This window comes from Schistocerca cancellata, chromosome 2, assembly GCF_023864275.1.
Source record: "Schistocerca cancellata isolate TAMUIC-IGC-003103 chromosome 2, iqSchCanc2.1, whole genome shotgun sequence".
Lineage (NCBI taxonomy): Eukaryota > Metazoa > Arthropoda > Insecta > Orthoptera > Acrididae > Schistocerca > Schistocerca cancellata.
Window position 1 is genome coordinate 1,139,661,570 of NC_064627.1, and position 247,217 is coordinate 1,139,908,786.

General features: G+C 43.4%; 1 protein-coding gene across 2 annotated transcripts; it reads right to left on the minus strand.

Moving 5' to 3' along the window:
• Positions 1 to 11,305: 11,305 nt before the first annotated feature.
• On the minus strand, positions 11,306 to 199,986 carry LOC126163173 (UDP-glucosyltransferase 2-like). Of its 2 annotated transcripts, none has more exons than XM_049920122.1 (7): positions 199,929 to 199,986; positions 79,585 to 79,763; positions 76,809 to 76,987; positions 68,373 to 68,832; positions 44,468 to 44,690; positions 24,424 to 24,643; positions 11,306 to 12,633 (listed from the first exon to the last, which is right to left on the minus strand). In XM_049920122.1, the coding sequence occupies exons 1-7, from the start codon at positions 199,933 to 199,935 to the stop codon at positions 12,348 to 12,350; spliced, it is 1,554 nt and encodes a 517-aa protein (XP_049776079.1). In that variant the 5' UTR covers positions 199,936 to 199,986; the 3' UTR covers positions 11,306 to 12,347. The 2 variants fall into 2 exon arrangements, with proteins under 2 accessions (XP_049776079.1, XP_049776080.1); XM_049920123.1 differs by lacking the exon at positions 199,929 to 199,986 and adding an exon at positions 96,702 to 96,817.
• Between the last annotated feature and the right edge of the window lie 47,231 nt (positions 199,987 to 247,217).

Consider the following 247,217-nt stretch of genomic DNA (forward strand, 5'->3'; position numbering starts at 1 on the left):
GCAGCAAGATCAGGGGACTTGTGGGAAATGTTAAGGAGGATCTGGGTTTACGGAAACCAGGGATTTATAATATATCTTGCCAATGTGGCATGTCCTACATCGGCCAGACGAAAAGAACAGTAGATATCAGGTGCAACGAACATCAGAGGCACAACCGATTAATACAGGCAAGAAAATCAGCCATTGCTGAACACTGTCTAGAGCCGAATTATGAAGAAAGCAAGTTTCTAGCACAGAGGCCCAGATTTTCGGACAGTGTTGTAAGGGAGTCAATAGAGATAAAAGTGACCGATAATCTCGTGACCTGTGACACGGGATACCAACTAAGTAGAGCCTGGGATCCTGCTCTGGAACTGTTGAAGAGGCACACCAGAATGGAATGTTGGAAAGCCCAGGGTCGGATCTGACGGGCGCGGACCGCAGAGGGAACATCTGGAACCGCAGTGGACCGAAAATGGAACGGCAACGTTCCAGCAGATCACACTGAGCGCGAGAGGACCACAGGGGGAATGCCTGGCACCACAGACGGGATTGCAGACGAACCAGACCGAAGATGGAACACCCAGGAGCGTGACTGGCTGGCGCGGACCGCAAAGAGAACACCCGGGACTGCAGCGGACGGAAAAGGGAACGGCAATGCTCCAGAAGACCGCAGCGAGCGGGTGCGGACCGCAGAGGGAGCGCCTGGTGAAGGGGGAGGCCACGGGCCTAAATATTGAACCAAGTCCACTCGAGGAGTAGTCTCAGGTCGCACCTGATGAAGGTAAAGAGCTACGTTACCGAAATATCGTGCAAGTACGACGCTAATATCAGGCAGTACACCCGACAACCCAAGATGTCATTAGATCGCCGTGAATGCCTGAAGAATTACAGCTTTTCTGCTGTATAAAAAGCTGTCATCGTATTGTGTGCGTTACATTTCAACGCGTCTCGCAAAAACGCAAAAGCGTCAGGATTCAGCGTTTTAATCGTTTGGGTTCATATGCTTAAAATACCTAGCTGTAAATATCACACATTACGAATGAGTTTCTAATCTCTCCCCACCGAGAGCATACTCGGAAACTCGGATTTGATACTAATGGCGAAATACACTAAACAACGGAATGAAAGGATCACACTGTAATTATGTCCCATTGCGAGCTACAAGTTTGAAATTTGGCATCTACAGCCTTGGTGCCTACAAACTTGCTCTGAAATGGTCTGGAAGCATGACCTCTTGCGGCGTCATCTCCTCAACGACCTTCCAGCGAATTTTGTTGTGTAGTGGGCCTCTACAATAGGCGCCTGATTCATTCACATGTGGTGACTGCTGTTCATCGGCGAAGGGGGCTGGAATATCCACGCCATCATCAGAACTGGATGTCCACCGAGTGGCGACGGGTGGCATTTCACGTGTAACGCCGGAAATGCATATCCTCCTATTTCCATCGATTGTACTATAATTTTTTTTCCTTCTTTTGTTACCTGAAGATATGAAGTTTATTGTCTTTATATATTGTAATTGTTTCACTATTTGTATATATATATATTTATGCATTTATGTCTATGTATAATTGGTTTGTTTTGTAAATACTATTTGTATTTTTCCGCTGGGTCTGGCCTAGGGAAAAGTATGCTATCGAACGATTACATCGATAGGTCGTGTCTAGAACCAAAGTGTTTAGGATCTTTGGTAGTGTTAACTCTGCCGCGTGGAGCACGGGCAGAGTGAGGGAGTCTGGCTAGAGTACAGTGTGTAAACTTTTAGATGGCAGACCTCTCCCTAGTCCTGAATCGGTAGAAGTCGGTAAACGTCGGGAGGCTTCGGTAGGCACGCAGTTTCGACTGCTGCCAACATTACGTAGCTGACTGTGTTGTACAAGGTAGCCATTGTCGTCTGCATCGTTATTGTTTTGCGCTGTACTGTTTTGCGTGTTTTTATTGTGCAGTTGTGCTAAGCATTATCAAAATGAGTGAAGAGGCAGTTGCTGGCCCATCTCGGGAGTCGCCAACAACCCCTACCGGTAGGCCTATGCTTAGAAGGAAACCAGTATTACGTAGCGATGCTCGCAAAATTATATTGCGTGTGATTGAATCCTGCGAAAGGGAAAGGGAGCAGACAAAATTGCTTCGCCCCATTTACAAATCTTCAGTGAGAGCTGCTACATACACAGGACAAAACATGCGTAGCATTGGAAATTCAAACAGTTTTCGAATAATCACCCTGGCATATCACCACAAACGCCTGGCAAGAAAAGATGAGTTCCCATTTCAGATATTTTGTTCGCGATCACTTTGAAGGAACCCTCTATTTCGTCCGAATTACCTTATGTTTCATTTTTCCTTGCTGCTGTATTGCTTTGTATGGAAACACCACTGGTTACTGTATTATTTCGATACACATTCATATTACAGTACATTTCCAAATTCAAAAAAATACATGCAGTGCAGAAGGCATTTTCTTATAAATCTCTCTCTCTCTCTCTTTTAACTTACGAGAAGAAGTGGAGAAATCGAAGTAATGATCGATGATTTCAACCAGCGTGTCATTCGCGACATGATAGCGGAAGTTTATTCAGTGTGGAAGATTGTGCCGAGCCTGCGAACACTGCTTCCAGTTTTGCACGACAAAATAGGCTGGAAGTGGAGTACTGTCTCGCCGAGAAAAGAACTTTTGTGTATGGAATTCATGTGGCGTAAGGTGGAAAACAAGAGGAATGTGTTGTTAGAATGTCCAGACATTGTGCACTGGCGATCTCGTTTCATTGTTGACATGAAGAACTTCAGGGAAGCAGGCAGAGAAATATTTTATCTCGATGAATCGTGGATCGATAATAACTTAACGTTTAATAAATGTTGGCAGAGGAAGGGTGACTTATGTGAAGGAAGTGTCGTTGGTGTCACTACATGGGGGAGCGCATAGTAGACAAAATGTACATCACGATTTCAGTTTCGTTTACGAACAACATTTAAAGCGAGTTTTACTTCCAAGCCTTTCGTCTGCTTTCGTGTAAGCATGACGCGCAATTTGTAGTGCCAGCACTGCAACTGGTAGGCGTGCCTTGTCCCCCCTCCCCTTCACCAACGGCTCCTCTCCCCCCGCCGGCCAATACTTGCTTCCTCCTCTCCCCGCACTCCCCTCGCAACTTTGCCGTCTTACAGTTAACACACTGTAGTGCGGTTGAGGCAGGTGTGTTGTGTGGCGCTCCCACGAGTTGCCGCGCTTTCGGGGTTTGGCAGCAAGTAATTGCGCTCGACTTGCTATGTTAGTTTCTGACAAGGTGTCGCGGAAAGGAGCGTTAGCTGGCGACAATATTTAGATTACACAAGCACAAATTAGGAATGCTAGTTTGTTGCCGTATTTTAGCTTACCTGTGACTGCAGCTCAGCTTGGTACGTACTAAATTTTACTATTGTTAGTTGTTCAGAATCATTTAATCCAAGTTCGAAATTAAATCTCTTATTTCTAAATTGCGTAGATTCAAGTAACTTTTGAAATGATTGTTGAGGTACCCCAAGACTAATCTTATTTTATTGAATTTCGTAGTGCTTCAGAAACAAAGTTCACTATTAATTTCAGTCACTAAATTAACTTTCAATTTTCCGGTTTTATTCATTCTTTTGCTAAATGAAGTCAGAGTGTAGCGAAATTTATTACTTCTGTCAAACATTCAGTTTTCACACTACGCGTTTCAACCTTCAGTTGCCACGCTTCTAGTGCTAATTATATGTGCAATAACCTTTCTTTTTCAGTTACTATAGTAATTGTCCATAGGACTGGCGACTGTAATTTTCCCCAAATCTCAAATATCTAATTAACGCTAGTTAATTGTTAACGTAACAGCCGAACATTTACTTTCTTTATTAACTTCACCCTTTTTCAAAATTAATTTCCACCAGTTTCATTTGCATTTTTCCTTTCATTTAGATGTAACCCTTTTCTCCCTCTTTGGTGACAGATTAACTTCGGTGACGATTGCTTTTTCCCAAATTTCTATTAGGTACATGCGGTTCAATTTTTCAATGTCATTAAGGTCGGTAAGTGGGGGGGAGGTTACACGTGGCGACCTGGTGACAGGACAATCTTCAGATTTGAGGTTGTTCTGGACACGACTTTTGCATTGTGCAAATCTCGTAACAAAGTACTGGTTACGAACAGGTCGTTACATCAGCGAGATTAAGTAGTGGGAGGAATCCTAATTAGATTTGTCATTTATACTGAAAATTATTGAAATTAGTGAAGGCAACAGTTACCAAAATTTGGTAGACTTGGATACGGAACAATCGGTCGAACAGTGTGAAACACGCACAGCGGAACCCATTGTTCAGGAGCAGGCGGCTAGCATGAAAGACGGGACCACCGAAACGCAACAAAGAGCAGGAATTGAATTCCAAACTTTATAAAATGCTTCGGAATCGGAAGAGAAAATCAATGACGAATACGGGGGGGGGGGGGGGGGGGGGACAATTAAAGAGGAAGCCGCTACGGAAGTAAAACCGGTAGTTTCCAGGAGTTTAACTGATTTATTGAATGTTGTGATTAACGAAATCAAGAGTCATCGGCAGAAATTAAAGCTCAGGCTGCCAAGCAAGACGCTCAGTCTGCCAAGCAAGAAGCTCAGTCTGAAAAAATTGAAAGGAAGCTAGACAATCAGAACAAAGCTATTAATGTTGTTAACAACAATGTTGGAATTGTTAACACAAAAGTTGATAAAATCAAAGAAGATATTGTTATGATTAATACCGAAATCGGTAATCTTAAACAGGAAATGATAGGCGTTCAGGCGGAAATTGCGAGCATAAATACTCGTTTTTATTCCGAAATTAGCAGAATCGAGAAAAGTGTAGGAGAAGCAGTTGCTCCGATCATCGAGAATAAGGTGACGGAACAAATTCAATTAGTGAAAAAAGAGGATCAAAAGAAGGTGGAAACTTTAAAGGCTTTAGTATCCGAAGTAGATATCAAAGTGACGAAGCAGGCTAATACCTGCGAAGAGAAAAAAAGGGAAGTAGAAACGCTTGCGACAACCACTTGCCAAGTAATTACGAGAGTGTCTGAATTAGAAAAGAAACTTGACGAAAAACAGAGCTATGTGCCAATCTATGCACATAGTTCGGAATTGTTGACGAAAGAGGAGCGGTTCGACCCCTTGAAAAAAGGCGGTATACACGCAACGGATTTCATTAAGAATTGTGACAGAGTTTTACCCAGATCATGGACTAATGAGAGAAAAATTAATGCGATTATTGATGTGTTGGCTGGTGATGCCAAGCGTTGGGGCTTAAACCTCAACATTACGAACCTGACTTTTGACGAATTTAAAAATTTGTTTCTGGCTGAATACTGGTCAGAGCAAAAACAGCAAAGTGTCTGGCGCGAATTTGTCGTATCGAGGCCTTTCGATGCGAATTCTCGCGGTTCGATGAAGGAGTTTTGTGAGGGCTGGATCCGCAAGTTGGAATATTTGCGTGATCGCCGCACGGAATCCGAAATAGTCTGGGAACTCTACAAAAAGCTTCCAGATGATACAAAACGCTACGTAGGAAGCAATTACAGGACAATAAATGATTTCCTGGAAAGAGTGGAGGACGAGGACAATTGGCGCAATAATCGCAACAGTGGTAGAGGCCGTGGTAACAACAACGGGTACCACGGCAACCACAACAACGATAACCATGGGAATAATGCATACCGCAACCATGGCAGCAATAACAATAATGGTTCGGACCGTAATAACAATCGGTACAATGCAAATAAAAACAGGAATGACGGAAACCAGTATCGTACTAACGTGATACGGGCTTCACAGAATAGTAATAAGGCCAGAGGGTGTGATCAGCCGCTTCAGCAGCATCCGGGGACCGTATCTGCTGGGACGAGATAGGGAAACCATTAGCCGCGCCGGTGAGGGGCCGACCGGGCGTGGAGAAATTTTGGCGGCCCAATAACAGGAGAAAACCCAGGTGTCGTCGTTATGAAAATTCCGTGTTGAATAATCAACGGCGGTAGAGTGTGCCAGTGGAGAAAGGAGTGCGCCCACAAGTAGTAGATCAGCTGTATACACGGCAGTAGGAAGTACATTCACTGTCAGTGAGAACAATTTAAGTAGTGTTCCGGAAATCGATTATAAAGTGGCAGCTGTAATACCCACAGCGGAACTGGAGATTGAGTTTAAGAATGATTCGCAAGTGTTGAGAGAAGATCAGATGTCGGACAAAACGTCCGTCATCGAGCGAGGGGATGCAAAGAGGGATGAGGTCTGGTTAAGGCAGTTAGGCCGCTTATACGACGAACTAAGAGATTATAGGGGTCTGTATGGGAGAAGTGTTTATGGGGAGCGCGGGCAGGATTTGCCGCGTCTCGTACCGCAGGAAGATAGTGTTTGTGAAGTAATAGAAAGTTCTGGCCCTAATCGGCAGACCTTACCGAAAGTTGCAGTGGTAGAAGTAGCCGACCCATCCGACGCAAACCTCCAGTTTAAACAATGCGAGAGTATTAAGGAGAAAGATTACGAAAATTTTAGTGATAGCCGGACACGATCGGTAGAAAAGCACATAGATTACAGCGTGTATGAGGTTAGAGCTGACGTTATACGGTCAGACGATAGCAGTGTGGGTTTCGCAGATCCAGAGGAAGTAATTGCAGATACTGCTGGGCACATTCCTCCAGGTAGATTGGCAGGTGAGATCAGTCTGACCAAAGTGGAATCAACGAAGGTGACAATTAATGAATTGATACAAAGCAACGAGTTACAGGAAAAGGTTTCGGTATTGGAGGCGAAGCTACAGACTAAGCCTCAGGACGAACGTGCTGAAATTAAAACTGCATGTGGACAGAGACTGAAAAAGCCGCCAGATAAGGCGGATTTAGGATCAAAGCCGGATGTTTTTTTCTGGAATGACCTGGATGTAGACGAAGATTTATTGTGGGAAAATAAAGAAACAGTCGAGGATAAGTGTAGACAGATAGTAGTGTCTGTTAATATGCACGGCCTACAACTGAATGTGTTGATTGACACCGGTGCAGAATTGAGTGCTGTATCTGGGAAAATATTTGAGTTACTGAAAGACAGACCTGGCATCGTAGTTATGCCAGTAACAGGAGTGAAAATTATCGGTGCTACTGGGAAGGCCAATAAACCGGTCACAAAACAGATTTTTGTCAACTTCGAGATATGTGGGGCACGATTTGAACAAGAGTTTGTCGTCGTGCCAGAGTTAACTACGGAAGTAATTATTGGGTTAGATTGGCTATTAAAGTACCGTGCAGTGATTAACTGCGAAAGAAAAACTTTGACATGTACGTCACAAGATAAAGCAATAGTAGCTAGTTTTGACGAGGCAGGAGACTGTGTGCATAGGCGATACCAGCCTATACACATTGTTAACTGGCCGGATGGTATTGATGTAGGTATGAATTTGAACTGCCATAACGTGAGGAATTTTGGCATTGACAAAAGTGTAGAAAGTGAATTGGAGGAGATAATCAAATTCCCTCCACGGATTGACATTAGTATTGGTGTGAAAAAAGATCGTTTGCGAGAAGTAATGAAGCTAAGAACCGATGGTCGCATACGTCGTCATGACGCTAAAGCGCATTTTGCTAAGTTTGCAATCGGAGACTTAGTACTTGTAAAAGCTCATGAGAAATCGAGCGAGATACACTCCTGGAAATTGAAATAAGAACACCGTGAATTCATTGTCCCAGGAAGGGGAAACTTTATTGACACATTCCTGGGGTCAGATACATCACATGATCACACTGACAGAACCACAGGCACATAGACACAGGCAACAGAGCATGCACAATGTCGGCACTAGTACAGTGTATATCCACCTTTCGCAGCAATGCAGGCTGCTATTCTCCCATGGAGACGATCGTAGAGATGCTGGATGTAGTCCTGTGGAACGGCTTGCCATGCCATTTCCACCTGGCGCCTCAGTTGGACCAGCGTTCGTGCTGGACGTGCAGACCGCGTGAGACGACGCTTCATCCAGTCCCAAACATGCTCAATGGGGGACAGATCCGGAGATCTTGCTGGCCAGGGTAGTTGACTTACATCTTCTAGAGCACGTTGGGTGGCACGGGATACATGCGGACGTGCATTGTCCTGTTGGAACAGCAGGTTCCCTTGCCGGTCTAGGAATGGTAGAACGATGGGTTCGATGACGGTTTGGATGTACCGTGCACTATTCAGTGTCCCCTCGACGATCACCAGTGGTGTACGGCCAGTGTAGGAGATCGCTCCCCACACCATGATGCCGGGTGTTGGCCCTGTGTGCCTCGGTCGTATGCAGTCCTGATTGTGGCGCTCACCTGCACGGCGCCAAACACGCATACGACCATCATTGGCACCAAGGCAGAAGCGACTCTCATCGCTGAAGACGACACGTCTCCATTCGTCCCTCCATTCACGCCTGTCGCGACACCACTGGAGGCGGGCTGCACGATGTTGGGGCGTGAGCGGAAGACGGCCTAGGGGTGTGCGGGACCGTAGCCCAGCTTCATGGAGACGGTTGCGAAAGGTCCTCGCCGATACCCCAGGAGCAACAGTGTCCCTAATTTGCTGGGAAGTGGCGGTGCGGTCCCCTACGGCACTGCGTAGGATCCTACGGTCTTGGCGTGCATCCGTGCGTCGCTGCGGTCCGGTCCCAGGTCGACGGGCACGTGCACCTTCCGCCGACCACTGGCGACAACATCGATGTACTGTGGAGACCTCACGCCCCACGTGTTGAGCAATACGGCGGTACGTCCACCCGGCCTCCCGCATGCCCACTATACGCCCTCGCTCAAAGTCCGTCAACTGCACATACGGTTCACGTCCACGCTGTCGCGGCATGCTACCAGTGTTAAAGACTGCGATGGAGCTCCGTATGCCACGGCAAACTGGCTGACACTGACGGCGGCGGTGCACAAATGCTGCGCAGCTAGCGCCATTCGACGGCCAACACCGCGGTTCCTGGTGTGTCCGCTGTGCCGTGCGTGTGATCATTGCTTGTACAGCCCTCTCGCAGTGTCCGGAGCAAGTATGGTGGGTCTGACACACCGGTGTCAATGTGTTCTTTTTTCCATTTCCAGGAGTGTAGATAATGAAATCTCTAAATTTAAGTTTGTTTATAATGGACCATATAAAGTCATTGGTATGCCTCACACAAATGCTTATTGCTTAGAGTATCCAAGCTCTGGAAAGCTATTAGGTATACGGAACATTGTAGACCTGAAATTGTGCCAACTAAGAATTGATTAACACCACAGAAAGGGTAATTTGTACAGTATGTAAATATAGAGTGTAAGATTTAAGGATGTGCCATGTTACGATGCTTTTGCCTGACCTAGAGGTCATTAAAGAAGTTGTAATTAATAAGTAATTAATTTTGACTAAATGATTTAAGAGTAACTGATTAGTAATCATCTGAAAAATCCAAGCTGCTAGTTTAAGTTTTCAGCTGAGTCACAGTAGATTAAGGAATGTAAATATGATATTGTAACTTGCTGTATTATTTCATGAATGTGTGTTTTTATTAGTCATTGCCGATGTACTTAGACGCTGTTTTAAGTTTCAGGCTAGTACATGTGTGTCATGATGGACAGTGTTGAGTTATCCACTGTGATAGTGTTAATGGATACCTTGAGATTACTCGGGAGTGAGTTTTTCCAAAAGAATTCAGTGAAACGGACGTTCTGGAAATGGCGTTACACACGCGAGTGAGATCAAGCGTGCCGCACTGGCTTGTGCAACAATACCGGCGAGGCGGAGCCGCTGTCGGCTCTTGTGCCGCTATCGGCGTTCTTTGTACTTGCGAGTACAGAAGGTTGTTTTTCTTCCCGGACAGCTGATGTGAAAGAATTCTGCTGTCAATATTTATGTTTTCTTCGATCTGCTGTATGTTATTTTCTTGTTTAGCGTTAACTGGACTTTCATGCCGAGAATTTACTTATGAAAAGGCTATATAATAAAATGTGTATTCTAGGTAATTATTATTAATTTGCATAGTTTGATCTACCTGTTTTTTATGACCATTTACTCTGATTAATTTTGTAAATAGTATTCAATTTCTTGATACTGTTAAGAGTTTTGCTGATTTTAGAATAGCTAAACCAATTTCTATGTTTTCTATGAATTTTAATATGTTGTCAACCTGTTTTCTTTTGTGTAAGATGACAGTGTGGAATAAGGTTAGGAGTGTCTCTACTCAATTATTATGGTCTAAAAATTGGTTTATGGCTAATTAGCCTAATGCTAAATTTTCTTGATGTTTTGAGCGTATGCATTTCCATAATTTTTTTTTTCCTTTTTGGACATTTTCTAAGTCTTTTTAGGTTACACGAACATCCTCAGACAATGTGGGGCACGTGTAATGCGGGAAATGGATATCCACTTATTTCCATCTATTGTGTTAAAATTTTTTTTCCTTATTTTGTTACCTGAAGATATGACATTTCTGTGTCTTTATACATTGTAATTGTTCTACCATTTGTATATATATATATATATATATATATATATATATATATATATATATATATATATATATATATATATATGCATTTATGTCGATGTTTAATTGGTTGGTTTTATAAATATTATTTGTATTTTTACGCTGAATCTGGCCTAGGGTAAACCATGCTATAGAACGATTACATTAATAGGTCGTATCGAGGTCGTGTCGTGTTTAGGGTCTTTGGTAGTGTTAACTCTGCCGCATGGAGCGCGAGCAGAGGGAGTCTGGCTGGAGTAGGGCGGTGGAGCAGGTGTGTTGTGTGACGCTCCCGCGAGTTGCCATGCTTTCGGGGTTTGGCAACATGTAATTGCGCTCGACTTGCTATGATAGTTAATGACACAGTGTCGCGGATGGGGAGCATTAGCTGGCACACATAAAGAGCCTGTTTCACCTGGTGACCGTGTCGAGAAGAAGGCGCGCCAACATCCAGCTTCTGCAAAAAGACGGCTGACAATGAGTGACTGTCGCCACCTCCTCAATCGACGACTGCAAACCTTCAATCAACAAACAAGGAAGACTGGAAGCACGTAAAGTTTTAGAACTGTATGACAGACCTCAGCTTTTAAAATTGTTCCATTTGCCTTTTTAAATTACAGCAACATAGCATGAACCTTTGTTGCTCATTGTCCCAATTGCATTAACAAGCACGGTCCCTTCCTTTTCTGGAATGAACCCGAGTGTCGTTGAAATTCATACGCCATCATTAAAGTAATATCATTGCATTTCACTGCTTTAATTTCAAAGTTCAGTTTAAGTATTCATAGCTGGCTACTATATTTAGATTACACAAGCAGAAATTGAGAGTGCGAGTTTTGTTACCATATTTTAGCTTACCTCTGACTGCAGCTCAGCTTGGTACGTACTAAATTTTACTATTGCTAATTGTTCCGAACCATTTAATTCAAGTTCAAAATTAAATCTCTTATTTCTAAATTGCGTAGATTCAAGTAGCTTTTGAAATGATTATTGAGGAAGCCCAAGACTAGCCTTATTTTATTGAATTTCGTAGTGCTTCAGAAACAAAGTTCACTATTAATTTCAGTCACTAAATTAACTTTCAATTTTCCGGTTTTATTTTGCTAAATTAAGTCAGAGTGTAGCGAAACTTATTACTTCTGACAAACATTCAGTTTTCACACAACAAGTGTCAAGCTTCAGTTGCCACGCCTTTAGTGCTAATTATATGTGCATTAATCTTTCATTTTCAGTTATTGTAGTAGTTGTCCATAGGACTGGCGACCGTAATTTCCCCCAAATCTCAAATATCTAATTAACGCCAATTAATTGTTAATGTAACGACCACACATTTAGTTTCTTTATTAATTTTACCCCTTTCTCAAAATTAATTTCCACCAATTTCATTTGCATTTTTCCTTTCATTTAGATGTAACCCTTTCCTCCCTCTTTACCGACAAATTAACTTCGGTGACGATTGCTTTTCCCAAATTTCCATTAGGTGCATGCGGTTTAATTTTTCACTGTCATTAAGGTCGATAAGTGAGGGGAAGGTTACATAATGTGTATCACGATTTACCCGTTTGTCTGGAAATGGGTGATCGTTAAAACTTTATTTCTGTCCATTGTAAATGCACATGATTGTAATCCACTTAAATTAATAACATGTTATTCTAATGAGGACTGGAATTGGAATTATGCTCCTACAGTCGACTGACTCCAATACAATCCAACACACTACATCTAAATATAAATAGAATACTGTTGCAATGACATGAAATAACTTCTTCATAACTTGATGGTATAGACTGTGATTCCTGAAGTATTATCCTCAGAGAAGCACACATTTTGAAATATTGGTGAGTCTGCGGTTCCTAATGAAAGATTTGACGGAATCCACTTTCAGTTGATCACTGCTTCTTCTGCTTCTGCTTCTGTTTGTTGCCTTTGAAGAAGGAGACTGCCCGCCGCGTGACGAAGTAGACGACGTAGAGTGTGAGGGCGGCGACAGCCAGCAGGAAGGCGACCACGTCGAGCAGCAGCAGCTGCCACCAGTGCAGGTCGAGGGCAGCGCTGCGCAGGTGTGGGGCCCCCCTGTGGCGGATCACGTACTCCACCCACCACACCGCCCGCTCCAGGGAGTCCGCCCTGTGCTCGCGGAACACGGCCGACAGCCTCTTCATGTTATCCTTGTACCTGCACAGAACAATATTATCACGGATGCAGAGAGTGTGACAGAAATTACGGCTCAGGACACAGCAAGCAAACAGAGCTAAAATTGCAGAATGCGGCTGAATGTCAAAGAGAGTGTTCCTACAAGACAACAGATCATAAGGTGTAGTGCATATTTCCAAAGATTATGAGCCATGTAAGTCCACTCAGATGCCTGATTTACTTTCTGACAGGCCATGGACGTACTATGAATATTTACACACTACTGGCCATTAAAATTGCTACACCAAGATGGTGACGTGCTACAGGCGCGAAATTTAAACGACAGGAAGAAGATGCTGTGATACACAATGATTAGCTTTTCAGAGCATTCACACACGGTTGGCGGCAGTGGTGACACCTACAACGTGCACACATCAGGAAAGTTTCCAACCGATTTCTCTTAAACAAACAGCAGTTGACCGGCGTTGCCTGATGAAACGTTGTTGTGATGCCTCGTGTAAGGAGGAGAAATACGTACCATCACGTTTCCGACTTTGATAAAGGTCGGATTGTAGGCTATCGCGATTGCGGTTTATCGTATCGCGACATTGCTGCTCGCGTTGGTCGAGATCCAATGGCTGTTTGCAGAATATGGGATCGGTGGATTCAGGAGGGTAATACGGAACGCCGTGCTGGATCCCAACGGGCTCGTTTCACCAGCAGTCGAGATGACAGACATCTTATCCTCATGGCTGTAGCCGGCGGAAGTGGCCGAGCGGTTCTAGGCGTAACAGTCTGGAACCGCGTGACCGCTACGGTCGCAGGTTCGAATCCTGCTTGGGCATGGATGTGTGTGATGTCCTTAGGTCGGTTATGTTTACGTAGTTCTAATTTATAGGGGACTGATTACCTCAGAAGTTAAGTCCCATAGTACTCAGAGCCATTTTGAACCGCATGGCTATAACGGATCGTGCAGCCACGTCTCGATCCCTCAGTCAACAGATGGGGACGTTTGCAAGACAACAACCATCTGCACGAACAGTTCGACGACGTTTGCAGCAGCATGGACTATCACCTCGGAGACCATGGCTGCAGTTACCCTTGACGCTGCATCACACACAGGAGCGCCTGCGATGGTGTACTCAACGACGAACCTGGGTGCACGAATGGCAAAAAGTCACTTTTCGGATGAATCCAGGTTCTGTTTGCAGCATTATGATGGTCGCATCCGTGTTTGGCGACATCGCGGCGAACGCACATTGGAAGCGTATATTCGTCATCGCGATACTGGCGTTATCACCCGGCGTGATGGTATGCGGTGCCATTGGTTACACGTCTCGGTCACCTCTTGTTTGCATTGACGGCACTTTGAACAGTGGACGTTCCATTTCAGATGTGTTACGACCCGTGGCTCTACCCTTCATTCGATCGCTGGGAAACCCTACATTTCGGCGGGAAAATGCACGACCGCATGTTGCAGGTCCTGTACGGACCTTTCTGGATACAGAAAATGTTCAACTGCTGCTCTGCTCAGCACATTTTCGAGATGTCTCACCAATTGAAAACGTCTGGTCAATGGTGGCCGAGCAACTGGTTCGTGACAATACGCCAGTCACTGCTCTTCATGAACTGTGGTATCGTGTTGAAGCTGCATGGCCATCTGAACATGTACACGCCATCCAAGCTCTGTTTGACTCAATGCCCAGGCGTATCAAGGCCGTTATTACGGCCAGAGGTGGTTGTTCTGGGTACCGAATTCTCAGGATCTATGCACCCAAATTGCATGAAAATGTAGTCACATGTGAGTGCTAGTGTAATATATTTGTCCAATGAATACCCGTTTATCATCTGCATTTCTTCTTGGTGTGGCAATTTTAATGGCCAGTAGTGTAGAAGATAAAGAAACGTTCGAAAAATACATGATCATGTGGCAACATCGGTACACGAGACCATAGTGTTCTAGAGTGCCCAGCCTACGAAGATTTGAGGAGTCAAGTAAACGGTGTTGGTACACTAAGTAAAAAATAGCACCTCGTGACCAAGGTAGCCAGAAAGTTAGACAATATGTAGAGTATAAGAGCAAGCGAATTGTAAGTGTTAACGCTGAATAGAATACTGAGAGACTGAATTAATATCCTCGAGAATTCACCGACGCCGGAATCAGTGTCTACGCTGAGGACGACTGGAAGCAGCGGATATGACATCAACAACATGACAACTGTAGGAGAACCAGCAGAACGATTGGCAACTTTAAAAGTGACTTAAGTGGGTCTCCCAGCTAGAGGAAGCTGCAAGGGTTGGTGCTGAGGACCCTTTAGGCTACACTGGTTGATTCCACAGGGACTGCGAACGACGGCACCACCTCACCTATGGGCCACCCGCTGAGCTGACGCGCTGCAGGTTCGGCATTGATTGAGGACGGTATGGGCTTTCTAGAACTTCGGTTCTAGAGGTTTACCATACTGTCCCCAGGAATTGGGGACCGCTCCCACGATAGAAAGCAATCATGGATATAGAAATGCGCAACAGGAGCTTCCTGAAGAAATCAACCTCCTCAACCCTGGTACCTCCCAGCCAGTAAGCTGCGAGGCGTGTTTTTTAAGTAAGTACCGTTTTGAAATTTATAAAAAAAGACGTGCTAAGATATCTGAATAATTTTATTTTTACATGAAAGCCTGCACCTTAATCTACGCACCGACGCAATTACAGTCTGATTCTTGCTTGTTTACGTTGTGTACTGAGTGTTTCAGATGCCTCCGATAATCGTGAGCCCCGCCGACTGTGACGTACGAACTGTTACAAGATTTTTTAGTGCTAAAGGCCTGAAAGTGATCGAGAAAACGTTATGAGTGATGGAATGGTAACAAAGTGGGTGAGAGCATTTAAAGATGGCGGCATAAATGTGCATGACGAACAACGGAGTGGGCGTCCTTTGGTCATTAATGAAAGTTTGGTGCAGGAAGAGGACAATAAGGTGTGAGAAAACAGACGCTTTACGATTTCCTCCTTGCGGGACGACTTTACTTATGTTTCTCGTAGTGTTTTGTATGGCATTGAGACCGAGCACTTGCATTACCGAAAATTGTGCGCACGTTGGGTACCGAAAATTTTGACGAATGTGCACAAAACCAAACGTTTAGACAGTGCATTGACTTTCCTTGAGCGGTACCACAACGACGGTGATGATTTCTTAAGCCAAATTGTTACGGGCGATGAGACAAGGGGGGCCTACGTCATGCCAGAATCAAAGCAACAGTCCATGGATGTTGAGCAAGGGCATCGTTTTGCTGCAAGACAATGCCCGTCCGCATGTGGCGAATCAGACCAAAGATCTCATCACATTATTTCGATGGGAAACTCTAGGTGATCCTCCGTAGAGCGCCGATCTGCTGTACCTGACTGCTAAGCATGGAGCTATTGCATCAGCATACTCTGAAAGGAACCTGACTGGCATACAGTTTGAACCGGAAGCCTTGCCTTTATTAAGTTATCTAAACTGCTTCCCACACCGATAATCTACTTTTAAGTTACGTTGTCAGTTGTTCTGGAATATTTACTTCGTCTTCCTCGGTGATGGCATTCCTGAAATCTGTGTTCAGTAACTCTAATTCAGTGTCACTGTAACGAGTAACATCACTGTTCTTGTCACACAATGACAAGCCCTGGAGCGGATTTATGCCATCGAGAAGCTGAACGTTTGGTAGAACGTCCTGACCGTTAGCTAAAGTGACCTCGTGACTGTGCTGCAAAATAGTGTCATGCGGAAGAGACGTTTCTGTAGTGTTGTTGCTGTGGTCCTGATAGCCATCCGGTGTAGCCGTGCAGTTCTAGGCGCTTCATTCTGGAACCGCGTGACCGCTACGGCCGCAGGTTCGAATCCTGCCTCGGGCATGGATGTCTGTGATGTCCTTAGGTTAGTTAGGTTTAAGTAGTTCTGAGTTCTAGGGGAATGATGACCACAGATGTTAAGTCCTATAGTGCTCAAAGCCATTTGAACCATTTTTTTTTTGTGGTCCTGATAACTGGTTTCATGCGGCTCTCCATGCTACCGTATCCAGACCAAGCTTCTTCATCTCGATGTACCTACAGTAACCTACGTCCTTCTGAATCTGTTGAGTGTATTCATCTCTTGGTCTCCCTCTATGCTTTTACCCTCAACGCTGCCCTCCAGTACCAAATTGGTGATCCCTTGATGCCTCAGAATATATCCTACCAACCGATCCCTTCTTCTAGTCAAGTTGTGCCACAAATTCCTCTTATCCCCAATTCTATTCAGTACCTCCTCATTAGTTACGTGATCTACCCATCTAAACTTCAGCATTCTTCTGTAGCAACACACTTCGGAAGCCTCTAGTCTCTTCGTGTTCAAACTACACTCCTGGAAATTGAAATAAGAACACCGTGAATTCATTGTCCCAGGAAGGGGAAACTTTATTGACACATTCCTGGGGTCAGATACATCACATGATCACACTGACAGAACCACAGGCACATAGACACAGGCAACAGAGCATGCACAATGTTGGCACTAGTACAGTGTATATCCACCTTTCGCAGCAATGCAGGCAGTTATTCTCCCATGGAGACGATCGTAGAGATGCTGGATGTAGTCCTGTGGAACGGCTTGCCATGTCATTTCCACCTGGCGCCTCAGTTGGACCAGCGTTCGTGCTGGACGTGCAGACCGCGTGAGACGACGCTTCATCCAGTCCCAAACATGCTCAATGGGGGACAGATCCGGAGATCTTGCTGGCCAGGGTAGTTGACTTACACCTTCTAGAGCACGTTGGGTGGCACGGGATACATGCGGACGTGCATTGTCCTGTTGGAACAGCAAGTTCCCTTGCCGGTCTAGGAATGGTAGAACGATGGGTTCGGTGACGGTTTGGATGTACCGTGCACTATTCAGTGTCCCCTCGACGATCACCAGTGGTGTACGGCCAGTGTAGGAGATCGCTCCCCACACCATGATGCCGGATGTTGGCCCTGTGTGCCTCGGTCGTATGCAGTCCTGATTGTGGCGCTCACCTGCACGGCGCCAAACACGCATACGACCATCATTGGCACCAAGGCAGAAGCGACTCTCATCGCTGAAGACGACACGTCTCCATTCGTCCCTCCATTCACGCCTGTCGCGACACCACTGGAGGCGGGCTGCACGATGTTGGGGCGTGAGCGGAAGACGGCCTAACGGTGTGCGGGACCGTAGCCCAGCTTCATGGAGACGGTTGCGAATGGTCCTCGCCGATACCCCAGGAGCAACAGTGTCCCTAATTTGCTGGAAAGTGACGGTGCGGTCCCGTACGGCAGTGCGTATGATCCTACGGTCTTGGCGTGCATCCGTGCGTCGCTGCGGTCCGGTCCCAGGTCGACGGGCACGTGCACCTTCCGCCGACCACTGGCGACAACATCGATGTACTGTGGAGACCTCACGCCCCACGTGTTGAGCAATTCGGCGGTATGTCCACCCAGCCTCCCGAATGCCCACTATACGCCCTCGCTCAAAGTCCGTCAACTGCACATACGGTTCACGTCCACGCTGTCGCGGCATGCTACCAGTGTTAAAGACTGCGATGGAGCTCCGTATGCCACGGCAAACTGGCTGACACTGACGGCGGCGGTGCACAAATGCTGCGCAGCTAGCGCCATTCGACGGCCAACACCGCGGTTCCTGGTGTGTCCGCTGTGCCGTGCGTGTGATCATTGCTTGTACAGCCCTCTCGCAGTGTCCGGAGCAAGTATGGTGGGTCTGACACACCGGTGTCAATGTGTTCTTTTTTCCATTTCCAGGAGTGTATTTATCGTCTATGTTTCATTTCCATACATGGCTACACTCCATACAAATACTTTCAGAAACGACTTCCTGACACTTAAATTTATACTCGATGTTAACAAACTTCTCTTCTTCAGAAACGCTTTCCTTGCCATTGCCAGTCCACATTTTATATCCTCTCTACTTCTACCATCATCAGTTGCTTTGCTCCCCAAATAGCAAAACTCATCTAGTACTTTAAGTATGTCATTTCCTAATCTAATTCTCTCAGCATCACCTGATTTAATTCGACTACATTCAACTATCCTCGTTTTGCTTTTGTTGATGTTCAACTTATATCCTCCTTCCAAGACAGTGTCCATTCCGCTGAACTGCTCTTCCTGGTACTTTGCTGTCTTTGACAGAATTACAGTGTCATCGGCAACCCTCCGAGTTTCAAATTCTTCTCCATGGTTTTAAATTCCTACTCCAAATTTTTCTTTTGTTTCCTTTACTGCTTGCTCAATAAAGAGATTAGTATAACATTGGGGATAGTGTAAAAGCCTGTCTCACTCCCTTTCCTACCACTGCCTCCCTTTCACCCACCTTGACTCCTATAACTGCCATCTGGTTTCTGTACTAATTGTAAATAGCCTTTCGCTCCCTGTATTTGACTCCTGTCATCTTCAGAATTTGAAAGACAGTAGTCCAGTCAACTTCGTCAAAAGCTTTCTCTAAGTCTACAAATGCTAGAACCGTAGGTTTGCCTTTCCTTATTCTATATTCTAAGATAAATCGTAGCGTCAGTATTGCCTCACGTCTTCCAACATTTCTACGGAATCCCAACTGATCCTCCCCAAGGTTGACTTCTACCAGTTTTTCCATTCGTCTGTAAATAATTCGTGTTGGTATTTTGCATCTGAGACTTATTAAACTGATAGTTCGGCGGTTTTCACACCTGTCAACACCTGCTTTCTTTGGGATTGGAATTATTACATTCTTCTTGAAATCTGAGGGTATTTCCTCTGTCTCATCCATCTTGCTCACCAGATGGTAGAGTTTTGTCATGGCTGGCAGTCCCATGGCCATCACTAGTTCTAATGGAATGTTGTCTACTCCTGGGGCCTTGTTTCGACTTAGGTCTTCCAGTGCTCTGTCAAACTCTTCACGCAGTATCATATCTCCTATTTCATCTTCATCTAAGTGCCCTTCCATTTCCAAAATATGGCCCTCAAGTACATCGCCCTTGTATAGACCCTCTATACGCGCCTTCCGTCTGTCCACTTTCCTTCTTCGCTTGGGACAGGTTTCCCATCTGAGCTCTTGAGATTCATACAAGTGGTTCTCTTTTCTACAAAGGTCTCTTTACTTTTCCAGTAGGCAGTATCTATCTTTTACCTAATATATGTCTCTACATCTTTAAATTTGTCCCCTAGCCTCCATTGCTTAGCCATTTTTCACTTCCTGTTGATCTCATTTTTGATACGTTTGCGTTCCTTTTCGCCTGCTTCTTTTACTGCATTTTTATATTTTCTCCTTTCATCAATTACATTCAATATCTCTTCAGTTACCCCTCGTCTTTCTACCTACTACTATCCCTCGTCCTTTTACCTACTTGATCCTCTGCTGCCTTCACTATTTCATCTCTCAAAGTTAGCAGTTCTTCTTCTACTGTATTTCTTTCACCTGTTTTTGTTATTTGTTCCTTAATACTCTGTCTGAAACTCTCTACAACCTCTGGTTCTTTTCGTTCATCCAGGTCCCATCTCTTTAAATTCCCACCTTTTTGCAGTTTTTTTCAGTTTTAATCTACAGTTCATTACCAATAGATTGTGGTCAGATTGCACATCTGCCCCTGCGAATGTCTTACAATTTTAAACCTGGTTCCTAAATCTCTGTCTTACGATCATGTAATATATCTGAAACCTTCCAGTGTCTCCAGGCCTCTTCCATGTATACAACCTTCTTTCATGAATCTTGAACCAAGTATTAGGTTTGATTAAGTTATGCTCTGTGCAAAATTCTACCAGACGGCTTCCTCTTTCATTACCTACCCCATTCCATATTCACCTACTACTTTGGTTCTCTTCCTTTTCCTACTATCGAATTCCAGTCCCGTATGACTATTAAATTTTCGTCTCCCCTTTTTATCTGAATGATTTCTTTTAGCTCATCATACATTCTTTCAACCTGTTCGTCATCTGAGGAGCTAGTTGGTATGGAAACTTGTCCTGCAGGGGTAGGCGTGCGGTTCGTGCCTATATTGGCTACAATAATGCGTTCACTATGCTGTTCGTAGTAGCTTACCTGCGCTCCTATTTCTTTCTTTTTTCTTTTTGTTCATCAGCACTATGGGACTTAACTACTGAGGTCATCAGTCCCCTAGAACTTTTTTTTTGGTCATCAGTCTACTGACTGGTTTGATGCGGCCCGCACGAATTCCTTTCCTGTGCTAACCTCTTCATCTCAGAGTAGCACTTGCAACCTATGTCCTCAATTATTTGCTTGACGTATTCCAATCTCTGTCTTCCTCTACAGTTTTTGCCCTCTACAGCTCCCTCTAGTACCATGGAAGTCATTCCTTCATGTCTTAGCAGATGTCCTATCATCCTGTCCCTTCTCCTTATCAGTGTTTTCCACATATTCCTTTCCTCTCCGATTCTGCGTAGAACCTCCTCATTCCTTACCTTATCAGTCCACCTAATTTTCAACATTCGTCTATAGCACCACATCTCAAATGCTTCGATTCTCTTCTGTTCCGGTTTTCCCACAGTCCATGTTTCACTACCATACAATGCTGTACTCCAGACGTACATCCTTAGAAATTTCTTCCTCAAATTAAGGCCGGTATTTGATATTAGTAGACTTCTCTTGGCCAGAAATGCCTTTTTTGCCATATCGAGTCTGCTTTTGATGTCCTCCTTGCTCCGTCCGTCATTGGTTATTTTACTGCCTAGGTAGCAGAATTCCTTAACTTCATTGACGTCGTGACCATCAATCCTGATGTTAAGTTTCTCGCTGTTCTCATTTCTACTACTTCTCATTACCTTCGTCTTTCTCCGATTTACTGTCAAATCATACTGTGTACTCATTATACTGTTCAGTCCGTTCAGCAGATCATTTAATTCTTCTTCACTTTCACTCAGAATAGCAATGTCATCAGCGAATCGTATCATTGATATCCTTTCACCTTGTATTTTTATTCCACTCCTGAACCTTTCTTTTATATCCATCATTGCTTCCTCGATGTACGGATTGACGAGTAGGGGCGAAAGGCTACAGCCTTGTCTTACACCCTTCTTAATACGAGCACTTCGTTCTTGATCGTCCACTCTTATTATTCCCTCTTGGTTGTTGAACATATTGTATATGACCTGTCTATCCCCATAGCTTACCCCTACTTTTGTCAGAATCTCGAACAGCTTGCACCAGGTCGACAAATCCTTTGAAAGTGTCTTGATTTTTCTTTAGTCTTGCTTCTATTATTAGCCGTAACGTCAGAATTGCCTTTCTCGTCCCTTTACTTTTCCTAAAGCCAAACTGATCGTCACCTAGCGCATTCTCAACTTTCTTTTCCATTCTTCTGTATATTATTCTTGTAAGCAGCTTCGATGCATGAGCTGTTAAGCTGATTGTGCGATAAATCTCGCACTTGTCAACTCTTGCCGTCTTCGGAATTGTGTGAATGATGCTTTTCCGAAAGTCAGATGGTATATCGCCAGACTCATATATTCTACACACCAACGTGAATAGTCGTTTTGTTGCCACTTCCCCCATTGATTTTAGAAATTCTGATGGAATGTTATCTATCCCTTCTGCCTTATTTGACCGCAAGTCCTCCAAAGCTCTTTTAAATTCCGATTCTAATACTGGATCCCCTACCTCTTCTAAATCGACTCCTGTTTCTTCTTCTATCACATCAGACAAATCTTCACCCTCATAGAGGCTTTCAATGTATTCTTTCCACCTATCTGCTCTCTCCTCTGCATTTAACAGTGGAATTCCCGTTGCACTCTTAATGTTGCCACCGTTGCTTTTAATGTCACTAAAGGTTGTTTTGACTTTCCTGTATGCTGAGTCTGTCCTTCCGACAATCGTACCTTTTTCGATGTCTTCACATTTTTCCTGCAGCTATTTCGTCTTAGCTTCCCTGCACTTCTTTGTTTCATTCCTCAGCGACTTGTATTTCTGTATTCCTGATTTTCCCGGAACATGTTTGTCCTTCCTCCTTTCATCAATCAACTGAAGTATTTCTTCTGTTAACCATGGTTTCTTCGCAGCTATCTTCTTTGTACCTATGTTTTCCTTCCCAACTTCTGTGATGACCCTTTTTATAGATGTTCATTCCTCTTGAACTGTACTGCCTACTGCGCTATTCCTTATTGCTGTATCTATAGCGTTAGGGAACTTCAAACGTATCTCGTCATTCCTTAGTACTTCCGTATCCCACTTCTTTGCGTATTGATTCTTCCTGACTAATGTCTTGAACTTCAGCCTACTCTTCATCACTACTATATTGTGATCTGTGTCTATATCTGCTCCTGGGTACGCCTTACAATCCAGTATCTGATTTCGGAATCTCTGTCTGACCATGATGTAATCTAATTGAAATCTTCCCGTATCTCCCGGCCTTTTCCAAGTATACCTCCTCCTCTTGTGATTCTTGAACAGGGTATTCGCTATTACTAGCTGAAACTTGTTACAGAACTCAATTAGTCTTTCTCCTCTTTCATTCCTTGTCCCAAGCCCATATTCTCCTGTAACCTTTTCTTCTACTCCTTCCCCTACAATTGCATTCCAGTCGCCCATGACTATTAGATTTTCATCCCCCTTTACATACTGCATTACCCTTTCAATATCCTCATACACTTTCTCTATCTGTTCATCTTCATATATATATATATATATATATATATATATATATATATATATATATATATGTCCCTGTACTCACGTGACCAAAAGTCTTTTTCCTCCTGCCACCGAACTTCACTAATTCCCACTATATCTAACTTTAACCTATCCATTTGCCTTTTTAAGTTTTCTAACCAACATCCCCGATTAGGGGATGTGACATTCCACGCTCCAATTCGTAGTACGCCAGTTTTCTTCTCGTGATAACGACGTGCTCCTGAGTAGTCGCTGCCCGGAGATCCCAATGGGGGACTATTTGACCTCTGTAGTGTAGCATTCAATAAAACTTACTTTTCCTCCTATGAGCGCAGAAGTCTAGAGATGGCATCACATTCTCTTCACCGATGAGTGTCTCATATGCCTTCAACCATACAATCGCCGTGGACGTGTTTGGAGGCAAACAGGTCAGGCTGAACGCCTTAGGCACACTGTCCAGCGAGTGCACCAAGGTAGAGGATCTCTGCTGTTTTGGGGTGGCATTACGAGGGGCCTACGTACGCCGCTTGTGGTTATGGAGGGCGCCGTAACGGCTGTACGATACGTGAATGCCATCCTCCGCCCGATAGTGCAACCATATCGGCAGCACATTGGCGATGCATCCGTCTTCATGGACGACAATTAGCGTCCCCGTCGTGCACATCTTGTACAAGACCTCCTTCAGGATAACGACATCGCTCGACTAGAGTGGCCAGCATGTTTTCCAGATATGCACGCTGTCGAACATGCCTGGAATAGATTGAAAAGAGTTATTAATGGACGACGTGACCCACCAACCACTCTGAGGGATCCATGCCGAATCGCCACTGAGGAATGGTACAATCTGGATCAACAGTGCCTCGATGAACTTGTGGATAGTATTCCACGACGAATACAGGCATGCATCAATGCAAGAGGACGTGCTGCTGGGTATCACAGGTACCGGTGTGTACTGCAGTCTGGACCATCACCTCTGTAGGTCTCGCTGTATGGCGGTACAACATGCAATGTGTGGTTTTCATGGGCAATAGGCTATAAAGGGCGAAAATGATGTTTATGTTGATCTCAATTCCAATTTTCTGTACAGGTTCCATAACTCTCGGAACCGAAGTGACGCAAAACTTCTTTGGTCTGTGTACAAGATAATTTTTAATTGGCAGTAGTGCTTATAAAACATTACTTTGACTTACGTCGTGTCTTCCAGAACCGTACGTATGGAACGCAGAAATGTGTCTTTCGTGACGTCTTGAATATTCAACCTGACGCCAATCCGTGACTGTGCAATCTTTGCAGCGTTGTGGTGCTGGTCAGAGAAGACCGGGATGACCACCAATGGAACCGCATGGTACGTGGCCTCGTTCAAGCTCTGGAGACCACCCTGCATTATGAAAAGGCGGACTTTCGGGTGAGCTGCAAGGAAAAGACAACACGTTAATTCAGCAACTGATACAGAGTACAAAAATAGTACAACATAATTATTTTCAGCCATAATGGCTATGTTTGTGAACCGTGACTGTGTGGGATGATTATTTATTTCAAGTTTCTGCTACCAGTCACTTTTTATTTTATGCTTAATCTAACGTAATGCAACGCGTTTCGATCATATTCTGTTCAGCTTCAAGCGTTTGTACATACATACATACATAGAGAAATGTTACTTAAAATAAACTGTCTTAAACTAGATTAATCTAGAACACTCTGTTTTTTACTGTAGTTGCTGGTGTGGCATTTGGGGGGGGGGGGGGGGGAAGGAGGGGGCCGTGTATGTCTAGAAACCAAAGTCAGTGATGTCTTCTGCTTGTTTTTCTCTTCCTTGTTGAGTATGTACATCACAGCCTGTATCGGATGCAGATAGATTTGCATCAGTTATGTGTAACGAAAATAGTGTGAAAGGCTTTTGTATGACAGTTGAGCACTTAATAATTACATCATCTTTTGCTGCTTCACTTGCATCACTGGTGTAATGGCGTAGCTGTTGATTGACATTACACTACTGCACATTACATTTTATCACTGACTGCCACTGCACAAATTGCTTCGATGTTATACACACAACAAGATGGCGGACTGTAGCATGTGAATCTGTATCGATTATGGAGGTTTTGTATCGATATTCTTGGTTCTAGTTAATTATTTACATTGACACTTCTTGAATCTATTGAGTTACAAACAGCAGTAGCAACTCACATTAAAGATACAGGCCACCCTTTGAAAATCGAAGACAACCTCAAAATTTTACACAAAATAGGAAAAATTAAAAGAATGGATATCATGGAAGAAATGGAAATTTTCATACGTAACACAAAGCATGGAGATAACATTCTTAACGAAATAACCGTATTCAAGAACTCAAAATTCTTCAGCAGTTTTAAGCCAGTTCTAACTCAATAGATTCAAGAAATGTCAATGTAAATAATTGACTAGAACCAAGAATATCGATACAAAACCTCGATAATCGATACAGACTTACATGCTACAGTCCGCCATTTTGTGTTATGTGTATAACATCGAAGCAATTTGTGCAGTGGCAATCAATGACAAAATGTAATGTGCAATAGTGTAATGTCAACCAACAGCTCCGCCATTACACCTGTGATGCAAGTGAAGCATCAAGATGATGTAATTGTAAGTGATCAACTGTCACACTATTTTCGTAACACATAACTGATGCAAATCTATCTGCATCCGACACAGGCTGTGATATACATAGTCAGCAACAAAGAAGAAAACCAGCAGAAGACATCACTGACTTCGTTTTCTACATACACACTGCCACCCCTCCTTCCCCCCAAATGCCACACCACCAGTTACAGTAAAAAACAAAGTGTTCTAGATTAATCTACTTTAAGACTGTTTATATTTAAGTAACATTTCTCCATGTATGTATATACAAACTCTTGAACATGAACAGAACATGTTCGAAACGCGTTGCATTATGTTGTATTAAGCACAAAATAAAAATTGACTGGAAGCAGAAGCTTGAAATAAATAATAGTACAACATAATCTGATTGCCGTACACAGACATACTTGTCACTCTGCAGTCGCATCCTAACCGCTATGAATGTACACTCTAAGACAAAAAACGGGGTCTCACGACGGAATGGCACTGAAATCGGTACATGTATGAACCAAAAATGATTTCCGTTGCAAAAATGGATGACTTATGGAGGAGAAGAAGCTTCACAAACTGAGCAGGTCAATATCGCGTTGGTCCTCCTCTGACCCTCACTGAAGCAGTTATTAGGCTTGGTGTTGAGTGGTAGAGGGATGTCCTCCTGAGGACTACAGTGCCAAATTCTGTTCAACTCGCGCATTACATCAACCAAATCTTGGGCTTCAAACACGCTCAATCGGGGAGAGGTCCGGCGACCTTTCTGGTGAAGGCAGGGTTTAGCATGCGGTAGATACTCTCGCCCTGTGTAGAAGGGCACATGTATGAAATGCAGTAGCACCTCTAAAATCTGGCTATATGGCGGGCGACAATGAGGTTGATATCCCGACGCTGTCCGATACGTCTTCAGATATCGGGGCTCAGTTCGAAGTGGGCCTCATCACTGAAGAGAACTCTACTGCAGTAAATAAGATTCCAGATGCCGACAATCAGCGAAGATGCGTATGGGGGGCGCTCAAGGCAGCGGTGGGCTACCAAAGTGACTGTCACCTGCCATGCTGTCTGACAGCTGGGTGTGATGGTTTGGAAAACGATTTCATTTTAGGGTAGGATCACTGTGGTTATCATTCGCGGCACTGTTAAACCACAGCAGTACATCGACAATATTCTATACCCAGTTTTGCTGCCCTTAATGGCAATCTATCCAGGACTTACATTCCAGCATGATAATGTCTGCCCGCACATGGGAGAGTTTCTCCTGCTTCACCTTGTGTTTGCCAAACCCTATCTTTGCCAGCAAGGTTGACTTGTATCTCCCCAGTTAACGTTTGGAGCATTATGGCAGGGCCCTGCAGCCACCTTGGGATATCACAATCTAACTTTGCCACTGGACAGAATTTGGCGCGATATCATTCGGAAGACATTCAACAACTCTATCAATCAGTGATTGTTACTGACTTGCTGAATTTGTGAAGCACATTCTCTTCAATAAATCAGCCACCTTTTGTGAAGTTGTAATAATTTGTTTGTCAACAGATATTCTTCGCTTCTTCCGATTTCCGTGCCATGCGGAAAGTTCCTTCGTGGTGCGTCGTCATTCTTTTTTTTTGTAATTTTTTTGTCTTAAGGCATATTTAATTGTGTTACAAAAAATTGTACTCAATCACATGTTTGGGTTAATTCGTTAATGTATTAAGCCAATATGGCATATGTTATTCTTGAATTACTTGTTTTTAGAGTCTTCTCAATATTTTAACTGACTTGTGCTCCTTCAGTATGCTACATACACAACCAACAAACTTGTACTCCACTATGGATCCACCCATAATTGCACAATTGCGTTGTTACTTACCTGAGCCCGTTATTAATGAATGTAAAGTTACTTACTTACCCGAGCCCTTTATTAAAGAATGTAAAGTATACTAGTACCGAAAATATGATTAATACTGCCTAAGAAGGTTAGTTGGGGAACAGTTACATATTTTTCTTGTTCAGAAGACGAACAAATGAAACAACTATTCTGGGGACAAAGCACAGTTTGCGAGGGGATGACAGTTCTTGAAGAGAAGAAAATAAAACAGAAGTGAGACAGAATTAAGTGAACTAAACAAAAATGTTCATAAAAGTAATGAGATTTTAAGGGAGGCAAACGATAACAAGCGTAATGTGAGGAAAATGAAACGGGCGCTCGTTTTTGAGATCACTCCAAGCTATCAGACGTCTCTGTCATGAGGAACTTGGGGATCATAAGGAAAAGTGTTTGAACATTTCTTCAAAAAGCCATGGAGTGCAACTAAGGAAAGGATCACTCAGATAACAGAGAGTGAAAATGAATGAAAAATTGAGAGAAATCTGGCATCTTGAAAGAAGAAAATATCTCTGGAAATGACGGAACAATAGTAGAAAAAGCAAAAGCACGGGAAGAAAACTTGGATACATGGAATTGTACTGTTTAAGGACGATATCAGACAGCTGGAACTACCGTGTAGTAGATGTGATTCACAATGAAAGGAGCAAGAGAGGTATGAAGAATTACAAGCCCGTTAATCTTTTGTTAGTGATATACAAGAGTTTTACAAGCATCCTTACAATTTATGTAGAACATATCTTATGGATATATATAGGTGGCTTTATAAGTGAGTATAGAGCAATAATAGCCTAAAGATTGTACACAATGTTTTACGAAGAGGTGACGAATATTAGTTACAATACTGTATGGGGTATTCAAACTGTGAGAAAGCGTTTGACTCTGTCTCAATAAATCTTTGCCGGCAGTAGTTGAGAACCAAGGAATAGAATTTATCTGTTTCAGTTTGCTCCAGAACATGTGGAACAAGGTTACAGCCTCCATTCGATTAGATAAAGAAAGTGAAAATCTCCGGACCGAGAAAGAAGGTACGCAAAAAGACTCCATTACGCAGACACGATTTTCCACAATCTTCGGAGGTGTACTGTAATTAAAAAACTTTGATAATGAAGAAAAGACATAATCAGTAATTATTTCTCCCATAAGTAGTATTCTGGATACTGTTTCTTTCTGGTTGCTCTTGATCCAGAAGAACTCAACAGAGGAAGTATGACAGTGGGTTTGAATATTAATTAGTAAAACAAAAATAATCAGTAACACAGCAATAATCAGTATTCTGATAGGACAATGGCAAGGTACAGAAAGAGTTGATAATTTGTGTATTTAGGAAGAGTGAACAAAACAAGGCGATGGAAACACTTTAACAATTCGAGGACTGATGCAAAGAAACTTTGTAGGCTTAATCGACAGGAAACCAAGTGCATAAGATAGAATCTAAAATTTGAGGTATGACGTGACTTTTGCGAAATTTAAATTACCATGGCAAATTAAGCTAAGTAGTGATGGGAGATGGACGAAGGGTAACTGATGTTCGATTGTCTGTGATACAAACTAGACCTAGAAAAAGATCTAATGGAGTATGAATTGACAGTGTGTCGAAATAAGCAAGACAAACTTAGATACGTGAATAAGCAGAACTGGCGATTTTGGGGTTCCGAAAAGCCATATTGGTGTGAAGCGAAACCCCTGTATTCTCCTAAAGTTACTGTGTGGGCTGCAGTATGCAGCAGAGGCATTATTGGCCCTTTTTTCATTCGAGAAACGGTCACTGGTGCACGTTACTTTGCAATTTTGGAACAATTTGTCGCCACACAGCAAACGTTAGAGGATCGACCAGGTACTGAATGGTTTATGCAAGATGAAGCCCGAGCACATCAGGCCGAATAAGTGTTTCGCTTTCTTGAGGAATACTTCGGGAATCGAGTCATTGCTTTGGAATATCCCAAATTTACTGGTGCAGGCATGGATTGGCCTCTATATTCGCCGGATTTGACTTCCAGTGACTTTTTTTGTGGGGCATAGTGAAAGACATGGTCTACCCGAAGCATCCCGCCACACTGGACGAGCTTGAATCGGCAATCTCTGTGGCATGTGAATCCATTTCGGTTGAGACACTACGAAATGTGATGGCGAATTTCATTCTTCGTTTGCGCCGCCTCTGTAGCGCCAATGGTGAACATTTTGAAAACATTGTGATGTGATTGTTTGCAAAGATTGTTTTCATACGATTATTTCACTTATGTATGCTGATATGAGCTGTACACCGTACAGCGCCATGTGTTAGCAGTTTTTGTAACTATTATTTCAAACTGCTGTATAAACTTCTTACAGCTTTTATAATGAACATACCGTTTATTGCATTCCTCTATCGATCTTTGTTTTCGAGATATTTAATTCTGAAATCAGGGAGCCCTTTTCTGGACACCCTGTATGTAGTAAAGTAAGAATAAAAATAGAACTTTCTGTAACAACTACGTTTATATCTATAAATACATTGAATTAGTTAATGAAATGGATTATTTCAGATAGTTATTACATTAATTAATTCATGGTATTTATTATAAAACTTTATAATACAAACCATTTAATTAAAATTACCTTCTGTTTCAACAAATAAGATAACATATTTTGATAAGTGTTTAATTAAACTAACAATTAATATTAATATGTTAAAACTTATAACAATATATTTAGTTAACAATGATGGATAAATAAATTTTGAGCTACCAGAAAACAGAAAATCTTACAAATATAAAGATGTCATATAAATTTAAGAAATGCAAACGAATAAAATATTTTATACATTACACAACAAAAATTAATAGAGGGCATGGCAGAAAGCAATTTGGACTTTGAATAGAATTACAGATATAATATCATTCATCATTCTATCCTCAAACAACAACAAAATAATAACTGAATTATGAATTAAATGTTTAATATTTCAAAGTATGTCATCAATAAATTTTTACTAACCTTTCTATTGACTCAAATAACATACCAAGTAAGTTGGGAAAAAAACCACCAATAATAGACTATTGTTTACAATTACAGATGTTTCAGTTCATTTCTGAATCCTTGATCTTATAATAACATCAAGATGAATCAACTGCCTAACGTTAACAACAATGTGAAGTATCACCCCAGTTATGGCTGTAACTTATTGTATTTCATTAAGAAGGTTTATCTTTACTGTTACTATTCTCAGAATTACTATGAAGGCCTTAGACGGTTTGAATGGAAGATAACTGTGATAACTTGTAGCATACTCTACAATTAGAAGCTTAGGATTATAAACTGCAAGAGAAGTATTTGAGAATTCTACTTTATTGTATCCTCAGTACTGAGTGTGATTATAGTCTTTGTAGTCAAAGAAAAAATATTTTTCATACATTAATTTTTCTCAAATGTAAGTGTGAAACAACGATTAAATGTATAATAATACTATCCTTACTATCATTTTGCTGATCACCAATATTTCCACGATTCTTACCAAAATTAATTTCCGTATAGTTAGGAGCGCAAAGCAAACAGTAACCCTAAACCTTAATAACAATTATAGTACTACTAATTTATTGTTACATTATGCTATTGTATACAGATTAGATTTTCACTTTTAGTTGTGTTTTGTACAGAAAATTTTTAATCAATAGGCATTAAATGATAAATAATAAATATCATTCTACCAAATCCAGCTAAAAGCTCAACACTAGTATCAAAGTTAACATCTACTTTAATCTCCTTTTTTAGGAACTCTAGTTAAAAAGACTAACAACCTGCAATATTTTCAGTTTAATAATTTCTTTTGGTCCCAATTGAAAATTTACATTGGAAATTTACACTTGCACAATTAAAGTCTACAGTTACAATTCGGTAGACAGCCTAATTTAGGAAAGCAAGGAATAGTGTTATAAAAATTATACTTATGAAGCATCAAGACATTTGTTAACTTTAGAGTTTTTTGGGAGCTTGGGCAGATTTATTAAAAACCCCAATTATAATACCTATTACAAATGAATTAGTACTACCTGGAAGACTAATTTGGTATGATCATATTTATAGTGTATTTACTAGAGATGACACATTTGTAATAATTTTCTTGTGTTAATGAATATTATAATTATTGGACTTGGTGAATGACTTGTTCCATTAACAACTGGAGCACCAGTTATAGTATTCTCTCATGTAAACAAAAAGTTTTTACTTTTACCTCCACTGTGTTTATTTCCTCTCCCTTCGCCTTGAAGGTTGTATTGTTTATGGAGGAGCTTTGACAGATTTTAAATTACCTTATCACACATATCTGGTGTTCCTTCAATAGTATGTGCAGTGAAATTTTTTCAAAAGCAATTAGTACATTATTATTTTTATAGTCAGTTGCTAATAAATACCTTCTTACCGTCGGTTTTACTACCTGTACAGCCACATGCTTCGCTATAATACTTATCGACCAAAGCTGAAATGCATAGTTATTTGGTCCTGCAGCTGGTCATGTCGCACTCCTACACAAATCTATGTTGTGCTTCTTTCGTCCACCAAGAGCTAACACTCAAATTTCTTTCTGGCATTTATCACTATTTCTCATATTGAAAGAGATGAAATTAAACTTTTTGGAACATTACAAACCATTTGTGCTGCGTTATCAACTAGATTAATATGAAGCAATGCAAAGTCCATGTTGAAGTAACAGCAGTATTGTGAAGAAGTACACAGCTACTCATTGTAAAGATGATATGATATGATGTGATGCAGACAGGGGCAACTAAAAGACTGTTAGGCATTTGAGTTTTTGAACAATGCAAGCAAGTGTACCTCATGCACACAAGACCACTGGACAGTTTGCAACTGCGTCATGTTGAATGGGAGGTGCATTATAGGGTGGGGTGGGGAAGGGTGAGGGAAAGCAGGTTACTGGAGGAGGGGGACGAAACTGGCACTGCTTGGCCGACCATACAAGGACTAGATGATCACAGGACCAGCTGTGACGTGGTGGTGGGGGTGGGGGGGCGAGTGGTGGGTAATGGGGAATGGATAAGTAGAAGGGCAGAAGGTGGAAATAACAATGCGTGTGCTGGCAGAGAGCAGTGCACAATGAGGGGGGATGGGTGAATTTGGAGGAAGTAATAGGACAGGGGAAGGCAGAGACTTTTGGGTGGAGAGTGTGGGGAGAGTTCATTACTGTAGGTTGAGCCTGGGGTGATTTCCGGATGGATAGTGTACTACAGGGATAACTCCTGTCTGAGCAGATCAGAAAAGTTGATAGTATAGTGGAGGATGCAAATGTTCAGGTTGTGAAGGTGTCATTGAAATAAGATATGTCATGTTGAGCTACATGCCATAGGGCAAAACTTTTTACACTTGGTCAGAATCTGGTGGTGGTCATTCATCCTGGCAAGTGTCAGATTGGTATTTAAATTAATGCAATAAGCTATGCAGTATGTGGGACAGATGCCTTCACAGATGTCTCAGCCACTGATGAGGTAGAGTAAGTTTATGAAATAATTGGAATATGAAGTGCCGAGTGGGCGGATTGGGCAGGTCTTGCAGCTGGATCTTCCACAAGGATGCAACCTATTTGGCAAACAACTGGAATTGTGTGTAGCTTCAGGAGGCTGGCAGGTCGACATAAGCGCACATTAGGAGGTGTGCAAAGGAGTCTGGATCTCTCATTTCAGGGAATGGTAATACATAATAAGGGCCCTGGTGCAATATGTGGTTCAGCTGTTTCAGTCTGTGGTGATACTGGATGATGAAGGGAGTGCGCCTTTACAGGTATCTCTTTGGATTGGTGAGTGTATTAAGGTACGTGGGTTATGGCACAGGAAATCTGTTTTTGGATAGGTCTGAGGATCTGCCTGTGAAAGTCTTTGTGAGACCTTCAGCATAGTGGGCGAGAAAGTTCTCGTCACTGCAGATATGCTGTCCCGTGGTTGCCATACTGCACAGGATGAATCTTTTGGTGTGTAAGTTTTGGCAGCTGTCGAAATGCAGACATTGTTTCTGGTTGGCTGGTTTAATGTGTACAGATGTGAGAATGGATTCATCAGAGAGGAGGAGGTCAACATCCAGGAATGTGGGACGCTGCATTGAGGAGGACGAGGTAAAGTAGATGGGGGACAAGATGTTCAGCTTCTCTAGTAGGATAGGTTGTCTTAGCCCTGTGACCACATTGTGAAAGTATCATCAATTAACCTGAAAGAGACCAGGTTTTGTGGTTTTTCGAGATAGAAAGGTTTCCTCTAGACAGACCAAAAACATGACTGGGTAGAAAGGTTTAATGTATATGTCCATCACTTAGCCATGGATTTGTTTGAATAACTATCCTGCACAAGAGAAGTAGTTGTATATTAGGATACAGTCAGCAAGGTGTATAAGGAATGAGGTTTGGTGTCTGAAGAATACTGGGAGAGGAAGTGTTCAATAGCAGCAAGAGGGACACTGGCGTGTAGTGAAGTGGCATCAACTGTGATGGCTACAGATCCACGATATAAAGAAGTGGTAATGATGGAGACTTAGTGAAGGAAGTGGTTGGAATCTGATGTGGGAGGCTAGATTTCAGGAAGTTGGTTGGAGGTGTTGGTCAGTGAGGGCCAAAATTCTTTGAATAGGACCACAAGAACCAGATTGTTTGAATAACTATCCTTCAAAAGAGAAGTAGTTGTATATTAGGATACAGTCAGCAAGGTGTATAAGGAATGAGGTTTGGTGTCTGAAGAATACTGGAAGAGGGAGTGTTCAATAGCAGCAAGAGGGACACTGGCGTGTAGTGAAGTGGCATCAACTGTGATGGCTACAGATCCACGATATAAAGAAGTGGTAATGATGGAGACTTAGTGAAGGAAGTGGTTGGAATCTTTGATGTGGGAGGCTAGATTTCAGGAAGTTGGTTGGAGGTGTTGGTCAGTGAGGGCCAAAATTCTTTGAATAGGCGCACAAGAACCAGATTCAATCGCGTGTTAAGGATTTCTGGGCTTGTGGACTTTTGGAGCATGTATAAGATTAGTGTGTGAGGTGTCACAGCATAAGAGTAGGGTTTCAGAATCGAGAAAGAGGTTCTGTGAGGGTTCTAAGACTTTAAGCACAGATTGGAGATTATGCTGGACTACTTGGATTGGATCGCTTTGACAGTGCTTCTAGAGAATTCTCAGAGTACTTCTGTGAGGCAGAAGTCTGTCTGCTTGTGGGGTGATTAGGTCGAAATCTGATTTGAGGCTGTGTATTTCTTCTGCTGAATGGTTGGTTTTCTTAGGAAAGGACCAGGGGAAGGATGGTGAGGCAAGGTTTTAGGTAAGGTGATTCTGGAAGGTGACCAGGGAGTCGTTAGGTGGCAGAAGGGGAGGAACACAATTCGATGTACGAACAGGAAGGTACAGGGTTCAATGTTGACATTAGATTGCCTCTGGTTGGAGGGACTGGAGACAAAGAAATGTTTATTCTGCAGGGATCAGGAGAAGGCCAGAGGTCTTTGACAAGTCCAGCGTGGTTAAATTTGGGTGTTGGGCTGTGACTGGAGACTTTGGGTAGGACAGAAACTTCTGTGGCTCAGGATTTTGGTAGAAGGTTAACAACCATGTTCTTGGATTGTTTGGTCTATGAAGTTTGGGAAGTGTTGGTAAGGAGTTTTGGATTATGTGGCAAAATCGAAATATCAATTATGCAATTACTGGGTGGTATGCTGGTTTGGCGAGGAGGAACACTGCAGGTTGAATAGGGACTGAATGCTGGTGCTCGAAGGTGGCAGTAGGATTTAAGCAGGTTGGATAACTTTTGGAGTGTTCTTCAGGTGCTGGAATTCAAGGGAGTCGATTTCAGGGATGTTTGTCGCACTGTGTTAGAACATAGATACTTTATTTCAATTTCTGCATCACTTTCCAGTTGATCTAGACTCCTCCCTGCACCATGACTCTTTCTGAGCTACATGGATTGGAAGTATCCTTATAAAATGTTCTCCTGAAATCATCCCAGCCTCAGCATATGGTAACCCACTGGGCCCATAGCCTCCACCCAACAGTTTCTGCCTTCTCTGTCGTACTACGTCCTCCCAGCTCATGTACCCTCACTCTTTTTGTACACTGCTCCCTGGCAATACACAAACATTTCTTTTCCCCTTCTTTGGTCTTTCTCTCCACTCTCCATTTCCATCTACTCTCTCCTCCTTCACAACCTCTCAGCACTGTACTTGGAAGCCTTGTCCTGACAGCATCTAGTACATGTACACTCCATCAGACAGTACCAACTTATTTCGAACCCCCTCCCCTCAGCCACCCCCCTCCCCCAATCAGCACCATGTATACCTCACCCTTCCCCACCCCTCCTCTTCCTGCTGCTTTTGTTCGACATGACGGAGTTTCATTTTTGTTGTAGCAACTATAGACAGCTGTCATGAGTCCATGGGATGTGCATGATTGTGTGTTTGAGTGAGTGTATATGTGTGTGTGTGTGTGTGTGTGTGTGTGTGTGTGTGCGCATGTGTGTCTTACTTTCTGAAGAAAGCTTTGGTCAACAGCTCAAGTGTTTAACAACCTTTTCATCATTCCTGCCTGCAACTCAACATGCCATCTATACAGTGGGTATCGGTCTATTCGTTTTATAATATTGTTCATATTCCAACGTGGCCATTTTATTGTTTGATTTTGCCTGACAGCTGTTTTTCATGCAAAAATAGAATGAGTTAATTGTTTGCAATTATTCTCTAAAGCATTATTCGTCTTAATGTCTGTTCACCAACTTCTTTCCTGTGGTTTTTCCTCGCCTTCCAAACAGCACATGCGCTGGCATCCAAACCACACTATGAATGATCTTAATGGTGCAAGGCCATGTGAGCACACGGATTATTGGGGCAGCATTTTATGTCCGAAGTTCTTACCTCTGATGATTATGATTACTCCTCTTGATCTCATTTCCTCTCATACTCACGTATTTTCGTGTATTATTTTCCATACCTCACTGTGTCAGACGAACATGTGAGCCATGTTCTCAGTCGTACCTTTTTCTTCCCTAATCCCAACACACTCATTGTCTCATACCTAATCCGTTCCGTCCTTTTCCCTGCGTTTCTGGACTCTATTTCGCGTTTTTGGGGGTGTTTCTAGTATTTTAACATGTCGTGTTTTAACGTGTTTGTTCTTATTTTTGCGCATTTCTACGTATATTTATCCGTCTTATTGTGTTTCCTTCTCAACCATCTCCTATATTTCCCGTTTCCCCAACTCCATCGCTTCCACGATGGGCCACCGCCCCATATTTTTGGACCAGTTCGAAAACGTATCCCTTTCGCTGGGTGAAACAGCCTCACGTTCTGTTCTCCAAATGCTGCCTAAATCGTGAAATAACACCCAACTTCTCCCTAATGCCCTTCCAAACTGAAAATCAGATGTTCTGATTCCTCCAGTCCCTGTCCCTCACAAACCTGGTGTAAAGACTTCTTTGCTGCCAACCCCTCCAAATAACGCCAATCTAATACCATTGAACCCAGTCTCTCTGGACTCATACCACCATCCAAAATTAACACTCCCCAGTTCCATCTGACCATCCCCTGGTAACCTACAAAAATTATTTATTTACATCTTGGCCTCACAATGCTTTCCCAGGTCCATTCCTTCGATTACAAATCTCTCAGCAGAAGAAAGGATTGACATAAATAGCCTCCAATCAGATACCGCCTAACCTTCAGGCAGAGATTCCACTGCTGTTCTTATGAACCATGTTAACTCCCTTGAAATGGCCCTCTGCCATTGCTCTGCCTTTTCCAGCAATCAGCTGTGCCAGAATGATCCCATCCCAAAAGTTTAACCTAACCTCCAGCTCATGTTAAAGCGTGACACCCTCCTATGCAAAAATGTTTATGGTCCATCTAGAGCCAACTTCCCTATCCTCCCAAAACCCTGGTCTATTTCAGGATCATTGATGATACCATCACAATTTGGTCTCAAGGCTAAGACATCCTATTCTCATTCCTTCACAAGATAAACACCTCCTCTTCTACCTGCTTCCGCTACTCCTCCTCAACCCAGCTCAACACCTTCACGGATGATGACCAGTTCCGCTCTGATGGCTCCATGTAAGCGTTTGTCCACATTAAACCCATCAACCATCAAAAGTACCTGCATTAGTGTCAGTGTCGTCGTAACTGCCGTCTGCTTCACGTCTGCTGTGCAGCGAGCTACCTTAATTTAAGTATTAACTGTATTTTTCTTACTTGTCACTTCTTCTTCCGTGTGTATTTGCTTTTAGGAAGCTTTAATTTTCGAGTGCTCTTAATAGTGTTCCATAGATTTCGTGTTTGTTTTGAATACAGTCAGAGAGAGTCCCTTTAGTCAGCCATAGTGCCAGTAGTGTCAGTGTCGTCGTAACTGCCGCCTGCTTCACGTCTGCTGTGCAGCGAGCTACCTTAATTTAAGTATTAACTGTATTTTTCTTGTCACTTCTTCTTCCGTGTGTATTTGCTTTTAGGAAGCTTTAATTTTCGAGTGCTCTTAATAGTGTTCCATAGATTTCGTGTTTGTTTTGAATACAGTAAGAGAGAGTCCCTGTAGTCAACCATAGTGCCAGTAGTGCTAGAGTTTGTTTTCAGTACAGTCCAGAGACAGGTAGTGCTATTTTCATTGTTTTCTACAAGAAGTGGCTAGCAACCACAGTTTAGTGAATAAGCAGCCGCCTTTAGTGAATTAGCAGTCTAGTTAAAGGTTGATTGACTCCCTTCAGTAAATTGTTTCCTTAGGATGGATAGGATGTGTGACTGCTGTGTACGGACGCAGGAGGAGCTGGCCACTGTTCGCGAACAGCTGAGCGTGTTGATGGCCGCGGTCAGCCGTCTTCAGGCTGCTGCCTCGGAGTGTAGCGGCAGTGGGGAGTCTGGTGCGTCGCAAGGTACACCCCAGGTGTTACATGCTTCACCCACTGTCCCTGCTGTCGAGACACCTTCGCGGGTACCGGGCGCGGTTGGGCCACCCTCTCCCCAAGGGGAGTGGCGGGTTCAGCGGCGTTCGCGGCGCACGAGGCGGAAGGTCAATGTGGAGGCTGGCCGTGTGGCATCGCCCGCTCTGCCTGTGAGTGGACATGTGGCTGCTCCTTCAGCAAGGTCCGAGCAGGCACACGGGGGGAGGGGTTTATTAGTTATTGGGAGCTCCAACGTTAGGCGGGTGATGGAGCCCCTTAGGGAAATAGCGAGAAGGTCGGGGAAGAAGGCCAGTGTTCACTCTGTCTGCTTGCCGGGGGGTCTCATCCGAGATGTGGAGGAGGCCCTACCGGCGGCGATAGAGAGCACTGGGTGCACCCGACTGCAAATTGTTGCTCATGTCGGCACCAATGACTCCTGCCGTCTGGGTTCAGAGGTCATCCTCAGTTCGTACAGGCGGTTGGCGGAATTGGTGAAGGCGGAAAGCCTCGCTCGCGGGGTGGACTCAGAGCTAACTATTTGTAGTATCGTTCCCAGAACCGATCGCGGTCCTCTGGTTTGGAGCCGAGTGGAAGGCTTAAACCAGAGGCTCAGACGATTCTGCGGAGATCTGGGGTGCAAATTTCTCGACCTCCGCTATCGGGTGGAGAAATGTAGGGTCCCCCTGAATAGGTCAGGCGTGCACTACACGCCGGAAGCGGCTACAAGGGTAGCGGAGTACGTGTGGAGTGCACATGGGGTTTTTTTAGGTTAGAGAATCCCCTCCCTAGGCCCGACAAGACGCCTCCTGAGACGCGACAAGATAGGAGTAAGCAAAATGCAACAGGGAATAACAATATTAATGTGCTAATAGTAAACTGCAGGAGCGTCTATAGAAAGGTCCCAGAACTGCTCTCATTAATAAACGATCACAACGCCCATATAGTACTAGGGACAGAAAGTTGGCTGAAACCAGACGTAAACAGTAACGAAATCCTAAACTCAGATTGGAATGTATACCGCAGAGACAGGCTGAACAGTGAAGGGGGAGGCGTGTTTATAGCGGTAAGAAGTGCAATAGTATCGAAGGAAATTGACGGAGATCCGAAATGTGAAATGATTTGGGTGAAGGTCGCGGTTAAAGCAGGCTCAGACATGGTAATTGGATGTCTCTATAGGCCCCCTGGCTCAGCAGCTGTTGTGGCTGAGCACCTGAAGGATAATTTGGAAAATATTTCGAGTAGATTTCCCCATCATGTTATAGTTCCGGGTGGAGATTTTAATTTGCCGGATATAGACTGGGAGACTCAGATGTTCATAACGGGTGGCAGGGACAAAGAATCCAGTGAAATTTTTTTAAGTGCTTTATCTGAAAACTACCTTGAGCAGTTAAACAGAGAACCGACTCGTGGCGATAACATATTAGACCTTCTGGTGACAAACAGACCCGAACTATTTGTAAAAGTTAACGCAGAACAGGGAATCAGTGATCATAAAGCGGTTACGGCATCGATGATTTCAGCCGTAAATAGGAATATTAAAAAGGGTAGGAAGATTTTTCTGTTTAGAAAAAGTGACAAAAAGCAGATTTCAGAGTACCTGTTGGCTCAACACAAAAGTTTTGTCTCAAGTACTGATAGTGTTGAGGATCAGTGGACAAAGTTCAAAACCATCGTACAATATGCGTTAGATGAGTATGTGCCAAGCAAAATCGTAAGAGATGGAAAAGAGCCACAGTGGTTCAACAACCGAGTTAGAAAACTGCTGCGGAAGCAAAGGGAACTTCACAGCAAACATAAACATAGCCAAAGCCTTGCAGACAAACAAAAATTACGCGAAGCGAAATGTAGTGTGAAGAGAGCTATGCGAGAGGCGTTCAATGAATTCGAAAGTAAAATTCTATGTACTGACTTGGCAGAGAATCCTAAGAAATTTTGGTCTTATGTCAAAGCGGTAGGTGGATCAAAACAAAATGTCCAGACACTCTGTGACCAAAATGGTACTGAAACAGAGGATGACAGACTAAAGGCCGAGATACTAAATGTCTTTTTCCAAAGTTGTTTCACAGAGGAAGATTGCACTGTAGTTCTTTCTCTAGATTGTCGCACAGATGACAAAATGGTAGATATCGAAATAGACGACAGAGGGATAGAGAAACAATTAAAATCGCTCAAAAGAGGAAAGGCCTCTGGACCTGATGGGATACCAGTTCAATTTTACACAGAGTACGCGAAGGAACTTGCCCCCCTTCTTGCAGCGGTGTACCGTAGGTCTCTAGAAGAGCGTAGCGTTCCAAAGGATTGGAAAAGGGCACAGGTCATCCCCGTTTTCAAGAAGGGACGTCGAACAGATGTGCAGAACTATAGACCTATATCTCTAACGTCAATCAGTTGTAGAATTTTGGAACACGTATTGTGTTCGAGTATAATGACTTTTCTGGAGACTAGAAATCTACTCTGTAGGAATCAGCATGGGTTTCGAAAAAGACGGTCATGTGAAACCCAGCTCGCGCTATTCGTCCACGAGACTCAGAGGGCCATAGACACGGGTTCACAGGTAGATGCCGTGTTTCTTGACTTCCGCAAGGCGTTCGATACAGTTCCCCACAGTCGTTTATTGAACAAAGTAAGAGCATATGGACTATCAGACCAATTGTGTGATTGGATTGAGGAGTTCCTAGATAACAGGACGCAGCATGTTATTCTCAATGGAGAGAAGTCTTCCGAAGTAAGAGTAATTTCAGGTGTGCCGCAGGGGAGTGTCATAGGACCGTTGCTATTCACAATATACATAAATGACCTGGTGGATGACATCGGAAGTTCATTGAGGCTTTTTGCAGATGATGCTGTGGTGTATCGAGAGGTTGTAACAATGGAAAATTGTACTGAAATGCAGGAGGATCTGCAGCGAATTGACGCATGGTGCAGGGAATGGCAACTGAATCTCAATGTAGACAAGTGTAATGTGCTGCGAATACACACAAAGATAGATCCTTTATCATTTAGCTACAAAATAGCAGGTCAGCAACTGGAAGCAGTTAATACCATAAATTATCTGGGAGTACGCATTATGAGTGATTTAAAATGGAATGATCATATAATGTTGATTGTCGGTAAAGCAGATGCCAGACTGAGATTCATTGGAAGAATCCTAAGGAAATGCAATCCGAAAACAAAGGAAGTAGGTTACTGTACGCTTGTTCGCCCACTGCTTGAATACTGCTCAGCAGTGTGGGATCCGTACCAGATAGGGTTGATAGAACAGATAGAGAAGATCCAACGGAGAGCAGCGCGCTTCGTTACAGGATCATTTAGTAATCGCGAAAGCGTTACGGAGATGATAGATAAACTCCAGTGGAAGACTCTGCAGGAGAGACGCTCAGTAGCTCGGTACGGGCTTTTGTCAAAGTTTCGAGAACATACCTTCACCGAAGAGTCAAGCAGTATATTGCTCCCTCCTACGTATATCTCGCGAAGAGACCATGAGGATAAAATCAGAGAGATTAGAGCCCACACAGAGGCATACCGACAATCCTTCTTTCCACGAACAATACGAGACTGGAATAGAAGGGAGAACCGATAGAGGTACTGAAGGTACCCTCCGCCACACACCGTCAGGTGGCTTGCGGAGTATGGATGTAGATGTAGATGTAGATTTCGAGAGTGGCCATCTCAGAGAACCAGACTCCCTGGGGACAGCATATCTGCAGTGACTATGACTCCTTTGCCTAGACGCTGAAGGTCTCACAAAAGCCTTACTGGGCAGGCACTATCCACATGACACAGTGCGCAAACAGATTTTCCATGCCATAATTCCTGGCACCTCTATCATCCCACCACATCAAAGAATTAGGTAGAAAGGAGCGCACCCTACATCACTCTGTACCACCCCAGACTGGAACAAGCCCTTCCTCAAGGCTTTATCTACTATCATGCCCCAAAATGTAGGTCATCCTACCTCTCGTGGTGCACTCTCATGATGAAATGTGTGATGAAATAAATAAGCACCCCTAATGTTGTGGCTCTAACGGCATCAAAGTAGTTTCATCATAAATAAATATTTATGATACAGCTGAAGTGGTCATTTTCATCGTGATACATTACTAAAGCCACAGGTGCCGACATTACAAAATTTTTTGCCTCCTAAAGGGGAGTCCCGTCCCACGTCGATCTCCACAACGGCTAGTCCATCCCTAAGCCACGCACAATCTGAACCCCTTGCAACATGGATCTTTTTGAAAGGTGCAAGACCTGCTCAATCCAGCTCTCCAGCATTTCCTACTACATTCTTGATGCAGGCTTATCCTACTGCGGGAGGAGCCAGGCCAACCATGAAAGCAGCTTCGTCATACACCAGCTCTGCCAGTATGTCTAGCAACCATAAGTCCACCAAGATGAATGACCATGGCCAAATTGAGTCTAAGTGCAAAGCGGGCTACCCTTTGGTATATCGTACAGCAGAACATATGCAGCACAACATAATATGCTTGAGTCAATGATGGCTTCACAATCTGGGCCATATAGATCCTCTCCTCCACCACCAGCTTTTCAGAAGTCTGCAGATGGGATTCAGCCCTACAACACGTTTTCCACCCAAATAATCTCCCTGATCTCAACCTCCAATAACCTACTGCCCCCACAGCCTCCACTCAACAGTTTCTCCCCCCTCTGCTTATTACCCCCTCCCAACTCACATCCCATTATCTTCATTCTGCACTGCTCTCTGGCTGTAACCCACCAGTTTTTCCTCTTCTATGCTTCTCTTCTCTTCTCCTCACCATTTCCCCCTCTCCCTCCTCCAACAGCCCACCACCACTGCCCCAGGCTGCCAGGTCCTGCTACTGTCTAGTCCCTGCACACTCCACCAGGGAGCCTCTCTGTACTCTGCTTTCCGACCTCCTTCGCACACCACTCCAGACCGCTGCTAAAGTTGAATGTGACGGAGTTCCATTGTGGCCAGAGTGGTCGAAGATAGTGGTGGTGTGTGCGTCATTTGCTTCCTGAAGAAGGCTATGGCCAGTCTGTCTTCTAGGATAAATCAGTGTCACTTCTGGCTCATGTGTTTCTCCAGAATCCAGATAAATGTTCTCCAAGTTGCTAGTGTTTCCATTCTTCTGTACACAATTCATGTTACGGTAATACAGCATGTCATATCATATTTGGAACTGAAATTATTACTTTGTTCTCTAAGTGTGAGATCATTTCGCCTGTCAGGATGTACCTTGCATGCCAAGTGGTACACATCCGCCGTGACATTTTTCCCTGATGAAATCAATATTTCTGAGGGAAGGCTGGCTATCCCTGGTGCTTTGCTTCGACGTACGTCTTTCAGAACTTTGCGGAATTCTTCTCGCAGTAACATGTCTCACCTCTCTCCATTTACTTCCACTTACCTTTCCACACAATTCTCTTGAAGTTTGTATCATTTGCACAGTCCTCTATGTATCTCCTACATGTTCGAGCCTTCCCATGTTTGCCTTCTACAGGTATTCCGTGTTAGCTCTTAATAGTCATACGTGCTTTTTCTTTTCCAACGGACTATTTCTCATATCAGCAGCATGTGCCTTGCACATATTCCTGCATATTTCTGCAACTTTCCATTTAGCCTGTAACTGTTCCTCCTTTGTCATGTTGCGCTTTCTGATAGGCTCTTAATATTCTGCTTCTCTCTATTTCCTTTTTTCGTCTGCTAAATTAAAATGTTTATATGTATTCTTAAGGCTCCAGATACTTTGCCGCTGCAGTATGAGTGAGAAAATTAATGATACTAACGTATTAATAATAGTATTATCGTGTAGATAGAATGCAATGCAGTATAAAGGAATAAAATGAAGTATGCTTTTTGGAACAGAGAAAGACGGGAATTGCTGACAGCTTACCCAGCACAGACGGCTGCTGCAGCCACTTTCGGGTCATGACGTTCTCCGGCTGAGAAGGCAGCGAGTCGTTCTCCCACTTCCAGAGGACACGCTGTGGCAGCTGTCTGAATACCTGCAGGATGTTCTGGATCATCTCAGGGGGGAGGTTAGTGCTTTTCACGTTCGAACCGAGGCTGAAGTAGATCACGCCATGCTCTGCTCCATCCAGGAACTTCTGGATATCCTGCGATAAACAAGACCATTAAAAAAGATGATATATTTCTTTAATTTCCTAAACGTTTCCGATAGGAAAAATTATCCAGTGAACTTATTTATATTCTACAATTTTATCTCCATTATATGAGTGCTTCGTGTCTATTCTTGCAGGCATGTCAGAAAGAAGAGGCACCATGTTGAATCCGTAGCTGTGACACATATTGTGTAAATATAAGGTGGAGAGGGGCGAAAGGAAAAGGAAAGGGAAGGAATTATTGATGTCAGCTGCATCAGAAGTCTATCTGGGAATCAGTGCATGTCAGAAAGAACAGACACCATACATTCATCCAACTGATTCCCCTAGATTGGCCATGAATCCACCACCTTCCAGTACAGACGCACAGTTACGTTCGACCTCCTGTGGCAACCACAAAGTAGTGAGCATGGAGGACATGGACAGCGACTGAGCATACACTAAATGATCAAATGTGTGTGGACGCCTGGCTGAAAATGACATACAAGTTTGTGGTGCCCTCCATCGGTAGTGCTGAAATTCGAAATGGTGTTGGCCCACCCTTAGCCTTGACGACAGCTTCCACTCTCGCAGGCGTAGGTTCAATCAGGTGCTGGAAGCTTTCTTGTGGAATGGCAGCCTATACTTCGCGGAGTGCTCCACTGAGGAGAGGTATCGATTGCGGTCGGCGAGGCCTGGCACGAAGTCGCCGTCCAAAACATCCCCAAGGTGTTCTATAGGATTCAGGTCAGGACTCTGTACAGACCAGTCCATTACAGGGATGTTATTGTCGTGTAACCGCTCCGCCACAGGCCGTGCATTATCAGCAGGTGATCGATCATGTTGACAGAGGCAGTTGCCATCCCCGAACTGCTCTTCAACTGTTGGATGCAAGAAGATACTTAAAACATCAATGTAGGCCTGTGCTGTGATAGTGACACTCAAAACAACAAGCCCCTCCATGAGAAACACGACCACGCTACACCACCACAGCCTCCGAATTTTACTGTTGGCACTACACACGCTGACAGACGACTTTCACTGGGCATTCGCCAATCCCACACTCTGCCATCCGATCGCTACGTTGTGTACCGTGATTCGTCACTCCATATAACGTTTTTCCACTGTTATGTCATCCAATGTTTACGTTCCTTACACCAAGCGTGGCGACGTTTGGCATTTGCCGGCGTGATGTGTGGCTAATGAGCAGGCGCTCGACTGTGAAATCGAAGTTTTTTCACCTCCCGCTTAACTGTTACAGTACTTGCAGTGGATCCTGATGCAGTTTGGAATTCCTGTGTGATGGTCTGGATAGATGTCTGCCTGTTACACATTACGACCCTTGTCAGCTGTCGGCGATCTCTGTCAGTCAACAGTCTCTGTCATTCTTTTGTGCTGTACGTGTCCCTTCACGCTTCCACTTCACTATCACATCGGAAAAAGTGGACCTAGGGATGTTTAGGAGTGTGCAAATCTCGCTTACAGACGTGTGATACAAGTGACACGCAATCACTTGACCATGTTCGAAGTCTGTGAGTTCCGCGGAGTGACCCATTCTGGTCTCTCACGACGTCTATTGTCTACCCAGGTCGTTGATATGTAGTACCTGGCAGTAGGTGGCAGCACCTCACATGAAAAACGTGTGTTTTTGGGGGTGTCCGGATACTTTTGATCACATAGTGTAGGTGGCGTTCGTTGTGAGCAAGTGTCAGCCGGGGAGGCGTACCTAGGTAGTGCACGCAATTCTGATAAACACTATGTCCGGAAGGCGCAGAGGTTAACCAAACTGCATAATCAGCAGGAGATCCCGGTGTACAGGATGGCAGGCAGCCAATCAAGGAATATTTTAGGCAATTAGTTTAAAAAATTTATTTCAAAGGCCCAGTGGAGTCTTTACAAGTTTTCTCCCAGAGTAATTCACGCCGTGTCTACGTGACACAAGTCGCTTGTCTTCCAGAACAGAGGCAGTTCTGTCCAGTTAAAGCTGCTGACAGGAGACGTCCTGAGCCCTCTGCTGAAACTGCTATCGAATTCGCACCATTGGTTTTAGCCAATAGCGGGCACGGGATACCAATGACGTTTGTGGACGCTGGAGTGTTCTGCGGAGCTGAACACAGTTGCTTCTCTATCTTCTAATCCAGACCTCGAGCAGAACAGACGTCTTATTGGAAGGCAGAGCCTCTGGCTCTGCTTTCTACGACCGGCCACGAACATAAGTTAACACGAAGCGCTTCCCATTCAGTTGCCCATTTCAATTAATTGTTCGACCTCCTAGACTGGCCTAAACCTGCTAACTTCCGACCCTGAGGCGCGCCCTTTGTACTCCGTATATTGAAATACCGGGTGATCAAAAAGGCAGTATCAATTTGAAAACTTAATAAATCACATAATAATGTACATAGAGAGGTAAAAATTGACACACATGCTTGGAATGACATGGGGTTTTATCAGAACAAAAAACAAAGCTCACAAAATATCCGACAGATGGCGCTGGACAGCAAAACGTCAGTGACTGTGCATGACAATAGTGTATAAAAGGAGCTGTAATGATAGAGAGAATCAGATGCGCCAGCAGTCGCAGCATGTTCACGTTCCTGAAAAGGCGCTTTTAGTGAAGCTGTATTATCAGAATGGGGAATGTGCTAGTTCAGCATTATGATCCTATCGCCTTAGGAAGGGGATTCGAACGGGTAAATGTCCGTTGAGAAATGCAGCTGTGCCGAGAATGATTTTTAAGTTCGAAGCCACGGGTTGTTTAGACGATAGACCCCATAGTGACCGACCGAGCACAAGGCGTAATGCTGCTGAGACAGTTCAGGAAGAAATGGAGACTATAGCAGGTTAGTCTATGCATGGGGAAGTCAGCGCTCGTGCAGTCGCACGTCGCACCGGAATTCCATACACTACTGTTTGAAGGCACTGAGGCATACCCTCCGATGCTATCCGTACAAAATCCATCAGCATCATGAACTGTTACCTGGCGATTTAGTGAAGCGGAGGGCATTTGCGGTGTGGGCATTTCAAAAGATGGTGGTAGATGATGATTGGTTGAGTAACGTGTTGTGGACCGAAGAAGCTCAATTCACGCTCCGAGTGTCTATCAACGCCCACAACTGCAGAATTTGGGCTACCGAAAATCCTAGAACTGTCGTGGAAACTCCATTGCACTATGAGAAAGTCACGGTATGGGTTGGATTTACCACATCTACAGTTATCGGGCCTTTTTTCTTCGAGGAAATGCGTGATTCTAGTTTTGTAACTGCTACAATTACGGGTGAGAGGTATGCCGAATGTTACAGAATCGCATCATCCCCAGCCTGGCTGATAAACACCTGCTGGAACGTACGATGTTTATGCAGGATGGCGCTCCACCCCATATTGCTAGACGCGTGAAAGATCTCTTTTGCGCGTCGTTTGGTGATGATCGTGTGCTCAGCCGCCACTTCCGTCATGCTTGGCCTCCCATGTCCCCAGACCTCAGTCGGTGTGACTATTGGCTTTGGGGTCACCTGAAGTTGCAAGTGTATCGTGATCGACCGACATCTCTAGGGATGCTGAAGGACATCATCCGACGCCAATGCCTCACCATTACTCCGGACATGCTTTACAGTGCTGTACACAACATTATTCCTCGACTACAGCTATTGTTAAGGAATGATGGTGGACATATTGAGCATTTCCTGTAAAGAACATCATCTTTGCTTTGTCTTACTTGCTTATGCTAATTATTGCTATTCTGATCAGATGAAGCGCCATCTGTCGGACATTTTTTGAACTTTTGTATGTGGTTTTTTTTTGTCCAGCACCATCTGTCAGACATTTTGTGAACTTTTTTTTCTGTTCTAATAAAACCTCAGTCATACCAAGCATGTGTGTCAATTTGTACCTCTCTATCTACATTATTGCGTGATTTTTTCAGTTTTCAAATTTATACTGACTGTTTGATCACCCGGTATATCCTCGTCATTGTACTTAATTTCCTGTTTTGTCATTTAGTGGCAACACTGGATGCCCACAATCAAATCCTGGCCGCTCGACTTACTGCACACTGCCGCCACGAGGCATATTTAACGACCTTCTCCCCCCTTCCCTGCCATTTTATACGTTAACATTGGTGTCACATGTTTCTCTCCCCATCCCCAAACCACTAACTCTTTTACAGTTGGTGTCAGAACTGGGATGTAACAATTATATCCAATTATATCCCCCTTTCCCGGCATGTACTCTCTTACACCGGGTTCTCTTTCTTTTCCTTTCTCCTTCCGCACTTTCCATTTACATAAATTAATCTCTCATTAGCTTTGCAACCACAAGTAAATAAAAACATTTTTTATGACTATCAAAGCAAGAAATAACTGCTCTTACTCTCTCTCTTTGAGCATTACTTTTTTTGTTTGAGTCATTACTCCTCTGACTGGTTTCATGTGGTAGCATTTGCATCCACAGCTTCAATAATGTTCGGGATTTAGTCCAATCTCTGTCTTCCCCTGCAGGTTTTACACTCTACAAATATCTTTGCTACCAAAGATGTTATTTCTGACACTTTAAACCAGGTTCTGTCAACCCTTGCTTTCCTCATGTCAGCGTTTGTCTTCTGTGGATAACTTCCTCATTTCTTATCTTACCAGTCCACCTGATTTTCAAGATACTTCAAATGATTCTATTCTCTTCTGCTCCCTTTCTCCCAGTGTCCATGATTCACTACTGTACAATGTTGTATTCCAAATGTACTTTCTCAGACACTTATTCCTCAAATAAAAGCCTGTTTTTGTTGCCAGTAGTCTTCTCTTGGCCAGGAATGCCCTCGTTGCCTGTGCGGAAATGTTTTATGTCCTAGCTTAGTCTGTGATGGTGTACAAGGATCCCTGAACCTCGTCTACTTCGTGACCACCAAGTTTCTGGCTATTCTTATTTCTGGTACATCTAATACTTTCACCTTTTTCGCTTTACTCTCAGTCCATATTCCATACTACTTAGATTATTCATTCTATTTTAAATTCTCTGTTATTCTTCTTCACTTTCACTAAGTATAATAATATCATTATCGAACCTTATCACTAATATCCTTTGAGCTTGAAATTTAATCACAATCTTGACACTTTTTTATATAGTCGTCAATTCTTTGTCGATGTACAGACTGGACAGTATAAGCAAAAGACTACATCCCTGCCTTACACGGTTTTTAGTAGAGCACTCCATTTCTGGTCTTCCAGTCTTAATGTTCCCTCTTGGTTCTTGTAAATATTGTATATCACGTCTTTGTCTGTGGCTCGCACTTATTTTTCTCAATATTTCACAGTTAAAAACATTGCACCATTCTACATCGTTGAAAGCGTTTTCTAGATTGGCAAATCATTTGAAAGTATCTTGATTTTTCTTCAGTCTTGCTTCTCGTATCAAGTGCGAAGTCAGAACTGCCTCTCTGGGGGCTTACCTTCTCTAAAGCCTTCCATTATTCTCAATTTTATTCTCGTCAGCAATTTGGATGGCTTAGATGTGAAGCTGACTAAGCGATAGTTTTCGTACGTATCTGCCCTTGCTACCTTCGGAATTATGTGCACGATATTCTTCCAAAAATCTGATCGTACGCCGCCAGTGTCATAGATTCTACTCACCAACTTGAATAGTCGTTTCGTCCGTTTCTTCCAAAGATTTTAGGCAATTCGATGGAATGATATCCATCCGTTCTGCTTTATTTGTTCTCAAGTCCTCGAGAGTTCATTAAAATTATGACCTTTATACTAGATGCCCTACGTCACCTTTAACGGATCCGCTTTCTTCTTCATTCAGGTCATCAGACAAGTTCTCTCCCTCTTTGAGGTGTCAGTGTACTCTTCGTCCCTCTGTTATTTCCCCTGCGTTTAACAAAAATGGTTCAAATGGCTCTGAGCACTATGGGACTTAACATCTATGGTCATCAGTCCCCTAGAACTTAGAACTACTTAAACCTAACTAACCTAAGGACATCACACAACACCCAGTCATCACGAGGCAGAGAAAATCCCTGACCCCGCCGGGAATCGAACCCACGAGCTGCGGACTGGGTTTAACAATGGAATTCCCACTGCACTGTTAATGTTACCACCCTTGCCTTAATTTCACCGAAGGCTGCTACTAATTTTTTTTTATGAGTCAGTTCTTTCGTCGATACCTGCTTTTGCAATTTCTTCACATTATTCCTGGAGCCCTCGTGCCTCGTGGAGCTGCACCAACTTCAATTTATGTTGCTGTATTCCTGGCTTTGTCTAATATTTTTGTCCTTCCTTTTTTCACCAGTAAATTGAAGTATGTCTTCTCTTACCCAAAGTTTCTTCAGAGGCCTCCCTTACACCTATATCTAACTGTTCAACATCTGTGATTGCCCTTTTGACAGATGTCCATTATTATTCAACCTAAAGGGCTACTGTGATATTCTTTATTGCAGCATCCACATTCTTAGCGAACTTCAAACGAGTCTCATCATTCTTCAGAACATCGGTATCCCACTATCTTTCGTACTGATTTTCCTACACGTTTCTCTTGAACTTCGATCTATCCTCCATCATTACCGTATGATCTGAGTCTATATCTGCTCCTAGGTACGTACGCCTTACAATCCAATACCTGATTTCGAGATCTCTCTCACCCCAACATAATCGAACTGGAGTCTTCCCATGTCTTCCCATGTCTCCATTTCTTTTAAAGGTACACCTCCTCTTTCTGTGATTCATGAATATAGTTTTCGCCTTTACCGTCTCAAATTAATTGCAGAAATTAACTGCATACCCAGTAGCAAATGCACTCTCTGATAACTATGCACTTTTATTTAGGGTACATAAGGTAAGGTCTATCAGTATAGATTCACCTTTCTGGAAACCAGTCAGGATGACTGATGACTGCAAGAACAATTTTCTGTGGATGATAAGAGTCGAAATTTATAGTTAATCAAGTAATGATATAAAACTGAATCTATTACATGATACATTATTTGAAAATAGATTTTCTCATGAAGTAATCAGATGGATATTACACATTCATGTAATAAACAATAGACCACTAGAGGGATTGAAGTATCTTGTGAACAGAAAAGTTAAGTTTGTCTGTTGGCAAGGAGACGTGAAGATTCTGCTGTAGCCACACTCAAAATTACGAAGAAAAGTCATTTAAAATAAAGGAACCGGCATATTATGTCTGAAATCAGTAGTTAAGACAACTGACGTAAGCCTTTATGGAACGTAGTTAAACAAGAGATGGGATAAAAGTTGATAAAATGTGTTTAAGAAATATTCTTAAATCTACTAGTAGATACTGGAAAAAGCAGTTCGAGAGAAAAACAAAGCTTTATGTTGAAAAAGTAATCGATATAAAATTCAGTCATATGGAACTGAGAAAAGTATAAGTTTATACGTTTCCTTAAAATAATAGTTCATCTGGATATGATGGTGTTACCAACAAAGTGCAAATAATTTGTTCCCTTAAAACATTCTGATGTATCTCAGGGTATTTTTCCAGAGATATTGAAATATGGCCTTGTTAAGGCGCCCTACAAGAAAGAAGTTAGGAGAGATGTCAATAACTACCGACCCTATAACTACCGACACAATTTTCCTATATCTCTGAGGGGGTGACGCAATCCAAAATACTACCACACATGCACAACAATAATTTACTTTCTAAATCACAGTTCGAATTTCAGAGAAGTTGTTCGAGTGAAAATGCCATTTACATGGAGGAAAAAATCGTACCACCAAAAAGTAATAAATGTAGAGTAATGAAATTTCTGGAATACATTTTTCTAGGTAAAATATTTAAGTGATTAACACTGCAAGGTCACAGGTTAATGTCGTCGTCGGCTGATACTCGCATCCGAGTTCTCATTTCTCTCCTGAGACTTCCTTTGTCACGGTTCAGGCGTGGAAATATCTTCGATGGCTTAGTAGTCCAGTCGTAGCATGGAACATGCGACCACATAAATTACAAATGATGGAAAGTGGGGGACGTGGCTGGGCCTGGAGGAGTTAACGTCACTGGTGTTTGTCATTCTCCAGTCTTCGGTGTTCCCGCTCAAAGTTCTGAAGAGCATTTGAGGTAGTTCAGCGCCAGCGACTGCGATCTCCTGCTATGGTGGTCAAATTACTCGGATCGATGTTCAAGGTTTTTAGATTTTCCTTATACTGATCCTTATAGCTTTTAAGAGGGGCACCTCGCTGCCTCTTACTTGTGCTCCCTTTACTGTACAGCGTTTGACAAAGAAGTCTGTCACCTCTCATACGCTGGACGTACCCAAGCCATCTTACTTGGTGCCCAATAATGAGAGCTTCTATACTATTCATTTTACCTTTGTCAGTAACGGTGGTATTCGATATAAAGTCGTCCCATTTCATGTTCGTGCTGTATCTTAGCTTCTGTTGATTGAAGCGTTCTGGTTTCTTCAGATCGCGGCGGTGTAATGTCCAGGTATCGCAATCACAGAGCAGCGTTGAGATGACAACAGCTTTATACGCTATCAGTTTGGTCTATATATTTTTAGGTCTTGGGTAGCACGTATTGTGTTCTCTGCGTCTTTTTAAAGACGTATAGAGTTGAGAAATTATGTGACAATAAGCTTCCTAGAGAAAGGAAATGGTCCACTGTCCACTGTCGACTGGCGTATCAGAAATGGATATCCTGAAATCTGGAAGGAAAGAGCCAGGAGCTGGCTGTGCAAGCACCTTTGTCTCTTGAATATTGATGGAAAGGCCAAATCGTTTGTATGGACTGCTGAAACAATTAACAGACTGCTGCATCTCTGCAGGTGAATGAGCTGGAGAGGCATCGTCGTCAGCATACTGCAGCTCCGTTACGCGACTGGTACTTGTGAACAGAAGTGGAGTCTGGATTGGTTAAATAATTGCAAATGGTAAATGCTGGTACATTACCGACAGGTGTAACCACCAGAATGCAAGAATGCAAATGTGCATACACTGTGTTGTACGCGTGCCGGATGTCAGTTTGTGGGATGAAGTTAAACAACTGGTGCACTTCCTCGGTCACTAGAGGGACGGTTAACGACGTTTCTTGATGACGCTGGTGTTTTCGTCCGATGATGTCCCATATGTGCTTGATCAGATGCTTACCTGGTGATCGAGTAGGCCAAGGCACAAGCCTACACTCTGCGGAGCATAACTGGTTACACAGCGGTACGTGAGCGAGCGTTATCATCTAAGAAAACACCCAGTGGATGTTGTTCATGAATGGCAGCACAGCAAGTCGAATCAATAGACTGACGTACAAATTTGTAGTCAGGGTGCGCGGGATAACCACGAGACAGCTTCTGCTGTCACACAGACACTAGTTTCAGGAGTTGGTTCTAAGTTACGCAGAAAGGTTATTTGCACGTCCTCAACTGGCCTCACTCTTACCAACACAAGGCTGTCACTAGGACAGAGGCAGAATCAGCTTACATCAGAAAACATAACAGGCCCCCTCCCTGCCCTCCAATGAACTATTGCTTGACGCTACTGAAAGCGCAGACAGTAGTGGTTTATGGTCAGTAGAATGCACGCTACTGGACATCTGACTTGGAGGTGTTCGTAATGTAACCAGTTTGTAACAGTTCGTTGCGTCGCAGTGATGCCAACTGCTCCTCGTGTTACTGCTGCAGATGTACTGCGATACGCCACAGTCATACGCCGAACACTATAGTTATCCCTCTAGGTAGTGCACCGAGGCTGTCCGGACCCGGTCTTCTTGCGGCCGTACACTTTCGTGATCACCGCTGCCAGTAATAATGTACAGTGGCTACATCCCTGCCAAGTCTTTCTGCAATGTAGGAGGGGAAACATCCACCTTCCCGTAGCCCTATTACACGAGCTCGTTCAAATGCAGTGACGTTTTGATGATGGCGTCTTCGTCATGTTAAAGGCATTCTTCACTGTCATTAACTCACCACGTCCAGTCACAAAGATAAGTAACGCCCACGACCATCACAGCGAGTACTTAAAGCAAACCTGATTACCAACTTCATAGCGGCGCTCCTAGCGTCACTCCGATGCGACTGGCATGAAATCCGAATAGTCGTCATCTTTCAGAGGTAGAAACACACCCGTCAAATTTCGTTTTCGTCGCACGGCTTGGTGTTGCGATTTTTCTCCCGTCAGTGTACTTGTACACTCACCAAATTTTACAAGCATTAAAGAACAAAAGAGCATCACTACCTATTTTCTGAGACCTGTGTAACATTTACGCATTTGTGAATAACGGTAGGCCTATCCTCCTTGATGAACCGGGGTTTCATTTAATTAACGCCATAAACGACCAATGGATTACGTCACTTCTAACCACAAACAGAAAAGGAAGAAGAACTGTAATTAACATTCAAACCCGACATAAAGGGAAATAGTTTCAGACTGGGGAGAGATCTCTAATGCCATTCCAGAAGCCCCAGTAACAGGTTCGGTATTATTTATGATATAAGTATGGAACGTTATATTTAATATATGACAAACAAAATTAGTTCATCTTGCATACGACAGTAGTATGTTAGTCAGTCCAAACACACGTAAACACTACAGAAGAAATGGTAAATAGTTTACTTAAAAGTATTGTTGGATATTTTTTGCAACTGGTTGCACCTTCAGTTTCAGAAAAGGACACCATACGCAGTTTCCCAATGTAGCAGTAATACACAAATGATATGTGATATATCATATGTAAATAAAAAGAAGGGTGGAAAATTCAAAATATTTATGTGTTTATGCTGATAAGAATTTTTAATGGAAACACTGCTTCTTTGAATATATAAAACAACTAAATCCACATTGGTGCTTTAGATCACTGCAGATCTTGAGAAGGGACAAAACTGTAAATTAAAATATTTTGCAAATTTTCATTTCATATGACTTATACGATACTGTACTGACGGAAGTCGTATTTAAGAAAGATAAATTTTGCTATTTTGTAGTATGATGCAAGAATAATACGTGTCTCTAACCAATGTTCATCTTGTAGACATCAGTTTCAGGAGTTAGCATTTAGACTGCTCCTTTATAGTATGCTTATTTCATTTAGAAGTTCTCCGTAAGTAATCCATAGCAGCCCAGATTTACAATATCAGAGGAGAAAATTACAAAAGCTTTAAAGCTAAATCGGGTGCGCATTGTAACCATCAAAATTTTTAATCACTAACCTGATGGTATGAAATGCCTGACAAACGGCGAAGCTATATTTCAGACCTGAAGAAGTTTCTTGTTCAACAGAAAATTGTCTATTTATGTTATAACACCACAACCCTGCAGATAATCACACATTTCCTACGTGTTTCACAAAGTTTGTTTTATTAGTTGAGCTGAATATTATTCTTGTTAAGTAAGTTATCAAGTTGCAAATGCTATTTGTTATTTAAGAAAGAGAATACGCATGGGATTTTAACATTTGTAAGTAGACACGCTGGCCTAGCTTTTGTCAAAGAGTATGATAAGCTCTAAATGCATTATCGCTGGCCGTGCGAGCAAGGAAAAAAAACTGAAATGGTTGTTTTGGCGGATGTTTAATATGGGTAAACTATGTGTATGGCATTTATTGACTACAGTACAAATGCACCAAGAGTAAGCCACATATCATCAAGAGTACTGTGGGCCCTTGTTATTGGCTATGGTATGGCAAGAAGATCAACCTGCGCCATATTTTACGGCTAAATGAAGCCGTTCGATAAACCAACGGCATCATAAAGTGAAGTAAGACCTAGAATTCTTATAACTAAAAGCGTAATAGACTGACCAGCGTAGTTGGAATTTTACTGCTTAAATAACATTGTTTTCGTGCATATTGTCACGTAAATAATTTTCCTAAGTCGTTATGGAAGAACTATCCATCCTATCCCTTTGTACGAACCGAGATAATCAGAAAATGAACTCAAAATGAAATGAACATTAATTTATTAGATTATCAAAACAGAATTTTTTCTAATTTTTGGACTATTAGGTAGTAATGAAATCTTTAATTGTAGTATGAATAATGTCAAAATAGAATGATGCAAAAACCAGCATTAAATCATTTGCTAAAAATAGAGTAACTTTCATAATAAAAAGGTGGTAGTAAAACTTTAGGTAACTTGGACACTGAATATCATTCTCAAAGCACGGCTTCTAATTTATAGCTTGTGGCATAATTTATAACTTTTATTATAAAGAAATACCAGAGTAACTGCTAGGTAAATGATAGTCCTCAACAATGAGTTAATTCAAACAATCTTTCTGCTTGCTACAGTTACGACAGTCAGTATTACGGTGAGTAAAATAACAAAAAGTTTCAGTCCATAGCCGGTAAACAATATTACTTCAATTGATCTTTTAAAATTAATATAATGTGTTGTATGTGTTTGTTATTTGAGTATTATCTGAATACTGTGACATGTGTGGTGTGAAGTACTTGAAAGTGTGTGGTAAGTAGTGTTCCTACGACATGACGCCAATAACTATTCTTCTGTAAGATTGCTTACGAGTGTAAAGTTCAGTTTCAATTTAATTATTCTTGTTCCGATGCGAAACTGGTGACCGTTGGTTATTTTCATTAATGAGATACTTTGAAAAGCTTTTTTCCAAATTTTCCAATAACTACTGTTAATTAAAAATTAGTTTACGTAAAAAAATACTTGAAGTCAACCGAACTTTTTTTCTAATCGTCATTGCTAAAGTAGTAAGCAGTGGCGATTCGGTTATAACTTCATCTACTTTTGTCGGCTTTGCATTATTCTTCCGAGTAGATGCCTTTTCCCCACAGATTAGGGACTTTAGGTACATGCTCATATAGGAAAGCCTAATTAGCTGGGGAGGTAGGAGAGCTATAATGTGTATAGTTAGTTCGAGCAGGATGCACATTTACACAATCTTCTCCTTGACAAGGTTGTTAGCAGAGGTCAATATGGTTGCGGCTCCAGCCGGCCACCCAAGTCACCTGATCTCTCAGTACGCGGTTACTTTGTTTGGAGAATCCTCAAGTCCAAGGTATATCGTAACAACCCTCATGATCTTCAAGAAACCCTCATAGTCTTCAACAACTGCAGCAGAACATTTTGGATGAGACTGCAGGAATTCCAGCAGTCCAGCTTCGATCCGCCTTAAGCAACTTGCTGTGCAGGGCCCAAAAGTATCAAGAGATAAATGGTGGTCGCTTTCAACATCATCTTCAATCAGGTTAGTCCTATGTGTCCTTTGCTCTGCTGTATTTCTTTGTCCTGAAACACTATTCTCCAGATCACTTTCTTTGTATCTGGAGTACCTGGACGAGTGACTTTCTCATGTGAGACTCTTTCGATGCAATGGCACACTGAAATAATTTGCTGCAAGAGTCTAGGCAATTAAACTTCGTTTCTACTTCACTCTTACTCCTGTTCTACTTCTTGTCAGTCGAGCTGACGTCGCCTACCAATCGGTGTGCTGTCGGCATTCACGTTCCCAGTGTTGCAGGCGAGTTTGCAAAATGACTTTGGCTCGAGGAATTCATTGCAATTAAACTTCTGCTATAAATTTTGACAACCTGATTATTGCTGCATTAGATTTGTGGTTACACACAGTAAATCGTTTCATTTAGATTTTGTATTCTGACTGTAAGCGAATCTTAAGGTTTGTGAAGTTACCTATTTTTGTACGTATTTGTATTTCAGTGTTGATAGACAAGCTTCAGTAAGCACTTGTCTGTCTGTGAAAGGTATTTCTTTACCAAATTTCTAACAAGTTTTATGTCCACACAATTATTCTTTTGAGACTTCTTTTGGTTTTCCGTCATAGCGTGTTTAACATCACGTCCTGCTGTAGGCGATGTCATGCTGCCTTTCAATATTTAACTTTACCACTCGACATATAATTTCTGCAGATTCAGGACACTGCTATTATCACCTTTACATTATGTGATTTTCACCAGTCACAGGTAATTTATGGAACTGAAAACTACGCAGATCTTCTCTTAACAAATGTTCACTTAATAGTTTTCTATTTTGTATGCAGCTGTTCTGCTATTTTTGTTCTTAAGGACTACGCCAAGGCGTTTATGAATCACACATTCTGCACGCAAATGAATGGCACGAAACGCTCCTATAAGGGAGTGACTCAGTCAAAGGCAGGCGATTTGGGCAGCCCATGGCAGCTCCGGCCTGTTGCAAGGTTAGCGACATCACGTGACTCAAGGAACCGGCCCCACATTTGACTGCAACTCCCGAGTCCCTGCGAGCATCAAGCATTCGTCTTTGCTTTCGCTTGATACCCAGCGCCTGCCCACATGCTCTACTCTGTTAAAGGTGCGGCAGTGCATTCCAGTCTCGGTCGTATGCTTTATAATAGAATTCCAATATGATGAAACATTATCCGAGACTTTCATCTTCTCTAATTGTATTTTACGTTTATTATTCAAGCCACAGCCGGCTTCACAATTACCGTTTGTTTGAAATATCGGGAAGACAGGTCAGTTGTTAAAGAAGTCTTTTATGCCAGATTAAGTGGTGACCAAATTAACTGCCATGAGCCGCCACCTCGCAGGCTTTATAGATTGCCGAAGACACACAAAGAAGACGTCGCTCTTAGGCCCATTGTTAATGCAACTGCATCACCCTCCTGCAGACTGTCGAAACATCTCGCTCAGTTATCAGCATCCAAACGTGGACGCTGTAAAAACTACGTGGTTAACTGGCAGTCATTCATTGAGACCCTCAGGAAAATTAAGACACACCAAAATGACATTAAGTTAACCTAGAAGTGGTGTTACTTTTTACATGGATACCACTATATGACACGTAGGAGCTTTTAGCCCAACAATTTCCACTTGGGATCGTTCACTGGTTCTGCGACGAATTAATGACATTTCCATACAGTGACGAATGTTAGATGATGCATGGGACAATGAGGGGATCCCCACTGCTTCAGTCATCGTCAACTTCTTCGTGGAGCCCTTTGAGGAGCAAGTTCTGAATTCTATGATGTTGCGTCCAACTTGATTCCTATGGTTCTCTGATATACCTTTCTGATACGGCCTCGTCGTGAAAATGTTCTGCATCATTTCGTCGATCTTAATAACGGTGTCCAACCGAAAATTAAATTAGATGTCGAGACGGAGGGCAAGAATTCGTTCTTGGACGCTTCAGGTGAATAAAAGCCAGGAGGCCAGCTTGATAATTGAGCGTACAGGAAACCAACCCAAGACCATTACTTGAATGCAAGTAGTTTTCGCCATCCTGTGCACAAGACAGCAGTATCAAAACGTTAGTACGCATGGCGAAAATTATTCTAACGACATCTCCAGTTTGAATTGCAGCGTTTGAGAGGCTTGTACAAGGAAAATGATTGCAGCAAGGGAGATACTGTAAAAGCTTTTAGGGCCATCGACGAACGATGCCTCATGAGTGCGAGAAAGAGGAGAGGCCGGCTGCTTTCCTCCCATACTGTGTAGTGACGACCAGCAACATGGGACACATGCTGCAGACACATGGACTGAGATCAGTCCCACTTCCAAAAGAAGAAATGTGTTCCGTTAAAGACAACGTACATCTTCGAGTTTCCGGTGTGTGTGTGGTGTCCCCAGTGGATATGGTCGCGTATTCATAGGACACGGTTTCCACACAGTTACTAAGTGAAGCGTTGAGACCTCACGAGTTGTTAAACAAAGGTAACTTCAGAAGTCGGGCGTAGCCATGCACGGAACACGGGCCTAAGAAAACTGAAATGACGACAATCTTGCTCGAAGGCGGCCAAGATTAGAAGAAACACAAAGTGATTTAACAGAGACCAAGGGTGTGTACTTAGAATGGCATGGTGGTGGCTGTTTGATATCGAAAGAAAGCAAAGACTGATACTACACGCTTGTAGGGAGGCGGCAGTGAGAGTTTGAAACTTGGCGCTGAGTCCTTGACTTGCCAAACTAGCCTTCCTTCAAATGCGCCACTTCAGCCCTCTCTGGGCGTATCCAGACACTGCTGTTCCATCTACGTAGGCGAAACATCGTGCCAGAACCGCCAGTCCGCGACATTTACTCCTGATGACGATGGAGAAGACAGCTATCAAAAACTCGACTGTTTTCTGTGAATTGAGGCGGCTTCTACATCGAGAAGATTATATTATATTCCTAACACAGTTCAACTTCAAAATTTTAAAATCACGTACCAAAAGCGAATAGCACTGCTTTCTCCTGCCACAAAACACTCAGATTATTATGTATTTTCAATTAGCTGCAATGATCGTGTAAATCCCATTCCTGTTCACAAACACAACAAAAAACACATTTTCTTACTTAGCCTATTATTCTGAATGCCTTAATGAAACAGTACTGCATAAAAACATTCTTTCCGTGAATGGTTGCCCAATTGAATAATTTAAAGTTGTTAATCATTGATTACCTCGGCATGCAAAATGGTTCAGATGGCTCTGAGCACTATGGGACTTAACTTCTAAGGTCATGAGTCCCATAGAACTTAGAACTACTTAAACCTAACTAACCTTAGGACATCATACACATCCATGCCCGAGGCAGGATTCGAACCTGCGACTCGGCATGCAAATACATATCACATACACATACACATCACATATCGCATATCACATATCACTTACACTAGTAATCACAGACCTTGCTAACCATCAGTTCTTAGTCATTGCAAGTTAGATTCAAGACAATATGTTCTGTGTACTATCTCTGTGTTCTTGAGTTTCTTTGTTGTGAATAATTTTCAACAGCTGTGTCATCTCCTACTTGTAACTTAGCAACTGCGTTATGTAGTACTGTATAAAAACACCCACTCTATTTTGCAATTTTATTTAAAGGCTTCAATAGTAATTTAAATAATGATAATAATAATGTCCCCCCCCCACCCCCATGAACCATTGACCTTGCCGTTGGTGGGGATCCTTGCGTGCCTTAGCGCCACAGACAGCCGTAACTAGGTGCAACCACAACGGAGGGGTATCTGTTGAGAGGCCAGACAAACGTGTGGTTCCTGAAGAGGGGCAGCAGCCTTTTCAGTAGTTGCAAGGGCAACATTCTGGATGATTGACTGATCTGGCCTTGTAACACTAACCAAAACGGCCTTGCTGTGCTGGTACTGCGAATGGTTGAAGGGCAAGGCGAAACTACAGCCGTAATTTTTCCCGAGGTCATGCTGCTTTACTGTATGGTTAAAAGATGATGGCGTCCCCTTGCGTAAAATATTCCGGGGGTAAAATAGTCCCCATTCCGATCTCCGGGCCGGGACTACTCAAGAGGACGTCATTAACAGGAGAAATAAATCTGGCGTTCTACGGATCGGGGCGTGGAACGTCAGATTCCTTAACCGAGCACGTAGGTTAGAAAATTTAAAAAGGGAAATGGATAGCTTAAAGTTAGATATAGTAGGAATTAGTGAAGTTCGCTGGCACGAGGAACAAGACTTTTGGTCAGGTGAATACTGGGTTATAAGTACAAAATCGAATGGGGGTAATGCAGGAGTTGGTTTAATAATGAATAACAAAATAGGACTGCGGGTAAGCTACTACAAACAGCATAGTGAACGCATTATTGTGGCCAAGATAGACACGAAGCCCAAGCCTACTACAGTAGTACAAGTTTATATGCCAACTAGCTATGTAGATGACGAAGAAATTGAAGAAATGTAGGATGAAATAAAAGAAAGGGAGACGAAAATTTAATAGTCATAGGTGACTGGAATTCAGTAGTAGGAAAAGGGAGAGAAGGAAACGTAGTAGGTGAATATGGATTGGGGCTAAGAAATGAAAGAGGAAGCCGCCTGGTAGAATTTTGCACAGTGCACAACTTAATCATAACTAACACTTGGTTCAAGAATCATAAAAGAAGGTTGTATACATGGAAGCAGCCTGGAAATACTGATAGGTTTAAGATAGATTATATAATGGTAACACAGAGATTTAGGAACCAGGTTTTAAATGGTAAGACATTTCCACAGGCAGATGTGGACTCTGACCATAATTTATTGGTTATGAACTGTAGATTAAAACTGAAGAAACTGCAAAAAGTTAGTTTCAGGGAGAGCATAAGGGAACAATTGACAAGAATGGGGGAAAGAAATACAGTAGCAGAAGAATGGGTAGCTCTGAGACATGAATTGGTGAAGGTAGAAGAGGATGAAGAATGTAAAAAGACGAGGGCTATTAGAAATCCTTGGGAAAGGGAAGTGATATTGAATTTAATTAATGAAAGGAGAAAATATAAAAATGCAATAAATGAAGAGGCAAAAAGGAATACTAACGTCTCAAAAATGAGATTGACAGGAAGTTGAAAATGGCTAAGCAGGAATGCCTAGAGAACAAATGTAAGGATATAGAGGCTTATCTCACTAGGGGTAAGACAGATACTGCCTACAGGAAAATTAAAGAGATATTTGGAGAAAAGAGAACCACTTGCATGAATATCAAGATCTCACATGGAAACCTCGTTTTAAGCAAAGAAGGGAAAGCAGAAAGGTGGAAGGAATATATAGAGGGTCTACACAAGGGCGATGTTCTTGAGGACAATATTATAAAAGTGGAAGAGGACATAGATGAATATGTAATAGAAGATATGATACTGCGTGAATAGTTCGACAGGGCACTGAAAGACCTGAGTCGAAACAAGGCCCCGGGAGTAGACAAAATTCCATTAGAACTACTGACAGCCTTGGGAGAGGCAGGCCTAACAAAACTCTACCATCTAGTGAGCAAGATATATGAGACTTACATAATATCCTCGGACTTCAAGAAGAATATAATAATTCCAATCCCAAAAAAAGCAGGTGCTGAAAGATGTGAAAATTATCGAACAATCAGTTTAACAAGTCACAGCTGCAAAGTACTAACGCGAATTCCTTACAGACGAATGGAAAAACTGGTAGAAGCCGACCTCGGATAAGATCACTTAGGTGTCTGTAGAAATATTGGAACACGTGAGGCAATACTGAGCGTACGACTTATCTTGGAGGCTAGATTAAGGAGAGACAAACCTACGTTTCTAGCATTTGTAGACTTAGAGAAAGCTTTTGACAATGTTGACAGGAATACTCTCTTTCAAATTCTGGAAGTGGCAGGGTAAAATACAGGGAGCGAAAGGCTATTTACAATTTGTACAGAAACCAGATGGCAGTTATAAGAGTCAAGGGGCATGAAAGGGAAGCAGTGGTTGGGAAGGGAGTGAGACAGGGTTGTAGTCTCTCCACGATGTTATTCAATCTGTATATTGAGCAAGCAGTGAAGGAAACAAAAGAAAAATTTCGGAGTAGGTATCAAAATCCATGGAGAAGAAATAAAAACTTCGTCAATGACATTGTTATTCTGTCAGAGACAGCAAAGGAGCAGTTGAACAGAATGGATTGTGTCTTGAAAGGAGGATACAAGATGAATGTCAACAAAAGCAAAACAAGCATAATGGAATGTAGTCCAATTAATTCGGCTGATGCTGAGGGAATTCGATTAGGAAATGAGACACTTAAAGTAGTAAAGGAGTTTTGGCTATTTGGTGAGCAAAATAACTGATGATGAAGTAGAGAGGGTATAAAATGTAGACTCGCAATGGTAAGGAAAGCGTTTCTGAAGAAGAGGAATTTGTTAACATCGAGTATAGATTTAAGTGTCAGGAAGTCGTTTCTGAAAGTATTTGTATGGATTGTAGCCACGCATGGAAGCGAAACATGGAGGATAACTAGTTTGGACAGGAAGAGAATAGAAGCTTTCGAAATGTGGTGCTACAGAAGAATACTGAAGATTAGATGGGTAGATCATATAACTAATGAAGAGGTATTGAATAGGATTGGGGAGAAGAGAAGTTTGTGGCACAACTTGACTAGAAGAAGGGATCGGTTGGTAGGACATGTTCTGAGGCATCAAGGGATCACAAATGTAGCATTGGTGGGCAGCGTGGAGGGTAAAAATCGTAGAGGGAGACCAAGAGATGAATACACTAAGCAGATTCAGAAGGATGTAGGTTGCACTAGGTACTGGGAGATTAGGAAACTTGCAAAGGATAGGGTAGCATGGAGAGCTGCATCAAATCAGTCTCAGGACTGAAGACCACAACAACAACAACAACAACAACAACAATAGTAATGTAAGGGCTTCATCCAAATCCAAACCGAAGTAATTAACGCCCATAAGGTGATGTGAATAAATGTATTTTCAATATTATTCAAAGCAATTGTAAATCAAAGTATGCAGAAGGCAGTGGGCAGGCATACGTTGAACGATCGGTATAGAAGGCTCTGAGCCATCTTGAGCCGGAAGGCACGCTGGTTTATGTGGCTGGATGTGCCAGTTGGGCAGGAAAATGGTGGGTTTCTAGTACCTTTTAGAAGAATTTCAGCGTAGTAATACTGTTCTGATATCAGGAAATGCGTGGGATTGTGAATTCTGAGGTGAACCTACCCTGTAGAACTCGACGGCGATATTGCGAGATATCGGAGTCGAGATAAAATAGTCCCTTCACGATATGAAAGATATATTTTAAATGTAATGTAAACCACGTAATTGAGAAAGGGTTTAGGAAAACGATCTCCTCTCTTACATGCTATTTTTTTTTCTTTCATTAGCTTATAAAATAAGTAACAACGTCATTACTCATCGGCGCAGAGGTACGAATAAAGTGGAGGGGATCGTTAGCTTTGGCGTTGGCATTTACGCTCTAGAGGGTCGCCCTGGGTCCCTCATGATAGACAGACCCGTACCTGACCGCTCTGTTGAAATGCTAACTTTATTCAGTCAGTAAGTACTTATACCGCACAAATGGCTTTCCAGGCACTGCTCTGAGTGTGTTTTTGACTGTGTGGTACGAAGTCTCATTGGGACTGTAATGAACATTACAACAACGGTAGAACCGCGTATCGCAACTAAGATGCGGCGTCACTGACATGGGTAACTGATTTCTTGCATGGTAACTCTTCAAGGTTTACCGTATGCAAGATGGCCATCGACTCGAGTGCAGTTGAACGAATCTAAACTTATTGTGTCAAGCGCTAAAGTTCAGGCGAGCGAGTGTTTGTTGTAGATGCATCAATAGAAGTCCTGCGTGGCATTGCAAAATTAATTGTTTAACTCTGAGTGAAACCGGTATCTGAATTCTACGCATGTAAAGAGAAGACTAATTGTTCTAGAAGGGGCCAACGTACATTGCATTGTTCTGAAGGGTAGAGCGTGATTAGTTGTGAAGATAATTTATGAACATACTGTAAATGAGAGATGTGCCGTAATAGCCGGCTGGAGTGGCCGAGCGGTTCTAGGTGCTACAGTTTGGAACCACGCGACCTCTACTGTCGCAGGTTCGAATCATGCCTCGGGCATGGATGTGTGTGTGATGTCCTTAGGTTAGTTAGGTTTAAGTAGTTCTAAGTTCTAGGGGACTGATGACCTCAGCAGTTAAGTCCCACAGTGCTCAGAGCCATTTGAACCATTTCTGTCATAATAATGCGCGTAAGGGAAGACGTTAGCCTGATACTCTGTCATTTGTGTGCTCTCGAACTAACCACAGGTGCCAAACATTACTGTAATAGCAATGGCTCCACTGGTGGACACTGTGCCTCTCATTTATATTTTACTTATGACGTTAGATCCGCGTTCTTATTTGCTGCAACGCCCATTTCCATTACAATATTACTTGGTTGATTGCTTGCTTCGCAAGACTGCTTACAGTGATTAGCATCGAGAGCAGGAGAGCAGGACTATCTTTAAGAGCCAAACAGCTTCGAGAAATATAAAGGTCGTGGTCTGTGGTGCTTACGACACGTAACAAACGTTAGTAGGACATTGGTCTCCTACACGCCTGATTTAATACAATCTATGTGTCAGCAAGGCTCCCAAAAGAGTGAACACTGACACCGATACATTAATAACAGTAAGCAGTTCATGTTATATCACATTCCATCATTCGGCTTTGTTGCAATGGTAGTCAGGTGGAAGAAATCTCAGAGTAGTAAAGTGCTCCTCTGACACAGCTAACGTCCACTCTAGCAAACGCAAATTTGAATCTAGGAAAGTTCCATCGAGCCAAAGAAAAGGCTAGCGTTGGACCGAATAGGGGAAAACCTTCGCATGAAAAAGTCTTCGTCAAAGAGATGTGGAAATTTCTGGAAACCTGCAATGTAATTCTGGGGAAATTTCTTTTGGGGTAGTGTTCGCTACATTCCTCCAACCTGTTACGAAGTGTGATGGTTGATTTTGTGCCGAGTGGGTGACGGTCTTCACTGCTTGTTCAGAGTATGATCATGACTATGTAGTTATGGACGAGCGTGTATTGAGAGGAAGGGGGATTCTAAAACTCATTGTCTCAAATAGCCTGCTCTTCTAAAATGATGGGTTTAACTACCTCAGCGACGAATGGATCACCGTCAACGATGTTGCACGGTATCACTGAATGAGGAACTATAGGGAAGTTTGAGGTTTAACACAGTACATCACTGTGAGGTAAGTACAGGGTGATCAAAAAGTCAGTATAAATTTGAAAACTTAATAAACCACGCAATAATGTAGATAGAGAGGTAAAAATTGACACACATGCTTGGAATGACATGGGAGTTTATTAGAACAAAACAAAAAACAAAGTTCACAAAATGTCTGACAGATGGTGCTGGACAGCAAAATCGGTGCCGTGATGGGTGAGAGGTACGCCGATATGTTACAGAATCGCATCATCCCCAGCCTGGCTGATAAACACCTGCTGGAACGAACGATGTTTGTGCAGGATGGCGCTCCACCCCATATTGCTAGACGCGTGAAAGATATCTTGCGCGCGTCGTTTGGTGATGATCGTGTGCTCAGCCGCAACTTTCGTCATGCTTGGCCTCCCAGGTCCCCAGACCTCTCAGTCCGTGCGATTATTGGCTTTGGGGTTACCTGAAGTCGCAAGTGTATCGTGATCGGCCGACATCTCTAGGGATGCTGAAAGACAACATCCGACGCCAATGCCTCACCATAACTCCGGACATTCTTTGCAGTGCTGTTCACAACATTATTCCTCGACTACAGCTATTGTTGAGGAATGATGGTGGACATATTGAGCATTTCCTGTAAAGAACATCATCTTTGCTTTGTCTTACTTTGTTATGCTAATTATTGCTATTCTGATCAGATGAAGCGCCATCTATTGGACGTTTTTTGAACGTTTGTGTTTTTTTGGTTCTAATAAAACTCCATCTCATTCCAAGCATGTGTGTCAATTTGTACCTCTCTATCTACATTATTCCGTGATTTATTCAGTTTTCAAATTTATACTGACTTTTTGATCACCCGGTATATCAAACACCTGAGGACCACCTGTCTTGCTATTTCCATCCAGATAATTTGGATGAAACAGTATGACATCAGCATTAGTCTTGTCGAATGCAGCTTTTCGTTTCAAGTGGGTGACAAATTTGTCTGATTATGTTATTTACTTCGCTTATCATTTCAGTGGAATTCTCGAGAGACTTGTTCGATGACTGAAAGACTAGACACATTTTACAACTAACACAATACCAGTGTATGAAACGTTCTGGTGTATTAAAAATGAGTGTCGGACCGGAACATGAACCGTGACTCACAGCTTTCGTGGTGTGGAGAAGTAGGGTGGAGGTTGTGGAAGAGCTGGTCAGATTGGGACATTGAAGATGGAAGGCAGGAGTCCAGCTTCTAAACTCCGTTCACAAGGCAGTTTTAAGATTCAAAACAAACATTGCACTTCAGTGTGTAATATTTGTAGCTCTGTGTGTTTTACTTATCCAGCTTACAAATAATCATCGTAACTCACCTCAGATAACGGTTCGACTTCCACCGGTACGTGGATGCCATTGATTTCAATGATGTTTGGCGTCAGCGGCCGTGCGTACTCCAAGGAGAAGTCGTTATTGGTGATGAGGAGGCTGAAGTTGAACTCCGTCTCGTAAACTGGTGGTGGTGCCGTTCCGAAGAATTCTCGCATTACGCTCTCCTGTTCTGGGATTACTCGACAGAACCACATGTAATAGAGCCTTAGATAGAAGTAAGTGTTGTACAGACGTTGCCAGAAGGTCATATGATCAGATAATCCCACCCAGAGATCGGGCAGATAGGCAGGGTTCATGGGACTGCCATACATATGGTATACGGGTGCGAAATTGGTCATCGTCACAAAACCAACCAGAGGAGGCGATCCGACCAAGTGGGCCATCCCGTAGTAGGCTTGGTACGACAGTCGCTCGATGATCATCAGGTCGAAAGTGGGTTTTCTCCTGCAAAGATATTACGCAAAACAATGCATTTTCAGGTACATAACAGTCAAAGCCAACTAAATTTTCATACTTTAAATGTTATATTTAAAAAGCTACATATTTTTTGTAATAATTTTCTAATTACACTTCCCAAGTGAGCAAAACTATCACAGTATTTCAGAAGAAAATAGTATGAGTGTCTTACGTTCAGTATGAGAATAGATGGATCCGAGATATGCAGTCAATTGATCAAATGAGCCTTAGCCTAGAAACATTTTGGTTACAAATATGCTATGTATGCTATTTCTCAGAGTTAAACTTCTGTGAGAAGAGAAGTTTGTTAACATCGAGTATAGATCTAAGTGTCAGGAAGTCGTTTCTGAAAGTATTTGTATGGACTGTAGACATGTATGGAAGTGAAATACGGACGATAAATACACTCCTGGACGACCATCATTGGCACCAAGGCAGAAGCGACTCTCATCGCTGAAGACGACACGTCTCCAGGTCCCTCCATTCACGCCTGTCGCGACACCACTGGAGGCGGGCTGCACGATGTTGGGGCGTGAGCGGAAGACGGCCTAACGGTGTGCGGGACCGTAGCCCAGCTTCATGGAGACGGTTGCGAATGGTCCTCGCCGATACCCCAGGAGCAACAGTGTCCCTAATTTGCTGGGAAGTGGCGGTGCGGTCCCCTACGGCACTGCGTAGGATCCTGCGGTCTTGGCGTGCATCCGTGCGTTGCTGCGGTCCGGTCCCAGGTCGACGGGCACGTGCACCTTCCGCCGACCACTGGCGACAACATCGATGTACTGTGGAGACCTCACGCCCCACGTGTTGAGCAATTCGGCGGTACGTCCACCCGGCCTGCCGCATGCCCACTATACGCCCTCGCTCAAAGTCCGTCAACTGCACATACGGTTCACGTCCACGCTGTCGCGGCATGCTACCAGTGTTAAAGACTGCGATGGAGCTCCGTATGCCACGGCAAACTGGCTGACACTGACGGCGGCGGTGCACAAATGCTGCGCAGCTAGCGCCATTCGACGGCCAACACCGCGGTTCCTGGTGTGTTCGCTGTGCCGTGCGTGTGATCATTGCTTGTACAGCCCTCTCGCAGTGTCCGGAGCAAGTATGGTGGGTCTGACACACCGGTGTCAATGTGTTCTTTTTTCCAGTTCCAGGAGTGTAGTTTGGTCAAGAAGAGAATAGAAGCTTTCGAAATGTGGTGCTACAGAAGAATGCTGAACATTAGATGGGTAGACCACATAACTAGTGAGGAGGTATTGAATAGAACTGGGGAGAAGAGGAATTTGTGGCACAACTTGACAAGAAGAAGGGACCGGTTGGTAGGACATGTTCTGAGGCATCAAGGGATCACAAATTTAGCATTGGAGGGCAGCGTGGAGGGTACAAATCGTAGAGGGAGACCAAGAGATGAATACACTAAGCATATTCAGAAGGATGTAGGTTGCAGTAAGTACTGGGAGATGAAGAAGCTTGCACAGAATTGAGTAGCATGGAGGGTTGCGTCGAACCAGTCAGGACTGAAGACCTCAACAACAACAAGCTTTTGTGTCAGGTATTTTGACAAATGCCACCACAAGGGATTCGGAATACCTCTGTGGGCCATGGTCTTTTCATTAAAGTACTTTAGACGTGTAGTAAATTAAAATATTACTAAACCTAAATATATCTCTTTCTGAGGAAAGTGCTCACGTCACTGAGGTCTGAAACAAACATATGTATCAAATTTTAGTGGCTCTTCACCTAACGTATACACTATAATGTACCGCATACATCACCAACTGCCGTCAGCCCTGAATTTGAATGTCTTCACTAAAGGCATCTAGACACCACCCTGAAGAAGTACGTTGCATTTCACTTTGCTTCGCAAGCCACTGTCAGTACGCTAACCTGTCAGAATATCTGATCTGATTTTTTTTTCCTTTCTTTGAGTCATCAGTCTTCTGACTGGTTTGATGTAGCCCGCCACGAATTTCTCTGCTGTTCCAACCTCTTCATCTCAAAGTAGCACTTGCAACCTACGTTCTCAATTATTTTCTGGACGCATTCCAGTCCTTGACTTCCTCAATAGGTTTTTCCCCCCCTGCTGCTCCCTGTAGTACCATTCTCCCTCTAATACTATGAAAGTTATTCGCTGTTGACTTAAAAGATGTCCTACCATCCTCTCCATGCTTCTTGTCAGTGTTTTCCACATATTCCTTTCCTTTCCGATTCTGCTCAGTATCTCATAATTCCTTACCTTTCCAGTCCACCTAATTTTAAAAATTCGCCTGTAGCACCACATCTCAAATGCTTCGATTCACCCCAGTTCCGGTTTTCCCATAGTCCATGTTTCACTACCATACAACGTTGAGCTCCACACACACATTCTCAGAAATTTCTTCCTCAAATTAAGGTCTATGTTTGATACCAGTAGACTTCTCTTGGCCAGGAATGCCCTTTTTGCCAGTGCTAGTTTTCTTTTGATGTCCGTCACTGGTTAACTTGCTCCCTAGGTAGTAGAATTCCTTAACTTCATCTACTTCGTGACCATAAATCCTGATGTTAAGATTCTGGCTGTTTACATGTCTGCTACTTTTCGGTATTGTCGCCTCTCTCCGATTAACTCTCAATCCATATTCTGTTCTCATTAGGCTACCCATTCCATTCAGCAGATTCTGCAATTCTTCTTCACTTTCACTGAGCATACCAATGACATTTGCGGATCATGGCAATGATATCCTTTTACTCTGAATTTTAATTCCACTCTCTAATCTTTTTTTTTATGTCCATAATTTCTCCTTAGATCTATAGTTTGAGTAGTGTTGATGAAGGACTATATCCCTGTCTTATATCCTTTTCAATCCGATCACTTCCTCCTTGGTTTTCCACTCTTATTATTCCCTCTTGGTTTTTGTACACGTATACCTCTCGTATCTTCCTATAACTTAGCTATAGTTTCCTCATCATTTTAATCACCTTGCACCATTTTAAACTGTCGAACGCGTTTCCAAAGTCGACAGATCCTATGAACGGGTCTGCTTCTTCTTTAGTCTTGCTTCCATTATCTACCCCAACGTCAGAACTGCCTTTAGCTTTCCTAAGGCCATGCTGATCATCATCTAACACATTCCCAATTTTCTTTTCCATTCTTCTGGATATTATTCCTGTCAGTCACTTGAAGGCATGAGTTGTTAAGCTGATTGTGCAATAATTTTCGCACTTATCAAATATAGTCTTCGAAATTGTGTGGGTGATATTTTTCCGAAAGTCAGATGCATTCTACACCCCAATGTGAATAGTTGTTTTTTTTAATCACTTCCCTCAATGATTTTAGCAATTTAGACGGAATATAATCCGTCTCTTCTGTCTTATTTGATCTTAAGTCTAGCCAAGCTCGTATGAATTCCGATTCTAATACTGCATCTCCTATCTCTTGTAAATAAATTCCTATGTCTCCTATCACATCAGACAAATCTCATCCTATCCGCTCTCTCCTCGGCAGTTAACAGTGGAATTCCCGTTGCACTCTTAATGTTTCCACACTTGCTTTTAATTTCACCGAAGTTTGTATCCACTTTCCTATATGCTGAGTCAGTATTTCCGACAGTCGTTTCTTTCTCGATTTCTTCACGTTTTTCATGCTGCCTTTATGTCTTAGCTTCCCTACACTCTCTGTTTATTTCATTTTTAAGTGACTTGTATTTCTGTAGTCCAAAATTTTCCTGAGCATTTTTTATTTCCTTCTTTCATCGTTCAATTGAAGTATTCCATCTGTTATCTATGGCTTCTTCGCAGTTACCTTCTTTGTACCAATGTTTTTTCCCCAACATCTGTGATTTCCATTTTTTTCATCTTCAACTGGACTGCCTAGTGAGATAGTCCTTATTGCTGAAGCCATTTCCTTAGAGAACTTCAAGCGTACTGCTGTATTCGACTTTTTTGCGTATTGATTCTTCTTGACTGATCTCTTAAACTTTTGCCTACTACATTGTAATCTGAGCCTATAACCACTCTTCAGTACGCCTTGGAATCCAGAATCTGATTTAGGAACCTCTGTCTGACCACGATGTAATATCACTGAAAGCTTCCCATATAACCCGACCTTTTCCAAGTATACCTCCTCCCCTAGTGATTCTTGAACAGAGAATTCGCTATTAGCAGTTGAAATTTGTTATAGACCTCAGTTAGTCGTCTCCTCCCTTATTTCTTGTGCCTTGTGTCCCGTAAGACTTCCCGTCACGCCTTCCCCTACAACTCAATTCCAGTGCCCCGTGATTATTAGATTTTCAGCTCCCATTACGCAGTGCATTACCCGTTCAATATCCTCGTATGTGTTTTCTACCTCTTCATCTTCAGCCTAAGAAGTATACCAGAACCATCGTTGTCGGTGTGGGTGTGCTGTCGATTCTAATGACAATCACCCTGTCATTGAACTGTTTGCAGTAACACAATCTTTGCCCTATCTTCCTATTCATATTGAACCCTACTTCCGCTGTATCATTTTCTGCTGCGGTTGATAGTATGTTATACTTATCTGACCAGAAATCCTTGTCTTCCTTCCATTTCACTTCATTGACTGAGCCTTTGCATTTCCCTTTTCAGTTTTTCTATCTTCCCCACCACGTTCTAGTTTCTTACATTCCGTGCACCGACACAGAGAACGTTATACTTTCGTTGGTTATTCAGCCTTCTTCTGATGGTCACCTGTTTCTTTGCAGTCCCCTCCCAGAGAGCCGAATGGGGGACTATTCCGGATGCTTTTGACAATGGAGAGATTATCATGACACTCTTTCAATTACAGGTCTCATGTCTTGTGGATACACATTACGAATTTTTAATGCAGTGATTCTGACAGCCTTCTACCTCCTAATGCTGTTGATCATTGCTGGTTCTTCCACCTTTAGGGTCAGTTTCTCACCCAAAGGTACGAAATGCCCTGAACCTCTGTCCACTCCTCCGGCCTGTTTGGCAGAATGAGGGTGACTTCTTATGCCGGTAGTCTTCCGCCGCCAGTTGACGAAAATTTATACGGTAGTGGGGCTCGAACCCAGTGTCGAGGCCGTTTCGATTATTAACCAAAGGTGCTATGTCTAGACCACTCAGAATATTGTTTTGATAGTAGTGCTCAATTTTGGAACACAACCCACGACCAGCTTAGAGACAGAAGTGATGGCACTCTCTGCAGGACCTGACCATCATCTTGCAGGACAATGCTGAAGCGCGTACAGTGCAAGCTGATACTGATTTGTTTGACTGATGGGGCTGCTATGTGCTGTACCACCTACTGCACTCACCTGACTTAAGCCCTCGTGAGTATCCATCCAGCAGGACGGTATGTACTGGCGGAGATCGATACACACTACATTTTACCTGTAGTTATTAAGATTTGTAATTTTTATTAGGTGCTTTATTAACTGCCTGTAAAATTGCGTTGTTTTGCCCAAAATTCGTGACCTGTTACAGGTATCTTAATTTTGAATAGTGCACTGCAGAGAAAAGTGTAGATCTGGTGATGAAGTCGTGCCATATCTGTAATTGCAATTTTTGACGGCTTGGAGAGTATTGAATGGTTACGAGCTCTACAAGGGAGCTTTGCAGTTATTTAATCTTAAATAGTGGACGAACTATTACATGTAGATTTAAATTTAAAATATCGATATAAACCATAATTTTGGCGCTCATGTAATGCTGCACTAAGGGTGTTACTTACGTATCAAAGATGTAAGTTAAGCAGGTGAAACTACGAAACTCGTAAGTGACGTAGGTGTAGCATTTTCCGGGAAAGGGTGAATCCAGACTATAAAAGGGCGGTGGTCGTATTGCTCGAGGAAAAGGTCCAGAATCATTTGGTGGAAGTCACATCCATGTGATTCTGCCACGTGTAGGATCACAGAAGTTCTTTGGGTCGTCGGTGGTTGGACAGCAGTATTTCGTGCTAATTCCCTGTGGACTAAGAATAATTCGGCACTAGTTAGAGCAATGATTATTTTCTGCTAGCGGATCGGCCGAGCTTGTGAATTTTTCTGCTGAAGTAGGATTGGGAGTCTGATTTAGCAGACTGTGGTTGGACTTTGACTCAGGTTGGCCTCTGAGAGACGTGGACTTTTTCTGCTTCTAATCGACGCCTAGGTTGTAGCATTGTGTATCAATGTGAAAGATGGTACGCGATTTATATTCATTTTGGCTAACGTTTACCTGTGAGCACAGCATGCATTTCACGAGCTGCTTTCAGTTACTTAATTTTATATAGCGAGTGTTCCCTAAGCGCTTTACTGCGGTCTCGACCCACTACCTAACCACTGGTTGACTTGACCAGTCTTCGAATTACTGTGAATATTTTGAATACATTAAACATTATTAGGAAAAAACTATTATACAGCGACTCGTTATTTAACGTAATTTGTACATACGTACAGCATAGTTAACATTTGCATTGTTGATTAATATCATCAGGGGAAACTTTATTCATTTTCTTTTTTCATTTTAGAGCGTATTTAAGGGAAAAGCGGTGAAATATTAACCCCAGTGAAGACAACAAGGTCCACCGTCTATATTTTCAGTCCTTTTCGTCTCAAGAAGGAGCAGGACAGTGCCTCACTATGTGATGACCAGCGCGGCCGTATGGTCGTATGGACCGAAGGTGGTCATCTTGTGAATTCTGAAAATATGACTGCAAATTAACTATGTCTTCACATAATTTTCATCCATAACTTGCTTTCAGTTTTATTTATTTATTTATCGGTTTCTGAGGGACCACTTGATGGTAAACTACTTGGTCATGGAAGGAGTTTGTATATAGTCTATGTGGTGTCACCGCCAGACACCACACTTGCCTCTAAAGCGGCCGCGGTCCGTTAGTATATGTCGGACCCGCGTGTCGCCACTATCAGTGATTGCAGACCGAGCGCCGCCACACGGCAGGTCTAGGCTAGAGAGACTCCCTAGCACTCGTCCCAGTTGCACAGCCGACTTTGCTAGCGTTGGTTCACTGTCTACATACGCTCTCATTTGCAGAGACGACAGTTTAGCGTAGCCTTCAGCTACGTCATTTGCTACGATCTAGCAAGGCGCCATATTAAGTTACTGTAATTACTTCAAGAATGTATTCTGAACAGATAATATTGTGAATAATGTACCGTCAAGAGCGACGTTCATCATTAATGGATTAAAGTTAAGTATCAAACTAATTACGTCCGCTTTCTGAATCCTCATTCCTTGTCATGTTCGAGACCTCACGTCAGTATAGTTCTTCCCTCCTCACGCCAGCCTGCGTGAGCTAAAACGCGTGCATTTCGGCCTCCACTCGTAACACGGTGTTGGCTCTTCAGCTAACACGGAAGTCTATAGACTGCTTCTTAGAAAATTTTCGTATAAAGGCATTAAATAACTGATAAAACGCGAAAAACTGAGAAGGAATATAAGAATAAAATACATGTTACGGAAAAAGCTCTATGTTACTTTGTCCGAGTAATGTACAGAATACAAGGAATGTATAGAGATTTTTATCTTCAAACTGCTGGAAGCCTATTGAAAATGAAACCTGCTATATAGAACATATCGTTCTGTACAGTGCATAAGCAGGGACTATACTAGTGCATGTCGTTTTCCAGCCTAGTGTTTCGGAGTTGTTCCTGAGTGAGTGAGCGACAACCCGAATTATGGAATATGCGTACAGGGTTAGCAGAGTTGGAAACTGGAGACCCTTCAACAACCTGCACGAAGTCTGACAACTGCCACCACAAATCAACTCGACTGCCCTTTCCTGGGCTAGAAATATTCTTGGTGCGCTCCATCAGTTGCTACAAAATATAACGTTATTACATACAACAGAGTGAAAGTAAACAAACAGGTCTTCCCGTTTCAGTATCACAGACAGCGGAGATCTTTCTTATAGAGAAGACAATAGCACTCAGTTTTTGCACGAGATTTTGAAAGTGATTCTACCAAGAAAAAGATGTTTTAGCTCAAAATGTTTGGAAAAGACTTACCTGATAAAATCCTGTACCGCTGGCTGACTCAGTTGCACTCGAACCACGTCATAACATAGGTCACAAATCAGGTTCAGAGTTTCCACAGGTGACATGTAAGCCCAGTCTACAAAATTAACCTCATTTTGAAGTTTATAAGCTGGAGCCAGGTCAATTTCCGTTAGATTCTCGTGACCAAGCTGCAAAGAACATAAGCTTATGATTTCAGTTTCTATTTTTGTACAGCGTTTAATCTAGAACGCAGAACGTTAATATTTTTTTTATTGAACTACTCTGGTATGGTCCTACCCCTTACCCATTGATAATTGCCATTGTCTTTTAGGTACTGTAATTTAGAATGTTATGATGTTAACTCAACATTGTACACTGTGAGATCAAAAGTATCCGCACACCTGGCTGAAAATGACTTACAAGTTCGTGGCGCCCTATATCGGTAATGCAGGAATTCAATTTGGTGTTGGCCCCCTCTTAGTGTTGATGACAGCTTCCACTCTCGCAGGCATACGTCCAATCAGGTGCTGGGAGGTTTCTTGGGGAATGGCAGCCCATTCTTCACGGAATGCTGCACTGAGGAGAGGTATCGATGAGGGTCAGTAAGGCCTGGCACGAAGGCGACGTTCCAAAACATCCCAAAGCATTCAGGTCAGGACTCTGTGCAGGCCAGTCCATTACAGGGATAACCACTCCGCCACAGGCCTTGCATTATGAACAGGTGCTCTATCATGTTGATAGATGCAATCGCCATCCCAAAATTGCTCATCAAAAGTGGGAAGCAGGAAGATGCTTAAAACACCAACGTTGGTCTGTGCTGTGATAGTAACACGTAAAACAACAATGGGTGCAAGCCCCCTTGATGGAAAACACGGCGACAGCATAACACCACCGCCTCCGAATTTTACTGTTGCCACTACACACACTGGCAGATGACGTTCAAATCCTGTGTGATTGTCTGGATAGATGCCTGTCTGTTAGACATTACGACCCTGTTGAACAGTCGGCTGTCTCTGTCAGTCAAATGACGAGGTCGGCCTGTACGCTTTTGTGCCCTACGTGTCCCTTCACGTTTCCACTTCACTACCACATCGGAAACAGTGGACCTATGGACGTTTAGGAGTGTGGAAATCTCGCGTACAGACGTATGACAAGAGTGACATTCAACCATCTGATGACATTCGAAGTCCGTGAGTACCGCGGAGTGCCCCAGTCTGCTCTCTCACGATGTCTAATATCTACTGAGTTCGCTGATGTACCTAATATGAAAAACGTATGTTTTTGGGGCTGTCCGGATAATTTTGATCACATTGTGTATCTTAATACACTACAGTTTTAAAGTATCCACAACGGTAGTTGAGTGCTCAGTGTAGCTTCTTCCTAGAGGGGCGACTGGCACTCGTGACGTCAACTGAGGCGCCACTCGACTGAGAGACAGCAGCTCCAGATCACGAAAACTGACAAAGGGGCAGGAGAGCCGTGAGCTGAACCCCAGGCCGTCCATCTCTTCCTTCTCCTCCTCTCTGTCCACCGCCACCGCCCCCTCTCTCTGTTCTCCGACCCTGCCACCCCTTCACTACCATCTCACCCTGCTTCTCTCTCTCATCCCCTCCCCTTTCTCTGTGCATTTTCTCCTCCCTCCTCGCCCCCCCCCCCTCGTTTGTTCAACTCCCCCTACGACTTTATAACGGGTACTGCAGCGTGATGCGATCATTTTTTGGATGTCGTAGGAGAGAAATAGTTTCGTAAACGTTCTAAATTACGCGTAATGTTTGTTGATGGTCTCTGTCAAACGATGGATAACTGAAGCAAAGATATTCACTCATCGTGGGCTACTCTGGGTTTTCATCCCCACGCAACCCCTTTGATGGGTGGGTGGTTCGTACCCCCGCAGCGATTTTTTTCCAGAATATAATGTTATATGTACCTAGTCTGGTTAAATCGGTCCAGTGGTTAATGAGAAAATGTTGAGCTTATATCTGTAGACACTTTACTTCATACGAAATACATTTTTATAATTTTATCGGTTTCAATGTGAAGCGAGAAAGTGACTTGGCTGACCGTATAGTTCATCCACTACCCGTCGCTAACTTTCCTTGCCTGCCGAACATAACAATGTCTGAAAGTCGTCCAGCTGCTGGTTTTTCATTCTGAACACTAACTAGTACTACTTTTTCGGTTTCACTGATGAAAGTTTGAAGAAAAGGAATGCTGGCAGTGTGTTGAACTGAATATGAAGTTAACGAAAGAAAAAAAAAATGTGGACTACATTTTATATTGCAGAGATAAAACTGTCCCAAATTTTATTTTTTCGAGTTAACTGATGTTAAAAATAGTCCGATAACCTACAATGAAGACAAAATTGTGAGAGAGATCACTACGCCCTGAAGAAAATCTTCATTTGCAACTATATTAATTACTGTTTGCGAAGCCTGCGAGCCGGCCGCTGTGGCCGAGAGGTTGTAGGCTCTTCAGTCTGGAACCGCGTGACCACTACGGTCCCAGGTTCGTATCCTGCCTCGGGCATGGATGTGTGTGATGTCCTTAGGTTAGTTAGGTTTAAGTAGTTGGAAGTTCTAGGTCAGTGATGACCTCAGATGTTAAGTCCCATAGTGCTCAGAGCCATTTGAACCATTTTTTTTTTTTTATCTTGCTTGCATCCCCGTTTCATCGTACGTAACATGTTACTTAAAAGAATTCGCAGGGCGAACGAGATGCCCCTCAGGATATCATTACAGTAGCCTACACTGCAACTTTCTTAAAAGGAATTTCTGTGCAAACTTACATTTAGAGGATTCGTAGTAAGAAAAGTGATCTCGTGGCCTCGTTGAAGTAAAGCCTGAGTTAGCGTATGAAACGGTTTCTGGTGACTTATGGCAGGCGATGGTGCGATGACCAGTATCTTGGAGGCAAAGGAGCTGTGCACCAATACCAGCAGCAGGAGATACGAGAGAACCGAGGAATCTGAAAGAAATCGCAACAACATCTAAGGTGTGCGCACCTTAATAGCTACATATATAGTGCCGCTGAAATTTGCATAGCAAACAAGGTATGAAATTTCTTAATACTACTCAAGTAAAACAGCATTATCTTTCAATAGCTTGGTGGTAAGCGACTAAAATAATGAAAGGGACAAAAATCTCGTTTATTTTGCTAACGAAACAGGTAAGATACTACAAATCGTCTACAACAATATCTGGTCAGTATGGGACAACGTATACCGTGATTATTTGCAGTGTATAATGTTTCTGAGATTCCTAGTCACGTGTTATCGCTCCACACAGCTCGGGAGATAACGACTCATATGTGTCACAACGATAAGATACTCCAGAACAAGGGTTGCCGAGATTTCCGCTGGCGGCCCGTGCTGTGGCCGGAGTGACAAAAGACGCTCGTACTCACTTCACGTTTCCATCACTACGACGCCTCTCTGTCTCAGCGCTTCGAGGGGGAAGAGGGGAAAATAACAAATGCGCCATATTTAACTGGCAGTGCAGTTGCACTATATACGACATGGTTTTATATTCCATATTTCTCAATACCACAGATTACCAACAAAACATGTTTTCAGTATTAATTAGTCATTTTTGGCACGCTGAAGACGGAAAATACTTTTAGATCGTACATATGGTTTGCATATGGTTGCCACGTGATGTTGACTTCTTTAGTTTCATGGTTGAAAATATTTCTGTTACACTTATGTATCGATGGAAATATTGTGACACTTTTGTAACATCATTATGGAGAAAAATATAGCTGAGGAAATCGATGTGCAGGTCCTGGACAGTTGTAACGCAAAAATATTCCTCATTAAAGCTGGAGTTAGCACGCAGGTCAATAAGCTACATCGGCACATGCACAGAGGCGCTTTCAATTGAAGCGGGAAACGGTATTGAAAACAGATGTGAGACTGGCACTGTCCTCAAAGCCTTTACAAAACTATCCTTGCAATTCTTGCAAGGCCTCATTGAATTCTTCAGACCTCACGCTTTCTTTAACGTCAGTGAGCTTAGGGAACTGGACTGTCTTTCTCAGAATGTGTCCCTTCTACAACGCGATTCTCTTTTTTAAAGCATCCCCATTAAATCAGAAAGAAGTTAGCTTGCAATGTCTCACTGTGGGCAGTGTACGGTCAAGTCCACTTAAAATGCGAAATCTCGAGTGCGTTCCAATTTTCGTTCCTGCACCCTTTTTTCCTTCATAAATTTGACAATAGCGAGTTTTAAATCTAAAAATGGTTTGAGCTGTGTTCCTTGATTTAACCAAAGTAATTTGCAGTAATGTATGAGGGTGTGTTACTGTGAACAGTTCAGTGACCGGGTTGTTCTAATCAGAATCGACAGCAGACCAACACCGACAACGATAGTTCAGGTATACATGCCGACGTCGCAGGCTGAAGATTAACAGATAGAGAAAGTGTATGAGGATATTGAAATGGTAATGCAGTATGTAAAGGGGGACGAAAATCTAATAGTCATGGAAGACTGGAATGCAGTTGTAGGGGAAGGAGTAGAAGAAAAGGTTACAGGAGAATATGGGCTTGGGACAAGGAATGAAAGAGGAGAAAGACTAATTGAGTTCTGTAACAAGTTTCAGCTAGTAATAGCGAATACCCTGTTCAAGAATCACAAGAGGAGGAGGTATACTTGGAAAAGGCCGGGAGATACGGGAAGATTTCAATTACATTACATCATGGTCAGACAGAGAATCCGAAATCAGATACTGGATTGTAAGGCGTACCCAGGAGCAGATATAGACTCAGATCACAATATAGTAGTGATGAAGAGTAGGCTGAAGTTCAAGACATTAGTCAGGAAGAATCAATACGCAAAGAAGTGGGATACGTAAGTACTAAGGAATGACGAGATACGTTTGAAGTTCTCTAACGCTATAGATAGAGCAATAAGGAATAGCGCAGTAGGCAGTACAGTTGAAGAGGAATGGACATCTCTTAAAAGGACCACCACGGAAGTTGGGAAGGAAAACATAGGTACAAAGAAGGTAGCTGCGAAGAAACCATGGGTAACAGAAGAAATACTTCAGTTGATTGATGAAAGGAAGAAGTACAAACATGTTCCGGGAAAATCAGGAATACAGAAATACAAGTCGCTGAGGAATGAAATAAATAGGAAGTGCAGGGAAGCTAAGACGAAATGGCTGCAGGAAAAATGTGAAGACATCGAAAAAGATATGATTGTCGGAAGGACAGACTCAGCATACAGGAAAGTCAAAAGAACCTTTGGTGACATTAAAAGCAACGGTGGTAACATTAAGAGTGCAACGGGAATTCCACTGTTAAATGCAGAGGAGAGAGCAGACAGGTGGAAAGAATACATCGAAAGCCTCTATGAGGGTGAAGATTTGTCTGATGTGATAGAAGAAGAAACGGGAGTCGATTTAGAAGAGATAGGGGATCCAGTATTAGAATAGGAATTTAAAAGAGATTTGGCGGACTTACGGTCAAATAAGGCAGAAGGGATAGATAACATTCCATCAGAATTTCTGAAATCATTGAGGGAAGTGGCAACAAAACGACTATTCACGTTGGTGTGTAGAATATATGAGTCTGGCGATATACCATCTGACTTTCGGAAAAGCATCATCCACACAATTCCGAAGACGGCAAGAGCTGACAAGAGCGAGAATTATCGCACAATCAGCTTAACAGCTCATGCATCGAAGCTGCTTACAAGAATAATATTCAGAAGAATGGAAAAGAAAATTGAGAATGCGCTAGATGACGATCAGTTTGGCTTTAGGAAAAGTAAAGGGACGTTACGGCTAATAATGGATGCAAGGCTAAAGATAAATCAAGACACTTTCATAGGATTTGTTGACATGGAAAAAGCGTTCGACAATATAAAATGGTGCAAGCTGTTCGAGATTCTGAGAAAAGTAGGGGTAAGCTATAGGGAGAGACGGGTCATATACAATATGTACAACAACCAAGAGGGAATAATAAGAGTGGACGATCAAGAACGAAGTGCTCGTATTAAGAAGGGTGTAAGACAAGTCTGTAGCCTTTCGCCCCTACTCTTCAATCTGTACATCGAGGAAGCAATGATGGAAATAAAAGAAAGGTTCAGGAGTGGAATTAAAATACAAGGGGAAAGGATATCAATGATACGATTCGCTGATGACATTGCTATCCTAAATGAAAGTGAAGAAAAATTAAATGATCTGCTGAACGGAATGAACAGTCTAATGAGTACACAGTATGGTTTGAGAGTAAATCGGAGAAAGATGAAGGTAATGAGAAGTAGTAGAAATGAGAACAGCGATAAACTTAACATCAGGATTGATGGTGACGAAGTCAATGAAGTTAAGGAATTCTGCTATCTAGGCAGTAAAATAACCAATGACGGACGGAGCAAGGAAGACATCAAAAGCAGACTCGCTATGGCAAAAAAGGCATTTCTGGTCAAGAGAAGTCTACTAATATCAAATACCGGCCTTAATTTGAGGAAGAAATTTCTAAGGATGTACGTCTGGAGTACAGCATTGTATGGTAGTGAAACATGGACTGTGGGAAAACCGGAACAGAAGAGAACCGAAGCATTTGAGATGTGGTGCTATAGACGAATGTTGAAAAGTAGGTGGACTGATAAGGTAAGGAATGAGGAGGTTCTACGGAGAATCGGAGAGGAAAGGAATATGTGGAAAACACTGATAAGGAGAAGGGACAGGATGATAGGACATCTGCTAAGACATGAGGGAATGACTTCCATGGTACTAGAGGGAGCTATAGAGGGCAAAAACTGTAGAGGAAGACAGAGATTGGAATACGTCAAGCAAATAATTGAGGACGTAGGTTGCAAGTGCTACTCTGAGATGAAGAGGTTAGCACAGGAAAGGATTTCGTGGCCTGCCGGATCAAACCAGTCAGTAGACTGATGACCAAAAAAAGAAAATACTACCCTGGCTGTCTTTAGATGACAATTTTGAAGATGTAGTGCTGTTGGTATCTTCGTCCTCCACTAATATTTTCCGTTGTCGTGTCGTTGGTCGGCGAAGAGAATTGAATAAGTTGTTGGTCGGTCTTTGAGCCGTCCCTGGGTCGGGTTGCCATCTGATTGCTTGATCTTATTCTTGGCTGCCTGTCTTATCTAATCTTACGTTAGAGTTATTTCCTCAGTCCGACCCTTGGAACACTTCTGAACACCATTGGTCTGCTGTTTTTTTGGCTGCGATTTTTAGTCTCAAGTACTGTGCGATGTCTTGAGCCGTCTACACTCCTGGAAATGGAAAAAAGAACACATTGACACCGGTGTGTCAGATCCACCATACTTGCTCCGGACACTGCGAGAGGGCTGTACAAGCAATGATCACACGCACGGCACAGCGGACACACCAGGAACCGCGGTGTTGGTCGTCGAATGGCGCTAGCTGCGCAGCATTTGTGCACCGCCGCCGTCAGTGTCAGCCAGTTTGCCGTGGCATACGGAGCTCCATCGCAGTCTTTAACACTGGTAGCATGCCGCGACAGCGTGGACGTGAACCGTGTGTGCAGTTGACGGACTTTGAGGGAGGGCGTATAGTGGGCATGCGGGAGGCCGGGTGGACGTACCGCCGAATTGCTCAACACGTGGGGCGTGAGGTCTCCACAGTACATCGATGTTGTCGCCAGTGGTCGTCGGAAGGTGCACGTGCCCGTCGACCTGGGACCGGACCGCAGCGACGCACGGATGCACGTCAAGACCTAGGATCCTACGCAGTGCCGTAGGGGACCGCACCGCCACTTCCCAGCAAATTAGGGACACTGTTGCTCCTGGGGTATCGGCGAGGACCATTCGCAACCGTCTCCATGAAGCTGGGCTACGGTCCCGCACACCGTTAGGCCGTCTTCCGCTCACGCCCCAACATCGTGCAGCCCGCCTCCAGTGGTGTCGCGACAGGCGTGAATGGAGGGACGAATGGAGACGTGACGTCTTCAGCGATGAGAGTCGCTTCTGCCTCGGTGCCAATGATGGTCGTATGCGTGTTTGGCGCCGTGCAGGTGAGCGCCACAATCAGGACTGCATACGACCGAGGCACACAGGGCCAACACCCGGCATCATGGTGTGGGGAGCGATCTCCTACACTGGCCGTACACCACTGGTGATCGTCGAGGGGACACTGAATAGTGCACGGTACATCCAAACCGTCATCGAACCCATCGTTCTACCATTCCTAGACCGGCAAGGGAACTTGCTGTTCCAACAGGACAATGCACGTCCGCATGTATCCCGTGCCACCCAACGTGCTCTAGAAGGTGTAAGTCAACTACCCTGGCCAGCAAGATCTCCGGATCTGTCCCCCATTGAGCATGTTTGGGACTGGATGAAGCGTCGTCTCACGCGGTCTGCACGTCCAGCACGAACGCTGGTCCCACTGAGGCGCCAGGTGGAAATGGCATGGCAAGCCGTTCCACAGGACTACATCCAGCATCTCTACGATCGTCTCCATGGGAGAATAGCAGCCTGCATTGCTGCGAAAGGTGGATATACACTGTACTAGTGCCGACATTGTGCATGCTCTGTTGCCTGTGTCTATGTGCCTGTGGCTCTGTCAGTGTGATCATGTGATGTATCTGACCCCAGGAATGTGTCAATAAAGTTTCCCCTTCCTCGGACAATGAATTCACGGTGTTCTTATTTCAATTTCCAGGAGTGTATTAATATAGCTTGTTTTGATTTTAAGATAAGGCCATCTTCAATTAAAACCTTGAAGATTCTTGCTTAAACCTATTTTTTTAAAAAAAACGGTATTTTCCCATTGTAAATTATTATTATTATTCTGGCCTTAAGCCTTGTGTTGTTCTATGTTCAGTCTGTGGCCTTCAGGCGAACTTTACGTGAAATACTTTAAGATAAGATCTTCAGCCGCCTTAAATTAAAATTTGTAAAGTCACTTGTGTAAAACCTCTTAAAATTTTCTTCTCTATATGAAATCCTTGTTATCCAGGCCTTAAGTCGTCAGTTTTTCTATGCCCAGTGTGTGTGGCCTTCAGCCGAGTATTTATGTAAAATTGTGGTAACCAATATTTTCAGCCATGTACATTACTTGAGCAATTTTAATAACATGTGTTCGGGCCTTCAGCCATATTGTTTTAAAATGCCTTTAAGGCTTGTGTGACAATAAGTGATCTTGGCCCCCTTCCACAGCCATATCCTGATCCACTCTGTCCTGCAACACCAGATTTCACTAGTACTAGACAAGTTAGCATTCACATAACGGTATTCGATGAAAAAGGTGCTGACGTGTGAGAGGAGGAAATGTGGGCTACTGCAAAGGGTGCCACTCGAGAGAGAGGGCCAGTTCGTCAAACAGGCTTCCCGATAATCTGGTTCGGCGGCGGGTCCACGATTTAACCGTCATACTGACATGAAGGGCAGCTGCTCTCGCTTGGACGTTGACTATGCCGAGGCCGCTATCCCAAAGAGGAAGTATCAGTGTGTTGTAGCGGACTCTGAAGATAAGACCCGCGCTTACAAAGTAGCCGAACGCCGCTTGGAGTGCCACTGCCTTTGGCATCGGTAAGAGAGGTAGTTGCGAGAGTAGATGAGTGGTAACAAAGACCAACCTTTGTAAAATGTCCAATACTCTCGGAAGGTTGCCACGAACGTTCGTTCCGCTAGCTTGAAGCAGGCGTTTATAGTTAAGTGAGATCGTGTGCTGTGTCAAGGTGATCCCCAAACATTTGATCTGGTCCACTAATGCCAATGGTGCCACACCTCTTCTAGAAGAATCCAGAAAAATCTTGAAGTCACAGTTTAACACGGTCAGTGGCCGATAATCTCCAAATTTCTACAAGATTTCGTCAGGATTACACGGCCGCCCGCGGCAGTCCCGTAGTGGTTTATCCACGCCAGTGCCTTTCGCACTCCGTCCTCCGATAGAACCCCCTTCTTGTTATCCCTGCCAACTGGCTTCTCAAACCGTGTAACACTGGCTCAAGGGCAATGGCGAAAACGAGCATCGACAGCGGACGGACCAACCGCATGATATTAATAGGGCCCGCCACACGACCGTGGACCAGAACTCGCCACGTAGCACCTCGGACGAGCCGCAAGATGATGTGTATAAACCGGTGGGGAAAGGTCATCCGTCGGAGTACGTTTTCTAGGCAGTCATGAAACACTATCAAAGGCGAAGCCGAACCCCTCTGTCACTAAGGCACGGCGACTGCGGCAGGTCGTGGCCAGAGCTATGACGTCACGGTAATCGCTGAGTGCCGTCTGAATGTTACTGTCACCACCAAAGCACGTGTGACCCAGAGAAATGACTTGAGGGATGATGCGCCGAAGGCGAGTGACAAGAATCCAGAAAAATCTTGAAGTCACAGTTTAACACGGTCAGTGGCCGATAATCTCCAAATTGCCCGGCCTCCCGATGGTTTGGGGAACCGGGATAAGCAAGCCTACTACGAATTCGCGTGGGACGGGAAGGTCAGGATTCATCAGTACTTCATACATCGCGGTCCAGGCGTGGGCACATGATGTCGTGGAACGTGAGGTAAAACCCCAGCGGAAACCCGTCGGGACCTGGGGCTTTGTTCGCTGCACCCTTACGAAGACATCAGCGACGTCATCAGCCGTAATTGTCGCTGTTAGAATCTCCGCAGGAGCCCCGTCAAAGGTACCTGTCAAGGAGCGGAGGACATCAGTCGTAAACCCAATGTTCTGGTCGTCTGCTGTACAGAACTGTTTGTAGTGATCCACAAAGGCGTTTACGATATCATTCTGGGACGTCAAACGGCGACGACTGGCATATCGAGGCCGTTGACCAGCTGTCTCCGACACCCTGCTTCTTTAGGATAATATGATACATGGAACATGGCCGAGGGTTCTCCTAGTACACAATCGCGACATCTTGCGCGTACTATTGTGCTTTCAATGCGGCGACGTACAAGAGAAATTATATTCACCTTAATCCATTGAATTTCAACCTGTCGTTGAACAGAGGGGCCATGGTTTGAGAGTTCGCGGACAGTTGTTAATAGTATTCCATGGTATGTCGTTGCCACAGCGTTTTGTCGCGACCATATTTCATCATCGAATGACGTAAGTCGAGCAACCACCGGAGTGTTGAAGGATACGCTGGAAGGCGTCTCACGCAGGTGTTCCACGCCGTCATAATATCGGTGAGGTTCAGTTCATGCACGAGCAACGTGGGTACCTGGCATGTGGTGAAATGAGGATGTCGGTCCTTCTGGGATAACACACAATTGAAGTCGCCGCCGAGAATAATATGGTCGTAGCGACCCACAAACAAAGGAGCGACCTGTTCTGAATAGAATCACGACCGTTCCCGTCGCTTGGCCGTGCACGACGGAGCGTAAACATTGATGACTCGGACACAGCAAGACCCGTAGCCGATGGTGGGTAAATCACGTCTACCTCAATTCCTTCCTCTAAAAGAATAGCCGTCCCACAGCCACCGTCAGCACACGGTGTGAGATAAGAAACATAGCCATAGATATTGGGAAACGTCGCTAGGCGAACTTCCTGCAGAAGTGCAACATCGAGGTCCGTCTCCCTCAACATTTCACGGAGCGCTTGTAGTTTGACAGGGGTGCCAATAGTGTTGAGATTGATGGAGCCAATCCCGTAAACTTATCGCGTAATTGGGACTACTGGGACGCACATGGAGGCACGGAGAGTAAGCAGCGAACAGTCACGTTGCCCCAGCAGGCTGCACACCCCCATCCAGTAACCCTCTCGATTAGCAGTCGTGGGTTGGAGCAGCAGCATTCGCTGCTGTCACAACGGTGTATTAAAATTGAAACAAATGAGCCCTCGGTCACAATTTTTTAATCTTATTAACCATGTTTCAACACTTCTAAGAGTGCCTTCACCACAATTTAGACATTTAAAATGGTCTATAACAAAATTACAAATTTGCGGGTAGAAAAAATATATTTATATAAAAGAGTGCAAGTACTGGCTAACAATACAAGACAGAGACAGTACTTACATGTCACGTATAAAATAAATAATGGGCAAGAAGGGCGTTAGTCACAAAATATTTAAAGGGGATGTGCGAAGCGAGCCTCTAATGGCTCACACCTGTACAGCCACAGGTATGAGCAGCCCTTAGAGGCTCCCCTTCACACATTCCCTTTAAATACTTTGTGACCCCGCACCCGGTACCAAGACAAACAGCAGAAGTCCCGATAAAACGAAATCAAAATGCAAGTAACTAGAGTGCGCAAAAGACAAAGCGACTTACAGAAAATAGCCACACTTAAATTTGTGATTAAATCAGAATTAATTACAATATCCACATACTATCATTGAAGAAATTCTTGTACTTTCATTAACAGAATCAGTTTCAAACTATTTAAACACACAATAACAACTGACCTCTCAGTAGCTCGTAAGAATATATGAAACTAGTCATTTACAATTAGACACGTGTCTCTCAGACACACTGTTACTTCAGATAGGAACGTAACAGTAATGTTAGTGCAATTCATGGCAAAACATATCCAGGGAAAATTTTATCCATATATATCTATAGCAACTGGCGAAATTAACTTCGTCGTGTGATATAAATACAATAACCAGGAGCACTTAGACAAGGACCAGCCAAACTGTTTTCAATGACGGATAAAAACTGACAGGAGCAATCGACAAACAGAATGCATCAGCACTCCAGGCCCTAATAAACGTTAATCATCACATCACATACAGCTCTCACTAAAACATTGCGTACTAAGCAAGTTGAAATTAAATACATTCGAAGACACACTCAGTAGGAGTAGCAACGGCCGCCCAAAAAATTGAAGTCAACAGCACAGAACCCAGTAGTCGATTCCGGCCACAATTTATAGGACAAGCAAGGCCTTTACCCTCTTGCTTGTCCGACGAAGCCAGTTGCCAGCCGGCCACCGTGGCCGAGCGGTTGTAGGCGCTTCAGTCCGGAACCGCGCTGCTGCTACGGTCGCAGGTTTGAATGCTGCCTCGGGCGTGGCTGTGTGTGATGTCCTTAGGTTAGTTAGGTTTAAGTAGTTCTAAGTCTAGGGGAGTATAGCCATGTATGGAAGTGAAACATGGACGATAAATAGCTTAGACAAGAAGGGAAAAGAAGCTTTAGAAATGTGGTGCTACAGAAGAATGCTGAAGATTAGATGGGTAGATCACATAACTAACGAGGAGGTATTGAACAGAAATGGAGAGACGAGGAGTTTGTGGCACAACTTGACCAGAAGAAGCGACCGGTTGGTAGGACATGTTCTGAGGCATCAAGGGATCACAAACCTAGCATTGGAGGGCAGCGTGGAGGGTAAAAATCGTAGAGGGATACCAAGAGATGAATACACTAAGCAGATTCAGAAGGATGTAGGTTGCAGTAAGTAGTGGGAGATGAAGAAGCTTGCACAGGATAGAGTAGCATGGAGAGCTGCATCAAACCAGTCTCAGGACTGAAGACCACAACAACAACAATTCTAGGGGACTGATGACCTCAGATGTTAAATCCCATAGTTCTTAGAGCGATTTGATCCATTTGAGTCAGTTGCCGCAGATCCCGGTGCCAGGAGACATGCAGGAAGCGAAATACACCAACGACTTCCCAGTAACGTGACTGCTTCCACGCCGGCGATATTTGCTACAGTGCCGTCACCCGCGTAAACAGCCCTTTTTAGGTGTGCTCTTCCTGCTGCTTCGCACGGCACCTGTTCTGTTCGCCAGACTTGGCAAATGACGTTACTGACAGGCGTCCCAAAGCAAAATCCCCGCTACCTGCTAGAGCTCTGCGCACACCACCGGAAAGATGACCCATACCGGCCGCGGGAATATTGGTGATCGAGCCACACGGGTCAAATATAATACTAAAACTACGCAACCTCGGGGCTAAGTACGTTTTTATGTATGGTAGAGAAAACGCGATTCTATGGAAAGGATGGGAATAAAGAATTGAACCAGTTTAGATAAGGTTTCCATTTGGCTTAACATTAAGAGTCACAGTGAGAACTGAAGACTTATGTTCGCAATCAGAGATGAAAATAACAATAACAGAAGATAGTAGATATAGCTTCCCCAGCGAAATAATAAGAAAATCCTTAAAAAACAGTATTTATAAAGAAGAATTTGAATAATAAGTGGACACTAGCCGCTCAGGCGAACATAAATTTTTCGCCGTGTTATAATAATTTCTCTGTGTAAGTTTCGAGTGCAATGAAATATAACAAAATGATCTAAAGAGACGACAAGATACGCTCTTTTGTTAATTTTTTAGTCGTCTTCACTTCTTCTCTTGTCTTGGTTGCGTGTAGACGGAGATATTGCGAGTGCTGGCAAATGTAAGCATATTTGTACTAATTAAGCAGATAATATATTGATTTAATATCATTGTTCACCTTTAATTTGCAAGAGGTGATCCCGATTTCATGTCCGCCTTCCTTTGAATTAACCTGCATTCGAGTAATTTACAGTTCAACAATCGCAGCGGCCGATGCAGCCAACGACGCCATTACGTGGCGATATTAACTTAGCGGAAACGAAAAACTCGCCCGCTATTAACATAATATACATTTTTCTCCACAGCCGCCCGACTTTGCAGAAAATACGTAGCTTTAAGATTCTTATTTTCAGTACAACAGCCGAGAGCCAGAGCCAGGACTCCGATTACGAAGGAATGGTTAACGGAGGTAAGAAGAAGTACTCTCGCGCGTGTGTGGGCCGCAATTGTAATTAATAACTAAAGATTTCTTGCTTTAAAGTGAGCTGACTAGCCGAGGAAATTCATATGAAAAGTTAATTCCGTTGTTCAACTTATATGCTCAAATCTTAAGATTCAGCGAGTCTAACATTCATTAACGTAACAACTAATTTAAGATTAATATTGTTAAAAAGGAGAACTTCACAAAAGCATTTAATCGTAAATCAAAATTGAATGAAATATCATTTTTATTAAGGCCCACCACGTAAGTCAGCAACAATCAAATAATAATAATAACAATAATATACTGAATTACGACGGCCGACGTACGCGAGATAGACCATACCAAAAGAAATTGTATGACAACATCAAACGCATACCACATGAGCACATGCGACAGGCAAGCAATAAAGTTTAGCAGTGGAAGATAAGCAGTAGGACGTTCATTTGCCTTGCTATGTGCCTCATCCAACTCCATTTCATTTCATTGCGGTCTTCCACACCACATTTGTCCCTTTTCATTTTGTTACCCTGTCTCTTCAAGTAATCGCCAGTATGTGACACTGCTTGCTTATCGAAACACTTTGTCTTTTTCCACAGATCAAACCCAGTCGTTTGACTAGGGCCTCCCGTCGGGTAGACCGTTCGCCGGGTGCAATACAAACTTCCTGTTACTAAACCGTGGGACGAAAGAATTTACAGGCATCCGACACTGCCGGCCATAGCTTGGCCGTAATGGAAAAATGAAGTAATCTCCAGTAACTAATAAAATGAATTAAAATTTGCCTACCGACTGGCTCATCCTTTAAAGCAATTTCAGTTTTGCTGGCATGGGCCAGTATGGTGATGGGGTTCACAATAAACCCAGTACCTAAACAGGTAGCGTGGGGATATCTGACTTCAGGTGAACGATTAGCTCCTTTGGATGAAATCCTGAAAATAAATATCAATGACGTGTGCGCTGAATTCCTGGATCTGTTGACTGGTGGACTGGGAGTTATTAAACTGAGTTGCTGGAGTATCATATTTAACTAACTGAACAGGCTTTGTTTAAGAAGCCACCCTATAGACTGTCACTACCGTAGATAAAGATAGTAAGTAAACGTTTGGAAAAGTTGTTAGAACGCGCAGTGATTCGAAAATGTAAGTCTTCTGCTGCTGCTCCGACTTCCTGTTTCCTAAGTCTAATGTAATCCGGTACTGGACTACCAACAATTAAATAAAAATGTAGCATTGAGATCAGTGCCGCTGCTCGATTTGCATTCGTGTTTCAGATGGTTTGGCCCAGTGCGGTTCTTTCCGTCAAGCATATAATCACATACGCGTTGAGGAAGGTTTACAGACAGCCATTAATTAATCCCCAACCCCACAGTATGGCAAAGAAATTGTCAGGTTTGTGGGCAAGGCTACATTTTTTAGGATGTTCTTACTAATTTTTTGGAGAACGCTGTTCTGCTTAACGAATTATATGGAAAATGGTTCAGTTTCCTTGGGGATCTTTACAGGATGCCGCATTTTCGGTACTGAAGAAAGCGGTGAAGTCAGCACCAGAGTAATCTCTACTAGTCTTCAATGTGGATTCGTTTTCACACATATTTACTGGCTATGGGAATATGTATGGTTTTTTTTATAATAGCATGAAGAGGGTAAGAAGGAGGCTGTCTGAACCTCAAGGGAATTAAGTGAACGAGAAAAAGTAATTTCAATAATTGGAAGTCTGGGCGGTTTTGTTAGGCATGGAAAATTTAGATACTGTTTGAAATATCGAAAGTTCATGCTAGAGACTGATAACCAAGCGCTGACTTGTATGTTAGCCAGACCATGGAAAACTGGTAATACTGCCGGATGGGAAATGAGAATGCTAAGCTTTAAATCCGAGTTACATAATATAAGAGCCCCAGAGAAAGTGGTGACAGATGGATTGAGTCGTATGTTTGATTGCCGTGAAAATAAGCAAGGAGATGGTCAGCATGCGGGAGATTGTCTTTTGGATCCAATGGTGAATTTGAGTCTTACTCAAAATCCCCGTATATTTCGCAATATTAGAGAATAACCTAGATCAGGAAAGACGCGTTCGTGAAATTAAGAGGAGGCTTGAGAAAGTTGAAATAATACAACCCCATGTTTTGCGAGACGAAGTAGTTTGTTGTAAGTCATGTGCAGGTAATGTGTTTGAAACAGTGGTTCCAGAGGAAATGGTTCCGTAGCTGTTCCAGGTAAAGATAAGGTGCCCTTAGGCATGGCATGTAAGAGTACATTAGACACATGAGAATGTCCGGCAGGAGATTATATAGGCTGATTCTTATTAACGTTCAAAAATCCAAGAAACGATGTAGATGATGCTGAGAGAAATAATTTAACATAAATCACATGGGGCGGAAATGTCGGGAAATAGTCCAGAAGTGGGTGACAAATTCGGACACATGACGTCAGCAGATGACGTATCTCGTCGCACGCGCAGTGGTGAAGCCTATCCCTCTGTTGTACTTGATCATCCCAACAATAAGTCAAGTACTCATGTCGGTGTAGCTCCAGGCCTGCGTGCACGACTTGGCGAGTGGGGCTCAGGGTTCGATTCTTGCGTCTGGGAGGCAGTATTGCTTTGCACTGCGTAAAACAATTACGTTTTTCCACTGCTGTAACATTTGATATTTCATTTAGCTGTCTCCCGGTTTCCATTGGTTAAACGAGAAGTACAGTGCAGTAAAAAATTATCACATTGCGTCACAAGTAAATAAGTATAATCTTCCGAACTGCGCGCCAACAACAAATAAAATCTGTAAGCAAATGGACAAAGTGAAAGAAAAACATCATTAGAACAGCTTTAGCTTAGTTACAGCGAGGAGAATAATTTTATAACTTACTGATTTACAACAGATCACATTTACAAAAGGTGTTCGGAAACAGGACAGCCTCACGGAGCGATGTGCAGGACTGTGCCCTATCGCTGAGAGTAGAATCGACCTGCCCAGTTGCTGCACGTGCTTCTTCTAGTGATGTCACCTGTTCAACATTTGTCGTCCACTTTTGGGGTATTTCCCGACGTACGCGGTCCCATGTATCTAATACTAAATTACTTGTCTCAGCATCCTCTAATTCGGTTCTGGATGTTTAAAAGTTAGAATGAATAACCCTGTATGGCTATGCATGGATAAGGAAATTCGTAAAAGAGTGTACATTTGTAATGCGTGAGCTGTTAGTAAACTAATGTGGGATTAAAAAGCATAACTGGACTAGTTTCGCCACACCCTAACACCATGCATGATTTTTAAATAACCCTCCATACGCCATCTTCATGCCACCTATTCCAAGTTAGTGATGACGTAATTGCACCTGACATGTAGGCAACCTACAAAGGTGTTAGCCGTTTTCAAGGTCATTTATGTGGAATGACTTCGCTTTCTGCAAAGGATGTTGGGTGCAGGTCTACTCGGATATAAAGAGTTTTATGCAAGAGGACAATATTCCTGGGAGCATGTATCAAGGCAATCAGAAAACTGATAGTGAAAAACATTTCAGTCCTATTACATTCTACCATTCATTACAGCAGCTTACCTCCACAAACAGCAATTAATATTATGTCACTAGCATAACGAAGATGATTAAGCAGTAAATTTGATTAACACACATTGCTTCACTGATTACTCTGTTTAAGAATCTGAGTACTTCCTCTAAGGTTGGTAAGAAAATTTTGAGTTATGGGTATTCATTACCCATTTTCTCTTCCAGTTTTAATATCAACACTATCTTCAGTATGTTAGCATAGGACGAACCAATGTCATGTTTCTCATGTGCACTAGATGGATGTTTTGTTTACTATATGATTTCCAGATAAAATTATAATTCCAGCTCATTGCTCTAATCCATTATTTTGTTTCCTACTTGCAGTTGTAACACTGGGCAATACCTGCTTACAGTAATAACTTATTTCATTAACTGATTAAAATCAAACTTTTAATTATATTTAGGAAAAATTAATTATTTTCGTCATCATTTTCTTCATCTCAGAGTAACATTTACATCCAGTGTTCTAAATTAACCGTTAAGGTCTACATTTTACATTAAAAGGAATTACTTTCTGAAACTGAAGCCCATGTTTGGTTCTCATGATACACTTTGAGCGAAGAACACCCTTTTTATTTGCGACAGTCAGCTTCTTGTTTCACCATTTCTTCGTTCATCATGCATTTTTTTTTCCAATGCAAAGTCAAGCCACATCACCTGCTGCTTTGAAACCGACTGTGCTCTGCTTCAGTACTCTGTATAGCTCAATGTTGCTCCTAATTTCATCCATAAATGGAAGTTTGTAACCATACAAACCATGTATGCAACACAAAAGAGACGACAGATGGGAAACGCAAAGACTCAGAAACAAGTAACAGCCGACAAAGTCATGATATCACACTCATTTGAAATGTATCGTTCTCCGGTATATGTTCTTTAGGAAAGAAATATCTTCCTAACACCTTTTAGAATCTTCGGGTTCATTGCCTTGGGACTGTAGTGCACTCTATCAATATACGTGGAATATGTTAGTTTCCTCGTAAATTGTAGCAAGATTAAATAGCAGATTCGCAAACCATAAGAAAAAATTGAAATATGTCAATGTGTAACGGGTATTATTTCACAAGAGAGTTACAACGTGTAGTCGTAGTTCATTAGCGTGTTTTCTGTCATCTATACAGCATCACAAATAAGTCATCGACTTCGCCCATGATTAATTTGTGGAAGTCCTTCGTTCTCGTGGACGAGAGTCCATCCTCTATGGCTGGTGAGAAAGTTTTGATTATCCTCGTGTATACAATCTGAAAAACTTATTTCAACAGCTAACGGATGAACGAGGAACGAAAATATGTTTGTTATTAAAATATTTGTTGTAACACACTTTAATTTTATTCCATGAAATTATTTTTTATAATATTTCCAAAGTTACCCGATTAAAGTTAAAGGAACTTCTTAATTCACGTAGTGTTTAATCAGATTAGAGGTCTATTTAAATGATTTTACACAACGAGCTCAGCTGATTTTCGAACTAGTTATATCCAGGTTTCCCATTTAAAATACTGCATAAATATATAAGGACTTAGTATCGCTAATCCATTGTTTTGGACACACTTGACGCCAACATAACCTTACTGAAAACATATTCTGAAGTCTTTCGTATTACTCTTAAAGTAAACTGCGTGTTTTCTATGACGTCTCGCAGAAGGCCCAAAAGCATTCCGTTGTTGAAGTTTCATTCTCGTGGTTGGTACTTACTGTTCATTGTGGCTGGAGATTGACGGCGAAGCGCTCTTATGCTGTGACGTAAGACGACCACGCTTCCTCACTGAAGACGCTGTCGCGACCGATTAGCCCTTGACGACGGCTGGGCGATATACTGCGCGTTTGGGAGACGTATTTTATAGATAAGTGTTATCTGTATTCCTGTAGTTGGCCAGATAGCAGATTGCGCATCGATCTGAAATAAATACGCTTAACTGATAAAGCAGTGATACCTCAACTGGCTATGAGGAAATGTGTAAGTCGATGATACTGGTATATTCTTAGCTGTAATAAAAATGAAGGACACTAAAGTTCTAGCAGCATTAGCCAGGAGTCATAGTGGTTGTTAAACTTCATTCTTTTTGATTCACTATCAGTCCTATGATGGGTCTGATACAGTCTGCCAAGCGTTCCTCTCCTTTACCAAACTTTTCATTTCGTAGTGGCACTTACAACCTACGTCTTCAGTTATTTTCCGAATGCATTCCAATATCTGTCTACCTCTACTATTTTATACTCTGCAGCTCCATCTAGTACCGTGGAAGATAATCCCTGATGTCTTAAGAGATGTTGTGTCATCATGTCCGTTCTTCGTGTCAGCGTTTTCCACATATTCCTGTCCACACCGATTCTGCAGATAAACTCCTCGTTCCTTGCCTTTTCAGTACACCTAATTTTCGACAATGTTCTGTAGCTCCTCATCTCCAGTCGAGTATCTTCTGTTCCCTCTTACCCACAGTCATTGTTTCACTGCCAGACAATACTGGGCTCCAAACATATATTCTCAGAAAATTCTCCTCAAATTAAGACCTGTGTTTGGTAATGGCTGACTTGTCTTAGTCAGGAATGCCCTTTTTGCCAGCACTAGCCTTCTTTCCAAGTCCTCCTTGCTCTGTCCATGATAAATTATTTTGGTGCCTGGGTAGCAGAATTCTTTAAGTTCGTCTAGTTTGTGGACTCAACTCTGATGCTATGTTTCTCGCTGTTCTCATTTCCGATATTCCTCACTGCTTTCGTCTTTCTTCGATTTAGGATTAGTTCATAGTTTTTACTCTTTAGACTGGTCACTCCACTGAACAGATCCTTTAATTGTTCTTCACTTTCGCAGAGTGTAGTAATGTCATTAGTTAATAATATCATTGATATCCTTTCACCTTAATCTTAATCTCACTCTTGTACCCTTCTTTAACTTGCGTCATTGCTTGTTTGATGTAGAGACTGAACAGTTAAAGTGAAAGACCGCATCCGCGTCTTACATCCTTTATAATCCTTACACCTCATTCTTGGTCATACACTCTCATTGTTTCCTCTTGGTTCTTATACATGCTGTACGCAATTATTATAAATGATTGAAGATATTTCATAAATTCGCAGCAGCTACGTTAACTGACATACTGCCACAAAACTCAATGTCCAGACAGAAAAACTCAAAAAGTTTTGTTCTGTTGCAGCTGCACTTCATATTTCTGCCACAAGATCGCAGCTGTGAGCAGTTATTCAAAATGGTGAAAGTCGTCGAGAAAGTGTATATTGTGCTTGAAATGCGTACGTGTCAAAATGAGATTAAGCAAAGATCCACCAACTGCCAACTCCATTTGGCAACGGTATGCTCACTTCAAAGCTTCACGATACATCTACAGTTGAGCGGGTCGGCCTCAGGTGAATGAAGAAACAATTGAACACATGCGCACAGATGTCCACAAACAGAGGAAGCAGGAGAACTGAACATACCACAGGTGACCGTTTGGAAGATCTTAAGACTGCCATTGTGATGTTCGTGAAATCTTAAACAGGAAATTAAGGTACTGATGAATCGGTGTTGGTGGAGTTTATGATAAGCAGTTCGTGTCATGGCCCTCAACCTCTCCCGTCCGAATGGATGCGACTTTTGTGTGTAGGGTTATGTGAAAGATTCGTTATTGACACCGCCTCTACCAAGAAACCTATCAGAACTGGAAGCTCGCATCAACAGTCCTATTGAACAGTTTGACAGAGACACGGTGAGCTGCATGTGAGAAGAGCTTGATCATCGACCTGCAGAATCAGTAGGGGGCACATTTGGAAAACATGTAATATGCCAAAAAGACTTCTTCGATTTTTCCATGGGTGTGCAAAACCTTGTGAGAAAGTGTCCTATAATTTATCAATAGCAAATGTGTAAAATCGGAGTGGCCGCGCGGTTTGAGGTGTCCTGTCACGGACTACACGGCCCCTTCAGCCGCAGGTTCGAGTCCTCCCTCGGCCATGGGTGTGTGTGTTGTTCTTAGAATAAGTTAGATTACGTAGTGTGTAAGTCTAGGGACCGATGACCTATGCAAATTGGTCCATGAAAAATTCACACCCATCTGAACATTTTTTTTTTGTTTGTTTCAGTCACTTATGATAAAGTTTTACACTACCCATCTCACTACAATACGTAAATAAAATCGATACAAGAACATGAATACGCACTTAATGTTGAGTAAAGTTGTAGGAAAACTTCTTGTTCTTCATACTAAGTAAAACATCAGGACTTCACAATTCAAATGTTTTCTGTGTTCTGAACACCAATGGTCCACACAGTACGCCGATTTTACTTGGAAGCTTACTTGTACATAACACTTGGTTTTGCTATCAAGTTTAGCCATAGAATGATTGAGTACTCTATATTTAAAGATGCCCAGCGCTCGATGTAGGTTGAAGTGCTAAGTGGCAGACACACATTTTGTTTATGAATATACATTTATCTTCAAAAGGCTTCAGTAAGAATTGTACGGAAGCTACTGCTTATCACACAACACAAAACACCAGAGCCAACTTACAAAGTTCAGGCAAAGTTCTGTATAAATTTCTTTTACTTAAGTACACTACTGGCCATTAAAATTGCTACACCAAGAAGAAACGCAGATGATAAACGGGTGTTTATCGGTCAAATATATTATACTAGAACTGACATGTGATTACATTTTCACTCAATTTAGGTACATAGATCCTGAGAAATCAGTACCCAGAACAACCACCTCTAGCCGTAATAACGGCCTTGATACGCCTGGGCATTGAGTCAAACAGAGCTTGGATGGCGTGTATAGGTACAGCTGCCCATGCAGCTTCAACACGATACTACAGTTCATCAAGAGTAGTGACTGGCGTACTGTGACGAGCCAGTTGCTCGGCCACCATTGACCAGACGTTGTCAGTTGGTGAGAGATCTGTAGAATGTGCTGCTCAGGGCAGCAGTCGAACATTTTCTGTATCCAGAAAGGCCCGTACAAGACCTGCAACATGCGGTCGTGCATTATTATTGTCCGCCCCGGTAGCTGAATGGTCAGCGTGACAGACTGTCAATCCTAAGCGCCCGGGTTCGATTCCCGGCTGGGTCGGAAATTTTCTCCGCTCAGGGACTGGGTGTTGTGTTGTCCTAATCATCATCATTTCATCCCCATCGACGCGCAGGTCGCCGAAGTGGCGTCAAATCGAAAGACCTGCACCAGGCGAACGGTCTACCCGACGGGAGGCCCTAGCCACACGACATTTCCATTTTTTTATCCCGCTGAAATGTAGGGTTTCACGGGGGTCGAATGACGGGTAGAGCCACGGGTCGTAAGACAACTGAAATGTAACTTCCACTGTCCAAAGTGCCATCAATGCGAACAAGAGGTGACCGAGAGGTGTAACCAACGGCACCCCATACCATTACGCCGGGTGATACGCCAGTATGGCGATGACGAATACACGCATCCAATAAGCGTCCACCGGGATGTCGCCAAACACGGATGCGACCATCATGATGCTGTAAACAGAACGTGGATTCATTCGAAAAAATTAAGTTTTGCCGTTCGTGCACCCAGGTTCGTCGTTGAGTACACCATCGCAGGCGCTCCTGTCTGTGATGCAGCGTCAAGGGCAACCGCAGCCATGGTCTCCGAGCTGATAGTCCATGTTGTTGCAATAGTCGTCGAACTGTTCGTGCAGATGGTTGTTGTCTTGCAAACGTCCCCATCTGTTGACAAATGGGTTCGAGACGTGGGTGCACGATCTGTTCCAGCCATGTGGATAAGATGCCTGTCATCTCAATGCTAGTGATACGAGGTCGTTGGGATCGAGCACGGCATTTCGTATTACCCTCCTGAACCCACCGATTCCATATTCTGCTAACAGTCATTGGATCTCGACCAACGCGAGCAGCAATGTCGCGATATGATAAACCACAACCGCGATAGGCTACAACCCGACCGTTATCAAAGTCGGAAACGTGATGGTAAGCATTTCTCCTCCTTACATGAGGCATCACAACAACGTTTCACCAGGCAACGCCGGTCAACTGCTGTTTGCGTATGAGAAATCGGTTGGAAACTTTCCTCATGTCAGCACGTTGTAGGTGTCACCACCGGCGCCAACCTTGTGTGAATGGTATGAAAAGCTAATCATTTGCATATCACAGCATGTTCTTCCTGTCGGTTAAATTTCACATCTGTAGCACGTAATCTTGGTGGTGTAGCAATATTAATGGCCAGTAGTGTAAGAAATCGGCTAATGAAGGAAGTGCAATACGTTCATTCTTTAGTCGGATTAATTCTAATCCAATGTAAATTACTGACAGATTTTCTGTTGTATAAAAAGCAGTGTTCGTACTGTGTGTGTTATGTTTCAACGCGTCTCAGAAAAACGCAAAACTTTCGGATTCAGCTTTTTAATTGTTTGGGTTAATATGCTTCAAATACCTAGTGGCAAATATCACACGATAAGAGTAGGTTTCGAAACTTACCCCACCGAGAGCACACTCGGAAACTTGGATTTGCTACTTACGGCGAAATACACTAAACAACGAAGTGAAAGGATCACACTGTATTTGTGTCCCATTGCGAGCTACAAGTTTGAAATTTGGCACCTACAACCTTGGTGCCTACAAACTTCCTCTGAAATGATGCGAAAGCGTTTGACATCTTGCGACGTCATCCACGAGCTCTGCGACGTTTCAAACAGCAAGTGTCGATACATGCGGATAAAAGGATCGAGCTCTGAAATTCACGTGCAGCGTGAGGTGGGCTAATTATGCCTCATTGACACCAACTTTCACCACAATTTTGGCTCACGCCAACGTGGAAGTGACAAACGATGAAAAGGACGTCATACCCCCTGTTGAGGCGTCAGAGGGTGGTGTGAAGTGTGTCATTCACCCCTCAACTTGGGGCGTTGATTTCCACACATTTCGCAGTCGAAAACGACAATTCTCAGTGTGATGCGCGACAAAATGACGTTCTTGATAACCTGTAACAATGCTGACACCCCTCCAGCCCCGGACGATTAGACCCTTCTCTAAGTACATCGTGAGACATCAGTCGCATTGGACCACGTCGTATCTCATTGAAGTGTAGTGTAGTGTCTTGCTGTGGTGTGCAGGATGGAACCTCTAGGGACCGTCGAAAACTATTCGAAAATATCTGGACACGATACAAAGCAGCAAAGGGTACCTACGTTTTTTCAGCCTTGCTGTTTCGTACCTCCTGCGGCGTGATCACTGAGGGTACGGCAGTGATTCATGAGTGAGTAAAACTACTAAGGGGAGGGCACGACGTCTGGGTCACAGATTTACTTCATTCTTTGTACGCCTTTAGTAGTCCAATGAAACAACGTAATGTGCAAGTAGCAATGTGCATTAGTCTCGCAATTCCAGGAAAATCGCAAGAGAAATTTTATGGGTCTGTTAGGTCAATGATGTAACAGTTGGGAGGTGCCGCGCGTAACAGGTCATTGTGGTCAAGCGATTAGTATTCGTGCGATGAAAACGCATCGTGCAAAAGGTGGCGGTTCGAATTCCACATCACTCACTTCTGCAGTCAGCAATTTCCATCACTGATCACCGTACGTAATTTATATGACATTTGAGAGAGAAAATAATTTTGCATTTGCATGAAGTTTCAATTTACGTTTTCCATGTCTGTATGACGAATACCAGCCTGCAACTTGTGATGTGTAGAACACATCCGACGAGTAATTCTACATTACTGTTGTGGCCTTGCAAATTTTGGCTTACTATATTACTGATTGTGAGTAACGTCATTCGGATCATTATTTATCGAGATTTGACTTGGGCTTTCCAAGCCTGCCCCTCGTCCTTGAAAATGTTATTACAATTGTAAATAGTCAAATAACAATGAAATTCACCATAGCTTCATGAAATGCACTTTCTTTCATTATTCTACCTTCCAAACATCATATCAATAAAATAATGTGACTGGTGATGAAAGAAATTGATCAAAAAAATTAATCGGTGGAAGGATTTGAACTAGTGCGTCCTACACGTCTCCTTTGCAATGCGCGAACGCTAACCGCTCTACTACGACTTTCCGCAAGCCGTTCCTTTGGACATACATGCGTACATAATCGACGAGTAAAGCTTCTCTTGTGATTTTCTCGGAATTGCCAGAATAGTGAACTTTACTAGTTGCGCATATGTTGATTTAACGTCCCACCAACGGTGTACAAAGTTTGTAGTAAATCCGTGACCCCAGCGGCGTCGCCTCCTGTTGCCAGTTCCCCACGCCACCCCCACCCACCTTCGGCAATAACCTCAGTGCCACCTGCCAATCTTTGTTGTGCACTCTAAAATTGTACCAGTACATCTACATCTAAATGGATACTATGCAAATTACATTAAAGTGCCTGGTAAAGGGTTCGTCGAACGAACCACCTTCACAATTCTCTATTATTGCAATCTCGTACAGCGCGCGGAAAGAACAGACACTTATATCTTCCCGTACGAGCTCTGATTTCCCTTATTTTATTGCGGAGATCGTTTTCCCCTATGTAGGTCGGTGTCAACAAAATATAAGGGCCTATAACACTACCTTGGCCCTCGATGACTTTCCGTCAGTTACTAAGAACTGCGACCTGTCTGAGTCACAAATGAAGTCACATAACTGAGACGATATTCCATAAGCACGAAATTTCACTATAACTCATTTGTGTGGTACAGCGTCAAAAGCCTTCTGGAAATCCAGATATACGGAATCGATCTGAAATCCCTTGCCAATAGCACTCAACACTTCATGCGAATAAAGACCTTGTTGTGTTTCACAAGAACGATGTTTTCTAAGCCCATCTTGACTGTGTGTCAATAGACAGTTTTCTTCGAGGTAATTCATTACGTCCGAACACAATATATGATCCAGCATCCTGCTGAATATCGACGTTAATGATATGGGCCTGTAATTAAGTGGATTACTCCTACTACCTTTCTTGAATATTGGTGTGACCTGTGCAACTTTCCAGTATTTGCGTACGGATCTTTCTTCGAGCGAACGGTTGTATATGACTCTCAAGTATGGAGCTAACGCATCAGCATACTCTAAAAGGAACGTAATTGGTATACAGTCTGGACCAGAAGACGTGCTTTGATTTTGGGATTTAAGTTGCTTCACTACTCCGAGGATATTTACTTCTACGTTACACATGTTGGCAGCTGTTCTTCATTCGAATTCTGGAATATTTACTTAGTCTTCTTTTGTGAAGGGATTTCGGGAGGCTGTGTTTAGTAACTCTGCTTTGGCAGCAATGTATTCGATAGTATCTCCATTGCTATCGCGCAGAGAAGGCGTTGATTGTTTCTTGCCGCTAACATACTTCACATACGACCAGAATCACTTTGGTTTTTCTGACAGGTTTGGAGACAAAGTTTCGTAGTGGAATCTGTTATAAGCATCTCGCATTGAAGTCTGCACTAAATTACGAGCTTCTGTACATGATCGCCAATCTTGGTGATATGCTGTATGTTTAAATTTGGCATGTTTGTTTCGTTGTTTCAAATGGTTCAAAAATGGTTCAAATGGCTCTGAGCACTATGGGACTCAACTGCTGAGGTCATCAGTCCCCTAGAACTTAGAACTAGTTAAACCTAACTAACCTAAGGACATCACAAACATCCATGCCCGAGGCAGGATTCGAACCTGCGACCGTAGCGGTCTTGCGGTTCCAGACTGCAGCGCCTTTAACCGCACGGCCACTTCGGCCGGCCGTTTCAAATGGTTCAAATGGCTCTGAGCACTATGCGACTTAACTTCTGAGGTCATCAGTCGCCTAGAACTTAGAACTAATTAAACCTAACTAACCGAAGGACAGCACACACATCCATGCCCGAAGCAGGATTCGAACCTGCGACCGTAGCGGTCACGCGGTTCCAGACTGAAGCGCCTTTAACCGCACGGCCACACCGGCCGACTGTTTCGTTGTTTCTGCAACAGTATGCTGACCCGTTTTGAGTACCAAGGAGGAACAGCTGCGTCGTTTGTTAATTTATATGGTGTAAATCTCTCAATTGCTGCCGATACTATTTCTCAGAATTCAAGCCACATCTGGTCTACACTTATATCATTAATTTGGAATGAGTGGAGATTGTCTCTCAGGAAGGCGCCAACTGAATTTTTATCTGCTTTTTGCAATAGGTACATTTTTCGTTTATTTTTGGAGGGTTTGAGAGTTACAAAACTAAATCTCGCTATGACTGTGTTCAATAATCGTTGTATCCATTCTGATGCTCGTTGTCAACTCAGGACTATTTGTTGATAAGAGGTCAAGGGTATTTTAACAACCTCTTACTATTCGCGTGGGCTCATGCACTAACTGCTCGAAATAATTGTCAGAGAATGCGTTTAGCAGAATTTCGGTTGATGTAATGCGTACCTCCGGAATTAAACATGTATTTTCGCCAACATATCGTGGGTAAATGAAAATTACCACCAACTATTATCGTATGAGACCGGTACGTGTTTGAAATCAAAATCAAGTTTTCTTTGAACGTTCCAGCAACTATATCATGTGAATTGGGAGGTCCGGTTGCCAACAATGACCTCTGTCCATACTAACTCACATGAAGTATCTACTTCAGTTTCGAGACAAGCTAATCTGCCTCTAAAAAATCGCCTCCGACAACTGTGTTTAGCCTATCCTTTCAGAACATCAGTAGGTTCTTTGCAAAAATTTCGGCTGAGCTTATCTCGGGCTTTAGCCATATTTCAGTGCCTATAACGATTTGAGTGTCAGTGCTTTCTATTAGCACTTGGAGCTCTGGTACTTTCCCAACACAGCTACGACAATTTACAACTATTATAGCGATGGTTCCTGTATCTACATTCTTCCTGTGTTCGGCCTGCAGCCTTTGTGACTGAAGCCCTTTTTGTGTTTTCCCGGGACCCTCTAATTAAAAAAAAAAAAACTCCCAGTCCACACCACACAGCCCCTGCTACTTGTGTAGCCGCCTCCTGCGTATGGTGGACACCTGACCTATTCAGCGGAACCCGAAACCCAACCACCTGTAACGCCGGAAATGCATATCCTCCTATTTCCATCTATTGTACTATTATTTTTTTCCTTGTTTTGTTACCTCAAGATATAACATTTCTGTCTCTTTATATATTGTAATTGTTTTACTGTTGTACATATATATATATTTATACATTTATGTCGATGTATAATTGGTTGTTTTGTAAATATTATTTGTATTTTACGCTGGGTCTTGCCTAGGGAAAACTGCACATTTACTTTCTTTATTAACTTTACCCCTTTTCAAAATTAATTTCCACCAGTTTCATTAGCACATTTCCTTTCATTTAGATGTAACCCTTTCCTCCCTCTTTACCGACAGGTTAACTTCGGTGACGATTGCTTTTCCAAAACTCCCATTAGGTACACGCGGTTTCATTTTTCACTGTCATTAAGGTCGGTAAGTGAGGGGGAGGTTACACGTGGCGACCTGGTGACAGGACAATCTTCAATTTTTAGGTTGTTCTGGACACGAATTTTGCATTGTGCAAATCTCGTAACAAAGTACTGGTTACGTACAGGCCGTTACGTCAGCGAGAATAAGTAGTGGGAGTAATCCTAATTATATTTGAGATTAGTCATTTATATTGAAAATTATTAAAATGAGTGAAGGCAACAATTACCAAAATTTGGTAGACTTGGATACGGAACAATCGGTCGAACAGTGGGAAACGCGCACGGCGGTTCCCATTGTTCAGGGGCAGGCGGCTAGCATGAAAGACGCGACCGCCGAAACGCAACAAAGAGCAGAAATGGAATTCCAAACTTTAGAAAATGTTTCGGAATCGGAAGCGAAAATCAAATCTGTACCCATTGATGATGAATACGGGGGAACATATATAGAGGAACCAGCTACGGAAGTAAAACCGGTAGTCTCCGGGAATTTAACTGATTTATTGAATGTTTTGATTAATGAAATCAAGAGTCAATCGGCAGAAATTATAGCTCTGTCTGCCAAGCAAGAAGCTCAGTCTGAAAAACTTGAACGAAAGCTAGACAATCAGAGCAAAGCTATTAATGTTGTTAACAACAATGTTGGAGTTGTTAATGCAAAAGTTGATAAAATCAAAGAAGATATTGTTGCAATTAATACCGAAATCGGTAATCTTAAACAGGAAATGATAGGCGTTCAGGCGGAAATTGCGAGCATAAATACTCGTTTTTATTCCGAAATTAGCAGAATCGAGAAAAGTGTAGGAGAAGCAGTTGCTCCGATCATCGAGAATAAGGTGACGGAACAAATTCAATTAGTGAAAAAAGAGGATCAACAGAAGGTGGAAACTTTAAAGGCTTTAGTGTCCGAAGTAGACACTAAAGTGAGGGAGCAGGCTAATACCTGCGAAGAGAAAAAGAGGGAAGTGGAAACGCTTGCGACAACCACTTGCTAAGTAATTACGAGAGTGTCGGAATTAGAAAAGAAACTTGACGAAAAACAGAGCTATGTGCCAATCTGTGCACATAGTTCGGAATTGTTGACGAAAGAGGAGCGGTTCGACCCCTTGAAAAAAGGCGGTATACACGCGACGGATTTCATTAAAAATTGTGAAAGAGTTTTACCCAAATCATGGACTAATGAGAGAAAAATTAATGCGGTTATTGATGTGCTGGCTGGTGATGCCAAGCGTTGGGGCTTAAACCTCAACATTACGAACCTGACTTTTGACGAGTTTAAAAATTTGTTTCTGGCTGAATACTGGTCAGAGCAAAAACAGCAAAGTGTCTGGCGCGAATTTGTCGTATCGAGGCCTTTCGATGCGAATTCGCGCGGTTCGATGAAGGAGTTTTGTGAGGGCTGGATCCGCAAGTTGGAATATTTGCGTGATCGCCGTACGGAATCCGAAATAGTCTGGGAACTCTACAAGAAGCTTCCAGATGATACAAAACGCTACGTAGAAAGCAATTACAGGACAATCAATGATTTCCTGGAAAGAGTTGAGGACGAGGACAATTGGCGCAATAATCGCGACAGTGGTAGAGGCCGTGGTAACAACAACGGGTACCACCCCAACCATAACAACGATAACCATGGGAATAATGCATACCGCAGCAATAACAATAATGGTTCGGACCGTAATAACAATCGGTACAATGCAAATAATAACAGGAATGACAGAAACCAGTATCATACTAACGTGATACGGGCTTCACAGAATAGTAATAATGCCAGAGGGTGTGATCAGCCGCCTCAGCAGCATCCGGGGAGCGTATCTGCTGGGACGAGACAGGGAAACCATTAGCCACGCCGGTGAGGGGCCGAGCGGGCGTGGAGAAATTTTGGCGGCCCAATAACAAGAGAAAACCCAGGTGTCGCCGTTATGAAAATTCCGTATGGAATAATCAACGGCGGGAGAGTGTGCCAGTGTTAAGAGAAAAGAGTGCGCCCACAAGTAGTAGATCAGCTGTATACACGGCAGTAGAAAATACATTCGCTGTCAGTGAGAACAATTTAAGTAGTGTTCCGGAAATCGATCATAAAGTGGCAGCTGTAATACCCACAGCGGAACTGGAGATTGAGTTTAATAATGATTCACAAGTGTTGAGAGAAGATCAGATGTCGGGAAAACGTCCGTCATCGAGCGAGGGGATGCAGAGAGGGATGAGGTCTGGTTAAGGCAGTTCGGTCGCTTATACAACGAACTAAGAGATTATAGGGGTCTGTATGGGAGAAGCGTTTATGGGGAGCGCGTGCAGGATTTTCCGTGTCTCGTCCCGCAGGAAGATAGTGTTTGTGAAATGATAGAAAGTTCTGGCCCTAATCGGCAGACTTTACTAGAAATAGTTGATGTTAAGGGGGAGCACGAGCAAGATTCGTCGTGTTTCGTCCCGCAGGAGTTAGATGTTGAAGTAGTAACGGAAGGTTCTGGCCCTAACCGGCAGACCTTACCGAAAGTTTCAGTGGTAGAAGTAACCGACCCATCCGACGCAAACCTCCAGTTTAAACATTGCGAGAGTATTAAGGAGAAAGATTGCGAAAATTTTAGTGATAGCCGGACACGACTGGTAGAAAAGCACATAGATTACAACGTGTATGAGGTTAGAGCTGACATTATACGGTCAGACGATAGCAGTGTGGGTTGCGCAGATCTAGCGGAAGTAATTGCAGATACTACTGGGCACATTTCTCCAGGTAGATTGGCAGATGAGATCAATCTGACTACAGAGGAATCAACGAAGGTGACAATTAGTGAATTGATAGCAAAGCAACACTCACTAGTTGACGAGTTAGAGGAAAAGGTTTCGGTATTGGAGGCGAAGCTACAGACTAAGCCTCAGGACAAACGTGTTGAAATTAAAACTGTATGTGAACAGAGGCTAAAAAAGCCGCCAGATAAGCCGGATTTAGGATCAGAGCCGAATGGTTTTTTCTGGAATGACCTGGATATAGGCGAGGATTTACTGTGGGAAAATAAAGAAACAGTCGAGGACAAGTGTAGACAGATAGTAGTTTCTGTTAATATGCACGACCTACAACTAAACGTGTTGATTGCCCCAGTGAAGAATTGAGTGCTGTATCTGGGAAAATATTTCAGTTACTGAAAGACAGACCTGGCATCGTAGTTATGCCAGTAACAGGAGTGAAAATTATCGGTGCTACTGGGAAGGCCAGTAAACCGGTCACAAAACAGATTTTTGTCAACTTCGAGATATGTGGGGCACGATTTGAACAAGAGTTTGTCGTCGTGCCAGACTTGACTACGGAAGTAATTATCGGGTTAGATTGGCTATTAAAGTACCGTTCAGTGATTAATTGCGAAAGCAAAACTTTGACATGTACGTCACAAGATAAAACAATAGTAGTTAGTTTTGACGAGGCAGGAGACGGTGTGCATAGGCAATACCAGCCTATACACATTGTTAACTGGCCGGATGACATTGATGTAGGAATGAATTTGAACTGCCGTAACGTGAGGAATTTCGGCATTGACAAAAGTGTAGAAAGTGAATTGGAAAGTATTGTAGACGGTGTGTCAAACGTAACACACGAACAAAGACGAGGCCTGTATGAAGTAATAATGAGGAATAAGAGTGTGTTTCAAGACAAACCGAGAACTGGTGTGAAAAAAGATCGTTTGCCAGAAATAATGAAGCTAAGAGCCGATGCTCGCATACGTCGTCATGACGCTAAAGCGCGTTTTGCTAAGTTTGCAATCGGAGACTTAGTACTTGTAAAAGCTCATGAGAAATCGAGCGAGATAGACAATGAAATCTCTAAATTTAAGTTTGTTTATAATGGACCATATAAAGTCATTGGTATACCTCACACAAATGCTTATTGCTTAGAGTATCCAAGCTCTGGAAAACGATTAGGTATACGGAATATTGTAGACTTGAAATTGTACCAACCTAGGATCGATTAATACCACACAATGGGTAATTTGTACAGTATGTAAATATAGAGTGTAAGATTTAAGGATGTGCCATGTTACGATGCTTTTGCCTGACCTAGATGTCATTAAAGAAGTTGTAATTAATAAGTAATTAATTTTGACTAAATGATTTAAGAGTAACTGATTAGTAATCATCTGAAAAATCCAAGCTGCTAGTTTAAGTTTTCAGCTGAGTCACAGTAGATTAAGGAATGTAAATATGATTTTGTAACTTGCTGTAATATTTCATGAATGTGTGTTTTTATTAGTCATTGCCGATGTACTTAGTTTAGGCTAGTACATGCGTGTGATGATGGACAGTGTTGAGTTATCCACTGTGATAGTGTTTATGGACTCCTTGAGATTACTCGGGAGTGAGTTTTTCCGAAAGAATTCAGTGAAACGGACGTTCTGGAAACGCCGTTACAAGGGCGAGTGAGATCAAGCGTGCCGCACAGGCGGGCGCAACAATACTGGCAAGGGTGAGCAGCTGTCGGCTCTTGTGTAGCTGTCGGCTTTTGTGCCGCTGTCGGCATTCTTTGTACTCGCGAGTACGGAAGGTGGAGTTGTTTTTCTTCCTGGACAGCTGATGTGAAAGAATTCTGCTGTCAATATTTATGTTTTTTTCGATCTGCTGTATATTATTTTCTTGTTTAGCGTTAATTGGACATGACGAGAAAATTAATTATGAAAAGGTTACATAAAAATGTGTATTATATGTAATTAATCATTAGTTTGCGTAGTTTGCGTATTTCGATATACCTGTTTTTTATGACCATGTACTCTGATTAATTTTGCAAATAGCATTCCATTTCTTATAGTGTTACGAATTTTAATGATTTTGGAATAGCTAAACCCTTTTCTATATTTTCTATGAATTTTAATATATTGTCAACCTGTTTTATTTTGTGCAAGATGACAGAGTGGAATAAGATTAGGAGTATCTCCACTCAATTATTACTGTCTAAAAATTGGTTTATAATTAATTAGACGAATGCTAAATTTTTTTGATGTTTTGAGCATATGAATTTCCGCTGTTTCTTTTTTGGGACATTTTCTGAGTCTGTTTACGTTACACGAACATCCTCAGACAATGTGGGGCACGTGTAACGCCGGAAATGCATATCCTCCTATTTCCATCTATTGTACTATTATTTTTTTCCTTGTTTTGCTACCTCAAGATATAACATTTCTGTCTCTTTATATATTGTAATTGTTTTACTGTTGTATGTATATATATATTTATACATTTATGTCGATGTATAATTGGTTGTTTTGTAAATATTATTTGTATTTTACGCTGGGTCTTGCCTAGGGAAAACTGCTATCGAACGATTACGTCGATAGGTCGTGTGAAGATTCAAAGTGTGTAGGATCTTTGGTGGGGTTAACTCTGCCGCGTGGAGCGCGGGCTGAGCAGAAGGAGTCTGGCTGGAGTAGCGAGTGGAGCAGGTGTGTGGTGTGAAGCTCCCGCGAGTTGCCGCGCTTTCGGGGTTGGGCAGCATGTAATTGCGCTCGACTTGCTATGCTAGTTTCTGACATGGTGTCGCGGACGGGAAGCATTAGCTGGCGCACATCAAGAGCCCGTTTCGCCTGGTGACCGTGTCGAGAAGAAGGCGCGCCAACATCCAGCTTCTGCAACAGCGACGGCCGACAATGAGTGACTGTCGCCACCTCCTCGATCGACGGCTTCAATCCTTCAATCAACCAACAAGGAAGACTGGAAGCACGTAAAGTTTTAGAACTGTATGGCAGACCTCAGCTTTTAAAATTGTTCCATTTGCCTTGCAAAATTACAGCAATTTGACATGAACCTTTTTTGCTCATTGTCCCAGTTGCATTACCAAGCAGGGTCCCTTCCTTTTCCAGAATGAACCCGAGTGTCATTGAAATTCAAACGCCAGCATCATTTTATTTCACTGCTTTAATTTCAAACTTCTGTTAAAGTATTTATAGCTGGCTACAATATTTAGATTGCACAAGCACAAATTAAGAGTGCGAGTTTTGTTACCATATTTTAGTTACCTGTGACTGCAGCTCAGCTTGGTACGTACTAAATTTTACTATTGTTAATTGTTCAGAATAATTTAATTCAAGTTCAAAGTTAAATCTCGTATTTCTAAATTGCGTAGATTCAAGTAGCTTTTGAAATGATTGTTGAGGTAGTCCAAGACTAAACGTATTTTACTGAATTTCGATGTGCTTCAGGAAGAAAGCTCAGTATTAACTTCAGTCACTAAATTAACTTTCGATTTTCTGGCTTTATTAATTCTTTTGCTAAATTAAGTCAGAGTGTAGCGAAATTTATTACTTCTGACAAACTTTCAGTTTTCACACTATACGTGTCAACCTTCAGTTGCCACGCTTGTAGTGCTAATTATATGTGTAATAACCTTTCTTTTTCAGTTACTATAGTAATTGTCCTTAGGACTGGCGACCGTGATCTCCCCCAAGTCTCAAATACCTAATTACCGCTAGTTAATTGTTAACGTAACGGCTGCACATTTACTTTCTTTATTAACTTTACCCCTTTTCAAAATTAATTTCCACCAGTTTCATTAGCACATTTCCTTTCATTTAGATGTAACCCTTTCCTCCCTCTTTACCGACAGGTTAACTTCGGTGACGATTGCTTTTCCAAAACTCCCATTAGGTACACGCGGTTTCATTTTTCACTGTCATTAAGGTCGGTAAGTGAGGGGGAGGTTACACACCCTTTGGCGCAAGTCGAGGAATCTGCAGCCTACACGGTCGCTGAACTGTCTGAGCCTCTGATTCAGACCCTGCACTCGGCTGTACACCAGAGATCCGCAATCGGTCCTGTCGACTATGCAGCAAATGGTGAGCTCTGCTTTCATCTAGTAAGCAAGACTGGCAGCCTTTACCACTTCTGTTAGCCGCTCGAAACCAGAGAGAATCTCTTCTGATCCAAAGTGACGCACATCATTGGTACAGACATGAGCAACCAGCTGCAGTTGGCTGCACCCTGTGCCCTTCATGGCAATCGGGAGGACCCTTCCCACATCTGGAATGACTCCACCTGGTATGCACACGGAGTGAACATTGGTTTTCTTTCCCTTCTTGGCAGCCATGTCCCAAAGGGGCCCCATGACGCGCCTAACGTTGGAGCCGGCGAACTATGAATAATCCCGCCCTCTGTGATTGTCCGGATCTTGCAGGCTGGGAGGTTTCCTCTGAAACAGTACAAGCGACAGCACCTGGCTCAGCGACAGCTTCAGTCACAGACAGAAACTGGAACCTGTTTGTCTGACAAACCGGGGAGGTCTTACTCGAGGCCACCTGGGAATTCTTTCGCCGCCTGCTACGCCGCGGGGCGACCTCCCACTCGACCACAGGTGAGGGGTCAACCTGAGTGCGAGCAATAACTGGGCTGTCTTCGGTGAGTATCGAACGGAGGACTCGGCCTGTGCTGAATGTCCGTTGGATCCCCACGGTCGGCCCACAACAGTGCTGCCCATCCACTGCAGCCTCAAGGTGTCTAACAGAAGCCATCACAGCCCAAAGCTGAGAGCGAAGTGTCACCAACTAGGCTCGCATCCGTACACAACAATTGCAGTCTCTGTCCATACAAAAAACATTGGAAAACTAAACTATGCCGATAAACAGACTATCGGCACGTGGTGAGCAACTCTACAGTAGACCCCGACGAAAACGTAGGAATTGTATCTAATAAACTAGATTAACACGCAGAGATTGAGAAACCTAACTACCAAAGCACTCAGGTGAAACTAAATAATTCGCCCTTGATTAGGAACTTACAATGTGTCACAAAATTTATTTACTTTCCGACGCCAACGAAAACGCGAGTACAGTGGCAAACTACGATGGAGTTCTAGATGTTTTCAGACAGGAAATCGCTTGAGTCCCCACCGATTCCATATGTATGCTGGCAGGTGCATGACTCTGCCTTCAAGTGCCTAGGACACTTTGTCTCTGTAAACTCAACAAAGGCGAGTGGGTGTAGCCGAACTGGAGTTGGGTGTTTTTTGGGGGGGGGGGGGGGCGGTGAAGGGACCTTCAACTATTAGTTGCATAGGCGTCACTATCGCAGACTTCCGTGATCACGCCACGGGAGGACGCGAAAGATGAGGCCTGAAAAAGCATAAGCACCCTCAGCTGTTTCAGACAGCGTTGAAAGTCATAGAATGGTTTTCATCGCTCCTTCGTTGTTCCACCCTGTAAAATATCGATGTCGCACCTCGCATCAAAGGGGTGAAATCATGTTCAATAGGGTTGGAGTCCCGTGATGTCCGTCGAGGAGGATTGAATGCCCAGAAGCTGCCAACAGTGCCAAAAGTTGTGGCAGTCAACGGCCCAAGGGACGGTGTGGTTCCATTGAAGCCCTTCATGCCTTCCCTGAAACCTTTTCTTGTCGATTCAGACTGAGGTTGTCTCTGAAATGTTATCCTCAGCCAACCATAAGAAAAACCCCTGATTTCTATGCTGGGCGTCGCGTTTCTGAACTCTATCGCTGAGCTGTCAAAAGAAGACGTAGAACATCGGTAAGAGCGAGTGGGACGACCTTCTCACGGTGAGGTACGCCGACGGTGGCATTGGGCAGAACTGTGGCGGAATTTGGTTCCAATGTGACAACAATAACCCACTTTACACCTCACACGAACCTCTGAGCTGTGGCCTTTTTTCCACACGACACCTTCTACATCTACATCTACATCCATACTCCGCAAGCCATCTGAGGGTGTCTGGCGGAGGGTATCTTGAGTACCTCTATAGGTTCTCCCTTCTATTCCAGTCTCGTATTGTTCGTGGGGGAAGGATTGTCGGTGTGCCTCTGTGTGGGCTCTAATCTATCTGATTTTATCCTCATGGTCTCTTCGCGAGATATACGTAGGAGGAAGCAATATACTTCTTGACTCCTCGGTGAAGGTATGTTCTCGAAACTTCAACAAAAGCCCGTATGGAGCTACTGAGCGTCTCTCCTGCAGAGTCTTCCACTGGAGTTTATCTATCATCTCCGTAACGCTTTCGCGATTACTAAATGATCCTGTAACGAAGCGCGCTGCCTTCCGTTGGATCTTCTCTATTTCTTCTATCAACCCTATCTGGTACGGATCCCACACTGCTGAGCAGTATTCAAACAGTGGGTGAACGAGCGTACTGTAACCTACTTCCTTTGTTTTCGGATTGTATTTCCTTAGGATTCTTCCAATGAATCTCAGTCTGGCACCTGCTTTACCGACGATCAACTTTATATCATCATTCCATTTTAAATCACTCGTAATGCGTAATCGCAGATAATTTATGCAATTAACTGCTTCCAGTTGCTGACCTGCTATATTGTAGCTAAATGAAATGGGATCTTTCTTTCTGCGTATTCGCAGCACATTACACTTGTCTACATTGAGATTCAATTGCCATTCCCTGCAACATGCGTCAATTCGCTGCGTATCCTCCTGCACTTCAGTACAATTTTCCATTGTTGCAACCTCTCGATATACCACAGCATCATCTGCAAAAAGCCTCAGTGAACGTTCGATGTCATCCACAAGGTTATTTATGAATATTGTGAATGGCAACGGTCCTACGACAGTCCCCTGCGGCACACCTGAAATCACTCTTACTTCGGAAGACTTCTCTCCATTGAGAATGACATGCTGCCTTTTGTTATCTAGGAACTCTTCAATACAATCACAGAACTGGTCTGATAGTCCATATGATCTTACTTTGTTCATTAAACGACTGTGGGGATCTGTATCGAACGCCTTGCGGAAGTCAAGAAACACGGCATCTACCCGGGAACCCGTATCTATGGCCTTCTGTTTGAAGTGCCGCCGAGCCCGTGGGTGACGTCATAGAACGTCGCGCTATTGCACCATCAGAGAGGAAGATTACAGACGCCTTCGAGCTAAATTTCAAACTTCGGTCTCGTAATGGGAGACAATTACGGCTTTTCGAAAAAGTGATTCTTTAATTGTGTTGCTCAGTATAGTTTTGATATTTCACATGTGACTCTGGGTGTACCTTCTACCGGTAAATTTGCTCTAAGTGTTCTAGCTTCTTCAAATTGAGTATTATGCTAGTGGGACATGATACGACTTCGGTTTATGTGGTATATATTTTTTCTTCATGTGCGGAGTGGGGCTGGGGGAAAAGGAGGAAGGAGGTATGCTATTTTTCCCTGCTCCTCTCTGGGTAAGTCGTTTACCTACAAATATTCTTTTAGAGAAAGAAATTTACAGAAAATGAAAAATACTTCCGAATAGCTATCCACATTAAATTACACTTATTCCTGAACACTAAAACTGCGCTCTTGACTCCTTGAATTTTCTGTCTACCGTGGAAAATAAGTCCCTGAACTAGAGACCATGGTTGCGGTCCTTCATGAAACTAAAAATTTTCGTCAAATGTTAAGAGATGAAAATTTTAAAGAACCCAATGAAATAACATAGCTCATCTACAGTCACAGAATACTTTGAATCCTAAACTTCGAACGTGGTACAATGATTGTTGCAGTCACCAAGCTATTAATTGACTTCCACCCAATTCTTCGACTGGCGTTCCGTTTTTCTGGTGCTGTGGCCCACCTCTCATTCACAGTTAACAAATATTTGCGAAAAAATTCTGTTGAATTAGTTCTAAATGCGTATAAACATTACGTAGAGGTTCATTTTCCATTTACTTTTAGTTTGTATTTAACAGATGAGGTACTCATCTTGCACAAAACATTCCCATAATTAATTCTTGACATGGAGTTTAAATTTCTAGTTTTTTCCCTGAATATTAATTTTGTCAGCTGTTCTACACTGCAGCACAGAAGAAACTGGTATAGCCATGCATATTCAAATACAGAGATATGTAAAGAAGCAGAATACGGCGCTGAAATCATCAACGCCTATTTAAAACAACAAGTGTCTGTTGCTCTTGTTACATCTCTTACTGCTGCTACAGTGGCACTTTATCAAGATTTAAATGAGTTTGAACGTGGTGTTATAGTCGGCGCACGAGCGATGAGACACAGCATCTCCAAGGTAGCGATGAAATGGCGATTACCCCATACGACCATTTCACGAGTGTGCCGTGACTATCAGGAATCCGGTAAAACATTGCATCTCCGATGTCGCTGCGGCCGGCAAAAAATCCTTCAAGAACGCGACCAATGACGACTGAAGAGAATCGTTCAACGTGACAGCAGCAATCCTTCCGCAAAATGCTGCAGATTTCAATGATGGGTCATCAGCAAGTGTCAGCATGCGAACCAATCAATGAAACATCATCGCTATGGGCTTTCAGACCTGAAGCCCCACTCGTGTACCCTTGATGACTGCACATCACAAAGTCTTACGCCTCACCTGGGCACATCAACAACAACATTGGACTGTTGATGACTGCAAACATGTTGCCTGGTCGGACGAGTCTCGTTTCAAATTGTATCGAGGGGACTGCCGTGTACGGATGTGGAGAATCCATGGACCGTGCATGTCAGAAGGGGACTATTGAAGCTGGTGGAGGCTCTGTAATGGTGTGGGGCGTGTGCAGTTGGAGTGATATGGGACTCCGATACGACTCTTAACAGTTAACACGTACGTAAGTATCCTGTATGATCACCTGCATCCATTCATGTCCACTGTGCATTCCGTCGGACTTGGGCAACTCCAGCAGGACAATGCGACTCTCCACACGACAGGAATTGCTACAGAGTGGCTCTTGGAACAGGCTCCTGAGTTTAAACACTTTTGCTGGCCTCCAAACTCCACAGATATGAACATTATTGAGCATAACTGGAATGCCTTGCAATGTGCTGTTCACAAGAGACCTCCACCCTCTCGTACTCTTACGAATTTATGGACAACCTGCAGGGTTCATGGCGTCTGTTCCCTCCACCATTACTTCAGGCATCAGTCGAACCCATCCCACGTCGTATTGCGGCACTTCTGCGTGCTCGCGGGGGCTCTACAAGATACTAGGCAGGTGTACCACGTTCTTTGGCTCTTCAGTGTACATCAAATAGAGCACATGCACAGCTGTCACTTGTGTGACTGTTGAGTATGGAGCCGGTTGTACACACATACACACATCTTGAGATTGGATTCCATTAAGAAATTTGAGCAACACGACCACACAACAAGTACTACAAACAACTATCATTTGTCGTATAATATAATTTTTTATTATCGCGCATCGATTTCAATCACAGAATGATCATCTATAGTCCAGTGGACTCATATAGCCATTCAAAGAGCATTATTTCCGTGTTCAGATTGGTGAGATTCAAACAGAGTCGGCTGCTTATCTATCTGTCCCACTCCACAGCAACCTGTGCTGCACCTTGCGTCATTTTAACAGAAAGAGATGCATCACAACATTTTCAGTCTCTCGCTTAAGCTGGAGAAAGTTAATTTGTATTTGTAAGGGGTGATTCCAGTGCGATTAATTAGTAGATGCTAAATTAATAGTAGGTAAACTTACACCGAGCAGCCGTATCATTGTACCACATCCCTGAAGGCGTGTTGATTCATCATTGGGAATCAGAATATTTGCAGTTCCTTTTGGAACGGGTTTTTTAAGTAGTTGTCATTAGCGCAGTGGTGGACGACGCTGATGTCTACGCACAAGGAGAGACAATTCCTCAGATAAAGACAAAGGTGGTAAATGGGTTCTGAGACGGTGTTCGATGTATGACAGGTGTTTTCAGTAGGACTCCGACACGAGAAATTCGGGGATAAGGACGTTAATCGGACCATCATGCTTTTCAAAACACTGTGGTATGTACAAGTAAATTGTGGAGCAGTCGTGCTGGAAGATACCAATTGCAGTGGACATACAGTTGGGAAACGCTCATCAGTATTGTGGAGGTTGTTCACAGCCCCCACTGGTAAAACTCAGCACTGTAGCGTCATCACTTGCCACTGTACTTCCCACCTTGCCTTTCGCAGGCAGATATCCTCTTGATTCATCGTGTTCAAACAACAATCCCAGACTCATGTCGTAAGAAACACTCCTCCCTTCAGTGATGCATCTTGTTTTTATGAAACTTCCTGACAGATTAAAACTGTGTGCCCGACCGAAACTCGAACTCGGGACCTTTGCCTTTCGCGGGCAAGTGCTCTACCATCTGAGCTACCGAAGCACGACTCACGCCCCGTCCTCACAGCTTTACTTCTGGTTCGCAGCAGAGCTTCTGTAAAGTTTGGAAGGTAGGAGACGAGATGCTGGCAGAACTAGAGCTGTGAGGACCGGCCGTGAGCCGTGCTTCGGTAGCTCAGATGGTAGAGCACTTGCCCGCAAAAGGCAAAGGTCCCGAGTTCGAGTCTCGGTCGGGCACACAGTTTTAATCTGCCAGGAAGTTTCATATCAGCGCACACTCCGCTGCAGAGTGAAAATCTCATTGTGCACCTTGTTTTTATTGTTCCAGTATCCATTCACGACTAAAAATGTTTAAGCTAAGTGTACCAACGAAGATGAAAATGAAAGTGTAAATGCACGTATGCGTCAGTGACTTAAACGACAGCGTTAATCATGGGGAGAAAATGTCCCTTATAGGAACATTAAAAATACTCTTACAGTTACTCACTGAAGTTTAGTGAACAAAATACGAGTTAACTAAGCATCGGATCAGATTTGCGGCTGTATTCAGGACGTTCTAAGAGGTAGAATTCTATACGTTAGTCTTAACGGAAGCGCCTGATGTGGGGGACGCCAAGAGATTGTTACGGTGCCTTTGCTGTTTACAGTACATAAAGGGTGTAACGGATATAAGTGTATATATTTCCATTGGCGACATTACATAGCTATTTAAGTCATTAATTATACCTATTTCATGTCACATATTTTTACGGTCGTTGGTACCTCCAAGTACAAGTAGCAACACCAAGCCATTAATGCTTATTTTCCCCTGAACAGCAAGTCAAGTGTCGAAGTGTAGACGTCTGGACGTAAAACGTAGCGGTGGAGTAGGGCTATGCAGAAAACATCAGGTCCTGAAGTTTGTGACGTGTTTGTGGAAGACTGTTCGATCGAGAGATAAGACAACCAACAGTCTGATGTGTGTACATCTTAATTACCATATACAGGCTGATTTTCTACAACGTGTACAAACTCTATGGATTGATCGATGAGAGGATGCAGAAAAAAAGACTTCTAATGAGCGTATGTCCAAAAATGCGAGGCTTCCATCCTGGAGACTGCGCTGTACCATGTAGCCACAGTTACAGTTTGCATGGTTTCCTCCTAGCTGGTGGTACTATTCCTCATAGTAATGCCTTGGTGCCCTCTCCTGCCACAGTGATTGGTAATGTTGTGTCCGATTCACTTCTCTTGCTGATTCACATTGTAGTGCATGTGGTACAGCGTTGTACAAAACGGTTCCGTACTGGGATCGAGAGCTTGGCGACATGGTGTTTCCTTACGTAAACGAAAATGGCAAAGGGCGGAGGGCAGCAACGTTGTATCAGATCTATCCTCGCCGACAACAACCACAGTATTAAATGTTTGCAACAGTGTTTCGCCGTTTGTCTGAGAGAGGGTGGTTTCAGGAAGCAGTAAATCATGAAGGATGTACCCGAAATGTTGGCACACCAGATTTGGAGGGAAATGTGGTTAATACTGTGGATGGTGGCCGCCGCGTCAGAACCAGGCAGTTGGCGCGTCACTGCGTGATAAGGCAGACGACCGTGTGGAACATTCTGCGTGACGTTGCTACCCTTGTAACAGCGCGTGAAGGACTTACGTGTAAATGATGCAATCGCTGTCGTAATGCGGAAACAGAGCGATTCACCTGACGTACAGAAGGGTACAATAATTTACTTTCGGAGCAAGGGTGAAAACATTTCCGAAACGGAAAGTACACCGTGCATGGCAAAAGGGCGGTATTTAAAACCGGTGCTGAGGCAAGTATGGTTCACCAGGCCCGCCTGGCTAGCCGCATGGTCTAACGCGGTGCTTACAGAGCGGCAAGGCGTACAGGTCCTCAGCACGAATGCTCCCGGCGGACTTGAGTAGAGCTTCGGTGTGCCAGCCAGCCTATGGATAGTTTCTAAGGCGGTTTTCCATCTGCCTCGGCGAATGCAGGCTGGTTCCCCTTATTCCGCCTCAGTTACAACATGAAGGCGATTGCTGCGCAGACACTGTCTCCACGTATGTGCACACCATAATCACTCTACCACACGAACATTTGGGCTTACAGTCGTCTGATATGAGACGTTCCCGGGGGAGGGGGGGTGGGTGGGTGGGGGGAGGATCCTCTGTTCCGGGCCGCGGGGAGGGGGGGGGGAGACGATCCTCTGGGTACGCAACCGCACAATAACCCTGGGTTCGGTGTCGGGTGGCGGTGGGGTGGGTGGACTGCTGTTGCCTGTTGTGGGGTTGTGAACCACTGAGGGCTACGGCGGGACGAAGCCTCTCCGTCGTTTCGAGGTAGCCGGTTCAAAACACAATACACAATGGTACATCAGAGGCTATAAATGACAGGGGTGAGCAACGGCTGTGGAGATCTGTGAAGGCGTATAGACGTGCACCTGATGAGCAGCTGATCGCCAAGGTGAGCCAAGGGGCTTCCAAGAACCTCTCCTCCACGACCGTCCAGCCAATTTTGTTACGTAATGGGGCTCTACAATAGGCGCCTGATTCATGCACATATGGTGACTGCTGTTCATCGGCGAAGGAGGCTGGAATATCCACGCCATCATCACAACTGGATGTACACTGAGTAACGACGGGTGGCATTTCACGTTCCATTGTCATTTACGGCGTGAACCGTCTCAAACCAAACAAAGATTAAACGTTATATTCTATGGAATGTTCTCGTGGCGTTCTGTCTATGGTCATTGTGGGAGGCACAATGGATCAATATAAGTAGGAATAAACTCTTGGGAACCACGTCCATCCCTACTTGCAGTTTGGTTTTCCTCGGCACGATCGAATCCACCAGCAGGAAAATGCAACGTTTCACACGGCTCACTGTGCACATGTGTGGTTCGAAGGGGACCAGGAAAAGTTTGCCGTATTCCCATAGCCACTACTGCCCCCGGATTAAAACCCAGTCGAGAATATGTGGGACCGTTTCGGTGGGGCTGTTCGCACCACGGATCCTGAACCGTGGAACCTATCGCAGCTGGCCACGCACTGCAGTCGGCACCACTCCACATCCCTGTCGGACCTTCCAGAACCTCAGTGACATTCTCTTCCTGCACCTCCGCGCTGCAAACGGCGGTTGTTCAGGATTTCTGCAGCTGGTCACATTAACGTTACTGGACCATGCGGTCAGCTACACAAAGAAACAAGCCATGCTGAGGTTCATTGGAATAAATTTAATCCGTCCGAAAATGAAGTTACGTACTAAAGATTCATTCGAGTACTGGTGATAAGTCTGCTATATTTACCAAAAAGGGTTAACAGAAAGCGTCGCATTTCGTCACGCGATACTTTAGCCGACACGACAGCCTTAAGCAGATGCTCAGCAAATTCCAATGACAACAGTGGCAATCAGTACAAGAGAGGCGTTGTGTATCACGCAAAGGTTACTGTGGATATTCCGAGAGGATAGTCCGAAGGAGATTGGGGCAAAATTTTACTTTCCTCACATAAGTCTCGTGAAGTGTCCGTCCTGAATTCTTCACGGTTTTGGCTGGAAGCCGTCCAAGAAAGCCTTGCAATGAATAACACTAACATTTTCGTTATTTATTTATTTATTTAACCTAACCAGATTAGGCACTTGGCCATCGGCCTTGTCGCAGTGGTACCACAGGTTCCCGTCAGATCACAGAAGTTAAGCGCTGTCCGGCTGGGCTAGCAGTTGGATGGGTGACCATCCGGTCTGCCAAACGCTGTTGGCAAGCGGGGTGCACTCAGCCATTGTGAAGAAAACTGAGGAGCTACTCGATTGAGAAGTAGCGGCTCCGGTCTCTGACACTGACATACGGCCGGGAGAGCGGTGTGCTAACCACATGCCCCTCAATATCCACATCCAGTGACGCCTGTGGGCTGAGGGTGAGACGGCGGCCGGTCATGGCCTGTTCGGAAGGAGTTTAGTTTTACTTTAGATTGGGCACATCAAGCCGTCTCTTTCACAAGTTTCTTTTTCAGGTCCTCTCTCTAAGACCAACAGTCACTTATAATACACTCCTGGAAATGGAAAAAAGAACACATTGACACCGGTGTGTCAGACCCACCATACCTGCTCCGGACACTGCGAGAGGGCTGTACAAGCAATGATCACACGCACGGCACAGCGGACACACCAGGAACCGCGGTGTTGGCCGTCGAATGGCGCTAGCTGCGCAGCATTTGTGCACCGCCGCCGTCAGTGTCAGCCAGTTTGCCGTGGCATACGGAGCTCCATCGCAGTCTTTAACACTGGTAGCATGCCGCGACAGCGTGGACGTGAACCGTATGTGCAGTTGACGGACTTTGAGCGAGGGCGTATAGTGGGCATGCGGGAGGCCGGGTGGACGTACCGCCGAATTGCTCAACACGTGGGGCGTGAGGTCTCCACAGTACATCGATGTTGTCGCCAGTGGTCGGCGGAAGGTGCACGTGCCCGTCGACCTGGGACCGGACCGCAGCGACGCACGGATGCACGCCAAGACCGTAGGATTCTACGCAGTGCCGTAGGGGACCGCACCGCCACTTCCCAGCACATTAGGGACACTGTTGCTCCTGGGGTATCGGCGAGGACCATTCGCAACCGTCTCCATGAAGCTGGGCTACGGTCCCGCACACCGTTAGGCCGTCTTCCGCTCACGCCCCAACATCGTGCAGCCCGCCTCCAGTGGTATCGCGACAGGCGTGAATGGAGGGACGAATGGAGACGTGTCGTCTTCAGCGATGAGAGTCGCTTCTGCCTTGGTGCCAATGATGGTCGTATGCGTGTTTGGCGCCGTGCAGGTGAGCGCCACAATCAGGACTGCATACGACCGAGGCACACAGGGCCAACACCCGGCATCATGGTGTGGGGAGCGATCTCCTACACTGGCCGTACACCACTGGTGATCGTCGAGGGGACACTGAATAGTGCACGGTACATCCAAACCGTCATCGAACCCATCGTTCTACCATTCCTAGACCGGCAAGGGAACTTGCTGTTCCAACAGGACAATGCACGTCCGCATGTATCCCGTGCCACCCAACGTGCTCTAGAAGGTGTAAGTCAACTACCCTGGCCAGCAAGATCTCCGGATCTGTCCCCCATTGAGCATGTTTGGGACTGGATGAAGCGTCGTCTCACGCGGTCTGCACGTCCAGCACGAACGCTGGTCCAACTGAGGCGCCAGGTGGAAATGGCATGGCAAGCCGTTCCACAGGACTACATCCAGCATCTCTACGATCGTCTCCATGGGAGAATAGCAGCCTGCATTGCTGCGAAAGGTGGATATACACTGTACTAGTGCCGACATTGTGCATGCTCTGTTGCCTGTGTCTATGTGCCTGTGGTTCTGTCAGTGTGATCATGTGATGTATCTGACCCCAGGAATGTGTCAATAAAGTTTCCCCTTCCTGGGACAATGAATTCACGGTGTTCTTATTTCAATTTCCAGGAGTGTAGTTGGATATTGACTCAGCTGCGCGGGATTAGCCGAGCGGTCTCAGGCGCTGCAGTCACGGACTGTGCGGCTGGTCCCGGCGGAGGTTCGAGCATGGGTGTGTGTGTTTGTCCTTAGGATAATTTAGGTTAAGTAGTGTCTAAGCTTAGGGACTGATGACCTTAGCAGTTAAGTCCCACAAGATTTCACACACATTTCAACATTTTTTTGTTGACTCAGTTTTCAGGAATACCAGTGCAAAGTTGCAGTACACAAACTGGACGCCACAAGTCATCTCCATGATCCTGATGTCAGGTGATAATGTGTGCAGTGGCTGATGTTGAGAAATGAATGGAAAATGTACCACAAACTTTTTACGTAATAACGTAACTCATCTGCATGAACCGTGTAAACAAAATAGTAATGTACACGAGAGAAGAAGCGAATGATGCAGCACTATTTTAAACAGACCGGCCACTCATTCTGCAGAATGGAGGCTAAAATTTATGTTCAGCCGGCCTGATTTAGGTTTTCCGTTGTTTCGTTAAAGTATTACAGGCAAATGCTGGGATCGTTAATACCGTAAGGCAGGGTACCTATCACGACCTTGCGTAACCATGCCTATAAATACATCAATATGACACAAGGCTATAGCCTTTTAAAAGTCATCCACAGATGAACAAAATTACCACTAGTAATAAAGTGTCTGTTGCGCACCTCCATATATACTAACATATGCACTGAGGTATTCTCACTTTTTGTAAAGATTCCACAGAGGAAATTAAGATAAATGATAATTGCTCTTGAAAGCATCTATTTGAAAATCTGAATGTTACAGTCCTCCAGCATAAGAATATACTCCAGTATCATAAAAACCGGAAATTTAATTATTTTAATTATTTTCACTCCATTTTGTGCTATTATTATATTCTGGAGCAGCTCTGTGGTGTTATGAAGGATGCCCTTAGTCCAACAATGATGAGCGGAACGGTGCGATTCAGTTCGGGAAAATAGTGAACATTGTTTTTCGTTTTTCAAATGCCTTATTAATCCTACTCCATCATACTTACACATACCACATACTCCCCTTTTACAGCTTTTACCCCTGTCAGACTCAATTTTAAGTGTCTTTTCCGATGTCAAAGAGGCTGAAAAATCAGCCAACCAGTCGCGAATGAAGGTGCAGAAGCAGTGGGCCTTGTTGCATCAGATGATGGTACACGAGATTAGATGGAGCCGAGCGGCTCTTGTCATAAACAAAATTGACAAAACAAGAATTATCGCAAGCCATGCTTTAGGTAGTGACTAGGTAGCATAATCGTACTCTAGAATGAATGCTCGCTATTAAATGCCCACAAGTAGAGTTTCTTGTCAACATAAAATCTTAATAGGCGTCACAGGATAAATTATTTTCATAAGTTGGCTATACCTTATGCCAGAGGCTAAGGTCAATTACGTGTTCAACGGAGCCGATCGAATGACTTGTCAGTATTACTAGTCCATCTTATCTACGTTGGGGAATGTGTCAAGCGGCACCACGTGGCCCGTACATGTAGCTCTCCACTTGGCCTGTACACGATGTTCGAGTGGACTAGCTGATTAGATAAGTTTTTCATAATTCAGGGCCACGTCATAATATGTTTCTTTAAAGTCAGTACCGCCATTAGACTGTTGTTTATTTTCAGTGTTACATTTACACTTACACAATCATTATTTCGGCTTCAAAGTGCCATTATCAAGTGTTTTGAGTGTTATAAATTGTCTAAGATGGCATACTGTCGTCTTAAAATACACTGTTATTCACACTATTAGACACACTAAGGGACATCTTGCATTCATATCCTTACCGATCATAATTCTTTTACTGTTCATTTCTGAATATTTTGCGATTTCAGAGAGTGCGGTGAGACCGAAATCCAAAAGGATTTTTGTTGACCAGGAATGTCCTTTTTGATTAAGATAGTCTTGTTTTATGTAGTTATTGCTGGATTCATCATTTTGTTGTGTAAATAGCAGTATTCCGTAACTTCATCTACTTTGTGAGCTCCAATTCTGATGTTAAGTTTCTCGCTGTTCTCAATTCATCCACATCTCATTATTTTCATCTTTCTGCGATTTACTCCCAATCCATATTCTATACTCATTAGACAGTTCTTTCCATACAAAAGATCCTGTAATTCTCCTTCACTTTCACTGACGTTGGCGTTATCATCGATGAATCGTGTCAATGACAACTTTTCACCCTTAATTTTAATCCCAGTCTTGAATCTTTCTTTTAATTACGTCGCTGCTTCTTCTATGTAAAGATTCAACTGTAGGGGCGAAAGACTATATCCTTGTCTTATACCCTTTATAATCGTGGCATTTCGTCCTTTGTCTTCCTGTCTTATTGTCCACTCTTGTTTCTTGTAGATATTGCATATTACCCATAATCCCCTACAGTCATCACTGTTTTTCTCAGAATTTCAAACATGTTGCACTATTTTACACTGTCGAACGCCTTTCCAAGTCAACATATCGTATGAACATCTGTTGATTTCTCTTCAGTCTTGCTTCTTTTATCAACCGCAACGTCATAACTCCCTCTCTTGTGCCTTTACTTTTCACAAAGCCAAAATTATCGCTATCTACAGATCCTCAATTTTCTTTTGCATTCAACTGGATGTTATTTTTGTCAGTAGCTTGATTGATGAGCTGTTATTCTTACTGTGCAATAATTCTCGCAAGTTCCAGCTCTTGTAGTCTTCGGAATTTTGTGGGTGATGTTTTCTTCCGAAACTATAATGGTATGTCACAAGTCTCATGGATCTACACACGAACGTGAATAGTTGTTACGTTACCACTCCCCCCCCCCCACCCCCCCATGATTCCAGAAATTCCGATGGAATATTATCTGTACCTTCTGCCTTATTAGATCTTTAATCATCCAAAAGTCTTTTAAATTCTAATTGTAATACTGGATCCCCTATCTATTCCCTGTTGTCTACTGTTTTTTCTTCTGTTGTGTCAGCAAACAAGATCTCCCTCTCCAAGAGGCGTTCAGTGTACTCTTTCAACCTATCCCATCCCTCTGGAATTCACACTTCGCTCGAAATGTTACCGCCCTTGCCTTTAATTTTTCCAAATGCTGTTTTAATTTTTCTGTATGCTGAGCCAGTCCTGCCAACATTCATTTCTCTTTCAATTTTTTTATAATATTCATGCAGTCATTTCACCTCATCTTCTTTGCACTTCCTTTTTATTTCATTATTATGCTACTTGTATTTCCGTATTCCCAAATTTTCCGGCACTGCTTGTTTTTGAAATTATTTCTTTGGTCGAACAACTGAAGTTCTTCCTTTGTTACCTGTCGATTTTTCACAGATACTTGCCTTGTAGGTATGTTTTTCTTTCCAACTTTCGTGTCTACCCTTTTTAGAGATGTCAATTCCTTTTCAAGTGAACTGCCTGCTGAATTATTCTTTATCGCGGTATCTATAGTTTCAGAGAACTTTCAAGCGTATCCCTTCATCCCTTCGTGCTTCCTGATCGCAGTTCTTTGTTTATTGATTCTTCGTGACTAGCCTCTTAAACTACAGCCTGCTCATCATATTTATTAAATTGCGATCTGAGTCTGTATCTGCTGCTTGGTACGCCTTACAGTCTAATATCTGATTTCGGAATACCAGCCTTACCATAATGTAATCTAACTGAAATCTTCCTGTACCTCCCGACCTCTTTCAACTATTCCTTCCCTTGTGATTCTTGAACAGAAAATTCGCTGTTACTAGCTGAAATTTATTGCAGAGCTCATTCTTCTCTCTCATTCCTGCTACTGAGTCCATATTCTACTTTCACCCTCCCCGCAGATCGTGGTCTCGCAGTCGCGTTCTCGATTCCCGGCGGGGTCAGGGATTTTCAACTGCCTCGAGCTGACTGGGTACCTGTGTTGTCATCATACTTCATGAAAGCGGCGATTTTGGACTGAGAAAAGGTTGGGAATTTGTACGGGCGCTGATAACCGCGCGGTTGAGCGCCCCACAAACCAAACATCATCATCATCATCCTTTCACCCTTTCTTCTACTTTCTCCCCTACAACGGCATTACAATCCCCCATCACTATTAGATTTTCATCTCTCTTTAGGAACGGCATTACGTATTCAGTATCTTTATATACTTACTCTGTATGTATGCCTGAACTATTGTTATTGGTTTGTTGTGACTCTGATGGGAACCACGTTGCCACTGATCTGTCCACAATAACGCATACTCTGCCGTACCTTGTTACTCTAACGAATCCTACTCCCGTTATACTGTGTCGCTAATATTATGCTATTCTCGTCTGACCACAAATCCTTGCTATTTCCATTTCACATCACTTATTACACCTATTTTTGACCATTTTTTATCTGTCAGTTTGTAGTATTGCTTATATACAATGTTGTATCTCTCATGGAAATTCTTTGATTATGTATACATGTTTCAGTTATGTGAAACTTTTGAACGATGTTGTTTAAAATGAGCTTTTGAATTTAAATAACTACTGAAACGATTGTTGTATGTGTACTGTAAATGACTTGGTCTACAGTTAGGGAACGTAGTATTGAATGTAAAAGACTTGGGGAAGCCCCGCAGCAACGGAAGTATCCTGGGAGAGTGGAAATGGTGTGGTTGGCGTGCAAGTGGCAGCTCGTCCTTTGTGACGGTTAACGAGTGTGGGCTGAGCAGTGCTGTGGTTAACACCTCGCTAGCAGTAGCGGATCATTGTGGCTCATGTTCCTGGAGTTTTGAGGCCAGAAGAGCTTAAGGGCAGTATTTATGGGCCTCGGATGCTGCATTTCGTGATATCATTATCATGGCATGGTATTTGGCCCTGTAAATATAATTCCGACACCAATAAGATATGTAACAGGGCGAGGCCAACAGTACTGCTATGACTGCAGTGCCACCAGGTTAATATCCACTGCAAATTATACCACCAGTACCACCAGCCTTCCACTAAATTTTTTATATTTGGCACTCTGTAAATGAACCAGGTATTCTTGACTTTTCTGATGGAGGGTGGGCAGGAGCATATTTAAAACCTTGTTCAAGCACTTTTTGTTCCTTTGGGGACATAACCAAGTTCGATAAGTTAATTACACGTTGCGAAAAATTTTGTTTACAGTTTGAGGTTAGAGAACATTCACCGGTATACTTGGGAAGGCAGGGGAACCAGATCTGTCATTGACTATATAATAACAGATCAGGGATTCAGGAAGGCTGTGAGGGACACACGTGTATTCAGGGGATTCTTTGATGACACTGATCATTATTTAATCTGCAGTGAAATTGGGATTGTGAGGCCGAAAGTGCAGGAGGTCAGGTCCATAAGTAGGAGGATAAGAGTGGAGAAACTTCAGGATAAGAAAATCAGGCACAAGTACATAACAGCGATCTCAGAAAGGTACCAGTTAGTTGAATGTAGTCAATTACAGTCATTGGAAAAGGAATGGACAAGGTACAGGGACACAGTACTAGAAGTGGCTAAAGAATGTCTTGGAACAGTAGTGTGTAAAAGTAGGATGAAGCAAACACCTTGGATGAATGATACAGTCAAGGCAGCCTGTAAAAGGAAAAAGAAGGCGTATCAAAAATGGCTACATACCAGAACCCAGGTAGACAGACAAAGTTATGTTGAAGAAAGAAACAAAGCCAAACAGATAATTGCAGCATCCAAGAAGAAATCGTGGGAAGACTTTGGAAACAGATTGGAGACTATGGGTCAAGCCGCTGGAAAACCATTCTGGAGTGTAATTAGCAGTCTTCGAAAGGGAGGTAAGAAGGAAATGACAAGTATTTTGGACAGGTCAGGAAAACTGCTGGTGAATCCTGTGGATGCCTTGGGCAGATGGAGGGAATATTTTGAAGAGTTGCTCAATGTAAGTGAAAATGCGATCAGTAATGTTTCAGATTTCGAGGTAGAATGGGATAGGAATGATGATGGAAATAGGATCACATTTGAGGAACTGGAAAAAATGGTCAATAGAGTGCAGTGCAATAAAGCGGCTGGGGTGGATGAAATTAAGTCGGAACTCATCAAATACAGTGGAATGTCAGGTCTTAAATGGTTACACAGGATAATTGAAATGGCCTGGGAGTCGGGACAGGTTCCATCAGACTGGACAAAAGCAGTAATCACACCAATCTTTAAACATGGAAACAGAAAAGATTGTAACAACTACAGAGGTATCTCTTTAATCAGCGTTGTTGGTAAAATCTTCTCAGGTATTGTTGAAAGGAAAGTGCGAGTATTAGTTGAGGACCAATTGGATGAAAATCAGCGTGGGTTTAGGCCTCTTAGAGGTTGTCAGGACCAGATCTTTAGCTTACGGCAAATAATGGAGAAGTGTTATGAGTGGAACAGGGAATTGTATCTATGCTTTATAGATCTAGAAAAGGCATATGACCGGGTTCCTAGGAGGAAGTTATTGTCTGTTCTACAAAATTATGGAATAGGAGGCAAACTGTTGCAAGCAATTAAAGGTCTTTACATGGATAGTCAGGCAGCAGTTAGAGTTGACGGTAAATTGAGTTCATGGTTCAGAGTAGTTTCAGGGGTAAGACAAGGCTGCAACCTGTCTCCACTGTTGTTCATATTATTTATGGATCATATGTTGAAAACAATAGACTGGCTGGGTGAGATTAAGATATGTGAACACAAAATAAGCAGTCTTGCATATGCGGATGACTTAGTTGTGATGGCAGATTCGATTGAAAGTTTTCAAAGTAATATTTCAGAGCTAGATCAGAAATGTAAGGACTATGGTATGAAGATTAGCATCTCCAAAACGAAAGTAATGTCAGTGGGAAAGAAATATAAACGGATTGAGTGCCAAATAGGAGGAACAAAGTTAGAACAGGTGGACGGTTTCAAGTACTTAGGATGCATATTCTCACAGGATGGCAACATAGTGAAAGAACTGGAAGCGAGGTGTAGCAAAGCTAATGCAGTGAGCGCTCAGCTACGATCTACTCTCTTCTGCAAGAAGGAAGTCAGTACCAAGACTAAGTTATCTGTGCACCGTTCAATCTTTCGACCAACTTTGTTGTATGGGAGCGAAAGCTGGGTGGATTCAGGTTACCTTATCAACAAGGTTGAGATTACGTATATGAAAGTAGCTAGGATGATTGCAGGTACTAGTAGATGGGAACAACGGCAGGAGGGTGTCCACAATGAGGAAATCAAAGAAAAATTGGGAATGAACTCTATAGATGTAGCAGTCAGGGCGAACAGGCTTAAATGGTGGGGTCATGTTACACGCATGGGAGAAGCAAGGTTACCCAAGAGACTCATGGATTCAGCAGTAGAGGGTAGGAGGAGTCAGGGCAGACCGAGGAGAAGGTACCTGGATTCGGTTACGAATGATTTTGAAGTAATAGGTTTAACATCAGAAGAGGCACCAATGTTAGCACTGAATAGGGGACAATGGAGGAACTGTATAAGGGGGGCTATGCTCCAGACTGAACGCTGAAAGGCATAATCAGTCATAAATGATGATGATGATGATGATTTGAGGTTAGAGGTTCACTCACATTCCTAATCACAGATAATTTCTTGTTCTGCCGCAAAAATACGTCGTGAATAAGATCACTAACACTTTGACGAACTTCTCGATCGAAAACATCGAACTCACACGGGTGTAACCTAGATGTGATTGCCATATGTACCACATTTAGATGTGTACACACGTCGTCACGAACACGATACAATTTCTTCATTTCTTCCTTTATCCACGTGTATCTTGCGACGTCAACGGCTTGCGGCGCAGCAAACAAAGCCGTTGACATAGCAAGATACACGTGGATAAAGGAAGAAATGAAGAAATGGTATCGTGTTCGTGACAACGTGTGTACACATCTAAAAGTGGTACATATGACAATCGCATCTAGGTTACACCCGTGTGAGTTCGATGTTTTCGATCGAGAATTTCGTCAAAGTGTAAGTGATCTTATTCACGACGTATTTTTGCGGCAGAACAAGAAATTATCTGTGATTAGGATGGTGAGTGAACCTCTAACCTCAAACTGTAAACAAAATTTTTCGCAACTGTAATTAACTTATCGAACTTGGTTCTGTCCCCAAAGGAACAAAAAGTGCTTGAAAAAGGTTTTAAATATGAACCAGGTATTTGTGAAATTTGGTTGATTTTATAATAATAATTGTGGTGTCGCTAAAAACTCTGTCTTACACCCTTGATTATCCCAAGCCACAAGCAGGGACAGGAATCCTTTCCTAGTGAATTTAATTCTGGGTGTCCTAATTTATAATGAGAAAGTGGTTGAACTTGAATTTAATGTTGTGTTGTCATTTGCGCCACCAGTTATGCTTTTGAGAAGATCAAAAGACTGCTTATGAAAGCACATTTGTTATTTAAAGAGTTAGAGTTTGTTGTGCTTTACTTAATTAATAATTAACTATAGGAATACTTACCATTTGTCATAAATTCTGGTGTAGTTTAGTTAATGAGCAAGTTTCTTCAAACCATGAGAGTTTAAGGGTCCTCGTGTACTAGGCTAGTTAGTTAATGAAGCAATGCAAAGGCGCCTTCAGAGCCAGTGTAGTTATATTTGCATTCTGTCTAGTTGCCCCAAACAGAGTTTAAGAAAGAACTATTTACTGTGTTATGTCTTTTAATGCAAGCTGGTTAATGCACAGGCATAGAGACCCTGTACTAAGCAATGACGTAATATATTAGGATCATTAGCAGACCCCCTGATTTAAATTTAGGATCATTTCAAGCTTTTTCCTGTTCGGTATTGCCACTAATTTCATGTGTGTCGGTAACTGCTTTTATAAATGTTACACCTAGTTCATTTAAGGTATGTGTTGTTGAGAGGAATATGTTACTGTTTACTATCTCATTGGCCATTTATTTGTTAGTAGCACATTTATCTGCAAGGTTAGCTTACTGCGTTGTAGTATGAAAAGTTACAAGGAAAAGGTTTGGTGTGTTTATGTCAAGAAAAATTATGTTAGCCTTGGCAATGCCTTCTGCTTTATCATTTTGCTTAACACTAGAACGCCTAATTAGGCTGGCAACCTGTTTTAATATGTAATGTTACAACTTGCTTTTGTGTTGGAAGAACGGTTGTTCCTGACTCACCGTTTACTGTTGGTTATATTTTGCTGGAGTGTTTCTGAAACGAATCCCAGTTTGATTGTTGTGTTTCCATTAGGTCACCTCACGGTCACAACTACTTAAAAATTCCTCGTAGAGGTAAAACATTAGCATCGATAGCCGTTTGAAGGCGACCGCTGTCGACGTTACACACTGACCCCCACTATATCTAGATCCAGCCTTAGCATTTCCGTTATCAGATTTTTTGGATTACCTACTACGTTCCAGCTCCACACATTCCACTCCCGACTCGTAGAGTGTTATTCCTTCGTTGGTTAATCTTTTTCACGTGTTGACCTCTTCCTTCGCAATCCTCTCCCAGAGGTCCGAATGGGGGACTGGTCCGGAATCTTATGACAATCTTTTTTCATTTACAAGCCACATGTCATGTGAATACACTTTATGTGTATGTAATGGAGTGGTTTCCATTGCCCTCTACACCTTGGTCATTGCTGATTCTTTCGCATTTGGGGACAGTTCCCCACATTAAGGGCAAGACGGTGTCCTGGGACCTTCTCCGTTCCTCCTCCCCCTTTGACAAGGCCTTTGCCAGTACGAGGATGACTTCTTGTGCCGAAAGTCATCTGTCGCCATTGCTGATGATTTCCATTCAGAATTCGAGCAGTAGTGAGGCTCGAACACAGGACTGAAAAAGTTTTGATTACTAGTCAAAGACCCTACCACTAGACCGTGGTTTCCTGTACAGCGTCTCATACAGATGTGTATCAATAGTCTGTTTATCCCATGGACCATTGACGAATCGAACTGGGATGGTGGGAAATGACGTTAGTAACAGAAGAACACTCCGCCACTCATAGTATGCCGACTTGCGGGGTAAAGGTTGTAACGCCAGAAATGCATATCCTCCTATTTCCATCTATTGTACTATAATTCTTTTTTCTTGTTTTGTTACCTCAAGATATGACATTTCTGTGTCTTTATATATTGTAATTGTTTTACTATTTGTATATATATGCATTTATGTCGATTTATAATTGATTTCTTTTGTGAATATTATTTGTATTTATACGCTGGGTCTGGCCTAGGGAAAACTATGCTCTCGAACGAATACATCGATAGGTCGTGTGGAGAACCAAAGTGTTGAGGATCTTTGGTAGTGTTAACTCTGTCGCGTGGAGCGCGGGCAGAGAGGGAGAGTCTGGCTGGGGTGGTGCAGTGGAGCAGGTGTGTTGTGTGAAGCTCCCACGAGTTGCCGCGCTTTCGGGGTTTGGCAGCATGTAATTGCTCTCGACTTGCGATGATAGTTTCTGACATGGTGTCGCGGACGGGAAGCATTAGCTGGCGCACATCAAGAGCCCGTTTCGCCTGGTGACCGTGTCGAGAAGAAGGCGCGCCAACATCCAGCTTCTGCAACAGCAACGGCCGACAATGAGTGACTGTCGCCACCTCCTCGATCGACGGCTTCAAACCTTCAATCAACCAACAAGGAAGTCTGGAAGCACGTAAAGTTTTAGAACTGTATGGCAGACCTCAGCTTTTCAAACTTTTAAAATTGTTGCATCACAAAATTACAGCAACTTAGCATGAACGTTTGTTGCTCATTGTCCCAGTTGCATTACCAAGCAGGGTCCCTTCCCTTTCTGGAATGAACCCGAGTGTCATTGAAATTCAAACGCATCATTCGATTTCACTGCTTTAATTTCAAAGTTCAGTTAAGGTATTCATAGCTGGCTACAATATTTAGATTACACAAGCACAAATTAAGAGTGCGAGTTTTGTTACCGTATTTTAGCTTACCTGTGACTGCAGCTAAGCTTGATATGTACTAAATTTTACTATTGTTAATTGTTCGGAATCATTTAATTCAAGTTCAAAGTTATATCTCTTATTTCTAAATTGCGTAGATTCAAGTAGCTTTTGAAATTATTGTTGAGGTAGTCCAAGACTAACCATATTTTACTGAATTTCTATGTGCTTCTGAAAGAAAGCTAACTATTAACTTCAGTCACTAAATTAACATTCGATTTTCCAGTTTCATTAATTCTTTTGCTAAATTAAGTCAAAGTGTAGCGAAATTTATTACTTCTGACGAACTTTCAGTTTCCACAGTACACGTTTCAACATTCAGTTGCCATGCTTCTAGTGCTAATTATATGTGTAATAACCTTTCTTTTTCAGTTACTATAGTAATTGTCCTTAGGACTGGCGACCGTAATTTTCCCCAAATCTCAAATATCTAATTACCGCTAGTTAATTGTTAACGTAACGGCCGCACATTTACTTTCTTTATTAATTTTACCCCTTTTCAAAATTAATTTCCACCAGTTTCATTAGCATTTTTCCTTTCATTTAGATATAACCCTTTCCTCCCTCTTTACCGACAAATTAACTTCGGTGACGACTGCTTTTCCCAAATTTCCATTAGGTACACGCTGTTTAAATTTTCACTGTCAATAAGGTCGATAAGTGAGGGGGAGGTTGCAAGGTGTACCTACAGACCGTGGATGTAACCATTGTCTTAAAACTTAACAGTTTTTTGTGTGTATTTTCTTCCAGTGGCTGCTCGTCTAAAAATTTTACCGAAGTGCTACAACTATCCCTGACTCACAGGGATAGTAATCGTATCTAAATCAAATATATTTATTTTACATATATAAATTGAACTGCTTAAATATATTTGAATTTTATAATTAATTGTTTAACATTGCGAGGAATAAAATAAAATAAAAAATGTTTATATCACTGTAGAAACTGGAATTGAGCCTCAGCCGTTGAATTGCCAGTCAGTGCATTTTACCATTTCTTCTCTTTCTTTATTTTCTTTCTTCCCTCAGTCGCTTATTGTATTATTCTATCCAGATTCCAGTAACAAACGGTAGAATACTACATCGCAATCACTTGCAGTATTGTAGATGACCATGGCACTGTTACGTCAACTGCTCCTCAAGAATTCCTCATAGCCTATGCTTGCACAATACGTTTCAAGCACTTTCAAAGAAAAATACTGCCCTGGTGCAGTGATCAGCGTAACCCTCGTAATGCTGGATGGGATGACGTCACATCAGCGCATGCACAGTTGGAAACAGACAGTGGCGTCCCTTCTCTGAGTTGAACGTGGCGTGGCTGACCAACATTTCAGCACTCGATATTAGTTTCTAGTTATCGTGGATAGACCGTAACAGAACATGTTTGCATCTGTTTTATTTGTATAACAGTACTGATTCGAAAAAATGGTTCAAATGGCTCTGAGCACTATGGGACTTACAGGGTGTTTCAAAAATGACCGGTATATTTGAAACGGCAATAAAAACTAAACGAGCAGCAATAGAAATACACAGTTTGTTGCAATATGCTTGGGACAACAGTACATTTTCAGGCGGACAAACTTTCGAAATTACAGTAGTTACAATTTTCAACAACAGATGGCGCTGCAAGTGATGTGAAAGATATAGAAGACAACACAGTCTGTGGGTGCGCCATTCTGTACGTCGTCTTTCTGCTGTAAGCGTGTGCTGTTCACAATGTGCAAGTGTGCTGTGGACAACATGGTTTATTCCTTAGAACAGAGGATTTTTCTGGTGTTGGAATTCCACCGCCTAGAACACAGTGTTGTTGCAACAAGACGAAGTTTTCAACGGAGGTTTAATGTAACCAAAGGACCGAAAAGCGATACAAAAAAGGATCTGTTTGAAAAATTTCAACGGACTGGGAACGTGACGGATGAACATGCTGGAAAGGTAGGGCGACCGCGTATGGCAATCACAGAGGGCAACGCGCAGCTAGTGCAGCAGGTGATCCGACAGCGGCCTCGGGTTTCCGTTCGCTGTGTTGCAGCTGCGGTTCAAATGACGCCAACGTCCACGTATCGTCTCATGCGCCAGAGTTTACACCTCTATCCATACAAAATTCAAACGCGGCAACCCCTCAGCGCCGCTACCATTGCTGCAAGACACATTCGCTAACGATATAGTGCACAGGATTGATGACGGCGATATGCATGTGGGCAGCATTTTGTTTACTGACGAAGCTTATTTTTACCTGGACGGCTTCGTCAATAAACAGAGCTGGCGCATATGGGGAACCGAAAAGCCCCATGTTGCAGTCCCATCGTCCCTGCATCCTCAAAAAGTACTGGTCTGGGCCGCCATTTCTTCCAAAGGAATCATTGGCCCATTTTTCAGATCCGAAACGATTACTGCATCACGCTATCTGGACATTCTTCGTGAATTTGTGGCGGTACAAACTGCCTTAGACGACACTGCGAACACCTCGTTGTTTATGCAAGATGGTGCCCGGCCACATCGCACGGCCGACGTCTTTAATTTCCTGAATGAATATTTCGATGATCGTGTGATTGCTTTGGGCTATCCGAAACATACAGGAGGCGGCGTGGATTGGCCTCCCTATTCGCCAGACATGAACCCCTGTGACTTCTTTCTGTGGGGACACTTGAAAGACCAGGTGTACCGCCAGAATCCAGAAACAATTGAACAGCTGAAGCAATACATCTCATCTGCATGTGAAGCCATTCCGCCAGACACGTTGTCAAAGGTTTCAGGTAATTTCATTAAGAGACTACGCCATATTATTGCTACGCATGGTGGATATGTGAAAAATATCGTACTATAGAGTTTCCCAGACCGCAGCGCCATCTGTTGTAGAAAATTGTAACTACTGTAATTTCGAAAGTTTGTCTGCCTGAAAATGTACTGTTGTCCCAAGCATACTGCAACAAACGGTGTATTTCTATCGCTGCTCGTTTAGTTTTTATTGCCGTTTCAAATATACCGGTCATTTTTGAAACACCCTGTAACTTCTATGGCCATCAGTCCCCTAGAACTTAGAACTACTTAAACCTAACTAACCTAAGGACAGCACACAACACCCAGCCATCACGAGGCAGAGAAAATCCCTGACCCCGCCGGAAATCGAACCCGGAAACCCGGGCGTGGGAAGCGAGAACACTACCGCACGACCACGAGATGCGGGCGTACTGATTCGAAGATCAATGGCGCCATTTTAGTGCCGTTTCCAGCTCGCACTAGAAGACAAACGGCTCAATTTTATTGCAATTTCTTTCGCACATTCGAAGACAAATGACGTAATTTTAGTGCGATATTTACAGTGTGCTGTGCCACATTAGAATATGATCAACGACGGCTGCCAGTATTTTCTTCTGTGTGTAATAGTAAACGTATGGTTTCCAGTATCACACCAAACCATCACGTCTACCGCGTGTCAGGTACATCCTTCGCAATTTTATCTGCTACAGCGTAGTTATCGCGAAACGTCTGACATACAGTAAATGTCGAGACAGGTTGGCCTGAAATCACTATTCTCCGGATCTGATTAGATAGTGACAGTTTAAACAGGCCGACGGCAGTCTGTCTTTGTAGCTTTTAGACAATGCAGGCCCTTAGAATGGCACCCTGACGTATTTCCACTCGCAATGCTACAGCATAGAGCGAACACTGAGGAAAGCTACAAGTTCCGCTAGGGTCAAGCGGATAGAATGACGCCTCAAACTGTAGCACTCTGCCACAAGACGTTCGAGATCCCTGTACATGTGACTACCAAAGTGGCATCTGGTATGCTTACGGCAGTTCTTCTCTTTAAGGGGAGATACACTATCTTTTGGCCCAAAAAAAGCATGTTCTTTGATAATTTTTTTCTCGGGATGTATAATAGATATCAATGTCAAATTTTGTCAAGATGTTTAGTGATATTTCCTCTACAAACCGGAAATGTCGAAGAGCAAAGGCGGAAGTGCCCTCGGAACGAAATAAAATTTCGATGTAGACCTACACATGTGGTATGTCACAGGTCAGCCGGCTCGTCTGAAATCAAAATTAAGTTGACGTTTGCAAAGTATATAAGATTCTTTAAGAGTTCTACCTCACTTAAGTTATTTAGACCATAGGAAACAAAATGGCTGCCATTTGAAAAAAATAGGGTTTTTTCCATCGATTTTTAGACTTCGTCGGCCAAGTAAAAATATTTATAGTTGACGGATCAGAATAAAAGCGGTACAACTGCTAGACAATTTAGTTAGCTTCGTCGGAAACAAAGAATCATGCCAATCGGTTCAGTAGATTTGAAATTACCATACCGCGCGATAAAAAAAATTGTCATTTCTAGAAAAACGCGTTTGAAGTTTTGACTACATACAGGGTTATTACAAATGATTGAAGTGATTTCACAACTCTACAATAACTTTATTATTTGAGATATTTTCACAATGCTTTGTACACACATACAAAAACTCAAAAAGGTTTTTTAGGCATTCACAAATGTTCGATATGTGCCCCTTTAGTGATTCGGCAGACATCAAGCCGATAATCAAGTTCCTCCCACACTCGGCGCAGCATGTCCCCATCAATGAGTTCGAAAGCATCGTTTATGCGAGCTCCCAGCTCTGGCACGTTTCTTGGTAGAGGAGGTTTAAACACTGAATCTTTCACATAACGCCACAGAAAGAAATCGCATGGGGTTAAGTCGGGAGAGCGTGGAGGCCATGACATGAATTGCTGATCATGATCTCCACCACGACCGATCCATCGGTTTTCCAATCTCCTGTTTAAGAAATGCCGAACATCATGATGGAAGTGCGGTGGAGCACCATCCTGTTGAAAGATGAAGTCGGCGCTGTCGGTCTCCAGTTGTGGCATGAGTCAATTTTCCAGCATGTCCAGATACACGTGTCCTGTAAAGCTTTTTTCGCAGAAGAAAAAGGGGTCGTAAACTTTAAACCGTGAGATTGCACAAAACACGTTAACTTTTGGTGAATTGCGATTTTGCTGCACGAATGCGTGAGGATTCTCTACCGCCCAGATTCACACATTGTGTCTGCTCACTTCACCATTAAGAAAAAATGTTGCTTCATCACTGAAAACAAGTTTCGCACTGAACGCATCCTCTTCCATGAGCTGTTGCAACCGCGCCGAAAATTCAAAGCGTTTGACTTTGTCATCGGATCTCAGGGCTTGTAGCAATTGTAAACTGGAAGGCTTCTGCTTTAGCCTTTTCCGTAAGATTTTCCAAACCGTCGGCTGTGGTACGTTTAGCTCCCTGCTTGCTTTATTCGTCGACTTCCGCGGGCTACGCGTGAAACTTGCCCGCACGCGTTCAACCGTTTCTTCGCTCACTGCAGGCCGACCCGTTGGTTTCCCCTTACAGAGGCATCCAGAAGCTTTAAACTGCGCGTACCATCGCCGAATGGAGTTAGCAGTTGGTGGATCTTTGTTGAACTTCGTCCTTGCACTGTTATGACTGATGTGAGTGCATTTCAAGCACGACGTACGCTTTCTCGGCTCCTGTCGCCATTTTGTCTCACTGCGCTCTCGAGCGCTCTGGCGGCAGAAACCTGAAGTGCAGCTTCAGCCGAACAAAACTTTATGAGTTTTTCTACGTATCTGTAGTGCGTCGTGACTATATGTCAATGAATGGAGCTACAGTGAATTTATGAAATCGCTTCAATCATTTGTAATAGCCCTGTATAAATGCAATATTATGCAACGTACGTTGAATCTGCTATTCCGTGTCCATGAAACAGTCCTTCGTCTTCCTCATATAGGGCGTTGATCTGGGCCATCCTGCGCTGCTATAGAGTCGCTCGTACGGCCGGTGACGAGCGGTTTTCGGCCGCTTGAATCAGGTGGTCGTCAGAATGCTTGGCGAACTGCATGGAATGGAGTCCCAGGGTGACGCCCCTCGTTGTCATGGTCTTCAGAATTGCTGAATACCCTTCGTTGAAGTTGCTCACTGCGAGGGAAGTCGCAACCTCCACAGCGTTCAAACTTTCATTTTAATTTTGCTTGTTTTCTGCCAAACACCGGTACAAAAAATCGTCCTCGGAAAGAAAAAAAAAACTGGTGCGTGAAAAAGGCCGATTTCAGGCAGATGCGCCGGCCAGAGTGGCCGAGTGGTTGTAGGCGCTTGAGTCTGGAACCGCGCGACCGTTACGGTCTCAGGTTCGAATCCTGCCTCGGACATGGATGTGTGTGATGTCCTTGGGTTGGTTAGGTTTAAGTAGTTCTAAGTTCTAGGGGACTGATGACCTCAGAAGTTAAGTCCCATAGTGCTTAGAGGCATTTGAACCTTTTTTTTCCAGGCTGGTGCATTTTTTTGTTCAACCGCAAATAACAAACTTTTACGATCCGTATTAGGAAAAATCGTTTCAGGGGTAGATTCTAAACACTTTTATGGACCCAAAAATTCAATTTTACAAAAATCGATTCTTTGAACCAAAAGATAGCAAACCTCCCCTTAAGTCATCAGTCAACTCACTGGTTTGATGCTGCCTGCCACGAATTCCCCTCCTGTGCTAACCTCTTCATCTCAGAGTAGCTCTTGCAGCCTACATCCTCAATTATTTGCTAGATGTACTCCAATCTCTGTTTTCTTCTACAGTTTTTACCCTTTACAGCTCCCTCTATTGCAATGAAATTTACTCCATGATATTTTAACAGATGTCATAACATCCTGTCCATACTTGTCAGCGTTTTCCATAAGTTCTTTCTTCCTCGATCCTGTGCAGAACCTCACCATTCCTTATCTTACCAGTTCACCTAATTATCAATATTGTTCTGTAGTACCACATCTCTAATGATTTTATTCTCTTCTGTACGAGTTCTCCCGCAGTCCATGTCACACTACCGTAGAATGCTGTGTTCCAAACGTATATTCTCAGAAATTCCTTCCTCAGATTAAGTCCGATGTTTGACATTAGTAGACTTCTTTTGGACAGGAAGGGCCTTTTGCCAGTGTTGGTCTGTTTCTGATGACTCCCTTGCTCCATACTTTATGGGTTATTTTACTGCCAAGCTAGCACGATTTCCTAACTTCGTCTACTTCGTGATCAACAGTCCTGATGTTAAATCTCTCGCTGTTCTCATTTCTGCTACTTCTCATTACTTTCGTCTTTCTTCGACTTTCTCTCAATCCATATTCGGTACTCATTATATTGTTCATTGCTTTCAAGAGATCCCGTCATTCTTCTTCGCTTTCACTGAGGATATCAATGTTATCAGCGAAACTTACCATTGGTATCCTTTCGCCATGAATTTTATTTCTACTGTCTACCCTTTCTTTTATTTTCGTCATTGTTTCTTCGATTAATATATTCAACAAAAGGAATACGTTGCTACCTTACATCCTTTTTAATTCGACCATTTCGTTCTTGGTCTTGAGGCGTAGCGCAGTATACCGATCCTGCCTTGGAGGCGGTTAGGTGGGAGATGTGTCTCAGAGCTGGATAGTGACAGATGGTGACGTGAGAGTAGTTTATGTACAGCCGATAGAGGACAGTATTGGATAGGGGACTGTGATTTAGTTTCAGTTGTGCCCACTAGAGTGCACTAAAGTAATAGAATGTTTTTCATAACTGTTCTAGTATTCATCAAGTGTTATTATGTCTTTTTGTGTAGGTAAAATGTTATAAATGTGTTTTAGCAGTATGAATGATGCGTGAGTGTGGTTTAACGTTAATATGAAGATAATTGTTTAACGAGTTACGTAGTGGGATTTAGTGTGAGAACATTTCGAAGAAGTATGGATGTGGACAAAGGGGATTTGTGTAGAATAGATTTGTAAAGTAAGTTTATGGTAAAGGGAAAGTTAATTCAGGTATAAATAACAATAGTAAATAACTTTATGCAAAAACAAAACTTCAGCATATTAGATAATTACATCCGTAAAAAGTGCAGTCGTTAGGTTTACGATTTTGCGATTGGTTATTGATGAATAGTGTGGACCGACGCGGGTGACTGTTGTTTTGCTATTGGCTGTTGAGTAAACTGACCAATGGTAAAGCAAAATTCTTCGTGCGCCTGCTGGTAGAGAAGACTTAGAGTATTCTAGGGAAGAGTCGGAGCCTAGCCATGAAACAGTTCGGACGTGTATAGTAGTAGTTCCGACTGAAATGATAAGTTGCCGGATCTAGCACTGTTTCATACATCAATAGTGTGGCAAAGTGATGGCATAATTATTCCGATGGGCGTGTAGAAATTTCGGAATTTTTAAGTGAATTTTGTGACGAGAAACTACATTAATTCCGCGTGGCATATTGAGCAGGACAGTGGCTAAAAAGTGTGACTGCATTAGGTACCGATAGACTTAGTATTTGACGATCATTCTCAATCAAAAACAGTTCGTGTTTTTGTAGCTATTACGTTTTCGGGAAATGCAACACCATAAACTTGCTAACGTGAGTAAAAGATATTGTGAATAACTTTGTTAAGACCTGCACGGGCTTGGCAGTGTTCACCTAAGTTTCAGAATACACTCCTGGAAATTGAAATAAGAACACCGTGAATTCATTGTCCCAGGAAGGGGAAACTTTATTGACACATTCCTGGGGTCAGATACATCACATGATCACACTGACAGAACCACAGGCACATAGACACAGGCAACAGAGCATGCACAATGTCGGCACTAGTACAGTGTATATCCACCTTTCGCAGCAATGCAGGCTGCTATTCTCCCATGGAGACGATCGTAGAGATGCTGGATGTAGTCCTGTGGAACGGCTTGCCATGCCATTTCCACCTGGCGCCTCAGTTGGACCAGCGTTCGTGCTGGACGTGCAGACCGCGTGAGACGACGCTTCATCTAGTCCCAAACATGCTCAATGGGGGACAGATCCGGAGATCTTGCTGGCCAGGGTAGTTGACTTACACCTTCTAGAGCACGTTGGGTGGCACGGGATACATGCGGACGTGCATTGTCCTGTTGGAACAGCAAGTTCCCTTGCCGGTCTAGGAATGGTAGAACGATGGGTTCGATGACGGTTTGGATGTACCGTGCACTATTCAGTGTCCCCTCGACGATCACCAGTGGTGTACGGCCAGTGTAGGAGATCGCTCCCCACACCATGATGCCGGGTGTTGGCCCTGTGTGCCTCGGTCGTATGCAGTCCTGATTGTGGCGCTCACCTGCACGGCGCCAAACACGCATACGACCATCATTGGCACCAAGGCAGAAGCGACTCTCATCGCTGAAGACGACACGTCTCCATTCGTCCCTCCATTCACGCCTGTCGCGACACCACTGGAGGCGGGCTGCACGATGTTGGGGCGTGAGCGGAAGACGGCCTAACGGTGTGCGGGACCGTAGCCCAGCTTCATGGAGACGGTTGCGAATGGTCCTCGCCGATACCCCAGGAGCAACAGTGTCCCTAATTTGCTGGGAAGTGGCGGTGCGGTCCCCTACGGCACTGCGTAGGATCCTACGGTCTTGGCGTGCAACCGTGCGTCGCTGCGGTCCGGTCCCAGGTCGACGGGCACGTGCACCTTCCGCCGACCACTGGCGACAACATCGATGTACTGTGGAGACCTCACGCCCCACGTGTTGAGCAATTCGGCGGTACGTCCACCCGGCCTCCCGCATGCCCACTATACGCCATCGCTCAAAGTCCGTCAACTGCACATACGGTTCACGTCCACGCTGTCGCGGCATGCTACCAGTGTTAAAGACTGCGATGGAGCTCCGTATGCCACGGCAAACTGGCTGACACTGACGGCGGCTGTGCACAAATGCTGCGCAGCTAGCGCCATTCGACGGCCAACACCGCGGTTCCTGGTGTGTCCGCTGTGCCGTGCGTGTGATCATTGCTTGTACAGCCCTCTCGCAGTGTCCGGAGCAAGTATGGTGGGTCTGACACACCGGTGTCAATGTGTTCTTTTTTCCATTTCCGGGATGTATATTAATTAAGGACAAAATTGCCAACCTTTCATTTCGTGTGAAACTTTCTCCCGAAACTTAGATTAGTGACTTTAATTGCAGCCTGGTTCACGTCGAAGTACAGTAGGTTTCGCTCGGCTGCCCATCTGATGATCTGCAGAGACAATGTTCACAGGTGGGTGCAGGTTCGTCGTTAAGGGACGGAAGGATCCGGGCCGCCGCAGTCATTCACTCCTATTGTTCTCTCTTGGCTCTTGTACATGTTGTATAGACTCTTCTTTCCCTATAGTTTAGCCCTTTTTTCTCAGAATTGCTATCGTCTTGTACCATTTTATATTGTCAAACGCTTTTTCCAGATCGATAAATCTTGATTTTTCTGTAGTCTTGCTTTCATTATGAACCACAGCGTGAGAAGTGCACTTTGGCGCCTTTACCTTCCCTAAGGCCAAACTGATTCTCCTTTAACACATGCTCAGTTTTCTTTTCCTTTCTTCTGTGTGTTATCCTTGTCTGCAACTTGGATGCATGAGCTGATAAGCTGATTGTGTGGTGATTCTTGCACTTGTCGCCCCTTGCAATCTTCGGAATCGTGTGGACGATGTTTTTTCGAAAGTCAGACGGTATGTCGCCAGACGCATTTATCGTACACACTATCTTGAATAGTCGTTTTGTTGCCGTTTCCCCCTACGATTTTGGAAAATCTGGTGGAATATTATCTATCCCTTCTGTCTTATTCGATCCTCTGTCTTCCAAAGCTCTTCAAAATTTTGATTCTGATACGGGATCCTCCAGCTCTTCTATATCGACTTTTGTTTCTTCTTCTGTCTCGCCATCAGACAAGTCTGCCCCCCCATAATGTCCTTCAAGGAACACTTTCAACCTATCCGCCTCTCCTCTGCATTTAACAGTAAATTCTCATTGTACTCTGAATGTTGCCGCAATGGCTTTTGTTTTCGCCAAAAGTTTTTTTGACTTCTCTATATTCCGAATCAAACCTTCCGACAGTCATTTGTTTTTCGATTTCTTCATATTTTCCATGTAGCTATTCGTATTTCTTTGATTCTTAAGTGACTTGTATTTATCTATTTGCGAATTTCAGGAAACACATTTGTACTTTCTTCTTTCGGCGATCAGATGAATTACTTCTTCTGTCACCTCTGGATTCTTCAGTTATTTTCTCTGTACCTATGTTACTCTTACCAACTTCTATGATTGCCCTGTTTAGAGATGTTCATTCCTTTTTATCTGAACGGTGTACTGAGTTATTCCTTATTGCAATATCTGTAACCCTGGCGAACTTCAAGCGTGTGTCTTCGCTCCCCTGTACTTCCGTATCCCAGTTCTTTGTAAATTGATTCTTATTGACAAGTCTCTTAAACTTCGGGTCACTCCTCATTAATACTGAATTACGATCTGAATCTAACCTGCTACTGGGTACGCCATAGCGTATAGTATCAGATTTCGGAGTCTCTGCTTGACTATGATGTGCACTAACTGAAATCTCTCTGTATCTCCCGGCCTTTTCCAAGTATATCTCCTTCCACTGTGATTCTTGAACACAGTATTCGCTATTAGTAGCTGAAATTTATTGCAGAACGCAATTAGACTTTTGCTTTCTCATTTCTAGTACCATGCCCGTATTCTTCCTTAATCCTTTATTCTCCACCTCCACCTATAACTTCATTCAAATCCCACATGACTGCCGGCCGGGGTGCCCGTGCGGTTATAGGCGCTACAGTCTGGAACCGCGTTACCGCTACGGTCGCAGGTTCGAATCCTGCCTCGGGCATGGATGTGTGTGATGTCCTTAGGTTAGTTAGGTTTAAGTAGTTCTAAGTTCTAGGGGACTGATGACCACAGTAGTTAAGTGCCATAGTGCTCAGAGCCATTTGAACCATTTGAACCCACATGACTATTAGATCTTCATCCCCTTTACGTACCGAATTACCCTTTCAACATTTTTATATACTTTCACTATCTCTTAATCTTCATATTGCGACGTCGACAAGTATTCTTGAGCTATTGTTGTCAGTTTTGGTTTGCTGTCGATTGTGATGAGAAAAACCCTATCATTAAATTGTTCAAAGTAATTCACTCGCTATCCGACCTTCATGTTCATAACAAATGCTATTCCCGTTACACCAATTGTTGCTGCTGTTGATATTACCCTGTACTCATCTGGCCAGAAAACCTTGTTTTGTTTCCGTTTCACTTCACTGACCCTCACTACATCTAGATTGTGCCTTAACATTTCTTTATCACGGTTTTTCTCTTTCAGGTTTTTCTACCTTCACTACCACGGTCATACTCGTACTTCTGACATCCCATACCCCGACTCGAAGAACGTTAGCTTCTTTTTGATTATTCAGTATTTTTCTCATGGACACCTCCCCCTTGGCACTTCCCTCCCAGACATCCGAATGGGGCACTTTACCGACATCTTTTGCCAGTGGAGATATCATCATGACGCGTTATCAAATACAGATCACTTGTCCTCTTTTCCATTGCCTTCTGTATCCTCAGGCCATCGATTATTCCTGATTCTTGCTCCTTTCGGAGCAGTTTCCCTACTCAAGGGCAAGTGATTGCTCTGAACCTCTGCCTGCTCCTCTGCCATCTTTGACAAGCCCGTTAGCAGAATGAGCGAGACTTGTTATGCAGGAAGTCTTCGTCCGCCAATACTGATGATGTTTATTCCAAATTTGAGGTTCAAAATGTCTCTGAGCACTATGGGACTTAACATCTGAGGTCATTAGTCCCCTACAACTTAGAACTACTTAAACCTAACTAACGTAAGGACATCACACACATCCATGCCCGAGGCAGGAATCGAACCTGCGACCGCAGCAGTCGCGCGGCTCCGCAGCGAAGCGCCTAGAACCGCTCGGCCACCCTGGTGGCTAAATTTGAGGAGTGGCGTGGTTCGAACCTGGGACTTTAAACGTTTAGATTACTAATCAGAGACGCTTTTAAGTGCTCTTTGTATTTTGTTTACTCAGGTTTTATGTATAATTTCATTAGCAAAAACCATAGAGGAACAATAGAGAAACGTCTTTATAGTACAGTGTACTTTATAAGGAAGGGAATGGAAGGGAAGGGAAGAGGAGAAACACTCTGGGCCATACATCCGTCCATCGGCGGAACCTGATTTCACTGAGGGCAGGGGTCGTAATTGAGACATGGCCACGGTGTCGCCACATTCGGATGCATAGGAGGGAGTGGATGTGGTAGAGTGTGATGAGGGAGACTTCCTTTTATTTATTTAATCCCAATTCAGGTGTCATAGTGCTGCCTCGTGTGGGCTGCCTTGTGCGGCGAAAGATAAGTTCGTCTTTGGAACATCCTCAAAAATCGGGGACAGAAGATGCAGATGCACTAGGAAGAGACGAAGTCAGATGAGCGGAATTGGAGATAAGGCTCAACTGTGTGGAGGGACATGAACGCACCACGCAAGCAGTTGGCAAGCAGGGCTTGATGGTTGGGTCTTCGCTCCAAGTCGGCGGGCGCGTTCTGTAACCTGCGCAGAAAGCCGAGGCCTGATTTGTCGCCGTCGCCGTAGATGTAGCTGATTTCCAACCTTTTGTCCAGCGTGTGCTGTTGGTCTTGGCAGCTGGGAAGTATATGTTCTCAGGAGAGATGCACATCTCAGGTTCAACCATGGTCGGGGGAATGCCGAGGAAGGAGGTGACAACCTGGCATCTTAGTTGCCAAACGTCAAGGGTTGAGGAGCATGTGGATTGGTGAATGTTCTCGTGGAGATGTTGGGAGGCAGCACATGATGGAGTGTCAGCTAATCCAGTTAAATGTAACTTCTGTCGTGCCGCCATTCTGCCATGTGTAACCAAGTACTACGTTGCTCTAACATATGTGGGGACGTAAATTTGGAGGATATATCGCCACACTTTTGACCAGCCGATTGCACGGTACTTCTTTTCGATAATGCTGCATGACACTCGACATAGCAGGTTGAGATAGATATCTCTGGCCATCGGACTGCATGGTTGAGAGTTCCGGGATGCTCATAACTAAAGGCCACAATAAATTTCGCAATATTTGACAATGACGTGGGAATGTTGTAACCTCCCCCTCACTTACCGACCTTAATGACAGTGAAAAATGAAACCGCGTGTACCTAATGGGAGTTTTGGAAAAGCAATCGTCACCGAAGTTAACCTGTCGGTAAAGAGGGAGGAAAGGGTTACATCTAAATGAAAGGAAAGGTGCTAATGAAACTGGTGGAAATTAATTTTGAAAAGGGGTAAAGTTAATAAAGAAAGTAAATGTGCAGCCGTTACGTTAACAATTAACTAGCGGTAATTAGGTATTTGAGATTTGGGGGAAATCACGGTCGCCAGTCCTAAGGACAATTACTATAGTAACTGAAAAAGAAAGGTTATTACACATATAATTAGCACTAGAAGCGTGGCAACTGAAGGTTGACACGCGTAGTGTGAAAACTGAAAGTTTGTCAGAAGTAATAAATTTCGCTACACCCTGACTTAATTTAGCAAAAGAATTAATAAAACCAGAAAATCGAAAGTTAGTTTAGTGACTGAAGTTAGTAGTGAGCTTTCTTTCTGAAGCACATCGAAATTCAGTAAAATACGGTTAGTCTTGGACTACCTCAACAATCATTTCAAAAGCTACTTGAATCTACGCAATTTAGAAAGAAGAGATTTAACTTTGAGCCTGAATTAAATGATTCTGAACAATTAACAACAGTAAAATTTAGTACGTACCAAGCTGAGCTGCAGTCACAGGTAAGCTAAAATATGGTAACAAAACTCGCACTCTTAATTTGTGCTTGTGTAATCTGAATATTGTAGCCAGCTAACTGAACTTTGAAATTAAAGCAGTGAAATGATGTTACTTTAATGCTGGCGTCTGAATTTCAACGACACTCGGGTTCATTCCGGAAAAGGAAGGGACCCTGCTTGGTAATGCAATTGGGACAATGAGCAACAAAGGTTCATTCTAAGTTGCTGTAATTTTGCGAGGCAAATGGAACAAGATTAAAAGCTGAGGTCTGCCATACAGTTCTAAAACTTTACGTGCGTCCAGTCTTCCTTGTAGGTTGATTGAAGGTTTGAAGCCGTCGATCGAGGAGGCGGCGACAGTCACTCATTGTCGGCCGTCGCTGTTGCAGAAGCTGGATGTTGGCGCGCCTTCTTCTCGACACGGTCACCAGACGAAACGGGCTCTTGATGTGCACTAGTTAATGTTTCCCGTCCGCGACACCATGTCGGAAACTATCATCGCAAGTCGAGCGCAATTACACGCTGCCAAACCCCGAAAGCGCGGCAACTCGCGGGAGCGTCACACAACACACCTGCTCCACTCGCTACTCCAGCCAGACTCCTTCTCTCAGCCCGCGCTCCATGCGGCAGAGTTCACTACCAAAGATCCTACACACTTTGATTCTTCACACGACCTATCGACGTAATCGTTCAATAGCAGTTTTCCCTAGGCAAGACCCAGCGTAAAAATACAAATAATATTTACGAAACAAACCAATTATACATCGACATAAATGCATAAATATACAAATAGTAAAACAATTACAATATACAAAGAGACAGAAATGTCATATCTTGAGGTAACAAAGCAAGGAAAAAAAAATAGTACAATAGATGGAAATAGGAGGATATGCATTTCCGGCGTTACACGTGCCCCACATTGTCTGAGGATGTTCGTGTAACGTAAACAGACTCAGAAAATGTCCCAAAAAAAAAACCAGCGGAAATGCATATGCTCAAAACATCAAAAAAATTTAGCATTCGTGTAATTAACCATAACCCAATTTTTTAGACAATAATAATTGAGTACAGACACTCCTAATCTTATTCCACTCTGTCATCTTGCACAAAATAAAACAGGTTGACAACATATCAAAATTCATAGAAAACATAGAAAAGGTTTAGCTATTCCAAAATCATTAAAATTCGTAACACTATAAGAAATGGAATACTATTTGCAAAATTGATCAGAGTACATGGTCATAAAAAACAGGTATTACAAAATACGCAAACTAATAATTAATTACATAGAATACACAATTTTATGTAACCTTTTCATAATTAATATTCTCGTCATGTCCAATTAACGCTAAACAAGAAAATAATGTACAGCAGATAAAATAAAACATAAATATTGACAGTAGAATTCTTTCAGCTGTCCAGGAAGAAAAACAGTTCCGCCTTCCGTACCCGCAAGTACAAAGAATGCCGACAGCGGCACAAGAGCCGACAGCGGCACAAGAGCCGACAGCGGCTTCGCCTCGCAAGTATTGTTGCGCCCGCCTGTGCGGCACGCTTGATCTCACTCGCCTGTGTAACGGCATTTCCAGAACGTCCGTTTCACTGAATTCTTTAGGAAAAACTCACTCCCGAGTAATCTCAAGGAGTCCCTTAATACTATCACAGTGGATAACACAACACTGTCCATCATCACACGCATGTACTAGCCTGAAACTTAAAACAGCGTCTAAGTACATCGGCAATGACTAATAAAAACACACATTCATGAAATATTACAGAAAGTTACAAAATCATATTTACATTGCTTAATCTACTGTGACTCAGCTGAAAACTTAAACTAGCAGCTTGGATTTTTCAGATGATTACTAATCAGTTACTCTTAAATCATTTAGTCAAAATTAATTACTTATTAATTACAACTTCTTTAATGACCTCTAGGTCAGGCAAAAGCATCGTAACATGGCACATCCTTAAATCTTACACTCTATATTTACATACTGTACAAATTACCCATTGTGTGGTATTAATCGATCCTAGGTTGGTACAATTTCAAGTCTACAATATTCCGTATACCTAATCGTTTTCCAGAGCTTGGATACTCTAAGCAATAAGCATTTGTGTGAGGTATACCAATGACTTTATATGGTCCATTATAAACAAACTTAAATTTAGAGATTTCATTGTCTATCTCGCTCGATTTCTCATGAGCTTTTACAAGTACTAAGTCTCCGATTGCAAACTTAGCAAAACGCGTTTTAGCGTCATGACGACGTGTGCGAGCGTCGGCTTTTAGCTTCATTACTTCTCGCAAACGATCTTTTTTCACACCAATACTAATGTCAATCCGTGGAGGGAATTTGATTATCTCTTCCAATTCACTTTCTACACTTTTGTCACTGCCGAAATTCCTCACGTTACGGCAGTTCAAATTCATTCCTACGTCAATAGCATCCGGCCAGTTAACAATGTGTATAGGCTGGTATTGCCTATGCACACCGTCTCCTGCCTCGTCAAAACTAACTACTATTGTTTTATCTTGTGACGCACATGTCAAAGTTTTGCTTTCGCAGTTAATCACTGCACGGTACTTTAATAGCCAATCTAACCCAATAATTACTTCCGTAGTTAAGTCTGGAACGACGACAAACTCTTGTTCAAATCGTGCCCCACATATCTCGAAGTTGACAAAAATCTGTTTTGTGACCGGTTTACTGGCCTTCCCAGTAGTACCGATAATTTTCACTCCTGTTACTGGCATAACTACGATGCCAGGTCTGTCTTTCAGTAACTCAAATATTTTCCCAGATACAGCACTCAATTCTGCACCGGTGTCAATCAACACGTTTAGTTGTAGGTCATGCATATTAACAGACACTACTATCTGTCTACACTTGTCCTCGGCTGTTTCTTTATTTTCCCACAGTAAATCCTCGTCTATATCCAGGTCATTCCAGAAAAAACCATCCGGCTTTGACCCTAAATCCGGCTTATCTGGCGGCTTTTTCAGCCTCTGTTCACATACAGTTTTAATTTCAACACGTTTGTCCTGAGGCTTAGCCTGTAACTTCGCCTCCAATACCGAAACCTTTTCCTGTAACTCGTCAACTAGTGAGTGTTGCTTTGCTATCAATTCATTATTCGTCACCTTCGTTGATTCCACTTTGGTCAGATTAATCTCATCCGCCAATCTACCTGGAGGAATGTGTCCAGTAGTTTCTGCAATTACTTCCGCTAGATCTGCGCAACCCACACTGCTATCGTCTGACCGTATAATGTCAGCTCTAACCTCATACACGTTGTAATCTATGTGCTTTTCTACCAATCGTGTCCGGCTATCACTAAAATTTTCGCAATCTTTCTCCTTAATACTCTCGCAATGTTTACACTGGAGGTTTGCGTCGGATGGGTCGGTTACTTCTACCACTGAAACTTTCGGTAAGGTCTGCCGGTTAGGGCCAGAACTTTCCGTTACTACTTCAACATCTAACTCCTGCGGGACGAAACACGACGAATCTTGCTCGTGCTCCCCCTTAACATCAACTATTTCTAGTAAAGTCTGCCGATTAGGGCCAGAACTTCCTATCATTTCACAAACACTATCTTCCTGCGGGACGAGACGCGGAAAATCCTGCACGCGCTCCCCATAAACGCTTCTCCCATACAGACCCCTATAATCTCTTAGTTCGTCGTATAAGCGACCGAACTGCCTTAACCAGACCTCATCCCTCTCTGCATCCCCTCGCTCGATGACGGACGTGTTATCCGACATCTGATCTTCTCTCAACAATTGCGAATCATTCTTAAACTCAATCTCCAGTTCCGCTGTGGGTATTACAGCTGCCACTTTATGATCGATTTCCGGAACACTACTTAAATTGTTCTCACTGACAGCGAATGTATTTTCTACTGCCGTGTATACAGCTGATCTGCTACTTGTGGGCGCACTCTTTTCTCTTAACACTGGCACACTCTCCCGCCGTTGATTATTCCATACGGAATTTTCATAACGGCTACACCTGTGTTTTCTCTTGTTATTGGGCCGCCAAAATTTCTCCACGCCCGCTCGGCCCCTCACCGGCGCGGCTAATGGTTTCCCTGTCTCGTCCCAGCAGATACGCTCCCCGGATGCTGCTGAGGCGGCTGATCACTCCCTCTGGCGTTATTACTATTCTGTGAAGCCCGTATCACGTTAGTATGATACTGGTTTCTGTCATTCCTGTTATTATTTGCATTGTACCGATTGTTATTACGGTCCGAACCATTATTGTTATTGCTGCGGTATGCATTATTCCCATGGTTATCATTATTGTGGTTGCTGTGGTACTCGTTGTTGTTACCACGGCCTCTACCACTGTCGCGATTATTGCGCCAATTGTCCTCGTCCTCAACTCTTTCCAGGAAATCATTGTTTGTCCTGTAATTGCTTCCTACGTAGCGTTTTGTATCATCTGGAAGCTTCTTGTAGAGTTCCCAGACTATTTCGGATTCCGTGCGGTGATCACGCAAATATTCCAACTTGCGGATCCAGCCCTCACAAAACTCCCTCATCGAACCGCGCGAATTCGCATCGAAAGGCCTCGATACGACAAATTCGCGCCAGACACTTTGCTGTTTTTGCTCTGACCAGTATTCAGCCAGAAACAAATTTTTAAACTCGTCAAAAGTCAGGTTCGTAATGTTGAGGTTTAAGCCCCAACGCTTGGCATCACCAGCCAGCACATCAATAACCGCATTAATTTTTCTCTCATTAGTCCATGATCTGGGTAAAACTCTTTCACAATTTTTAATGAAATCCGTCGCGTGTATACCGCCTTTTTTCAAGGGGTCGAACCGCTCCTCTTTCGTCAACAATTCCGAACTATGTGCACAGATTGGCACATAGCTCTGTTTTTCGTCAAGTTTCTTTTCTAATTCCGACACTCTCGTAATTACTTGGCAAGTGGTTGTCGCAAGCGTTTCCACTTCCCTCTTTTTCTCTTCGCAGGTATTAGCCTGCTCCCTCACTTTAGTGTCTACTTCGGACACTAAAGCCTTTAAAGTTTCCACCTTCTGTTGATCCTCTTTTTTCACTAATTGAATTTGTTCCGTCACCTTATTCTCGATGATCGGAGCAACTGCTTCTCCTACACTTTTCTCGATTCTGCTAATTTCGGAATCAAAACGAGTATTTATGCTCGCAATTTCCGCCTGAACACCTATCATTTCCTGTTTAAGATTACCGATTTCGGTATTAATTACAACAATATCTTCTTTGATTTTATCAACTTTTGTATTAACAACTCCAACATTGTTGTTAACAACGTTAATAGCTTTGTTCTGATTGTCTAGCATCCGTTCAATTTTTTCAGACTGAGTTTCTTGCTTGGCAGCCTGAGCTTCTTGCTTGGCAGCCCGAGCCTCTTGCTTGACAGCCTGAGCTTCTTGCTTGGCAGCCTGAGCTTCTTGCTTGGCAGCCTGATCTTCTTGCTTGGCAGACAGAGCTTTAATTTCTGCCGATTGACTCTTGATTTCGTTAATCAAAACATTCAATAAATCAGTTAAATTCCCGGAAACTACCGGTTTTACTTCCGTAGCGGCTTCCTCTTTAATTGTCCCCCCGTATTCGTCATCAAGGGATTCACATTTGATTTTCACTTCCGATTCCGAAGCATTTTCTAAAGTGTGGAATTCCATTTCTGCTCTTTGTTGCGTTTCGGCGGTCGCGTCTTTCATGCTAGCCGCCTGCCCCTGAACAATGGGTACCGCGGTGCGCGTTTCCCACTGTTCGACCGATTGTTCCGTATCCAAGTCTACCAAATTTAGGCAATTGTTGCGTTCACTCATTTTAATAATTTTCAATATAAATGCCAAACCTCAAATATAATTAGGATTACTCCCACTACTTATTCTCGCTGACGTAACGGCCTGTACGTAACCAGTACTTTGTTACGAGATTTGCACAATGCAAAATTCGTGTCCAGAACAACCTCAAATCCGAAGATTGTCCTGTCACCAGGTCGCCACGTGTAACCTCCCCCTCACTTACCGACCTTAATGACAGTGAAAAATGAAACCGCGTGTACCTAATGGGAGTTTTGGAAAAGCAATCGTCACCGAAGTTAACCTGTCGGTAAAGAGGGAGGAAAGGGTTACATCTAAATGAAAGGAAAGGTGCTAATGAAACTGGTGGAAATTAATTTTGAAAAGGGGTAAAGTTAATAAAGAAAGTAAATGTGCAGCCGTTACGTTAACAATTAACTAGCGGTAATTAGGTATTTGAGATTTGGGGGAAATCACGGTCGCCAGTCCTAAGGACAATTACTATAGTAACTGAAAAAGAAAGGTTATTACACATATAATTAGCACTAGAAGCGTGGCAACTGAAGGTTGACACGCGTAGTGTGAAAACTGAAAGTTTGTCAGAAGTAATAAATTTCGCTACACCCTGACTTAATTTAGCAAAAGAATTAATAAAACCAGAAAATCGAAAGTTAGTTTAGTGACTGAAGTTAGTAGTGAGCTTTCTTTCTGAAGCACATCGAAATTCAGTAAAATACGGTTAGTCTTGGACTACCTCAACAATCATTTCAAAAGCTACTTGAATCTACGCAATTTAGAAAGAAGAGATTTAACTTTGAGCCTGAATTAAATGATTCTGAACAATTAACAACAGTAAAATTTAGTACGTACCAAGCTGAGCTGCAGTCACAGGTAAGCTAAAATATGGTAACAAAACTCGCACTCTTAATTTGTGCTTGTGTAATCTGAATATTGTAGCCAGCTAACTGAACTTTGAAATTAAAGCAGTGAAATGATGTTACTTTAATGCTGGCGTCTGAATTTCAACGACACTCGGGTTCATTCCGGAAAAGGAAGGGACCCTGCTTGGTAATGCAATTGGGACAATGAGCAACAAAGGTTCATTCTAAGTTGCTGTAATTTTGCGAGGCAAATGGAACAAGATTAAAAGCTGAGGTCTGCCATACAGTTCTAAAACTTTACGTGCGTCCAGTCTTCCTTGTAGGTTGATTGAAGGTTTGAAGCCGTCGATCGAGGAGGCGGCGACAGTCACTCATTGTCGGCCGTCGCTGTTGCAGAAGCTGGATGTTGGCGCGCCTTCTTCTCGACACGGTCACCAGACGAAACGGGCTCTTGATGTGCACTAGTTAATGTTTCCCGTCCGCGACACCATGTCGGAAACTATCATCGCAAGTCGAGCGCAATTACACGCTGCCAAACACCGAAAGCGCGGCAACTCGCGGGAGCGTCACACAACACACCTGCTCCACTCGCTACTCCAGCCAGACTCCTTCTCTCAGCCCGCGCTCCACGCGGCAGAGTTCACTACCAAAGATCCTACACACTTTGATTCTTCACACGACCTATCGACGTAATCGTTCGATAGCAGTTTTCCCTAGGCAAGACCCAGCGTAAAAATACAAATAATATTTACGAAACAAACCAATTATACATCGACATAAATGCATAAATATACAAATAGTAAAACAATTACAATATACAAAGAGACAGAAATGTCATATCTTGAGGTAACAAAGCAAGGAAAAAAAAATAGTACAATAGATGGAAATAGGAGGCTATGCATTTCCGGCGTTACAATGTGACCAGCTGGCACTGGTGTAAGGATGTAAGCAGACAAGAGGACGTCCACCAATCCGGGTGTAATGGATGTCCCTTGTCAAGTCCATCGTTTCCACTTCGCTCGCTTGTAAAGATTACCAGCCTTGTGCTGTATGTTGTGTAGATAAAGTTATCTCTCAGACGGTGGGAGGGTGAGCGTTTCATACCGGCTGTTAAAGATTATTCCCGCCGTCAGGCAGTAGATAAAGGCCGCTTGGAAGTTCAACCGTGTGCAATAAGCGTAGAACTTGTGTAACATGCACCAGTTCCGAAGCAACATGGCGACTGAGGTAGACCACCCGCAGAAGAGGGTCGAGATGGCGGAGTGGATTGTTGTACATCTCGGCGCGAACACTCTGCAACGCGCGCCGATATTCAGTGGCCGTTGTGGGCGATGTATTGGGAGTGAAGCAATGGCCAGGTACTTGGTTGTCGGCATCCGTGGGAAGGGCGCTACATCGGCATGGGAGGAGCCGCACTCTATTGGCAGCGCACCAGATTTATTCACGTTCATCGACCTGCCCGCCACTGCAACGTATGTTATACTTACTTCAGTGGCCTGTTGCGTTTCCACTCCCGAGCGAACCAAGAGGAGCAGATCGTCAGCGTATGCTCAACAACAGATGGTGTGATGCCGTAGCGTGAGTTCCATGAGCGTAGATTTGAGTTTGCCTATGAGGCGCTCCAGGGCGAAGCCATGTAGGAGGGTCGATAGCTGACATCCTTGTCGGATAGATGGCTGTTGCGGAGCTGTACTCGTCAAGCGACGATTGACTTAGAGTTAGCGCTGTCATAAATGCCATATATGAAGTTGTGGAAAGGGACGGGGTTCTGGGAATCCCATCTGAGCCATCACTGAGAGTAGGAAACCAAGACGTACTTTGTCAAAAGCGCTATTGAAGTCGATTGTGACCATAGCTGTCCGGATCCGATACGTCATAGCCAGTACTATCACATCAAGACATTCCCCAGTTGCCGTCTGAATATTCCCCTGTCCATCTGGGGTCGCCTGTTGCAGTAGAGGAATGCAAGGAATAACGGGAAGAAGGCGCGCCGCCAAGATGCGGGCCAAGATTTTCTGGTCCACAGGGGCGTAAGCGGACGGTTGTTGGTGATCACCCCACCACAGCGTGGCTTATCGTACAGGAATGATGATGCGTGAGGCAAAAATGGGACGGATAACACGGCCTGGCGCGAAAAGTTCTTGAAACATGCTAGTCCATCTCGGGCCCATTAACTTCCGGAAGGCACGATAGAAGTATATAGACAGACCATCCATGTCAGGAGATTTGTTATTGGCAGCCTTGTCGACGACAGCGTCCACTTGGTGCCTGGTGATTAATTCAAATGGGTATTCTCTCCCTCGGGGATGCTGTGAGAGATGTAAGACAAGATCTGACCAGTTGCTGTTGCGTCGGCAATACGACGAGGTAGATGGTCCAATGATCGGCAAACGTGGTGACTATTTCAGAAGGTTAGGTGAGAGTCTGTGCCTGTGGGGTGACTATCCTAGTTGAAGCTTTCGTTGTCGGTTATGATATGATGTATGACAGGTATCCCGTGCTCCAGTGAATCCTGTAAACGCGTTTTGACGAGGACTCCCTGCGGATGTCATCGGGCCATCATCACTATGCGTGTCTTAATCTGCTAACGCTCCCTCTGGATGCCTAGATAGGGTCAATGGGTGACTAAGTCTTGGAGGATGGTACAATAGTAGTTTTATTGTCTGTCGGCGCCATTCCGCCATGGCCTTCCCATACAGCATCAGGGTTCGCCCTAACCAGCACTCTAAGGTCTTTCTGTAAGTGGGTAGTTGTCGTTCGCAAGTTGACCCACTCATCGTTGACATTCCACCTCCTGGAGATGTGTGAAGTTCATTTTCCACGGCGTACAACTACACGAAGTTGGTTGCGATTTGAGGAGAATCGTTCGGATGCATGGACTGTGGACTGAGAAGGCCAGCAGCCACCTTTCGCCCTCTTGGACATCAGATTCTAGCTCCTGGGGGACGTAAATTCCATTAACTCGACTTTCTGAATGGCTTGTTTGATAAGTGCGGGGACAGGCATTGCCAAATTCCTTTTCCCATGTGTCAATGAGTCGGAGTTCTTGATAAGTGCTTAAGTGAGACGCCTGATCTTCCTGTTGCGAGCCACAGCTGAAGTTGCCTCCAAATATACAAGTAGGATTACAGCCTAAGAACAATGGAGCATTGTCTTCAGAGTGGAACGTGGCTTTCTCCTGTCGGGAGGGTGGAACCAGATGGGGAATAGTATTCCTTCATGAACATACACAGCCATGCCCCTTCCAAGAGGATCGCCAGCGCAGGTGTAAGCTATGTATGTGGCAACGTGAGGCAGAGTTAATTGTATTCCTGTAGGAGTGCAATATCAACTAAGCCGCCTATATCATGTCTCGTAACAGATATAATTTGGGGGGGGGGGGCGAACTGACATGTTTGGTATTCATTATTGCAGTCTTGTATGGTTATGTTTGGTATAGCGCTGTAGGTAATCGAGAGCGAACAGAATGGTCATAGACCGACTCCTGTCAAGCCTCCAAGGTTGTAACCTACGTTTAGTTTGCTGCAGCAGGAGGCGCCGCCACCGATATGGGGTCAGGGTCGATATCGATGTCGTCGTTCCATGAGGAAGAGTAGAGTACCAACAAATCAGCTCTGGCGATGTAGGGTGCGTGACTGAAGAAGAAGCGTGCAAAGGGATGAACGCGTTCTTCGGTTCGGCAACCCCTTGACTTGCTGTCAGGGGTAGTGACTGTTCGTTCTTGTGAGTCGTTCCGGCGCAAATGTTGTCGCCAGTACTATCGTTGAAGTAAATTCCGTCGAGTCCTCTGCGGAATGATCGGCTTCCGCAGGCGTTAATGTCACATGGCGTTTCTGCTGCGGAGGCTGTTTAACGGTGGTGTCAGTGGCGTCCGATAACGTCGCCAGTACAAGATAAAGGCGGCACTGCGAAGTTGCAGGAGCAAAGACAGCCGTCGCGTAGGAGATTAGAAGGGACGTCGGTTATGGTGCGAGCGTTACGTCAGAGGTCGGCAGTTTAGTGGTGCGACAAGGGAGGGATTCTGATCCAGCGTGCCCTTCCTTACGCCGCATCCTGACAAGCCTGCGGTTGGCCATCGTAGATGACGACCCCGCGTCAGCCACATACCTGGAGGCAGGATAGCACATGACGATGAGGGTCGGTGGTTATCTGGAGGACGCCATTGACAACCGGGTGTTTTAAATTTGTGCCCATCGTTCGGCAACATGGCTGCGATCGATGCCATATGGACGGAGAAATGTAGGGTCCCCATGAATAGGTCAGGCGTGCACTACACGCCGGAAGCGGCTACAAGGGTAGCGGAGTACGTGTGGAGTGCACATGGCGTTTTTTTAGGTTAGAGAATTCCCTCCCTAGGTCCGACAAGACGCCTCCTGAGACGCGGCAAGGTAGGAGTAGGCAAAATGCAACAGGAAATAACAATATTAATGTGCTAATAGTAAAGAATATAATAATTCCAATCCCAAAGAAAGCAGGTGTTGACAGATGTGAAAATTACCGAACTATCAGTTTAATAAGCCACAGCTGCAAAATACTAACACGAATTCTTTACAGACGAATGGAAAAACTAGTAGAAGCCGACCTCGGAGAAGATCAGTTTGGATTCTGTAGAAATACTGGAACACGTGAGGCAATACTGACCTTATGACTTATCTTAGAAGAAAGATTAAGGAAAGGCAAACCTACGTTTCTAGCATTTGTAGACTTACAGAAAGCTTTTGACAATGTTGACTGGAATACTCTCTTTCAAATTCTAAAGTTGGCAGGGGTAAGATACAGGGAGCGAAAGGCTATTTACAATTTGTACAGAAACCAGATGGCAGTTATAAGAGTCGAGGGACATGAAAGGGAAGCAGTGGTTAGGAAGGGAGTAAGACAGGGTTGTAGCCTCTCCCCGATGTTATTCAATCTGTATATTGAGCAAGCAGTAAAGGAAACAATAGAAAAATTCGGTGTAGGTATTAAAATCCATGGAGATGAAATAAAAACTTTGAGGTTCGCCGATGACCTTGTAATTCTGTCATAGACAGCAAAGGACTTGGAAGAGCAGTTCAACGCAATGGATACTGTCTTGAAGGGAGGATATAAGATGAACATCAAAAAAAGGAAAACGAGGATAATGGAATGTAGTCGAATTAAGTCGGGTGATGTTGAGGGTATTAGATTAGGAAATGAGACACTTAAAGTAGTAAAGGTATTTTGCTATTTGGGGAGCAAAATAACTGATGATGGTCGACGTAGAGAGGATATAAAATGTAGACTGGCAATGGCAAGGAAAGCGTTTCTGAAGAAGAGAAATTAGTTAACATCGAGTATGGATTTCAGTGTCAGGAAGTCATTTCTGAAAGTATTTGTATGGAGTGTAGCCATGTATGGAAGTGAAACATGGACGGTAAATAGTTTGGACAAGAAGAGAATAGAAGCTTTCGAAATGTGGTGCTACAGAAGAATGCTGAAGATTAGATGGGTAGATCACATGACTAATGAGGAAGTATTGAATAGGACTGGGGAGAAGAGAAGTTTGTGGCACAACTTGACCAGAAGAAGGGATCGTTTGGTAGGACATGTTCTGAGGCATCAAGGGATCACCAATTTAGTATTGGAGGGCAGCGTGGAGGGTAAAAATCGTAGGGGGAGACCAAGAGATGAATATACTAATCAGATTCAGAAGGATGTAGGTTGCAGTAGGTACTGGGAGATGAAGAAGCTTGCACAGGATAGAGTAACATGGAGAGCTGCATCAAACCAGTCTCGGGACTGAAGACCACAACAACAACAACAACAATAGTAAACTGCAGGAGCGTTTATAGAAAGGTCCCAGAACTGCTCTCATTAATAAACGGTCACAACGCCCATGCAGTACTAGGGACAGAGAGTTGGCTGAAACCAGACGTAAACTGTAATGAAATCCTAAACTCAGATTGGAATGTATACCGCAGAGACAGGCTGGACAGTGAAGGGAGAGGCGTGTTTATAGCGATAAGAAGTGCAATAGTATTGGAGGAAATTGACGCAGATCCGGAATGTGAAATGATTTGGGTGAAGGTCACGGTTAAAGCAGGCTCAGACATGGTAATTGGATGTCTCTATAGGCCCCATGGTTCAGCAGCTGTTGTGGCTGAACACCTGAAGGATAATTTGGAAAATATTTCGAGTAGATTTCCCCACCATGTTATAGTTCTGGGTGGAGATTTTAATTTGCCGGATATAGACTGGGAGACTCAAACGTCCATAACGGGTAGCAAGGACAAAGAATCCGTGAATTTTTTTTAAGTGCTTTATCTGAAAACTACCTTGAGCAGTTAAACAGAGAAACTACTCGTGGCGATAACATATTAGACCTTCTGGTGACAAACAGACCCGCACTATTTAAACAGTTAACGCAAAACAAGGATTCAGCGATCGTATAGCGGTTACGGCATCGATGATTTCAGCCGTAAATAGAAATATTAAAAAAGGTAAGAAGATTTTTCTGTTTAGCAAAAGTGACAAAAAGAAGATTTCAGAGTACCTGACGGCTCAACACAAAAGTTTTGTCTCAAGTACAGATAGTGTTGAGGATCAGTGGACAAATTTCAAAACCATCGTACAATATGCCTTAGATGAGTATGTGCCAAGCAAGATCGTAACAGATGGAAAAGAGCCACCGTGTTACAACAACCGACTTATAAAACTGCTGCGGAAGCAAAGGGAAGTTCACAGCAAACATAAACATAGCCAAAGCCTTGCAGACAAACAAAAATTACGCGAAGCGAAATGTAGTGTGAGAAGGGCTATGCGAGAGGCGTTCAATGGATTCGAAAGTAAAGTTCTATGTACTGACTTGGCAGAAAATTCTAAGAAATTTTGGTCTTATGTCAAAGCGGTAGGTGGATCAAAACAAAATGTCCAGACACTCTGTGACCAAAAGTGGTACTGAAACCGAGGATGACAGACTAAAGGCCGAAATACTAAATGTCTTTTTCCAAAGCTGTTTCACAGAGGAAGACTGCACTGTAGCTCCTTCTCTAGATTGTCGTACAGATGAAAAAATGGTAGATATCGAAATAGACGACAGAGGGATAGAGAAACAATTGAAATCGCTCAAAAGAGGAAAGGCCGCTGGACCTGATGGGATACCAGTTCGATTTTACACAGAGTACGCAAAGGAACTTGCCCCCCTTCTTGCAGCGGTGTACCGTAGGTCTCTAGAAGAGCGTAGCGTTCCAAAGGATTGGAAAAGGGCACAGGTCATCCCCGTTTTCAAGAAGGGACGTCGAACAGATGTGCAGAACTATAGACCTATATCTCTAACGTCGATCAGTTGTAGAATTTTGGAACACGTATTATGTTCGAGTATAATGACTTTTCTGGAGACTAGAAATCTACTCTGTAGGAATCAGCATGGGTTTCTAAAAAGACGGTCGTGTGAAACTCAGCTCGCGCTATTCGTCCACGAGACTCAGAGGGCGATAGACACGGGTTCACAGGTAGATGCCGTGTTTCTTGACTTCCGCAAGGCGTTCGATACAGTTCCCCACAGTCGTTTAATGAACAAAGTAAGAGCATATGGACTATCAGACCAATTGTATGATTGGATTGAAGAGTTCCTCGATAACAGAGCGCAGCATGTCATTCTCAATGAAGAGAAGTCTTCAGAAGTAAGAGTGATTTCAGGTGTGCCGCAGGGGAGTGTCGTAGGACCGTTGCTATTCGCAGTATACATAAATGACCTTGTGGATGACATCGGAAGTTCACTGAGGCTTTTTGCAGATGATGGTGTGGTGTATCGAGAGGTTGTAACAATGGAAAATTGTACTGAAATGCAGGAGGATCTGCAGCGAATTGACGCATGGTGCAGGGAATGGCAATTCAATGTCAATGTAGAAAAGTGTAATGTGCTGCGAATACATAGAAAGATAGATCCCTTATCATTTAGATACAAAACATCAGGTCAGCAACTGGAAGCAGTTAATTCCATAAATTATCTGGGAGTACGCATTAGGAGTGATTTAAAATGGAATGAGCATATAATGTTGATCGTCGGTAAGGCAGATGCCAGACTGAGATTCATTGGAAGAATCCTAAGGAAATGCAATCCGAAAACAAAGGAAGTAGGTTACAGTACGCTTGTTCGCCCACTGCTTGAATACTGCTCAGCAGTGTGGGATTCGTACCAGGTAGGGTTGATAGAAGAGATAGAGAAGATCCAACGGAGAGCAGCGCGCTTCGTTACAGGATCACTTAGTAATCGCGAAAGCGTTACGGAGATGATAGATAAACTCCAGTAGAAGACTCTGCAGGATAGACGCTCAGTAGCTGTGTACGGGCTTTTGTTAAAGTTTCGAGAAGATACCTTCACCGAAGAGTCAAGCAGTATATTGGTCCCTCCTACGTATATCTCGCGAAGAGACCATGAGGATAAAATCAGAGAGATTAGAGCCCACACACAAGCATACCGACGATCCTTCTTTCCACGAACAATACGAGACTGGAATAGAAGGGAGAACCGATAGAGGTACTCAGGGTACCCTCCGCCACACACCGTCAGGTGGCTTGCGGAGTATGGATGTAGATGTAGACGTAGACGGAAGGCGTCGACGGCATCGGCCGCCTGGAGTTCTGACGGCAATTTGAAGACTGTAATTGTTCACCTGCCTAATCCTGCGTGATCAACCGACACCGGACACACGTAGACGTCAGTGGCAGACACGGAAGCCCGGCTGCGTGTTCCAAAGGATTTCATTGCAAGTCACGCCACCGGTGACTTTTTCAGAGTACTGTTCAGTATTGATAAATGGATGCCCACTATGTAGTTTACCGAGATTTTAACTGCATCACGAAGAAGCGTTCTACCTCAATCGCCTTTGGTCTTCCATAGTCATTGCAGAACGTGAAACGGAGTGTTGACTTATGGAATCTCTGGAGTACTTGACGGTTCGAAAGTAAAGGCCATAAAGGTAAACGAAACTATGACGCACCAAGGCCTATGTTGTCCAAGAAATTATGTAGTGCGTCTGAAGTATTTAAATGCCTCAGATAAATTTTAGTATGTTTCACAACACAGTTGTTTTCTCGGAAATGCTATGGACTGATGTGCGTACTTGTGAATTTTTAATATCATGCTAATGTCCTTACGGCTGCTTTAGTAGTTTTGTAGAAAGAAAAATATTTCTCATTATCTTACTGCTGAAAATATTTTCTTTAAAATATTTGTAGCTGTGTTCTTAAATCCTTTGGTTAACTTGTTCCGGTTGTATCCATTAGTTTGTGGCTTTCGCCTTAACCAAAATTTGATGTGGTTTGGGATCCCTACATATACCTTAATGTATTGTAACTTAATTATTCTTGTGTTTTTGATAAAAATTGTCTTAAATCTTCAGTTGATCTGTTTTTCTGGGTTTAAATTTATGTTGCCTAGCCATTGTATTAAATTTTCTCATTGTTTTTATGTGTGGCTTTCTTGGGTTTCAGTCAGGTTTAAATCGTGTTTTAGTCTCACCATTTTATAATTAAGGTCGTTCTGGTCTGTTCGGGTACTGCTGTTTAGATTTATTCCTACCTTTATTACGCCTTTACCCTCATTACATTCTGTGCCATACACAGGGTGAGTCCTGCCTCAAAGAATATTAACTACTTTTTGCGTTAAAATTAACTTTAGATTTTTCTGTAAGTTATTTAAATTGGCACTAGATTTTAAGGGAGTTTCTCGTTGCTTTGCCTTTTAATTAATTTAAAAAATCTTAATTGTCTCCTATGTATTTGAAACTGTGTGAAATAAATTTTTCTGTCCCTACATATACCTTAATCTGTTGTAACTTAATTATTCTTGTGTTATTGATAAAAATTGTCTTCAATATTCAGTTGATCTTGTTTTCTGGGTTTAAATTTATCTTGCCTTGGTACTGTGTTAAATTGCCAGTGTGTGAAATTCCCAGTGGTCCAGCCCTTTGCTATTTTCCTTCCTGGCTGCATTACGTAGCAGTAATTAACACCATTTCAACTGGTAGCAAAGCATGGTTATGCTCTGTTAGGGCGAAAAATTCTAGTCTAAGGACCTTCTTTAACATGCTTTTCCATTTCTCAGTATTATTGTGTATCTCTGTATTATTGTTCTGTTTCAGGTAAATATTACTGTACTACGAAGGCTCGAGTGCGTCGTGGAATAGCTCTGCTTCGCTAAAAGCAACTCAAATATGAGTTAAAAATATGTGACCAATGTAAATGAATTGGCAGCATGTTTACGTCTTGTTACTGAACACCCGGTGAACACCACTATTATTTGCTACTCTTCAGTTCTTTTGGAATTGGCTCAAAATATTACCCTTAGACAGTGGTGCCGGGTGCAAACGCAATTGGCTCGATGGAGTAACCGTGTGCCTTACTTTAAGCAATCAAAGCTAACAGCCGAACAGGGTAGTTCAGTGGAAAAAATGCTTTGCCAAATGAAAGAGTTGCATGTTAAGATTTGCCGTTTTGGATTAGAAGAGGAAGTGCTATTCACGATCAGTATGGAATTACTAGAAAGGTTTCGCGGAATACTGTTGACTCAGAATTACTGACAAGTGGGTCTGTTGGTAATGAGTATGCTAAGTTACTGAATCCTCAGATTCAGATACTGAAGAGAATTTAGCTAGCTTGACAGTTTTTTGTAGTTGACAGTCAGGTTCAAACTTCATGCGAAAGCGTTAGGGGCTATAGGAAAATACACTCCTGGAAATGGAAAAAAGAACACATTGACACCGGTGTGTCAGACCCACCATACTTGCTCCGGACACTGCGAGAGGGCTGTACAAGCAATGCTCACACGCACGGCACAGCGGACACACCAGGAACCGCGGTGTTGGCCGTCGAATGGCGCTAGCTGCGCAGCATTTGTGCACCGCCGCCGTCAGTGTCAGCCAGTTTGCCGTGGCATACGGAGCTCCATCGCAGTCTTTAACACTGGTAGCATGCCGCGACAGCGTGGACGTGAACCGTATGTGCAGTTGACGGACTTTGAGCGAGGGCGTATAGTGGGCATGCGGGAGGCCGGGTGGACGTACCGCCGAATTGCTCAACACGTGGGGCGTGAGATCTCCACAGTACATCGATGTTGTCGCCAGTGGTCGGCGGAAGGTGCACGTGCCCGTCGACCTGGGACCGGACCGCAGCGACGCACGGATGCACGCCAAGACCGTAGGATCCTACGCAGTGCCATAGGGGACCGCACCGCCACTTCCCAGCAAATTAGGGACACTGTTGCTCCTGGGGTATCGGCGAGGACCATTCGCAACCGTCTCCATGAAGCTGGGCTACGGTCCCGCACACCGTTAGGCCGTCTTCCGCTCACGCCCCAACATCGTGCAGCCCGCCTCCAGTGGTGTCGCGACAGGCGTGAATGGAGGGACGAATGGAGACGTGTCGTCTTCAGCGATGAGAGTCGCTTCTGCCTTGATGCCAATGATGGTCTTATGCGTGTTTGGCGCCGTGCAGGTGAGCGCCGCAATCAGGACTGCATACGACCGAGGCACACAGGGCCAACATCCGGCATCATGGTGTGGGTAGCGATCTCCTACACTGTCCGTACACCACTGGTGATCTTCGAGGGGACACTGAATAGTGCACGGTACATCCAAACCGTCATCGAACCCATCGTTCTACCATTCCTAGACCGGCAAGGGAACTTGCTGTTCCAACAGGACAATGCACGTCCGCATGTATCCCGTGCCACCCAACGTGCTCTAGAAGGTGTAAGTCAACTACCCTGGCCAGCAAGATCTCCGGATCTGTCCCCCATTGAGCATGTTTGGGACTGGATGAAGCGTCGTCTCACGTGGTCTGCACGTCCAGCACGAACGCTGGTCCAACTGAGGCGCCAGGTGGAAATGGCATGGCAAGCCGTTCCACAGGACTACATCCAGCATCTCTACGATCGTCTCCATGGGAGAATAGCAGCCTGCATTGCTGCGAAAGGTGGATATACACTGTACTAGTGCCGACATTGTGCATGCTCTGTTGCCTGTGTCTATGTGCCTGTGGTTCTGTCAGTGTGATCATGTGATGTATCTGACCCCAGGAATGTGTCAATAAAGTTTCCCCTTCCTGGGACAATGAATTCACGGTGTTCTTATTTCAATTTCCAGGAGTGTATATGATACCGTTCTTGTGTCCATTAACTCAGCGCTTGTTAATTAGGATTCTTTCCGAGATACTCTCAAATCAAGTTGCATTACGTTCAGTCAAGAAAAGAACACTACAGCTTAAAGTACCAAAACTTAGCTGATTATATTGAGAGGGTTCGCACAACCGTGATCGCCTTAGAGATTCAGGTCACAGAGTTAGACACTGTGTGTAAAGTTCTTAGGGGGTTGAAACAGGAGGACCGTTCGCCGTTTACCTTCACCACTAAACTCACTTCTCTGGCTGAACGTGGTCATTTGCTTGCCTCTGTTCAAGAAATGCGGTTGGCCGATGAATTCAATGACAAAACGGGGAATGCTTGAGAGTTTGGGAAGGGTTCCTTTTGTTCAACCTAAGGTCAGGAGCTATTATCGATATAGTAATCCAGAACATTTGGTGCGAGATTGCATTGCCAGGCGGGGTCCACGTCCAAGCAGCTGACGGCAGAAGAACATCGTGGGGTAACGCCCCTAAATCACCTAAACGGGGCGCCCATACTACACCAGCAGTGGGTCGCAGACTTCTTTATGTCTGCGCGCTATTTAACGAGGATCCTGTTTGTGCTCTTCTTGACTCTGGTAGTATCTTTTCCTTGATTGTCAATATTATCTCGAGCTTCGTGCCATTTGCAAGTTGTCCTCCTTGCGAGCTTCCGATCAGGGATACCGTGCTGTCAATGGGCAAATGTTGCTTCCGATAGTTAAAGAGCGGGGGAAACTTAGTATCCTGCGGATTTCATGGCCCGTTAATTTGTTCCTAGTTGATGATCTCACTCTTAACTTACGACTGGTGTGCGATATTATGAACTTGTTCTGGGTTATGGGGGTAACATGTTGTATTTCAAGTTTTTCCTCATGTATGTATGTATGTAGTGGAACTAAGTCGGGTGATGCTGAGGGAATTAGATTAGGAAATGAGACGCTTAAAGTAGTAAAGGAGTATTGCTATTTGGGGAGCAAAATAACTGATGACGGTCGTAGTAGAGAAGATATAAAATGTAGACTGGCAATGGCAAGGAAAGCATTTCTGAAGAAGTGAAATTTGTAACATCGCGTATAGATTTAAGTGTCAGGAAGTCGTTTCTGAAAGTATTTGTACGGAGTGTAGCCATGTATAGAAGTGAAACATGGACGATAAATAGTTTGGACAAGAAGAGAATAGAAGCTTTCGGAATGTGGTGCTACTGAAGAATGCTGAAGATTATATGGGTAGATCACATAACTAATGAGGAGGTATTGAATAGGACTGGGGAGATGTTTGTGGCACAACTTGACTAGAAGAAGGAATCGGTTGGTATGACATGTTCTGAGGCATCAAGGGATCACCAATTTAGTATTGGAGGGCAGCGTGGAGGGTAAAAATCGTAGAGGGAGACTAAGAGATGAATACAGTAAGCAGATTCAGAAGGATGTAGGTCGCAGTAGTTACTGGGAGATGAACAAGCTTGCACATGATAGAGTAGCATCATACCAGTCTCAGGACTGAAGACCACAACAACAACAACAACAACAACAACGACAACATGTATTTTTCGTTGCTCTGTCAGGAGCGTTTTATTGTTAATATGGTGCACGAGCGAGGTCTTTGCTTCGATCTTGCTCACTTGGGCGTTTACCGAAGTAGGAAGTTCTTCCAGGTTCTTCAGGGTTTCCCCAGTGTTCTAAGTGATAGACTTGGTGTTACTAGTAGAAATGAGTGTAAGATCCGTCTGAAAGGAGATGTACAGTCGCGGTCAAAACGAGCGAGACCCCTCGCCTTTTCGTTATGCTCATCCGCACATCTTTATAGTCTGCTACACAGCATACAAGGCAAGGAGACGAAGTGCTACCAACATACTATGCACAGGCGTGAAATTGAAAAACTGTCCGAACTTTGTCAGACAGTTTTCAGTCATGTGTAAGACTATATTAGTGCTCGTTAGCGTGTTAAACAACACGTAAATATAAGATATAAATGAAAGAGGAAACGCTAATTAGTATGAACTGTACTAATAAAAATGAATTTTTTACACCACCAAGTGACCGTATACCGCAGGAAGAGCGATACATTTCCGCTTATTAGGTCTACCTGTACTCGAGGTAAACGGGTTTTGAGGGTAGACAGACAGATGTTCATGAAAGTGAGACTTGTAGGGTTTCATTTTTACCGATTTAGGTGACGAAATCCTAACAACGAAAATATCTACAGCAGTTAGTGAAGATGAGGGCCACATAAATAATTCCCCCTACTCTTTATTTGAAATGTTCTAGTTGCAGTCGATACATCAGCATATTAACCGTAGCTACGCTTTCGATCGAAATCACGTTTACAGAAATGCAAATAAAATCCATTTGCCTATACATGTGGTAATTCAGATCCCAGTATTAATGCCACCGCGTTTCAGAGGTGCGAGCATTCCCATTGCTAGCTAGCTTAAGAAACACTTCGGGTAATGAACGTTTTCTGCCTGTGGCGAGTCTAATGGAGAATTCGAAACATTGTAGAATACGTTTGGCAGCTATGTAGCCGTGGTGCAGAATTATCCTACTAAATTTACTCGCTAATAACAGTATTTTGTTATTTAGACATACATCCCGAATGATTGTCATATAAGCGGTGACATAGTGGTAGAAAATTCATGTTTTTTGAGTCCAGAAAGCTCTATGCAACAGAAACTGCGGATCATTTTGCCATTTTCAGTGCGAAATTGCCGGCTTATTCATATGTGGGGTAATAATAGAGGGCTGTTTTCCTGGGTTGTCTTCTAGCGTAGTGAAAGGTGTTTGCTACTGCAAGGGAGGTCTGGTTTGTTTTCGGTTCTAATCTCAATGGAGGCAGAGAGACTACCAGTAAAGCAATTGTAAGAAATTCTCTTGCCCACAATACGTTTTATTGTTACCTTTATTATGTACTGGCGCCCTGTGGAAGTAAATATGAAAATCTCGTAGAATTTCAGACTTGTTACTGCCTACTTTTTCCCCTCCAGTCAATAAATGACTTGACTTAAGTGTGCCACTGAATGATTTTTAACTGAATTTCGTTATGAATCTTCACGCATTGCTAAAGTTGCACACTTTCATGGTAGGTCAGCAACGGTAATCCAGTATGACTGGTCAGAACTTTGACACAGACCGTTTTGCGGCCGAATGCTCATAATATTTTGCTAATTCGTAACCATCTGGGGTACTTTGTCTTACTAAAACAGTTATGTTATCTCGATAAGATGAAATTCATTTTTATTTGTACAGTTCATACTAATTAGCGTTTCTTCTTTCATTTATATCTTATATTTACGTGCTGTGTTTAACACACTAACCAGCATTAATATAGTCTTACACGTGACTGAAAACTGTCTGAAAAAGTTAGGATAGTTTTTCAATTTCACGCCTGTGCATAGTATGTTGGTAGCACTTCGTCGCCTTGCCTCGTATGCTGTGTAGCAGACTTTAAAGCTGTGCGGATCAGCATAACGAAAAGGCGAGGGGTCTCGCTCGTTTTGTCCACGCCTGTGCCTGTTAAGCAAGATCCTCACAGATTATCCCCTCCCAAGATAAAGGCCGCTAGGGGAGTAATCAATTGTATGATTCGTGAAGGGGTTATTAGGGCATCCACTTCCACTTAGGCGATTGCAGAGCTGTTGTCACTTATAGATTCCTCAATAAAAACGTCATCTTAGATGCTGTTTCTTTATCGGACCAGTGTAGTTCTTCTACTTTGTTTTCGGGGGCGCAATATTTTACTCTTTTGGCAACGGCCGTGCCGCAGTGGATACACCGGTTCCCGTCAGATCGCCGAAGTTAAGCGTTGTCGAGCGTGGCCGGCACTTGGATGGGTGACCATCCGTGCGCTGTTGCTATTTTTCGAGGTGAACTCAGCCTCGTGATGCCAATTGAGGAGCTACTCGACCGAATAGTAGGGGCTCCGGTCACAGAAAACCATCATAATGATCGGGAGAGCGGTGTGCTGACCATAGGCCTCTCCTATCCGCATCCTCAGTGAGGATGACACGGCGGTCGGATGGTCCCGATGGGTCACTTGTGGCTTGTAGACGGAGTGCTTGCTTTATTATTTTACTCTTTTACAATCGAATCAAGCTTATTATCAGATTCCCTTCCCTTAGGACTGCAAACATGTAACCACCTTCTGTACTGAGTCCAATCTTTATGAGTTCAATCGTGTTCAGTTCGGGACTTCCACTGGGTTCGCTGTATTGTCTCGTTTGTTAGACAATGTGCTCGTAGACATTACATTTAAGTAGGTCTACATCTACCTGGACGATGTTGTATGCAGTGAGTGCTTTGATGAAAATCTGGTTCATCTTCAGAAAGTGTTTCACAGGACAGATCTTACGGTCAAACCATCTAAGGTCAACTTAGCTAGATTGCAGGATTCATTTTTGGGTTATGTAATTTCAGGTTATGGAACCAGGGTAAACAAAGGGCGTACGCCTGATCTGCGTAACTTTCCACCACCTAAGAATAAGAAGGGCGTAGCCAGTTTTATTGGCATGTCCAATTTATGCAGAAATTCCAGTTCGGTTTTACAGAGAGTACTCTACTGCATTGGCTCCTTACTTAGTATGCATTTATCGCGAATCTCTTCCCAACGTAAAGTCCCGAGCGACTGGAAAAAAGCGCAGGTGACGCCTGTATATAAGAAGGGTAGAAGGACGGATCCTCAAAATTACAGACCAATATCCTTAACATCGGTTTGTTGCAGGATTCTCGAACACATTCTCAGTTCGAATATAATGAATTTCCTTGAGACAGAGAAGCTGATGTCCATGCATCAGCATGGCTTTAGAAAGCATCGCTCCTGCGAAACGCAACTCTCCCTTTTTTCACATGATATCTTGCGAACCATGAATGAAGTGTATCAGACGGATGCCATATTCCTTGACTTCCGGAAAGCGTTTGACTCGGTGCCCCACTGCAGACTCCTATCTAAGGTACGAGCATATGGGATTGGTTCCCAAGTATGTGAGTGGCTCGAAGACTTCTTAAGTAATAGAACCCAGTACGTTGTCCTCGATGGTGAGTGTTCATCGGAGGTGAGGGTATCATCTGGAGTGCCCCAGGAAAGTGTGGTATATCCGCTGTTGTTTTCTATCTACATAAATGATCTTTTGGATAGGGTGGATAGCAACGTGCGGCTGTTTCCTGATGATGCTGTGGTGTACCGTAAAGTGTCGTCGTTGAGTGACTGTAGGAGGATACAAGATGACTTGGACAGGATTTGTGATTGGTGTAAAGAATGGCAGCTAACTCCAAATATAGATAAATGTAAATTAATGAAGATTAATAGGAAAAAAAATCCTGTAATGTTGAATATTCCATTAGTAGTGAAGCGCTTGACACAGTCACGTCGATTAAATATTTGGGCGTAACATTGCAGAGCGATATGAAGTGGGACAAGCATGTAAGGGCAGTCGTGGGGAAGGCGGATAGTCGTCTTCGGTTCATTGGTAGAATTTTGGGAAGATGTGGTTCATCTGTAAAGGAGACCGCTTATAAAACACTAATACGACCTATTCTTGAGTACTGCTCGAGCGTTTGGGATCCCTATCAGGTCGGATTGAAGGAGGACACAGAAGCAATTCAGAGGCGGGCTGCTAGATTTCTTACTGATAGGTTTGATCATCACGCGAGTGTTACGGAAATGCTTCAGGAACTCGGGTGGGAGTCTCTAGAGGAAAGGAGGCGTTCTTTTCGTGAATCGCTACTGAGTAAATTTAGAGAACGAGCATTTGAGGCTGATTGCAGTACAATTTTACTGCTGCCAACTAACATTTCGCGGGAAGACCACAAAGATAAGAGAGGGTTCGTACAGAGACAACAAAGGTAAGAGAGGGTTCGTACAGAGGCATATACAGTCATTTTTCATCCTTTCTGTTTGGGAGTGGAACAGGGAGAGAAGACGTTAGTTGTAGTACGAGGTACCCTCCGCCACGCACCGTGTGGTGGATTGCGGAGTATGTATGTAGATGTAGATGTGGATGAAATTCGACCCAAGTTTTTCTCAGCTGGCCGCTCTCCTAAATAAGTTACGTAAGAGTGGGGAAGTCTTTGTTTGGGGTGTTCTCCTTTGAAGGCATTTCCCGTTTTAGGAATTCCTAATTTTGAACTTCCTTCTATCGTTCAAACCGACGCTTCGAACTCGGGTGTGGCCGTTGTACTTCTACAGGAGTTAGAGGGGGAAAGGCGTCCTATAGCTTATGCCTCGAGAGGATTATCACCAGCCGAATTAAAATATTCGGTACATGAATGGGAAGCTCTCGCTGTTCTTTTCGCCCCAGAGAAATTCAAATTTTATTCAGAGCGTAGGGAGTTTTAGTCTGGATCAGATAATCAGGCATTATGCTGGGCTCTGATGCGACACAGACACCCGCATTTAAGTTCCAGTTTACACATGTGATCTTTGACTAACATCTTGCTGCTGGAACGCTGCGCCCTCTGATGTGGCGGTCCCGGGCGTGGTGATCGGTTTCGTAGACAGTATGAGTGAAGGAACGAAGCTGTAACGAGCCTTCCGTTCTGACCCTCCGCCGCTGTGCTAGTCGTTGGCTGGCGACAAATATTGGGGTGATGTTATCCTTGTAAGCTATCGGGTGCCGATGTGGCTTGTGCTGAATTTATCGGAAGGGTGCCAAGCTGTCAAGGCCGTATTCACTGTCGTTTTGGTCCGTCTTCCTTCTGTTTGTTGCCTATGGATACCCGTGTCTCCATGGTATTCGAATGGGAACGTGATTGCGAGATTTCGTAGTCATTTTAAACTGATTTATTGGCTCATATCATATTATAATTTCTTTTATGTGTTAACGTTACCTGCCGGCCGCGGTGGCCGAGCGGTTCCAGGCGCTTCAGTCCGGAACCGCGCGACCGCTACGTTCGCAGGTTCGAATCCTGCCTAGGGGATGGATGTAGGTGATGTCCTGAGGTTAGTTAGATTTAAGTAGTTCTAAGTTTAAGGAGGACCTCAGACGTTAAGTCTCATTGTGCTCAGAGCCATTTGAACCATAACGTTACCCTTCGGTGGTGCTCGCCAAGCTTTAGCCAATGTTAATCGCCGTGTTCCAGAAGAAAGCTTATTATAAATGTTTGGGGTGTGCGTTAGCAATTGCATTACGTATTCTTGTCTACTTTCCCTTATTTCTTCGGATTTTTCAAGCAAATAATTAGTCATGTAATTTTCAATTGAAGTCGCAGTGAAATGTTTAGTATTATCAGTTACCACGGGTGATTAAAAGTTCATGTTAGACTGTGTGTCTGTTTTGCGGTTTTTATTGGCGTTTACATATGTATATTTTTTTATACTCCTGTTTCATTGAAGCCAATGCCAAAGGCCTATGTTGTCTAAGAAATTCTATAGTGTGTCTGTACTATTTAAGTGGCTCAGATAAATTTGTCTTTTCAAGGATGAATTTGTTTCCTTCGAATTACTATGGAGTGACGTGTTTACTGACGAGTTGTGAATGACATGCGAATGACCATGTTGTTGCTTTGATTTTTTGGTAGAAAGGACAATTTTTCTGGTATTATCTTATTGCTCAAAATACCTGTTAAAAATACTTGTAGCTGGTTTCTTAAATCCTTCGGTTAATATGTTGAGACAGTTAAGTCGTCATAGTTTCTGATAAGAAAGATTAATTATTTTTACCCTAAAAGATTCTCATTTTATGCTCAACTGTGTGTTAAAATTCTAATTAAAATTGTTGGTGCTGCAGGAAACTGTCGTTAATACTCTCTTGTACTCCACTGCCGCCACGTACTGTCTAGGACTGGGACCCACTTACACCTCGTCTTCTTGCTTAGCCAAGTGTTTACGTCATTTTTAGTGCATACGCTCGGCAGCTCTCGCCCCTGTCTTTCGCATTGTTTCCGCTAACCGCAGCCATACTATTTAATGTTCCTCTTCACGTTTATACTCGAAATAATTCAGAATCGGTATCTGTTACTTTGTTTCCTTCACCTTAAGCAAATTTTGATGGGTATTGAGAGTCCTACACATGTCTTAATCTATTGTAACTTAATTACTCTTGTGGTATTGGAAAAAATTGCGTTGAATCTTCAATTAACCTGTTTTTCTAGGTTTATATTTATCTCGCCTAAGTATTTGTGATAAATTGTTTCACATTGATTTTGAGTATGGCTATGGTTTTTAAATCAGTCAAGTTTAAACCATGTTTTATTCTCACCACTTTATAATTAAGGCCATTCTGGTCTATTCGGTACTGGTCTTCAGCTTTGTCTGCCTTTATTACTTCTTTAGTCTCGGAATATTATGTGCATTATATACTGCGTGTCTTCGCCTTAAAAAGCATTAACTCCTTTTAGAGTTAAAATTAATTTTAAACTTTTCTGTAAATTATTTGAATCGCATTGAATTTTAAATGAGTTTCTCGTTGCTTTGCATTTTAATTAATTAAAAAAGTTTAATTGGCTGCTATGTAATAAAAACCTGTCAAATAAATATGTGTTCTACGAGTGAATGAAGTGTATGAAATCCAACCCTTCCCTGGTTTCCTTCCTGGCCGTAATTATCACCATTCCATGACTAAAAGTGCTTGGCGCTTGTTTTTCAATAACAAACGAACGAAACCACTAACGCAACAATCCTCATATAGTAATATCTAACTAAGATTTATTAAAATCTGTTTGCTTCCTAACAGCGGAATTTCTCGAGACACGAAAAGGTTTACATTTACCATGGACATGTCTGCAAAAAGGCCAGCTCGCCCTCGGATGCCTTTAAAAGTAAGAGGAAACCCGGACTGGCAGCCCTATGAATCTTACTTTCGTAGCCCGCGAGGTCCTTGGTGACATGTAAGGTGACCAGAGTCATCATGACTAGTCCACATCTGCACTGTGTGTAGTTATAAGCTAGGGGCACCATCAAAGTAGATTGCCACAGACTGAAATATCTTTCAAGTGGCATCATAGAAACAGAACGGGGGAACAGTTTAGCAAGATATACATGTGAAACACACCATACTATTGTAGCAAAACGTAGATGCGGGAAACCGGGAAAGGAAAAGATAGACGCAGTTTCGAAAGTGGTGCTATGGAAATTACGTGGACGAGAATAGAATGAAATGAAGAATTGCTAGGAAGACTGGGTAGGTAATCTAGTTCACAGATGTTACAGGATAGCGAAACATCAGCGACAAAGTGCATGAATGGTTAGTTACGAATTGGGAGAAGCATTGTCGAAGTGAATTGACACCTCTGCGATGGAGAACAGAAATGCTATGCCCAGTGTTGTAATACCGTGGTTTTCTTGTGGGTGACCGAGGAAAACATTTAAGATTCACGGCCGCCCGGAATCTACCCGGGAAGGCCTCATGGTGTGGGGCAAAGAGCGTCACTGAAATCACCCTTTCCTTCGGGCGTTGATTCTCACACATTTTTTAGTCGAAAACGACAGTTCGCAGTGTGATGACCAACAGGCCGACGTTCTTGTCAACCTCTAACACTGCTGACACCCTCCCAGACGACTCAACCATTCCGGAAAGACACCATGGTACAGCACTTCCACTGAACTTCATCGCATCTCATTGAAGTGCAGTGCTCCCAAACGTTTTGCTTTGGCGTGTGGGGTGGAACCACTAGGAACCGTCGAAAACTATAGGAAGAAATCTGAACGCGATCCAAAACAGGAAAGGGTGTTTTTCAGCTCTCCTGTTTCACGCCCTCTCACATGACATGATCACTGAGCGATACAACACTCATAGGTGAGAAAACGGGTAAGGGTCCTTAAAAAAAAAACCACCCCCCTTCGGCAACACTATCGGTGCCAGTAGCCAACCTTTGTTGAGCAGTCTAAAAATGTACCTGTATAGCTGCAAACTGTGAGGAAGTCATAGATGTATGCAGAGAGGTTCAAAAATGGCTCTCAGCACTATGGGACTTAACATCTGAGGTCATCAGTCCCCTAGAACTTAGAACATAACTAACCTAAGGACATCACACACATCCATGCCCGAGGCAGGATTCGAACCTGCGACGGTAGCGGTCTCGCGGTTCCAGACTGAAGCGCGTAGAACCGCTCGGCCACTTCGGCCGGCTGTTTGCAGATAGGAAACTGCTTGAAGCCCACCGATTTCATAGGCATACAGGCAGGCGCATAAGCCTACCTGCAAGTGCCTAGGATAGTTTCGCTCTGTAAAGGTACATTTTGATGGTGCTCAAAGGCGAGCGGGCAGCACTGACGGGGTAGTCGAATTGGGGTGTGGACCCTTCACCATTTTATTCGCACAGGCGTCAATGTCGCAGACTTCCGTGATCACGCCACAGAAGGGTGCAAAAGAGGAGGGCTGTGAACGCGTAAGAGCCCTTAGCTCCTTCGGATCGCGGTCAAATTCGTAGAATAGTTTTCACCGCCCCCTAGTGGTTCTGTCCTCTAAAAAATTGCTGTCGCACTGCACACCAAAGGAGCGCAATCATGTTCAATGGGGTCGCAGTCCCGTAATGTCTCGACGAGAAGGGTCGAATGCCCAGCAGGTGCCAACAGTGTCAAAGGTTGGCAAGAACGTCTTACTGTTGCCCGTCGCACTACGAATTCTCGTTTTCGACTGCGAAATGTGTGGTAGTCAACGTGGTTTCATTGGTGCCTTTTATGCTGTCCTCTGAGGCATTTTCGTTGAGCGACTTTGCCTCCGAAATGTTATCCTCGGGAAACCATAAGAAAATTGGCTGATTTCAAAGCTGGACGTCGCATTTCTGATCTCCATCGCAGAGCGGTCAAAAGAAGGGGGTAAAACGTCGGTAAGAGTGGGTACGACGACCTTTCCATCTTCGTGAGACACTTCCACCGTGGCATTGGGCCGAATTGTGGTGGAATTTAGCGCGAGTGTGACATCGTTAACCCAAGTTGCACTTCACATGACCTTCTGAGCTCTGATCATTTTTTCGCATGACGCCTAGCTGTTCGAAGAGCTTCCGAGCCCGCGGGTGAAATCGCAGGGTTTCACGCTTTTGCACCATCAAAGACGAAGGTTTTAGACACCTCTGGGGCCAAATTTCAAACTTCTGCCTGATAATGGGAGACAACTACGGCGTTTTTAAAAAGTGATCATTTAATTGTGTTGCGCAGTATAATTTTGATATTTCGCGAAATGTGACTCTTGGTGTACTTTCTACCGGTAGATTTCCATTACATGTTCTAGTTTCACAATATCGATTGTCAAAATGATACACATTTCTGTGTCATGGGGTCATGGGACACGATGCGATTTCGTTCCACATGCAATATGTTCTCTCATTTGTTTGCGGAGGGGGGATGGGGGAAAAGGAGGGAGGGAGTAAGATATGTTACGCTGCTCCTCACTGGGCATGTCCTATCTACACATGTTCCTTTAGAAATACAAATTTACTGAAAATGAAAAAAATAACGTCTGAGTAGCTATCCAAATTAAATTACACTTATTTCCGAACTTTAATATTGCGCTCGTCATACCTTGAACTTTCTGTCTGCCGTACTGAATAAGTTCATGAACTAGAGAACGTGGTTGGCGTCCATTCAGAAAATTAAAAATTTTCGTCAGATATTAAGAGACGAAAATTTTAAGGAACCCAGTGAAATACCATGACCATCGTCTAAGTCACAGAATTTTTCTTGTATCTATTTTACTCTGAATAATAAGTTTCTAATGTAGTACTATAACAGCTCTTCTTCTTGATGATTTGGTTTGATTTGTACTTGGCCTCGGCTAAAACTCGGCGACAGTCGGTAGAGTGTTGAGGTCGTTATCAAGTTACGAAGACGACATTACACAAAACAACAGTGCTGAACCGAAATGTCGACGTGCGTGAGATATTTACTTCACCAAGAATCGTAATTAATCGTTCGTAATCGATGTATAACTGATTAATGATGAAATATTAATGATAAAACCAATACAGTCACATCCACAACAAATTCCCTACAAGCTGGTCGTAATTTCAAGTATCTAAGAAATCGTAACAGTGGGCTTGTTATTTGAGTCAAAGATTGTACACAAGCGCCGAGCGCTACAGTCAAATATTATCGCTGCGCGTAATTATTACTCGGGAGTTTCATGTCAATAATTTGATAGAATTTTAAATCACAAATGCGCGACTTGGCACGAGAGGGTGTTTTATTCCACAATATCAGTCACTTCCTAACCGAGCCTTGAGAAGAAAACTTTCCCAGGTGTTGGGGAGATTTAAATTATATGCTTCGGACCTATCACTGAAGTTCCATAAACCACTGGCTATTATGAATGAAAATTGTCTATCAGTGTTCGTTGCCTAAATCACTGTCTAAGTAATGTTTAGTTCAATTATCTAGTTAAAAGTTCACTTTATTCTAGTAGGTAAAAGTCCTCCGTTCGAATTCTAATGCCTTGATATTTGAAGTCAGAAGATCGTATTACTGCATCATAATAGATCGCAATTATTCAATCTCAAAAACTATCTAAGCGGGCCTACGTGTACGAGCATTCAAATATATGACCTGCTTCGGCTAACTCTCGTAACGTAGTGACAATGCATTGAATTATACTTAGTCAGTACTCACGATTCCCAAAGAGTATTCTTTGGGATCGTTGGTTCTATTTTACGAATGTTAGTTTATGCTAATTTTGCGATTTATTATGATTTTGATTTTAATGTTTCTGAAATTTAATCTTTCTTTCGTAGACTGCTAAATTGTTAAGTCTTAGATTGCTGATTTAATTACTTGTTATTGTCCTAATAATAGTGATAAAGGGAACTTCGTTCGCTTATTCACTTTTCTGGGAATTTGGGACTTGGAGGGGGGGGGGGGAATCTTTGGGGTATTGGGAGCTAATTTTTAATTTTCATTTCTCGTCCGAGGAAGTGGCGTTACAGTACTATGAGTGCTGCAGTCATCAGGCTATTAACTGGCTGCCAGCCATTTCTCGACTGTTGTTTTGTTTTTCATGTCCTGTGAACCCACCAATCAGTCACAGTACAAATCCTACATATGTTGTATTATTTTGAAACGTGCTTAAACAGTACATAGGAGTTCGTTTCTCATTTACTTTTACTCGGGTTTAACAAATGAGTTACTTATCTTGCACAAAACTTTCTCTGAACTAATTCTTGATGTGAAGTTTAAATTTCTAGCTTTTTGTGTGGTTAGATTATTAACTATTATATTATAGCTTCAATAGCCGGCAGTCATACGCGATAACTGGGCACCTCCTGTTCGATTTCGTGTGTGGTTACCGTTTCCAAGTGTCTTTCATGCGAATCATCTTCGAGACAAGTACGGCGATCATTGGATCTAGGCGCCAATTCGTAACGGTTGGAAATGAAGAATCATATTGTTCACGAACAGTCACCAACGTTGGATGAATTTTCGATCATGATAAAGCGTCCAAAACCAAGGATGTTTTTACAGCAATACGAAATACAACCGTTTAAGTTAATTTCCCCGATTAACTTTTAGATTCAAGACTGCATTTTCGTCGTCAACGTAAAAACGGTAGTGAATTATCAACGTAGGGGCTTTCCACATGTAGACGTTTCAATATAACTACACTTTATGTCACACCAGGTTCAATTATTCTGCTGCTGTTCGTCCTATTTCAATACAAAATGGGTTATGAAGATGAAAGTACTAATATATTTCTTTATCTATTGTGAATTGATTCTTGAAATCAAGTTAAAAAAGTAGTCAGCAGTTACAGATCAGAAACGTATCGTTCCTTAACAAGCTTTTTCTGACTAACGACTGATTTATTTATGGTCTTTCCCTGCTTTAAAAACTGTGCACAGCCTTAATCAGAACAGGTAACTATTTGTTGTGAGGAGCAGAGGAGAGCAGAATGATGAAGCCCACTGCACAGGAATTAGTTGCGCGCCAGCTGTTTGGTTCTTCATCTCTGCTTTAGGTGAAGTCATATATAAATGTTGAAACTTCCTGGCAGATTAAAACTGTGTGCCGGACCGAGACTCGAACTCGGGACATTTGCCTTTCGGGGACAAGGGCTCTACCAACTGAGCTACCCAAGGACGGCTGAAACCCCGTCCCCACAGCTTTACTTCCGCCAGTACCTCGTCTCCTACCTTATATATAAATGTTGAATGGAAAGCTGCAAGCGTTAAATGCAGTCACCTAACCATGAAGATTAAGATACGGCGTGTATTTTCATATTATTGATGTATTGTAACTGCTTTATTTGAATTAACAACATACTTCTAGGAAGCCAGGTTAATTAGCTATGGGCGAAGACTAATGACCAGGAACGAGGATACAATAGACCCGAGGCGATAAACAACGCTGTACTAGTGAATAAAAGTTAGTGTCTAAGTGAGAAGGGTAGTTACTCCTGCCGTTTCAAATCAGCTGAAAGCTCAACCATACTGCACATGGATCTGCACACATTTATTTATTTATTTCATTAACACTACAAAGTAACCCACCACCTTGAAATGTAAGGTGGGTCGGATGCTTCTGAATGTACTCGTAATAGCAAAGACTTCTCATTATTACAGTCTTATTGCAGCACAGTTGTTAATGCTTCTTTTTAAATAATATAAAGAACATGATATATAAAGATTTCTCTGAGGTTACAGCGAATTGAATGCTTAACAATTGTTAAAATGGTTCCATATAATTTGTTACTACCTAGTTGATGAGAATATAAATTATACAATGCAAATGTCAAATCAACTACATGAGCCATGTTGCTCACGCGCAGTATCTCAATGTGGGCATATTGTGCTATCTTTCCGTTGCGCTCTTGGCTTCGGCCGCAGCTCCCTCTGCTGGTTGGTTGGTTGATTTGTGGGAGGGGACCAGACAGCGGAGTCATAGGTACCATCGGATTAGGGAAGGGTGGGGAAAGAAGTCGGCTGTGCCCTTTCAAAGGAACCATCCCGCCATTTGGCTGAAGCGATTTAGGGATATCACAGAAATAAGGATGGTCGGAAGCAGGTCTGAACGGTCGTCCTCCAGAATGCGAGTCCAGGGTACTAACCACTTCGCTCACCTGCTCACCTTGCTCGATCTGCTAGTCGTATCGCTCGACTGGGAAGACTGGCTCCGGGTTACAAACAGTGAGGATGGACAGTGATGAGCACCGGACGCTTCCTTCATCCGGACGGCTCCGAGTGTCGATTCAGCACGGGTTGGCAGCGGCGGCACTTCGGTCCAGACTGGGGTTGTTGCGCGTCCGGTTACCTTGGTCTGTGCCGTGGACGTCCAGCGTAACCTGTTCATGTCCTTGGCAGCGGCTACTGTGTTCCTCTGGTATGGTATTTTCTTACCAGTAGATTTGCTGACGGCTAGTTCTTTCAAGTGAGAGTGGGCGAGGGAGTACATGTTGGTTATGTGACTCACATACCATATACTTTCGCAACCTGTAAACATTTTTTAGCTGCAAGGGTCACTCCAAAAGAAATGCACACTATTTTTGTAAAAAATCCAGTTTTCATTCTGCATGAGTGAAAGCCTTACAGTGTGCAGTTACATCCTTCCCGCTTGTTTTCAATCTTAGTTCAACCTGTTCCCGTGAGTGGTGCCGTCACAGCATGTCTTCAAGATGGCTGCTACACTTGACATTCGTCAGAAGCAACGTGCTGTCATAGAATTCCTGTGCTGTAAAAACGAGACGGCGGGAAACATCCACAAGAGGTTCAAAAAGGTGTATGGAGATGCTGCTGTCGATCGCAGTACAGTTAGTCGGTGGGCAAACAGGTTACGTGATGAAAGCGGGCACGGCAACATTGAGGATTGTCCTCGGAGCGGCAGGCCTCGTACTGCACACACTCCAGACAATGTGCAGAGAGTTAACGAATTGGTGACTGCTGACAGACGCATCTCAGTGAACGAATTGTCACGCTACGTTGGGGTAGGGGCAGGAAGTGTTTGCAGAATACTGAAAGTGTTGGCGTTAAAAAAGGTTTGTGCCAGGTGGGTTCCCAGGATGTTGACAGTGGCTCACAAAGAAATAAGAAAAACGGTATGCAGCGAATTTTTGGAACAGTACGAATATGGTGGATATGAATTTCTTGGAAGAATTGTGGCAGGGGATGAAACATGGATCCATCATTTTTCACCAGAGACGAAGAGGCAATCAATGGAGTGGCATCATGCAAATTCACCCAAGAAGAAAAAAAAAATCAGAACCACGCCTTCTGCTGGAGAAGTTATGGCGACGGTGTTTTTCGATTCCGAAGGACTCTTGCTTGTGAACATCATGCTAAGTGGAACCACCATAAATTCTGATGCATATGTGACGACACTGAAGAAACTTCAAGCTCGACTCAACATCGGCTAAAGCAGGATGTTTTGCTGCTGCACGACAATGCACGGCCACATGTCAGTCCAAAAAGCACGGAAGCGATCACAGAACTCGGATGGACAACACTGAAACACCCGCCTTACAGTCATTATCTGGCTTCGTGTGACTATCATCTCTTTGAGAAACTGGAAGACTCTCTTCGTGGAACAAGGTTAGAAGATGATGACTCCCTTGTGCACGCTGCCAAACACTGGCTCCAACAGGTTGGTCCAGATATTTTACCGTGTGGGTATACAGGCGCTGGTTCCAAGATGGCGTAAAGCAGTTGAGAGGGATGGAAATTATGTGGAGAAATGAAAATATTCCTAAAGGATGTATCTACACTCTGTAAAACTTTCGAACATGTAGAATACAAGGTGGATCATCATCATCATCATCATCATCATCATCATTTAAGACTGATTATGCCTTTCAGCGTTCAGTCTGGAGCATAGCCCCCCTTATACAGTTCCTCCATGATCCCCTATTCAGTGCTAACATTGGTGCCTCTTCTGATGTTAAACCTATTACTTCAAAATCATTCTTAACCGAATCCAGGTACCTTCTCCTCGGTCTACCCCGACTCCTCCTACCCTCTACTGCTGAATCCGTGAGTCTCTTGGGTAACCTTGCTTCTCCCATGCGTGTAACATGACCCCACCATCTAAGCCTGTTCGCCCTGACTGCTACATCTATAGAGTTCATTCCCAGTTTTTCTTTGATTTCCTCATTGTGGACACCCTCCTACCATTGTTCCCATCTACTAGTACCTGCAATCATCCTAGCTACTTTCATATCCGTAACCTCAACCTTGTTGATAAGGTAACCTGAATCCACCCAGCTTTCGCTCCCATGCAACAAAGTTGGTCGAAAGATTGAACGGTGCACAGATAACTTAGTCTTGGTACTGGCTTCCTTCTTGCAGAAGAGAGTAGATCGTAGCTGAGCGCTCACTGCATTAGCTTTGCTACACCTCGCTTCCAGTTCTTTCACTATGTTGCCATCCTATGAGAATATGCATCCTAAGTACTTGAAACCGTCCACCTGTTCTAACTTTGTTCCTCCTATTAGGCACTCAATCCGTTTATATTTCTTTCCCACTGACATTACTTTCGTTTTGGAGATGCTAATCTTCATACCATAGTCCTTAAATTTCTGATCTAGCTCTGAAATATTACTTTGCAAACTTTCAATCGAATCTGCCATCACAACTAAGTCATCCACATATGCAAGACTGCTTATTTTGTGTTCACATATCTTAATCTCACCCAGCCAGTCTATTGTTTTCAACATATGATCCATAAATAATATGAACAACACTAGTGACAGGTTGCAGCCTTGTTTTACCCCTGAAACTACTCTGAAACATGAACTCAATTTACCGTCAACTCTAACTGCTGCCTGACTATCCATGTAAAGACCTTTAATTGCTTGCAAAAGTTTGCCTCCTATTCCATAATCTTGTAGAACAGACGATAACTTCCTCCTAGGAACCCGGACATATGCCTTTTCTAGATTTATAAAGCATAGATACAATTCCCTGTTCCACTCATAACACTTCTCCATTATTTGCCGTAAGCTAAAGATCTGGTCCTGACAACCTCTAAGAGGCCTAAACCCATCCAATTGGTCCGCAACTAATACTCACACTTTCCTTTCAACAATACCTGAGAAGATTTTACCCACAACGCTGATTAAAGAGATACCTCTGTAGTTGTTACAATCTTTTCTGTTTCCATGTTTAAAGATTGGTGTGATTACTGCTTTTGTCCAGTCTGATGGAACCTGTCCCGACTCCCAGGCCATTTCAATTATCCTATGTAGCCATTTAAGACCTGACATTCCACTGTATTTGATGAGTTCCGACTTAATTTCATCCACCCCAGCCACTTTATTGCACTGCAATCTATTGACCATTTTTTGCAGTTCCTCAAATGTGATCCTATTTCCATCATCATTCCTATCCCATTCTACCTCGAAATCTGAAACATTACCGATCGCATTTTCACCTACATTGAGCAACTCTTCAAAATATTCCCTCCATCTGCCCAAGGCATCCACAGGATTCACCAGCAGTTTTCCTGACCTGTCCAAAATACTTGTCATTTCCTTCTTACCTCCCTTTCGAAGACTGCTAATTACACACCAGAATGGTTTTCCAGCAGCTTGACCCATAGTCTCCAACCTGTTTCCATAGTCTTCCCACGATTTCTTTTTGGATGCTGCAATTATCTGTTTGGCTTTGTTTCTTTCTTCAACATAACTTTCTCTGTCTACCTGGGTTCTGGTATGTAGCCATTTTTGATACGCCTTCTTTTTCCTTTTACAGGCTGCCTTGACTGTATCATTCCACCAAGGTGTTTGCTTCATCCTACTTTTACACACTACTGTTCCAAGACATTCTTTAGCCACTTCTAGTTCTGTGTCCCTGTACCTTGTCCATTCCTTTTCCAATAACTGTAATTGACTACATTCAACTGACTGGTACCTTTCTGAGATCGCTGTTATGTACTTGTGCCTGATTTCCTTATCCTGAAGTTTCTCCACTCTTATCCTCCTACATATGGACCTGACGTCCTGCACTTTCGGCCTCACAATCCCAATTTCACTGCAGATTAAATAATGATCAGTGTCATCAAAGAATCCCCTGAATACACGTGTGTCACTCACAGCCTTCCTGAATTCCTGATCTGTTATTATATAGTCAATGACAGATCTGGTTCCCCTGCCTTCACAAGTATACCGGTGAATGTTCTTATGTTTAAAAAAGGAGTTTGTGATTTCTAAGCCCATGCTGGCACAGAAATCCAAGAGTAGTTTCCCGTTCCTGTTGGCCTCCGTATCCTCTCCAAATTTACCCATAACCTTTCCATACCCTTCTGTTCGATTTCCAATCCTGGCGTTAAAATCACCCATGAGCAGAACACTGTTCTTGTCCTTTACTCTAACAACTACATCACTGAGTGCCTCATAAAAACTATCCATCTTATCTTGATCTGTCCCTTCACAATGCGAATATAGTGACACAATCCTAATTTTCTTGCTAGACACTGTCAAACCTATCCACATCAGTCGTTCGTTTACATACCTTATTGCAACTACGCTGGGTTCCATTTCTTTCCTGATGTAAAGCCCTACACCCCATTGTGCTATTCCTGCTTTGACTCCTGACAGGTAGACTTTGTATTCTCCCACTTCCTCTTCTTTCTCACCCCTTACCGAATGTCACTAACAGCTAAAACGTCCAGCCCCATCTTACTTGCAGCCTCTGCCAGCTCCACCTTCTTCCCAGAGTAGCCCCCATTGATATTAATAGCTCCCCATCTCATTACCATTTGTTTGCCAAGTCGTATCTTAGGAGTCCCTGGTTTGTCAGTTAGAGGTGGGACTCCGTCACCTCCAAAGGTCCGAGGCATTTTGCTCTGATTGTTGCCAGCATCATATTTAAAGTACCAGGGAAGCAGGTTGCTAGCCTTACTTGCCCCGAGTCCCATTGGGTTTTACCCCTAACGGCTGAGGGACTAACCGGTGGATTTGGTAGTCTTTGCCGTATGGGCACAAAGGTGACCACGACTCAGAATATGTCCGAGATGCCCAGCCTTATTCCAAAGTAACTGGTATCCCGACTGTCGGGACCACTTACTTGGCCACTCATACGTTGCCCGTGGTTCATGAACTAGGACATGACTACAAGAACCCACACCATGAACCACTACAAGGTGGATTATAAAAAAAAAGTGTGCATTTCTTTTGGAGTGAAACTCGTATGATTGCTTTCATGAATATTGGTTCCATAATGTAAAGTAAACCCACCGTGTTAAGTATTAGTGATGGGCTAGCTGCCCTCAGTGCGTGAATCCGTTGTTTCGCCGGGCACTCCTGGTTCGTCCGGCTTTTGGTTTTGCGTCCTGCCGTAATGGCTTCCATTTATGCGGAAGCATTGTAAGAGTACGCTGCGCAACACAAGGCTCTCAAATTTTGTTGATGTCCTTTAGTGGAGCTGGTTTTACTGATGTTAACACGGGGGATTTGATCGTCTTGTGTGGATTTAAGAACAGTTCTTTCTGATTGTTGGTTTCAGTATGTGCCTTGCAAGGTTAAATTTTTATCTGGCTAGTGCCTCATACAGGGTGGTCCATTGATAGTGACCGGGCCAAATATCTCACGAAATAAGCTCCAAACGAAAAAACTACAAAGAACGAAACTCGTCTATCTTGAAGGGGGAAACCAGATGGCGCTATCGTTGGCCCGCTAGATGGCGCTGCCATAGGTCAAACGGATATCAACTGAGGTTTTTAAAATAGGAACCAATCATTTTTTTATTACATATTCGTGTAGTACGTAACGAAATTTGAATGTCTTAGTCGGACCACTTTTTTCGCTTTGTGATAGATGGCGCGGTAATAGTCACAAACGTATAAGTACGTTGTATGACGTAAAATTCCGCCAGTGCGGATAGTATTTGCTTCGGGATGCATTACGCGTGTGAAAATGGACCGTGTACCAGTTGCGGAAAAGGTCGATATCGTGTTGATGTATGGCTATTGTGATCAAAATGCCCAACGGGCGTGTGCTATGTATGCTGCTCGGTATCCTGGACGGCATCATCCAAGTGTCCGGACCGTTCGCCGGATAGTTACGTTATTTAAGGAAACAGGAAGTGTTGAGCCACATGTGAATCGTCAACCACGACCTGCAACAAATGATGATGCCCAAGTAGGTGTTTTAGCTGCTGTCGCGGCTAATCCGCACATCAGTAGCAGACAAATTGCGCGAGAATCTGGAATCTCAAAAACGTCGGTGTTGAGAATGCTACATCAACATCGATTGCACCCGTACCATATTTCTATGCACCAGGAATTGCATGACGACGACTTTGAACGTCGTGTACAGTTCTGCAACTGGGCACAAGAGAAATTACGGGACGATGACAGATTTCTTTGCAGGCGTTCTATTAGCGGCGAAGCATCATTCACCAACAGCGGTAGCGTAACCCGCCATAAAATGCATTATTGGGCAACGGAAAATCCACGATGACTGCGACAAGTGGAACATCAGCGACCTTGGCGGGTTAATGTCTGGTGCGGCATTATGGGAGGAAGGATAATTGGCCCCCATTTTATCGACGGCAATCTAAATGGTGCAATGTAAGCTGATATACTACGTAACGTCCTACCGATGTTACTACAAGATGTTTCACTGCATGACAGAATGGCTATGTACTTCCAACATGATGGATTTCCGGCACATAACTCGCGTGCTGTTGAAGCGGTATTGAATAGCATATTTCATGACAGGTGGATTGGTCGTCGAAGCACCGTTCACCGAATCTGACGTCCCCGGATTTCTTTCTGTGGGGAAAGTTGAAGGATATTTGCTATCGTGATCCACCGACAACGCCCGACAACATGCGTCAGCGCATTGTCAATGCTTGTGCGAACATTACGGAAGGCGAACTACTCGCTATTGAGAGGAATGGGTTACACGTATTGCCAAATGCATTGAGGTTGACGGACATCATTTTGAGTATTTATTGCATTAATGTGTTATTTACAGATAATCACGCTGTCAAAGCATGCGTTCTCAGAAAGGATTAGTTCACAAAGGTAATTGTATCACATTGGAACAACCGAAACAAAATGTTCAGACATACCAACGTTCTGTATTTCAATTTAAAAAACCTACCTGTTACCAACTGTGGGTCTAAACTTTTGAGCCATATGTGTGTGACTATTACAGCGCCATCTCATAAAGCGAAAAAAGTGGTCCAACTAAAACATTCATACTTCTTTATGTACTACACGAATATTTAATAAACAATGGGTGTTCATATTTCAAAAAACGCAGTGGATATCCGTTTGATCTATGGCAGCGCCATCTAGCCTGTCAACCATACCGTCATCTGGTTTCCCCCTTGAAGCTAGACAAGTTTCGTTCTTTGTAGTTTTTTTCGTTTGACGCTTACTTCGTGAGATATTTGGCCCGGTCACGATCAATGGACCACCCTGTATAAACGCTGTAACTGCTGTGTGCGGTAGTTACCTCTGAAATTGGAGATGGTGACTTGATGTTAGTCAAGACTGCCATTATGGTGACAAAGGCGCCATTACCAACACCTGTCTTGAACGAGATCGTATAATAGGGCTACGAGAAGCTGGATGTTCCTTCTGCGATACTGCAGAAAATGTTGCCAGGAATGCAGTCACTGTATATGAGTGCTGGCAGTGCTTGCGACGTGAATCTACGGTCAAAAGAAGACGAGGCTCCGCCAGGCCACATGGCAGAACCGAGAGGGATGACAATCGTGTTCGGTGAATGGCTCTGGCGCATTGTACTACATCAGCAGTGGTAATCTGAGCAAATTTTGGCACCACCAACAAAAACCAGTTACTTCAATGGCAGCTCCGAGCCACGCGCCCTGTAACGTGAATTCTACTGACCCAAAAGCACAGACATTTGTGACTTAATTGGTGTCAGGCAAGCCCTCACAGTAGGGCAGAGTGGAGGTCTGTTGCCTTTTCTGATGAAAGCTGCCTCGCTGCCAGTGATGACCGTATATTCCTTAGAAGACCAGTTGAAGCCCTGCAACCAGCCTGTCTGCATACAAACTGGACCCACACCCGAGGTCTGGAGTGCTGTTTTGTACGGCAGCAGGAGCACTGCCGTGTCCCACGCACCTTCGTACGTCAGTCTGGAGATTCGAGTTGTTATGCTGCCATTCATTAACTGCATCCAGCGGGGTGTTTATGAACTGGATAACGCTCGTCCATATACCAATGTTGTAAACCAATATGCTCTTCAGGGTGTCGAATGTTGCCTTGGTCTGGTCGATCACCAGATCTGTCCCCAATCGTGCACATATGTGGGACATCATTGGAGGACAACTCAAGAATCGTAACTTCCTGGCAGATTAAAACTATGTGGCGGACCGAGACTCGAACTCGGGACCTTTCGCGGGCAAGTGCTCTACCAACTGAGCTACCCAAGCACGACTCACGCCCCGTCCTCACAGCTTTACTTCTGCCAGTATCAGGTCTCCTACCTTCCAAACTTTACAGAAGCTCTCCTGCGAACCTTGCAGAAGCAGCACTCCTGAAAGAAAGGATATTGCGGAGACATGGCTCAGCCACAGCCTGGGGGATGTTTATAGAATGAGAGTTTCACTCTGCAGCGGAGTGTGCTAGTTCTGAAAGGTTCGCAGGAGAGCTTCTGTAAAGTTTGGAAGGTAGGAGACGAGGTACTGGCAGAAGTAAAGCTGCGAGGACAGGGCGTGCGTCGTGCTGGGGTAGCTCTGTTGGTAGAGCACTTGCACACGAAAGACAAAGGTCCCGAGTTCGAGTCTCGGTCCGGCACACAGTTATCTGCCAGGAAGTTTAATATCAGCGCACACTACGCTGCAGAGTGAAAATCTCATTCTGAACTCAAGAGTCATCCACAACCAGCATTAACCGCCCCTGCATTGACCGTCCAAGTGAAAACAGACGCGTAACTCCATCCCACAAACTGACATCCAGTACCCGTATGACGCAAGGCACGCACGTTTGCGTGCTTGTATTCTACATTCTGGCGGTTGCACCGTTTATTAATGTACCAGCATTTCAAGTTTGCACTCGTTTATCTCGCGTTTACATTAACCTCTGTCTTGCATAGTTAATCACTGAAATATATTACCTAGGGAAATGTATACCAAAAATTTCATTACTCTATGTTAATAAATTTTTGTTGCTGCGATTTTTTTCCCAGTCAGTGTAGAAGTTTTGTAGCCCAGATCGCAGTCGATGTATTTCCTGATTATGAGTTTCAGAAAACTTATATTGCCACATTCGGATCACCAGATACGTGAATTATAAAGCATATTGCAATCTCTCCATTGAACCATAACTGAATCAGCAAGACACAGAGGTGTGAAATACATAAAATAGAGCACATACGCTGCTGTCAGATGTGTGTATTTTGAGTACTAACATACATCTTAAGCTGGAGTTCTATTGGGGTATTTGTGAACCACCACTACACAAAAAGTAATGCAGACAACTACCACTGGTCGTATTTTGAGTACGGAGACGGTTACTAACATACATCTTGAGCTGGAGTTCTATTGGGATATTTGTGAACCACCACTACACAAAAAGTATTGCAGACAACTACCACTGGTCGTACAAATTTGAGGTTTATTTTTAACTTTGCACATTGATTTCAACCACAGAGCGATCATCTTCAGTGCAAGACTAAACCCAGAGGACTCGCATAACCACGCACAAAACATAACTTTAAACATTAGTGTTAACAGTGAAGAACATACCAGCTAGCAGTTAAGATTCAAATTAAGCCAGATTCTTACTTATTTGCCGCTTACCTGTTTGCAGTGCACAAATCTGACAGCGACGTATGTGCTCTATTTGATATATTTGACACCGCTGTGCCTTGCTTATACAGTTATGGTTTTTATTTTGGTGTACTTAGTGTTTCATGGGAGTGTCTTATCCGTGGGTTTACCTTCATGTTAACAGACAGTTGGCAATGTGCCACATGTAGTGGCTTTATGATGAGCATAACCGATGGCAATATAACTTTCCTGAAACCAGTTATCAGGATGAACAGGGTGTAAATTTTAAGTTGACAAGCCAGAATTACTCGAAAAATAAGCTTAACACGAAAAAATGAGTAGAATCCAAAGTTGATAATTTTTATGAGGGACATCTGGTGATGCTAAAACTAGCCCGCCACCCCAGCCCCCTCGGGATGGGGCGGGAGGCAAATTTCAAATTTCAAATGGGAACCCCCATTTTTTATTGCAGAATCAGATTCTACATAAAAAAAACAAGTACATTTGTTTTGATTCTTGGTAGTTGGCGCTGTAATTTAAGAAAATCCATGTTCTCAATTTTACGTGGAAAATGGTTGCGGATAAATAAAAAATATTTATTTACTTCGCAAATTTTTATTCGCTAAAACTAAGACTCTCCCTCTGTCCCCATAGCGTGGGGTTTGAGAGAGAGGAATTAGAGTTTTACAAATACTAATTTTTTCCGCAGATTCGGATAAGTTTTGTTTGTTTCGTGGTCATGACGCCATACAACTTTTAATTATCAAACTCATCTGACTAGCTAACTATCCAACCAAACAGCCTACTTAGTATTCTTTCGCCTCAAAGAGGCCTTTAGTGTACGCTTTCCAACTACTCACTCTGTCCTCTATATTTAACAGTCGAACTCGCATTGCAGTCTTAATGTTACCGCCCTTGCTTTCAATTTCACCGAAGGTTGCTTACACTTTCCTATATGCTGAGTCATTCATTTCGAAAATAATATCTTTTTTCAAATTCTTCACAGTTTTCACGTACGCATTTCGCCTTAGCTTCCCTGCACTTCCTACTTATTACATTCCTACGTGATTTGTATTTCTGTAGCCGGCCGGCGTGGCCGAGCGGTACTAGGCGCTACAGTCTGGAACCGCGCGACCGCTACGGTCGCAGGTTCGAATCCTGCCTCGGGCATGGATGTGTGTGGTGTCCTTAGGTTAGTTAGGTTTAAGTAGTTCTAAGTTCTAGGGGACTGATGACCTCAGAAGTTAAGTGCCATAGTGCTCAGAGCCATTTGAACCATTTGTATTTCTGTATTCCTGAATTTCCGTGAACAATTTTATACTTGCTTCTTTCGTTGATCAACTGATGTACTTCATCTGTTACCCATGGTTTCTTCGCTGTTGCCTTCCTTCTACCTACATTTTTCTACCCAACTTCTTGCCCTTTTTTTGGAGATGACCATTCCTTAGTACTTTCATATCCCACTTCTTTGCACGACGATTCTTGCTTTTTAGTTTCTTAAACTTCAACCTACCCATCATCACCACCAAATTCTGATCTGAGTCGGAATCTCTGCCTGACCACGATGTAACCTAACTGAACTCTTACTGTATCACCCGGTCTTTTACAAGTGTATCTTCTCCTCGTCTGATTCTTGAACAGAGTATTCGCTATTACCACCTGAAATGTATTAATAATTAGTCTTTCTCGTCTCCTATTTCTACTACCAAGCCCATGTCCTCCTGTAACCCTTTCTTTTACTCCTCCTGTAACACAATAGCTTAGACGCTACATACCTTTTGTTGATTCATTTAGCTTTCTATTTTGTTCTACTTCCCATCGTTCAACTTCTGTAATTATCGTATGATTAATTCGATACTGTAATGAAGTGCAATCTCTGTAACATGCACAATATGCACAATATGAGCAAATGATGTTTTGTCTTTCTCATATAATCTCTCTGGTTATCTTTGAGGTTGAATAATTTTGTTTAAATAATTTTTTTTGTAGAAATGTCAATATGTGCAAATGTTCTGTTTTATTTAATGTGTTTGGTTGCTGTTATGTAAACTGCTGACCTTCACTTAGGGTTCTTAGTTATTTCATAAGGTGTTGTGGTTCCCCTCGGGAACGGAAGCATGCAGCGTGCACAAATTGTGGTTGGCATGGATAGAAAGGTGGAACAAAGAGTCAGTCGGGGACGAATTACCGAGCTGTCAACTGCTCATGTGAACGTTGTGTATTGTGCTGGTTGCGAGAGAGGCTTTTCTTGACGCTTTCCGATGCCTCGGATGGATGGATAAAGACCTGGAACTATTCTGAAATTGGTATCTGTCATCGCCACCAAGAAATGACAGAGTCCAGCAATTCTATCTGCAAATCCACGTACCAACATGCACTCGCCACCACATTGCGCAATCACTGTAATAGAACAGAAGAACTATTGTAATGTACAGTGAAGGATCAGCTCATTGGATGTGTTAGTGTGCTTAGAAAGCAGATAGGTGGAAGGAGTATATAGAGAGTCTATACAAGGGCTGTGTACTTGAGCACAGTATTATGGAAATGGAAGAGGACGTAGATGAAGATGAACTGGGAGATATGATACTGCGTGAAGAGTTTGACATAGCACTGAGAGATCTGAGTCGAAACAAGGCCCGCGGAGTAGACAACATTCCCTTAGAACTACTGACAGCCTTGGGAGAGCCAGTCCTGACTAAACTCTACCATCTGGTGAGCAAGATGTATGAGACAGGCGAAATACACTCAGACTTCAAGAAGAATATAATAATTCCAATATCAGAGAAAGCAGGGGTTGACAGATGTGAAAATTACCGAACTATCAGTTTAATAAGTCACGGCTGCAAAATACTAACGCGAATTCTTTACATACGAATGGAAAAACTGGTAGAAGCCGATCTCGGGGAAGTTCAGTTTGCATTCCGTAGAAATGTTGGAACACGTGAGGCAATACTCACCCTACGACGTATCTTAGAAGAAAGATTAAGGAAGACAAACCTACGTTTCTAGCATTTGTACACTTAGAGAATGCTTTTGACAATGTTGATTGGAATACTCTCTTTCAAATTCTGAAGGTGGCAGAGGTAAAATACAGGGAGTGAAAGGCTATTTACAATTTGTACAGAAACCAGATGGCAGTTATAAGAGTCGAGGGACATGAAAGGGAAGCAGTGGTTGGGAAGGGAGTAAGACAGGATTGTAGCCTCTCCCCGATGTTATTAAATCTGTATATTAAGCAAGCAGTAAAGGAAACAAAAGAAAAATTCGGAGTAGGTATTAAAATCCATGGAGAAAAAATAAAAACTTTGAGTTTCGCCGATGACATTGTAATTCTGTCAGAGACAGCAAAGGACTTGGAAGAGCAGTTGAACGGATTGGATGGTGTCTTGAAGGGAGGATATAAGATGAACATCAACAAAAGCAAAACGAGGATAATGGAATGTAGTCGAATTAAGTCGGCTGATGCTGAGGGAATTAGATTAGAAAATGAGACACTTAAAGTAGTAAAGCAGTTTTGCTATTTGGGGAGAAAAATAACTGATGATGGTCGAAGTAGAGAGGATATAAAATGTAGACTGGCAATGGCAAGGAAAGCGTTTCTGAAGAAGAGAAATTTGTTAACATCGAGTATAGATTTAAGCGTCAGGAAGTCATTTCTGAAAGTATTTGTATGGAGTGTAGCCATGTATGGAAGTGAAACATGGACGATAAATAGTTTGGACACGGAGAGAAATGAAGCTTTCGATATGTGGTGATACAGAAGAATGCTGAAGATTAGATGGGTAGATCACATAACTAATGAGGAGGTATTGAACAGAATAGGGGAGAAGAGGAGTTTGTGGCACAACTTGGCTAGAAGAAGGGATCGGTTGGTAGGACATGTTCTGAGACATCGAGGGATCACCAGTTTGTTACTGGAAGGCAGCATGGAGGGTAAAAATCGAAGAGGGAGACCAAGAAATGAATACACTAAGCAGATTCAGAAGTATGTAGGATGCAGTAGGTACTGGGAGATGAAGCTTGCACAGGATAGAGTAGCATGGAGAGCTGCATCAAACCAGTCTCAGGACTGAAGACCACAACAACAATAACGAGACAAGTCGATCTGATGATGATAACTGCGACCGATATCGCTTACTGAACTGATAACCGGAATCTGCGATCAAAGGTCGGTTTGGTTCTCACGTATTTTCAAAACTCAGGTAATTGAACTGACTTTAGTTACAAAACGAATCTTACTTTTGAAGAACTGTTGGTTCTGAATTAAAGATATCATCTTTCATGTCTTCGTTCGTAACATGTAAAGTGACAAAGAATGCCACTACAAGAAGGCACCATCGGCATGAGTAAGGACGGGCTAAGTGGAAGGTAAGAGACCCTTCCCTCCTTTTCCTCCTCCCGTACACACACGTACAAAAGGTCTATAAAAGTTAAAAAGAAAAGTTCAGGAAAGTTCCACAGTGCGTTCCAGAGTGAAAACTGATTCTCAGAAATGCTGTGCACGATTCGGCATTAACTGCTCTTCGCTACTATAATGCATTTGTCCCTCTGTGCCCGGCGTAACAAAATAAATAAGCGTCGTTTTCCTTGCAGTGCTTCATGGACAAAATGCCGTTGCTGGTGTCGGTTAATCTCAGAATAAAGGAACACTCGTATGAATATATTCAGGTAGTATCAACGTTTCTACATTTGCTTACAGCACTCAACACCAGCCCGTTTCCGATTTTCGCTCAAAATGGGCAGAATACGTCGGAATAATTTCATACCTCAACAGATTCCAAAGTAATGCAAACTTCGATACATCTGTCTCACGTTAGATGCCGATACTCTTCAATCGTACTACGCGCGACATCGATGTTTTTAGCTTCACTAGGTTTGCCGTTGTCGAACGCAAACGAGTTTAAAAAATGTTCTGAAGGTGGTTGCCAAAAGTTGAGCGAAACGATTTATGTCTTCACAAAAACCATAAAATAACATTCAAGCGAAAATTTCTTTATTTTTCAGAACACCGTTTCTATAACCGCTTACTGTAAACAAACTATTCGCCTTAACTCTGCTATCTCCCCATACGAAGCTAAATATAAGAGAATTCTTGAATAGATTTACAGCATTCGAAATGCAGAAACTTATTTACTAGTGGGAGAAAATAACGCAGACGTGTGAGCATTTATGTGACCCCATCTTGGAAGGCCTTCGCCATAATTGAACATACGAAGTGAAGATATTTACAGCATTTAAAGCATGTCTCATTCCTCCCTCGTGTCAGCTTTCACACACAACTCCTATTGGCGCAGGAGCAAACCTGCAGTCAAATGTTTGTGCTGTTTCACTAGGTTGATTGACTACGTTGTAACCTGTGACGCTATACATCCGAGGTCGAAACACAGGGTTACACCAATAGGCCACGAGAAAATGGTTCTTAATAATATGATCACCTTTCAGTTTTCAGTGAAGATAGTAGCAGTTATCCATTCATTAACGATTCCAAACATTTTTACTGTGCATTTTCACCATAGTACACTCTTTTGCATTGAACCCAATCACTGAATACAATTTACATGCAACGTTAGTCTTTGCTTTTGCAGCCATATTTAACAGTGACGACAATATGAAAATATTTGTTACCAGTACACAGACGATCTTCGTATTATGTTGTACAAGTGCAGTATTACCACTAAAAGTTGTCAAATATTCTAAAGAAACGACTCCTGTTTTTAGGTACCCTTTGGAGGAAGGCAATAAATATTTCACGGCTATATGGTCAATGGTCGCACCAATCTTTCGCGGTGCACTTCAGATAAACAAACACATCTTTTATCCCACTGAAATACGATGCAATCAAGCTAATAATAGAACCTTTGCTTGATGAAATTACCTGAACGACGATGACCATTCTTCCTAAATATGGTCCGCTTTTTGGACACAAATTATAATTATAGAGAGAACTATTAGAGAGACTGATTTCAGAAAGGCATTTCGTTCCTGTTTCTCATAAACTACGTGGTTGTTTGTAGGCCATGCAACTGTGAAACACTCCGTTCTACTTAACATAAAGCTACACTACAGCGATGTCCTGTTCTCACATGGAAAACATTGCAGTGCCGTAACGTGGTACTTACCGGCCATCGTAGCTGAAGACCGCCGTTACAGCGCGCTGAACCTCTCCCGTAAGCTGCACGGTAATACTGACTCACTCTAACTCCTGCTACGCTGTTTCTACTGCAGATGACGTCACGTACACGTCCTTGGTGACGACAGAGGCAAGCGACTGCGCCAGATGCAGAGAGGTTCAAATGGTTCAAATGGCTCTGAGCACTATGGGACTCAACTTCCGATGTCATAAGTCCCCTAGAACTTAGAACTACTTAAACCTAACTAACCTAAGGACATCATACACATCCATGCCCGAGGCAGGATTCGAACCTGCGACCGTAGCGGTCGTGCGGTTCCAGACTGTAGCGCCTTTAACCGCTCGGCCACTCCGGCTGGCGATGCAGAGAGGCAGAGGATTCTATACGTCTCCGTTATCTACGTGTCTGATGCGACTGCCACTATCCCGTGACGTAACGTGACTGATAAGCTCGGTGATATTTCATTTCATTCTGTTGAGCGCGTGACAGCAAAACAGTGAGACAACTTCATTGCGCTGTTATTAGGTACTAGCTTAGCGCCCTCTGCTTCGCTGGCTGGGGACTGTGTAGTATAGTCTTGACCCTGCTGTTCTGTTCGGGTGTATATTACCCGAAATGCTTATAAATTCGTCCATCTCTACACCCTACATCTCCTTTCCCAAGGTGGCTTCCATCAACTCCCCCTCCCGGATGATGCCCTCTCTCCCTCCATTTATCCCTCCTATCAACTCTGATCCTCCCTCCCCCTCCTTTCCTCTGTCCTTTCAATGGGCTCCCTCTTCCCCCCTTCCGTCCTGTTTTCTCCCCACTAAACCTCTCCCTACCTCCTTTCTCCCCCCCCCCCCGAGTCCTTTTGTATTCCCCTCCTCTGCCCTACCCCACTCCCAGTCGCGTCTGCCCAGCGCCCCCCACCCCTCTTATGGGTCCTCATCCTCCATCAGCTCCTTTCCCGGCTCCCCCCCCTTCGCTTTTACTCTCCTTCCCCCCTTTTTTATTTTCCCATCATCTGTCCAGTTTCCCCCCAACTGCTCTCGGCTGTGGTATGTCACATTTGCCAACTTTTTAGTGCAGTGTTCCAGTGACTGTTGAGTGTAGTTCGTCTTTCTCGTGTTGCGAACAGAAACCATGCTATCGCTGGGTGTGAGTTTTATGTCTTTTCCGAACAGAAACCAGACTGTCGCCGTGTTTTTTTAGTTCTCTGTCTATTGTTTTACCTGTCTGCTTTGTATGTATTTTCTTAGCGTCATCATCCCTCTGTTCTTTGTTTTAAGTTCCACGATTTTTTTCGCCATGTTACTCTTTAAGTCTCCGATTTTATCGCCTGTTTTTATTATTTATTCTCTTCATCTTTCTAACAAAGTCTGTAGGCTGAAGAGCGGCATACTAAGCTGCTGCCAGCCCGCCCCCATCGGGGGGAATTGAAATTCAATAAAGGAAAAAATATATATATATATAAATTCGTTACTTATTATTTAAATATCAATACAACCTAACGAAATTTGATGACTTTGTCTAAAAATGCAAGGACAGTGCGTGTTTAAAAAAAGTTTTTAAATATTTTTACGTCATTTGGTCATAAACTTTGGTAGTTAAGTAAGTAACGTTTGGGTCATAGTGACGCGACATTAATAAAATTACTCTAACGTCAAATACTTTCTGACTGCCTGTTATATATTTTAGCAGTAATGACACTCATTAGTCATATTTGCTCTCAACATCCAACAAATCAACAACATACTCCGAACGTTATCAAGAGTGCCCCGGGAGTTACCAGGTATACAGGCAGCAGAATGAGTGATGTAAAAACTTCATCTGAAGAAGTATTTGGTGCAGCGCTTCGGAGTGAAATAACAGAGATATCAAATATTGAGTGACGACGGGTTTATTGTCAACAATGGACAAATAATGATGATTATATTTTTCACGCTTACTTAGAACACTTGAAACGTCCCCTTAGAAAAATTTATGAATTACTGTGTTGATAAACCTCTTACATTATCTGATCTTCAAACAGCTGAGCAGAACTGAACGTACTCAGGCATTTCTCTCTTTACTTATTCTGATCAACACTAAACTGACACACAATATTTTTAGCGCAACGCAATCTGACTTTCAAAAATCCGTACAAAAGAATGGCTCTGACCGACAATAACCTATACCATTCATGAATCACTTACCTCACAAAAATCTTCGTTACTCGAATTACTGCAATACAGCGAGCGCCACTACTGCCAGCTAAATAAAAGATTCTAACTACTGAAGGCACTAACTACTGATAGGCATAGTTAGCAAATGAAAGATTTTGATAGAGTACAAACAATGTATTTACCTTAATAGTGTTCAAAAGTCATTATATATATATATATATATATATATATATATATATATATATATACATACATATATATATATATATATATATCAGTTCATGACATCCATTCTTATAAATTTACCGTCTCTGATGGACACACGTCCAGATCATCCGCTCTCAAAGCTCCGCCTTCTCTCTCCCCACATCCACCACTGCTGGCGGCTCACCTCCAACTGCGCAACGCTACGCGCTGTCAGGGCTGCGATATCCAGACGGCGCGATTCTCGTACCAACCTCATGAAATTCTCGTATTTTAGTAAAAATTCTCGTACGTTTTGAAAATTTTTTATTCGTAGTATATATATACACAAAACCTTATTTACAGATGAATAAAACTATGAACAAGAATTTGTAATTATGAAACAAATTCGATGTCTACATCTTCTTCTTCCTGTTTCGTTTTATAAAGAGTGTCCGACGTCATTTTCTCGTACATTTCGTGTGTTGGCTCAAAAGTTACACATGTTCCGTTGTTTCCTAGTCGTTCTTTAATGCATTCAGAGGCAAGAAGTGCTTCATTCAGTGTACTGGTTTGGAGTCTGTTCCTAATTTTGGTTTTCATGAGGTGGTAGGCTGGGGTGGCCGAGCGGTTCTAGGCGCTACAGTCTGTAACCGCAGGACCGCTACGGCCGCAGGTTAGAATCCTGCCTCGGGCATGGCTGAGTGTGATGTCTTTATGTTAGTTAGATTTAAGTACTTCTAAGTTCTAGGGGACTGACGACCACAGCACACTCCCATAGTGCTCAGAGCAATTTTTGAACCATCGACTCTTTTCCGTGGACTCTAATATAATACCCTGAAATTAATCGGTGATAATCTTTCGCCCAGAATCTTAAACCCACTCCTGAATCTTCCATCTTCATTACGGATTTCCGGACGCACAGGTTAACCGGAGCGAAAAGACTGCACCGGCCCTTCATCCTGTCTCATCCGAGCTCTTCTCATTTGGCTACCATCCTTACCGCCCTCTGTTGGCTCTTATACATGATCTACTTTACCCGTCTCTCCTGAAAATTTAAACAACTTTTCCTGAAAATTTAGAGCATCTCGCGCCATTTTACTTTGCCAAACGCTTTTTCTAATTCGACATATCTTATGAATTTTTCCTAAACTTGTCGCGATTATGATAACAAACTTCAGTATTGCCTCTGGTGACTTTACTTTCCTAAATTCATACAGAGCATGTAGCCGATCTACATTTTTCTTTTCAGATCTTGTTTGTCATTCTTGCCAGAAAATTCGATGCAAGAGCTGATTGTGGGACAACTCTCATTTTTGTCTGCTGTTAGTATCTTCTTGACTGTGTGGATGAAAGTCTGCTAAATTCAATAGACTAACGTGAGCAGTCCTTTATTTGACACTTACCACAATGATTGTAGATTTTCTGAAGGAAACTTAACATACGTCTTCTGTCTTGTTTGACCTAAAGTAGTCTTCCAAAGCTCCTGTAATACCGGGTCCCCTGTCTTCCAAACTGACATTCCTTTCTTCTATCTCAACTGACGATCCTTCATACTTCGTTGAGGCCATCGGTGTACACTGCCCATCTACCAGCTCTTTCCTTTGCTTTCAACACAGGAATTAGTTTTTCACTCCTTCTGTTGACACCTATCGTTTTAATTTCCACGAATTTTTCTCCCAGCAAGTAGCCTGTAAATGAATAATGCTAGTGCTTCGTGAGGCTACGGAAGAGTATCTCGATTGACAAAAAGAGCGAACGGACTTTCACACATTATGTTCTTGTGTTTTTTACGCGGCAAACAGAGGGACACTTTCTTTGAGATTACTATTTTGTGTGTAATCATGATGTTGTTGTTGTGGTCTTCAGTCCTGAGACTGGTTTGATGCAGCTCTCCATGCTACTCTATACGGTGCAAGCTTCTTCATCTCCCAGTACCAACTGCAACCTACATCCTTCTGAATCTGCTTAGTGTATTCATCTCTTGGTCTCCCTCTACGATTTTTACCCTCCACGCTCCCCCCATTGCTAAATTTGTCATCCCTTGATGCCTCAGAACATGTCCCACCAACCGGTCCCTTCTTCTAGTCAAGTTGTGCCACAAACTCCTCTTCTCCCCAATTCTATTCAATACCTCCTCATTAGTTCTGTGATCTACCCATCTAATCTTCAGCATTCTTCTGTAGCACCACATTTCGAAAGCTTCTATTCTCTTCTTGTCCAAACTATTTATCGTCCGTGTTCCCTTCCATACATGGCTACACTCCATACAAATACTTTCAGAAACGACTTCCTGACGCTTAAATCAATACTCAATGTGAACAAATTTCTCTTCCTCACAAACATTTTCCTTGCCATTGCCATGCTACATTTTATATCCTCTCTACTTCGACCATCATCAGTTATTTTGCTCCCCAAATAGCAAAACTCCTTTACTACTTTAAGTGTCTCATTTCCTAATCTAATACCCTCAACATCACCCGACTTAATTCGACTACATTCCATTATCCTCGTTTTGCTTTTGTTGATGTTCATCTTATACCCTCCTTTCAAGACATTGTCCATTCCATTCAACTGCTCTTCCAAGTCCTTTCCTGTCTCTGACAGAATTACAATGTCATCGGCGAACCTCAAAGTTTTTATTTCTTTTCCATGGATTTCAATACCTACTCGGAACATTTCTTTCGTTTCCTTTACTGCTTGCTCAATATACAGATTGAATAACAACCCTGTCTCACTCCCTTCCCAACCACTGCTTCCCTTTCATGTCAATCACCTATTATAACTGCCATCTGCTTTCTGTACAAATTGTAAATAGCCTTTCACTCCCTGTATTTTACCCCTTTCACCTTTAGAATTTGAAAGGGAGTATTCCAGTCATCATTGTCAAAAGCTTTCTCTAAGTCTACAAATGCTAGGAACGTAGGTTTGCCTTTCCTTAATCTTTCTTTTTAGATACGTCGTTGGATCAGTATTGCCTCACGTGTTCCAACATTTCTACGGAATCCAAAGTGATCTTCCCCGAGGTCGGCTTCTACCAGTTTTTCCATTCGTCTGTAAAGAATTCGCGTTAGTATTTTGCAGATGTGACTTATTAAACTGATAGTTCGGTAATTTTCACATCTGTCAACACCTGCTTTCTTTGGGATTGGAATTATTATATTCTAGAAGTCAGAGGAAATTTCACCAGTCTCATACCTCTTCGCTCACCAGATGGTAGAGTTTTGCCAGGACTGGCTCTCCCAAGGCCGTCAGTAGTTCTAATGGAATGTTGTCTACTCCTGGGGCCTTGTTTCGACAGATCTTTCAGTGCTCTGTAAAACTCTTCACGCAGTATCGTGTCTCCCATTTCATCTTCACCCACATCCTCTTCCATTTCCATAATATTGTCCTCAAGTACATCGACCCTGTATAGACCCTCTATATACTCCTTCCACCTTTCTGCTGTCCCTTCTTTGCTTAGAACTGGGTTTCCATCTGAGCTCTTGATATTCAGCAAGTGGTGCTCTTTTCTCCAAAGGTGTCTTTAATTTTCGTGTAGGCAGTATCTATCTTACCCCTCATGAGATAAGCTTCTACATCCTTACATTTGTCCTCTAGCCATCCCTGCTTAGCCATTTTGCACTTCCTGTCGATCTCATTTTTGAGACATTTGTATTCCTTTTTGCCTGCTTCACTTGCTGCTTTTTTATATTTTCATTAAATAAATTCAGTACCTCTTCTGTTACCCAAGGATTTCTACTAGCCCTCGTCTTTTTACCTACTTGATCCTCTGCTGCCTTCACCATTTCGTTCCTCAAAGCTACCCATTGTTCTTCTACTGTATTTATTTCCCCCATTCCTGTCAATTGTTCCCTTATGCTCTCCCTGAAATTCTGTACAACCTCTGGTTCTTTCAGTTTATCCAGGTCCCATCTCCTTAAATTCCCACCTTTTTGCAGTTTCTTCAGTTTTAATCTACGAGTACAGTTCATAACCAATAGATTGTGGTGAGAGTCCACATGTGCCCCTGGAAATATCTTACAATTTAAAACCTGGTTCCTAAATCTCTGTCTTACTTTTATATAATCTATCTGATACCTTTTAGTATCTCCAGGGTTCTTCCGTGTATACAACCTTCTTTCATGATTCTTGAACCAAATGTTATCTATGATTAAGTTATGCTCTGTGCAAAATTCTACCAGACGGCTTCCTCTTTCATTTCTTAGCACCAATCCATATTCAGCTACTATGTTTCCTTCTCTTCCTTTTCCTACTGTCGAATTTCAGTCACCCATGACTATTAAATTTTCATCTCCCTTCACTACCTGAATAATTTCTTTTATCTCACCATACATTTCATCAACTTCTGCATCAACTGCAGAGCTACTTGGCACATAATCTTGTACTACTGTAGTAGCCATGGGCTTTGTGTCTATCTTGGTCACAATAATGCGTTCATTATTCTGTTTATAGTAGCTTACCCGCACTCCTATTTTTTATTCATTATTAAACCTACTCCCGCATTACCCCTATTTGATTTTGTATTTATAACCATGTATTCACCTGACCAAAAGTCTTGTTCCTCCTGCCACCGAACTTCACTAATTCCCTCTATATCTAACTTTAACTTATCCATTTCCCATTTTAAATTTTCTAACCTACCTGGCCGATTAAGGTACCTGACATTCCACGCTCCGATACATAAAATGCCAGTTTTCTTTCTGCTGATAACGATGTCCTCTTGAGTAGTCCCCGGCCAGAGATCCGAATGGGGGACTATTTTACCTCCGGAATATTTTACCCAAGAGGACGCTATCATCATTTAATCATACAGTAAAGCTGCATGCCCTCGGGAAAAATTACGGCTGTAGTTTCCCCTTACTTTCAGCCGTTCGCAGTACCAAAACAGAAAGGCTATTTTGGTTAGTGTTACAGGGCCAGATCAGTCAATCACCCAGACTGTTGCCCCTGCAACTACTGAAAAGGCTGCTGCCCCTCTTCAGGAACCACACGTTTGTCTGGCCTCTCAACAGATACCCCTCCGTTGTGGTTGTACCTACGGTACGGCTATCTGTATCGCTGAGGCACGCAAGCCTCCCCACCAACGGCAAGGTCCATGGTTCATGTGGGGGGGGGGGGGGGTAATCATGATATTATATATATATATATATATATATATATATACTGTATCGTTCGCTGCACCAGCAGATAAGAACGAGACAAGTTTGGAGAATTTCAGCAATACTTTTTCTCTTCAGCACTGTTTGATACAGCCCCCATCGCTCCAGACGACCTGGATTATTTTTGCTACGTATTCCCGTAACTGTCTTTATCCTCTGCAGCTCCCTCAAACATCAAGGTAGTTAATCCCTGCTTTTCGACAGGTCGCATCATGCTTCTCTTTCTTCTTGTCAGCGTTTCCACATATTTCTTTCCTCGCTGATTCTCCCGAGAACCTTCTCATTTCTTCTCACTCCACGAAATTTTGAACATCATTCTGTAGCACCGTATATCAAACACTTAATCCTCATTTCTGGTCTCCCCACAGTCCATGTTAACTTGCATACATTGCTCTGCTCCAAACATACTATCTGAGAAATGTTTTCCTCAAATTTAGGGCAACGTTAGTAATGATGAGGCGCATGCGCATGCCCCAGTGGAGTCGGTGTGACGGGTTGAGTGAGAAGCCGCTGGGAAGTTCTACAGTCCCCCAGTGGTTCCTAGTACAGCTTAGGTGCACAACAGGCGGTGCTGGGAAACGGGCATCGACCCATGGACCAGGGCAACACTGCTTTGCAGTAGGACTCCTGCCGCTTCTACGATTCAGCCGTCGGCAAAAGGACAGCGCCTACTCCCGTCAACGTTGGGCGTGCCGAGTTCAACATGCAGCTGAACGCTCGTACGTGTAGTATGTGTGCCTCAACGTGGTATACGCTATCATACTGCGCTCCAGCGGGGATTGCCTGCTGTATCTGGATCGCTAATCACACAGCTAAAAAAAACGAATGGGTGTAAATTTCCTATGTTAGCTCTGTCAAAACGCACATTTCCTCCCTTGTCCACATGATAGTCGTGTTGTTCTGTCTGTGCTATACGACACATAAATAAAAAGTATGAAATTCATGACCGTGTTATGAGCCAAAGAGGAAAGTAGGCTACCATGTCAAGTCAATGAGGACATCGGCTTATAAAAGTTCCTTCACAAATACTACGATACTAATTTAAAATAGTTCTCCACATAAAATAACATTATTTCATCATTCTAATTTTGTAATGAAATTTTAAGGTAAGTTTTATTTGATCACCGTTTCCATTGAGTAGCAGACTCTACCACGTATGAAAAAAAAAACTTAAGACGAGAAATGCAATATGTCTTACTGCAGTTAGTCGAAGCCATCTTGTAAATTAGTCCAATCGAACAAACTTATTCCTCGGAAAAAGTACACTTATATTTACTTAACTTCGAGCATTACTGAATACGCTTTTATTAAACTAATAAGAAAGTATCAGAACTTATTAGAAAACGCACAGGTTCGAAAATAAATATGGATTCAGTGAGACACGAGCCTGACACTGTAGCGTCCCCTTAGAAAAATTATACAATTACAGTGCTGGTAAACCTCTTACGTTATTTGGTTTTCAAACAGGTGAGCAAAACTGAACGTACTCAGACACATCTCTCTTTAGTTATTCTGATCATCGCTAAGCTGACACAAAATATTTTTTTAGCGAAACGCAACCTGACCTTCAATAATCCCTACAAAAGATCAACAGGAAGTGCAAAATGGCTAAGCAGGGATGGCTAGAGGACAAATGTAAGGATGTAGAGGCCTATCTCACTAGGGGTAAGATAGATATTGCCTACAGGAAAATTAAAGAGACCTTTGGAGAAAAGAGAACCACTTGTATGAATATCAAGACCTCAGATGGAAACCCAGTTCTAAGCAAAAAAGGGAAAGCAGAAAGGTGGAAGGAGCATATAGAGGGTCTATACAAGGGCGATGTACTTGAGTGTAATAATGTGGAAATGGAAGAGGATGTAGATAAACATGAAATGGGAGATACGATACTGCGTGAAGAGCTTGACAGAGCACTGAAAGACCTGAGTTGCAACAAAGCTCCGGGAGTAGACAACATTCCATTAGAGCTACTGACAGCCTTGGGAGAGCCAGTCCTGACAAAACTCTACCATCTGGTGAGCAAGATGTATGAGACAGGCGAAATACCCTCAGACTTCAAGAAGAATATAATAATTCCAATCCCAAAGAAAGCAGATGTTGACAGATGTGATAATTACCGAACTATCAGGTTAATAATTCATGGCTGCAAAATACTAACACGAATTCTTTACAGACGAATGGAAAAACTGGTAGAAGCCGACCTCGGGGAAGATCAGTTTGGATTCCGTAGAAATATCGGAACACGTGAGGCAATACTGACCTTACGACTTATCTTAGAAGAAAGATTAAGGAAAGGCAAACCTACGTTTCTAGCATTTGTAGACTTAGAGAAAGCTTTTGACAATGTTGACTGGAATACTGTCTTTCAAATTCTAAAGGTGGCAGGGGTAAAATACAGGGAGCGAAAGGCTATTTACAATTTGTACAGAAACCAGATGGCAGTTATAAGAGTCGAGGGACATGAAAGGGAAGCAGTGGTTGGGAAGGGAGTAAGACAGGGTTGTAGCCTCTCCCCGATGTTATTCAATCTGTATATTGAGCAAGCAGTAAAGGAAACAAAAGAAAAATTCGGAGTAGATATTAAAATCCATGGAGAAGAAATAAAAACATTGAGGTTTGCCGATGACATTGTAATTCTGTCAGAGACAGCAAAGGACTTGGAAGAGCAGTTGAACGGAATGGATAGTGTCTTGAAAGCAGGATATAAGACGAACATCAACAAAAGAAAAACGAGGATAATGGAATGTAGTCGAATTAAGTCGGCTGATGCTGAGGGAATTAGATTAGGAAATGAGACACTTAAAGTAGTAAAGGAGTTTTGCTATTTGGGGAGCAAAATAACTGATGATGGGCGAAGTAGAGAGAATATAAAATGTAGACCGGCAACGGCAAGGAAAGCATTTCTGAAGAAGAGAAATTTGTTAACATCGAGTATAGGTTTGAGTGTCAGGAAGTCGTTTCTGAAAGTATTTGTATGGAGTGTAGCCATGTATGGAAGTGAAACATGGACGATAAATAGTTTGAACAAGAGGAGAATAGAAGCTTTCGAAATGTGGTGCTACAGAAGAATGCCGAAGATTAGATGGGTAGATCACATAACTAACGAGGAAGTATTGAATAGGATTGGGGAGAAGAAAAGTTTGTGGCACAACTTGACTAGAAGAAGGGATCGGTTGGTACGACATGTTGTGAGGCATCAAGGGATCACCAGTTTAGTATTGGAGGGCAGCGTGGAGGGTAAAAATCGTCGAGGGACACCAAGAGATGAATACACTAAGCAGATTCAGATTTATGTAGGTTGCTGTAGGTACTGGGAGATGAAGAAGCTTGCACAGGATAGAGTAGCATGGAGAGCTGCATCAAACCAGTCTCAGGACTGAAGACCACAACAACAACAACATAGAAAAGAATGGCCCTGACTAACAATAACCTATACCTTTCATGAATCACTTACCTCACAAAAATCTTCTTTACTCGAATTACTGCAATACAGCGAGCGCCAATACTGCCAGCTAAATAAAAGATTCTAACTACTGAAGGCACTAACTACTGATAGACATAGTTAGCAAATGAAAGATTTTGACAAAGAACAAACAATGTATTCACACATACACACACACACACCATGACATCCAGTCTTACAAATTTCCTTTCTCTGACTGACACACGGCCAGATCGTCCGCTCTCAAAACTCTGCTATCTCTCTCCCCACATCCACCAGTGCCTACCTCCAACTGCGCAACGCTAAGAGGTGTTCACATCCAACTGCGCAACACTGTAATAGCAAATATTCCAACAATGCCAGCCAGCCACAGACTGCACACAGCACAATCAGTGATTTTCATACAGAGCGCTATGTGGCGTTACCAACATAAAAACCTAAACAGCCTACTTACAAAACCTTACAATTTTGCAACGCTACTCATTACACTGCACCGACGATAATCGATGTGTGACCATACTTTGCGTCTTACCATCTCCTAAAAGCTTTATTCAAAGCTATTTTACTAACTGACATTTAATTATAAGAAACTGTACCATGAAATATGCGTTTTCTGTGGATGCTCAGTGTGCGTTGCCTCTCATAATATGGAAGTTGCAGTTATTCTGTAACCGTCAATGTGACGATTCTCGTCAGTTTCTTGGTACCAATGATGCAGTTAACGGCTGTTATCGAGGGATCCTGTTTGTACTGCTATTTTCTTTTTAGTTTTATCTCCCTGTTTTGATGTGCTGTGTCCAATCTTGCAATTTGAACGATACCAATTCTCTCACAATTTGGCTCTGAATTGACCTTTTGGGAACGGGCGCTGATAACCTCGCTGTTGTGCGCCGTAACACACTAATCATCATCATCATCATCGAGGGATCCTCATGTTTCGAGACGGCATATGGGCTTCAACTGAAACCCAATGTGGCATCTTGCGACTGTGTACCGAAGAAAGATAGTGAGTATGTGACGTAAGTGGCGCTGTTCCATCCCATTGGTCTAACGAGCGAACACACGTTCATAATGTCAGACATACTACATATTGATCCACAGGTTCTCGAAGACTGCCTAGCATGCTTTTTCCGCGCTATGACGTCACGAACTGGGAACAGTTTTCTTTTCTTCATCTGACTTTGTTCTGTATTGTTCGTTGAATTTGTTCGTGGCGGAAGTCCGATGACACCCGTTCAAGTTCTTTGGTGATCCGTTGACTCAGTTTTTTTTTTTTATTACAGAGGCTAGATAATCCTCTGACCGAACACGCTGAGCGACCGTGCCGGCAACACACTCAAAGTTCGCCTGCCCGATCCGTGTGCGGACGGCTTCAGCGCATCCCAGGCCTGGCGTGACCTTCGCGCAGTCGGAGCTCCCGGACGTGACAGGGATGACTCGGCAAGCTGACCACAGCTCACTAATTGCTGGATGCCGTGCCGCTCCACGTGCCAGGCGCTACGTCTGTGCTGAGTCAGTGCGCAACTGCAGGTGGCCCACTCCGACAACTCCCTAGGCTCTTGTATTTGCACTCTCCCCCTCTTAGAAGAACTTGGCTCACCGAACCGTTGCTGAACCTGGAACTGTTTAATTCTTTACTGTTCATCGACGGCGTATCTGGTTTTTCTTTGGCTCCAACGTCTGTAAGAGTTCGTCTTACTCGCTTTGACAGCTAAGACAGACACCCAGGTACTTGTGAAATCCCTTTGCTGTATAGTTCCAGTCTTTGGATGTCTCTGAAAATTTGCTTTATCTTCACAAACTGCGACATGCTCACTAATTCCACAGCGAACCGAATATAGAATAAAATCAAATGTGTGTGAAATCTTATGGGACGTAACTGCTGGGGTCATCAGTGCCTAAGCTTACACACTACTTAACCTAAATTATCCTAAGGACAAACACACACACACACACCCATGCCCGAAGGAGGACTCGAACGCCCGTGGGACCAGCCGCGTAGAATATAGGACAAATTTAATTCACGTCTATGGTCACAAGTTTTTTGTCATCAGACTACCGATATAGTTCTACAATGACCATCTTCAGATATGTTTTATAAAAATATATCCCATATACAGCTCCAGTATATTAGAACATGTTTTTATAATACAGAACTGAAGATGGTCATTATAGACCGAAACTGGTAGTGTGACGACAGTAAATTTGTGACAAGACGCGAACTAAAGGAAATTTAATTTGTACATTCCCTGAGAACAAATTCCAGAGATGTTTTTTCCTAGTTACACTACAAATGCTGTAATCCACTTCGTGGTTCACAGCACTCGCATGCCACCTCACAGAGGAGTCCATAACCCTCTTTGATTCTACATCTACATCTACATGACTACTCTGCAATTCACATTTAAGTGCTTGGCAGAGGGTTCATCGAACCACAATCATACTATCTCTCTACCATTCCACTCCCGAACAGCGCGCGGGAAAAACGAACACCTAGACCTTTCTGTTCGAGCTCTGATTTCTCTTATTTTATTTTGACGATCATTCCTACCTATGTAGGTTGGGCTCAACAAAATATTTTCGCATTCGGAAGAGAAAGTTGGTGACTGAAATTTCGTAAATAGATCTCGCCGCGACGAAAAACGTCTTTGCTTTAATGACTTCCATCCCAATTCGCGTATCATATCTGCCACACTCTCTCCCCTTTTACGTGATAATACAAAACGAGCTGCCCTTTTTTGCACCCTTTCGATGTCCTCCGTCAATACCACCTGGTAAGGATCCCACACCGCGCAGCAATATTCCAACAGAGGACGAACGAGTGTAGTGTAAGCTGTCTCTTTAGTGGACTTGTTGCATCTTCTAAGTGTCCTGCCAATGAAACGCAACCTTTGGCTCGCCTTCCCCACAATATTGTCTATGTGGTCTTTCCAACTGAAGTTGTTCGTAATTTTTACACCCAGGTACTTAGTTGAATTGACAGCCCTGAAAATTGTACTATTTATCGAGTAATCGAATTCCAACGGATGTCTTTTGGAACTCATGTGGATCACCTCATACTTTTCGTTATTTAGCGTCAACTGCCACCTGCCACACCATACAGCAATCTTTTCTAAATCGCTTTGCAACTGATATTCGTCTTCGGATGACCTTACTGGAGGGTAAATTACAGCATCATCTGCGAACAACCTAAGAGAACTGCTCAGATTGTCACCCACGTCATTTATATAGATCAGGAACAGCAGAGGTCCCAGGACGCTTTCCTGTGCCAACCCATCTCGTATGAATAGAGGTCGGGGAATACAGATGGCATTGTACAACAGCATTCCCGCTATCTTTACAAACCATCGTGCATATCAAATCCCACGTAATATCCTTCTTGACAGTATACTTAGCCTTCTCAAAGTACCTCTCATCTTCTTTGTCTTAGTTACTCTTCCTTCACGTGACACACTATCCTAAAGGGCTGTTACACGCTGCCACTAAATTATTAAAAATAAGTAAAAAGTTCAGAAAGAGAAGTCCAGCATGAGCTATTTATAACGACAAATCCGTGTTAAAGTCACTATAGCCGTATTTCTGGTTATGATGTATGGAAAACATCCCCGAGCAACCCGTCCAGAATACAGTGCTTCATGAGCTCTGCAACACCACTAACATATTAACTACACGCGATTTACCAGCTAGAAATTCAGTCCTGTGACTGTGTGCCTAGTACGACCTTCAGTGTTTGATTTAGCCCTCGAGGTTATCGTCAAGAAAGAAGTTTTTTAGTGGCCAATACTGCTGAACGGCCAAGAGAGCTAAGAGTGGGGTGGATGTACTGTATTTGTACTAATGTTTCTGAAAAATATGTTACTTAAGCGATCCTTCATAAAGGGACGAGCAATAATTCGGAGGGTCTGGAGAGGATGAACTAACCGGCACCCAACTGCATGAGCTACGACAGCTGGGAGACAAAACTGGTCGTCAAAGAACCACTGAATGAAAGCCTTGAAGAAGTCACATATTGTACATTTATTCATTAGATTGTATTCCTGAATATCTAATCTGCTAGAACATGAGTATTGCTTGATATGGAATATATTAAAATCTAAATTGAAGCAGTTGGGGATTTTAACGGTGCTCTACTGCCTTGGATATGACGTTTTCAGAGTACATGAAGATTTTTTTATTACGTTCGTAATTTTAAGATTCATAGATTGGACTTGATTGAAGTGAACGTATGTTAGTGCTGTTTAATAATTCTGAAGTCAAACCTGAGTAACTTTAGTTAAAGTGAAAATCGTTACGAAACTGAAAGGGCCAGTTACATTTATTCATGGATTCTTCCGCTGCTTCTCCGTAGAACAGTCGCGCATTTAAGGTTGAATAACAAGAACGCTGTTTTTTTCTAACTTTTTTTGTTTATTTCAAACTAGTTTTCGGCTTATTGGGCCATCTTCAAGAAACAAGTGACTAGCGTCTGAAAGGGGCACTAATTCTTAGGTTACCAAACATTGTTAAGCAATGACACAATTCACTTGCATAGAGTGTTGTGCTTCAAACTTGTTTATTAATGTTGAAATTACACTTTACAAAATGGACATTATGAAGCACAACAAATTATTGAACTACAGAATATTATAGGTTAAATGGGTATAATGCTAAATTTCGTGAGGTCTTGACATTGACTGAGAAACCATTAAACTGAGCACTCTTCATTTACGTTGTACAACGAACATGTTTTTTTAACAGTAAACTAAATTCTAGGCAGTGGAGAGTATTGCACACAATAATTAAAACACAGAGTCGTATGGTATTACACGCTGTATGGCTATGACGCCATAGTTTGTGAAGTCGTGACATTGGTTGAGAATTGTCTAACTGAGCAATGGTATCTTGTGTTGTGCAACAAATACGTTTTACATTTAAAATTACGTTTTTATGCAATGGACAATACTAAACATAGCTGTATGGTTAGAATACATGATAAGTATTGAATGTTGTATCGTTGAAGTGTGTGGAGTGATCAAGGTAAGGAATAGGAAATTCTGTTGTGTTTTAATTTTGTGTAGCAGTATGTGTCATGGTGGTGGTTTGTGGGTATGTGGCTGGTTGATTGTATCATAAGAAGATCAAAAGTGGAGATGTGCTTACCTGTAATTGATCACTTAGAACGAGCTGGGGGTTTGAGCTAAATGTCTGTTTACCTCAGGTGTTTCTATACGCTTAGTTTTCTACCTTTGTTTGCCTTATGCTGTACTTCTGTGTGGACTTGCTGTTTGCGTCCTTCCTTTAGCACATTTTAATAAAAGGTAGAGTCAGACGTATGTAATTTGCAGCTGTGTTCATGTTCGGTCAGTCTAGTCATGTTTGTCAGTATGACCAATATACAATTTGTTGTAGTCAGCAGAGGTCAAAACTGCTGCTGCTAATGTAATATATACACAAGCGCCCATAAACGTGATCATATATTTTTTTTTTTAAATAACGCCCAAAGTCCCATCTGGAAGCTGCCAGTGGTGAAGTGTGTGAACACATGTAGCTGGCTCTGCGGCCTGCTCGCAACTGCCACCTTGTCTTGGCCACCAGAGCCGCAGCCTCTGGCAATGCCTGGTGGCCAGTGTCTGACCTAACAGTCTGGGGTGTACACAGGCCGTTAGCCACGTCTGTGGACCATTACACCTGACCACCACCCTACCGTCTAGTGCAACAGCCAGGTAGCATCCCGAAACCTGCTCGTGACTTGCCTGCCTGCTACCCCATTTCCTATCATGACTGCCAGGTGTCCATCACGATATCTGTTTGCAACTCATATTGTTGACTGGTCAAGTACATGTTTACTGCAGAGGAGCACTTTTCGTCTACTCTTTTCCAAGAAGGGGGAACGTTTCTTCACAAAGGGGCCCTTACCAGCTAGGAAACGTATTTTGTTACATCCTTTGTGTGACAGCAGCTCTCCGCCCCCTAATAATACCTAGTAGCTTTGTCGGAAACAGAGAAAAATATATCACTGGCAGAGGTGACAGTGATCTACAGGTTCCTTCTAACAAGGGCTATGCCATTGCTCCTCTCAGAAGGGAACCGTCCAGCGAAAGTATGCAGTTGCCTCCTCCTCTGTGCGGAAACGCGCTGTTTTGTCTCAAACATGGCAACTTATCTCGCTTAGTTCCTTCTAAGAATCAGACCACACAGCAGAAGTCGACATGTGTCTGTTGCCAAAGACTATGGGTACAGCTGCAACTCATCAGATCCCTACCTGTAGGACAAAGACAGCATTTGCAGTGTAGCATTCAGCTGCTGACTTGTCTCAACGTGTTAATCGCCATTTCTGCATTCTTACTCGTCAATGCTGAATATTGAACCTATAAAAAGCCTCTTCCCTCAGCTTTCGACCTCACTGTGTGATCATCCATTGCTGCATTAGTTTGTCTGCGTCTTTCCTTGTCTGCTTATCGGTGTTCCCAGTCTTCGTTTGTTTCCTTACATGCGACTTGTTCACATTACAAGATTAAACACTCAGCCAGCAACAGCAGCAGTGTCAAAGGCAAGGAGGATTACCAGCTAAACACATACTCCAATCGATAACTGTAAGACTTCTCCTCACAATTGTTTCACTAAGGATTTCATAATATTGAATACATCTCCTCTTCTTACTGTTTCAGTGTATATCCATGAAGTACTGGATCAGCTGTAAGCTGAGAGGAAGTAGTGTCAGCAGCAGCATGAGCATTTTAACTACATATTTTTTTCTATGTAGTGCTGTGTGTATATGTAATATGTTGCTGAGATACATTCTTTCCATTAAAAAGAATTCTTTCTAAACTTTCATTGTAGCGCTGTTTAAATCTAATAACATGTTGTGTGACACATATCCTCTGTTGCAGATGGCCTTGAGGAAGAGCAGCATGGAGAATAGGAGGTTCCCTATCACAGCTATCGTGAAGTGTATCTTCTTAAAAAAAATTCTTAGTTTTATATGTGTATACTAGTTTTTTATTAAATCACCATATTGCTGTTGTAGGTGGTGTACGGGAGTTGAATCAAGGGATCCACTGTGATTTAGTTGAGTATGATGACCTGCTGCAATGGGTGGGGGAGATGGAGAAGGTGCTGTGTCAATGTGAGGAGATACTGGAGGTGATTCCCAATGACCTGAGGGATATGTCAAGGAGCCAGAGTGATAGAGATATTTTTTACATACACTCACTCTGCTTGCATATAATCAGTATTCTTTCTTTCCTTACAGGAGCAACAGCGAGCAATCTGTAGACTGTTGCACTCAATTTTCTTTTTCGTTGTTCTTTTTCTAGCGGGTGTCTCACCCCTGCTGCTGCAGCCACCTCTGCTGCTGGTGGGCTCGCACCAGCTCCTCTGTGGCGTCCATGGGCAACTCTTTCTCCAGCAACTGGCTGAGGGTTGTGGCAACAACCACCTCTGCAGTCGCACCCACAGCCTGGCTGCTCACACTAGGGCAACACACAATGTCCTTCACCATGTTCTCGCCCAAACCACGATGTCCGTACACCTCCCTCCTTCTCCATACAGCCGTCATCATCATCGCAGCCAGCAACAGCAGCATCGTCCTCAGCTAACTGTAGTTGTAGTAATAGTGGTACTAGCGACAGTTCCCTTCCTGTCCTTTGTGAAGTGTATCAGATTAGTAACACAGTACCACAGTTAGAATACTCGATGATTATAGACACCTTTTGGGAGCGAATCTCATTCACTACGTTCAAGAACCCAGTAGGAGGGTACCGCGACATGTAGGGTCTCTGAAAGTGTGCGTTCCTGTTCCTGAAATGGAGCTCCTCAAGGCTGATCATGATCCACTGTACTCTCCATCAAATGCAGTGCTGTGCTGTGCATCAAACTGTTGCATCCTCCCCCCCCCCCTCTCCCCCTGACTTTGCCTATCTATATTCATGTTCCACTGAAGCACCACAGGAATCTGCCCATCTGATGCCTAGTATGGATGAATAGTATTTTGAGATATAGATTTTGCATTTTATCTAAATAATGTTTCTATGAATGATGTTTGTCCTTAGCTGTTATGTCCTAAATTGCCTGGTTAGCGTGGAGATTACTCTCATTTGAAGCATTGGTGTATTGTGTACCTAGCAGTTGAATTACGTGGTGGGTCGATGTACGAGTCTTCTCATAAAGTTTTTCTGACAACTTTTTAATGTAAGTATAGATCGATGGTTCTTCTGAGATGTCCTTAATGTGTGTGTGTGTGGCGTGTAACGGTCTGTGTCAGCGATGATGCTTAGATTTCTATTTTGGAGTCTCTGAAGTTTCGGCTGACGCCAACCCCTAGCCACATTTCCGATTTGTAGCCCCCAGGGGCTCAGCATTCATTTGCTGAGTACGGGCTTGGCGACCCCGGGGTCCTGAGCTGGGGACTGGTCAGCGCCGCCAGTCTCCTGTCACCGTAACCCCCGGACATGCTTCAGCGACCACCGTATGGCGCGGCGGTGGAATGTTGTGTGCTGCGGGGAATGGTAATCTTGGCTTGATCGCCTGGATTGCGAGGAAGGCCAACCTCTGTAAAAACCCCTCAATCTTACGGTGTGCTCCGCGCCTATGAGATGCATGGCTGTTGGGGTGGAACAGTCGCAAGCGGGCAACCTCTGGGGCACCTGTCGCACCCCAGTTGTATAAGGCTTACTCAGGCACGCGGGGCTCTGTCTGAGCGGACCTTTAGTTCCCTAGCTGCTCGTGGGACCGCAATGGACCCTTCGACCTCTAGGTTTCCCCCTACCAGTGGATTGGGTGGGCCACTGGTAGGAAAACACACCCCATCGAAAAAGCGAGTTCGTGCTACGAGTCCTTCAGCGCCTGGTGTTGCTAGAGATTTATCAGACTGTCGTAACAGAGCACATGCTGATAATCAGAAAGTGTTTTTCATTATTAAACGGAAGGAGGGTAGCTTTGAGAGGGTTTCTCCCTTTTACATCCACAAGGGTCTTGAGGGAATTGCAGGAACACTGAAATTTGTGAAGTGACTGCGCAATGGGACTATGTTAGTTGAGACTTCTAGTTCCCGTCAAGTCGCTTCTCTTCGGAAAGCAACCTGTCTCGGAGAGTACGCTATCGAGACCGAGCTCCAATCCACTTTGAATTATAGTAAGGGTGTTGTGACATGTAGGGACTTGGTGGATATCCCCACAGACGAGTTAAAATCTGAATGGGCTGACGAAGATATTGTTGACGTGCAGCATATTATGAAACGGGTCGATGGGGACCTCGTCAAATCCGACTCGCTTATTCTCACGTTCAGTTGCCCGAGACTCCCAGAGCATGTTAAAGCGGGGTTCTTACTTTTGCCAGTACGGCCATATTTCCCTAACCCAGCGCTTTGGGCATACTACGTTGGGATGCAATGGGATAGCCACTTGTGGTAAATGTGGTCAGCCTGCCCATGAAGGAGCCGATTGTTCATCGCCTGTGAAGTGCTCTGGGAGTCACCCTGTCTGGAGCCGAGTCTGCCCCATCTATCTCGAAGAATGGAAGATACAGGATATTAAAACACCTAAGCGCATCCCCTATGGTGAAGCCAAGAAGCTCTTTAAGGCCATGCAACCTCCTGTGTTTTCAACATCATTCGCTTCCGCTCTGAAAAAACCGGTACACATGGCCACTGTTGCTACGCAAACGGAGGTTGCTAGTGTTAGCACTAATACCTGCGTTTGCCAGTGCACTTGTGCTGCTGCGGTTGTTTTGCAACCTGCAGCTCTCCCCGCAACGTCGGACAAGGCCGTGGTTGCTGTCATTGGGGAACTTACTGTCTCTCCCCATATGGCGCCTTCTTCCCAGGCGAGTACAGCTCCAGCTGTTGACAAGGCTCTGCATTCTAAGCCCTCCAAGACAAAGACGCCGAAGGTGAAGGTTTTGCCACCTCAGGAGACTAGTCAGGGTCGGTCCGATGACGAGGCCATCGTACTGTCTGACATCTCCCGTGGGTCGTCATCTGAGCTGATGGACATTGATGTCGACCGGGGGCGATATTCTCGCCCCAGGAATAAATCTCCGGCCAGAACGGGCTCTCCTCCAAAGCACAGAGGCAGGGTGAAAGTTCAGCCACCCTAATCACTGGCTCCCACATTACAGTGGAACCTGAATGGGTTCAGGACGCATGTGGCCGAATTACAACTCCTTGTACGACAGTGCCCTTTGTGCTTATGTCTCCAAGAGAAACATTTTCGGGCCGCTGATGCTCCTTCTTTACGGGGCTATACCGTATATCGAAAAGATGATCTGACAGGGGAAAGGGCAAAGGGTGGTGTTGCGGTTTTTGTCCGTGACATGCACGCCTCATCTGAGCTCCCTCTCGTTACAGACTTGCAAGCAGTTGCAGTTGACCTTCTTCTGAGTCGGAGGCTCACAGTCTGTTCAGTTTACTTACCACCTCAGGATGCGATCGACTCTGCTGCTCTCACAGACCTTATTAGCCAACTGCCCCGCCGATTTCTTCTTCTGGGGGACTTCAATGCTCATAATGTCTTATGGGGCTCTCCGACTACTTGCCCCAGGAGTCGCATTATGGAAAGCCTCATGATGTCTGAAGAACTGTGCATCCTCAACTCTGGTGCTCCCACTCATTTCTGTACCGCTTCCAGGTCGTCATCAGCTATTGACCTTTCCTTTTGCTCTCCAGCACTCGCGGATTCTGCTCTGTGGGAGGTTGCTGCTGACCTCCATGCTAGTGACCACTTCCCCCTTTAGATTCGCCTCCTGGATGAGGCTGTGGCATTACCAGTGCCGCCCCGGTGGCACCTCTGCAGAGCTGACTGGACACTTTTCAGCCAACTGGCTGTTTTGGAACACCGTGCCAGCGTCCACGAATGGGTAGACCATGTTACAACCGTGATCTCCCATGCTGCTGAATTGTCAATCCCACGGTCATCCGGTCATCCCAAGAGGCGTCCTGTCCCTTGGTGGACCACTGATCGCCGCTCAGCCACCCGAGCCCGCCGTGCAGCTCTGCGCTGCTTCAAGTGCCGTCCCTCAGCTGACAATCTTGCGGCCTTTCGGGTGGCAAGGGCCAAAGCGCGGCGAGTGGTTAAAGAGAGCAAACGACGGTCATGGCAGTCGTTCTTGAACTCCATCTCCCGCTCCACTAGTTCTACGAAAGTATGGGAAGCCATCAGGAGGATTTCCGGGAAACACAGCCGACTACCTGTCACGGCATTGCTTCATCAAGGATGTCTCCTCACGGCGCCGAGAGACATTGCCCAGACACTGACCATGCATTTTGCGGAATCTACCGCCACTATTAACTGTGATTCAGATTTCTGCCGCTACCGCACTGCCATCGAGAGGGGTCACTTGGACTTCCAGTCTCCAAATTCTGAACCCTACAACTGCCCCTTCACAATGTGGGAACTGTATTCGGTGCTGTCTGTGGCTCATGATACTGCGCCTGGTCATGATCAAATCCGGTACAGCATGCTGCAGCACTTGTTGCTGCCATCCAAGGAAGTTCTCCTGAATTGTTTTCATATGATATGGTCATCCGGCACGTACCTTGACTCGTGGAGGGAGGCGATTTTGATTCCCCTCCTCAAACCGGGGAAGGACCGAACGCATCCCAGTAGTTATCGAAGTATTGCTTTGACGAGCTGTGTCGGGAAGACGTTGGAAAGCATGGTCAACCGTCGCCTGGTTTGGCTGCTCGAGACCAGGCAGCTCCTTAGCCCCTCTCAGTGTGGCTTTCGGAGATGTCGTTCCACTATAGACAACTTGACCCTGCTTGAGGCGGCCATCCAGCAGGCCTTCCTACGTAACCAGCATTGTCTTGGTGTATTCTTCGACATTAATAAGGCGTATGACACTACTTGGCGCCGCCTTATCCTCAATCAACTCCATGAGTGGGGCTTTCGTGGCCGTCTCCCCATCTTCATTCGGTCCTTTCTTTCCCACCGCTTCTTTCGATATCGGGTTGGTAATGTGCTATCTGATTTGTACGTGCAGGAGAATGGTGTTCCTCAGGGAAGCGTTTTAAGTGTCACCCTCTTTGCCGTCGCCATTAACAGTATCACATCCACTATCCGGAGTCCTGCCCAGTGCTCCTTGTTTGTGGATGATTTTGCTGTTTTCTGTTCTTCCTCCAGTCTTGTCACTGCTAGTCGGCAGTTGCAGCTTACGATAAAGCGCTTGGACTGCGAAGACGGGTTTTACCTTTTCTGCAGACAAATGTGTGTGTGTTCATTTTAATCGTTCTCGACGTCTTTTCCCTCCCCTGCATTGCGTCTGAGGGACACCGTTCTTCCTTTTAGAGACACTGTGAGGTTCCTGGGCCTCACTTTTGATTCCAAGTTGTTGTGGTTGCCTCACCTTAAAGACCTAAAGGTGCGGGCCCTGAAGGCACTGAATATTTTGAAGTGTCTGAGCCATCGGTCCTGGAGAGCAGATCGGGCGCGTCTGCTGCAGTTTTATAGGGCTTTCGTCCGATCGCGTCTTGACTATGGTTGCACCGTGTATGGGTCAGCGAGGCCTTCGTATCTGAAGATTCTTGGCGCAGTACACCATGAGGGTATCAGGCTGGCCACTGGTGCCTTCCGTACCAGTCCCATCCCCAGCCTGTGTGCTGAGGCAGGGGAACCGCCGCTCGCCATCTGGCGGAAACTCCTCATGGTGCGGCGGGTGTGTCAGTTCCTTGCCTGTCCTACCTCCCCTGCGTACCCTACCGTTGCCCGACCGCCTATGGAACGTCTCTTTTCCAGTCGTCCCAGGGCAACGAGACCATTTGGGATTCGTGCCAAGCATTTGCTTGAGTCCCTTGGTGTGGAGTGTTTGGCTCCCCAACGACAAGGTTTTACCCGCCTGCCTCCCTGGCTGCTCCAGAGGCCCAGCGTCCTTTTAGACTTGGCGCCGCCTTATCCTCAATCAACTCCATGAGTGGGGCTTTCGTGGCTGTCTCCCCATCTTCATTCGCTCCTTCCTTGGAGTGCACATGGGGTTTTTTTAGGCTATAGAATTCCCTCCCTAGGCCCGACAAGACGCCTCCTGAGACGCGGCAAGGTAGGAGTAGGCAAAATGCAACAGGGAATAACAATATTAATGTGCTAATAATAAACTGCAGGAGGGTCTATAGAAAGGTGCCAGAACTGCTCTCATTAATAAACGGTCACAACGCCCATATAGTACGAGGTGCATTCAAGTTCTAAGGCCTCCGATTTTGTTTCTCCGGACTGGAAAGAGATAGAAACATCCGCATTGTTTTAAAATGAGACCGCGTTCACTGTCAATACGTCCCAGAGATGGCAGCACCGTACGGCAGATGGAATTTTACCGCCAGTGGCGAGAATGAAAACGGTTTGAAATACTTAAAATGGCACCGTTTTCCGTTCTTGAACAGCGTGCAATCATTCGTTTTCTGGATTTTCGTAGTGTGAAATCAATTGAAATTCATCGACAGTTGATGGAGACATGTGGAGATGGAGTTACGGATGTGTCGAAAGTGCGTTCGTCGCTGCGACAGTTTAATGAAGGCAGAACATCGCGTGACAACAAACCGAAACAACCTCGGGCTCGCACAAGCCGGTCTGACGACATGATCGAGAAAGTGGAGAGAATTGTTTTGGGGAATCGCCGAATGACTGTTGAACAGATCGCCTCCAGAGTTGGCATTTCTGTGGGTTCTGTGCACACAATCCTGCATGACGACCTGAAAATGCGAAAAGTGTCATCCAGGTGGGTGCCACGAATGCTGACGGACGACCACATGGCTGCCCGTGTGGCATGTTGCCAAGCAATGTTGACGCGCAACGACAGCATGAATGGGACTTTCTTTTCGTCGGTTGTGACAATGGATGAGACGTGGATGCCATTTTTCAATCCAGAAACAAAGCGCCAGTCAGCTCAATGGAAGCACACAGATTCACCGCCACCAAAAAAATTTCAGGTAACCGCCAGTGCTGAAAAAATGATGGTGTCCATGTTCTGGGACAGCGAGGGGGTAATCCTTACCCATTGCGTTCCATAGGACACTACGGTAACAGGTGCATCCTACGAAAATGTTTTGAAGAACAAATTCCTTCCTGCACTGCAACAAAAACGTCCGGGAAGGGCTGCGCGTGTGCTGTTTCACCAAGACAACGCACCCGCACATTGAGCTAACGTTACGCAACAGTTTCTTCGTGATAACAACTTTGAAGTGATTCCTCATGCTCCCTACTCACCTGACCTGGCTCCTAGTGACTTTTGGCTTTTGCCAGCAATGAAAGACACTCTCAGTGGCCGCACATTCACCAGCCGTGGTGCTATTGCCTCAGCGATTTTCCAGTGGTCAAAACAGACTCCTAAAGAAGCCTTCGCCGCTGCCATGGAATCATGGCGTCAGCGTTGTGAAAAATGTGTAGGTCTGCAGGGCGATTACGTCGCGAAGTAACGCCAGTTTCATCGATTTCGGGTGACTAGTTAATTAGAAAAAAAATCGGAGGCATTAGAACTTGAATGCACCTCGTACTAGGGACAGAAAGTTGGCTGAAACCAGACGTAAACTGTAATGAAATCCTAAACTCAGATTGGAATGTATACCGCAGAGACAGGCTGGACAGTGAAGGGAGAGGCGTGTTTGGCTGGACAGTGAAGGGAGAGGCGTGTTTATAGCGATAAGAAGTGCAATAGTATCGGAGGAAATTGACGGAGATCAGAAATTTGAAATGATTTGGGTGAAGGTCACGGTTAAAGCAGGCTCAGACATGGTAATTGGATGTCTCTATAGGCCCCCTAGCTCAGCAGCTGTTGTGGCTGAGCACCTGAAGGATAATTTGGAAAATATTTCGAGTAGATTTCCCCCCCATGTTATAGTTCTGGGTGGAGATTTTAATTTGCCGGATATAGACTGGGAGACTCAAACGTTCATAACGGGTGGCAGGGACAAAGAATCCAGTGAATTTTTTTTATGTGCTTTATCTGAAAACTATCTTGAGCAGTTAAACAGAGAACCGACTCGTGGCGATAACATATTTGACCTTCTGGTGACAAACAGACCCCAACTATTTGAAACAGTTAACGCAGAACAGGGAATCAGCGATCATAAAGCGGTTACGGCATCGATGATTTCAGCCGTAAATAGAAATATTAAAAAAGATAGGAAGATTTTTCTGTTTAGCAAAAGTGACAAAAAGCAGGTTACAGAATACCTGACGGCTCATCACAAAAGTTTTGTCTCAACTACAGATAGTGTTGAGGATCAGTGGATAAAGTTCAAATCCATCATACAATATGCGTTAGATGAGTATGTGCCAAGCAAGATCGTAAGAGATGGAAAAGAGCCACCATGGTACAACAACCGAGTTAGAAAACTGCTGCGGAAGCAAAGGGAGCTTCACTGCAAACATAAACATAGCCATAGCCTTGCAGACAAACAAAAATTATGCGAAGCGAAATGTAGTGTGAGGAGGGCTATGCGAGAGGCGTTCAATGAATTCGAAAGTAAAGTTCTATGTACTGACTTGGCACACCGAACGAGGTGGCGTAGTGGTTAGTACACTGGACTCGCATTCGGGAGGACGACGGTTCAATCCCGTCTCCGGCCATCCTGATTTAGGTTTTCCGTGATTTCCCTAAATCGTTTCAGGCAAATGCCGGGATGGTTCCTTTGAAAGGGCACGGCCGATTTCCTTCCTAATCCTTCCCTAACCCGAGTTTGCGCTCCGTCTCTAATGACCTCGTTGTCGACGGGACGTTAAACACTAACCACCACCACCTGACTTGGCAGAAAATCCTAAGAAATTTTGGTCTTACGTCAAAGTGGTAGGTGGATCAAAACAATATGTCCAGACACTCTGTGACCAAAATGGTACTGAAACAGAGGATGACAGACTAAAGACTGAAATACTAAATGTCTTTTTCCAGAGTTGTTTCACAGAGGAAGATTGCACTGTAGTTCCTTCTCTAGATTGTCGCACAGATGACAAAATGGTAGATATCGAAATAGACGACAGAGGGATAGAGAAACAATTAAAATCGCTCAAAAGAGGAAAGGCCTCTGGACCTGATGGGATACCAGTTCAATTTTACACAGAGTACGCGAAGGAACTTGCCCCCCTTCTTGCAGCGGTGTACCGTAGGGCTCTAGAAGAGTGTATCATTCCAAAGGATTGGAAAAGGGTACAGGTCATCTCCGTTTTCAAGAAGGGACGTCGAACAGATGTGCAGAACTATAGACCTAGATCTCTAACGTTGATCAGTTGTAGAATTTTGGAACATGTATTGTGTTCGAGTATAATGACTTTTCTGGAGACTAGAAATCTACTCTGTAGGAATCAGCATGGGTTTCGAAAAAGACGGTCATGTGAAACCCAGCTCGCGCTATTCGTCCATTAGACTCAGATGGCCATAGACATGGGTTCACAGGTAGATGCCGCGTTTCTCGACTTCCACAAGGCGTTCGATACAGTTCCCCACAGTCGTTTAATGAACACAGTATGAGCATGTGGACAATCAGACCAATTGTCTGATTGGATTGGGGAGTTCCTAGATAACAGAACGCAGCATGTCATTCTCAATGGAGAGAAGTCTTCCGAAGTAAGAGTGATTTCTGGTGTGCCGCAGGGGAGTGTCATAGGACCGTTGCTATTCACAATATACGTAAATGACCTGGTGGATGATATCGGAAGTTCACTGAGGCTTTTTGCAGATGATGCTGTGGTGTATCGAGAGGTTGTAACAATGGAAAATTGTACTGAAATGCAGGAGGATTTGCAGCGAATTGACGCATGGTGCAGGGAATGGCAATTGAATCTCAACGTAGACAAGTTTAATGTGCTGCGAATACACTGAAAGATAGATCCCTTATCATTTAGCTACAAAATAGCAGGTCAGCAACTGGAAGCAGTTAATTCCATAAATTATCTGGGAGTACGCATTAGGAGTGATTTAAAATGGAGTGATCATATAAAGTTGATCGTCGGTAAAGCAGATGCCAGACTGAGATTCATTGGAAGAATCCTAAGGAAATTCAATCCGAAAACAAAGGAAGTAGGTTACAGTACGCTTGTTCGCCCACTGCTTGAAAACTGCTCAGCAGTGTGGGATCCGTACCAGATAGGGTTGATAGAAGATATAGAGAAGATCCAACGGAGAGCAGCGCGCTTTGTTACGGGATCATTTAGTAACCGCGAAAGCGTTACGGAGATGATAGATAAACTCCAGCGGAAGGCTCTGCAGGAGAGACGCTCAGTAGCTCGGTACGGGCTTTTGTTAAAGTTTCGAGAACATACCTTCACCGAAGAGTCAAGCAGTATATTGCTCCCTCCTACGTATATCTCGCGAAGAGACCATGAGGATAAAATCAGAGAGATTAGAGCCCACACAGAAGCATATCGACAATCCTTCATTCCACGAACAATACGAGATTGGAATAGAAGGGAGAACCGATAGAGGTACTCAAGGTACCCTCCGCCACACACCGTCAGGTGGCTTGCGGAGTATGGATGTAGATGTAGATGTACCGAAGGAGCTGCACTTCTGCGTTTGTTTTTACATCCTTATTTTCCGTTATTTTACACCAGCATCCCGACCATGTACCAGTATTTACGGATGGCTCTAAACAGGGGGACTCAGTTGGTTGTGCTGTTGTTTTCCCTGATCGACTCGTCAAGTTACGGCTTCCTGCGGCGTTTACCATCTTTGATGCCGAATTGTTTGCGATCTTGTTTGCATTGGGGCAGATGAGATGTGTTCTCTGTCTTAAGTTCCTCATCTGTTCTGACACCCTGAGTGCCCTTCAGACCATGCAACACTTGTAGCCAGCGGATACGGTCGTCCAGAACATCCACGATGCGCTACTCCACCTGCAACGGCAGGGGAAGGAGGTTTCTTTCTGCTGGGTGGCGGGGCACGTGGGTATTAGGGGAAACGAACTGGCGGATGTGGCTGCCAAAGGTGCATATTCCCTCCCTGACGTTGTTGCATGTGCCTTCCCCCTCCATGCTGTTACCTCCCTCCTGCGTTTTCGTGTTATGCGTCAATGGGAAGACGAGTGGCTGGCAGTCGGTGACAATAAGCTGCGTCTGGTCAAGGCCACCACGCGGCCATGGCGTACGTCCTACCAGTCGTGCAGGTGGGTTGAGGTTCTCCTCACTCGCCTCCGCATCGGGCACAGTCCCTTAACGCACGGTTTTTTTACTCCGGCGGGAGGACCCCCCAATCTGCAGCGCTTGTGGCGTCCAGATTACTGTTCGCCACATTTTACTTGACTGTCCTTTATTCTCTGATCAGAGGGCGGTGGTTCCTTTGCCACCGGATTTGCCCTCTATTTTGCAATACGACGCAACGACTGTGGTTAAGGTCTTACGGTTTTGTGTCCTGCCCAATTTGTTGCCTCGGATTTTAGGGAGAGGGTTTTAATGGGCTGCTGGGTGACTGGCTCACCCAGGTTTTAGGTAAGAGGTCCGCCAGTCACGAATACCTCCTTGTTTCCCTTCGGTTTCTGTCCTCCTTTCCTTGTGTTTCCTTTCCTTTTTTAGTGCGTTTCTTCTCCTCTTGTTTTGCCTCTGTATGTGAGGATTTGGAACTGCGTCAGGTCTGTGTCTTTTAGCCGTTCTCCTTGTTCGCTGTCCGTCTTAGTCCCTACACTGCATGGGTTCCTGTTTTTATGCGTTTGGGCGTTGATGACCACGCTGTTTAGCGCCCGTAAACCTCAAACACACACACACTCCGATTTGTATAAAATAGTTGGGAGGATAACAGAACTGTATATTGTTAGTTTCGTCCGCATACAGAGCTCTCCACTCTTTAGGAGCGGATATAGTTGGATAAAGCAGTGCAACCTCTGCTCCTGGATTTGTCTATCTGCTTCACAAAGGATAACCATTTATCGATCAGGAGGCTGAGATAAGTAGCTCAGTTGCTCCATTCTATTTCCTTGTCGGCAACAGAAATTAGTTTATTTGTGGGGTGCCAACTTTCACATGAACATAATAGCTAAGGACTTCTCTGCATTTATGCTGATTTTCCATATTTGGCACCATTTCACAATTTTGCCAAGGTGTTCCTATAGATTTCGTGATGTGAAGTTGAGGTTGATGCTACTTTTGTAAACGACTGTGCCACCGGCAGACACAACAATCTCACTCCCTGTGAACTTTGGAATGTCGTTAGTGTGTAGTAAACATAATATGGGGCCCAAAACTGAGCCCTATGGAACTCCTGCCACGACATCCTTCATCGTGCTTACATGTTTGCTGCACCTGACATAGTGTTGCCTCCCCACCAGGATTGAGTCAATCATGTTGATCATGAGTCCTGTTGGAACACAAAGTTGCCGTTTCAGCACTGTGACTAGTATTCTATCGTGTACAATTGAGAATGAAAAATAATTTACAACAGCACAATCAGTAAGTGTATATATATAACTGTTTGTTCTATAAATCAAGAGTTTTCTTAGTCCTCCTGTGTCGTGTGTCAGTCCAGGTGGAATGTAATCAACGCTTACAGATTGTGCCAATATTAATGCGATATTATTTTGCCAATAACATGAAATAAGATCTGCAGGATGAATCTGAACTCTGTCGACTAAATTTCATAGGCTGTTTAGGGATATGATCTGAGGATTATTGCATAAAGGAAGTGTAGTCTTCGACGGCTCCTAACAGAGGAAGAATTTAATTATGATATATGCTCTTTGTTATCCAAATTACCTTTCCTTCTGTGAAGACAATGTCACACTAGTGAAAATCCTGTGATATCTTTCATTTTTAACACAGATCTAGTCTGCTTCTGAAAGGGTTGCATGTAAAGATGTGAAAGTACTATGATGTTGGTATGGGAACACCTCAGCATAGAGTCATCAAGGTAACGGTCCAGCGCATTCAGAGGACAATTCAGGACATAAATATCGGCCAACTTATCATCAGTAAACGTATTCACAGTGATGTGCATCAAAACGTAGGAATAACATTGTCAGGAAAATAAAGCCGAGACCAAACCGAGCAGTACTGGCCGAAAACTTGAGGGCGGAGAGTAATGAGGGACCTGCTACGTCAACAGCAGGAGAAGTGAACCTAATTTATTGTCAAACAACACACATAGCGCATACTGTCGACATTTGTGTTGATGAGCAAATATTTTTTGTGCAGTACATATACAATGTTAAATGTGGCTCATGTATCGGAAGAAACGAACCTACTCTGTAAAGAGCCACTGTGAACATATCCTTGAAAGATCTCCAGAATTTTGTTCAGGTTCACCTTGTGCGTGATTTTATTTGATTAGTGACATTTCATATTTGCAGGAGAAGTTCTGATTTGGAAATGTTGGCGAATTTAGTGTTGGCAGAGAACAGTCTAGAATTCATTATGAGTGCATCACTGTTTCTTCTGCTTCTGTTTGCTGCCGTTGAAGCTGGATACTACCCGCCGCGTGACGAAGTAGACGAGGCAGAGTGTGAGGGCTGCCGCCACGTCGATCAGCACCAGCTGCCACCAGTGAAGGTGGAGGGCTGCGCTGCGCAGGTGTGGGGCCTCCCTGTGGCGGATCACGTACTCCACCCACCACATGGCACGCTCCAGGGAGTCCGCCCTGTGCTCGCGGTATACGGCAGAAAGTCTCTTCATGTTTTCTTTGTACCTGAAGAAAAAAGACAAAGGAATACAATCTCGAACAATGTTGTAATGTTGATGCATTAAGTTGTTCTGAAAGCGGTGCTGATATTGAAGACAATAAAAGCGGGTTAAAAGCCGTGAGCTATCTGGGGAAGTTAACCTTGCGTTACTGAGTATCTGTTTCACCAGGTATCCAGACTAGCCTACGAAATTTCCAACCAGACTAACATTAATTATAATCTTTTAATAGTCACCTTACGACAACTGGTGATATATACATATATATATATATATATATATATATATATATATATATATATATATATATAAAAGAGAATTTAAATAAAAAGAAATAAATCAGTTTCCAGTTGGGCATTTGTTTTAACATTGATCATTGTTCGGTTAAAATTTCAGCATATTAAACTTGATTCATAACTAAACTGGTGCCTTATTTAGGATTGAGAAAATGTGAGTTTGTAATCTTACGGAACACATCAAATATGGAGCCAAGATTGGGAGACTGCATACAACACTGCATTCATAAAATATCACACAAAGAACGTTGCAACATATGCAAGAGGAAATGAACCACAACCAGCCGATTCAGTTTTCACCCAAAGAAGTTACGATCGCAGCGCAATCCTGTCCGTCATGAAATTACCACACACTGCTATACTAAATTCATACTAATTCTCTGTGAAATCTTCCCGAAAAGAATAGCTGAGGGCTACTTTGATGCTTACACCACATGCTTCACGTGGTGTACTTGGTTTACACAAAGAGTGTAACTCCACAATAATTTTGATAATTAAAATAAATTACATCGAAACGCAATTTACAAAAGAAAAACCTCGAACTGGTTACTATCGTCTTACTATTAACCTGATGGGTAAAACAATTGTATAACCACATGGTACCGGTCTCACAAAGTACACACCAGGTCGGTTGAACATAAAGAAAAGTTGCTATATTGAAAAATATAGTCAAGAGGAGACGTTATAATCTCACGCACATTCGCATTTAAGATTGATGAACTTAGTTAGAGTTACGTATCATCAACACGTGGTTTCACTTTACTCACAAAGTAGTGATAAAACAACTACTGGAAGATATTCTGAACTTCACACTCGAATTACACTGCGTTGCAATTTAAGATAACATTAGATATTTTATATCTAAACCTGAAATAAAGGCGATTAAATTTTCAGTTAGGCTGAACTTAAGAAATCCATTGTCCTACGGACTTAGCAGAGACGCACTTAGCCGGAGATCTTACCACTTCAGACGCTCGCCGCAGACAGACTGCCCGTGGGCCCCTACCAAGGGTGCTTCCAGATACAAAACGGAAGTGACCAGAGAGGCAGCTTCCTATACCAACATGACAAGGGACGCGTAGGACCATACTAAGAATAGAAACCTCTTTGCTTTTAGAAAGCGTAGCTACCTGTTCCGACGTTGGTCCTACTGTTCTCCAGCAGACACGCTTGTCTGCTACCATCAAGCATGCCACTAGAAATACATTTGCTCATTCATCCTTTCACACAGAAGGGAAGGGGGATGACAGTATCTTATCATACACAGTATATAAAAGAAAGCGGTTGTAGGTTCCGTATGGGACTGTGTGACATGAATTACATATAAACTGTGTTTTAAAGTGTAGTAGTGTGACAGATCGTTCTTGATTATGTGTAAAAATAACACATTCCACTGCTCAGTCTCCTCCCAGATAGTCAGAAACACCACAGTGAATTTAGAAGTGGAATGTATGCCAAAAATGACAAAAGATTTAAGAAATTAACATGAAAGGAATGCAACAGGGACCTTTCAATGTTACTCTAAATATTTCATTTCTCAAGACGTTTATTGGCAAAAATGGCATTCCTGGTCAAGACAAGTCAGCCTTTACCAAACACAGGTCTTAATTTGAGGAGAATTTTCTGAGAATACATGTTTGGAGCCCAGTATTGTCTGGCAGTGAAACAATGACTGTGGGAAAGAGGAAACAGAAGATACTCCACTGGAGATGTGGAGCTACAGAACATTGGCGAAAATTAGGTGTACTGATAAAGCAAGGAACGAGGAGTTTATCTGCAGAATCGGTGTGGAGAGGAATATGTGGAAAACGCTGACATGAAGAAGGGACATGATGACACAACATCTCTTAAGACATCAGGGATTATCTTCCACGGTACTAGAGGGAACTGCAGAGTATAAAATAGTAGAGGTAGACAGATATTGGAATGCATTCAAAAATAACTGAAGATGTAGGTTGTAAGTGCCACTACGAAATGAAAAGTTTGGTAAAGGAGAGGAACGCTTGGCAGACTGTATCAGACCCATCATAGGACTGATAGTGAATCAAAAAGAATGAAGTTTAAGAACCACTATGACTCCTGGCTAATGCGGCTAGAACTTTAGTGTCCTTCATTTTTATTACAGCTAAGAATATACCAGTATCATCGACTTACACATTTCCTCATAGCCAGTTGAGGTATCACTGCTTTATCAGTTAAGCGTATTTATTTCAGACTGATGCACAATCTGCTGTATGGTCGGGAATACAGATAACACTTATCTATAAAATACGTGTCCCGCACGTCGTGCCGTCGTCAATGGATATTCAGTTGCGACAGCGTCTTCAGTGAGGAAGCGTGGTCGTCTTCCGTCACAGCATAAGAGCGCCTCGCCGTCAATCTCCAGCCACAATGAACAGTAAGTACTAACCACGAGAATGAAACTTCAACAACGGATTGCTTTTGGGCCTTCTGCGAGACGTCATAGAAAACACGCAGTTTACTTTAAGAGTAATACGAAAGACTTCAGAATATGTTTTCAGTAAGGTTATGTTGGCGTCAAGTGTGTCCAAAACAATGGATTAGCGATACTAAGTCCTTATATATTTATGCAGTATTTTAAATGGGAAATCTGGATAAAACTAGTTCGAAAATCAGCTGAGCTCGTTGTGTAAAATCATTTAAATAGACCTCTAATCTGATTAAACATTACGTGAATTAAGAAGTTCCTTTAACTTTAATCGGGTAACTTTGGAAATATTATAAAAAAAAATTTCATGGAATAAAATTAAAGTGTGTTACAACAAATATTTTAATAACAAACATATTTTCGTTTCTCGTTCATCCGTTAGCTGTTGAAATAAGTTTTTCAGATTGTATACATGAGGATAATCAAAACTTTCTCACCAGCCATAGAGGATGGACTCTCGTCCACGAGAACGATGGACTTCCACAAATTAATCATGGGCGAAGTCGATGACTTATTTTTGATGCTGTATAGATGACAGAAAACACGCTAATGAACTACGACCACACGTTGTAACTCTGTTGTGAAATAATACCCGTTACACATTGACATATTTCAATTTTTTCTTATGCCTTGCGAATCTGCTATTTAATCTCGTTACAATTTACGAGGAAACTAACATATTCCACGTATATTGATAGAGTGCACTACAGTCCCAAGGCAATGAACCCGAAGATTCTAAAAGGTGTTAGGAAGATATTTCTTTCCTAAAGAACATATACCGGAGAACGATACATTTCAAATGAATGTGATATCATGACTTTGTCGGCTGTTACTTGTTTCTGAGTCTTTACGTTTCCCATCTGTCGTCTCTTTTGTGTTGCATACATGGTTTGTATGGTTACAAACTTCCATTTATGGATGAAATTAGGAGCAACATTGAGCTATACAGAGTACTGAAGCAGAGCACAGTCGTTTTCAAAGCAGCAGGTGATGTGGCTTGACTTTGCATTGGAAGAAAAATGCATGATGAACGAAGAAATGGTGAAACAAGAAGCTGACTGTCGCAAATAAAAAGGGTGTTCTTCGCTCAAAGTATATCATGAAAACCAAACATGGGCTTCAATTTCAGAAAGTAATTCCTTTTAATGTAAAATATAGGCATTAACGGTTAATTTAGAACACCGGATGTAAATGTTACTCTGAGATGAAGAAAATGATGACGAAAATAATTAATTTTTCCTAAATATAATTAAAAGTTTGTTTGATTTTAATCAGTTAATGAAATAAGTTATTACTGTAAGCAGGTATTGCCCAGTGTTACAATTGCAAGTAGGAAACAAAATAATGGATTAGAGCAATGAGCTGGAATTATAATTTTATCTGGAAATCATATAGTAAACAAAACATCCATCTAGAGCACATGAGAAACTTGACATTGGTTCGTCCTATGCTAACATACTGAAGATAGTGTTGATATTAAAACTGGAAGAGAAAATGGGTAATAAATTCCCATAACTCAAAATTTTCTTACCAGCCCTAGAGGAAGTACTCAGCTTCTTAAACAGAGTAATCAGTGAAGCAATGTGTGTTAATGAAATTTACCGCTTAATCATCTTTGTTATGCTAGTGACCTAATATTGATTCCTGTTTGTGCAGGTAAGCTGCTGTAATAAATGACAGAATGTAACAGGACTGAAACGTTTTCTACTATCAGTTTTCTGATGGCTTTGATACAGGCTCCCAGGAATATTGCCCTCTTGCATCAAATTATTTATCTCCGAGTGTACTTGCACCCAACATCCTTGGTAGTAAGCGAAGTCATTCCACATAAATGACCTTGACAAAAGCAAACACCTTTGTAGGTTGCATACATGTCAGGCGCAATTACGTCATCACTGATTCGGAATACGTGGTATTAAGATGGCGGATGGAGGGATATTTAAAAAACCCTGCATGGTGTCAGGGAGGAAGTTTTTAAAAAAGTAATCATTTTAGAAATCCATGATGATGAATCTTGCCCAGTTTTGCTTTGTAATCCCACGTCAGTTTAGTGATAGCTCGCACATTGCAAGTGTACACTCTTTTACGAATTTCCTTATCCACGCATAACCACACAGAGTTATTCATTCTGACGTTTAAAAAATAAAGAACCGACGCAGATGATGCTGAGACAAGTAATTTAGTATCAGATACATGGGGCCGCGTAGGTCGGGAAATACCCCAACAGTGGACGACAAATGTTGAACAGGTGACGTCACTAGAAGAAGCACGTGCAGCGACTGGGCAGGTCGAATCTACCCTCAGGGGTAGGGCACAGTCCTGTTTCCGAACACCTTTTGTAACTGTGATATGTTGTAAATCAGTAAGTTACAAAATTATTCTCATCGCTGCAACTAAGCTAAAGCTGATCTAATTTTGTTTTTCTTTCCCTTTGTCCATTTGCTTAGAGATTTTATTTGCTGCTGGCGCGCTATTCGGAAGATTATACTTATTTACTTGTGACGGAATGCGATAGTTTTTTTACTGTAGTGTACTTCTCGTTTAACCAATGGAAACCGGGAGACCGCTAAATGAAATATCAAATGTTACAGCAGTGGAAAAACATACTAATTGTTTTACGCAGTGCGAAGCAATTCTGCCTCCCAGACGCAAGAATCGAATCCTGAGCCCCACTCGCCAAGTCGTGCATGCAGGCCTGGAGCTACACCGACATGGGTACTTGACTTATTATTGGGATGATCAAGTACAAGAGAGGGATAGGCTTCACCACTGCACGTGCGACGAGATACGTCATCTGCTGACGTCATGTGTCCGAATTTGTCACCCACTTCTGGGCTATTTCCCGACATTTCCGCCCCATGTGATTCATGTTAAATTACTTCTCTCGGCATCATCTACATCGTTTCTTGGATTTTTGAACGTTAATAAGAATCAGCCTATATAATCTGCTGCCGGATATTCTCATGTGTCTAATGTACTCTTACATGCCATGCCTAAGGGCAGCTTATCGTTACCTGGAACAGCTACGGAACCATTTCCTCTGGAACCACTGTTTCAAACACATTACCTGCACATGACGTACAACAAACTACTTCGTCTCGCAAAACATGGGGTTTTATTATTTCAGCTTTCACAAGGCTCCTCTTAATTTCACGAACGCGTCCCTCCTGATCTTGGAATTCTCTAATGTTGCGAAATATACCGAGGATTTTGAGTAAGACACGAATTCACCATCGGATCCAAAATACAATCTCTCGCACGCTGACCATCTCCTTGCTTGTTTTCACGGCAATCAAACATACGGCTCAACCCATCTGTCACCACTTTCTCTGAGGCTCTTATATTGTGTACCTAGGATTTAAACTTAGCATTCTCATTTCTCATCCGGCAGTATTACCAGTCACACACAAGTCAGCGCTTGGTTCTCAGTCTCTACCATGAATTTTCGATATTGCAGACAGTATCTAAACTTTTCCATGCCTAACAAAACCGCCCAGACCTCCAATTAATGAATTAACTTTTTCTCGTTCACTTAATTCCGTTGAGGCACAGACAGCCTCCTTCTTACCCTCTTCCTGCTGTTATAAAAAAAACCATTCATATTCCCATAGCCAATACGTATGTCTGAAAACGAATCCACATTGAAGTCTAATAGACATTGCTCTGGTAGCGACTTCACTGCTTGCTTCAGTACTGCAAATGAGGCATCCTGTACAGATCCTCAATGAAACTGAACCATTTTCCATATAACTCTTTAAACAGAACAGCGTTCTTCACAAAATTGGTAAGAACTTCCTAAAAAATTTAGCCTTGCCCACAAACCTGACAACTTCTTTGACATACTGTGGGGTTGGGGATTAATTAATGGCTTCCATTCTATTTGTGTCAATCTGAATCCTTTCACCTTAAACTTCAAGGCACACAAACTTGATAGAGGAACATACAGACACAACTGTCTGTGGATTAACCGTCAGGCCTGCATTTCTTAATTGTTGAAGAACCTCCTGCAGATGTGGTACATTTTCCTGAATGGAGCTACTATACACCACTGCATCATTGTGATAATGGTAAACATACGTAAATTTTATATCGAAAAATACAGCTATGGATAGTGGTATCGGTATGGAATGCAAAGCTGAGACAGTTAAACTCAGACACAATCCATTCAGTTATGAACGCTGCCGCTGTCTGTAAACCTTCCTCAACGGGTATGTGATTATATGCTTGACGGAAATCTAAGATGATAAAGAACCACACTGCGCCAAACCATCTGAAACACGAATGCACATCGAGCAGCGGCACTGATCTCAATGCTACATTTTTATTTAATTGTTGGTAGTCCAGTACCGGATTACATTAGATTTAGGAAACAGGAAGTCGGAGCAGCAGCAGAAGACTTACATTTTCGAATCACTGCGCGTTCTAACAACTTTTCCAAACGTTTACTTACTATCTTTATCTACGGTAGTGACAGTCTATAGAGTGGCTTCTTAAACAGAGCCTGTTCAGTTAGTTAAATATGATACTCCAGCAACTCAGTTTAATAACTCCCAGTCCACCAGTCAACAGATCCAGGAATTCAGCGCACACGTCATTGATATTTATTTTCAGGATTTCATCTAAAGGAGCTAATCGTTCACCTGAAGTCAGATATCCCCACGCTACCTGTTTAGGTACTGGGTTTATTGTGAACCCCATCACCATACTGGCCCATGCCAGCAAAACTGAAATTGCTTTAAAGGATGAGCCAGTCGGTAGGCAAATTTTAATTCATTTTATTAGTTACTGGAGACAACTTCATTTTTCCATTACGGCCAAGCTATGGCCGGCGGTGTCGGATGCCTGTATTTTCTTTCGTCCCACGGTTTAGTAACAGGAAGTTTGTATTGCACCCGGCGAACGGTCTACCCGACGGGAGGCCCTAGTCAAACGACTGGGTTTGATCTGTGGAAAGACACACATAGTTTCGATAAGCAAGCAGTGTCACATTCTGGGTATTACCTGAAGAGACAGAGTAAAAAAATGAAAAGGCACAACTGTGGTGTGGAAGACCGCAATGAAATGAAATGGGGTTGGATGAGGCACATAATAAGGCAAATTGACGTCATACTGCTTATCTTCCACTCTGGCTAAACTTTATTGCTTGCCTGTCGCATGTGCTCATGTGGTATGCGTTTGATGTTGTCATACAGTTTCTTTTGGTATGGTCTATCTCGCGTACGTCGGCCGTGGTAATTTAATATATTATTATTATTATTATTATTTGATTGTTGCTGACTTACGTGGTGGGCCTTAATAAAAATCATATATCACTCAATTTCATTTTACGATTAAATGCTTTTGTGAAGTTCTCCTTTTTAACAATATTAATCTTAAATTAGTTGTTACGTTAATGAATGTTAGACTCGCTGAATCTTAAGATTTGAGCATATAAGTTGAACAATGGAATAAACTTTTCATATTAATTTCCTCGGCTAGTCAGCTCACTTTAAAGCAAGAAATCTTTAGTTATTAATTACAATTGCGGCCCACACACGCGCGAGAGTATTTTTTCTTACCTCCGTTAACCATTGCTTCGTAATCGGAGTCCTGGCTCTGGCTCTCGGCTGTTGTACTGAAAATAAGACTCTTAAAGCTACGTATTTTCTGCAAAGTCGGGCGGCTGTGGAGAAAAATGTATATTATGTTAATAGCGGGCGAGTTTTTCGCTTCCGCTAAGTTAATATCGCCACGTAATGGCGTCGTTGGCTGCATCGGCCGCTGCGATTGTTGAACTATAAATTACTCGAATGCAGGTTAATTCAAAGGAAGGCGGACATGAAAACGGGATCACCTCTTGCAAATTAAAGGTGAACAATGATATTAAATCAATATATTATCTGCTTAATTAGTACAAATATGCTTACATTTGCCAGCACTCGCAAGATGTCCGTCTACACGCAACCAAGACAAGAGAAGAAGTGAAGACGACTAAAAAATTAACAAAAGAGCGTATCTTGTCGTCTCCTTAGATCATTTTGTTATATTTCATTGCACTCGAAACTTTCACAGAGAAATTATTATAACACGGAGAAAAATTTATGTTCGCCTGAGCGGCTAGTGTCCACTTATTATTCAAATTCTTCTTTATAAATACTGTTTTTAAGGATTTTCTTATTATTTCGCTGGGGAAGCTATATCTACTATCTTATGTTATTGTTATTTCCATCTCTGATTGCGAACATAAGTCTTCAGTTCTCACTGTGACTCTTAATGTTAAGCCAAATGGAAACCTTATCTAAACTGGTTCAATTCTTTATTCCCATCCTTTCCATAGAATCGCGTTTTCTCTACCATACATAAAAACGTACTTAGCCCCGAGGTTGCGTAGTTTTAGTATTATATTTGACCCGTGTGGCTCGATCACCAATATTCCCGCGGCCGGTATGGGTCATCTTTCCGGTGGTGTGCGCAGAGCTCTAGCAGGTAGCGGGGATTTTGCTTTGGGACGCCTGTCAGTAACGTCATTTGCCAAGTCTGGCGAACAGAACAGGTGCCGTGCGAAGCAGCAGGTAGAGCACACCTAAAAAGGGCTGTTTACGCGGGTGACGGCACCGTAGCAAACATCGCCGGCGTGGAAGCAGTCACGTTACTGGGAAGTCGTTGGTGTATTTCGCTTCCTGCATGTCTTCTGGCACCGGGATCTGCGGCAACTGACTCAAATGGATCAAACCGCTCTAAGAACTATGGGATTTAACATCTGAGGTCATCAGTCCCCTAGACTTGTTGTTGTTGTGGTCTTCAGTCCTGAGACTGGTTTGATGCAGTTCTCCATGCTACTCTATCCTGTGCAAGCTTCTGCATCTCCCAGTACCTACTGCAACCTACATCCTTCTGAAACTGCTTAGTGTATTCATCTCTTAGTCTCCCTCTACGATTTTTACCCTCCACGCTGCCCTCCAATGCTAAATTTGTGATCCCTTGATGCCTCAGAACATGTCCTACCAACCGTTCCCTTCTTCTTGTCAAGTTGTGCCACAAACTTCTCTTCTCCCCAATCCTAATCAATACCTCCTCATTAGTTATGTGATCTACCTATCTTATCTTCAGCATTCTTCTGTAGCACCACATTTCGAAAGTTTCTATTCTCTTCTTGTCCAAGCTATTTATCGTCCATGTTTCACTTCCATACATGGCTACACTTCCCCTAGACTTAGAACTACTTAAACCTATCTAACCTAAGGACATCACACACAGCCATGCCCGAGGCAAGATTCGAACCTGCCACCGTAGCAGCAGCGCGGTTCTGGACTGAAGCGCGTACAACCGCTCGGCCACGGCGGCCGGCTGGTAACTGGCGTGCCGGAATCGACCACTGGGTTCGGTGCTGTTGACTTCATTTTCTTAACCGGCCGTTGCTACTTCTCCTGAGTCTGTCCTCGAATGTGTTTAATTTCAACTTGCTTAGTACGCAATGTTTTAGTGAGAGCTGTATGTGATGTGATGATTAATGTTTATTAGGGCCTTGAGTGCTGATACATTCTGTTTGTAGATTGCTACTCTCACTGTCTATCCGTCATTGAAAACATTTTGGCTGGTCCTTGTCTAAGTGCTCCTGGTTATTGTATTTATATCACACGACGATGTTAAGCTGGCCAGTTGCTATGGATATACATGGATAAAATTTTCCCTGGATATGTTTTGCCATTAATTGCAGTAACATTACTGTTACGTTCCCTTCTGAAGTAATAGTGTGTCTGAGAGACACGTGTCTAATTCTAAGTGAGCAGTTTCCTAAATTCTTACGAGTAACTGAGAGGCCAGTTGTTATTGTGTGTTTAAATAGTTTGAAACTGATTCTATTAATGAAAGTACAAGAATTTCTCCAATGACAGTATGTGGATATTGTAATTAATTCTGATTTAATCACAAAATTAAGTGTGGCTATTTGCTGTAAGTCGCTTTGTGCTTTGCGCACTCTAGTTACTTGCATTTTGATTTCGTTTCATCTGGACTTCTGCTGTTTGTCTTGGTAGCGGGTGCGGGATCACAAAATATTTAAAGGGAATGTGTGAAGGAGAGCCTGTAAGGGCTGCTCGTAGCTGTGGCTGTACAGGTATGAGCAGCCCTTAGAGACTCGCCTTCACACATTCCTTTTAAATATTTTGTGACTAACGCCCTTCTGGCCTGTTATTTATTTTATACGTGACATGTAAGTACTGTCTCTGTCTTGCATTGTTAGTCAGTACTTATACTGTTTTATATAAAAATATTTTTACTAGCCACAAATTTGTAATTATGTTATAGACCACTTTAAATGTCTAAATTGGCCGGCCGTTGTGGCCGTGCGGTTTTAGGCGCTACAGTCTGGAACCGAAAGACCCTTACGGTCGCAGGTTCGAATCCTACCTAGGGCATGGATGTATGTGATGTCGTTATGTTAGTTAGGTTTAATTAGTTCTAAGTTCTAGGCGACTGATGACCTCAGAAGTTAAGTCGCATAGTGCTCAGAGCCATTTGAACCATTTTTTTTGTCTAAATTGTGGTGAAGGCACTCTTAAAAGCGTTGAAACCTGGTTAATAAGATTAGAAAATTGTGACAGAGGGCACATTTGTTTCAATTTTAAACCATCGCTGTGACAGCAGCGAATGCTGCTGATCCACCCCACGACTGCTAATCGAGAGGGTTACTGGATGGGGATGTGCAGCCTGCTGGGGCAACGTGACTGTTCGCTGCTACTCTCCGTGCCTCCACGTGCGTCCCAGTAGTCCCAATTACGCGACCAGCTTACAGGATTGGCTCCATCAATCTCAACACTATTGGCACCCCTGTCAAACTACAAGCGCTCCGTGAAATGTTGAGGGAGACTGACCTCGATGTTGCACTTCTGCAGGAAGTTCGCCTAGCGACGTTTCCGAATATCTATGGCTATGTTTCCTACCTCACACCGTGTGCTGACGGTGGCTGTGGGACGGCTATTCTTTTAGAGGAAGGAATTGAGGTAGACGTGATTTACCTACCATCGGCTAGGGGTCTTGCTGTGACTTTTCACTGTGTCCGGGTCATCAATGTTTACGCTCCGTCGTGCACGGCCAAGCGACGGGAACGGTCGTGATTCTACACTCCTGGAAATGGAAAAAAGAACACATTGACACCGATGTGTCAGACCCACCATACTTGCTCCGGACACTGCGAGAGGGCTGTACAAGCAATGATCACACGCACGGCACAGCGGACACACCAGGAACCGCGGTGTTGGCCGTCGAATGGCGCTAGCTGCGCAACATTTGTGCACCGCCGCCGTCAGTGTCAGCCAGTTTGCCGTGGCATACGGAGCTCCATCGCAGTCTTTAACACTGGTAGCATGCCGCGACAGCGTGGACGTGAACCGTATGTGCAGTTGACGGACTTTGAGTGAGGGCGTATAGTGGGCATGCGGGAGGCAGGGTGGACGTACCGCCGAATTGCTCAACACGTGGGGCGTGAGGTCTCCACAGTACATCGATGTTGTCGCCAGTGGTCGGCGGAAGGAGCACGTGCCCGTCGACCTGGGACCGGACCGCAGCGACGCACGGATGCACGCCAAGACCGAAGGATCCTATGCAGTGCCGTAGGGGACCGCACCGCCACTTCCCAGCAAATTAGGGACACTGTTGCTCCTGGGGTATCGGCGAGGACCATTCGCAACCGTCTCCATGAAGCTGGGCTACGGTCCCGCACACCATTAGGCCATCTTCCGCTCACGCCCCAACATCGTGCAGCCTGCCTCCAGTGGTGTCGCGACAGGCGTGAATGGAGGGACGAATGGAGACGTGTCGTCTTCAGCGATGAGAGTCGCTTCTGCCTTGGTGCCAATGATGGTCCTATGCGTGTTTGGCGCCGTGCAGGTGAGCGCCACAATCAGGACTGCATACGACCGAGGCACACAGGGCCAACACCCGGCATCATGGTGTGGGGAGCGATCTCCTACACTGGCCGTACACCACTGGTGATCGTCGAGGGGACACTGAATAGTGCACGGTACATCCAAACCGTCATCGAACCCATCGTTGTACCATTCCTAGACCGGCAAGGGAACTTGCTGTTCCAACAGGACAATGCACGTCTGCATGTATCCCGTGCCACCCAACGTGCTCTAGAAGGTGTAAGTCAACTACCCTGGCCAGTGAGATCTCCGGATCTGTCCCCCATTGACAATGTTTGGGACTGGATGAAGCGTTGTCTCACGCGGTCTGCACGTCCAGCACGAACGCTGGTCCAACTGAGGCGCCAGGTGGAAACGTCATGGCAAGCCGTTCCACAGGACTACATCCAGCATCTCTACGATCGTCTCCATGGGAGAATAGCAGCCTGCATTGCTGCGAAAGGTGGATATACACTACTAGTGCCGGCATTGTGCATGCTCTGTTGCCTGTGTCTATGTGCCTGTGGTTCTGTCAGTGTGATCATGTGATGTATCTGACCCCAGGAATGTGTCAATAAAGTTTCCCCTTCCTGGGACAAGGAATTCACGGTGTTCTTATTTCAATTTCCAGGAGTGTATTCAGAACAGGTCGCTCCTTTGTTTGTGGGTCGCTACGACCATGTTATTCTCGGCGGCGACTTCAATTGTGTGTTATCCCAGAAGGACCAACATCCTCATTTCACCTCATGCCAGGTACCCACGTTGCTCGTGCATGAACTGAACCTCACCGATATTATGACGGCGTGGAACACCTGCGTGAGACGCCTTCCAGCGTATCCTTCAACACTCCGGTGGTTGCTCGACTTACGTCATTCGATGATGAAATACGGTCGCGACAAAACGCTGTGGCAACGACATACCATGGAATACTATTAACAACTGTCCGCTAACTCTCAAACCATGGCCCCTCTGTTCAACGACAGGTTGAAATTCAATGGATTAAGGTGAATATAATTTCTCTTGTACGTCGCCGCATTGAAAGCACAATAGTACGCGCAAGATGTCGTGATTGTGTACTAGGAGAACCCTCGGCCATGTTCCGTGTATCATATTATCCTAAAGAAGCAGGGTGTCGGAGACAGCTGGTCAACGGCTTCGATATGCCAGTCGTCGCCGTTTGACGTCCCAGAATGATATCGTAAACGCCTTTGTGGATCACTACAAACAGTTCTGTACAGCAGACGACCAGAACATTGGGTTTACGACTGATGTCCTCCGCTCCTTGACAGGTACCTTTGACAGGGCTCCTGCGGCGATTCTAACAGCGACAATTACGGCTGATGACGTCGCTGATGTCTTCGTAAGGGTGCAGCGAACAAAGCCCCAGGTCCCGACTGGTTTCCGCTGGGGTTTTACCTCACGTTCCACGACATCGTGTGCCCACGCCTGGACCGCGATGTATGAAGTACTGATGAACCCTGACCTTCCCCTCCCACGCGAATTCGTAGAAGGCTTGCTTACCCCGGTTCCCTAAATCATCGGGAGGCCGGGCAATTTGGAGATTATCGGCCACTGACCGTGTTAAACTGTGACTTCAAGATTTTTACCAGGATTCTTGTCATTCGCCTTCGGCGCATCATCCCTCGAGTCATTTCTCTGGGTCAAACGTGCTTTGGTGGTGACAGTAACATTCAGACGGCACTCAGCGATTACTGTGACGTCATAGCTCTGGCCACGACCTGCCGCAGTCGCCGTGCCCTAGTGACAGAGGGATTCGGCTTCGCCTTTGATAGTGTTTCATGACTGCCTAGAAAACGTACTCCGACGGATGACCTTTCCCCACCGGTTTATACACATGATCTTGCGGCTCGTCCGAGGTGCTACGTGGTGAGTTCTGGTCCATGGTCGTGTGGCGAGCCCTATTAATATCATGCGGTTGGTCCGTCCGCTGTCGATGCTCGTTTTCGCCATTGCCCTTGAGCCAGTGTTACACGGTTTGAGAAGCCAGTTGATAGGGATAACAAGAAGGGGGAATGCTTTCACCCGCGGCGCCTATGCAGATGACGTGGTGGCCTTGGGTCTATCGGAGGACCGAGTGCGAGAGGCACTGGCGTGGATAAACCAGTACGGGACTGCTGCGGGCGGCCGTGTAAACCTGACGAAATCTAGTGCTATGCTCGTCGATAGAGGTCTTCCAGAAGAGGTGTGGCACCATTGCCATTAGTGGAGCAGATCAAATGTTTGTGGATCACCTTCACGTGTGATACACAGCACACGATCTCACTTAACTATAAACGCCTGCTTCAAGCTATCGGCACGAACGTTCGTGGCAACCTTCTGAGAGTATTGGACATTTTACAAAGGTTGGTTTTTGTTACCACTCATCTACCCTCGCGACTACCTCATTTAGCACAGATCTTACCGATGCCAAAGGCAGTGGCACTCCAGGCGGCGTTCGGCTACTTTGTAAGCGCGGGTCTTATCTTCAGAGTCGGCTACAACACACTGACACTTCCTCCTCGAGATATCGGCCTCGGCATAGTCAACGTCCAAGCGAGAGCAGCTGCCCTCTATGTCAGTATGACGGTTAAATCGTGGACCCGCCGCCGAACCAGATTATCGGGAAACCTGATTGGCCCACTGGCCCCTCCCTCTCGAGTGACACCCTTTGCAGTAGCCCACATGTCTTCCTCTCTCTCACATGTCAGCACCTTTTTCATCGAATACCGTTATGTTAATGCTAACTTATCTAGTACTAGTGAAATCTGGTTTTGCAGGACAGAGTGGATCAGGATATGGCTGTGGAAGGGGGCCAAGATCACTTATTGTCACACAAGCCTTAAAGGCATTTAAAAACAATATGGCTGAAGGCCCGAACACATGTTATTAAAATTGCTTAAGTAATGTACACGGCTGAAGATCTTAGTTACCACAATTTTACATAAATACTCGGCTGAAGGCCACACACTCTGGGCATAGACAAACTGACGACGTAAGGCCTGGATAACAAGGATTTCATATAGAGAAGAAAATTTTAAGAGGTTCTACACAAGTGACATTACAAATTTTAATTTAAGGCGACTGAAGGCCTTATCTTAAAGTATTTCACGTAAAGTTCGCCTGAAGGCCACATACTGAACATAGAACAACACAAGG

Excerpts from the sequence above, each read along its gene's own strand:
- LOC126163173 (XM_049920122.1), bottom strand. Across the intron at positions 76,988-79,584 it reads TTACTACGAATCCTCTAAAT|CTTGGTCACGAGAATCTAAC; the intron begins GTAAGTTTGCAC and ends TGTTCTTTGCAG. Across the intron at positions 24,644-44,467 it reads GCAGCAGCCGTCTGTGCTGG|CTCACCCGAAAGTCCGCCTT; the intron begins GTAAGCTGTCAG and ends TTTTCCTTGCAG.